General features: G+C 39.9%; 5 protein-coding genes and 2 long non-coding RNA genes across 14 annotated transcripts; 3 read left to right on the forward strand and 4 right to left on the reverse strand.

Moving 5' to 3' along the window:
* Positions 1–13,653: 13,653 nt before the first annotated feature.
* On the forward strand, positions 13,654–43,430 carry LOC110204977 (F-box/WD repeat-containing protein 12-like). 5 transcript variants are annotated; one of them, XM_020981262.2, is made up of 10 exons: positions 13,660–14,134; positions 15,650–15,687; positions 24,049–24,212; positions 24,773–24,891; positions 28,928–29,137; positions 34,428–34,586; positions 38,258–38,465; positions 41,684–41,862; positions 41,948–42,075; positions 43,106–43,430. In XM_020981262.2, the coding sequence occupies exons 1-10, from the start codon at positions 14,039–14,041 to the stop codon at positions 43,203–43,205; spliced, it is 1,401 nt and encodes a 466-aa protein (XP_020836921.1). In that variant the 5' UTR covers positions 13,660–14,038; the 3' UTR covers positions 43,206–43,430. The 5 variants fall into 5 exon arrangements, with proteins under 5 accessions (XP_020836923.1, XP_020836922.1, XP_020836921.1 ...); XM_020981261.2 differs by having other exon boundaries at positions 13,662–14,134; positions 34,428–34,592; XM_078152248.1 differs by lacking the exon at positions 13,660–14,134 and adding an exon at positions 22,430–22,462 and having other exon boundaries at positions 15,667–15,687; positions 34,428–34,592.
* Positions 14,773–27,419, reverse strand: LOC110204979 (uncharacterized). Its single transcript, XR_002323481.2, has 4 exons — positions 27,187–27,419; positions 24,796–25,040; positions 23,454–23,649; positions 14,773–15,679 (listed from the first exon to the last, which is right to left on the reverse strand). It is a non-coding gene; the product is annotated as an uncharacterized LOC110204979 (long non-coding RNA).
* A 17,475-nt stretch (positions 43,431–60,905) lies between the features above and the next one.
* On the reverse strand, positions 60,906–71,124 carry LOC144456762 (uncharacterized). The gene is made up of 3 exons (XM_078152251.1): positions 70,108–71,124; positions 63,069–63,126; positions 60,906–61,735 (listed from the first exon to the last, which is right to left on the reverse strand). Exon 1 carries the CDS (start codon positions 71,088–71,090, stop codon positions 70,662–70,664), a length of 429 nt encoding a protein of 142 aa, XP_078008377.1. The 5' UTR covers positions 71,091–71,124; the 3' UTR covers positions 60,906–61,735; positions 63,069–63,126; positions 70,108–70,661.
* A 4,356-nt stretch (positions 71,125–75,480) lies between these two features.
* On the reverse strand, positions 75,481–89,001 carry LOC144456761 (E3 ubiquitin-protein ligase TRIM63-like). The gene is made up of 4 exons (XM_078152250.1): positions 88,788–89,001; positions 86,710–86,868; positions 81,629–81,799; positions 75,481–76,221 (listed from the first exon to the last, which is right to left on the reverse strand). Exons 1-4 carry the CDS (start codon positions 88,959–88,961, stop codon positions 75,553–75,555), a joined length of 1,173 nt encoding a protein of 390 aa, XP_078008376.1. The 5' UTR covers positions 88,962–89,001; the 3' UTR covers positions 75,481–75,552.
* Positions 81,767–123,860, forward strand: LOC110204978 (uncharacterized). Of its 4 annotated transcripts, XR_013485839.1 has the most exons (5): positions 81,767–84,543; positions 91,049–91,135; positions 110,915–111,011; positions 112,978–113,690; positions 119,458–123,860. It is a non-coding gene; the product is annotated as an uncharacterized LOC110204978 (long non-coding RNA). The 4 variants fall into 4 exon arrangements; XR_002323479.2 differs by lacking the exon at positions 112,978–113,690; XR_013485838.1 differs by lacking the exon at positions 119,458–123,860 and having other exon boundaries at positions 112,978–114,710.
* On the reverse strand, positions 104,336–177,581 carry PTPDC1 (protein tyrosine phosphatase domain containing 1). The gene is given in 11 exon segments (XM_078152249.1): positions 104,336–106,700; positions 108,766–108,876; positions 109,945–110,130; positions 112,811–113,088; positions 113,091–114,038; positions 115,541–115,678; positions 117,110–117,228; positions 117,447–117,527; positions 118,790–118,961; positions 128,157–128,246; positions 177,372–177,581. Coding segments are annotated over 10 exon segments (2,232 nt in total). The 5' UTR covers positions 128,239–128,246; positions 177,372–177,581; the 3' UTR covers positions 104,336–106,583.
* Positions 177,582–243,504: 65,923 nt separating this feature from the next.
* On the forward strand, positions 243,505–249,165 carry BARX1 (BARX homeobox 1). The gene is made up of 4 exons (XM_020980965.2): positions 243,505–244,116; positions 247,179–247,467; positions 247,667–247,751; positions 248,237–249,165. Exons 1-4 carry the CDS (start codon positions 243,906–243,908, stop codon positions 248,399–248,401), a joined length of 750 nt encoding a protein of 249 aa, XP_020836624.1. The 5' UTR covers positions 243,505–243,905; the 3' UTR covers positions 248,402–249,165.
* Positions 249,166–288,358: the final 39,193 nt, after the last annotated feature.

Below are 288,358 nucleotides of genomic sequence, written 5' to 3' on the forward strand. Positions count from 1 at the left end.
CTCTGCCCTATGACCTCCAAAGAATTAAATTTGTATAAAAGAAATCAGATTCATGTATATTATTAGAAGGATAATTTGTGAGTACTTAGAAAAGAATGAGGTGATCACTAGGAGGGAGCATGGATTCACTAAGAACAAATCATTTCAAATGAGTCTCATTTCTTTTTGTGATAAAGTCACTAGAATGGCAGTCAAGGTAATAATGAAGACCATGCATATCTGGACTTCTGGAATGCTTTCATACATTAATGTGCTTTGGAAACCACAAAGTATGACATCAGATTATGCGATTGTTATTCTGGTTAATATAAGAGGAAAGAGGTACCCTGAAGTAAATGACTGAGTCACTGAGGTGAGAAAACAGAAAACCACAATTAGAATTTAGAATAAATATTGAGAAATGATTCCTAAATGACTTTCTAAACAGACCTTTCTAGAGCAGGTGCCTTTGGCAGTAATAATGATCTCTTCTATATACATGGTGCCTCATGGTTTCAAAGAGCAACAAATGTATTGTAGCAAAACCTCAAAACTAGCCTTTGAGGCTGATTGGGCAGTTATGTTATCATCATTTTATATATGAAAAGACTAAAGTAATAGGATCATAGATTTAAAGATGGAGGGACCTTTGAGGTCACCTATTGCAATTCCCTCAATTTCAAAAACCCAAATATTTATTGATAAAATTTGTTTTTCTATCACCTAGATTTTTTCCTTGCCCTCTCTTTCCCAGAGAACTATCCCTTACAACAACAACAAAAAAAATTTAAAGAAAAGAGAAAAAAGGGAGGGTGGAATTCAGCAAAACCAATCAATACAATGAACAAATCTTACATGATATGCAATGGCAGCTAGGCAGTGCAGTGGTTAGAGTGATGGGCCCAGAATCAGGGAGATTCATCTTCCTGAGTTCAAATCTGGCCTCAGACATTCAGATCTTGGGCAAGTCACTTAACCCTGTTTGCCTCAGTTTCCCCATCTGTAAAATAAGCTGGAGAAGGAAATGGCTAACCACTCCAGTATCTTTATCAAGAAAACCCCAAATGGGGTGACAGAGAATCAGACACTACCAAACAATGACCCACCCATGAACCCTGCACCATTGCAAAGGAGCCAGGGAAAAGGGAAGGGATAAGCAGGGAAGAGGAGAGTGAAGGGAGGGCGAGAGAGGAGAGGAAGGGAGAAAAGGAGAGAGGCTTTCTTCTCAAGGGCCAAGCTTGTTCTTTGTAATTTCACAATTTTTATTTTTGATTGTTTTGTAACAACCTCCTTGTTTTAAAAATAAGGAATCTGAGACCCAGAGATATTAGGTTCCTTGCCTGTGATCACTCTGACAAGTAGTGGAACTGAGATTTGAATATAGGTCCCCTAACTCCAAAGAGTTCTTTCCAAAACATCCACCTGAATAGTCCAAAGTCCTGTGGCCACAGAAATGTGGATATAGTTCAGTCTCTGCTCCCCACAGAATTCTCCAGCAACATTAGAGGACTTACCCAAGGTCACTCAGCTAGTAATTGACAAAAGTAAGAACTCAAACACAGGTCTTCAGACCTCATATCCAGAGCTATTTCTTGCTTCAGTAACAACACTGTATCCATGTTATGGTACTCTGGGACCACAGAACATTATGCCAATGGAATTAGCCGTATGGTACTGTGTGATAACACTTCACTATAATCAAATGAACTCTGTCATTTCTCCTGGAAAGGGGGTGTGGATCAATTTCCCTGTGGCTTCACTCAATCATCCCAGTAATTTTCCATACCAAAATATTCTTCCCTGGCCACCACTTTCCTCTATGTGTTATCTTCCCCTTTTGAAGTAAGCTCTCAAAACCTGCTGTCTCCAGTTTTGTATTTATAGCCCCAGTGAATAGCACAGTGCTAGGCACATAGGAAACAATGAATGTTTTTTCATTCATTCATTCAGTTCTTAACCCTTTCCTATTCAGAATTTGTAGTTTAGGTGTAAGCAGGAATTGCAAATCCATTCAAGGATGAGATTGTAAAGCATGAACCAATGTTTGGAGACAGCGGAGAGGCATCTCTTCATGAAATATGAGTATGCCCATTGGAGACATAACAATTAGATTTCAGAGACTAAGGCTACCTTCTGATGATTGTCAGAATCAGCTAGCCCTCCACATGCCTGAACAAATAGAACTAGTGAGTCTCTCTGGGATTTCCACTTTGCCCTTTCCTGTTGTGCTTTCTTTCAAGTGTTGAGTGGTTCAGAGGGGATTTCTCCCTCCTCTACCCTGCCCCAAAACAGTTAATGGTGATTTGTAGGAGAACCACAATGTGGTCTGAGAAAGAAGTTCAAGGACATAGTACATGAACCCCTGTGCAAGGAAGCAGAGATTTTTAATTCCTTCAAGATCATAAATTTGGAGCTGAAAGAGTCCTTAGAGTCTAAATAAAGCCTGTCCCCCTTCATTTTACAGGTGAAGGAACTGAGGCACAGAGATGTTAAATGACTTGGGATCACGAACCTAATAAGAGTCTAAAGCAGTATTTGATCCTGACTTGGCAGGTTGATCTTAAAATCTAATCTAGTTAGAAAAGGGAGATTTCCTAGGAAACAATAGCTTTGGGAATTGCATCATGGGTAATCCCAAATTCAAGAGTTCCCAAATATGAGCATCTGGTGTTGGTCCTTCCAGAAATGGAGAAGAGAATTCTCTGATGTACCTTATTCCTGGGAGAAACTTCTGCCCAACATCCTATTTGGAGAGTAAGGTCAGATAGTTAATAGGACATCACAGGTCTGATGGGAAGGGAATTATTTGTTTAGCAATCCGCAAAGCAAAATTCACCTTTTTGAGGGAGTCTAAAACACAGGGGTGCCATTATGAGCCTAGAAGGGACTCTGTGTATGACCAGGGGAGAGATATTACACCAAAATGTCAGAATGCTACTCTAATATCCTAACTAGGTGGGCACAGTAGATAAAGTGCTAGCAGGAAGGCCTGCTTTCAAATCCTGCCTCTGACAGTTAGCAGCTGTGTGATCCTGGGCCAGTCACTTAACCTCTCTGTGTGTCCAAGTTTCATCATCTGGAAAACAGGTATAATAATAGCAACTACCTCACAAGGATGTTATAAGAAGCAAATGGTATGTAACACACTTTGCAAACTTTAAAGCACTATATAAATGTTAGCTATTATCATTTTAATCTTTATTATTATATTAATCTTTCATACTATTGTTATTTAATCTTTTTTATTATTATACATAATCTTTATTGTATAAGTAGTGCCAAACCAGTTCCCTTCTGGGGGGACTGTTTAAGCCCTCCATGTGTTTCTGTATCTGTTCATGGGATCCTCTGGGTCTTTTTGTGTCTTTTGCATTTCTGTGGGGGTGAAGAAAAGTCTGTCTTATATCTAATACCCATGTTGTACCTTTAGTGCATATGCTGTGGTGGTCCATTTATGTACATTTGAGGAGACTTGGATGTGAACTCTACCAAGAGAGTATAAGATTTTCCTGGAATGACTCCACATGAGGACATTGAGTCAAGGAGAGAAATGGACCCTCTTGAGATCAGCCCCCTGATTGAGTCCAATCCACGAGAGCCCTCAAGAGGGCCGTGGTCCTTGGGTTATTGTTTGTCCTTTCATTCTTGAAGAGGACCATGACATCTGGAAGATGATGCCATGACTTGTAAGTGAATTTGGATATAAGTGAGGAAGGGCTGTGCAAGGTCACCAGCCTCACTTTCTGCTCCGGAGCCATCTGGGTCCTGTGGCAAGATATAGATCAGGACATCTAGAGATGGCCCTGTGGTCCATGGGTTACAAAGAAGGAAGATACATGATTCTCATGGATATGAGTAGGTCATGACTTGTGAGCAAGAAGGAGCAGAAAAGATACAACCTCAGAGTGGTAGGACTGGAAAAAGAAGAGGGAGAGAATTACTGATAGCAGCACGACAGATAGTAGGCCATGCACTTTACCGGTCCCTACCTCATTGGAATAGACTTAGAGGAAGGTCCCAAGCACATTGAACAGAACTAATCTGAAGGACTTTTTTTAAAATAATGATGAGAATAATAATAAATATAACAATGACTGACACTCGTATACCTTTTATATACTTTGCAAATGTTATCTCATTTGAGTTTCATAAACCTGAGAGAGAAACACTACAGGTCTTATTATCTTCGTTTTTACCAATGAGGAAACTGAGGCCCAGAGTGTGTGAGCATCTTGCCTCTGATGATGGCATAGTTGGCTAGGGTCAGAAGCAGGATTTGAACCCACACCTTCCTGACTCCACATCCAGCCCTCTGTCCTCTGAGTCCAACAGGACCAAAAAGACATGAATGGATTATGATTGGGAACTTGAAAGAATTCTCATACAGATAAGATAAAAGATCCACTGAAGTATGAAAACATGCATGATTCTGACTTTAAAAGCACACTCAAATATTGAAAGGATTTGTGTTTATTATCTGTTGTTACCAATCAGCATTCAGTCGGGACATCTTTGTCGCTCAGCCACTGAATTTGGGGCCCTATGGGAACATGGCATTGAGACTGCAACGACTTGTGGATTGTGTCTTACTGTGCCTTCTCATTTGAAAGGTAATGTGAGGTAGAAAAGAGGGCTGGTCTGGCTTCCAGGGAAAAAGCCTAAGCATAGATTCCAATTTAATCACTCATTATCTTTGTGACCAGGGACAAGTCCTTCAACCTCTCTTGGTCTCAATTTCTTGACTTGTAAATTAAAGAGAGCTGAACTGGACTCAATTCAACTCATTTGAACACATATTTATAAGACACCTACTGTATGCAAGGAGATACTCAGACAAAAACAAAAAGAGGCCCTACCCTCAAAGAGCTTACACTCTACTGGGTGATACAACTGCATATTAGACAGTTAAAAAAAAAAGAGAAATAATATGAGAAGGGAGAGGGCATCAATGACTGTAAGGATTGGGAAAGGCTTAACGCAGGAGTTGACACCAGAGCTAAGTTGGGAGATAAAGTGGACACATTCGAAGAGGTAGAGGTGAATTGGGAGTGCATTCCAGGCTTGGGGGATAGTGGGAACAAAGGCAAGAGGTAGGACATGGAACTTTGACGGACCCAGTTGTAGTCCAATTTCAAATGAAGAGCGAGTGAAGCAATGTGGTATCAAATAAAGCTGAGAGGCAGGGGATAATGATTACAGCATGATGTGGAGGAAACGGACCAGATTTAAATCATTGTTCAGAGGGTGACTTTTAGATAAGGTGACTCTCTGGGCTTCAGGTTCCTCATCTCTGCACTCAGTCAACAAGCATATGCCAGGCACTGTGCTAAGCACTCGGGATACAAAGAAAGGCAAAAGACAACTCTGCTCTCAAGAAGCTCACAATCTAAGGGGAGAGACAACACGCAAATGTTAACAGAAAATCTTTGGATCTTGCCCTCAATAATGATGCAAACCCAGGAAGAAAAAATTAAAAGTTTATTGTAGCACTCAAGGCAAAAGAACGTTGTGTCTAGCCAAGAGATGATTTCAAACTATCGGCTGCTTTTTATGGACAACTTTACTAATAAGCACATGACAATCCTCATGGGTACACTTTTTTTTAATATTTATTTTATTTCATTTTGTTACATTTGAGTTCCAATCCATTTCCCTTCCTTCCTCTGACTTTGCACTGGAGAAAACCAACACTTAACATAGAAACATATGGGAAACAATACATAGTTCCGTATTTCAGCTTTGTCTCTGGAGGTGGATAGCATCTTCCTTCACATGTCCTTTGCAAATGATTTGAATATTCATAATTCAGAACGTCTGTCAGTCACATTTACTCTGAACAATCTTGCTGTTACTATATACAATGTTCTCTTGATTCTGCTCCTTTCACTCTGCATTATTTGATGCAAATCTTTCCATATTTTCCTAAAATCAACCTGCTTAACCTTTCTTACAGCACAGTAGTATTCCATCACAATTATATAGCACAATTTATTTAGCCATTCCCCAACTGATGGGCATCCCTTCAATTTTAAGTTCTTTGCTACCACAAAGATTGCTTCTATAAATATTTTAGAACATATAGGTTCTTTTCCTTTTTCCCTAATCACCTTGGGAAACAGAACTAATAGTGGTATTGATGGGTCAAAGAGTATGCAGAATTTTATAAATCTTTGGGCATAATTCTAGATTGCTCTCCAAAATGGCTGGATCAGTTCACAGTTCCACCAACAGTGTATTAGTGTCCCAATTTTCCCACATCTGCTCCAACATTTGTCATTTTCCTTTTCTGTCATATTAGCCAATCTGATTGGTATGATATGGTATCTCAAAGTTGTTTTAATTTGTATTTCTTTAATCAATAATAGCAGCTAGGTGGTGGTAGAGCACAGGGCCTGGAGTCAAGAAAACCTGAGTTCAAATCTTGCCTCGGACACCCACCAGTTGTGTGACCGTGGGCACTCAACCTCTGTTTGCCTTAACCCACGGAGAAAGAAATGGCAAACCACTCCAGCATCCTTGCTAAGAAAACCTCAAATGGGGTCACAAAGAGTCAGATATGACTGAAATGCTTGAACAACAAATCAATAATAATTAAAGCATTTTTCATATGACTATATATAGCTTTGATTTCTTCTTCCAAAAACTGCCTCTTCCACATCCTTCGACCATTTATCAATTGGGCAATGACTTATAGTCTTATAAACTGCACAAAGTTCTCCATATATTTGAGATATGAAACCTTTATCCAAGAAAGTATCTATAAAAATTTCCCCTCAGTTTTCTGCTTTCCTTCTAATCTTGGCTCTTCTTTTTCAATATAATGTTAATTTGTGGTTTTCTAAGTCTACATGTAGCCAACGGGGATCTGTTTCTATTTGAATTTGATACCACTGGCATATAGGACACTATGCTACCTTCCAGGATACAAACAGATAAAAGCATGACAATTATACAACCTGGGTTTACTTCCAATTAAAAAAACAAAGCAAACATTTTCTGCTGATTATTTGGGGTTTCAGGGCAAGAACCTATGCTTAATTTTTATTTTTATACTACTCTGATTTTCTAATTTGTCCCTAACTTTATTCTCCCTTGTAAAAAAGAAAAACAGTTAAATGAATCGAACAAAAGGATTGTGTCTGTTTTTCCAGGTATGTTGCATATCTATTCTTGTAGTCCAACAAGAAAGTGAAATTTTAAAAATTTGACATCTTTATTATCTTTTGTTTTACCTTACCTCCTTTCCAGTGTATCTCTCTCCTTCCCCTTACACAGCAAGCCATTTCTAGTAACAAAGAATTTTTTAAAAATTAAAAAAAAACCAGTTCAACAAAACTAATCAACACATTAGCCAAGTTGTATAGTTTAAGCAATGTCCCACACCCATAGTCTCCCACCTCCACAAATAAAGGAGGAAGACACATCTTCTTATTTCTTCCTCAAGGCCAACCTTGGTCGTAATAATCATACTGTGTTTGGTGTTGGGCTTTTTATTGTTTTTATTTGTTTTCTGATGTTTTTCAAGAAAGCATACGGTTTTTTTTCATTTACAAAGAGGATAGCTGGGCCATATGCAATTTTAGAGCTAGAATTTTTATAGATGAGGAAACTGATGCCCACAAAGAGGAATGACTTTCCAGGAGTCACCAGCAGAGGATTCCAGAGCTGGATCCTGGTCTTTGACTCAAGTCTACAAAAGACTGGGAGCTTATGGAGAGAGATCCACATGGGCATTCATGGAAGGGTCCTACAGCACATGCAGCATCATTCAGGTGTCCAAACTGGCTAATCAGTGCAACATGGCTCTGTCTAGAGTCCACAACTGGAAACTGGGCATGGCAGCCTCAGAGAACATGGCCCCTGGCATGGCTTCATGCTGTCCTGTTGGCTTGGAACTCTTGGTTCCATCTGCAGGCCTTTTTTTCCCTATTAAACATATTTTCACATTATTCATGTTGTAAGGGAAAATTAGAACCAATAGAAGGAACCACAAGAAAGAGGAAACAAAACAAAACAGAAAAAAAAGAGCAAACAGTATGCTTCGATCTGCATTCAAACTCTATAGTTCTTTCTTTGGATGTGGACAGCATTTTCCATCATGAGACCTTTGGAGATGTCTTAGATCCTTGCATTGCTGAGAAGGGCTAGGTCTATCAAAGTTAGTTGTTGCACAATGTGGCTATTACCGTGTACAACATTCTCCTGGTTCTGCTCACTTCACTCAGCATCAGTCCACACAAGTCTAAGAAAGCATACTTATGACAAAGTTTTGCGAAAGGAGAATCTTTTAAAAGACTGAATACCTTGACTGGGATCACCATTGGTTTGAAACACATCTTTTGCCCTTGGCTTGTCATAGAGTCGAGGTATGTACTTAAAAAGATATGATACAAGGAAGCATATGCTAGATGCCAAATGAATGTTACTGTAATTAAACAAATACTATGCAAATTCATAGAAGGAGACTTATTAAAGGCTGTAGTAGGTGAGGAAGTGTCACTGAAACTGAAGGAAGGGGAGGACTGGAAGGAAAAGGGGACGACATTTCAGGGAAGGGAAATGATGTGAACAAAGGCAGAAGCCAAAGTGATGTAGAGATTTCAGAAAAGAGTGAGCAGAGACCAGTTTGGCTTGAGTACAGGCCTCCTAGCATGCACACACCACACTGTTCTTGGCATTCATCATCTCAGCCAGAAGCACATTAGCCTAGCCCAAAGGGCAATCAATAGCAATCCTGTTGGAGTTTGACATTCTGGAAATTTGTCTAGGTTGCTTTGTGGAGTTGTCTTCAGTCCTCATAGTCATCTTTATCTCTAAACCAGCTCAGTCTCTGATGTGGTATAACTTCCAAAGATGTCTGCCAAGTGAACCTAGGTACACATTTCTAAAAAGGGATAATGGGCTAGTGCTGAATCTCAGCTCCTCCCTTACCTAGGTGGTGAAGTGGAGAAAGTTCCAGGCCTGGAGTCAGGAAGACTCATTCAGTATCTTTGCCAAGAGAATCTCAAATGGGGTCTCAAATAGTTAGACACGAGAAAACAACAACAAACCTCCCCCCTGCACCTCCAATACCCTCCCCCTCTTTCCTCCCTGCTTGCATCCTACCTATCATCAAGGTTCACTTCTTCCATGAATACTTACTGAAATTCTGTTGATTCAGGAAAGGGAAACAGATTTCTATTCTAAGGAGTTGTCAGTGAAAGTAACATCTTTAAGAAAGTTCGTGACTTCTGAAATCACCAAAGAGTCATGAGAAATGGACATTCTTTGTTCAGGAAACAGTCAGCTCCCTTCCCCATCTCTCCCCCCTCTAATTCCTTGTATCTTGTCTCCTGTCCAGCACTGACCTCCCAGCCTGAATTGCTGCACTTACAAATGATTTCCTGCTTCTGGTTCAAACCCTTGGCTTTTAGGAGCCTTTTGAAGAAACCTAAATACCAACTTGGCCTGGTCTTTTAAACTAATGCTTAGATTCTCATAAAGACCAATCCTTCCCCCACCCAGCCGGTGGTCTTCCACACTAGAGTCCCTCCCTGGTGGGAGGCCCAGGAGCCTTTTACAAGGTAGGTGGGTAAATACTTATTGGATGGCATGGCTGGCTACACAAGTGTGACATGAAAAGTTCAAGAGACATAGTTTCTGGGTAATTAATCATTTTATTAATTATGCTAACAGGTAATTAATACAAGAGGTAAGTGGCACTCTCAAATGCCAAGGACCCTGAATGGATCCCACTCAACACTTATGTGCCCTTGGAAGAGTGGATGTTTCTGAGGGTGAAAATCAACTCATATTGGTTAACAAGTAATGAGAGAATGAATATTTTAATGAGAGGTAGACCTATTCTAGTGAGGGGCTGGAGGATATGACTTTGATCACTCTTGGACTCAGGCCACCCCAGCCACGGGCAATCTAGATAAAGGATCTATCCCCTACCCAAACCTGAGTAGAATGACTTGGATGGGATATGAACAAGATTGAGGAGAAAGTTAATCCAATCTCATCAGCAAAGTCCTTCAGATGCTGTCTTGATTTAGTAGAGAATGAGGAAGTAGAAAGGGAAAAAATCCTGGATCTCCCCAATAACTAGTTATTTAATAAGCATTTTCCTCACAAGGTGGGTATTTTGTAAACTCTTTCTCTCTCTCTCTCTCTCTCTCTCTCTCTCTCTCTCTCTCTCCTGTCTCTGTCTCTCTGTCTCTCTCTCTCTCTTTCTCTCCTCCTCTTCCTTTTCCTCCTCCTCCTTCTCTTCCCCCCCCAGTTGTCCCTATTTCTCTTAGCATAATGCACACTGTTCAATTCTTGAAAGTAATAAAGTTGTGATTCTCTTAAAACGGCCTGCAATCTGGACTTATTAATTTGACCAGGCCGCCTATACTCAAACTGGAAAGTTTGGCTCTCTTCCTTCGACCTTTACTAATGTGGTAGGTGCTCTGCATTAGCTCATGACTCAGGTCCTGCTCCAGATGGGGATGCAAAGGTTATCATTAAATGCTCAAGCTGGAAGGGATATTGGGCAGTGGGGTGTAGAGGAAAGATCTTGATTTGTCATCAAGAGACCTTGGGATCCCATCCTGTCCCTGACATCTAACACTTGTATGCCATGTGACTAAGAATAAGTCACCTCAATTCAATTCAATTCTAGGCCCTAGAGTTAGAAACACAAATGAAACAATACCTCCCCTCAAGGAGACTATATTCTACTGTGGGGAAACAACAGGTAGACAGATAAGTAAATACAAAGACTATAGGAGGTAAATAAAAAGTAACTTGGGATGATGAGACAATACTAACAACTCTGGAAAAATAGGAAAGAGGAGGGACCTAAGACTGAAAAGCAGATAGAAATTCCAAGAAGCAGAGGTGAGGAGAGAAAGCATTCCAGGAAGAGGGATAGTCTGTACAAAGGTGGGGAGGTGGGAAATTAAATATCCTATAAGGGATACAACAAGTAGGACAGAATGCACAAGAGGAAACAATAATATACTTTGGAGTTGTCAAAAACCACCATCACACTCTTAGTACAATGCATCTCCTTTTGATTGTTTCCATAGATGCTATTGCCCCCACCAATCAGCTATTAACCCGTAGTTCCAGTCCCCATCTCAACAAAGTACCAGTTTGAAAGTACAAGGTTGACAGCATAGTGGAAGGACCAGTAAAGGAATAAAACTTATCTCTTCATTTCTATAACCCAGAAGTCATTATTACCAACTTCAGCCATTTCTACCACATTAAAATAAACTTAGTTCCCTCATTTGGGAAAACCTAGACTTTCAGTTTGGGTACAGGAAATCTGACTGGTTGTATGTCTCTCTGTTCTGGGATTGATCCATTTCAGTTTCTGATATGATTAGATTCTAGGATGCCCTCCCCCCACCCCACCCAAGGCTGTTGTTAAGGGAATTATTACATCAGGTTAGAGGTTTTATTGGGTGAACTGCTAAGACTCTTTCTAATTCTGAGATTTATCCTCTATGCTTAAACTCAAAGCAACACATTCTTCCTTTATGTATTATCTCTTCCCTGTTCTTTCTCCATCATTTATCATAGTAAATAAATGGTCACGAAGCTTTTATGACTTTAAGCAAAACTTTGGTTTTGGCACCTGGAACATGGCATGCAATATTCAAATGCCACCTCCACCAGGGAATCTCTCATGATCCTTGGTAAGAAACCTTCCCCACTACTGTAGACTTTCCAGTTTTCAGGGCCTAGACTTCATTGTAACAGGCTTAAACATGCCCCATTTCCTTAGCCTGCCCCCCCCTCTTTTTTCTGGAATTTCTAACCAATGGGGCCCTTTCTTACAAAATCCTTACCCCTCTTCTGAATCATGGAGTTGGTCTGATTCATGAACCTGGGGGGGCCCACCTATCAAATCTAGGAGAAGGGATGAGAGCTTGGTATATTGATATACTCAATCTGGGGGATAGGCACTACCCTGGTGATTGTCCTACCCTTCCCCCCCCCCGCTTCCTCCTTCATATTCCCATCATTGGGTGCCTCAATAGTCTTTCCTTCTATAAGTTAAAACTCAACCAAAAAAGATCTCTTACTTTACCTTGGTAGTCAATCTTTTTTTTTTCATGAAGTCCTCTTTAAATCTCAGAATTGTTGCAGTGGAATAGAATACCCACAGACCTCACCCAGCATTTTTATTTCCGCCACTCTTATGAATGTGTTCCATAATATTTTATGTTTTTCTTTTACTGTATGTAGTGTCTTGTTCCCCTACCTGACAGAAAGCTAAGGCATCAAACTGATGACATATTAGCATCCATGGAAAGAAGGCTGAACTTGGGGCAGCTAGGTGGCACAGTGGATAGAGCACTGGCCCTGGATTCAGGAGGATCTGAATTCAAATCCAGGCCTCAGACACATGTATTAGCTTTGTGACCTTGGGCAAGTCACTTAACCCCATTGCCTAGCAAACAAAAAAGGCTGAACTTGCTGTCAGGAGATAGAGGTTCAAATTAAGGCTTTGACATTTAGTAGTTTAACCATGAACAACTTACAGCCTCTCCAAGTGTCCATCCCCATCTATAAAATGGGGATAATAATGGATCACCTGCCCATAGAGCTACAAAATCACAAAATTTCAGAGCCTAATCTAGTCCAATCCATACCTGAACAAGAAACTCTTCTAAAACATCCTTACAAATGGCACTTTGGCTTTTAAAGACCTCCAGGGATGGGGAACTCATCACTTCTGAAGACAGCACATTTCACTTTTGGATATCTCCTATTATTAGAAAGTTTTCCCTTATAAGCAAGCCTACATCTGCGTCCCAGACAAGCCAAATCCCTCTTCAATAGTGAAAGCCTTTTTTAACTTTTGCAGAGTTATCAGATTCTCCCCTCCATGGCCTAAGAGCCATTCCATTTGCCCTTTCACACACTATAGCACAATACTGAAGCTCTTCCCCACTGTGGCTGCTCTTCTTTGGATTATCTCAAGCTTGTAAAACACTTTCCTAAAATGTGGCATTCAGAGCTGAACACAAAGCCATAGATGTGGTCTAACTTAGACCAATGCAGTTTTCATTGTGACAAGTCAGGAACATATTTAAGACACTGAATATGTAAAATTGAAGAAAATTCTGGTGTGTTATTGAAAAACCAGCTGGATTAAGAAGCTAAATGCTTCCAGTCTTTAAAATCAATTATAAGCCCTGACAAAGAACCGTAGAATACAGGATAAGATCACTACCCTAAAAACTAGACATGAGGGACAATCTGTGCCTGGGGATGGTGATCAAAAATCTTTCAGAAAGAGTAACTTAAAAGCGAATAAGGGAGGATTGTTATGAGCAAAGTTCCCATAAAAAAATGTAAACCCCTTGATTTTAGTATGAGGTAAAATTAGAGATGTTTGACTAATGGACCTCACTTTGGCTAGTTACTGACATCTCCAGCCACCTCCTTTTACTTGCCGGGATAACTATAACAAGCGTGCGTAGTCACATTGGAAAGGTTTGTGTATTTTTCTAGATCACTAGAAACAACGGATTCGAAGAGGCCTGTGTGGTCACACACACACACACACACACACACACACACACACACACACACGATAAAATGAATAATTTAATGTGGAAAAAACCAGATGCCGAAGGCGGAGTTCGTTCTGCCCCGGCGGCCCCAGGGGTCACTGCCCAGGCCGCCCAGTCGCCCAGTTGTGAGCCTTATCTGCCCCGGTGCCTGGAGAGCTGCGGGGCCTGGGGGGAGTACAGGGGAAGGCTGTGTGATGGGAAGGGAGGAGGCCTGGGGGCCGGCCCAGAAGCACGGGATTTCCGCCCAGGGCAAGGCCGCGAGGCTGAGTTCTGCGGGAGAAGGCCAGTGGAGACTCCCCGGGGCCAGGGCGACCGGAGCGGGGTCCCGAAGAGGGCCAGGCTGGGGAAGGCGGAGCGAAGCGGAGCCTCGGAGCTTGCCTGGGACTGGGGGCGGGGACAGGGCCTGGGCCGCCGGGGCGGAAGCGAAGGGAGGGCGGAGCTGGGCGTAGGCAGGGGCCGAGCCTCGGAGAAGTCGGCGGGGCTGGCCGAAGAGGGCTGAAGGGATGGGGACCCCGGCCGTGCTGCCGCTGGACGGGCTTCTGCACGTCTTCTCCTTCCTGGAGGCGCCGGACCTGCTCCGCGCGGCCCAGGTGGACAAGGTACGGGCCGGCGTCTCCTGTTCATTCGCCCGCCCGCGACCCCGACGGGCGCCCCACACCCTCTGGGCTGCTCCGGGCATCCCCGAGGCCCCGTGCCGATGGGCCTGCAGTCCCCTCCCACCGCCCCGAAGTGCTGGGGTCGAGGAGGGCGGCGCTGTCCGTGGGCTTCTGTGGGACCAGCAGGGTTTGGGCGGAGGCTCAGGACCTGAATCCCCTGGGCACCCCAGCGCCAGAGGAGGGCCCGGGCCGAGCCCATCCATCCCTTGTGGGCTTCGGGCCCGTGGCAGAGCTGTGGGTGACGTGACCTCTCGAGGTTCCTCTGGGGTTCCCCAATTACTCAGCCCCTGCCAACTCTGTCCTTTGCAAGACAAAACCTAAAAGGCTACTAGTACTTCCTGCAGTTTGGAGAGGCATTATGTGAAAGACCCAGGGACCACGACCCTGCCCCTCTCCTGCTCCCTTCCTCCCCCCCCCCTTTTCCAACACCGTCATGCTTCCTGAGCGTAAACTAAGTGAAATAACCTTAGACATGGCATCACGAGGTGGATTTGAGGGAAGATTGCCTGACAAGTTAGTAGCAGAGGTGGGGCAGGTCTGCAGATTACCAGTCCACAGTTTTTTCCCCTGTCCTAGCCTCATTTTTTGTTTTTTGGGGGGATAGAATTTGAGGTCAGAGATAACTCAACGTTAGCTGCACTTAGTCTCTAAGTAAATAGATTTTTACTCATACTCACCACCTAAGGGGAAAGGTTAGGGGAAGCTCTCTTGGCTAGTTCTCTGGTTTGCTTTTTATTGTGATTGACATTTGTTGTGAGTAGACCAGGGGTGGGATCTAGGAGTTCAAATGATGTGATTTTCTTTCCAGTGTTCCACACGCTGAATCTCCTTATCTCCACTCTCTTTAAAGACCAGAGGCTTATTGGCTGGTAGCCTGGGCTAAGGCATTGGTTGGTTAGAAGCTCTTCTGTGGCATGAGATCTGGGGGTTTTGGGGGAGGGCGGAGTCAGTGGTCTGGATTTTTTTTTAATAAAATAAAAGTAACCTCAGTGGAGCCTCATAACAACTTTGTAAATTAAGGAAGGACAGCTATTCATTGTCCTCATTTCAGAGTTGAGAAAACTGGAGTTAAGAGAAGTTCAATGATTTGGCCAAGGTAACAGCTTCTAGAGAAAAGAGTTGAGCCAACATCCCCAATCCAAATTCTTTCCATAAAAAGCTACTTTCCATATTCTTTAGTGTTAGAGTAACATTGTGGCAACATGGCCCTAGGATTGTTACTCAGTATCAGAATAGACCAACCTGAGATCTTTCAAGACAATATTAGAAAGGCAAAAGGATACTGAGCCCAGATGTTGAGTAGCGGAGTTCCAGCTGTCTTCCCTTCTCCTTTCCTTGAGGATTACTCCTGGAAAGGATGCTTCCAAACAACCAGAGAGCAAGACAGGAGACCAACATAACAGATTTTCCCCAGAATGTTTCTCTCTTTCCATCTCCCTTCTTCCTTTCCCTCTCCAGGTCTGGAATGAAGCTGCCGAGTGTGCCTTCCTGTGGAGGTGAGTGAGTGAAGGAAGAATGAGGTTTGGAGGAAAGTGACCCTGTTTCAGGGAAGAAAACAATCTCCTGGCCTTTTGCCAAGTGCCTGCTCTCTGCTCAGCCCTGTTTCTTTATGGGGAAACAAGAAGAACAGAAGAGAATGGTTGGGGGAGATAGGACAGGTTAAATTTTTTCTCATTCATCAGGAATGGTTTATCCAGGATAATAACACTCACCCACTGTTCCTTCAATTTCCCTGCCTTTCCAGTCATTTTACATTCCTTCTCCTGCTGCATTCCACCTTTCAGGCAAACTAGCTTACTGGCCATACTTTGGCTAACAGGAGGCCGGCCAATGAGAGCTCAGGCCTTATCTTCATAGCAGGTATTCTGTGTCTGTGTCTAGTCTCTCCAGGCCCCTGATACATTTGAACTCAATCTCTTATTTCTATGCCTCTGTTCAGGCTGGCCCCAAATATCTGGAATGTATTCCTTTATCACTGTTTCAGAAAGATAATGCTATACAGTGGCTTTAGATACAATGGACCTGAGATCAAATCCCACCTCTGATGATTACTATCAGCATGGTAGGACTTGGACAAGTCACTCAACCTTCCTGGTCCCACTTTCCTTATCTGAGGTTCCATCCATCTCTATACCTATGATCCTCTGATCTTAGAATCCTTAGCTTCCTTTAAGGCTCAGGTGTTAGTACTTATGTGAAAACTTTCTGGATTTCCTCTAGTTTTTAATGAGTTTTTTCCTCTCCATATTACCTTTATACAAATCCCTCCACACATGTGTATTTGCTTTATGATTTATTTGAGTGATTTTTGCTTTAATGTACAACAGTAATAACACATCTATTAATTACTATATAGACTATTATACATAAATTCCTTTGAATAGCAGACCCATTTCTTGAAGGGAGAGGTACTTCCTGGAGAAGAGCTGTATTTCCTGCCCACTTTCACATTACACCACCCTTGGAGTTATATTACTTGGCACCCTTCTCCCAGGATGCTCCTTCTGACGGCTCCCACGATGCTCCCTGGGATAGATAGATTCAGATAGTCCAGACTATCTGAATAATAATGATGGCTAGCATTTATATACACTTTGAGCTTTGCAAAATGCTTTGCAACACCTCATTTTATCCTCAACAATCCTGGAAAGTAGGTACTATAATGATCCTCATTTTACAGATGAAACTGAGGCAGGCTGGCTAAGTGACTTGCATAGGATCATACAACTATAAGTGTCTGAGGTCAGATCTCAACTTAGGTCTTCCTGACTCCAGATCTAGAACTCTATCCACTTCTACCCTTAGCTTCCTTCAAAGATCTTACAATTTAGGTTGGAGGAAAGACAACATGTACATATATAGATACATACAATATAGACAGAAGGTCATTTGGGAGGAAAAGCTCTAGGAGTTGGGGGTGCTAAACCTGGATGGAAACTAGGGTAGAGCAGAGAAAGGAATGCATTCCAGTGCAAATATAACATGATGAAGTATCACATATAAGGAAAAGTAAGAGGCCAGTTTGGCTAGACCACAGTATTCATAAAGGGGAGAAATAAAATGTAAAAATGTAATAAGGCTGAAAAGATAGGTTAAGGCCAGGTCACAAAGAGATTTTAAATTCCAGGAGAGTTTTTATTTGATCCTAAAAGCAAAAAGGGAACCACCAGGGTTTTTTGAGTAAGAGAACGATGTTTTCAGAACTGTGCTTTTAGGAAAGTCACTTTGATACTTCTGTAGAAGCTGAATTGAAGTGGGGACAGGCTGGATGCAGGGACATTGGGAGGCTGTTGTGATGGTCCAGGGGAGAGGTAATATATGCCTGAACTAGGATGGTGGCTATAAGTGGAGAGAAGGGGTTAGATGCAAGTCATATTGCAGAAGTAGAAACAATGAGAACTGGCTACTGACTGGATATGTGAGGTATATTAAAAGGAGAAATCAAGAATTACACTAAGGTTGTGTACCTGACTGACTGGGAAGATGGTGGTTCACTCAACAGAAATAGGAAGGTTTGGAAAAGAAGCAGATTTTTTTTGGAGGGGGGAGAGAATGGATTCTGCTTTGAACAAGTTGAGTTTAAAATGTATAGTAATTATTTGGTGATGTTGGACTGGAGCTCGAGAGAGAGAAGAGTTGGATTTATAAATCTAAAAGTCATCAGCATAAAGATGATAATTAAGCTTATGTGAGCTGGTGAGGTCACCAAGTGAGAAAGTGTAGAGAAGAGAAGGGAGCCCAGGACAGGGCTAAATCCATAGTTAGGGAGTACTATATAGCTGATGAGCCAGCAAAGGAGACTCGGAAAGAAGGGCCAGACAATTAGGCAGAAAACCAAGACAGTAGTTTCAGGAAGAAGAATAAATTCAAGAGGGAAGGGTACTCACTAGTGATGACATCCTTCAGAGGGGTCAATATGGAAGAGGAAGGAGAAAAAGGCATTCTTTGAATTTGGTAAGTAAGAGACAGATCACTGGTAACTTTGGAGAGAGAAGGTTCAGGTGAGTGATCAGGTTGGGAGCCAGAATACTGAGTGAAGAGGTGAGTGAGAACAGATGAAGTAGATGGAGATTGTAATGAGCATAGGCAGCTGTTTCAGGGAGTTTGGTTGAAAAAGGGATAAGAAAGATAGGAAGATAGTTTAAGGATGTTGTAGGGTCTAGAGAGGACTTTTTAAGGAGGGAGGATACTTGAATGTGTTTGTAGGCAGCTAAGAAAGAACCAGTAGACAGGGAGAGATAGAAGGTGGCAAAGAAGATAGAATGCTGGGCCTGGAGTCAGGAAGACTCATCTTCCTGAGTTCAAATCTGGCCTCAGACACACTTATTAGCTGTGTGACCCTGGTCAAGTCACTTCACCCTGTTTGCCTCAGTTTCCTCATCTGTAAAATGAGCTGGAGAAGGAAATGGCAAACTGCTCCAGTATCTTTGCCAAGAAAACCTCAAATGGGGTAACAAAGAGTCCAACATAACTGAAATGACCAAACGACAAAAACAGAAAATTAGAAAGCGAAGGAGCTGTGTGTATAGTAGAAGAAAAACTCTCTCTGCTGTCAGAAGATTTGGCTTTAAATGCCATCTCTGACACTTGCTCCTTGTGTGACCGAGGACGAGTCATTTAATCTCACTGTGCCTCAGTTTTCTCATCCTCAAGGAAGGGTTGGACCAGATGGCCCCCCACGGTCCTTCCAACTCCAGATCTATAATTCTCTGACCTTGTGATTTCGGGGGCAATCTGCTAGAGAATGTTGGACAGAGTAGGTGCTTAAAAATGTTTGTGAAATTGAATTTTAGGAAACAAATGGGGGCATACAAGATCAAATGCAAGATTGTTTGATACAGCAAGTATTTGTGGGCTTTTCTGCAAATGGTGTGAAAGGTTGTACCTTAATTCTGCTCTCCCTTACCACCTCAAGAAGGTAAGAAGCATGAACAATGAAAAGAATAGAAAGAAAAGGAATTCCTTCAAGGAGATTCATGTAGAAAACTTAAAAATAGCAAGACCATATCATCACCTCCCCACTATCTGTTTCGCATGGCCACTTAGCCCCTGCCTCCACCACAACATGTGAACTCGATAGGTGGGGGAAGTGAGCCATCAAACACTAGGAGTGTTTGTCACTGCCCTCAGACTCCCCATGATTTTGCACTGTTCTTTCCACTCCCACCCACCCCTCTCTGGGCCTGACATTAAGGTTCCATGTAGAGAGAGCGCAAGGCGCTAAAGAGCAGGAGAACGTTGGGACCATTGGCAGCTGGAGCACAGATCCAAAAAGGGCCTTTGCCAGTCCCTCCCCCTCAAAAATAAAAATCCATTGTAATCTAGCGGAATCCCCAAATTCTACTCCCGAACAGGTTTGGGAGGAAAAGAAAACACACACACACACAATTACTCACTCAAACACACTCACACACATTCACACACACACACACACACACACACACACACACACACTCTCACACTCTCTCTGTCTCTCTCTTTGTCTCTGTCTCTCTGTCTCTCTCTCTGTCTCTCTCTGTCTCTCTCTCTGTCTCTCTGTCTCTCTCTCTCTCTCTCTCTCTCTCTCTCTCTCTCTCTCTCTCTCTCTCTCTCTCTCTCTCTCTCCCCCTCTCCCCCCTCTGGAGTTAAATCCTGGGGGGAGAGGGAGAAGGGGAGGAGGAGGGGGAGAGAGAGAGATGGATAAGTAGATAGATGGAGAGATAGTATCAATATAGATAGCAATAGCTATCTATCTTTATTGATATAGTTGTATATCAGAGAGACTGAGGAAAAGATCAAAAAGAAAATGTTCTAAAATAGTGACGATTGAGATCAGAGATTCCTAGGATTCAATCCTAGAGAAGAAAGTAATTAAGCAATAGTTAGAACTAGAACCCCAGAAAAGAGAATGGAATGCCCACAAGAACCCCAAGAATGGTTGGAAGTCCTAATAGACTAACAGATAAAAAGGTTAGAACAGAATTCGGGAAATAGCAGTGGATACTTTTAAAAATCAAAGAAAGAATTTTAGAATTAAGTAATTCAGCAAAAAATATCAGAGCCAAGTAAAAATACAGCAAAATTAAAAGAAGCTGAGAGATATCTACTATTGAAAACCACTGACCTGGAAAACAGGGCAAGGAAACCAAAACACTGGTCCTGATCCCCAACTTAAGGACATTAGAGAGAGAAAAAAGGAAAACTCTAGCCCAGTGTCACTAAAGGATATGAAAATGTTGGTGTACATATATTAAATAATATTATAGTTAAGTGGCTTCAGTGATATATTTAAAGGATTAGCCAATGCAGCCAGATTCATTCAAGGGATTCGAGAACTGTTTTACATTAGGAAAAAATTAAGTATAATCATATTACTAACAAAGCAATAAAAACACATGATTATAACAAATCCTTTGCAAAATATAGCAGACATTAACATTCATTTGTTTTACTTCTTTTACTGTAGTTCTTGGAGAACTTCATTTTCTGTTTACTTTGTTTCTCAAAAATGCAATATATTTACTACTCTATATATAATACAACTCTCAGAGAATTTCACTTTATCTCAATCATTTTTGATAACACTATAAAAAAGCATAGGCATAAGAAGGCCTTTCCTTTCTATGATCAAAAATATCTAAAATCAAGAGCAAACATTACTTGTAACAGAGAAACATTAAAATCTCTTCCAGCTGTTAGCACTAGTATGTAATTATAATGCTAATTATAGCATTAAAGTAAGAAAAAAATGAAGGGAATAAGCATAGGCAAAGGAGAATTAACATCTGTCTTTGCGCATGATTATAGGACCAGAGACCTAGAACTGGAAGGGACCCCCAGAGGCCACCAGACCACTTTAAAAGCACATACTTTACATCTCTTGCATTCATCTTCTCTCTCCACTGGAATATCCCCCACCTTGGTTCACACCCTTATCCCCTCTTGCCTGGACAATTACAGTAGCCTCCTAATTGAGCTCCTTGCATTCCAGTCCCCCCACTTCAATCCATTCTCCACCCAACAGCCAAAGTGATTTCCTTATAGCAGTGTTCTGACTGTGTTACTCTCCTGCTTAGTAAACTTCCTTGGCTCCCCATTGCCTCCAGAATCAAATACAATAAAGCCTTTCACCATATGGTTCCAGCTTCCTTTTCCAGAATTACTACACATTTCCACCTTCACCTACCCTGTAGTGAAGACAAACTGCCCTTCTTACTGTTCTGTGTGTATGACATTCCAACCACCATCTTTGTGCTGACTGTCTACCATTCCTGGAATGGACTTCTTCCTCATTTCTCCTCCCAATTTAGGCATTACAAAGCCTTCCCTGTACCACTTAGCTGTTAGTACATACCCTCCCCTCTTCCGATTATCTTCTATAAATTTAGATATGTTACATGTTTTCTCTCTCCCAACCAGACTATATAGAAGGACATGGCCTATTTCCTTTTTGTTTTTGTATCCTCAGCACCTAGCACAAGGTCTGGCAAATGGTAGGCACTGAATAAATGCTTGTTTGCTATTCCATAATAAGCTCCAAATGGAAGCACCTATCCTAAATATGAAAAGAGCATGTCATGAAAAAAAAATGAAGAATGGAATGAGTTGCCTGTCAGATCTGTGGTTAAGGGGAAAATTAATAACTAGAGACAGAGAAGATTCCACAAAGAAACAATTCTGATCAGTTGAAAAGGAAGGTCCAAAGGTGCTTTGAGGTGTGGTATTGTGGTAGGCCCATGTGTAGGCTTGCTTAGGTTTGTAAACAAGTTCTGGCATGTGTGTTAAAATCAGCTGTATTATTTTGTAGTCACACCTGGCAGATTTTAATTAACCTTGGCATTGACTCCCAGGTGCCTTTGGATGAATTACTCATCTTTAGAAAATGGCTCTCACTAACCATTTAGTGAGAATTTGAGTTTACTTCTTGTGGCCATGGACCAAGACTGAAATGGTCACAAATACCTATTTATTATCATGTTTTGGCCATAAATTTTGCTATCCTTCAGTGTTAAAATATGAAGATAATGGCTCAAAATTATGTAAGTAAATATAGTAGACAGTAAAGCATCATTTAAAAAGAAAATGCAAATTTGAAAAATACATTTGTAATAAGACAATTGAAGAAATCTTGAGTTTAATACTTAATATAATTGGTGCCATTCCCTAGTGAATGAATGTTCTTTTGACCTTAATTATGCATTTTCCTGGAAACAAGCCTATGAGATAAGTAGTAAAAATATTATAATCCATATTTTCCAGGTGAAGAAACTGCAGCTCAAGGAAGTCACTCTAGTAAGTCCTATTTGGACTTTTTTTTTTTCTAGCATTGGACATAATGACCTGAAAGCTACCTGTGATTGCTGGGACTCACATCATTTCATGATCCCTCACAAAAACCACAATTGCTTGGCTTCTCCTATCCCCTCTTCCCCAAATTACTTCATATTTGTTTTGTGTATAGATTTCCATGGCTTTTCTCTTGTTTCCCTGCTCTGGAATGGAAGATCCTTTAAAGGCACACACCATTTAGGGTTTTTTCCCCCTTTTCTTCTCATTTGTATCCCCAGCACTTTGCACACAGTGGGTGCTTAATAAGTAATTTTTCAATTTAACAATGAATGGATTTCATCTTTTCCCCTCCAGTGGAGTTCACCTAACTAAGCCCAAAGTTTTGCACTTGAATGTTATTTTTGTGGTAGTTTTCCTGATAATGAAAACATGTTTTAGATGTTTTAATAGAACCTCTAAGTCACAGAGTTTCTCCTGCTTTATGGTTAAGAATAGCATCACTGTAGGATCACTCTTCCCACTCTGGCCCAGCTGTCAAATTAAACTTCCTCAAGAGCATATCTGACCAGACCACTCTCCCTACTCTATAAATATCCGTGGTTCCCTAGCCCTTCCAGGATCAGATATAAAATCATCTGTTTGGCATTCAAATCCCTTCACAAATTGTCCCCCTCCTAACTTTTTCTCCTTTTTCTTTTTTTAATAGTATTTTATTTTGTCCCCAATCATATGTCAAGACAATTTTTAGCATTCATTTTTACAAGATTTTAAGTTCCAAATCTTTCTCCCTCCCTCTCTTCCTCCCCTCCCCTCTTCCTAAAATGGTAGGTAATTTGATATAGGTTATGTATGTGCAATTATGTAAAGCATATTTCCATATTAGTCACATTTGTGAAAGAAGAAACAGATTAAGAGGGGAAAAAACCAGGAAAAAAATAAAGTAAGAGAAAAAAAGTATGCTTCATTCTGCATTCAGAGTCCATCAGTTCTTTACCTGGACACGGATGGCGTTTTCCATTTCGAGTCCTTTGTTCTTGTCTTGGGTCACTGTGTTGCTGAGAAGAGCTGATTCTCCCTCCAATCTTCTTACACCATCCTCACCACCGTGAACTCCAGGATCTGGGGCCACTGGCCTCCTGGCTGCTGCTCACATATTCCATCCTTAGACACGAGCTGTGTTCGTTGGGTCCCTGGGGAATAATGTTCTCACTCTTCATCTCTGCCTCCTGACCTCCCTAGCTTCCTTCAAGTCCCCCTAAAATCTCACCTTCCACAAGAAGCTTTTCCTGGTACCTTTTGAAGATAGTTCCTTCTCTCTGTTGATTACCTCCCATTTATCCTGTTGATAGCTTGTATTTACATAATTGTTTGCATGCCTCCCTTAGACTGTGAGTTCCTAGAGGGCAGGAACTGTCTTTTGCCTCTCTTTGTATCCCCAGTAATTAACATGGAACCTGGTACATAATAGGCACTTAATAAATGCTTATTGACTGGCTGCCCTGGCCACCCCTTGCCTCTGCCCCAACTCACTTGTAAGAGGCATGAGAAATCATTTGGGACCCAAATGAAACCTTGTCACTCCCTTTCAGGAGGCTAAGCCTGAGCCGATGGACTTTCTGCAACATTTCTCAAGCGAGTAAAGGAGCGCAGACATGGAAGCAGTACTACCTCCATCGTTCTCAGCTAGAACACCAGATGGCTCTTGGGAGGCCCTCACAAGATTTCACTTGCAAAGCCATTTCAGGGCATGAGGGTAATAAATACTAAGAGGAACCACACCAACACACACACCTTGAAAGTTTATAGAGTGGCTGACATACATTATTCTATGTAAGGTTCACAGAAACCCTGTGAGGTAAGGAGTATATTATTTCTAGTTTTGCAGAAGAGAACACTGAGTCTCAGCAAGCTGATGTGACTCACCCAAGGTCATGCATCAAAGATGTGGGATTTGAACCCCCTTCTTCTTGACTCACTAGCCCAAGCCCCAAAGAACTATTCTGGCCCCTACCTCTCCTTCCCATTCCTTTTACTATGGTGACTATAGTACTGTGGATTAGAAGAAAGCCATGATAGTGATGGCTACAAACAGATTCACAGGAAAATGCTAGGATTCATTGCATCTACCCTAAGCAAGTCATGCTTGCTGAGGGACCTCAAGCCCACCTTCCCAATCATTATGCAACCTAGTTAATTTTTTGAAGAGAGTGGGGCAGGCAAAGGGTTTCTTAGGTGCCTTTTACCATTATTAGGAGAGAAACCCAATTATTTGCATCCTGGGGTCAAAAGAGGTCCATTTGCTTTTCATTTCAGGAAAAATAGATGGAATGGCTTACCTCTCAGCCATCGAACAGAGATTTGATGGGCAGGAGAAGTCAGTGGTGTGTACCGTGTCAGCAGACTGTACTGTCCGTGCCTGGAATGTGCAAGAGGTGAGTCCAGCAAGAGGCTGGAGGTGCGATGTTCACAGCTACAAACCTAAATGATGCAAAGGCTGTGTTGACAGATTCCTGGAGTTGCAGTAGATTCTGCTCAGTATCTTAAATATCACTGTGATCGTGCTGCATTTTTAGAAACAGTCCTGCAAAGAAACAGATCAGTGGTGATTCTCAGTAGGAGGATAATGCTTCCTCAGCAGTGGTCATGGTACAGCTCATTTTCAGATCACTTCTTATATGAATGAAAAATATACAAAGAATCTGTGAGTTTGTCACTGAAGAAACTCCTGGTATGGGAACTACTCCCATTAATATGAATCAGAACCTCTGTGTGACTTGCTAAATAAGTTCTGTGGAGTTGCCTGAAACACAGATGTTGTGACTTTCTCAGGGTCCCAGAGTTAGAGATTCTCAATGCCAAGATCAGTGCTCTTGGTCCTAACATTAATTAACAAAAATTACTTTTAAGTGTCTAGTAAAGTGGCATCTTGATATGCCGTCTAGGTTTCAGTTTCCTAATTTGTAAAATGAGATTGGACAAATGACCTGGGTTCCTCCCAGTTCTAATTTTATCATCCTATGATCCCTTCATAGGGGCACCTAGGTGGCACCATAGTGCGCAGAGTGCTGGGCCTGAAGTTAGGAAAACTCATCTTCTTGAGTCCAAATCCAGCCTCAGACACTTACTAGTTGTGTGACTTTGGGCAAGTCACTGAACCCTGTTTGCCTCAGTTTCCTCATCTGTAAAATGAGCTGGAAAAGGAAATGGTAAACCACTCCAGTATCTTTGCCAAGATAATCTCAAATAGGGTCGCGAAGAGTCTGTCACAACTGAAATGACTGAACAACGACATGATCCCTTCATAAAGACTTTGCCCGCTAATGCAAGGGCACCTCACTAGTGTAAAATTATTACCAAGTTGGTATATTCCTGATATATCCTTGAGATATGTGTAGAATTGTTGTTAATTTAATATGAAGTTAAATGCACAACTTTTAATGGAATGTTGTGGTGACATGCTTTGTAAACCAGATAATCCCTTTGTAATGCAAATAATTGCCCTTGGCATAGCTCATAGATCTTTACTCAAACAAGTAGTCTTTCAGGGCTGACTTTGTGCCAGATGCCAGGCTAGGTTCAGGGGATACATAGATAAAAACCAAATAGTTCCTGCCTTCAGGATGCTGGTAGTCTATTGTGGAGAGGAGGCACAGAAACAATTAAATACATAAAAAATGTGTAAAGTAATTTGGGGGAGGGGCAAAAAGGGCACTGGTTTGGGGGATCAGGGGAGGCCTTGGCACTTGGACTGAGCCTTGAAGTGAACTAGGGATTGTGAGATGTAGAGGTAAGGAGAGAGCATTCCAGGCAGGGGGACAGCCTAGATGCAAAGGGGCATGATGCAGTGTTGTGTGGAGGTAACTAAGTGGTGAAGTGGATAGGGGACTGGGCACCCCACCTCCTACCTGCTATCAAGGGGTGGGGTTGGAAAATGGGGGAGGGGTCAGGAGGGGAGAGGAAGGAGAAGGACCAGGGGTACCACCCAGGTTTTGCCACATCATACCAAAACCCCCTTTCAGCACTTTGAGGCATGTGTAGAATTGTTGTTAATTTTTGTTAATTGTTGTTGATTGACTGTTAATCAGTCATTTCAGCCCTGGCTCCCACCACACATCTGGAAGCTGCTGGAGAGTATGTCATCTCTGATGCACCGAAATGCTTGAGTCAAACATGTATGCAGCCAGAGTCAGGCAGAGAATATCTGTGCATTCTCTGGATAACCCACATTACATATAGAATTTGGAGATTAGCTTAGTGGCTTCTAAGATCTCTTCCAACTCTAAACCTCTGGGCCCACGAAGTCTAGGAAGGACCAAGCAAATGTTCTACATCATCTGATACTTCTGATCCTTCTAGCATTAAATGTACTTGGCAAGCTCATATTTTTAATGCAACACTGTGGTAACTCTGGTGATAAAGCAAAGACCTTTTGTATCATGAATAATCAATCACCTTCCCCTCTCTACCCGCCTTCTAGTTGTTTTGTAAGTCTGCCTGCTCTTTCAGTGACTCCAAGATCTCTTTGATGGGTTGCCTCCTTAGCTAGGGTAGATGAGGACCCATCTCACTGAATTCAGGAAATAGACAAGTCAGCTTGACATGAGAGGTAAAAACAGAAGGCTGAAGGGACCCCAAGATGGCTCCAGATCAAGGGATGATATCCATTAAGAGCTAAAGAAAGCCGTGTTAATTCCCATACTGTCCAAGCCACAGACCCATTTCCTTACCTTAAAATCACAGAATCATAGAGCGTCAGGTCCAGAAAGGACCTCAGAGATCATCTGGTCTGACACTCATTTTACTGAAGCTAAGGCCCAGGAAGGGAAAGGACTTGGCATGGTTACTGCTGGTCAATGTCAGAGCCAGGCCTCCCGACCAAAGTCTCAGGACCAGGGTCTTTCCTGCTGTCTCTTAGTCCTCAAGGTCAGTAAGTGTGGAAGAAAGTGAAGGGCACAGAAGTTACATGGCCCTGAGAATACTTCTGTTGGTTTCATTCCGTGATGTAATCTCTGGAAAGGTTCATTTGGCTCCCAGTCAAGATTTCTAGCACACTATGAGGTTGGCTGAGTCATCATGGTGACACAAATAAGAAAAAATTCAGGGAATAGTACCAGCTTTTACATTAATTTTCTAGGTGACCTTGGGTAATTCACTCCCCTACTTTTGGTTGGGTCTTCAGGGCCTCTTTAGGGCCTTAGGTTTTATTTTGTTGTTGTTTTTTTTTCTCACTGTAAAGCAGTGAAGTTAAACTAGATAGCTTTTAAGTTTCTTTGAAGTGGTTCCAGAATTTGAAAACAAGAACAGAAAAGATGTTTGAATGAAAGAGAATTTGTATTAAGCCAGAAACCCCAGAAGGCATTCTGCTAGATTTTTTCAATTCAGTGAGCACTTACTAAGTAAGCACCTACTATGGGCAAGGCACTGTCACATACAAGGGTTATGAAATTAAATCTAACATGGACTCTACTTTTAAGGAATATACAAACTAATAGGGGAGGAAAAGTACACAGATAAGTGACTGTCCTTCACCCCTGGACTGCTGACCTCCTTGGCTTCCTTTAAGTCCCAACTAAAATCCCACCCGCTCCAGGAAGCCTTCCCCAAACCCTCTTAATTCTAGTGCCTTCCCTCTATTGTTTCCTAATTATCCTGTGTATAGCTTGCTTTATGTGGTCCCCCCCCCCCTTTAGATTGTGAGATGCTTGAGGGACTGTTTTTTGCCTCTTTTTGTATGCCCAGCACTTAGCACAATGCCTGGCATTTAATATATGTTGATTGATTGATTGATTAATTGATTGATTGATTGATATGAGGGCAAATGAGTTAAGTGTAAAGGAGAGGTCTAAGCAAAGGGCTGTGACAGATTTGAGGAGGAAATCACTTATCATTTTCAAGAGGGGGTAAACATGGGAGGAACAGATTTTGAGGGAAGGTTCCATGGAAGAGGCAGACTCTGCATTGGGTTTTTAATTCGACGGTCAGATATGAGAAGGGAGTCTATTTCAGGAGTGGAGGACTGCATAAGTTAGGCACAGAAAGAAGATGTGGAAAGAGTACTTGGTTCTGGAGTCAGAGGACCTGGATTCAAAATTGACGTCTTACATTTACTACCCATGTGCCTTTGGGTAAGTAATTTTTCCTTCTTGGGCTTCAGTTTCCTTCTCTTTAAGATGATTCATTGGACTAGATGGCTGTGTAAGATGCCTTCCAACTGTAAATCTGATTCTACGATGGAGTAGGTGGGAGTGGCAATAGAATTTGTGTGGAACATGAGGCACAGAATGGTGTAGGCAAAGCTGGAGAGGTAGGTCGGGACCTTGAATGCCAGAATAAGTTTATACTTTATTTAGCAGGCAATTGGAAATCCTGGAGGTTGTTAAGCAGAAGAGCCACATCAGTGTAACACGTTCCTAGATATTGCTGTAGCAATTCTCACAAATGGTAAATGATGAGCATTTGTTTTCCCAGGGCACTCAGATCTGGTCCAGCTCTGTTCAGCCAGCTCCGCTGAGGAGACTCCTGACTGTCCCTGAGCATCGGCTGGTCATCACCATGGATGGGCGAGGGACCATCAAGGTGTGGGATGGACAAACTGGGAAGGAGCAGGCCACCTTCATCACACCCTCTACCTGGTGTAATCTGGTGCTCTGTGGGGTGCCAGAGAACCCTTTCTTGACAGTAAGTAGGCTTGGCAGATGTTTGACCTTAAGCAAGTTATTTTCACTGTATGTGCCTGTTTCCTTATCTGTAAAAAGATTGAGTTGAACCAGAGCAGGGATTCTTGACCTTTTTTTGTGCCATGGATCCCCGTCGGTCTGGTGAGTCCTATGGACCCCTTCTCAGAATAATATTCTTAAATACATAAAATAAAATCCACAGGATTATAAAAAAATCAAAATCTATGGAAATAAAGATGTATTTTTTTCCCATTTAAGTTCACAGTACACCCCGCTTCATAGATCTATCCGAAACCTAACTACTCTATTGCTCTAACACACCATAGTTTATTAAGCCGTTTTCTAATCTTGAACATATAGGTTATTTTCAGGTTCGTTTGTTTGTACTACAACTAAAAGAAGGGAATAAGCACTTCTATAGCGCCTACCATGTACTAGGCACTGTGCTAAGCACTTTACAAACAGGTGCACCCTACAAATATTATCTCATTTAATCCCCACAATAGCCCTGCAACGTAGGTACTTTTATTATCTCCATTTTACAGTTGAGAAAATGGAAGCAAACAGAAATTAAGTGACTTGCCTAGGACCACACAGCCAGTGTCTATGGCCAGATTTAAATTCCTGAGTCCTGGCCCAGCCCTCCATCCACTGTGCCACCTAACTGCCTCTGAATAAAGCAACTATATATAGTTGTATGATTATAGGTCTTTCAGTCCTTTTAAAATTATTTTTTAAATGACCAAAAGATCCATAAGCACAAAATAATTATTCTGTTACTGTTCGTTTAGTTAAATCTTTCTCCTACAAGAGTCTTACTTCACTGCCTCATTGTAGCATGGAGGTGACCCTGCTTTCTCAAAGGATGTACCTGGAGAGCCCAAGCTCTGGCAAATTCTACCAGGCTTCCAAGGCTTTGATGTGATCCTAGCAACAAAATGTGCCTACTGTTCAAGGATCAGCCTAGCGAAGCAAAGTTGGACTCATCACGGGCACATTATCTACTCTTTAAATGATTATTTGGCTCTGATAACTCATTAAACAGAGAAACATAAAAACTGATCTTCAGTCCCAGAGAACCCCTTTCCATCTTTGCAGGGAGGGTGGTAGCCTGACAGAAAAGGAAGCCAAGGATGTTAAGAACCACCCCTTAACAAATATACCCTGATACACAAAAGCTTCAAAGCAAACACAGGCACAGGGAAGGACAATGAAAAAAATACTGGAAAGTACAGGTCATCGTTAAGAAATGAAAGAGACCAAAGGTCTATCAATGACTCAGAAGCCTCATAAATACATATGTATGTACATAAATGAATGTATGTATAATATTCTATTATTCATATATCCTATAGTTTGTTTAGCCATTGCCCATCTGATAGCTACTCACATTCCCCCCACCCACCCCACTTTTTTGCTACCACAAAAAAAGTGTCAATAGGAATTTTTTTGGCATAGATGGCACCTTTCTGCCTTTGAACTACTTGGGGACGATGCTCAACGAGATGATATCTGAGTGAAAGAGTGACTACTTTGGTCACCAGAATGATTATTTCAGCTCCTAGTTCTACCACAGTATATAGGCATGCCCACAGTCTGTCTTCCAATAGCCCTTCCAATCCCGAGTTTGTGATCTTTTGTCATTTTTGTCCATTTTGTGGGTGTGAAGGGAAACCACAGAGTTATTTTAGTTTGTATTTCTGTTACTATTTCTGATTTGCAGTAGTCTTTTATATGGTTATTAATAGTTTGTCATTCTTTGTATAACTTTTTTCTATTTTTCAATATAAATTTTCAGACACAAATGTCCCTCTGAGAATGACTTTAACTGTATAATGTGTGTTTTCAATTCATGGCTTTAACAGCTATAATGTGTGTTTTCTCATTGTTATTAACATAATTATTGTTTCTCTAACTTATAGGGACCTATTCATTACTCAGAATGTCATTACCAAATCTCCACTTAAATCTGTCTTTTCCTCATATTTCCTCTGTTCATTATTATTGTTCTAGTCTGTATTTATTCATAATTCCTTAATACCCCTGTACATGACCATTTTTTAATAAAATGCCAAGATAGATGCATTTTCTTTAATATTCCTATTCAGAAGTTGCCACAAGTCAGTCAAATCTTATTTTTCCAATAATCTGTCCAGCTTTAGATTTTCCTGCTTGTTTTTCTTTCTTTTGGATTTATCTGTTTCTGAAAGAAGAATATGAATTTCCTGTTGTATTTTTGTACCTCATCTAACTTTTCTTTTAAACACTTAGATACTATGGCATTTGGTTTTGAATATGGTGTTTTTCACTGTCCATGTTACCTTTAAGCATAACATTATTTCTGCATTTCTCTTGATAATACTAATTTTTATTGCTGCTTTATCTGAAACCATGATTTCAACTTCTTTCCCGCTAGAGTTGCCTGAGTAATAAATTTTGTTCCATCCTCTCATTTTCATCCTATATGTGTGTGTATATTTAAATACTTCCACTTAAGCAAAGTTCTTCTGTATTATCCTATGGTACTACAATATACTACAATATTGAATTGCTAATAGGGGAATAATGTTTTCTGTGAAATATTGATTTATTTCTTCCTTTTTTCTTTTCCTTGTTTTTCCTGGTATCTTTTGTGCTTTGGATGCTTTGTTCTATTGATGCTTTCTTTACCTTCTCCGTGTCCCTCAAACAATGTACAAGGTTTAAATTTTTTTGTAGTCACTGTATTCTTTTTCCTACTTTTTATTTTTTAAATATTTTTATTGATATGTTTCATTTTTACGTCATCTCTGTTTTCCCTGTTTTATGGTTCTGCTTATTTCATCTTGCATCAGTTCATTGGAAGCCTTTTCTTGTTTCTCTGTATCCAAAATATTCATCATTTCTAACATCACATTAATATTCCATTATGATTAAATACTATAATTTGTTCTGTCATTATCAAGTCAATGGGAATTTGTTTTCAGTTCTTTACTACTACAAAATATACTGTTATAAATGCTTTGTTGTATATGGGGTTTTTCTTTTTGTCAGTACCCCGCCCCCCAAAGTACATACTTAACAGTGGATGCTTTGAGTCAGAGGCTATGAACACTTTCATCACTTTCTTCACATGGTCCCAAGTTGCTTTCCAGGATAGTTGGACCAATTCAGAGTTCCACTAACAATGTATTAGTGTGGCAGTCTCTTTATGATCCCTCTAAGATTTTACTATTCTTATCTTTTGTCATCTTTGCCTGTTTTGGTATGAGGTTAAACCTCAGAGGTGGCTCAGTGAGTATAGAGTGCTGAGCCTGGAGTCGGGAAGAGCCGAGGTCATATTTGGTCTCAGACACTTACTAGGTATGTGACTATGGGCAAGTGACTTAACCCTCTGTTTGCCTCAGTTTATTCATCTGTGTAATGGGGATAATGATAGCACCTACCTCCCAGTGTTGTTAGGAGCAAATGAGGTAATAATTACAAAGGACTTAGCATGGTGCCTGTCACGTAAAAAGTGCTATATAAATGTTAGCTACTAATATTATTTCTCTTATTTTCTTATTATATAATGTCCTTTCATATGGTTGTTAATAGTTCACAATTCTTCTTTTAAGAACTATTTTTTTAATCCCCTTTGACCATTTATCTATTGGAAAATGACTTTTTGCTTTATATAGTTGTGTTAGTTATCTATATATCTTGGTTATCAAACTTGTATCAGAAATATTTGAAGGCAAGATTCCCCCCCTCCAGTTGACTACTTGCCTTCTTATTCTGTTTGCATTAATTTTATCAATCAAAAGGTTTTCAATTTCCATGTAATCAAAATAATGGCTTTATCCTTTGTAGTTGCCTGTATCCTTTAGTTAAGAATTAGCACCCTAGGGGGCAGCTAGGTGGCGCAGTGGATAAGGCACCAGCCCCGAAGTCAGGAGGACCTGAGTTCAAATCCGGCCTCAGACCAAACACTTGACACTTACTAGCTGTGTGACCCTGGGCAAGTCACTTAATCCCAATTGCCTAAAAAAAAAAAAAAGATGTGATCTAGTTCTCTTCTAATTTTTTAATGATGTGGTCTTTAATATTTAGGTTGCACATCCATTTTGTTTATTGTGGTAGATGGCAGAAGATGTTGGTCTAACCCTAATTTTTAAAGTTTATTTTCCACTAGTTTCCCTAGCAATTCTTGTCAAATATGGAGTTCTTTCCTAGTTAATATATATTTTAGGTTTATAACTCTGGATCATTGAATTCAATTAATATCTAATTCATTTCATTGATCTACTTTTCTATTTTTAACCAATGCTGAGTATTTTTGATGATTATAATATGATTTGGCATCTGAAAGTGTTCTTATCTCTTCATTTCTACTTTTTTTCATTATTTCCCTTGATATTCCATGTCTTTTATTCCTCCGAATGAGTTTTATTGTTACGTTGTCTAGCCCTGCGAAGTACCCCTTTGGTAGCTTGCTAGGCATAGCATTAAAATCTGTAAATTACTATTGGTAGTATTGTCATTCTTTTATACTGGCATAGCCTTGACAAGAACACTGACTATCCCTTCAGTTATGTGAATTGTTCTTTCTTTCTTTAAGGAGCATTTGGCCATTATTACACAGGAACTGAATGGATTTTGATGGTTTCATTTCCAGATTTTTATGCATTTTGTAATTATTTTAAATCAGTCTTACTTTCTAGTCTTTGTGCTTGGCACTTCTTGTTGTTGTGTAGAAATACTGTTAGTTTTTTATGAGTTTATTTTGTAACCTGCTACTTTGTTGATTCTATTAAATTATATAACTTCCATTACTGATCCCTTAAGATTTTCTAAGTAAACCATCATGTCATCAGCAAATAGTTTTTTTTTCTGTGCCTATTTTTATGCCTTTAATTTCTTTCACTTGACTTATTGCTATTGCTAGCCTTTCCAGACTATGTTAAATTAGTGGGGAAAGGGGGCCCCCTTGCTTTCCTCTATATTAATTGGCAAAGCTTCTAGTGTTTTCCTATTATGAATGGTTATTTGATCTACATCCTTCTCTGGTAGCCTGTCATTCCTATATTTTAAGCTGTGGTCCACAAATCCAAATCCCATCCTTAGGAACCATTTTCTTAACCAGCTATTCATTATTTTTTAGGACAAAGCTGGCAAAACAGACATAAACCGACAGCTTATGGTGTATGAGCTCAGATACTATAAACATATTTTGAGCGCCAAATTATTCTCCTACTTATCTGCCTTGTGAGTTCTGTTTATTCCTATTTTCTGTAGGAAATATCTCTAATTTTTCTTTTCTTTTTTTTTAGGTGGCCATTACAGAAGGTGTGCTTTATACCTTAACAGTTCCCTGCTTGAAGGAGGTCTCCCAAGTTACTGCGTTTCAAAACTGTCATATAGATTTGCTACTCTGCTCACCTGACAAGAACTGGATATTAGTTGGCTCTACAGAGACTCCAGATGTTTTGGTAAAGGTACAGCCTTCTCTGAGAAACATCTTGCCTAGGTGGTATGCTTTGAAATATTGATGACATGCTGAAGGAATAGGTTCCAGCATCTGGTTCAGTTCAGTGCAGCACACTGTTATTAGTGCCTACTCTGTACAAGGTCCTGTGTTCTGTTACAGGAGCTAAGACCTTCCACTCTAAGAGGAGAAAGAAAACAAAAGCACAAAATAACTCAATACTCATTAGAATGTAAGTGCAACAGAGAAGTCTGATGGAAGGACAGATCAATTCTAACCTAGAAATTGTTACTCAGGAACTGCTGGCCTCCGAGCTCTCTTTTCCCAAGGGCACAGGGGTTCTTTATGGTGAGTTACTAGAGAGTTACTAAGAGGAAGGTCAGGAAGCCAGGAATACCTGTTTCAAGTTCTGTCTCTGACAAGTACTGGACAGTATAAATTAAGGCAAGATCCTTTACCTGTCAGTTTTCTCTATAAGTCTCTAGGTTTCAGCAAAATTGCCAGCATGCATTGATAGACGGAGTTTCCACATCTGGGAGTTCCTTATTTCAATGAAATCACTGGTCCAGTCCCTATTCCTGTAGTGAGTTAAGATGGGAACATTTGCCTTAGTGAGAGGGCAGTTTCTGGGGTAGGAGCAGAACCCAGGGTTTGGGGAGTTAGGCAAGAAGGCACAAGGGAGGGAGGAAGTGGTGGAGAAATAGAAGCTTTCCTTCAAAACCTCACTCTAATCCACTCCATCATTTTTTCCTTTCTCCAAACATCACCCAAGCTAAGACTGTGATCACTTAATGCCTCAGTTGTGGCCTTCCTGTTGTCTATCTTTCTCTATTCTTCCTTCTTCTCCTGGTAATTCTGCCTAAGCTGCCAGATTTGTCTTCCCAAAGCAATATGATCACATCACTTGTTCAGTGCTCAAAAGCCTTCAGAGCCTTCTCACTGCCTACAGGATAAAATAAAAAATCTTAACCCATCATTCAATGCTACTCATATTCTGACCCCATTGTAACCGCCAGCTTCATCACTCCCACATAAACCATGCCTTCCACCAAGTTAGGGGATAGAATAGCAAGTAGATAATAGCCGACTTGGCTGGAGTGTAGAAGATGTGATGGGGAGTAGTATTTAATGGGCAAGGGAAGGTAGGTCGGAGCCACACTGGTTTTCTAAACAGAAGTACGTATTTGTCCCAGAGGCAAGCGGGAGCCACTGCAGCTTTTTGAGCAGAAGAGTGATCCAGGAAGACTTATGTTTGAGGAGTATTAGTTAGTCAGCAGTGTGGAGGATGGGCTGTAGAAGGGCAAGATTGGATAAAGTAAGACCAATTATGAGGTCATCTCAGTAGTTAAGAGTGATCAAGGCCTGGATGAGGATGGCTGTATTGTGAATAGAGAAGAGGAGGGTCTGAGAGACATGGAAAAGGTTAAACCTACAAGACTAGGAGATTGCTTGGATATGGGTAAAAGATGAGAAAAGATCATTGGATGTGGCAATGAAGAGACCACTGGTGACCTTAGGGTGGGGGGAGGGGGAAAGCAGTTTCAGTAAAATGATGGAGTTCAGAAGGGAGTGAGATGCAGGAAAGCAGACACAACTTGTCTATATACCATTTTCTAGGAATTTGGTTATGAAAGGAAAACAAGGCATACAAGATAACCTAAGGAGATGATAAGGCCAAGTGAATTGTTATTTTTTTTTCTAGAGAAGAAGGAACTTGAGTATATTTGTAGGCAGCAGAGAAGGAATGAGTGGTTGAAAATGAGGAAGAGAGGAAATGATCAAAAGGACAAGCTTTTGGAGGAGACAGACAGAAATGGGATCAAGGGCACATGCAGAAGATCTGGGATTAGCAAGAAGAAAGGCAACATTATTACCCTGACAGTGGAGTAAAGGAGGAAAGAATTGAGTGCTGGGAGTGCTGGTGGGGTGGGGGGAAGCCTGTGATGCTGACTTGAAGTATTGAATTGGACAGGAGGGAGAACTTATCTCAGGTGGCCTCAATTTTTTCAGTTAAGTATGAGGCAGGGTCCTTTGCTGAAAGATAGGTGGGAGGGATGGTTTCAGCGGCTTGAAATTAATGAATGAATGAAAAAGCATTTATTAAGCACTTACTAAGTGCCAAGGTCTGCTTTGCTGGGGATTCAAATATCAAGCATGTCATAGTTTTTGCACTCAGAGAGCTTACAGTCTAGTAGGGGAATTATGAATGGTCACTGTGAATGATCCCAGTTCTTACAGCTTTCAAAGTTGCTTTTGCATAAATTGTTTTCTTGATTCTGCTTATTTCATTCATCACTAGTTTATAAAAGTCCTCAAAATTGTTCGTTTTTATAATATTAATGCATAGTATGAATTGATCTGCTTCTTCTCACTTCACTCTGTGTAGATTCATATTAGTCTCTCCATGTCCTTTTGAAAGCATCTATTTCCTCATTTCTTACAGCACAGTAATATTTCATCTGATTTATATGCCACAGTTTATTTAGCCATTCCTCAATTGATGGCCGTTCTCTTAGTTTCCAGTGTTTTACTGCCATCAAAAGAGCCGCTATAAGTATTTTTGTGAGTGTAAGACCTTTTCTTCTTTCTTTGATCTCTTTTGGGTATAGACCTGGCAGTGGTGTAGCTGGGTCAAAGGGAACACACTGGCTGGACTTAGAAAGGGTGAGGTACAGGGTGAACTGGACGAAAGATAGGAGTTGATGGTCAGGTACAGGAGTTCTGGATTATGAAAGTGGAACATTTGTGGGTGAAGATGGGAATCAAGGGTCTGATCATATCTGTGTGTTGCTAAGTTGGTGTGAAGATGCAGATCATAGGAGCTGTTAAGGAAATGGATAGTCTGGGAAGCAAGGGTATTTGAGGGGCCATCAAGTGTAAGGGCAGGATTTGAGGTAGAGAAGAAGATTGTGAGATAGGTAAACCTAAGAAAGGAGGAAGAATGACTGGGTAGATACCAGTCACTGGAATCTGCTGTACTTGTGTAGTGTGAACCTTAAAGGAGGAGAGGTTCCTGAGTGAAGGTGGTAGGGGAAAGACCTGGAAGTGAGGAAGAAGAAGCTTGCCTACTCCTCCTGTCTTAGTTCTATCCTCCATAAAAGGAATTGGCTGGGCTGGATAACCTCTGAGGTCCCTGACAGCTCTGAAGGTCTGTGATTGTAGCTTGGCTGTTTCATTGGATTACTAACTTAATCATTGCCATCAGAGTAAACTCCCTCAGTGTGACTATTACTGTTGACCAGAATCTGAAATCAGGTGGTAGCATTGGTACATGATGATGTCTTATAGCCAGCAGAACAAGGATAGAACTAACTTTGGAAAAGCTACTGATTCCTAAACAGTAAACCCATTTAATCCCATGTACTGCTCACCAAATATGTCTAGTTGGACCCAGAGCTCTAACTAGCATGGAATCTATGAGACTTTGCCCTAGGCTGCTGACATCTAAGGTGGTACGGGTTTCTTTGTAAGGCAAACATTGTCTCCTGGGCCTGCTTCCTGCTTGCCCTCTCACCAACCTGGAGCACCGAACTGCACACCAGGCCCACTGCCACCACTAAGGTCCCAAGGTCCTTCTAGGCCAGCTCTCTACCTTCAACTGAATTTGCCCTAAGCACAGATATTCCTGGAATGGTTCAGGTTATACCTACAATGGTGTTTGTGATGTCTCTGCAGGTATTTCATACAGATTCCTTGACCAGACGATCTGAAGATAAGCCTCTTTCTAATTCCCTGCCTGTTGGGGAATGTCGGAATGCCAGCTGGGCACCCAGAGAGGCAGCCAGGTTAATAGTGCTGCATGAAGATAGAACAACCAGAAACTTGTCTGTTACCACTTTCGATATAGCATCAAAACAATCCAAGAATAAAGTGGAAATACTGGGTAGGCTCCATTCTTTCCCCAAACTGTGTGTTTTGCCCCTTATAACAAGTCAAAATTTGTACTTTTCTTTCACTAACAAAAAACACATGGCATATGTGGTATAGAGGATATATAGATAGTTATGTGTGTATGTGTGTGTGTGTATATACATATATGTATATACATATATGTACATATAGACATTTACATACACACATAGTATAGAGAAAAGAGCCCTGTCCTAGGAAGCAGGAACTTGGATTCTAGAATAGAATGCTCTAGTAACTAGCCGTCTGACCCCCTTGACATATCACTTCATCTCTGAACCTCAATTTCCCCTTGCGTAAAATTGAAAGTTTGAATTAAATGATCTCCCAAGTCCCTCCTAGCAATCGGTAAAAGTTATACAGAGAAGCTCTTAGTCTTGATGTCAGGGAAATTTCTGAACAATGAGAGCTATCCAAAAGTGGGTGGGCTACCTTGAGAGTTAATGAGGCTCCCCCCTTCACTGGAGTTCTTCAAGCAAAGACTGGATGACCATTTGTTGAGTATGATGTAGTGGGGGCCATTTTTTCACATATGGGTTCAGGTAGATAGATGCTGGGGTATCTTCCATTTCTGAGATCCTGTGATTCTTGGAGATATAAATATGTAGGCTAGGGAAATGATTATTAAGGTGATTAGGCCCTTTATGATTAGGACATAAAACATCTTGAAGACTGTGGATGTGGTGGGGGACAGGATTTAAAAATCAAAGGTCCAGATCTATATTGTAGGTAATCACAGAATTTCCAAAATTTGGAAGGGACTTCAGCAGCCCTGTAGTCCAACCCACAACAACAACAGCAACAACAAAAATCCCCACAAGACAATGAGTAGTCACACAGATTCTTCTTCTTCTTTTTTTTAGGCAATTGGGGTTGTGACTTGCCCAGGGTCACACAGCTATTAAGTGTCAAGTGTTTAGTCTGAGGCTGGATTTGAACTCAGGTCCTCCTGACTTCAGGGCCAGTGCTCTCTCCACTGTGCCACCTAGCTGCCTCCTCAGATTCTTCTTGAAGTGTGTGTGTATGTATATATGTGTATCTATCTAGAGAGAGAGATTATCTTGTGATATATGGAATATCTTGTGTATTTATATAGAATATCTTATTTCAAGAGTAAGTAAATGCTAACACTGTACTCAAGAAGGTTTTGATAAATTCATGGGTAACTCACCCATAGTGAGTTATTAATGGGAACTAAGATGTTTTGAACCTCCATTAAAGACTCTTCTGATGTTTCATCATGGCATAGAAATGATAACACATTCTCAAAGGCTATACGAATAGAGCATGAATCTCTGTCAGGTTCTACCACACTGGAAGAGCTTTACATATGGGCATCAGAACTGACTCTGCATCTGTGGTCCAAGAATCAATCTAGGGAAACTTGGAGATGCATGACCTGTTGATCCTTTTTTTTTTCTTTTGGCCATAGCAACTCATGACATTTTTTTTAAAGAGCTTTCTTTCTTTCTTTCTTTCTTCTTTCTTTCTTTCTTTCTTTCTTCTTTCTTTCTTTCTTTCTTTCTTTCTTTCTTTCTTTCTTTCTTTCTTTCTTTCTTTCTTTCTTTCTTTCTTTCTTTCTTTCTTTCTTTCTTTCTTTCTTTCTTTCTTTCTTTCTTTCTTTCTTTCTTTCTTTCTTTCTTTCTTTCGTGATTTGGTGAGGTTAAGTGACTTGCCCAGAGCCACACAGCTAGTAAGTGTCAAATGTCTGAGGCCGCATTTGAAAGCGGGTCCTCTTGACTCCAAGGCTGGAGCTTTATCCACTGCGCCACCTACCTTCCCCATACTCACAACAATTTCTAAGGCAAAATATTATACAATTGGGACCTGATTCTGTCAAGGGAGTATTTGCCTCAAACCACAGAACTTGTGAAGTTTTTACAATGATGGTCCTTGGAGTATTCCCCCAACTTTTGTGGTTGATATCATTAAAAGCCATTAGTCTTTCTTACCACATGTCCTCAGATGCCCCTTTTAGAGAGCTAATCTGGGACTGGATGGGCCATTGACTGGGGGAGATACTATTATATAAGGTGATACTTTTATATAAAATGATCTTTCCTGATCCCTAGTTCAGTGGATCACAGTACTTCTTACACTGGGCAGTGTACCCTTCCACAGTTTTGACAGGCCAGTGTAAATATCTCACACAATGACTTAAATATCTCAGACCAGCCTTTAAGATAGGCAGATGCTCTCATGTCTTGGACCTTTCTGACACTGGTATAAAGAATTATTTGTTTTCCCTGACACTTTTATACTTATTATATTCACTGTCTTTTCCTCAGAATGCTTCAGTCATGGTAGAAGTAGCACGATTCTTTGACTTGGTTTTAAAGGAATCCTTTTTTCATAAAATGTAATTAGTATTTGATTTCTAGATTAGGGGATAAAGTCAGTACTCAGCACAACCTTTACCTTGATAAAACTTGAATTTACTACCATCCTCATTCCAGATACCTCATAGGAATTGAAGTATAAAGGCCCAGGCATCCACATACTGTATAATTGTGGAGCTATAAACACCTCACATAGGAACTAGAGCTAACCAGAGGGCATTAGGTCCAATATTACACATGAGGAAACAGAAGGTAAGACATGAAAGGGTCTTTCCTAAGGTCCCACAGGTAGTAAGCATCAAGGTGGATTTAGACTTAGAACCCAGGTCCTCTGATTTCTGAACCAGCCTTCTTTCTGTACTATGATGCCTCTCAGAGCTTATCATTGAAGCTTGCTTTATCAAATTATTAAGCACATACTGTCTGTAGTGCCCTGTGCTGGGCACTAGGTGAAAACTGAGGACAAGTAAAATAGTCTTCTTTCCCACTTAGCTTAGTCCTACCACCTTTCCCACCAATGAAATGAAATGTGGGCTTCCAAGTTTAGAACCCACAAAGTTTCTCAGATTTTTAAAATAGCTGGTTCATTTTCAGAAAAAAAATAGATGGCAACTACTGATATTAATGAAAATGAGTCAAGTTTTAGAATTTTTAAATACCTCATCCTAATTTGATCCTTTCTTCCACAAAATGTAGCTATCTTTTGGTATTTAATAAATGCGATAAATGTGTTTGTGACTGGGTCACTGTATATTTATTAGTTGTTCTAGGACTGGTAATTTCTAGATGCTAAAAGCTTTAAGCTACCATGTGAGCTATTTACTGGTTTTGTGTTTTATTTTAATGATAAAAGCACAACAGGTTGCAAGTTTCATATTACCGGAATCCAGCAGAACACCTCATATACTGGAAAGCCATGGTAGTGATGTCATTCTTCTAGGATGTGGATCAGGGCTGACAATCTTTTCAATCACTGGCAACTTGTTAGCATCCTTTCAAGACCATCACCAGATGATCACATCCATATGGGTGGTATGATGATTCAGGTACTCAGCCATCATTCTTCCTTTCTTTTTTAAATTGTGGGTAAACTCATGTCTTATCTTCTTATTTTAAGGACAATTTTCGTGTTGTCACCTCCTCCCAGGACACCTCTCTACGAGTGTACACATGGAAAAGGGAAAAGAACACTGTTGTTCTGAAGAGCTGCTATCACTTACTAGGGGGATCTCACAGGTGGTCCAGGTAATGTTTCTTCATCTGAAAAATGGGTGTTTAGTACTAAACTACCTACCAAGATTGATATGAAGATAAAATGATAGGAAAGAGCTTTGAAAAACTTTAAATGTCCTAGAGATGTCGATTTATTACTAATAGCCATGTCCTAAGCAGAGTCTGTGGTTTTGTAAGTGTCTATTCTTGTGGGTTCAGCTTGGGTAGCAAGGTTAGCATTTGTAAAAACAAGGGGTTCAGTTATACAAGGTGATTAAGGCCATGCAGACCTCAGGGCAGGCACACTTGGAATATCGGTGGTCTGAGACCTAATGGCTGTGAGAATGAATAAATCTGTTTAAAGTGGTGATTCCTGTGGGAGAATTAAAATTCATGTGGCACTTACTATTTCCTGCCTTTATTCCCACATTTATTGAGACGTAACCTGGGGCCGTTTTGTGTATGGTCCAGGTGCCCTTTAAAGCAATTTCAAGGAACTGCCTTCAGTTATTTGGAGGCTTTGGAATTTTGTTGTATTGAATTTTGCTTAAAGTGGGCCATCACCTAGGGATGGGAATAGGATCTTCTAAGAGGACTTAGAATCACTTCATGAGTTTTCGTATAAATCTTGAAATTTCAGCTCTTTAGAACACTTCATTTTGATACTCTGAAGCATTGTGGAATGCTGCTTTTCATTTGAATGAATACTACCTTAGTTACTGAACCAGTGAACCTTACGAATTCAATAGAAAGCAGTCCTTTGTTTGGCAAAGATCCAGTGAGTGAGTGCTCCTTGGGATTTTAGTGCCCAAGATTAGATGTCTAAGTATAAAAGGTTGTGATTGTCACTCAGACTGAAACATCCCAACAATGCTTTCTTGCTCCACAGCATCCACTTGGGTTCTCAAAAATCTCACATCTAGTGTCCCAGGTAGCCCTCAAGGGCCAAGAACCTGTTAGAAATTATCTTTACAGAGGTGACTCATTCTAGAGGGTAATTGTTAACATTAAACTCTTGCTACATGTTTTTCATTTACAAGCGTTTTCTCTTTTCTCCCTGTAGTGGATTCACAGATGTGGCATGTGACAATATGAGCATCGTGGCTGTGGAGACCAGAAAATGTGGCAAGAGCATTTTAAAGGCATATTTCTTTAATCTATAACATATTTAAGATGATAGTAGTTATAATTCTGTCTCTCCATTCTGCCTTTAGTAAAGAACATTAAAAATGATAAAAATTTTGACCAATAAATTGGAAGGCAAATTGTGATGACATTTAACAAATATTTGCTTCCCTACTGTATCTAAAGCTCTATGAAGGATACAAATATGCATGATTTTAAAAAAAAATTTGCTCCAATAAAGAACATAAAGAATTTTTATAGTAGCTTGTATAAACAAGTATTACTTAAGCATTTGAATGTGAAACAAGGAATTGAAATATGTGGTTGAATCCTTGGGAATTTTTTTTTTCATTTCAATCTGAATCTGTACAAGTTAGACAACTTAAAAGTATGTAATGTGATAAATGCATGTTTTAAGGGCTAGATCTAGTATTCATTGAGATCCATATGCAAACTCAGTACTCCCTTCTTCAACTAGGCAACGGACATTTCAATTACTGAAGGTTCTTTTTGTTAAGGGAAAGTACAACTCGTCATTACCCACTTCAAAAGAGTTTACTATGCATGCTAATGTGACCATTCCAACTGCCTCACTCCAGTACATTTACCAAACAGCTTGACCCACAAAGTTGCCTAGGTATTGTAAATGATGCATTTCTGCTGCCAAGTTCTCTTTAAAGTGCCTGGGAAAGAAGCCTCTCTTCTGATTTCTCCTTGCAAGTGTTCTCCTAATCCCATTTATTATGAAAGTGGCTCAGAAATGGAAGACTTTGAATGTTACTGATATTTATGTAAGGCAGGCTTCCTCTTTTGGCTTTTTTCCTTCTTTAGGTGGAATACAGCTCCTGAAGCTGTATGTCACTATTTGTTTTTTCCTAGATATTTCTTTTGCATCTCGCATAAAAATGACATTATTCCACTTGATGGTAAAATTTCATGAGTAGCTTTTCTAGTAAGAGGAGCTGGTTTACATGGATATTTTTACATAATTTTACATGGTTCTTTTTTAATTCAGCCTTTTAAAAAATATATTTTTCCCCAACTGCATGTAGAAACTATTTTTAACATTTAAAAAAAAATTGAGTTCCAAATTCTCTCCCTCCCTCTTTACCCTCCCTGAGAGGGTAAGCAATTTGATATAGGTTATACATGTGCAATCATGCAAAACACACATCTGTATTAGTCATGTTGTGAAAGAAAACAGACCAAAAAAAACCCCACTAAAAAAAAAGTGAAAAATAGTATGCTTTGATCTGCATTCAGACTCAGTTCTTTGGATGTGGATAGCACATTTTTCATCATAAGTCCTTTGGAAACTGTCTTGGAACATTGTATTGCTGAGAATAGTTTATTCACTCACAGTTGATCACTGTTCAATATTGCTGTTAATGTGTATGATGTTCTCCTGGTTCTGCTCACTTCACTTTGCATCAGTTCATGTAAGTCTTTCCAGATTTTTCTGAAAGCATTTCTTATAGCATAATATTCCACTACAATAATATATGACAACTTATTCAGCTATTCCCCAGTTGATGGAAATCCCCTCAATTTCTAATTATCTGCCACTGTAAAAAGCTGCTATAACTTTTTTTGTACAATAGGTCCTCTTCCCCCCCACCGTCTCCTTTTTAAAAAAATTCTCTTTGGGATACAGACCTAGTACAGCAGAGGTTCCCAAACTTATTTGGCATACTGTCCCCTTTAAAAAAAAAATTACCCAGCACCGCCCCCCGACCCCCCCCCCCCGTTTGGAAATCTACTTTCTTTAATGCTGTAATGGTTTTTTAATTTGCATAATTTCAAAAAATATATTTTTAAAATGGTGCATCTTAAATTTATTGTAAATTTCTGAGTTTTTTTACATTGAAATTTTGTTGATGTAATATTGTGTCATGTAACCATATAGTATTATATTGTAAACAAGTCATTACACACACATATTCCTGCTGATGCATGTTGGATTTCCCAACAATGCGAGACAAGCTTACCTGCCAACACTTACTTGTTAAGACTTGTTGGTGGACTTGACCACTGATCAGTTATAACTTGCATTTTGTGTGTTTGGAAAATAATATAATCACTATGATTTTAACACTGATACACAATAGGTGAAACATGTACAAATGGTTTTTCAAATTTTTATCTTCTTTTCTTTTGCTTCCACCACCCTGTTATTTTTATTCAATTGCACTCTAGGCGACTACAACCCCCCCATTGTTCCAGTGCCCCCCAAGGAGTGGTATCACTCACTTTGGGAAGCTCTAAGTAGAGGTATTACTGGGTCAAAGGGTATGCCATTTCATAGCCCTTTGGACATAGTTCCAAAGTGCTCTCCAGAATGGTTGGATCAGTTCACAATTCCAGCAACAGTGCATTAGTGTCCCAATTTTCCCCACATCATCTCCAACACTTGTCATTTTCCTTTTCTCACATAAGTATGTGTGAGGTAGTACTTCAGAATTATTTCAATTTGATTTCTCTAAATGTAATGATTGAGCATTTCCCCCCATGATTATAAATAGCTTTGGTTTTTTCATCTGAAAACTGCCTGTTCATATCCTTTGACCATTTAACAATTGGGGAATGACTTGAATTCTTATAAATTTGACTCAGTTCTCTAAATATTTGAGAAATAAGGCTTTTATCAGACACATTTGCTGTAGAATATTTTCCCCCACCTTTTTGCTTTCCTTCTAATCTTGGCTGCATTGGTTTTGTTTGTGCAAAACCTTTTAAAATTTAATATAATCAAAATTATGCATTTTACATCTTGTAATGCTGTCTTGGTCATCAATCCTTCCCTTATCCATCCATAGATCTGACAGGTAAACTATTCCATGCTCCCTGAATTTGCCCATGGTATCACCCTTTGCCTAAATCACCTATCCATTTTGACCTTATCTTGGTACATGGTGTGAGACGTTAATCTATACCTAATTTCTGCCAAACTGTTTTCCAGTTTTCTCAGTTTTTGTCAGATAGTGAGTTCTTGTCCCAAGGGCTTGGATCTTTGGGTTTATCAAACAGTAGATTACTAATGGTCAATTACTATTGTGTATTGTGCACATGGTTCCTCTTGTAAAGACAAAAAGCTAAACTGTAAAAATGTTTACTACTGCCATTTTTTTCTCAACAATGGAGTTACGATATTCATTTTTGTTGGCATATAGGTCTCCTTCAGCAGTCTTTTGGTGTGAAATAATACTTAATTTTTCTCATCTACTATCTGTGGGTCTGTCCTGGTCCCTCTTCTTTTCCCTATCTTGCTTGGTGAGTTTACCAGTTCACATGGGTCCAATTGTCTCTTGTATAGATTACATACCCAGATCTATATATATCTAGTCCTAATCTCCCACTTGAGCTACAGTCTTAAATCACCAACTGCCTCTTAGATATGTCATGGTGAATTCCCCAAAGCAGCTCAAGTACCTGTAAAGATTTTCTTTCCTTTCCAAACCTTCCCATTTCCTCAACTTTCTAGTTACCTTTTAAAGCACCATCATCGAAAGAATTAGAAATTGAGGGGATGCCCATCAATTGGAGAATGGCTGAACAAATTGTGGCATATGAATGTAATGGAATACTATTGTGCTATAAGAAATGATGAGCAAGCAGATTTCAGAAAAACCTGGACTTACAGGAACTGATGCTGAATGAAGTGAGCACAACAAAGAGAACACTGCACACAGTTAACAGCAACACTATGCAACTGTCAACTCTGATAGACTTAGCTCTTCTCAGCTATACAATGATCTCAGGCAATTCCAAAAGACGGAAGATGCTATCCATATCCAGAGAAAGCACTGAGTCTGAATGCAGATCAAAGCATACTAATTTTTTTTCTTTCTTAAGGTTCTTCCCTTTTGTTCTGATTCTTCCTTCACAACATGACTAACATGGAAATATGTCTAATAGGATTGTACGTGTATAGCCTGTGTCAGATGATATGCTGTCTTGCAGAGGGAGGAAGGAGAAAAAAAATTGGAACTAAAAAACCTTATAAAAGTGAATGTTGAAATGGGGGAAGGCAAGAGGGAAGGAGTGACTCTTATTCTCATAGGATTTGGCTTAAGGAGGGAATAACATACACATTCAATTGGGTATGGAAATCTGTCTTACCCTACAGTAATATAAAGGGAGAAGGGGACAAGAGAGCAGGGGGGATGATAGGGCACACTGGGAAAGGGGGTAATTAGAAGCAAATACTTCTGAGGAGGGACAGGGTCAAAAGAAAGAATAAACGGGGGGCAGGATAGGATTAAGGGAAATAGTTTTTCACAGCTTGTCTACTATGGAAGGTTTTTGCATAACTGCACATGTATAACCTATACTGAGTTGCTTGCCTTTTCAATGAGGATGGGTGGGGAGGGAGGGGAGAAAATTTGGAACCTAAAGTTTTAAAAACACATTTTAAAAAAATGTTTTCACATGCAACTGGGAAATAAGAAATACAGGAAATGGGGTACAGAAGTCTATTCTGCCCTACAGGAAAATAGAAGGGGAAGGGGATAAGAGAAGAGGGGCAGAGATAGAAGAGAGGGCAGACTAGGGGAAGGGGTATTCAGAATGCATGCCATCTTGGGGTGGGGGAAGGGGCAAGATGGGGTGAAAATTTGGAACTCAAAATCTTGTGGAAGTACAAAATAAATTAATATTTAAAAATAAAAATTTTTTAAAAAGTGAATTTGGGGGCAGCTAAGTAGCACAGTGGATAAAGCAACAGCCCTGGAGTCAGGAGGACCCAAGTTCAAATCCGACCTCAGACACATAACACTTACTAGCTATGTGACCCTCGGCAAGTCACTTAACCCCATTGCCTAGCCAAAAAAAAAAAAGTGACTGTTGGAAACTATCTTTACATGTAATTGAAAAAAAGAAATACTATTGTTTCAGGAGCACCATCTTCCCATTCACCCAGGTCCATAACCTGTCATCCTTGACTCATTTGCACTCACCCCATATAACAAATCTGTCCAATTGTTTTTAACTTTCACATCGCTAATCTCTTTTCCACTCATACGACTACCACCCCTTGTATGGACTTCTCACTTCTACTATTAGAATAACCCTACTTAGCCTTCTACCTGTTTTCATAAGGCCTATGAAAGGTAAGAAATTTTAACATTTTCAAATAATTTTCCTGTATTTAAGAACGTAAAAACCCAATTCTTAGCTCGCAGGCTGTACAAAAATGGACCAGTGGGGCTGGAGGAATTTGCTCCCATTCCAATCTGTCTTCCACACAGGTCATTGCCTCATTTAGTAAACTCCGGTGGCTCCCTATTGCCTTCCTGGATTGAATAACATAACTACCCCATTCGGCATTTAAAGAGCTTAACAATCCTTTTGTATATACATAGGCTACCCCCCCCCCCCCAAACTTTAGACTCCTAGCTTCAAGGCTCAGCCCAAATCCCACATACTACAAGTTTACCTAGTTCTAGGCCGCAAGTCACTTTTGTCTAATTTTATCTTTCAGGTATATAAGTACTTGCATATTGTCTCCATTAGAATGAACTGCTTGAGTAGACTGTTTTTGCCTCACTTTGTATCCCCAGTGCTTAGTACAGTGCCTAACACCCAATAAGCACTTAATGACTGACATCTTGAGAACACTGGAGAGGCCATAACATTTTTTAAAAATCATCACTATACTTTAGTTCTTACAAGCTGATGGGACCATTTAACATTAAAAACCATACACTAATGATAATGGATTTATGCATTGCTAGGATTGAGGGGAGCCTACAAAATGTTGGGCATCATTAGGAAATGCAGCAAAACCCAAAGATCGTCCTATTGTATGAAATAACCATGTGCTTGAGCCTGGAAAACTAGGAAGATACAGTAAGGCTGGAAAAGGGCAACCAAGTATCAGAGGAAGGAACACTCCTTGGAAGGCCTGAAATTTTAATTCTAGGTCTACATGCACAGGGGGAGACTCCTCTACTTAAAGCAAGGATGGGGAGCCTGCAGCCTTGAGGACACATGTGGCCTTCTAGGTCCTTGGGCACAACATTTTGACTGATTCCAAGTTTTATGGAACAAATCCTTTTAAGGGGATTCAGTTAACAGGCCACACTTCAGGACCTAGAGAGCCACATGTGGCCTTAAAGCCAAGATGTGTTTTGGGCAAACCCTTTCACCTCACAGGTGAAGTACCCATTCATATGGCACTTCTTACACAGACAAATGCCAGTTATGGAAACATTTGGCTGACTGCAGGAACGTAGGCCTTGGCAGCCAGATGGAACACTGGGCTGGTTTAGCGCATTTTTTTTTCCACTTTAAAGAAAGCTATATTGGTTATGTGTGGTTATATGGTAGTGTGACATAGTGGATGGAATGTTATACTTGGGAGTCAGAAAACATGCGTTTGAAACAGCTGATGGTAGCCGTAGCCATAACCATGGCAAGTCACAACCTAACCAAACCTCACTTTCCTAAATTTTAAGTTAATTAATCATGATCCTAATCAGGGTTATTAAAGGGCTTAAAAGAAAAAGTGCCTTGCAACTTTTAATAATTATCCAAACTTTTCCAGGGTAGAAATAAATTTTAATCATTGACACAATATTTCAGTTCTACTTAAAAGAAAACCATTGATATTTAATATTGGGACAAACTGAAGAGGAAACAGGCATTCTCAGCAATCCTTCTGAATCTTACCTGACACATTAACGACTAACCTTTATCATCTTGTGACCAATCTCCCATTATTTGCTAGGTAAATTTTAAAGGGGAACACAGCCCTGGGATTTTCCAATTTAACCTTATTAGCGTAAGTTATGCAACTTATCAGGAATATCATTAGTGACTATAATCACTGCTGGAAACGAGTTTTCTTAGGTCCTTAAATAGTACTTTCCACCTATAATAGTTTCAATATTATTAATCACCATCTTTGTTCTTCCACAAACTCTTAGAGCTCCCAAGGTACAAAGCTTTATCCCAGCACCCAGCAAGTACTCTCTACAGAGATGCTTAATGAATGTTTACTAAATTTAATCTCAGGAAAATGTCTCTAAGGCTAGAAATTACAAAACCAAGATCAGTGTAAGTAGGGCAGCATTGGGGGGAAGGGGGATGGACGGATATACTCTTAGAACAACAAATTATCATAAAAGATTTAGGCCAGCCCTAAAGTTAGGTATGTTTTTTTCCCTAGCTTATCAAAATGTACTAACATTCTAAAAATTGCAAACTTTTACATAAGTAGGTGTGATATTCTCAGGAGTGGACAAAAAGGCAAACAAAAGGCTATCACTGGATAGTATGGGTCATTTCATTCTTTACTTTTATCAGTGGCTAACAGTGCCTGGTATGTAGTAAGCACTCAATAAAATATAGGGTGCATGCCTAAAATGGTGTTCCCAAGAAATCAGTGTGGGAGACCTAACCTATATTCAAGCCAACAAACAGCTACTCCACACCTGTGTTTAAATCTGAAGATCAAAGAGGCAACATAGCACATAGAGGAGGGAAGACAGCTGGCCTCAATCCACAGCACCAGGTTCAAGTTTTACCTAAAACATTACTACGATGCTGGGTAAGTCACTTTAATGTCTAGAAATGCTTTTAAGAAAGTGTGTATAGAGCACAGGACTGAGTCAGTAAGACCTGTGTTCAAATCCCACCTCAAGACATTAGTTGTGTGATGCAGAGGAAATCATACTACCTCTTCATTCCCGTTTTCCCATCTGTGAATTCTGGGGCTGGACCTAATGATTTCTAAGTTCCTTATCCATATTGAGAGATTCCTTACACTGAGCTCTGTACAGAAACTCAGCCCCCCCAAACTCAGTCCACTCAGCCCCTCAAAAAATCACCAATCATGAGACACTTGAATTAACGTATGCATTTCTGTAAATCTTGAAACTGGAGCTCTTGTGAAGCACAAAAAAAGCAGATTTGGAACAGATTTTATTTGCTGATAGCTCACTCTCCCCTGCACATAAGCAAGAGTTCACAATACGTAAAGTAACAGTTAACACAAAATCTTGGAGAGGGGGGAAATTAAATCGAACACCCAACATTTTTTATTATACAGCTTTAACTCAAATAACAGATATTTTTAAAGCCCAACAAATTGGAAGATGCTATCTATTCTTTAGGGAAGTAAGAATAGGTAAAGTTTACATTTACATGCACCCGTTTTTTCAGAGAATCTATTGCAAAACTCCAAGGCCATCTATTCCAAACTACTACTGAAAAAGTTTCTAAGCATGTCCTAAAAACATAATTGTTGGTATTCTCTCTACACTATTAAAATAATCATTTATAGAATAGCATGACTACTCACATTTGGCGTCTGATATTCTAAGGAAATCCACAATATTTTAAAGAGGCAATTTATAGGCACCCACACACACACAAATTAAACAATATCATGTGACACATCTAGGCTTAATATTAAAGACCTAGGTACATGAACATATACCTCATCAATAATAAACACACTAATCTCTCTGGATTAAATAGTAGAGAAGTTTTAAATACAACTAAATAGATTTTTTGTACAAGTTCATCTTGTGAACCCAAATGCTATTTTCAGATTGTTAGGCTAATATTTTTGATACCTAAATAAATTCAGTAGCTATGATTTTTATTGAGGAATCCTAATAATTGCAGGCTGTGACCAAACCTGTTGTTACTTCAATATACATCACTAATTATACTTGTGCTTTTTGTATAGCTCAATTTTTCTCCCACCCTCACCCCCATTTAACAAGGAGACATTTACTTAAACTGAGCCAAGAACAGGTTCCGTTGTAATAATAGAGCCCTAAGAAAGGCAGCAGGTTGTATAGTTAACTCCTTGTGGGCAAAATCCCTGCCCTAAAACTATGCAACCTACTACCTCTTCCTAGGAGCCCATTCATTCTTCTGCAGTTCTTCTATCTGGCAGCTGCACTGTGAACCAACCTGTTAGCTTAGGCCACATTCATAATATTTAGTTCTTGAAATTTAGACCAATTATTCCTTCCATTCATACTGTTCTTAAGACTAAATACTTATACTTGTTAAATTTATAATTTTTCAAAAATGTTATAAAGGAAACGATTCAATCAAGCACAGTAGGCAATATTATAAACATTATCTGACAGCACCTAATTAATAAATCTATTACAGAGAATATCCTCCATGAAAAGTTAATACTGGAGCAATGAAGAAAAAATTGCCTTACCTTAACACCAATTTTTCTTGTGTATTTATTGAGTTTGTTGCTCCACATTCTCCAGAAAATTCTAACACTAAAACTGCATTGCATTCTTGATTTTACTGACCCATGAATAAATTTTGAGTAGTCAGTTATACTAATGGTATGTAGATTACCAGTTTGAAAACCTAACTCATCCCTTGTTAATTAATCATTTGTAGGGCAAAAAGTATCTGTGCAAAATCACAGAAATTTAATCAAATAGTACTAAGATTTTTCCAAGTTTTCTTTGGAAAATAAGACACCAAAGAGGGTTCTGTGTTTTCTTCTCTTTGGCCTTTATAAAACTGGACTAGAAAACAGAACAAATGCTCCTTTTAAATTTGTACCAACGTGCTTGAAATTCTGGGCTTTTGTCCTACAGCAAGGAATAGCAAATGTTCTTGGTCATTCTGGGCATGTGAAGATTTGGGGAAGATTGGAGAACAGGGCGATCTTTATAATTTCTGTGAACTGACAAATCTCACAGTACCGTCAAATGAAAGAGCAAGACGTATTCTACCTGGAGGGCCCACAGACATTTTCAGAAGATTCAGTACCTCCTCTCTGATTAAAAGCTGAGTTAGTTCTCAAACAAACGGAAATAAGAGTCAGAACAGTACTAGAGTTCATTTATTCTTCAAGAGATTAGAAACAAGAAGCTTATGTTGGGCTTGGTCATACGACACAGGTCAAAGGAATGGCAGCAAGTATCTATACTTTGGAGTTGGAAGACAGTTGCAACTGGGCTCCTCTTGGCCTTCAGTTCTTGAGATTTATAAAGTTTGCAAAAACAAATATCCAACAAACATCCAATAATCAAGTAATGTAAGTCTTGTTTAGATCAAAGCTCTTCAAGTTAGATGGGTAGAGAAAATGATAACTTGTCTACAAGTCAATAAGTATAAAACACAAGTGTAAAGTAAATATAAATAACATACACATGTGAAAAATTAACCAAGGCCCTTAACAATGCAACATTCTTCTGGAACACTACTTTCAATACAAGAAAATGCAGTGGCAATAAGTTTTTACATTACCAAGACCTCCAAAGCATTATATTTTCTGAGAATCCAAATATGAACTGGTAATGGAATCTGCGAACAATCAAGTATTCACAGATAAATGGATAAACTTGCCTGTAAAAGGAATCAAACTTTGTGGTTATACCTCAGTTTTTAAAAAACAGAAATGGAACAAGAAAGAAGCCCAAGTGAAATATACTAGGCTCAAAACACTTAGTTCTATATAAATAAGGAATAATTTAATATTTGTTTTGCTAGTAATACAAATAACATGATAGTAGCATGGGAGAGCAATCATAATGAACAAATATCTATGCAACCATTCAGTACTGTAATAGCTTGTCCACTCCATGACCTAAAGTCAATCTTGAAAAAGATTTATAAAAATTTATAAAATTTATAAAACACGTAAAAGAGACTAATACAGTACTTGCTGTATAAAAATCAATTTTCAGAGCTAGAAACTATCTCAGAGATAGCCTAAATGTAATCCATTTTCCCAATGAAAATGAAATGTGCCTATGTCAGGAGAACTGGGTTGAAAAACCCAGGTCTCCCTCACAACCTTGCTAGTTGACGTTTCCATTATATCAAACAACAAACTATGAATTTAAGAGTTTAAGAAACGAATACAAAGGATATCAAGTTTCAAAATAAGAATTGTAAGCTATAAATGACCACATGAAAATATGTTCTAAGTCACTAACAATAAGAGAAATGCAAGGTAAAATAGGTTTCAAACAACTCACACCCAGCAAACTGGCAAAAATGGGAGACAAGCATATTTATACTCTTGGAAACAAAGTATATTTCAATCTGGAATTAGGCAATAAAAGTGACTACAATATCCTCATCCTTTAAATCAGTGATGTCAGAATTTACTGGGACATTCCCCATAGAAATCAGAGAAAAATAAAGTCCATATATTTCAGAATATTCGTAGCGGCACTGTTAGTAAAAACTGCAAACTAGAAGAGTTTGGGTTGAGGAATGTTCAGGAAAACTATGGCATATATATGGCATGTAACAGATTATCACTTAAATATTTTATGTAATATTTTGGTATGTTATGAAACTACGCATATGAGGAATTCAAAGGAACACAGGAAGGTCTCTACAATTGGACACAGGCAGAAATAACCAAAACAGAAAGACAATTTAAATGAAGTTCACTAAAACAATAGCTAATGTTACACATAGAATTTTAGTTTTTCACAAAACACTTTAAATACAGGCAGTTGACTCTTCATTAATGAAAAAACTAATGAATATCCAGAGAACAAATACTGAAACATCTTTCCTCATGGGAGAGGAGTGGGGGATTATTAGGGCAGGGGGTTGTACACACCATTAGATGTTTCAATGGGGGGGAGGTTGGAAATGACTGAATGTAAAAATAAGGCATCAATAAAATATATTAAAAGAGCAAAATTACCATTTAAATGTTCAATGGGGAAAAATAGCTCTGTCCTTTGCAAGTGCTATGAAAACAAAGATCTCAACAAATGACGAAAGAAACAACTTTCTAGAAGCATAAAGAACGCTACTTGTGAATTATTGTTTCAACTGCAGTTTTCACTGCAGTTTATTATTTTCTTTAGAAATTACTGAATCTGAATCACACATTTTACTTATTAGACGTTCTGTACCAGAGGTTTTTTTTTTTAAATTCATTAAGAATCCAAGTGCAGTTTCACTTAGGAAAACAAATAATGTGAAAAATCTTCAAGAAGCCGGGAAAATTTTATCAGTTTATTCTGCTGAAAAGCTCAAATTCAGGATTCAAATAAGGGAAAGTAATGCTATCACTGCTACTGCATTTGGTGGAATTACAAACCAAACAGCACGTAGGATGTGCAGTGGAGCAAGTACTTTCAAATGGTGCTGACATTTCAACATCTTCAGGTGAGTTTCCTGGTTGCAGACAGCCTGTAGCACAAATATCCCTCCTTGCAACTCTGATGGCCTATGGTTTTATACCTTTAATTCTTTCTGTCTGCTTCAAGCTTTTTTCGTTGTCTGAAATATACCCAGTTGGTATTTTTAGAAATGCACCACACATGAAGAAAAACTGAACAGGTTGCAAGTTTGTTTAAATCCTGGCAAACCTTTAAGTTTGAAAATATTATGACAAAAATGAAGCACACACTCCTGATAATCAGAAAGGATACTGATTAGTTATATGTAGCAAGTCTTTCAGATGAGTCAATTTTACGTAGTCTATATTCTTGACACTTAGAACACCAAGTTCAAAACCACAAAACTTTGCTACAGTATGAATTTGTCTATTTTTATCTGTTTAACCTTTTGTTGCTTCTCAAATTAAAAAAAAAAGATGGTAGATTCCTTAAGTTTTAGCAGCATACATAATTTTAACAAAGCTTAAAATTTAACAGTAAATTCAAGAACACACAATTTTGGAAATTTACAGTAAAATTTAAAATACTACCCACACAATTTTAAAAGCAAATCAAGTTACACATGATGTCCTTTTAATGCTCACTGAATTGCTTCTGTGAATAGAAAAGCATCATGTATTTTTGATCTCTTTGGCTTTTTGGGGGAGGAGTAAGGAAAAGGTGAGGAAGAAAAAGCACAGAAATATTTATCTTTGCTGGTAACAGAATGTGAATACTTTACATCTTTAGGTAATCCCTTGCTTGTATGTGGAACTCTTTCAAATAAAACTGTGCCAATTCTCCTTTAAGTAGGATATTCTCCCAACTCCAAAAAAAATTTTGGTTTCAAAAATATTACTACTCCAATATGTCGATATGTGTTACCACCTTCACAGAATCAGCCTCAGAGCTGGGACCTCAGAAGCCACTTAGCAGAAACAAACCATACTTAGACATGGATACCCTCTATTGTAGACATGGAAAGAGGTCACTTAGTCTTACTCTGAAGAACTACCTCTGAATCACTGTTAGAATTTTTTTTAAGTCTTAAGTCTAAATTTGCTTATTTAGAATTTCTACCTACTGTTCGTAATTGTGCTCACTGAGACTAAAGAGAACAAGTCTAGTTCCCCTTCCAAGCAACAGCTTCTCAAATACTTAGAAGACAACTATCATTTTCCTTTAGTCTTTTTGGTAAGCTAAACTGATTCCAATGATATGATTCTAACTCACCATTCTGTTTGCCCTCTTCCGGAGGCTTTCCAGTTTATCAATGTCCTTTCTAAAATATGGTATTTGTGACTGAACCCAATATGCCAGATCAGGTGAATATAGCCTTCTATGTAGTTAGTGTAGTGTATACTCTTAATAGTGACTGTACCTGTAAAATCAGCATTTTAAGAAACTTCTCTGTAAATTTGAAAATACAATAGGATTATGAATTGAAATATTCCCAACTTTGAAAAATTGAGCAGATTCAAACCACAGCAAAGAACAGCAGAACGTCTACTCCTCAGGGAAGGCAATAGATTGTATAGTTATCTCCTGAACAGGGTAAAATCACTACCCCACAACTATACAATCTACTACCTCACTCTGATAGAGCAATCTTAAGCAATGGTGATCAAAATCTTTCAGAAAGTATAAAACCATTTATTTTAACATAGCTATGATAGATACTTATAATTTTACACATTAAAAATGGTGTTTTTTTTGACATAACACAATATAAAAACTTTTTTGCTTAATCTAAAGGTCCAGATGTATACAGGATTACAAAAAGTAAGAAGAAAAAGAAGTACAAAACAAAAACGTCATATTCACTGTTCGCAAACTGCTTCATATGGTTGTAACCTGGACACCTGAACTTTATCTAAATTTTAGTTAATCATTACAGTGGAAATAATACTGTTCTCAAGTCAACAGACATAAGGAACTGTGTGAGATAGTTTTTTTTACCCAAGCAGGTAAAACATAATTAACGTCTAGTAATTGCTTTCTTTCTCTGTAACTCATCCAAATATGTTTATGCCATTAGAGGCAAAATAACATGAGATATGCTTAAGAAAAAACACAAGTCTATGAATTTTTAAGACATAAATGTGGGAAAATAGATTTTTCCCTTAACCCAGATGCCGACAAAACTATTTTTTTTTAAAAATGTGATAACGAATGCTGCACATTCAAATATAATTTATATGATTCACATTATAATGAGTTATGACCAAACTATTCTACCTCATTTAATTATTAATTTCAAATAAAAACAATATTCCTGAAGATTTCCTCCCACTTTAAGAAAGACAGTAGATTGTATAGTTATCTCCCAGTGGTGGGTGTGACCCTAAAACTATACAACCTACTACCTCATCCCACAGTGGAGACTGTTTTAGTCGTAGATGTTGAGAAAGGAATCTCAGTTCAGACCAGTCAAGAGATCAAGAAAAAACCCCCAAAACTTGGTGTTCTCTTCTGCTGATGTGATCTTGTTGTTTTCCTGTATGTGATTTTAAACCGTGTTAATCAACAAATAAGCTTAAGAAATTAACTTGAAATGTAAAATTGCAGAGTATTGTTGAATAAAGAAACTATCAAACTTACATATACCAAAACAAGAATTCTAAATTTTTTGCATGCTTTAAACCTTTTATATCTTAATACCAAATTAAATTTTAACAAATCATTCTTAACACTGTTAGAACTTGGCATGAGGGCAGACTCAAGATGGCAGAGCAGAGGCACTTGAACTCTCCCAAATTCCCCTCCAAATAACTTTACAATAACGTTTCAAATCAAATTCTGGAGCAGCAGAACTAAACAAAAAGTTGGGGTGAAACAATTCTACAGAACAAGACAACTTAGAAAGTCCACAGGAAAAGTCTATCTTACTGGCCTAGAGCACAGCTGTGGACCAGGTGGCTGTCAGCTGCAGGAGCAGCTTCAGGAGCTCTCGACCCACAAATAGGGTCTGATACCTGATCAGAGAGAGATTATAGGGAACCCTTTGCTGGTGCTAGGTTCAGGACCCTCTTTCACTGGCCATTTGCAGTTGCAGGGCAAAGAGGAACACTACCATTTGTGGGGGCGGAGAAGCAAGGACCCTGGTCCCAGTTCTAAGGTAGAGAAGAGTGCAGTGGTTGCTCACCAGGGAGTAGGGGTCCTGGTCTCAGTTCCAAGGCAGAAAGGAGCACTAGTACTTGAGGCTGTAGGAGAGCAGAGGAGTCAGTCAATTTTAGGGCCAAGAGGACAGCTAATACCTGCAACTACAGGGGAACAAAGTAAAGATCAGAGCACAGGTCAGGACAGCAGTGACCATACCTCCCCTTAGGTAATAACCACCTTGGAAGCACTGAAAACTTACAGACCCCCCAGATCTAGCTCTGCAATAGAAGTATGAAAAACCTAAAGATTGGGACAGTCAGGGAGCAGACCGCAACTTGAACATAAAAGTAAAAGAAATAAGCTGAAAAAATTGAGCAAACAACAAAAATGAACTTGGCCATAAAAAAATTACTATGGTGACACAGAAGATCAGGCTACTAACTCAGAAGATAACAATGGATAAGCAAAGTTGCAAAGAAAAATAGTGAATTGACACAAGCCCAACAAGAATTCCTGGAAGAGTTCAAAAAGGATTTTAAAAATCAAAATAGAAAGGTAGAGGAAAAATTGGGGAAAGAAATGAGAATGCTCAAGAAAATTATTGAAAGAAAATCAACAGTTTGGTAAAAGAGGCACCAAAAAAAACCCAAACCCACAACCACTGAAGCAAATAACATCTTAAAAAACAGAAAAAGGCACAAAAAAATCCACTTAAGAGAAGAACATCTTAAAAAGCAGAATTGGCCACATGGAAAAAAGAGGTACAAAAATTCACTGAAGAAAAGAACTCCTTAAAAAGTAGAACTGGATAAAAGGAAAAAGAGATATAAAAACTCACTGAAGAAAAGAATTCCTTAAAAATTAGAAATGGGCAACTGGAAGCTAATGAATCCATGAGACATCAAGAAACAAAATCAAAAGGATGAAAAAAATAGAAGTAAATGTGAAATATCTCATTGGAAAAACAACTACCTGGACTACCTGAAAGCCATAATTTAAAAAAAAGCCTAAACATATTTCAAGAAATTACCGTCAAGGAAACTGCCGCAATATCCTAGAACCAGAGGGTGAAATAGAAATGGAAAGAACTCACCCATTACCTCCTGAAAGAGATACCAAATTAAAAACTCCCAGGAATATTACAGTCAAATTCTAGGCCTCCTGGGTCAAGGAGAAAACACACAAGCAGCCAGAAAGAAACAATTTAAATATTTAAGGGCCACAGTAAAGATAAACACAAGATTTAGCAGCTTCCACTTTAAAGAATCTAATGGCTTGGAGTGATATTCCTGAAGGCAAAGGAGTTAGGATTACAACCAAGAATAACCTATCCAGGAAAACAGAGTATAATCCTTCAAGGGAAAAAAATTGATATTTAATGAAATAGAGGACTTTCAAGCATTCCTAATGAAAAGACAAGAGCTGAATAGAAAATCTGATTTTCAAATACAAGACTCAAGAGAAGCATAAAAAGATAAACGAGAGAGAAACCGTAAGAGATTCAATAAAGTTAAACTGTTTATATTCCCACATGGGCAGATAATACTAGCAACTACTAAGAACTTTATCATTAATAGGGTCGTTAGAAGAAGTGTACAGAGGGCAAAGGTATGAGTTGAGTATGATGGATGATTTAAAAAAAAAGATGTAAAGAATAAAAAAGAGATGCTGGGAGAAGAAAGGGGAATATTATCTAACATAAAAGAGGCAAGAAAGGAAAAGCTTTTACAATGGAGGGGAAAATGGGAAGGTGACAGGCAATGCTAGAAACTGGCGTAATCCTCAAATTTGTATCTGGACTGACCCCTCAAAATTACCTTGAAAAAAAAAATGCATTTTAAAAAATCCTATTCATTTATCCATTCCAAGGAATATATAATGAAAAGCCAAAGATCATTTACCTAGCTTGGTCAGCTGAATCAGTGTCATATTAAAACTTTACTGCAGCAAGAAACTTGTCATGGAGACTGACAATTAGGGACAAGTGCCTGATCCTAGAAACTTTCTTCCTTTTTAAATAATAAAGATGCCTGTATCCCATATACAGCAAATGCTAAGTATACAATAACAGAATTCAGTACTATAATCTAATAAATGTTGCTCTGATACAGATTTCATAATATGTATTATTACCACAGGCAGTTACTAAATCATATACACATAAACTGGTTACGAAAGAGCCTGCTGCTAAGAATAATTTATTAGTTAAAGGGAAATCCTTCAACCTTAATTAGGAATATTAGGGAAAGTTTAAATAAACTTTGCTCCCTAGCACGGGAAATACAATTGAATATGTGATTATTTACAAGTGGCCTAAATCAAGGCAAGACATCATTAGCTTAAACAAAATGATTAGCCTTGATAAATGATGTATAAATACTAAAACCCTAATTTGCTAATTTACAATTTATCCCTAGTGATAAGACTAGACTCTGCACTTGAGCAAATAAGCCAGAAACTTGTGAGTAATTTGGCATGATACAAAAAATAACATTCATATGCAGATATCTTGAGTTTGTCTGCTAATAAAGATTTAGCAATATTTTATTTTTCATAATATAATTTGGAGAGAGCATGGAAATCCAAGGTATGGTTACCTTCAATTCTAAACCAATTTTTCAGGGTAACCAGAAATTCAAATGACCTTTAAAGAAAAACTAATTGATAAATTAATAATAATAACCTTAAGTTAATCAGGAAATACTTTATTTTACAAGAGCTTTCCTAAAAGCATCAAAGCAACAACTCTAGAATCAGAAAGTACTAGTTTTATCAACAATTTTATCTCTCCTAAGATATTCAAGTGCTTGCTGACTTTCAAAACAAATTACTAATTAAATCAGTTAGTTATTTCCCACTATTAACTTAAAGTTCTTTAAAGAATTATACAAATATAGTGAAGCTGAGTAAACAATTTTAATTTCAACATATCCTATCCCAATTTTGCAACTGTCCTAGGCACATAGTGCATTTTAACTGCTTATTGTGAACTGGATTCAATATTTAAATGATAGGAGTATTCCTTCCTGTGCTGAACATGACCCTTTCAAACCTTGCAATGAAGAAAAATTATACAGCAGAATATAGGTACCTTAAATTAAGACATCATTTCTTCTGTATTTCCCCCTTGTGCTTATAAATTAAATTTTCAGAGATGTCATTTAACAAATAATTATAAAGTGCAGTTTACACACTCACATTATACTGAACCATCTATGCAATATCACTGTGTAACGAGAGGCAGTGACTTCTGGAAAGTCAAAGGACCTGGTTGAATTCAGTTCTAGCTGTCACCAGCTATGTGACCTTGGATAAGTAATAATCTTGGCAAGCCTCAGCATCATCTGAAAAATAAGTACATTAACATTATGTGTTCTATAGTTTTGTGTAAGTACTAAGCAAAGTATAAAAGGGTTTTGTGCATATATTTCCCATCATGGTTTCAAAACACACACACACACACACACACACACACACACACACTCTCTCTCTCTCTCTCTCGTACGATTCCCAAAAAGCATGCCAGAAGTTATATAATGTGTAGGGGACTGCGCATATCTGATGCTTTTGTCACATAAGCACTGCTACCAAAAAGTAACACAAATCCCATAACTCTCACTCTTCTTTCCTATATCACTATAAATCTCAAGGATGTGAAAGAGAAGACTATGGGAAAAGGGCCATGAAGAATTGGACCCAAAATTATCTCACAGAAAACAGACAAGAAAAAGCTTTTACAGTGAAGGGGAAGTGGGGGAAGGTGAAAGGGAATGAGTGAATCTTATTCTCATTGGATTTGGCTTAAGGAGGGAATAACATACACACTCAATTGGGTATGGAAATCTATCTTACCCTACAGGAAAATTAGGGGTAAGGGGATAAGAGAGCAGGAGACGATAGAAGGGAGGGCAGATTGGGGGAGGGGGCAATCAGAAGCAAACACTTCGGAGGAGGGACAGGGTCAAAAGAGAGAACAGAATAAACGGGGGGGTGGGGGGTAGATAGGATGAAGGGAAATATAGTTAGTTTTCCACAGCATGACTACTATGGAAGTGTTTTGCATGACTACACATGTAGTATAACCTGTATCAAGTTGCCTGCCTTTTCAATGAGGGTGGGTGGGGAGGGAGGAAGGGAGAGAATTTGGAACTCAACCTAAAGTTTTAAAAACAAAAGTTAAAAATTGCTTTTACGTGCAACTGGGAAATAAGCTATAAGGCAAAGGGGTATAGAAATCTATCCTGCCCTACAGTAAAATAGAAGAGGAAGGGGATAAGAGAAGGGTGGGGGGGAGTGATGGAAGGGAGGGCAGATTAGGGGAAGGGGTATTCAGAATGCACATCATCTTGGGGTGGGAGGAGGGGTAAGATGGGGAGAAAATTTGGGACTCAAAATCTTGTGGAAATGAATATTAAAAACTAAAAATAAATATTTAAATTTAAAAAAGGGGGGGACCCATCCCATTCATATAGCCAGTATACAGCATATGTTACCGCAGGATTTTCACAGCTACAATTCTTATGACACTCTCCCTTACTTTAATCTTCTCAACCTTTACTGTCTTGATCCATTTTTAGGGGTTCTGCATTTACTCTCAATTTTAAAGATGCTTAACATATTATTAAAATATACTTTTCTGCGAAAAGCTATATTTTAAAAAAGATATAACGATCTTACTTGCTTCTGCTGATGACTTAATAATTGGGAATCCGGTTTTCAACATCATACTAGGCTGCTGTGGAAATAACAGAGGATTAAGTTTTGAGGCAAGGAAAGAAAGCTGTGTTAAGAATTTAAGGAATAAAAGACTTAACCATGGAACTTTAGGAAGTGCCTTATTTTTAAAATATTTATTAGCCCATAATTTAAAACAGTTAACACTCTACACTGTAAGTTAAATTAATCAGAAAACTGCACAATAAAGGAGAATCTCATGCTATCTCAATCATTTTTAATTCTTTAGGAAGCTAAGAAACAACAAAGAAACTCATCTTTTTAAATGACCATGGACAACATTCTCTGGAAAAGTTCTATTATAAATTAAATTACTGGTGGAGCACAGAATTTAGTTATTCAACTTCTTCCAAATCTAATTTAACATCAGGATACAGAACCAAAAAGGTCTTATACAAGCTAGAAAACCACAAATTTTTATACTGGCAAAAAACATAACAAAGTCATTTCTTTCTCAACTTTTGTAAAACATGGTACTTTGGTGGTTGTGTATAAAAGATTTTCTGCTTTGAAGAGTGATCATCCTTTGTATTCCAATTACGAAATTCTAATCAGCATTCTGTCAACTCTGATCCTTAGAAGAGAAACGGAAATTTTATTATATTATTTTCTAATATGAAACCAGATGCAAACTTGATGAATCAAGGATTCAGGAAGCACAGAGTGGCAGGAAGAGTGATGAATTTAAGAGTAAAAAGAATGTGATTCAAATCCTGGCTCAACCATTAGGTGACCTGGGGCACCTTAACTGACTTCTTTGGGCCTCAGATTTCTTATCTCTAAGATGTAAGGGCTGGTCTCAAAGTTCCTTTCAGCTCAAAGTCCATGAACCAAGGATTTAAAACATAATGAATGAATATTGATACACATAGCATAGCATAACAGAAAGATCATCAGAGAGATATCTAAGTTATTCCTGATTCTATAAACTAGCTACGTTATCTTTTAAATAATATTTTTGATCTGATTCTTCCTAAGGAAATAGATTGGACTACATACATAGTCTTTATAAGTTGTCTAGAGGTATCACACTTGAGCCAGTCTATGTTTGGGGTGGAGAACAAAATAAAGGACTTAAGTAAACAAAATTAACCAGAATTCTACCTTTCTACTCCCATTCAAAACACTCCATTCTTTAGACAAAGATAATGTACATTTAGATTTATTTTAAAGAATACACTTTCAAGACACGTCCTGGATCCCACAGATATTCAAACTGCCTGCATGCAAAGCAGGATAAAAGGAGAACATTTAGAGTGATGACCCTCAATAACGAAGCACTCTTGAATAATCAAAAGAATGATGCTCAGAACAGGCTTAAGACCAAAGATTAGTATATCAGTAATATTTCCAACACTGCTAAAATTAAAGGGGTTAACCAGGAAACACCACTCCCTAAGCATTCAAGGTCTTATTGTACTATTTAAAAATTCTTAATGGAAGGGAAAGAGGTCAGAGAAGGTCTGCCAACTAACTTCATTTGGATTTAATGACATTGTTTACAAAGGTATGTCAAAATTATGCTGAAGATATAAAATTAAAGTTATATTGCTCCCTTTTATTTATCACTCTTCATAAAATTATGAATATATCACCTTGGAAGAGTTTCTCAATTATAGGTAATGTATAACTTGCTCTAAATAGGCAATCTGGTCAGTTATAGAAACTATGTGTATTTCTGCACCTGTACGTGTAATATTAAAAGTACATCTGGGGGCAGCTAGGTGGCGCAGTGGATAGAGCACTGGCCCTGAAGCCAGGAGGGCCTGAGTTCAAATCCAAACTCAGACACATAACACTTACTCGCTGCGTGACCCTGGGCAAGTCACTTAACCCCACTGCCTAACTTAAAAAAAAAAAGTACATCTAATGTATACTAACAGGTCCGTAAACATTTACAAATATCTTCATGAGCATTCAAAAATGTGTGTGGAAGGCAGAAGTTTTTGTGAATAACTCATCAAAGTATGGGGTTAAATGACCTTAGAGCCTGAAAACTTTTAAAGATACCTGATGAAGACACTAAGTCTCACACAGATAACTAAAACAAAAGTACCAATAGTTCCATCTCTACACGGATTCATTTGTTAATTTCCCTGAGGTACAAGGGTGTATTCAAGTGGTTAAACCACAGAATTATTGATTTAGGGCTTAGATACCTTGTACTCTAGTTTTACAGGTATGATATAATCCTACCTCCCATGGAGTCAAGTCTTAGAAAAAAGTTAAACAGCAATGCAAAGTACAATTTCTGATCTTTCACATAAATTTTATTTCTATCAGAAAACAGTTCATCATGTTTTAATTTCAAAATATTATACTTTGATCATCTGATTTCTAGTTATGGTCAAAAAGAATGAAATTTTTTAAATGGAGCTTTCTTAAAAGTAAACAGAAATCTGCTCAGCTTCACCTGAATTACTCATAAATCAGAAACACTACTAAAGAAAATAAATTTACTTAAATTTACGGACTGGGTATGCAAGATTTCTATGACACTGTTCAACACCAATTAGATGATTAGTCTGATTATAATACCCTATAAATATTCAAGTCCTGTTATGCAAACTTTTCCACATGTAGTCAGTATATTTTGTTTCTTTGAAATTCAATAATTTCTTTGAAATTCACTAATACCTACAATGTTCTTTCAAGCAACAGATTACAGACATTAACTAACCTGCCTATAATTTCCAAACTAAAACCAAAATAGTTTTTAACTTTCTCAATAAACTTTACACAAACAGAAGTGAGATAAGTTGTAGGCTGATCTTCAACTCCTAATGTGCAAGCATCTTGTCCAATATTACAAGCATTAAACTATACTTTCTAAGTCCTCAAAGCCAATTATATCCTTGGTCACTACACAGATCACACCAGAATTGACCTAAATTGATTATATCCCAATTTCAAATAGTTTAACAATGACACATTTCATAACTCTTTATAAGGATTAACATGTCTGAAAGAACTAGGATAGTACATATTTAAACTCTTCTGAACTAAATCAATTTAATATGATTCAAAAAGATCATCATTACAACTGTCAATTATCACTGGAAGCAGGACTTAGACCCAGAAAAGAATACAGATAATTAACTCCAATCACTCTTCCCTCCTCCAATTTTATAGATGAAGAAGCTACAGCTTTAAAAGGCTCTAAACTTGTTCAGGTCATAGGGCCATATAGAACAGTCAGGATCTGAAACCAAAACACTTGACTATATCAAGTACCTTTTCAATTTTCCCCCCCAGTACAATAGAAAAATTTTGGTTATCTAACTTTTTCCAGTTTAGATTCCAGAAAGACAATTTACTGCAACTAGCTTCATTTCTGGTAATCATGATTAATTTTCTAGATGTTGCTCGGCTCTTGGGAAGCTACTTACTCAGAATGGCCTCACAAGTAATACACCATTAACAATTTATTAACTTAGAAAATGAGGCAGTATTTTATAAGTGAATCCTTACTAGCTAATATAGTTAATGTAAACCTACAAGAAAATGAAATCCAAGATTAAGAGTTAACTGTATTAACATAAAAGCAGTAAAATTCCTTTAATGAGTTAAAAATACATACACTAAAATATTAATTAAAAATAAATTTTAAAATTAAAGTTAAGATACGAAAATAGCTATCAACAGGATTCTTCAATACCATTAATCATTTTAACACCATTTGAAATTCTTAAAATATTCTCTAAAAATAAAAGTCTGTTAAAGGTATTGTTATCATCTTGATACGGTATTTTTTCAGAATTACACCCTACATCCCAGAATTTTAAATAGCCTTTTTTTTGGAAAGAAAGAAATCTTTAATCCATAAAATATGGGGAAAGAATGAAAATGTTTTACAAAGACTAACTTCACAAAAGCTGCTAATTATAGCTTATAATCATATAATTTGAGAGTTTGGAGAGACTTTGGGAGATCACTCATTCAACCTCTTAATTTTACAGATGAGCCAAGAGTGAAATCAGTACACAATTTTGGCCCACCATTTAAATTTGCAAATGTATATAGCAACTTTATTTTTTGAAAAACAATTAGTTAACCAATTAGAATTTTCTGTTGTGGCCAAATAATTCCGCAGTATGTAGAATATGTTTCTGAAGTAAAGTACATTATAGTCTACTTTATTAGTCATTTTAATAACCTTGGGAAGGAACGGAAGTTACTTACAAGATTAAGAATTCCAAGCAAGGAGAATATAAAGTTACTTATTAAAGTTCACTCTTAGAATGTCAGAGCAATGTAAAAAGACCAACTAGTATATTAATGACCAAGATTTCTGCATACCCTAATTCTAAAGTCATGTAAAGTAATTTTGATGGCTCATTCAAGAAGAATACTGTATATTCTTTTACAAACCCATTATACTAGAATAAAATGGCTAATTCCAGGGTGGAAAATTAAAAAAAAAACTTTTAGCATCTAAATAAAAACAAATCACCCTTAAATGTTAAATGTTTAAAGCACAGTCAACAGAACAACCTAAGGAAGTTTTGAGTGTTTATATGCTCCTCCCTCAGGTCAAATGAGTAGCCCAGGATAATCAGTGGAAGCCAGGACTAGAACCTAGGTCTTCCAAAACAAGATTACAGTTCTTTCCATTATAGACATATGCTGGTCATTAATAAAAAGTTAACTCCTCCAAACACCAAAGTATGTTTCACAGACTGAAACACACAATGTTTTTAATACTGGAAAAGACCACAGCTATAAACTGAAAATAGGAAGAAAATAATTTTCAGTACTCTCCTGAACCCACAAAATGGAAACATCAAGAGAGTATTGAATAAACATGATAAGATATTAAATATTTGAATATATGGCAGACATCCCACTAAACAGAATCATGGCCAAGAAATCCCACTGATGCTAACAGCAATATATAAATACCATTAAAAAAAAAGACTTTGGGGTGTGTAAGTGAGCACTGGTTTAGGAGTTAGGCGACTGGTTCTACTTTCAGTACTGCACTTGCTAGTTCTTTCTATGTGTTGTGGTTGTTCAATCATTTTAGTCGTGTCCAATTCTTCATGACCCTATTTGGGGTTTTCTTGGTAGAGATACTGGAGTGGTTTGCCATTTCCTTCTCCAGCTCATTTTACAGATGAGGAAACAGGCAAATAACAAGGTTAAGTGACTTGTCCAGGGTCACACAATTAGTAAGTGTGTGAGGCCAGATTTGAACTCAGGAAGATGAGTCTTCCTGACTTCAGGTCAGTCACTCAATCCAATGTGCCACCTAACGCCCATGGGTAAAATCACTTCCTCTTTCTAGGCCTCAATTTCCTCTTCAGTAAACTGAACTGGACCAGGTTAATTCCCTAGATATCCATTCTTCATACTCTAAAATTTCACAATAAATTTAGCATATCTGAAAGAGTTTCATTAATTTTCCCTCAATTCTGTGGGCAATAAATACTAAGCTTTCTAATTTTCAGGCAAGTTGTTTTAAAACAAAGAAAAGCATTTCCCTAAATTGGTTCAATGGAATGTAAGACCCTAAGAAAAAAAATCCAAGTTAAAAAAATTGTAAATTTCCTTAAACTTTTCTTGCACCAATTTCTGTCGAGCACTGTTACATGTTCCTAAACAATCGTTACCTTATGAAGCAGAACAACTTATTTCTTGTAATATTTGGCCATTATCAGTCATAACTGACTGCCGATGATGCCAAAACATTTTTAGAAAATAAAAATTCACATCAATGCAAATGGTGACAGTACTGGGCAATTTCAATTTTATATGTAAATATCAGCATAAATCTAAAGGAATTTCAAAGAAGGATTTTTTCCAACTTCAACTTTTAATGACTTAAACTGCCACAAAATTAATCTTGAAACTCCCTTTAAAAATAATTCTTAAGCAAAATCTTTTCATCTATACCAATCCCTTTCTCACAGAATATAAATACTAAAAGCCAGACCAACCTGTGGCATGTGAATTAAAGTATAAACACAATGAGGGATCAATCAATTTTTAAGATTCCAAAAACAAATTTGGAAAAATGCTTGTTAAATGCTTAAGATGAAAATGTCTTTCAAACCTGTTTCAGAACTGCAAGGACATTTTGCCAACTTAGTACATGTATCTATGCGTAATGAATTCTCACACCACAATTCCTCAATATTTGTGGAGTTAAGGAAGAGCATTAAACAGAAGTAATAAAAGTTTTAAGAAAAAAAATCTTGTATCTCTAAATATTCCACCAACAATTAAGCACTTAGGTACAAGTGGAACTCACAGTTCTGTACCTGCTCCATTTTAACTCATCCATGTTTTTCTTAAAAATCAGTTCACAAACTTAAGATTCTGCTTAAAAAATTACTCAACCCCCCCTCCAAAATAAATACATGTCTGCCACCTTTAAAGCAGTAGGCAGGTGCCAGAGGGGGAAGATGTTAGGCAAAAAAGAAATCTCTGGCCAAGGACACAGAGGTTAACATTGTTCATACTGGAGCATCCCAAAGTATATTAGCTAACTATCAGGAAGGGCCTCCATTTCAAGAGCTCACAGAAATGACCTAAAATGACCCCAAAACAAACATTAATTTATCTAGCTTTAAAAAAATCAAACCTCGAGGGCTGGTACTTAAATCTGTTTCCGGTGACTCAACGAAGCAAACCTGCTGCTCAAACCAGTACGCCCCATCCCACGAACATAATTTCCTTCTTCCTTTCCGACAGAATATCCTCCCCCCCCCCCCCCGCCCCCAGCAAGGGCGGCTGCTGCTGCAGACCTTCAGCTTCAGCAGCAGCAGCTGCTCCAGGGATTGGAGGATGCAAATAGCCCGACAGAAAAAAGGGAGGTCAAAAGGAATCCAGCAGCCCCCTCGGAACCCTCCCCCACCCTATCCACCTCCGGCCCACCCCTTCCCTTCAAGTTTTCCCTCCTCTCCTTCCCTCCCTCGTACTCCCTACCTTCCCTCCTTCATCCCAACCCCTAAGGCCAAGGTCTCCCCGGCCCACAAACCTGATAGCGGAAGTGACGGAGGCCCGAGCGGCCACCGCGGCCTCTCACGCTGGGGCACTGGGCGCCGTCAACCAATGAGCGCCGGCCGGGGAGGAGGGATTTTCAGGCGCCTCAAGTTTGATTGAAGTGCGAGGAGGGGGAGGGGAAAAGGTGTCTCTCCCTCTCTCTTTCTCCACGTTCCCCTCCCCCTCCCCGCCGCCAGCTTCCTCGACTGGAGTAACCTCTCAGGGCCTACCTCAGGTTAGGTGCGGGAGGCCGCGTCGGAGAGGGCCGAGTCCCCGCTTCCCCCACGCCCAGCGTGGCGGGCACCTGTCACCGCGGGCACCGCCACCGGCCCGGGCCCAGCCCGCTCCCGCTCCTCCCTAGGCAGCCCGGTCGTCCCGGGCCTGCTGGGGAAGAAGCGGCCGTGCCGCGGCTCCTCACCCAGCCGGGCCTCAGCCCTCCACGCCTGGCGCGACCGCCCCTCCTTCACCTCCCCCCACAGCCCGCCGCCGCCGCCTCTTCCTCCGCCTCAGAGGGCGAAGAAAATGGCGGCCGCTCCTGCCTCACCCACCTCAGGGCTGAGGGGAGGACCGAGGCCCGGGCCCGCCGCCTGCAGTCGCCGGCCTTGGGCCCCCAGCGCCGGCCGCTTCCCCGGAGCGCCGTACGGGGTAACCCGCGGTGGCGAGGACCCGGATGGAGTCGCGGGGGCGAGCGCCGCCGCGGCAGCCCGAGGTAAAGGCATCGCGGGAAGGAAGGAAGGGAAGGAGGGAAGGAAGGTAAGGCCCCTTGGCGGAGCTGGCAGCTCCCTGGCCGCTTATTGGAAGAAAATAAAGGAATGACAGCCTCTCCGATCCATTCCTTCCCGCCGCGCCTACTTTCTCCCGCTCCCACTGGACTAAAGCAAAAGGAGCCCGCCCACCTCGAGGCTGAGATTCCCGACTCCCTTTGGTGAAGGGAGAACATTGGGCCCGCCTTCTCCGGATCCGATCCTCTTTTCCCATTTGTGGAAACCGAGGAGTGACAGGCCTTGTGGCCACCCTCTCCGCCTGGCCCCCAGTTCGGCTCCCGCCTGCCGCAGATTGACAGGCCTGCCGTCACGTGGCCGCAGGGAAGCCGTTAGGCCCGCAGTGATGGAGGGGCTGAGGCTTGGGAAGAGGCCCATGCTGAGGGGCTCTCCTTGGCCGACTCCCCTCCCCTTCCAAGTCTTAGAACCTTAGTTTGCCCAGAATTTGCGTTTGGCGATACTTTCCCCCTCACAATCGCCCTGTAAAGGGAGCGGCAGGGCCATAGCTGGCATCCATTCTCATTTTGTCAGCCAACTGAGGCCCAGAGAAGTTCAGTGATTTCCCCAAGGTCACACAGCAATGCCAGGATTCGAGCACAGGTCTCCTGACTCCCAGGGCCTTCGGGCTTGTGCTCACCGACCTCCTGTGAAGGCCTGTGGGCAACAGGGACAAGGCCTGGCCGGGATGGGAGGTTAAAAATGAAAGACCAGACTTTCTGTCCTGGCTCTGCCACTGACCAGCTTTGCGGTGACTTTGGGCAGAGGATCTAGAGCAGGAAGAAAGCTTAGAGATGACCCGGGAGAGCCCCCACTTTAAAAACAAAACCCCCAACTCCCTGCCCGCCCCCTCCTCCACCTCCTTTGTCAGTCTTCCTCCCTTCCCCCTGCCGTCAGAGCCCTGCTCGGCCCCGGGACCCCTCTCTTCCCCCTCCTCTTGGTGATCCCAGTTATGGTCCATTTGTCCGGCCCCCGACCTGTCCCACCACCTCCAGGCTCACGTTTCCAACGAGCTCGTTGTCTTTCTCCTCCCCTCCCCCTCCCCACCTTCCCCCCCTCCACCCCACGAGGGCACTACTCTCCTCCCAGCCATCCCGACTCAGAACCTGGGGGTCCTCCCCCACTCCCCCTCTCCTCCCTCCAGCTCTGGGCCTGTGCCCAGACTGTCCCCTTCTTAGAATCAATGCCTCATTTCCTCCAGAACTCAGCTCAGCCCTGATTCCCATCCTCCCAGTGGCTATTTTGTACAGACTTAATTTAACTATGTACATAGTCTCTCCCCCTGATACAGTATAAGCTCCAGGAGAAAAGGGAGTTTCATTTTTGTCTTTGTTTCACCAGAGGCTAGCAGTCTGTTACGTAATAGGTGCTTAATAAATGCTTGATTGCTCTCAGATTCTCTTTTTATATTCTGTATCACCAGGTATGAGAATTTCTATACAATGAGTTGTCAGCTTTTAGTTACAGAGGTTTGGGATTTGATTGCTATAAATGATCAATATCAATCAGTCAGTAAATTTGACTGTGAGCCAGGACATATATAAATTTTCTGTCCTCAGCAAAGTGCTCTATGTATAGCAGATAACTGAACTATATTAAATTGGAACACTATCATGCTTCTCACAATAATAGAAGCCACTAGTGAAGACAGTTTCGGTTTTATTTCTGACATGTCACTGCTTATGCCTTCAAAAGTTTGTTGAAATAGCACTTGGCAAGACATGGAATTTGAGGGACAAAGTAGAAACATTTGACTTCTAACGCTGCCTTGTATACCACGTGCATAGCAAAGCAACTTCTTCAAAAAAAAATTATTACAGCCATGGTTTGTACAATTCTGGTTGAAAAATAGCTGATAGAAATTGATCTCTTAGAATCCTGTTATCTTTCAAGGGAATTGATGCCTTAAACTGTTGCAAGCTTATAACAGCTCAGAATGGAAGACTGTAAAGCCGGAAGGAACCATGGATATCATCTAATCCAGGCCCTTCTCATTATAAATTAGGAAACAAAGGCCCAGAGAGAAATGATTTGACCCTAGTCTCCTAACTCCCAATTTAGTAATTTGTCCAGGAGTGTCATGTTTGAAGACCTTTAGGAGATAAAGATACAATCTTGCCTTCTAGCAGTCTACAATGTGTACTGTGCAAAAAACCTGATAGAAAGAGACTCTGTGCAATGATGAAGACCAATCAAACCGAAGAAATGGGGCTGTGTGGAGGTCCTCTCTGGGGGAATGCCCCCAGTGACAGCCCCAAACACATTTCTCACTGATGAACCAGAATGCCCATGGTATACAAGATTTTGCCGTAAGTTGGCCAGAGCCAAAAGCCAGACACAGCCTAGGATCTCTCACAGCCTAAGATTGCTTTTAAATAGTATGCTTAACTGTTCATCTCTACCTAGTCCCTTCTTGATAGGATTGTGGGGTGGCCAGAAGCAGCTGGCCCAAAAGATCAGCAGGGTCTCGGTTGTGTAAGGATGGGTAAAGGAAGGCAATCTGGATGGAAGTTTACTCAATTATAGTTTAGGGGAGGATGGGGTAGGAGCCCATTGAACCCACTCCTCTATCCTTCACTGTGCTTTTTTGTTCTGTTACATTTCTCCTCTCGTTAGCCAAGAGCTCAGCCCCCAAATCCTTTCAGATTGAAAGTACTTACATGCTGACCTGGGGCATAATCAGTCCAAGAGTAATTGCTTTTGGTTTTCTTTTTCTCCCTCCCTATACCCCATCTCCTCTCCCCTTTCCACCCCCCCATCCCCCCAGTGTGTGTTGCCCTCCTGGAATCCTTAAGATGCATGTGACCACTCACTGTGGTATCCCACTGAGCATTCAGACCTGTCTTGCCTGGCTTAGTCATGTTCCAGATTTTTCTTCCCTCCTTATTCATCAAGGCTTACCTTTCCTGAAATCTCTTCCTTTTGGACCTTACACTCAGTTAGCTAATCTGATAAGTTTCTTTAATTTGTGCATACCCCTCTATGTCACAGTACACAGTTTCATGAATTGTAATCAAAAAAGTTGTCAGCCCTTTTGATGATCAATAGGCTGGTCCACAGATGACAAATACACTCCATCCCTGGGCCCATAGTCAAAGCCTTTTCAATTTGGCTGGACATGTCAGAGCTTATACTCCATTTGTCTGTACCAGGAGAAGATAATAGTGAATTATTTTAGTGGAGGTGCTGTTACAGGGGTGGGGAACCTGTGGCCTCGAGACCACATGAGGCCTTCTAGGTCCTTGGGTATCAACTTTTGACTGAGTCCAAGTTTTACAGAACAAATCCTTTTATTAAAGGGATTTGTTCTGTAAAGTTTGGATTCAGTCAAAAGGCCACACTTGAGGTCCTAGAAGGCTACCTGTGGCCTCAGAGGCTTCAGGTTCCTCACCCCTGTACTAATACTTCTGTAGATATTAATGGGTTACTCTTTCCCTTCCTGGGTAACATATTTGCACTTTCACTCTGGGGACTCTTGGACTCCTGAAGTACACAGCCTACTTCTCATGGATAATTACGAGTTTTTAAAAATCCTTGAAAAATGCAGTTAACTAAAATTTCTTTAAAACCTCTTGGATGGCAGGGATTACATTTTATATTTCTTTTATAGACCCTTATAGAACCCCCAGCCGAATGCTGAAAACATTAGTAAGAGGCTCCAGTGAAAAGGGTACTAGATGAGTCAGAAGGCCCCAGTTCCAGCCTTGGCTCTGCTTCTTACTATCTTAACTCTTAACTATGTGTGTGAGGGGAGGCAAGTGCCTTAACCTCTTCTAAATTTCTATATCCTCCTCTATAAGATAGCTGCCTACCTCTCGAGGCTATTTGGAGGAAAGTGCTTTGGAAACTTGAAACCGCTATAAAAATGTGAACCCTCTTTTTTTCCCTTATACACTGACGGTCTTATAGGTGCTTTTTTTTTTAAGTGGACTAGAATTTAGAACTAGAAGGAGCTTGGAATTCTTCTAGTGTTTTTGTAGATAAAGAAGATGAGCCCCAGAGAAAAGAATTGACTTCTCCCAAGGTCAGAAAAGTTCATAGATAGTAAAGCCAGCAGTGGAATGGAGAAGTAGTGCTCTTTGGACTCTATGATGCTGTCTATTAATTAAGACTTATTCTCTTGACAAGAGTTATGGAAGGAGGAGAACTTCCCATTCTACAGAACTGCAGCAAGATTCCTAAAGGAGCCCTTCCCCAGCAGTTACTTCATTCAGTGGAAAGGGGGAAACAAAAGGGGAGAAAGCATGAGCAGGGGTCCCTCCAAAGCTTTCATTACTGTGGATTGAAATGTGTTCATAGAATTTCTAACCAATGAAAACTGTTCTTAGGTCTAACCCAAGAACTGACATTCCACGGTAAGTGATCAGAGATAATCACTCCTCTACCCTTAACTGTGCTTTTTTGTTCTGTTACATTTCTCCTCTCATTAGCCAAGAGCTCAGCCCCCAAATCCTTTCAGATTGAAAGTACTCACATGCTGACCTGGGGCATAATCAGTCCAAGAGTAAAGCATGAAGAGATATCTATGTGAAGTTTCCATTAAAAAAAAATTCTCGGAAGTTATATTCCCAGTGGAGCCCCTTGGTTGAAAGAGAAGAAAAAACCACAACTTGAATAGTTTTTTTTTTAATGTAGTTGTGTCTTTCTGACTGCATCTGCAGTGATAGAAGCAGCATTCATCTTCATGCTCTAAATATTGCCTTATACTGTTGATTCTTTTGACCCAGTATCACTTCCTGTGTGGGGCTAATTGCAGTGGATGGACTACAGGCTGAACAAGATGGATTTCGAGGAAGGCTGGGCTCCTTTTCGTTTGGTTTCTGAAACAAACCCAATACAGTCTTGCAGAGAATCTCATCTGGAATATCTCCTGACAAAGTGCTCTGTGTTGAACACCCTGACCTCCAGGCCTCACACAGTTCAGCAGCATTCACCAATACCTGGTCTGTTTTAGAGAGGACAAAATCAGTAATGTTCATGCCTTTGAGGAGTTCTTGAAAATAGTGCCTGATGGAAATGTTATCTTTTCCTGGCACCTTTGGGAGAGAGTTGCCTTCCATAAGTCTCTCCATTTCTGTCCTGAGCTTTTTGTCTTCGTGAAGGAATTGTACTGCGTTCAAATGTTGTTCTAGGAGAGTTCTCATTTGCTGGTAGAGCTGTCTGGGGGCTTGAAGTTCCCTGGCAACAAGCTGCAATTTCTCTAACTTGGTAGAATGTTCATTATCTAATTTCTTTTTCAGGGTGGCAATCCTAAATTTGATACCATTTAATAGGCTGCTTCCAATAGTGTCGATCATAGCTCGAGTATCTGCTGTGCTGGTGATGAGCTCATTGATCAGTTTTTCTGTTTCCTGTTAAAATGGCATACACACTTTTTTAGTGAGTTGCTCCCATGTGTATCTGCCCTGGTCAGCAAACATTTGAGGAATAAAATGTGCAGGTACTGAGTTATGGGCATGTAGAATTTTAGTGTTGTAAGGGACCCTTGAAATCTGTTGTCCAACCCTGGGGAGGTGGAGGATCTGAGTTCTAATCTTGAGGCTCTGTTCTTGTGTATTCTTGGTAAAGTCACTTCACTTTTCTGTGTCTTTAGTTTATTCATTTGTAAAATGAAAGGAGACCTTAACTTTCTTTGTGTCATGGACCCCTTTGAAAGTCTGATGAAGCCTATGGACCCCTTCTCAGAATGTTTTTAAAATACATGGAAATAAATTACATAGGAATACAAAGGAAACCAAATATATCGAAAGTTATCTGTTTTTTTAAAAACAAGTTCGCAGGGGGCAGCTAGGTGGCGCAGTGGATAGAGCTCCAGCCTTGGAGTCAGGAGGACCTGAGTTCGAATGTGACCTCAGATACATGATACTCACTGGTTGTGTGACCCTGGGCAAGTCATTTAACCCCTATTGCCTCGCAAAGCAAAAACAAACAAGTTCACAGACTCTAGGTTAAGAACCTTTGAATCAGATTTTGGGAGAAAGAATCTCATGTTAGATAAAATGCTATCTGAACACAGGAAGAAGCCCTTGCTTTGAATCCCATTTCAGACTTGGTGACCCAGGGCAAATCACCTCTCTCAGCCAGTTTCCTCATTTGTAAAATGTGGCTAAGTGTAGCACTAAACTTACAAGGTTCTTGTAAAGACTAAGCCAAATGTATGGAAACTTTTCCAAACATTAAAGCTCTATATAAATATGAGCTATGATTTCTAAGTTCTGTTCTAGCTTTAAATCCTAAAGTGGGGAGTTGGGGAGAATGGGGACAAAAATATTGTTCCTATTCATTTTGGGGCAATTCAGAATGGATTTTGGTTTGGCTTGATCCTGAACACAACCTACACTTTGCCATTTTCATCCCTTTGCTGACACGATTCCCTGAGAAATGGAATCTTCCTCCTCATCGATCCTCACCTGGCTATAAATCCTCATTATCCTTTAAGGCCAAGCTCAAATGGTGTCTGTTCATAAAGAAGGCTTCATTCCCACCCTCCTTCAGCTGGAACCCTTTCTCCCTGTACTCCCACAGCACTTAGTTTCTCCTTTATTGTACTTTCACATTTTTTTCTCTTAAGATGGTTATTTGTCTTCTCCCTATCTGTCTCCTCTACTAGATTGTCAATTCCATAATAACCGGGTCCATGTTTTCTTCCACGTTGGATCCCTCACAAAATGACAATTTCCTATTTCCAGGCTTGTCAGCCTGGTTTTTAAACCCCTCAACAACCTGGTTTTCACTTACATTTCCAAACTTATTTCATATTACTCCTTTTCACTCGTTCTTTCTTGTAGCCAAACTTGACTTTCTGTCTCTGTCTTTGCACAGACTGTCTATCCCTGGTGTCCAGAATGCTCTCCCTCTCCACCTCTGTCTTTTTGAATCCCTGGCAACCTTCAAGGCTCAGCTCAGGCGCTCCCTCCTACCCAAAGCCTCTCCTTGTCCACTTTACATGCTGGTACTCTTTTCTTCCTGAAATTATTATTTTTCAAAAATTTATCTATGTGCATGTTATATTCCTCTAGTAGAATATAAACTCTTTGAGGCCAGGCAGGGACTTCTTCATCTTGTCTTTGTATCCTATCTCCAATACCTAGCATATTGCTTTATTTAGCACAGACATTTAAAAATGTTCATTTAATTGAATAGTAGCTGCTCAATAAACATTCTGAATGAGTAACAGCTAAGAATTATTTCCTCTTTGTTTTCAGAGTACTAACAAGGGTTTCCCTTAACTTAGCATTCTTTTTTTTTTTAAACATCACACTCATATTCTGAACTGAACCATGGACCTGGGTCTGGAATTTATGCAGCTGTTCATAGGAAGCACCTTTGTAATTATAGAACCCAGTGCGGAAAGGAAATAGATAGGAAAAATAAGACCTAGAAAAATAAAATGACCACACATGTAGCAAGTATCAGAGACAGCATAGTATGGAAAGCTGGATTTAAAATCTAAAGACCTGAGTTGAGCATCAGCCCTGACACTTAGATCTAGCTGTCTGATCAGTCAATAGTAAGCATTTATCAAGCCCTTCTATATGTTGTTTACTGTGTTAGGTGCTACAGGATATGAAAACAAAAATGGCAGTCTCTACTTTTCAAGAAACTTATATTCTCTTGGGGGAAATCCATGCACACATATAAGTACCTGCAAAATGACTACCAGGTCATGGGAGGAGGGGGGAACTTTAGCAGCTGGAGAGATCAGGAAAGGTCTCATAAGGGTTGTCACTTAAGTTGAACTTTGAAGAAAACAGGTATTCTAAACCGGAAGCGAGGAGGGCGTACACTTCAGGCATGGAGAATGGCCAGTGGAAAGACGTGGGCGGAGATGGCGATGGAAAGCCAAATGGGAGGAACAGGGAGGCTAGTTTGGCTGGAGCTTAGAGTGCAGGAAGGGAAGTCATGTATAATGAAACTAGAAAGATTGGGTCTAAGCTGTGAAAGGCATTAAAAGACAAATAGAAGGTTTTATTAATTTATATTTAGTCCTAGAGGCAATAGGGAGCACTGGAGTTTATTAAGTAGGAGAGTGGCATGATTAAGGAATATTTCTTGAGTGGAAAGACAGTAAGGGAGGGCAATTAAGAGGCCAACCTGAATGAAGACAAAGGGTTAAAGACATGTCCTGGAAATAGAAAGGACAAGATTTGGCCATGATTGGTTATATAGGTTGAAGAAGAAGGAGGAATCAAGGGTAGTTCCCATGGAACCTAAGAGCCAGACTCTCCCTTGTCTCCAGTGCACCCCCACCTCGTCTCTGCCTCTTACAGTTTTTATCTTGATTCAAGGCTCAGCCCAGATGCCACCCCCAAGTTAAAGGTGTTAGTACTCTTTCACAGGAATTACCTCACATTACCTTTACTTATCTATGTAAGTGCTGTCTCCCTGCAGTAGAAAAGAGGTTCCTTGAGGTCAGGGCCTCTTTTGTTTTTGTCTTTCTCTTCTGTCAGCCTAGAGTAGGCCTTTAATAAATGTTGGTTCAATTAAGGTTATTTCCTCTCTGTGTCTTGTATCCTTTTTTATAAAATGGAAAAAAACTGGGGGAATGGGGCCAGGATAGCACAGTGTGATGGCTGGATCACTGGATTTAAAGTCAAAGGACCTAGGTATGAATCATAGGTCTGATATTGATGACCTTAGAAAAGACACCTCTTCTCTGTCTTGATTTCTTTTTCTGTAAAATGAGGGGTTGGACTATATCTCTGAGATCCCTGCCAGCTCTAAGTCCTGCAATCCTGTTGTGGGGTGTGGGAAGACTTCTCTGGTGATTGTGTAAAACAACATCTGAAAACTCTCTGATCAGAGAAATTGTTAAAACTACAGTCTGCCTCTCCAGCTGGAGATGAAATTCCAGAATGCAGCAGGCTCAACAGGTATATATGGGAATGAGAGCCCCAGGAATCAGTGCAGGAATATAGTATGTGGTTTGTTCATTTATTTGAAATGATCATTCTTCCCTAACAGCTCTGGAGCATGTGACTATGCAACAATGTTTGGGTTGGCTCAGCGTTGGAAGTTTATGATGAGTGTTTGATGAACATTCAGGTGAGTGGTGAAGTCTATACATAGAGCTTTTCAGCTGCTGAGACAGAGGGACACATACACACACACAGACACACACACACACCATTTAGCGGCCCACTAGCTTTCAGGGGTTTTCCCTTCCCTGTTCTCTTCCATCTCCAGTTTATTCTTCACACTATTATTTCCAGAATAATAGAATGGGTTATGTCATTCCTCTAAACAAAACCCTTCACTGTCTCTCCAGTGCTTATTGTATTGAGTTCAGAGCCCCCTGTTTAGAATTTAAGGCCTTCTAGCTCTGACATTCTGTGTTCTGGGTCCTTTCCAATGATGACATTCTATGTCCTAAGGTCCCTTCCAATTGATACTCTATAATGTTGCAATTCTAAAATGTGTATAGAGTAACATTACCATGCACATTAACTTAAGTGAATCATTGTGTTCATGTAATAAACCTCAATACAGGTTACACAGTCAAAAACTTTCAGAATTAGGACAGCCTTCACTGGACAGTCAGACATGAAGAATACCTAGCTTTCCTTGTTCCCAAGTTTCAAAATATCTTTTTATTTTCTTGTAGAATATAAGCAAATATACCTACTAACTGAATCACTCATTTTGTCATTTAGGAGAGGGCACTAGTGTGTTAGGTAGTCAGTGGATAGAGTGCTGGGCCTAGAGTCAGGAAGACTTGAGTTCAAATTGACCTCATATACTTACTAGCTGTGTGACCCTGGACAAGTCATTTAACCTTTATTTGCCTTAATCCACTGGAGAAGGAAATGGCAAACCCCTCCAGTATCTTTGCCAAGAAAACCCCATGGACAGAGTGTGCTATGGTCCACAGGGTCATGAAGAGTCAGATACTACTGAATAACTGAACTAGGGTAGTACAACTAGGGTAGAGTAGAAAGAAACCTAGATTTTTAGTCAGGAGTCCCAAATTCAAATCCTGACTGCCACAGAGCTATAACTAGGAATTCTTGTCCTTGAAGCAAATTCATTTGGTGGGGCAGAGATAGACAATTGGCTTTGGAGTCCAAAGACTTGGGTTAAGAGCCCAGTCCTGCCATATTCTATCTAACTGTGTCATACTGGACAAATTGATTTAATTCCCTATGTCTCAGTTTCTTCATCTGTTAAATGGGAGTGCTTGCCTTTCCTACTTCACAGGGTTATGGGGATAAAATTAGATATACTGGGCACAAATTGCTATCTAAATAAGACCTAGTTTGATGCATAAAGGATGAAAGCTTAGACCCACGGTGTCTGTTACCAAATGACAACTTAATTTTCTCTAGTGATTTATAACTTTGATTATTTTCTATTGTTGTCAATATATTCCCTCCAGATTTACATTTAAAATGTTTTATAAGGGAAAAATAAATGAATGCAAGAAAAACAATATTGCCATATATAGAAGCTGAGATATGGCTGATAATTTGGATTTGAAATAGCATAACTCAGTGGACAGTTAACCAATAATTTTCTGTAGCTCTTTCTACAATCTGTGGTCTTCTGTACATAAATGTGCAGAATCTAAAAGTTAACACATTTCAGAGCAAACTGATGAAGAACATTTTGTGTAGCATGTGCTATGTTATTCTTTCCTTGGGTTTAACCCTCCCTCTCTCCTCACCTTGGTGCCCCAAGTAGAATACTTGTCTGAACTTGAACAAAATGTGATCAGGCTGTGCCTGTGAGCTCAGAGAAATGAGTCACATGGTCCCCTACCTCTGTTGCTTGAGTTGTGCTTTCAGATTTCTGAAGTACCAGCTGTATATCCTCAGCAAAGCTAATTTTCCTCGCTGAATATGCTTCTGAAATTTTTGCAATCCTGTGAGGCTTATGGTCACCAAAGAGTTTACAGATTGCACATATTGGTTCATCATCATTCAGGCACATCTGAGATTGAGAAAAGAAACCACCATCAAATCCTTGATTCAGCTCTGAATCAGAGCCCATTTCCCCTTAAAAGATTCCATCAGTGACTGGAAGACTGTGGCCCTGAGATGAGGTTTTCCTTTGTACCATGTGCTATGATAGTTACTGAACAGGAAGGATGGAGGGCTGCCCAGACTTGTGAGGTGGCAGAAGAATCACTGGTTTGGGAATTAGAAGATCAAAGCTGAAGTGGCAGCTTCGCCACATACCAGCGAGGGGGCTGTGGGCAGGCCATCAGCCTCTATGGGCCTCAGATTCTTCATATCCATTTGTGAAGCGGGGATAGTCATCTGTTGCTGACTACTTGCCTAGGATGTTGTCATGAAAGCCTCTTTTAAGCTGGAAAAACTTGACGGAAATGTCTTGGTTCATAGTACAACAAATGTAAGATGGCTAGCGCTGCCATTCTATAGGACGCCTATCAGAATGTGAGTTTAAGCCATATACCTTCTCCCACCCCTGTATGTCAGTCTTTGGTAATGAGTGTCTAGGGCTCTGTCCATGAATAAATTTCAGTTAGTCCGTGAATTTGGACTGGGGGTGGTGTGTGGAGATTTACATTTTTATTTTCACTAACCTTTGGTTTCCAAGTTTATTACCAGCTTTACAAAGTAATATTAGTTACATCACTAATGTTTGTCTATAGCTCTGTGGCAAGTTAAAATAACCTGGAGTAGTCTTCCAGGACAGTTCTTTACATCTATTTATTCTGTGATCAAAAACCCAAACTGCCCAAGCCAAATCAGAATATCTTGCCACCTTACCCCAGAAGCAATTACACAGACCCCTGCAGATGTGCTTGTCAATGGCCACTACCTTTTAGTCTCAGTCTTTTAACATTTTCTACCTTCACTTTGACTCACTCTTCTATTCCCCTTGTTCTTATTGACTAGGAACTGTTTCTGGTTAAAGTCTTAGACCAAGAGGCAGATTTACAGGGCTTTTTCCAATGTATAGGGCATGGCCAGCATGAAGTATGGTTTTGGGCTGTGGGGGTGCTAACTTTGGAAATAACCTTTTTCTTGATGGAACTTAATCAAGGTAAACTGAGGTGCAGAATTCTGAGCTTTATCAGTTTTTTAGCAGAACATGAGTCTGTTAACACAGTGGGTCAAATGGCTACCTCAGTTACAGCAATGACCCAGAGGAGGCACAGCTCCTTTTTATAAGCATAGAACAAAGAACAGAACTGGGTAGGTGAGGAAAGTAATGTAATTGGTTACATGGCTGGTATCATCATGGAAGTAAGGACAACATGACTGGCTGAAAATTGAGAATGAGGGGCTAGCAACAACTCCCTCCTTCCCTCCTGTGACTAACAAATGTTCATTGTTTGAATGCACCTGTAAGGTTAGGGATCGTGGACCAGACTTCTTTTGATAAGGAACCAGACATCCTTGAAGGATAGCTTGGTGGTGTAAAGATGCTAGATCAGACTCCCTGTGGAGTCCACCAGCATCCCTTAAGGATAACACATTTCCCTGAAGCAAGAATAGAACAGTGGTTAGCAGGAGAACTGAACTTCTAAACTGAGTTCATAGGCAAAGAGATAAAGAAATGTGGCTTGAGCAATCATACAAAATGGGGCAGTAATACAGAATAGGATCAATTACAGTAGAGAACCAATTATAAAATGATACATAATCAATTTAATTTCTTCACCTTAAAGACTAATACCCTAAAATGTGTACAAGGATTTCTGAGCCCCCAGCCACTCAAATGAAAGCATTTAAAATTCAGCATCCTCCTTTTCTGCCTGGGGGTTGCAGCTGTTTGGGCACTGTAGAGCTCAGTTCTAAGATAAGGATTTAAGTAATTGGGGGAGCCTGAAGATGGGGAATCACTCCAGAGCAAATAGGTTCCTGGCCTCTTCTTCATCCCTTTATCTGCCTACAAGATGTTCCACAAATTTGCTTATCGATGGACACTCTCTGCCCTTGTCTTAGGAAATCATTACATAACATTTAGTGTTATTAAATTTTTGAAGCTAGGATTTAAGTTTACCCTGAAACATTAGGCTAACCACAACTATTTTCCCTAAGAATGGGGAGATTGTATTACTAGGTATATACCCCCAAGGAGGACATTGATAAGAAGACATTTCCCTGAAACCTTTCTTCCCTGAAACCAAAATATTTATAGCAGCACTTTTTGTGGTAGCAAAGAACTGGAAACTAAGTAGATGCCCCTTGCTCAGGGAATGGATAAACAATTGTGGTACATATGTTACAGGCCTGCACAACATACGGCCGACAGGCGGCTTGCTGCCTGCCAAGGGATTTCAGGGCCCACAAAAAAATGTAGGGTTGCCACTACGCACTCTTTCCTGTTTGTCATGTGACCTGCAGCAACCAACCATCTTCAGTCTGTCTCTAGTCTAACCCAGCTGTGACCGAAGGAGTTTAGCCTATTTTAATTTTGGCTCCTGCCTACTGCCAAGTCGTGTAGGTCTAATATGTTACAATGCTTCAAGAGCCAGTGAATATGACAAATCCAGAGCAGCATGGATAGACTTAAATGAACCGATGCAGATAAAGTAAGTAAAATCAAGAAAACAATATAGTACAGCAACGTAGATGGAAAGAATAGGAACAAATTAACTCAAAGTGAATATTTCAGAATTAGAGGGAAAAAAACTGAGCATGGCCCCAAAGAACTATGAGAAGATAACTCCCCACTCATTTGCAGAGACTAGAGGTCCACAGGTATGTAACACTGCATGTACTTTCAAACTTTTTTGATGTTTTGATTGGTTTTGCTGATTGTTTTTATTTTCTTCTTTTTCTTTTATTTAAAAAGATATTCTTTGTTTTAAATGTGATGGTTCTCTGGGAAGGAAGAGGGGGGGAGATAACTAGGAGAAATTTAGGTGGTGGAAAAACAAATGATAATAAACTTTTATTTTTGAAAAAAGAACAGTGGGGAGATGCAGTGTTTGCTAGCTTGACTTGAGACAGACCGTCTTGGAGGTTTCAAGTGAGAATCCTACAGTGATCTTTATCACCATGGGCTAAGGCCAGTATTTTTTTTTCTTTTCTTTTTTAGGTTGATTGTTTATTGTACTAAATCATTTAACTAACTTTGTATGCACCCTTGACAATAACTCTACTTTCCTCCAAGAGCCATGGCTAATGGGTTGAGAAATACTATTTTAAGACATTTCTTTGAGAAAATACATTCTAAATTCTAAGCAACCAATTTGCACTTTTTTTAAAAAACAGAACTGACTATAGAACCAAGATTGGAAAAATCTTACAATTGTCTTCAGGATGGGTGAGAAGCAGTACACAACTGTATATGTTGAAATATGTTATATTAATAATAAGAAATAAAATATGTTCTTCTAAAATACACTTTAATAGAAAATCGTGATTGTAAGGTCAATTACTTTCCTGCCTTAACCCCAAACCTCACATCTCCTAACTGGCCTGCTTCCTGCCCCATCGGCCACTGGACAAATTAATTTCTACCATGTTGCTGTGGACCATTTGGGTCTGTCATATCAATAAAGCATAATGGACCTAGAGTAAGGAAACTCCAAATTGGAGTCGTTGGTCTCCCACTGGCCAAGTGACCTTAGGTGGGTTACCCTTTCAGAACCTCACTTTTTGCATGTGTAAAATAGGGATATTCATCCCCATGCTGCCTACCTCAAAGTATTCCTATAAACACTGAAGTTCTCTGTAAACATAAGTTTTTATTTTTCTATGTGTGATAAAGCAGGGCACAGACAAATGACCAGAAACTAGCTGTGTAAAGACTAACTGACAAAGAATTTCTGGCTTAAAGAACAGCTTGATTTGCTCAGACTTCTTTCCTTGCCAAGGGCCTCGTACTTACTATGTGTAATGGGAGTCAATCAATCAATCAACAAGATTAATTAAAGCTTGGCATGTTCCAGACACTATGCTAAGTGTTCGGAACAGAGAGAAAAGGCAGAGGATTTTGTGATTTCCCAATTATTGCAATAGAACCGTCTTGGCTTCTGCTTTCAGGGAAAAGGCTGCAGACAAACTTAGGTGGCCCACTTGGGTGGTGGTTTTTTAGTCAGAAACATGAATGTTTAGTTACTCAATACAAAAATGGCAAATGTGACATTTAGAAGACCAATATTTCGCTCAGTACTTCCCTTTGGCACTTCTGATAATGTTCTTATTATTGCTTCAGCCCCATTGCCCCCACACATTTTCATTCTGCCTCTACTCTGCTGAAGATATTAATAGTCTACAGGGAAGGGGAACCTGCGGCCTTCTAGGTCCTTGGGTGCAAACTTTTCACTGAGTCCAAGTTTTACAGAACAAATTCTTTTATTAAGGATTTGTTCTGTGAAGTTTGGAGTCACCAAAGAGCCAAAGTTGAGGACCTAGAGGGCCATATGTGGACTCAAAGCTGCAGGGAACTGTTCCCCACCCCTGGTTTATACAGTCCCTGGTCACAGAGATTGTACCTTTTTCATCTTTCTATCCCTATCTCCTAGAACCACAGTGCTTTGTACCGAGTTAAAAATATGTGTGTTGAATTGAATAGAATGGGAGTGAATAGAATTGGAGTTCTGAAATTCTAAGAGCCATATTGGTAGTTCAGACAGTAAACATTACGGGACTTCCAAGGAAGGATAGGTCACCTCCAGCTATCGTGATTAAGGAAAGGATTCAAGGAGGAGGTGATATTCGAACTGGACATTGATGGATGGGTAAGATGTACTGGTATATCTTATAAATTTTTAAGAAGAAATGGAGAATTGGTTTATTTGGGAAAGTACAGTCTTCCTATATTTCCTGGCAAATATCAGACCACTTTGAATGAGTACAATTACCGGTTAAAGATTGATTAGTTGGGCAGCTGTGTAAAAGGAAAACGTAAGATGATACCAGATTCATAATTTCTCCATGTTTTTCACACATTTGAGCCAGCTGGTTTTGCTCCTTGGCATGGATAGTCTCCAGTTCATCTTTAAATTTTTCCAGTATGTTTTCTGCCAGAATGTTCCTCTGCAGTCCATTTGTCCCCCTTCCTCTCAAATATATGACCTAAAACGCAAAAGACATCATGAGTTTGCTCTGCCACATCTCTTCCTGAAAAAGTCAAAATACAGTATACCTTAAGTAGAAGGAATATACCAGCATTCTACATCCTGTAGAATGCCTCAAGACTTCAGAAAATAAATGCAGTTGAAAATCTCTCTTCTTCCAAAATTACACATCACAACACTGGAGCATACTTTCCACAAAAGACTATTTATCAGCTACTGGGGAGGTAATATGGTATAGAGATGGATCACTAGCCTAAGGGTCAAAATGCCTGCGGACTTTGATTCCCAGTCCTACTATTTAACTGTGTGACCTTGCTTTGGTCAAGTTGCCTCCGCTGTCTGGGCCTCCACTTTTTCTGGGCCTCCACTTTCTCCTTTAAAATGAGAGGGTGGGACAAAATGATTTCTAAGGTCCTTTCCAGCTCTATCATTCTAAGACTGTGAACACTTTTGGTGTCATAAGCTATGTGGTGTTTGCTACCTATATGTTAAGTAATGCCTCTTTTTATTTGTCTTAAAAATAAAATCAACATACATTTTTAAGGTCATTTGAGGACCCTCAGCTGTACTATCTAAGATTGAGTGAATACAGCAGTATTCATCCTGCCCACATACTTTATGATTTGTAAATATAAAAAAAAAATGGTCCTTCTCAACTCCTGTCTCTCCAATCTACTGAAAAGAGTTTTCTTCCCATTCCATTTCTACTGTATCTTCCTTTCCTGAGCTCCTGTATTGACATCTGGGTATTTCTGCAAGATGGTCAAAAAGAATGCAAAGAAATTTAACCAGAGTAGAAAGATGGAAGAGTTTGGTGAGGAGGTTGGGGCCAGCATTTGAAATCTAAATGATGAAGTAGTTTTATGACCGTGCCAACAGATGAATGGAGGTGCCTAAAGTTCAATCAATAGTGCCTACTATGTGGCAGGCACTATGCAAGATAATTTGAGAACTATGAGGCCAGAGTGTCATATAGGATAACAAGAGAATTGTTTTTCATTTGGTAGAGAGAAGAAAAATTAAGTATTTATTGAATGAGTGAAGTATTTATTAAGTACAAGGGCCCAGGAGATGGAGACTACTAGTCCTAAAAAGATAAGGAGGAGGCCTATGAATAAGCAATACAGCTGTCTCCCACAACTCTGCCTTGAAGATTTTCATGGTTGAATATTAATAGCATAGAACTGCAGATTCCCTGTATTGGGTCATTGTAGGAGATAGGTGTGACAATGTAAATATTTTGGAAATTTCCATCAGGATTTAGGGAAATAGAGATTCCACTGAAAACATATGAGTTAGAATCTTCTAATATAGGGCATGGGCAGGAAATCCATTTTATGTTTAGTAAACCCATTTTATGTTATATGTTGTTTCATCTGGAAAACCAAATTGCTCACCTTCATTGCCATATGCAATTTAATTTCCAAACCCCATCCCCAACCTCTGCAGCCCTAACTCCTTATCTTTAACATTCCAGTGTGAAACTATTTTCCAAATCCTTATAAAGTAGGGAAGGAAAAAGTAGTTAGTAGGCACAGAGGCCCATGACTGCACTCATCTTTCTACAAAGGTGTGGCTGATGGAAATTATTGGTCTCAGCGTGACTCAGTCTGCTCAGTCTTTTACACCCACTTTCTGTTTAGGTTAGAGGAGAACATTGTACTCAGAGGCCTGTTAACTACACATCTGGGTACTTGACAAACATCACTACTACTCACAGAGCTACTTCCTCCAAGTACCACACCTCCACTTTAGTGGGAATGTTTAAATCCAAACAATTTGGTGACATTTTTTGGTTTCTACTAACTTTATGAAAAGACCAATAATAATTTACACTCTTAGGCTTCCCATTGTATTAAATATGAGTGAGAAGATTATCTTGAAGTTAAAAGTAGTTAAAGGAAAGTTTAATCTTACTTTCCTGCAGACTGGACAGCAAAACTGCCCATTCACGTGGGTACAATTCTGGCAGAGAAGGATCTGCTCCAGGCACTGTTTGCAGAAGTTGTGGGAACAGGAAAGGACAAGAACAGGTGGGGTGAACAAATCCAAACACACTGGACAGGAGAGGACCTTCCCCAAAGCCTCCATGACATACCTAGAAGTCAATTGTCTCCACCAAGCAGCCTTGTCATGATCTAGGGTTCTAGAATAGTGTTGGAATACATTTCCATGGAGACTGGCTGCAATAGCATTAACAGCAGGAATATATACCAAAGCTTGAAGTCTAGAAGAGCCCTGATGGGCTTCTCAGACTTACCTGGGGAGTCAGAACTTTCCTTTTCCTTCCTGAAATTCAGTATAAATGGAAATACAACCCAACTCCCCATTTCTTAGGTATATACACTTTTGGTGTATATACTTTTTTAAAAAATTCAGTTTTACTTTATTTTCAGGCCTGCATTTTCTCTCTCCTCACTCAGAAAGCAAGAGAAAGAAAACTAGCTCTAAACATACACGGTCAAGCTGGACAAATTCTTCTGTTGGCCATGTCCACCTACTCCAAAACCTTCATCATTCTTTACAGCACAGTAGTATTTCATTATATTCAAATACCAAAATTTGTTCAGTTATTTGACATATTTGGGGTATAGACATACTAATAGTATCACTAGGTCAAAGGCTATGTATAGTTTAATAGTTTTTTGGGAATAGTTCCAACTTACTTTTCAGAGTGACTGGACCAAGTCATAGTTTCAGGAACAGTGCATTAAAGAACCTGTTTTCCCACAGCCCCTCTAGTATTTGTCATGTTCCATTTTTGTCAATTTTGATGAATATGAGGTGGTACCTCAGAGTTTTCTAAATGTCCATTTCTTGAATTATTAGTGATTTAAAGCATTTTTATATGGTTATTGATAGCTTGGATTTCTTCCTCTGAAAATTACCTATTCATATTCTTTGACCATTTGTCAATTTGGAAATGGCTTTTATTCTTATAAATTTGAATTAGTTCCCTAAATAGCTTCAAAATGAGACTTTTATCAGAGAAATTTGCTGGAAAGATTTTTTTTTCAGTATTGCTTTTTAAATAGTATTACTTCTCTTTCTGTGTTCATGGGTGGAAGGACAAAAGGAGCAGAATTTCACTATCTATCCACCAAATGATTTTTGAAAAGTTTGTTAGATGATTATTTGACTCTAACCCTCTTTATTAAAGTGATAGATGTAAATTAAGATACCAGCTAGGGAAGTAGAAACCATGTGGTAGGAGAATCAGTTGAGGAAGCTGAGGATGTGTAGCTGAAAAAGTGAACACTTGGGAGTAGTGGGGCAAAACATGTTCATGGTCACTACCTTCAAATCACTAAATCAGGGTTTCTTCACAGTTTCATTGTCATGGATCCCTTTGGCAATATGGTGAAACCCCTTCCCAGAATAAGATTTCTAAATGCATAAAATTAAATATGTGAGGTTACAAAGGAAATAATTACCAAAATGTCTGAATCCACATTAAGAATCCCTTAGTTAAAGAGTCATCATATGGAAAAGGATGAAACTTATTCGGCTGTGTTCTAGACATCAGAACTAGAACCAATAGAAATCAAAGGGAGGCAGATTTTTTTTTAATAAAGTGAACATTTCTTGAATACTTACTATGTTACAACTTTCTGAGTTGTTGAAAAAATATTCTGTATAATTTTGAAAGATGGCAAGTTTCCTGTCACTGGAGAACTTCAAGTGGAAAGCTTGATGACTGTCAGGAACTTTGTAGATGGTGTTCATGATTTGTCTATGAGTGAGACCAGATAACCTTGGAAGTTCCTGCTTTAAAATTTTATGATTCTATGAAACATAAATGGGACTTTTTCTTTGTCTCCTAACCCAAACCTTCTCTTTTAAGGTAATAGCTTTTGATTTTGAATTATATATGATTTACCCCCCTTTTCCTTACTTTTCACCCTACTCCTTTCCTCACCTGTCCTATTTCTGACATATTTCTCTAACTCTATTGTAATATCTACCTAACATTTTGTCTTCTTGTAAGCCACTTAGATATCCATAAGAAACTTCCATGATCACATTCCCTGTCCTTGCTAATTTGCACATTTAAACTATATTTTCACCACCACTTTTCTCTCGAGCTCCAAGAACTTTTTAAATTGCATGTCATTAGTCTTCTCGGATTCCAGTGACTAACAACTCTCTCTGGTCTCTTTCTTATTACCTATGTACAGGAAGCTAAGGGCTTTTCAGGTGGATGTTTGCAACCTGAAGAAGTGATGGGGTCTCACAGATATGGCTTATTCATGATTAAGGAGATGGTGAGTTTGCCCCCTTTCTCCCCTCTCTCCCACATGGAAGGCCTTCAGACAAAGTCTGGATTGACCACTTGTTAGGCATGTTGACAAAGGAACTTTTTTTCAGGCAAGGATTGGACTAGATAATCACTGAGATAGCTTACAGCACTGAAATTCCATGATTCTGTGAAGATAGGAGCAAAGGATGATGCATTTCAAGAGGTTCTGACAGTTTGCTTCCTCTCCCTCAATCTCTTGAAGACAAAAGTTTCTGCTTAACCAATTAAAAATATGAAAATAATATCCATCTTTCTCATGCTATCTGGTTTCATTAACCCTGACTTATGTGGCTCCACAGTGAAAGGATTTGGCTTATTTGTGTGGATTAAAGGAAGTTTATGATCTCTTACTTAATATTTCACCAAAGTACCATTTCACATTTCCTTATTAGAGGGTTCATTTGACCCAAAGGAATTTCTCATGAGCCATAACTGCTCAGTATAATTTTTCCCCGCTTTGGTCAGGAACTGTAATTTTTATTGGGGGAACTCTTTGTGGACATTGATTCAGATAGGCAGCTTCCCCATAATTTATAGTCTTAGAGAGCTGCTTGGAACACCAAGACATTAAGTGACTTGTTCACAATTACACACCAATATATCTCAGAGGCAGGACCGAACTCATGTGTTCTAGATCCAAGGATTATACCACACTGTTAGGTATTGTATCATACCTTACCTTTTTTATGTCTAAGAATTTGTGGGACCTCCAATAAGAGTAAATCTTTTTAAAAATGTAAGTCAAAGGAGCTGAAAGCCTTTTAATAAAGTTATAGACTAAAATCTAAATTTTTGTGCCTTATAATTAGTGGTTACTAAAAGCCACTTGCCAAATAAAGAAATCCCTGAATAAAAATAAGCATGTGGCTTATTATGTGGCTGTGATCAACAAATTTCTTTTTAACCTTTAAATATAGCAAACAAACATCTGGTGAATTATTTTGTATTTTGAATGGGTGGAGGCCAAAAAAAAAATACAAGCATTAGTCAGAAACTAGGGGAAAATGTTTTACTTCTAACAAATAATATTTAGAGACAGAATTGAGGAGGATATTTGGTGGCATCTACAAAAGAACAGATTTTTTTTTCTCCTGTACACAGCATCTTAAATTCTCAGCAGCAAATAAGAAAATCTTGATATTTAATACCTAGTCCAAGACTACTTAAAGACACTTTGGTTCATAATGTAACATGCATAGTTAATTAGTGTTTAGAAAAGAAAAACTGTTGTGAAAATTTTTGTATCTAGAATTCCTTAGACTAAATCTAAATTACCCAATGAGGAAAGATCGTAAAACCCTCAACAGATATCCCAACTCATTTCTCCACTGAAAGCAACATGTGAGAAATGCATTGAGAACATTAGTGAGATTTCTCAGGGTACCCTTTCATGGTGTTTACATTCTTTTCATGTTATTTGTACCAGTTCATGGTTAATCACAACAATTCATGTTAATGTACCAGTGAACAAATCTTTGAAACAATCTGCCTTTCTTCCATTGACAACACTTTCACCATAACTGTAACTGGGATTCAGAGTTGAGAAGAGTTTGGACTGTCTAGCCTAGGTCAATCTAACACTACTAATTTCAGCATTTGGACTATTTTTGCACTGCAAAAAATCAGAGAAAGTACAGTATGCCTCAGTCATCTGGAGACTGTTTACTGAAGAGCTTCACTTATATGAAACATTGTAAATAACCACATGGCTCGTACAGAGGCTCTACTGGGGCATGGAGATCCATGTATTACCTACACTTTGGTGAGTCCGCTTTTGTCTAGTACAGTGCTTTATGCCTAGTAGGCACTTCAATGTTTGCTGAATTGTTGAAGCAAAAAGGTCCTGATCAGCCATTTGATTTATTTTTTCAAGGCCAAGACCCTCTGGTTCTCACTAAGAGTCTACTGACTCTGTTTTGGACAAAATCCCAATCAGTTTGGTAATCTGGTTGCTAAATTTGGAGATTAGAAGTATTGAATTAGAATTGGGCTAGGAGCAAGAAAGGAGGAAAGGGAAAATCTTGAGACATCTAAACTGTTAGAAACAAGAAATGATACTGGTCATGAAAAAAAAAAATAGAAGACCCAACAAAAAGCAGACAACTTAAAAAAAATATATACATATATATATATATATATACATATATATATACATATATATACATATATATATATACATATATATATATGTACATATATATATGTAGCAGCCTGGGGCTATTTAGTATGGGGGGAAAACAGCCCCACAATTACAATTAAAAACTAATGTCCATAATGGTGATCCCGAGGTCACCAAGACAAGGTCAAAAATAGATTTATTCTCATGTTAGGAAAGGAAGAAAAGTAAGTATGTTGTCTTGATAACGGGCCCAGAATATTCCCATCATCTGAATATACTCACTGTTGTTTTGCTGGTATATGTTTTCTTGAAGCGCACATAAAGATAGAGAAGTTAACAGTTTGTAGGTAGCTCTAAGTAGTCACAGCTTCTTGGCATTATCTCCCCTTTGTGGCCACTCCCAGATCCTGTGGATGCAATGGTCATTGTTGGAAGTCTGTTCTGTACAGATTGAGACTTGTGTTTGAGCCTAGGGCCCCAGTCTGGGGGAATGGGGGGTTGGGATGGGTAGGGGAAGCACTTGAGACTTAGAGTCAGAGGCAAAGAGGATCCAGGTAGTGTTTTCAGGGACTAAGTGATACCTGGAGGCCTAGGGAAGCTAATGGGTTCTGATGTGGGCCTAATATGATAGATTTTGTAATAGGTTTTAGAAAGAATGTGACAGATTTTTTATAAAGAATGTGATAGATTTTAGAAAGATTTCTAATGGTTAAAATATTATCACTTGAAGAAATATGCTCCAGTTATCTGTAAAAATCTCTTTATGCAGAACTCTTCATTTCAATCAACCAGCATTTATTAAGCACCTACTATATAGGTGGTAGAGATAAATGAAACCAAAATAGTCCAGCCTACCCTCAAGGATCTTACATTTTACTGGGTGGGGAGTAGGAAGAGGGGAAGAAATTCAACAAGTACACAGGTAAATAAATACAAAGTAATTTAGAAGGTTGTGCCATTAACAATTAGAGGGATAAGTAAAGGCTTTGTGTAAAGTGGCTGTTCAGGACCTTTTTGTTTTAAGACTTGAACTGAGCATTGAAGGAAATGGGATTTTAAGAGGTGAGGAGGAAGGGAGTACATTTGAGGTATAGAAATGGGAGACAGTATGTTGTTGAACTCAAGAAACAGCTAACGGGCCAGGATGGCTGGAACTTAGAATGTGATCAAGGAAATCATATGAAATAAGTCTTCAAAGATGCAGAGTTTTAATGACAATTTGTGCACTTTTTTTTAACCTTAGAGGTAATAAGGAGCCACTAAAAACTTTTTTTAAAAAAAACATTACAAGCACAGCAGTGGGAGAATATCTGTGATAATGAATTGTGTGACAGAAAACCAGTTTATTTACCCAATACAAAGACGCACAGGAGACATATGTTCCGGTCTGTGTCTTAAAAATATTAATTTGGCAGCTTTTGTGGAGGATGATTTGGATGGAGAAAGAAGAGGAAGTTAGGGAGCCTAATTAGGTGGCTATTGCCTTATTCCAGGCAAGGAGTGATGAATGAGGGTAGTAGTTGTAGAAGAGAATTTACAAAATTTAGCAACTGACTAGATTGAGGGAGGGGCTGATGGAGAAGTTAAAATCCAGGATGAATAGAATGATGGACATGATTAGGGAAATTTGAAAGAGGTTGGGTTTTGAGGGAAAACAGTTAAGTTCCAGTATATACATGTTGAGTTTGAAACGGCTGGTGGGACATCCAGATAGTGATGTCCTTCAGGCAGCTGGCAAATGGGGACTAGAGTTCAAGAAAGAGATTAGGGCTGAATATGTTGATTTGGGAGTCAGTGAGGTAGCAGTGATAATTGAATCCATGAACGTAATGAGACCACTAAGAGATTGTGAAGAGAGAAGGATCCTTCTAAGAGAGAGCCCTAAGTAACATCCATTCTTGATGAATAGGAGATGGGATGATGATCCAGCAAAAGAGACAAGAGGGCAGTCAGGTAGGAAGATCATAGTCTCCTAAATTTAGAGCTAGAAGGACCTACTTCAACCCCCTTATTTTACAGATGAGGAAACTGAAGTCCAGAGAGATGTGACTGACTCACGGTCACACGGGTAGTAAGCAGCAGCTCAAAACTAGGTCCTCTGACTCCAAACCCGTGGTCTTTCTACTGCAAGACAACCAAGAGAAAGTACAGTGTGCCACAGAAGCTAAGGGGGAGAGTATCTGGCAGGATCCTGACAGTGCTGGTACATGAAATGCTAGTACAAAATCAACTCGACCAACAGTATATCAGTGATTAGGTGAGGGCTTGCCTGTTTAGTTTTTCCTTGGTATCTTGCTTTAATTCATAGAATTATAGATCCTAAGAAGCCATTTAGTCCAAACCTTACCTTACCCTGGATATGAGGTTCTCCCTGATTCCTGCCCTCCCCCCAATAAATATTTGGTATATGCTTATTTGTGTACATGCCCCGCCAAGTAGAATATAAACTCTTTGCAGGTAAAGACTGCTTCATTTTTGTCATCTCTAGGACCTAGCACAATGTCTTACATAGAGTGTGTGCTCAATAAATGTTGAATTGAATTTGTTCACCAATAAGTGGTCATCCAGACCCTGCTTAAAGTCCCTTGGTGAGGGGGAAGGTATGACCTCATGAGGCAGCCTGGTCTACTTTTGTTAAGAATGAAATCTCCCCCTCTGCAACTTCTACTCATTATTCCTTTCTGACCTCTGGAGTAAGCAGAACAAGTTTAATCCCTACTCTATATGCCAACCTCTTAAACACTTGAAAACAGTCTTTATGTATGGTCTGAGTCTCACCCCACCCCAGATAAATATCCCTGGGTCATTTAACCTCATGGACCCCTTTGACAGTTACTGAAACCTATGGACCCCTTCTCAGAATGATGGTTTAAATGCATGAAATAAAATACATAGCATCACAAAGGAAATCAATTATTGGGAAATAAAATTACCAGGATTTTTTTTTGAAAGTTCATGGGTCCCAGGTTTAACTTGATTTGTCCAATCTTCATATGGCCTAGGGTCCAGTCCTCTCCTCCTCTCCTCCTCTGAAAACACTGCAACTTGTCAAATGCAAAATTAATTGACTACTCCAGTGTACTGGAAAATAAACTGATTATCACATACATTCTCCCACTGCTGTCCTTCTAATGTTTAAAGAGTCAATTTGGTCAAATATGAAATTCTACCCAGAAATTTCTCTCCTGCTTGGCCAGGGCCTACCTAGCATTGGGAATTCACTAAGCCAACTAGTCATAATCTTCCACAAACATGGCATGGACTAGGTAAAACACAATATGCGAAAGGGTCGATTGGTCTTTTCAATGGTCACCAGGAAGATAGCACTATGTCCTGGTGAAGCCACTCCAGTACAGGTCCCTGAGCTGTGCTTTGCAGCTTTAAATCTGACCACTCTGAAACTGACTCCATCTCCAGATCCAGGCACCCTGGTCTGGAGACCAACATAAAGGCACAAAAAAGGACTACCTGAGAGTTTACTGGCTTGGAAACAACAGTACCCACCTTACAATGCCAAATAAGTGGTGCCTTTTCAATATCATAGGAACTTTTCAACTTAGTATGAGAGGGTTTTTTTTTTTGGCTTTTTAGTGAGGCAGTTGGGGTTAAGTGACTTACCCAGGGTCACACAGCTAGTAAGTGTCAAGTGTCTGAGGCCAGATTTGAACTCAGGTCCTCCTGACTTCAAGACCAGAGCTCTATCCACTGGGTCACTTAGCTGCCCTGAGAGTATTTTTTAAAAATTATTTTCCCTACTAGATACTTTAGGAATTTTTAGGCTAGTTTACTAATTTTTCACAGCTAGTCTGCTCATTACTTTTGTTATCAGAAGTCTAACAAATTAATAAACTGACCCAAAAGGGTAGAATGTGGTGCATTATCACTTCTCTGGTGTCAACGATCATTCCTCTATGAATCTGAACCTGATAGCATTACGTTTTTTGGCTGCCACATCACACTGTTGTTTCAAATTAGCCAATACCCTCCCTATTCTATACTAATACAGACAATTTGTTTTTAAAAAATTCCACCGTAGGACTTATTCTTATCAAATGCCATCTTATTTGTCCTGACACATTGTCCTAGTTTGCTGAGATTTTGTGGGATCTGGACTACCTTCCAAACCGTTAGCTCTCCTGCTTCCCAGCTTTGTCATTTAAGAACCTGATGATCGGGCCCTTTGTACCTTCATCTAGATCACTGATAACATTTTCACAAAGAAGAATTTCATGTGCCATATAACCAAGAAACTACCCTCAAATGTTTAGTATAACCTCAAGACTACAAGAAAAAGACTATAAGACTTAGAAATTTAAATTGATACAGGAGTATGTTTCCTATCGAGATTAACTACTTCCTATCATATGAAATCTGAACTTCTTAGGTTAGTATTCAAAGACCTCCAGTTCCCCTTTGATCTAACCCAACTTTTACCACTTCAACTTCTTTATCTTTATCATTTTGAAAAGGCACCTGTACCTCTGCTAAACTAATGTCTTTACTATCCTCCAAATGACATTTTCACTTCCACACCTGTGTTCATGAACCTCTCCCCCGCCATCAATTATATTAATCCAGCACTTTTTCCTGGACCTAGTACCACACTCACTTCTTCCAAAGCCTTCCTTATCCCCACCCTACAGAGATGATTTATGCCTTGTGTCCTCAACACTTGGGTATGGAGCTTACACATTTGTTCATATACTGCTTTGCAATTTTCAAATGCTTCTTTTCTGTACTTATAGTTTTCTAATTTGCTTTCTTTTCATCTTCCTTTGTTCTTATCTCACTTATTAGATTATAAGCTCCCTGAGGGCAGGAACAACTTCATCCTTATCTTTGTATCTATCACAGTGTATTGCACAAAGTAGGTATCAAATGAATTACTGGGTTACTCTTTTTTTTTTTAGGCAATTGGGGTTAAGTGACTTGCCCAGGGTCACACAGCTAGTAAGTGTTAAGTGTTTGGTCTGAGGCCAGATTTGAACTCAGATCCTCCTGACTTCAGGGCTAGTGCTCTATCCAGTGCTCCACCTAGCTGCCCCTATGGGTTACTCTTTCTCAAGAGTACAGACCTTATCAAGATTTGTTTTACATCCTTTTATTATGTGAATACATATAGTATGTATTCAATAAATGCTTTTTGAATATACCTAGCCCTAACAAAAATACTTATTGATTTCTATTAGCAAAATGAAATGCCAAATGATTGGCTTACCCACTGCGGTTTTGCTGCATTTTTTTTAAAAGAGAATGACAAAGCAGTACAATTAACATTCAACCCAATTTAAGCCCTCAATGGAAAAACACTAACCTATGCTACCCAAGCCATATCAAAAATAAATAAACCAGAGCAGAACCCACAATTATATATACTTTCAAGAGAGCAGCAGTCACAGTCAGCAAAGCTTCATCAAGAACTGGTCATGCTGGACTATATCAATCAATCAATATACATCTATTAAGTGCCTATTATGCATTAATCACTGTGTTAAGCACTGGGGATACAAAAAGAGGCAAATGACCACCCTTATCCTAAAGGTGCTTACAATCCAATGGGGGAGTCAAATATATACAAATAAATATATTCAAAGCAAACTATATACAGGATACATAGGAATTAATAGAAGCAAGGCGCTGGCTTTAAGAGGAGTTGGAAAAGGGTTCTTGTAAGAGGAAGGATTTTAGTTGGTTTACAGGAAGCCAGAGGAGGAGGGAGAACATTCTAGGCATGGACAAAAGCCAGAGAAAATGCCTAGAGTGGAGAAACGGAGTGTCTTCTTCAGGAAACAGCCAGGAGGCCAGTGTCACTGGATGGAAGAGTTTGTGTCAGAGAATACAGTGTAAGACTGGAAAGGTAGGAGGGGGGCTAGCTTATGAAGAGCTGTGAATGTCAAACAGAGCATTTTGCATTTGATCCTGGAAGTGACAAGAAGCCACTGGAGTTTATTGAGAAGGGGAATGACATGGTTGTACCTGTGCTTTAGGAAACTCACTTTAGTGGCTGAATAGAGGCTGGATTGGAGTGGGAGAGTTAGAGAGTTATTATTAGTCTCATATAAGTCTTGTGGAAAAGATAGATATGGATTGGATAATCATATAATTATGTGGATTCAGTCCTGGTTGTCTGAGTAAACTCAGAGTAGTCCACTAACATTTTCATGTCAAATTGGCTTGGCCTTGTGCCATTTAAGTGTTTAAAAAATCAATGTCATGGATAAATGTACACTTGGTATGCTTATCAAATGTGCAAATGACACAAAAGTAGGAATGATAGCTGATACTCTGTACGAGTTAGAGAGACCCACCAGTAGGCTATTCAGTCCTCCAGGTATGAGACAATTATAGGCCTGTACCAGGATGGTGGCAGTATCAGAGGAGAGAAGGGGGCGTATTTGAGAGATGTTACAAAGGTAATATTGAGAGACCCTGGCAACAGCTTGGATGTGGGGGGGGGCAGGGTATGAGAAGATAGTGAAGAATCCAGGATGAATGTTAGGTTGTAAACCTGAGGATGATGTTGTCCTCTATAGTAACAAAGAAGGTAGGTGGGGGGAAATGTTTAGGGAGAAATAAAATGAGTTCCACTTTGGACATATTGAATTTAAGATGCCTACTGGATATCTAGTTTGAGATGTCTGAAAGACAGTTGGAGATGCAGGACTGGAGGTCAGCAGAGTTTGGGGCAGGATAGGTAAATTTAAGAGTCATCAGCATAAAGATGGTAATTCTATCCATGGGAACTGATGAGATCACCAAGTAGAGTAGCATAGAAGACAGCAGAGAAGCAGGCCCAGGACAGAATCTTGAGGGACACAAGTGATCTAGAAAAGGATCCAGCAAAGGTGAATTAGGAGCAGTCAGCTAGGTAGGAGAGTGGTGTTTTGAAAATCTAGAGAGAAGAAAGTATCAAGAAAGAGAGAGTGATCAATAGTGTCAAAAGTTGCAGAATGAGAATTGAGAAAGAGTCATTGGATTTGGCAACTAAGAGATCATTAGGTAACTTTGGAAAGAATGGTTTTGGTGGAATGATAAGGTTGGAAGCTGGATTGTAATGGGTTAAGAGAGAAGTTGAGGTTACCTGTTGTAAATAGCCTTTTTGGGGAGTTTGGCTACAAAGGGCAAAAGAGATATAGGAGGATAGTTAATGGGGATGGAAGGACCAAATGAGGGTTTTTTTAGGATGGAGGAGCCCATCCTGGACATGTTTGTAGGCAGTAGGAAATGAGACTGCAGAGAGGGAGATTGAAAATAAGTGAAAGAGGAGCAGCTAGGTGACACAGTGGATAGAGCACTGGCCCTGGATTCAGAAGGACCTGAGTTCAAATCTGGCCGCAGACACATAACACTTACTAGCTGTGTGACCTGGGCAAGTCACTTAACCCCATTGCCTAGCAAAAACAAAAACAAAAAAACAAAAAACAAAATAAGTGAAAGAGTGGGGATGACTGAGGGGGCAGTCTGTTGGAGGAGACAGTAAGGAATGGGATAGTTTGGTCAAACAAAGGAAGAGGGGAGAAGGGGGAACTCTCAATGAGTGGCCTCAATTTTTTTCTGTAAAATATGAGTCAAGGTCTCGGGGAAAGTGAGGGTAGGGGAGTCATGGGAGGCTTGAGAAGAAATGAAAAGGTTTGAAAGAAGTGGTATGGAGAAGGGAATAGTGAGTTGATAAGGGAGGTATAGTAGGATTGCCCAACAGCAGTGAAGGCCCAGTTGACATTGTATAACACAAATTTGTAGTGGATCTTCTCAGAACAGTTGCATGATTTTCTGCACCTTTTTAAAGAAGCACAGGGTAGCTAGACTGGCAGACTGGAGGAATGCCAAATTGGCAAAGCATTTGACAGAATGCTTCATACTAGTCTTGTGGAAAAGCTAGACATGGACTGGATAATAATACAATTATGTGGATTCAGTCCTGGTTGAATGAGTACACTCAGAGTAGTCCACTAACATTTTCATGTCAAATTGGAAGGAAGACTAGTGGAGTGCCACAATTACCTGTGCTTGGCCCTGTGCCATTTAAATTTTTAAAAAATCAATGTCATGGATAAATGTATATTTGGTATGTTTATCAAACGTGCAAATGACACAAAACTAGGAATGATAGCTGATACTCTGTATGACGGAGTTAAGTTCCAAAGAGATCTTGAAAGGCCAGAACGCTGGGCTGAATCTAGTTCGATAAAATTTAAGAGGGCTGAGTTTTATATTTAGGTTCAAAAACTCGACTTTACAAATAAAAAATGAGGGAAGTGTGTTGAAGTAGCAGTTCATCTGAAGAGCATCTAGGGGCTTTAGTGAACTGGAAGCTCAATGGTGTGAAGCTGCTGCCAAAAAAGAAAATGCAATCTTGGGCTACACTGAGAGGCCTATACCCAAGGAAGAAGGTGCTCCAGTGCATTCTGTCATAGTCAGACCACATGTGGAATCCTGTTTTCAGTTCTAGGTGCCAAAGTTTAAGAAGACAAGGATCAACTTGAGAGAGTCTAGAAGAGAGCAAGCAGGATTGTGAAGGGCCCTGGGTCCAAGTCATAGGAATTTGGGTTAAATTAACTAGAGCTATTTAGCCTAAAAGACAGAGGAGGACTAGATAGCTATGTTTAAGTACCTGAAGAAGTGTCTCATTAAAGGGGAATTATTTTCTGTTTAGCTCCAGAGAACAGGGAGCAACAGGGTAGAAGTAGCAAAAAGGAAAATTTAGGCTAGAAATAAGGAAAAACTTCCTACCAATTGTGAGTTACTAGTTATTGCAGATCCTTGGATAGCCACTTGTGGGGTGTGTTAAAGTGGGAGCTCTGGGTAGTGTTTAGCCTAGATGGCTGCTGAGACCTCTTCCAACTTTCAGACTCAGTGATTCTGTAATTAGGGCTATCCAAAAATAGACTGAACCACCTTAGTGGGGAGTGGGTTTCCTCTCACTGGAGAATTTCTGGCAAAAGCTTGGATGATCAATTGTCGGGTATCTTGTAGAGAAAGGATTCTCTTTCAGGTTTGGACTAAATGACCACTTAAGAATTCTTTCAACTCTGAAATGCTATGATTCTGTGACCCCCCCAATAAGAACTATCAGTTACAATACCTTGTGCTGGCATGTTCTTTGTAAAGAAATTGTTGTGGAGTTTGTATAAAATAATTCTTCCCTCCTTGGATTCCCTGAGTAAATCATCTTTCCTAAAAGAAAGCATTTAATTAAGAGAGAATGCCAGTAGAATGGAGTGCAAGATAATGGTTTTCTATTGCTATGTAAATTCCAAAGGACATATGAAACTTTCATTTTCAATGAAAGGTATCATATGACACTATTCTCTTGGGACTCTTTTTCTACCTCTAAAATGGCTGAAACAGATTCAATCATGTTGTTTTAATGGATGTTAGCATAGTAGAAAGAAGGTTGACCACAGGACCATTATGAATAATCGCTCCATTGTGATTGCTTATAAATCGGTCTTATTGTGTGTATTTCAGCTAATCAGAGATCAGCTCATCCACAAAAGCACAATTAAAATATAATGCAGCACTGTGAATAAGAAAGCTTATGATTGGCTGAATTCTTCTCCTGCCATTTTTATCAGTAAATAATGGTCAGCCATTTAGCACTGTGAGTGGCTACTTAACTTCCTTCTACTACAGAGCTAATCTGCCAATTTCCCGATAATGCATTAAGGACATTTAAACTACATTCTTGAGCTTATCTGCATTCAAAAGTTATTATTGCTAGCTAATTTGGAACAGACACAAAAAAAGTCCTGGGTGTACACTCTCATTTTGAATGAACTCCTTACCTACCCTTTTTGCTTAGAGCTGTTTAGGTATGATGGCACACAGAGAGATTGTGAGGGAGCTGAAGGTACAGAGGGCAGGCTGTTTGAAAATGTATTCACAAAGCTCAGTGAGTTTAAAAGAAGACGGCAGTGTGCAACTCAAGAGAAAAATATCTTAAAACAACCTAGGACTAGTTTGAAATAGAATAAGACTACAGCTTATCTCCAAGCATTCTCCACTTAAAAGAAAATGGAGAAATTGTGGCTAAATTGGCTTGTGGTATTTGTCTAAAAGAGCAAATGGTGGTTCATGCTTTATAGTGAATCTAATCCAAAACATACAGACTATTTTTCAAGGCCAATCTAGTAAATGGGCTTAAGATAGAACTAAAAATATCAGCAGAGCTGTTCGTGCTTTCCAGCTAAATTAACAGGCAGAGATAAGCAGTCACTGAATGGATTCTTGATTGCCATGTTTAAAATACTGGTGGTTTGTCACAGAGGGCAACAGCAAATTCTGGAACTACAGCTCAATAATCAGCACAGCAAAGGGAGGGGCAGAAAGTTCTATCAGTTACAGCAAAAGTGATATGCTGAAGGACTTTGCAAACAAAATACAAGCAAAGTTTCCCCCTCTGGTCAGAAAACAGGACATTTCCAGATGCAGTGTAATATAGTGGGGTGATTCAACATGAGGAAAGAACCCTGGTTCTACAATCTCTTTGCTGCTTCTTACCAATATGACCCTGAGCAAATCACTTAACCTATCTGGCCTCAGTTTCCTCATTTGTGAAGTAAGATGTTTGTACTAGATAATCCTTAACATCCTTTCCAGCTGGAAACCGTAGGGTCTGATGACTCCTAGAACATTGTAGTTACTACCCCTCCTTCCCATCCCTCACTCCCACTTTACAGATGAGGACATTGAGGCCCATGAGGGAAAGTGACTTTTGGCAAAGATACACAACACAGCAAGCTGGTGCAAGGGCTGAGAGGAGAGTTCAGTCCTAGTCTTGGATCCAAGAAGAAAGCTTATTTAGATGGTGGGTAAACAACATTGTCTCTATGTTGATAATTAAGATAATCAGTCTTTAACAAGGTACAGTTAAGACCGTGGATGTTTACATCATCTTGGCTAATTTTCTTTAACCCCAAATCATTATTTGTTCCCTTCAAGAACATTTTACCATCAACTTCCTCATCCCTTACCCTGGGCTTACCAGTGTCATCATGGTGCTCATTGTGATAGGAAACAGTAGACTAAAAAAGTACACTGCTACTATTTGGGGTTCTATTTTCCATTTTTATTAAAATTAATACAATACTCAACTACAGCTGATTTCTTTTAGCTAGTCATTTCTTTCAGGTCCTTGGCATATACTAATTTTCATGACTGGCTTACATCTACTTTTTAACTATAGAATACTATAATAGCATCAGGAATATACCATATTTGCTCTTCAAATTGAAATTAATATTGTGTTTGTAAATTATCAATTTGTCAAATGAATCATGGTTGTCATTTGCCCATATATAGAGAGTACAGAGCTTACAATATTTTGGTTAAAAATTTTATTTTTCTATAATTTTGTTATTACTTTTGACTAAAACAGAGGTTATTTTTGGTTGTTTTCCCCACCCCACCCCCAACTCAGGCACTTGAAAATGAGGAATTTCAGGAATGACTTGGTCAATTGGAATGGTAGGGAATCCAGTTTATTACAAATTAATGGAATGTCCCCTCAAGAAATTTATTGACCATCCAACAACTGAGTTAGTAATGTGGAAAATGATCATTATTTCTGATAAACAGGTTGCTTAATTTGCAACATAAAAGTTGGGAGGCATTTTAACTACTGTAATTCAATCAAGCTTTCTCTGAAATTGTCTTTATTTTAAGATAGGTGGTACCTCCCTCCACCTTTCCTTGGAGTTGTTTCAGTAAATATCAACAAAATAAGGGGTAAAGCTAGTTTCTCCTGGATGCAACTTCAACTCTTGTCTTCATTACTATGACTACTATTAAAAATGCCATTTCTATAACTCTGACAGTTTGCTTTGCTAGGAACTAGGGCAAGAAGTCAACTTATCCTACATAACATCTCTTTGCTGGTAACTGAAAAACATAGTCTCTTTGGACCAAATTTAATCTATTGTAATCCCGAGAAGACAGAATCTTATCTTATAGGGCAAACCTCTGGAACTAAATGGTCCTGATGAGACAGGGTCCACAGAGCCCCAGAACTAGAAATGGGATAGAAGACAGATAAGATAAGACAAGAGAGCTTTGCTGCTAAATCCCCTTGAATATTTTTTCCACTGTGCCTAATGTTCTCAGTCCCATCATCATCTCAGCCTGTCAACCTCCTGTCGGAAGATATGGAAGTTTCCATAGTGGCACCAGGGGTTTGTAGATGGAGCTCTAGATGAGGCTGAGTAACCATACTTGTTACCAACTCCTAGAACAAAAAAGTCTTTAACGTCTTCTGACCATGCCTCTATTCCACAGGACAGAATATACCGGGGCACTAAAAGACTCCTCCAGGATTCCAATGGTCATGGGCCCACACATTTGATGAAAGCTTAGTCTGTCTCTTACTCAAATCAGTCAGTCCTTCATCCTGTTTTCTTATTAAAGATAATTTGAAGATAAGCTTGTAGCTATTTGGCTAAGCAGTTACCCAGTACAGAGGAAATAAGGCTTTAGGTCCTGAGAATGGATACTGCCTTCCTGGGACAGCAAAGGCTGGTGTGCTGCAAAGTTCACCCATGGCCCTGACAAATAAAGCAGATCTACTTTTCCCAAATACAAAATTACCAAACCAGATTACATTCAATCTTTTAACATCATATTACTTATCTTGGAAAAATATACCTTGAAATATTTTGCCATATGAAAAACAAAAGAAAGAAATTCAAACAAATGGAAAAAATCCTTTAAAAGTCTTGCAACAGAAACATCTGTAGTCACAAATATAAAACAGCATTTCAAGACACTTGGTGACTTATTTAAGTTATATGTCAGGAAGGAATGGCTATATAGTGTTTACTATCAAAGTATCTATTTTTTAAACTCCAAAGATGGTTCAGTCATCCAGACAATTGTTCTGGAAAGTAGAGTCAGTCATCTACCACAATGTAAAACAGAAAAACATTAATGTAAACATCACGTACTTCAAATGTTAATACAACAACATTAGCTCAATTCACTAAATAAAAGGAAATGGCACTGACTTCATGTCAATTGTTCAAACACAAAAATAAAGCTTGTGGATGTATTTTTTCAGAATCAATAAATAGCCTCAAAATAATATCATACACAATATAAAATGATATCACTTTAAATGAAATGCCACAATAAAACCACAAAAAAAGCAGCTTGTAAGAACTTCAACATATTCACATATGAACATAAATGTTATCAGGGTCTTCAGGTTAGGTTAAAATAAACATCGAAGGAAGAAAAAGTAGCGGATTAAACAGATCCTTCTTGGGATCCACAGAAGACCCCCAACATAGAACTGTAAACATTAAGAAGTGTGTTCTGATCCTTCTTTTGTAATCTTTCTTTTTTCTTCTATTGCGTGCTTAAATATTTTTTTCAGGGTGTGGTAAACCACTGGTCCATTTTCAGAATCAAAATTAATCTGGTAACAAAGAAAAACCATATTAATAGAGCTCATTTATAAAATGTTTTCTTAGTAAGGCCCAACGAAGGGGGGGAAAGTATGTTTTGCCTTTAAATTATCTGAAGAGATGAAGAAAATGCTTTCGTGACCTATGTCTAGATATCACACAAAATTATATACAATTCTCATAAAATATAAACAGAAAGAATGTCATGGATTCAGGTTTTTGTTGTTGTTGTTTTTTATTGTACCTGTGATCTTCATTGGAGGAGGGAGCTTTGGGGGAAGGAACTCCCTGCAACAATGCAGATCAGTTATCCTAGGCTCCATAACAGTTACTCAGGCCTCTTCAAGAATGGCTTGAGGCACCCGGAAGTGAAATGACTTGGTCAGTGTCCCACAACTAGTCTGTGACAATTTAGAGGGGAATCTTCACACACTCATTTTTTAATCAAGAACTATACCAGACTAGGTGTCTTGAAACAGCAAACATTTAGGTGAAAATTTGAAAATTCCATGTAATATATTTAGCACAATACAGAAAAGAAAGAAAGAAATAACAACTGAATGTATAGGTGATTGTTTATAGATTATGAATCAAGTATTATGTACTTTTCCTTCAGCTTAGATACTCCAAATGAAATAAAAGTTGGATCTTAACAATAAGAACTTGTTTCTGCCTCTCCTCTCCTGGCTGCCCCCATGCCTGTGTCCTCTCCTTCCTCCTCTTAGCTCATCTCCACCTCCAGGCTTCCCTAAAGTCTCCTTTCTAATCCCTCTTACTTCTAGTGCCTTTTCTCTGTGGATTCTTTCCAATTCACTCGGTATATAGTTTATTCATGTAGAATGACTTGCATGTTGTCTCCCCTCTTAGATTGGAAGCCTCTCAGACTGTCTTTATATTTCTTTGTATACCCAGAACTTAGCACAGTGCCTAGGACACAGCCAGCACTTAATCTTTCTTGACTACTATTCCTCATGTTGGCAAAGTCCATCTTCTTCCTCTCTACTTTCCCTTGTATTATCACTTAGTTTTGATTCAATCTGGTTCTGTTTGCCATTATGATAGAAAACATAGCTGTCCATGTATAATAGGTAGTCTGAAAGTCTTCTAAGGTTTAAATGTGAACAGAAATAGATAATGTTATAGCTGGAAGGAATTTTGGAGATGAGCTAAACTGATACAACTTGCTAAGTTTACAGATAAGGAAGCTCAGATCCAGAAAAGTTTAGTGATTTTCCCAGAGTTACTCAGTTAGGTAGTGACCTTGGAGAAGTTACTTATAAGAACTGAGGGACACAGATGTTTTTGGTAAAATTTTCAATTTTTAACACAAGTGACTTTTAAGAATAAAGATATACATAGTTCTTGAAAGAATGCCTTGTATTTTTCCAGATTCATGCGTGTATTAATTTAATACATATCTCCTTAAATATATTATGTTTAGAATCCATCTACCATAGAAACACCCACCATGGGTTTCCTTTCTTTAAAATATTATTTTCAATATCAACCACTGGGGGGCACCAGATAATTTAATTGAGTTTTTTTCCCCATTAATTCTGAGACTTTCCCCTCAGAGTAGTTGAAGCAGCCTCTCCTTTAAGCACAAAAAGGATCTGTATGAAAAGGAAATAGTCTTAATTTTTTTATTAAGATTTTCCAAGCCAAAACACAGTACTGTAAATCGATGCTAAATATGAAATACTCAAAAAACAGCTCTTGTTTCAATCCAAGGCAGAACAGGCTCAACAAGATTCTCTGACTTGTGTTGAGCACATTACTGTTGACATATTTTCAAAACTCTAAACATCCAATTGCTTCTCCCTTAAATGAAAAAATAAACTCTTCTAAAGTTCTCTTGTAAAAAACTCTATACCCCAAGGTTTTCCTAATGTTAGTTACCCATTCTTTGGCCACAAATATGTTAATTTTGACTACAAATTTGAAATACATTTCCTTTAAAGGGAATACAACTAAATGAAAAACTCCTGAAGTTCAGTTCAAAGACCTTGTTACCCATGTGATATGAGTTGAACCAAACTGAATTACTTGGCAGGGAGTAAAGGGAGTGTTATTTACCTTGGTGAAAGATTTAATGGCGTGGGCAAGGAAAGCTTCCTCTACATCAGCTGGAATGGTTTGCAAATTCACTATACAGTGTAAGATACAGAGAATAGTTTGGTGTTGTCCCTGTTTAGCAAAAACAGAAACAAACCATTTAAAAGCCTTCCACAGGAAACAAATCATTAGTTGCAGAGATATGAGTAAGACTGAAATCAAATCTTATCTTCCAAAAAAGTTAAATAAGTCATGAGTGCTATCTAGCTAGCATTATATAGGTCTTTAAGATTTGCAATGTACTTTACATATTAACCTTTTATCTTTACAAGAACTCTGTGAGGTAGATGGGTTATTATCCTCATGATACATATGATGAAACTGAGGCTGAAAGATGTTAAGTGACTTGCTCAAGGTCACATAGATAGTAAGTGTCTGAAGACAGATTTGAGGTAAGGTCTTCCTGACGTCAGGTCTAGTTCTCTATCTGTTCTTCCACCTGACTCTCTATATTAAATACATATTAGTCTTTTCCAATGTAATTTGAAGAGTATATACTAGTTTGATCAATAATGAATCTGCATATTATGTAAAAATTCCAAAAGAATATGAAGATAAAAAATTATCCAGTAGAATATACCTGAAGCAGTCCTTGAGGGTGGAGATGTTTTCTTTTTTGCCTTTCTATACTCAGTGCCTAGCATATATTGCCTTACACATAGTAAACATTAATATGTTTACTGAATTGCATTAAATTTTAAGTGTTTTTCCCTATTCTTTTTTTTTTTCATTCTTACTTTTCCTGGGCATAATTGTTTCGATTAAGCTATTATTAGGGGACGGCAGACCATACTAAAACTTGATATAGCCCTCATGATTAACCGGTTAATCAACAGATATGTCTGAAGTACCTGTGTGATGAATCAGGTGCTATGATTACAAAAGAAAGGAATTAGGAGAAGGCAGGAGAAATGGGTCAAGAAGGAAAGAAATCGTCCTTGCCTCTCATGGAAATTATAATGTACTTGAGGAAACAGTATGCCCAGCCAAAGGGCTGGCATCAACAAACCGTTTGTGGGAGACGCTATCCAAGGGATGCTTGTTCAGGTACTGGTGCTATCTGAGGGCCTCTGAGGTCCGTTCCTAGCTCTGGGATTCTGTGATAAACAGTCAGAGAAATGAATACAAGGGCCACATTACCTTTTCTAGTAAGGAAAGTGCTTCTGAGGCATCAGCACAGTTGTTGACTAATAGGTTGACATCCTCTTGGGTTATAACAGGTTCCTTTAGTTGCTCTACCCAGGACCACATCAAGCCACACAGTATGAAGGGATCTCTTTCTCCACATATTTTTTCCCAAGCCCCATCTCTAGAATTCAATTCTCTCTAAAAAAGAAGGGAGAAGGGAGGGGAAAGGTAAAAAAAAAATGGCACTATTTGACTGAAGTTTAATAATCTGTGTATTTGGATCTATTATGAGGAATTCTGGACCCTGGAGCAAAGTCAAATCAACTTTTTAAGACAAATTCAAATAAATGAGTGGGCAGGAGGGACCTCAGACCTTGAGACATAAAGTTCTGTAGTGGAATACAAATTAGGACACCCTAACAGTGGGCCCCATGGATTGGAACTGTGGGGTACCTCTACCATCCACAGAGAGAGGTAGGATAATGAGAAGCAAGCAGGGAAGGAGCTTAGCTGAGAGGCAGCCATTGGGAGGGGAAGAAGGGTACCATGTGGTTCCTTTCTTATTTTAACTAATTCTTCTTGCTAGGGAGGTGATAAACTCAACTGTTTCCACCTAAGTGCTTTTAGTACCCTCTAAATTTCATGCTGTAGGGTTAAGCCCAAAGGTCTAGGACCCCAAATCATAGTTCTGTCTGTATCCTTTGTTATTCTGATACTTGCTAATTAGAGGCTTTCAAGAAGAGAAACTGTGCCTTCTGTATTTAGAACCCAGGAGAGTTTCAAATTTCTGTAATGGAATTCATACTGAAAGAGTATTAAAAATTCAGAAAGTTTGTGTAAATTACAGTGGAATTTACAGAATAGCTTTTGAGTCTGAATAAAAATAACAACACCTTACATTTATGAAGTGTTTCAATGTGTCAACTAACAATGCTTTGGAAGTGAGTATAGCAGATTTTTGTCAAAATTTTTCTTTTTTTAGAATCATAATGGTAGAACATGAAGAAAACCCACACTGTGTTCTCATAGGATGAAAACAACTTGAAGACCTTGACAAAAACTACATAAATTGGAATAAGGTATAAAGCCTCACATTTTGGTTATTTTCAATTTGGGAGCTATGAGTGGGGGTAGGGAATGGAATGGATCACATAAGAAATAAGTGATATACAAATTGCAGTATATTTTTGACAGCATCCAAGTATATGTTTTAGTAAATAAAATGAAGTCTTACAGTACTGGGTTCTTTAATTACTCTCAAACTTTCCAATTATTTTTACTCATTTGCAATTATTAGTCTAATCTATTAATTCCTTCATTCAGAACTATATAGGTAGTGAGAAATCTAGCCTAATTAGTAAACCAGAGATAAAATATCAGTTTCCAAAGAATCAAATCAACTGAAAGAACCCAATCGCTATTTCTACCCAATGGTTATTTCTATTCTTGGCAAATTGAGTACAGTACGGATATATTCTGAAATCTTTTGAAATGGAACTGCATTTGTGTTAGCTAAACGTATATTATTAAATCCATAAAAAAAAATTTCTCAAACACCTTGACCTTTGTTTAAAAACAAAACAAAAAACATTGTTGTTCTTTGGAAATGCTTTTTAAAAATCACAATAAATTAAATTACATTAAGTTATCCTTTGAACAGGAGAGACTTCTCTGCCTTCTCTTCGGTTCAAGAAAAGACTAATTAAATAGATTCTGAAGCAAAGGAAACAGAAATACCTCAAACAGGTCTTTAGGGGGGTCTCAATGCCAGGTAGCCTTGTTTCGGGAAAGTCTTTCCATAATTGTTCCCATTCCCTAAAACTCTCTGGTTTCATGGTGTCACCTAACAAAATAATGAGCAATGGGCCTAAGGAAAAAAATATGGGGGTTCTAGGCAACACCACAGTTTAACAAAGAGGTAAGAACAGGAAATAAAGACAACTCTATACCTAACACTTAAATGATTAATCTGTTAAGATGGTTATTCATATAACCAAAGAAATTGTCCTTCTAATGAATGAAGAAAGCTTCACTTCACCAGCTGCTTTCTCCTCCATCAGTTTTACGAGTTCTAATTTAATTATTAATTTGTCTTGATGAGGCCACATACTGAGATCATGCCTATTTATTTCTGAAATCTAGGTATATAAAATGATACTGACACTTTCAAGCAAAATGACGGATATGTACTTAGTACAGTGCCTTGCACATAGTAAGCACTTAATAAACACTCTACCTACTTATTATCTATCTACTTAGCAATCAGGTAGTTTTTTATATTAACATATAGCCCTACTTACGGAAAGGTGGCTGTATTAAAGAATAATTTATATCACACTGACCATAAGCTAATAAATCAAGCTGATGTGATGAACATCAGCTGTTGTTTGTTACCGAATTTTTGTAGTTACATTTTAGAAATTTTAAATTTGCATTATAAAAGTTTACAGAAAAGTACAGTAAACCAAGCCCAAAGTGAAAATCCCAGATAAATATTAAAAAGGAAGGGTCCTTCTGAGCATTGAGGGTGATCCAGAGCCTTGTTTCTTGCTATAGCAGGTTTTGAGTACACTGAAGGCCTGGAGTAGGAATTTGCCCTGTGATCTAGTATATCTTTCTTAACTTACTCAAGACAGAAAAGAATGTTTATGTAATTTTTTTGCAAGGCAGTATATAATGAGCACAATGTATCAAATAAACTAAATCTTGACATCTTCTATAGCCAACCTCAAATATAGCCATGTCTCTTAGGATTAAGCATGTTTAATCTGTCTCCTGAACTCAACAGAGGATTTGGAGGGGCTACGTAGGAATCAAAAAGGAATTTTGCTCTGATGCTAAATTTATAGCATGTAGGTAAGAAATAAGATAAAAATACCTGCCACATTTCCACCTTTTGTTTTATTTCCGCCTCTTCTATAAATTCATTCAAATTTGCCAGGGCTTTTGCCACCAACACTCTTCGTGCTTCAATACTCAGTGGCATTGCTTGTAGTGGGGCATTATTTTCTTGGCTTTCAGATCTGACAAAGCATTCTGCCCTAGGAGCAGCATCACAATTCTGAGGGACACAGTAATTCCCACCACAAGCCATGGGATCTTGTCCCCAGTTACTGCCAGGGTCATACCTACAGTGGTCAGCTTTCTGGGGCAGGCTGGTGTCCTGGGTGTATTTGCAACCTTGGCTGTGACTGACTCCCCAGTGTTGTGCACACCTGACAAGCCTGAAGAAAAAGTTCTACTCCGCTGGATTTCCTTTGGAATCTTTCTCCTATGGAAAAGTGGTGACCCCTCATCTCTGGAGGCTTCTAGACCACTACATTTAGGCTGATTCCAGAAGGAAAATGTATTGCGGACTAAAGCTTCTTTACTGATGTCCAGCGGAGGCGATGGCTGAGCACAAGTGTGGCTCACGTGCTGCTGCTTGAGGTTACAGCACAGGAGGACTTGGGTAGGCACTGTCCACGGAGTCTCTCCCTGCTCCAAAAGAAATTCAGCTCGTTTTAAGTCTGAGTCACTATAGCTGAGCCTTCTTTTCAGATGAGTCAGAGGCTGAAGGCATTCAACATTCCGCCTCTTCCAAAGAGGATCAAATTCATGTTCACTGGAGAAAACAGCATCCTGGTTCTCAAAATCTACTGTCACTGCTGAGGGGGTGAATGGAAGGGATGCGTCATTCACATGTCTCATTAACTCTTTATCCAGCTGCATTGTGACCATCTCCGAAACTGTCTTTTCAATTTCAGCGGAGAGATCAGGTACCTTTAAAATGTCCTCCTTTATTACTTGTCTATTTTCAGCTAAGTCCAACAGCAGTTTGCAAACCAGATGAATAATTTTTGGCACGTGCTTTAGAAGTCGAGCTTCATAACCATGAAGTAAATGACGCTGGCGAATTAAGTACTGTGATAAAGTAACAGCATGTGCTTTGGGCTCACAGCAAGAAAACACATTGCGGAGAGGAATCAAAAACTGAGTGAATTCCCTTACACATAATAACTGGCCTCTTGTTTGTATCGAATTTGGCCTTTTTGCCCGAACGAAAATTATCGCTTGATCTGCAGTCATTCTTGTTGCAAAAACTAAAAAACAAGCTATTAAAACACCTAAAAGAATGAAGGAAGAGAATTATTAACATGTGAAAACTTAACTATTCATTTACCACATATTGTTGATTTAAAATTTAAATACTATATTCAAAGAGATCTATTATGTGGACATTTCAAGGATAATTTAGAGTTATAACTATATATGTAATATTTAATGATAACTATATAATATAAAGTCATAAATTTGGACCTTTTACTACCAACATCAAATAATTATGGTTGGTATGACTGGCAGCTAACAAAACCACTGGACAATAATGTTTAAATTCTTCCTTATCTTCTCATTTCTTCCCCAAGATGGAGAGATTTCTCTCTTTCCCATCTGATTTAGACTTCTGCTCTTGCTGCTTGGGATCTTCAGCTCCAGTGTCTTCATGGTTCCCTGATCCTGTCTGCCTCTCATTTCCTGCCCTTTCCACTTCGCCCGGGTGTTCAGACATTCCACTTTCTAACCCTTCCCACGCTTATTATTAATCACATTCCCAACCCACTTTCTTGGCTGACCATTAGGCAATCTCATGCTTGTCCCCATTTTTCTTTCTTGTCGGATCAGCACATTGCTGTACTTTTCTGAAGGCATTTCTCTCAAAAACATACATGTTTCTTGACCCCATATAATTCTAACACTATACTATAAGGGAAGCAACAAATTACTGTGGTTTCTAATGTTCTATGAACCTATTTTAACTCTGTGAGAACTTTTACAATAGGAAAGGTCTGTGAATCTTCATACATAAACCTTTTATATCCTATGCCAAAATATGCCCTTAAAGCTATTTGCCATGGATCTGATCAATTCAGGCTGTAAGACTAGTTTCTTCTCCAGTGGGCATAGTTATGAGTGGTACCTATTTCACACCCTAATAAGGTCAGACTATAATGCAGATGTTCTCTTTTCCCTCTGCTACCATGTGGTTCTAAAGTATTTTTCAGTAAAATTATTGGTTCTTGCAGTAATAGCATCTCATAAACAAAATCCTCATTCTCAGAAAAGACCATAAGACCATGAAGAGAGCACCTACAAGGGAAGTCATCTTTTAAAAGAGGACCGTTATGACGAGACATAAACTATTCATGTACCAGAGAAGGTGAAGACACTCTTCTTTATAGGAGGAAATAAATAGTTAATGGTTTAGCTTACTCCAGACCTATAGTCTATTGCAAAAGCAAGCTCTTAGCCAAGTCACTTAAAGATATCATCAGACTCATTCTTATGAAAGTATTTACTCTAGTCATTTGCAGAGTGAGAATGTTAGGCAGTTTGCTTTTTGGAGCAAAGATAGCCTGTCATGAGGGGGTTTTATGAGTCTTCAAAGAGGTCCTAAAGTTCCATAATTTTTGGAGAGTAAAATTATATTGGGTGTATCAAATATTATCAATTCACTAGTAAAAATTTGGAAGCATTCTTAAAGAATATTTATTTTCTATACTTAGAAGATGTCACAGTAAAATCTATATGGATATATGTAAAACCGTAACACTCACTGACATAAATTTACCTGTTCGACCAAGCCCAGCATGACAATGAATAGCTACTTTTCCTTCCTGTAAGGCAAATGTCATCACCTTCACCATATCTAAGATGGTAGTAAGAGATGCTACACCGTAGTCCTTCCATCCAAAATTGTAGAAGTAAACTAAAAACATGAAAGAAGGGAAAAAATCAACTTGTAAGAAAGAATACTTATGAAGATTTCTGATGAAAATAAGTTAAACTAGGAAAAGTATGATCCTGAGGTTCAGTCTGATTAGATTTGTATTTAAAATATATATTGTCCTTCTGTAGTAAAAATCAAGGAATCTTAGAGGTGGAATAGACTTTAGAGGGCATCTTGGCCAATTCCCTTAGTAAATAAGCTGCTAAAAATGTTGATAGTTTTTTGTCCTGCTTAAGACATGTCCTATTGCAGTTCCAAAGAACTCATGATATAAAATGCTATCTACATCAAGAGAAAGAACTGATGGAGTCTGAATTTTCACAGATTGAAACATACTGTCTTTTTTACTTTATTTGTCTGTGTGTGTGTGTTTTCCTTTTGGTCTGTTTCTTCTTTTACAACATGACTAATATGGAAATGTTTTACATGATTGCACATATATAACCTATATCAAATTGCTTACCATTTTAGGGAGGTGGGAGGTAAGGGAGGTAGAAAAATTTGGAACTCAAAAATTTTTAAAAATGAATGTTAAAAATCGACTTTATGTGTATTTGGAAAAATAAAATACTATTAAAAAAAGACATGTCCTATTGAAACTCATTGGAATAACTTAAGGAAAGGTAGAACCCATGAATTTAACAAGTAAAATGATTCATACAAAAATTACTAAGCTGTAGGTAGAAAATGTTCTATGCTGTCTCTGCATGAAAACACAAGAGGCTAATAAAAGACCACCTAGTATAAATCTGGTGCAGTGGATAGAGTGCTGAGACTCATCTTCCTGAGTTCAAATCTAGCCTCAGACACTTAACTAACTGTGCGACCCTGGGCAAGTCATTTAACTCTGTTTGCCTTAGTCCCCTCATCTGTAAAATGAGCTGGAGAAGGAAATGGCAAACCACTCCAGTATCTCTACCAAGAAAATCCCAAATGGGGTCATGAAGTGTTGGACACAACTGAACAACAATTGAAATGAACTGAACAACAAAGTATAAATCTAGATTTTATTTCTACTTGGAGCAAATCTTTTTTTAAAAAAATGAAGTAGTTTTTACATGCAAACCTTCAAGAACATGCAATTTTGAGCCTATATTTCTGCCACTTTTAGGCAGTACACTTTCTAGTTCTCTGAGTAAAACATAATAAATATGACTTTATGATAATTATAGTTGTTGACTTTAATGGGTTTAGCCTAAAGAAATCTCTCTCTCACACATAAAAATGAGCTTGGGCTCCCAACAGCAGCACCCCAAAAGACAGAAGCATTTACTTTCATTTTTGCATGAGATCTTGTGTACAAGCAGCATTTCCCAAGCTTCTCTTAACTGAGGAACAAACATAACAGCAAAGATTGTGTCCCCATTATATTTGCTAATTAATGAAAAAAATCAGCAGGAATGAACTTACTGCCAGCTTCCATGAAAGCTTCAGGGAGGTAAGTGAAGCCACTTTCTGGTTCTAGCGTGTTCCCACAGCTTGCATGCTCTCCAGGTCGCTGAAGGTTAATTATTGTTTTTATGCCGTAGCTTAAGGAGAAGAGAAATTCATTATATTGAGAGCTGATATTTTTTTCAGCCCTCATTTCTACATTGACATTAGTAAACACTTGCAGCTTTAATTTCTTGTTTGTTTGAAATGAAGCTCCTAACTGCCAACTGTAGAAATGAGAACACCTTTTTTTGCCCAATATCAAAAGTGATGTTGGTGTTAGAGACCTGAATTTATGAGCATGGAGGTCATGTACCTTTGAAACTGTTCAATGATGTTGTACTTTTCAATTAGCTCAGTTGATGGTCGAGCCATTGCAAGAATGTTATCTGTGACCCTGGAGAGGCAGAAGGAAGATATTTATTAAATGCAGGGAACCCACAAATTTTAGAGCTGGAAGCAACCCCAGAGATAAAGCACAACCCCCTCACTTTTCAAGCTTCTCCCTCTCTCTCCCCTTTAATACCAGGCAAGAATCTACCTACACAAATCCGGTTTCAGTTTTGTGTAATGATTAGAAAAGGACAAAATGTATCTTAAGTTTTAGCTTCATAATATCCTGGGGAAAAGGGGAAAGAATAATTTCAGAAATCTTTCCTACAATCAAAGCTTTAAAGGTAGAAGTAATCTTGGAGATCGTCAGTGCTTCTTAGACAGGTTTGGGGAGAGGTTTCCTGACTCCAGCTCCTGAGCTCTAGCCACTCCACCAAACTGCCTCTCATGTTTCACCATGTTATTCATGATTAAATACCACCAACAGGAGTTGAATACAATTCAATATATAAAAATACAAATTTACAAGACAGTTAAGATAGAGCACAAACACATAGTTTGCAAAAGATTCTTTGCCTTATAAAATAATTCACCATAAGAATCTGAAGGAGAATGCTCTTGTAGTTTATTTATAACTCTTCAGTAATGTAGCTAATGCATAGAGCAAGGTGTGATTATCCAGCTTACTATCTGCATACATATCTGTTACCTAACAAGATCAGTAAGTATCAGTAATTAATGTCACTTACAGAGAGTGAAAAACACCACCAACTATGTCAACATGTTTAGACATCTATTCAGGTATAACAAGAGCTGACATTTCAGTAGCACTTTACAATGATGATTTCATTTGATCCTAACAACACCTCTCTAAGGTAGGCAATGAAATTATCTCCAGTTTATAAACGAGGAAGCTGCAGCTCAGAGAAATTAAGTGGCAAAGCTAGAACCTAACTCCAAGACCTCTGATTTTAATCAAATTCTCTCTCCATTAGATCAAGCCATCTTCAATGCAGAGGAGTAGGACAATTCCTTGAACTTGGCAATTATAGTTATGTCAAATAAAAATCATTATTTCAAAGGTTAAAATATGACCTTAGAACAGATACCTAAAGACTTTATCGGATTCTTGTCTAGACATTAGTACTATTACTAATAATTTCAGAAACAAAATGAAATGATCTCCTAACTACTGGCTGTTAACGTCTCTAAGGACTTAATTTAAAGACTTTATGCTTTAAAAATGCAGTTGCTGTTATGGTTATATTAATGCAGTAATGCTGCTTCTTCAACGACAGCTTTGGAAGCACTAGCCCACCACATTACCAGGAGGAATAAATCCCTTTGATGGCTTGTTCCTCATCACTCCAGCGTGCTGGATTCTCATACTTGCAGGCTCGACCACCACATGCCATTGAACAGGCCACATGTCCAGGAATAACGTGTCGTAGACGTTCCCCAACTTTAGTATATTTTGGTGTTGGACGTCGTGAACTTCCTACAGAACCAGCAAGAGAAAATATCACATTGTGATAATATCTAAAAGATTCATATGTTATCCCCAAATGATATAGCAATAATGGAAAAAAAGACTTTGATTTTATTTCAACATTTAAGATAGCCAGCTGTGTCTGAATTATGTTCCCTTCAACTTGAATGTATGGCAATCTTTTTATTAAAGGGCTTTCACCTATAACAGTAATTACCATAACCTCATTTAGACTGCCATTTAAAGAAAATTTTTTTAAAACTACATGCTTCATAAGAGATTGAGCTCAGTTCAGGAAAAATAATTAGTAATAAAGTCTATAAAAATGCCACAAACTATTCCATCACTTTCTCATAAATCCTTTAAAAATACTGACATAAAAGACAACAAGAATTACTCAAAGCTAAATTTTTACATACATAATACAGTACCTAAGCATTGCATGCAAACTGAAATACAAGGGTGTTGATAATCTAAAAGAAAAAAGCTTTACTTTTTCTTTCAGGAAAAGTTGGATTTATTTCTGCACTGCTGACAGAGGATATAGCCACCATAACCCGATGAGAAGATGAAGAAAGCACTTCTATAACTGAATTCCGCCGTCTCTGGTGCAAACGAAGCAAAAGATCAGAAGCAGAGTGCCTTCGACCTTGGAAAAAAGTGCTCAGAAAATTCACAGCCGAGAGCCTCCTAGGAGAACCCTGCATTGTCCCCTTTGCTATGGTCAGATCACACTGTGGAGCAAGTGTACATGAAACCAACTTGCTGAATGATGAAGTTACACAGAGATATGTGCATCATTCCGTATGATCTAATAGTGATTCAGGATAGGCTGACTGGTTTCCATAGTGACAAACAATGAAACCACTGATTCCCATTAGCTCTGTGGAAGCAAAATCCTATATGAATGGATTTAGTTTTGGACAAATTGTTCGAATGCTAATAAGAATAATTTGTATTTCAAACTGAATATGTGCAAGTTAGGATTACTTTGTTTTGCTTCTTGCACACATTGAAAAGATCTGATAATAAGAAAAATATAGATGACAGCTAGTGGGCCACACATAAATCAATAAAGGTGGAAGGAATATTCACAATTATTGAATCCATGCTACCATTTTACAGATGAAGAAACTGAGGCTCTGAAAGGCATGAGAATTTGCCCAGGATCACCTAAGTCAGGTGTTAGGGCTGGATTTTGAGCCCCCTACGATAAAGAATTTAGAAATCATTCAACATGTTCCCTTTTTTTAATTTTACATTTAGCATATTTATGTAAATACACATGTATTTTTCCCTTTTCTTCAAACCATCTGTTTTTCTCTCCCTTATTTTAAGACATGCTAGAGAACCACTTTTCTGCTGACCCTTCAAAAAGAATAAAGAAGAATCTACTAGAATACAATACAGTCTCCTAAAAGACCTGGACCATTAGCTCATGGAGCATTTGTTGGGATGACAGGATTATAGATTTAGAGCTATAGGGAACCTTAGAAATCATATAATCCAGCCTCCTAATTTTATAGATGAGAACAGTGAAGCCCAGACACTTATCTCTGGTTAAGTGACTTATCTAAGGTCACAAAAGGAAGTGGTATCATCAAGATCTGAACCTAGTTTCTCTAACTCCAAATCCAGTGCTCTTTCTGCTGTGCCACACAATAATCCATAATGGTATTTCCTTGACAGAGCTCTCAACTAAGCATTCTGATTCAGGTATAAACATATATTATGGCTGAAATCTCAAAGGTTGTAAATATGGGCAGTATAGACTCAGTTATTACTATTTTTTTTTCCTTTTCAGAAAACAAAAAAGATAATTTTCGTTTTTGTGATGATAGTAATAGTATGGTCAAATATACAAAATAATTTTTTGCCTTTTGCCACTGAACTGAGAAAGATATTTAAATAATAACTTCTTAATATAGACAGGCACATTTCAAAAATCCACTAAGTATTACATTTTTAGGAACTAGGTGAGGGGGAAGCTAAAAACTTGAGAACTTTAAGATGACAAAGATGTAATGAAAGAAAAAAAATACAATTACCACTGAATGAACAGTCCTTGGCTTTTCCTTCATGGAATCCCAGAGCTAGATGGGACTTCAGAAGTCACCTACAGTCAAGCCATATATGACTAGGGCTCCCTACAACACCTCTAATTCAACCAGCATCTAGTTAAGACCTTCAGTGCTAGGAAACCTATTACTTCCTGTAGTAGAACATGAGATCGTAGATTTAGAGGTAGAAAGGACCTTCAATTGTCATTCTAGTGAAACTCCTCATTTTACAGATGAGGGGGCTCAGAGAGGTTTTGATATAACCTCAAGGTGACACAAATACAGGTAGTAAGTAGCAAAACTGTGATTTAAACTAAGGTCCTCCAACTCCATTCTTTCTACTGTACCACAATAAGGCTGTATTTTATTTTCCATCATAAAAGTGTTGGGATATATTATCCATTTTCTGCTTCTAGACACATTGAAGAACTCCCCACCTCCCCTTCCTAGAAAAAAGTGGAGAAAAAGAATCCATTTGAATACAAAAGGATATGTAGGATAGTTTAGACTGTGCAGTTATGGATTATTCACTTTTATTAACCAAGAAACATAGTTCTTTGACAGAGCCCTTAAGGAAGTCAACTGAAAGCACATGGATCAGGGAGGGTGCTTTTCCCCTAAACTAAATACCTTTCACTTATAATGTGTAAGTTAACACATTATACTCGATGGTAACAGAATATGGCCTGAAAGAAGCACTATCCCTTCCCCTCAACATTTTCTTAGCACCGTTCAGGACATAAGATGAATAAGATGTGATCTCTCCACTTTCAAAGAGCTTACAGTCTTGGAGTGGAGATAAGTCGTATACTACTAGTTACTATACATGGAAAATTCAGAGAGAGTATAAAAAGGAGTTCAAGAGAGGTAGCTACTATTTCTGATAAGCTGGCTGAGTCAAATTCCTCTGTGTCAAAAATATTTTTTACTAACTATCCTCCACTATTAACTATGCCTTCCCTCTGACACTACCCCCAATTTATCTTGTCTATATCTTGTTTGTACAGAGCTGGATGCATGTTGTTTTCCCCATTAGACTGTGAGCTCCTTGAGAGCAGGGACTGTCTTTTGTCTTTCTTTGTATCCTAACAACTCAGCCCAGTGTTTGGCAGATGGTAGGAACTTAATAATGTTTGTTGTTTGACTCCACAAGCACTCTAGAATGTCACTGTAGCAAAGAAGATGGGTTTTTGAAGGCTATGGCAGCGGACCATAAGCTCTAGTAGATTCTACCAAGCTAGAAAGGCTTCAAGTACTGTTCCAGTGAATGACTGTCCAAGACTAGGTAGCTTAGTTTGGAAAAAGTCATTGCCATAAAGTTGAACACTAGGTGATAAATCATTTTAACCAAAATGACTCATGAAACGAGACTGATTAAAAATGTCCCCATGCAACATTCTTCTGCTTCCATTGTGATGGTGGCAGAGTATCAGAAAAGTGGGTAGACAGTGCTAAGAATCAGTTTTTAGACTATCTAAAAACATTCACCTAAATTCTGGCACTCTAATTTGTCCAACAGCCAACAAATGGGTAAATTATCTAAGGAACTGGATCTTTTTCATATTGAAAATATTGCTTTAAGTGAAGCCAGAAGACGTAAAGAAGTTGCAACTATATGGAAAAATAGCTCACAGGCTCTTCTATTATAGATAAATAAAGGAACTGGTTTAATCATATGCCCAAATGAAAAACAAGTGTTTCACGGGACCTTGGCTCATCTTTCCTTGCAGTATTCAAAATGAGTACTAGCAAACAGATCACTATGGAGAACAGTGTAGAAGATGAGGAATTTTATGAATAACTTGACAAGACCCTCTAAACTAAGTCAACATTTACCTTGATATTCAGGGATTTCAATGTGAAGGTTGACGCAGTAAATCAACAATCACTAAGTGGTTACTATGTGCCAGATGTTGTGATAAATGCTGAGGACACAAAGAATGACAAAAACACTGTTCTTGCCCTTAAGGAGCTCACGTTCTAATGAGGGAAGACAGCATGAAAATAACTATGCAATAAGATATATACAGAGGAGAAGAGAGAGAAAATATGTTAAAATATGGTTCATATGGGTTCTTTCCCTCTGTTCAGGAACTCCTTGAGGTTATAGGCTTTAAGCACCACAGGGTCAAATCTCCACTGCTAGACATATACCCCAAAGGAGTCATGACAAAAAAAGAATGATTCCATAGATACAACAATGCTTGTAGCAGGCACTAAAAAAAAATTTTTTTTTAGGCAACAGGGATTAAGTGATATGTCCAGGGTCACACACCTAGTAAATGTCTAAGCTAGATTTGAACTCAGGTTCTCCTGACTCCAGGGTCAAAGCAATTTTGATAGCAGCAAAGAACTGGAAACACAGAAGATGCCCATTAATTGAGGAATGGCTAAACAAGTAGGAGTACATGAATGTAAAAGAATATTACTGTGCTATGAGAAAGGATAAATATGATGAATACAGAGAAGCCAGGGGAAGACATACCCAATGAGGTAAGCAAAACAAGGAAGTCAATTTTGCAGTGTCTATGACAATGTAAACAGAAAACACAATGGGAAGAAAATAATAAAAAATGAATGCCACGACCAAGCTTGGCTGAAAAGAAGAGATATGAGAAGGTACCACCTCTCTCTTTGTAGAGGTAGGGAACTATGGATGTGGACTGTTGCGCATACTGTCAGACTTTCAGATATGTGAATTAGTTTTGTTGGAACAGGATTTTGTTTTGTTTTTCCTCTTTTATGCTTTGTTACAGAGAATTGCTCTGGAAGGAGGGAGAGTTACACTGAGAAATGTAGGTGATATAAAAATAAAAGATATCAATAAAATTTTTTTAAAAATATAAAACCTGGTGTCCAGAATGTAATACAACATTCTAGATGTGGTCTGGGCAGGGAAGAGTTCAGAAGGACTATCTTATTTGGTGTGCAAGTCCTCACAACACAGCCTAAGACCTTCAGCATTGTGAGTGCTTTCTCTATTCATGGCCAAGAATTACATATGACAAAAGTATGTGAATGGCTACCAATCTGTGGGAGGATCTGCACAAGTGGTGGGCGTGCTCACACAAATAAGATCATGGATGCACTAAAGTATCAGCTACCATCTGCCCACCTATGAACTACAAGTTTCTAAAGCATAATATCCTGTAAAAATCACTCAAATTATTTCCAAGGGATTATTTCCTATTTCTAAGAATACACAAATATTACTCTTGTGCTTTCCTGATCGTCTTCCGTCTTCTTTCAGAAGTTTTAAGGTTAATTTTGTGAAGTTACATGCCCATGCTCTTTGATGAGAAATTTGACAGGAGATTATTCTGAGTGGATGCTAATGGTGAATACATTAGGGTTTTGCACATACTAATTTCAATTTAAATTAGAATCTTAAAAAATAGCATACTCACAGTCTGCTTAGAAAAAATATCAGTAGATAAAATTATTTAATTGCTATTTAACTATTTGTGTATTATAGTGAGAGTTTTTGGATCAAGAAGTAATTTTGACTTTTTCTTTTCTTTTTTTTTAAATTAGAGGAAGTTATACAGCAATCCTATTTCTAGGGTAATACCTTAACAAGATTAATAATACAAAATAACTAGTTGTACAAAAATATTCATGGAGGCATTATTTGTAATAGTAAAAAAACAAACAAACTAGAAACAAACCATGTGCCCAACGAATGGGGAATAGGGTAGTATTGTGGATAGGATGCAGAACTGAGAGTCAGGAAGACCTGGAGCTGAATTCTACCACAAATAATAATAATGATGTCTAACATTATCTCATTTGATCCTCACAACAACCTGGGAAACAGGTGCTATTATTTTATAGCATTTTATAACCCCCATTTTATAGGGAGTTAAGTGACTTACCCAGGGCCACACAGCTAGTAAATGTCTGAGGCTGGATTTGAACTCAGGGCCTCTGTACTCTTGGCCCAGTTCTCTATCTTCTGTACCACCTGGACACATAATAGCTGTGTGACCCTGGGCAAATTTCTTAACCTATTTAGGGTTCTGCTCCTCATCTATAAAATGAGGTTGGCCTCACTTACTTCGAAGGTCCTTGGACTATTATATATGAATTTATTTCATTGTGAGGAGCCTCCCCCCCTTTTTTTTTTGGTGAGGCAATCAGGGTTAAGTGACTTGCTCAGGGTCACACAGCTAGTAAGTGCCAAGTGTCCAAGGCCAGATTTATGAGGAGCCCTTCTTAACCTGTCCCCTCCTCCTTTTCCAGTCTTACACCTTATAGTCTACCACGTACTCTACTGTGTCTCAAGGCCACTGACCTAGCCTCTTGGATGTTCCAAGAACAAGACACTCCATCTCTCAGCTCTGGGCATTCTCTCTGGCTCTCCCCCAAACCTGGATCACTCTCCCCACTCCACTCCGACTACTGACCTCCCTGGCTTCCTTTAAGTTCTACCTTCTACAGGAAGCTTTCCCTAGCCTCCCTTAATTCCAGGGCCTTCCCTCTATTAGGTATCTATTTATCCTCTACATAGCTTGTTCGTACATATTTTTTTGCATATTGTGCAATAACACAAAAATGGGATGGAGACTGAATTCCAATCTAGCTCCCTAGAAGCATTCTTTTTATGAGGGACACAGAATAAAGAAGGAACACATAAGGGTATAGTCCATGAATTGGAGAAAAGAACGCTGAATAGACTAAAAGGAAAGAAAAATAAGGAGGGGAATAAAGCAAAGGAACATTTCTTGGAAAAGTACACTGTAAAAGAAGGTTATTTAAGAAGCTGGAGACACAGAGTGGGAAGGGAAATGTTGGACCTTATACTTATGTGGATAGGGAAAGAGAATGGCCAAAGAGGGAAAGGAAGAAATAAATAGAAAAGGAAATGAACAATTTACGTACCTTCAAGGAACTTAAAGTAGAGCAGTTAAATTGAGAGGCAGGGAATCTTTGGAAATAGATTAGCATAAGTAATATAAGCAAAACTAATTTAAGTGACAAAGTCCTGACTTAAAAGAGAAAGGGGATAAAAGTCAATACAAAAGAAATAAGGGAGGGAAAACATAAACTTAACAATCATAACCTTAAATGTGAATATGTTAAACGTTCTAACAAAATACAAGAGAGTAGCACAATGCATAAACACATCCCAGAAATTTGTTTTTTTACAGGAAACAAGAGTCAGGGCTCCCACAAGAAATAGGCACAGGTCAAAGGACCGTAGTCCAGCAGCAGAAGGAGCCTTTGACCATCTAATCTGACCTTCTCTTCTGAGAGATGAGGAGAGTGAGGCCCAGAGAAGGGAAATGAACTGCCCAAGTTCACACAAGTAACATGGTTAGGATCTAAAACCAGGTCTGCAGCCTCCAAATTCATCATTTTCTTTTCTACTTCAGTCTCATGAGTCTTCACCCAGCTTTCATTGCAGCTTGGATACCTGCAAAGAAACCCTGAACATCTGCACCACTGAGGATACTCAAAAGTGCCATTTGTTGTGTGAGACACTCACTGTAGGTGCCTGAGATTTAACCATCTTTGTATCCTGGCAGAGAAAATAATCCAGGGTCAGCTCCAGGGAAGAAAGAGGGCAGGACCCATGAGAGCCCACAAGTGTGGAAGCAGGAAAAAGTCATCCTTTTCGTAGGTGACAAAAGCCAAGTCAATGTGGAAAAGCTGAAGAGGAGCAGCAGACTATGTGGCAAGGGAACAACAAAACTGCTATTACTAACTACCTTAACATTCAAAAGATTAGACCAAAATGTTAACAGGAGGTAAGTGAACTTGACCTTACTTAAGGAGTAAAACCAATGAGTAAGAACCGACAGTAAGCATAATTAAGACATCCTGATTATAATGCATGGCATGCATTATAAACAATGTTTGAACTAAAAAACATACGGTAAAGAACAATAGGGAATGTTAGTAAAAGGGTGAGATAAGCATCTATGAGGCTGATGTAGGGATGAGGTACAGTGGATAAGAGTGTTGGCCCTACAGTCAGGAAGATGCATTCAAATCTAGCCTTGTATATATACTAGCAGTGTAACCCTGGGCAAGTTGTTTAACCCCAGTCTGCCTCATTTTCCTCACCTGTAAAATGGGAATAATAATAGGTTGTTTTGAGAATAAGATGAGATGATATTTGTAAAGTGTTTTGCAAACCTTAAAATATATGGGCATGCTAGCTATTATTGTACAGGGCAGCCCGAAGCCAGGAGGATAACGTCAGACTCAATCAATGTACAGTATAAAGACTCTTGGATTTGAAGTTAGAGGACCTGGTTCAAATCCTGGCTCTTCCATTTACTACTTGTGTGACTTTGGGAAGTCTATTACTCTCTCGAGGTTCAGGGTCCTCATATGTAAAACGAAAGGGTTGGACTAGATGATCTCTAAGGTGACTTCTAGGACTAAATCAAAATCTCTTTCTTCTTAGTATTAAATACTGAGAAAACCCTAACATTCTAGGAATGATAGGCCAGAACAGAGAAGCTGGAAAATTTCTGGACTTCAGTTTCCCAATTAGATGATTTCTAAGGTCCCTTCCAATTCTAAGGCTTGTGGCTTGCTGAGAATAGTAGTTCACATTCTCTGCGATCCAATTTAGAGAAGTAGTGGGCAAAGCAGAGACCTAGGGGCCAAGTGCAAGTGGGAAGCTCGACAGATTCTGGGAACCTGGAGAGAGTGAACCTAGGGTGGCAGACTTCAAGAGCCTTCTTCCTGAGAAAGAATCCCAGTAGTGTGGGAAGGTGACAAAACCATGAATAAGAAATTTGCCAAGAGTGGGGTTAGACAGCTGTTAAATGTGGGGGATGCTTGAAAAGAGACACTTACAAGTGAATAATCAGGAAATTGGGGGTTGAGTCATGTACAGGCATTTGATTAGAGGGGCAAATACATAATTTTACTCTGAGAGGAAGATATAGGAAGCAGATATTGTTACTAAATTTCTTCCTCAAAGGCCATCTTTTCTATTTAGTATTTCAAGACAGGAGTTTTAAAGGAAGTAAGAGGTAGATTAAAGAAAAAATATTAACCTACAACTTAAGATATGGCTGAATGGGTCTTCTCTTTTATTTTTATTTCATTCAGGCTGATTTCATTCTTTGAAACTCCTATAACATATACACCAAAAATAACAAAGAATGAATGAAAGAAACGTTACCTTTCATGGTTGTTGTATATACACTACTGTTCACTGAGGAGTAGGAAAGTTGTTCATTTTGCGACAAGACTCCTGTAGCCATTGCAGTTCCTGTTGAAATAATAGTAATTTGTATGTTGATCTCTTTTGTTTACTGAAGACTACTGTTTACTTATTGTATAGAAAATACCTAAGGAAAATTGTAGCTTCATGCTGACATGCAAGAATTACTACTGTTGTCTCTGTTTGCCCAACAGCCTTATATGTAGGGCAGGACAAACGGGCCTTTAGCCCAAATTCCAAAATTCAGGACCCTTTTGTAGGTAGAAATAATTGAATTTTCTTAACACCTAGTCCGAGAATAACTTCTTAAAATAATATACTATGTGGTACTTGTTCCCCCACCAAGCACACCCCAAATGAGCTCCTTCCTATTCCTTCCTTTGGCAGTAGACTCCTGTTCTCCTGAGGTTTCCTTTCTCTACCAGTTAGTGCCCCAAGGTCTCTGTCTGCTCTGAAAGGATGATGTCCCAGGGTCTCTTCCCATGGAATTTTGTGTCTTGAGCTCCCTATCCCAACAGAACAATTAAATTAGTTTTTTTAAATTAGTTTTTTAAAAACGTAAATTAAGGGCATATTTAGTGCTACTTGCCCCAGCTACATTTTTGTAGCTACTTGCTGTGGGAGCAAAAATTGCTAGTTAAAGTCATTCTCCAGGGTAGGCAGAGTCAAGATGTAAGAGATGCAGAAAAAAGGTACAGCCCAGCTTCTCCATTCTCACCATTTTTTTTTTCTACAAAGAGCTAGAAGATACACCACATTGAATCCTGGTTTGGAAATTTAAGGGAAAAAAATCAATGAGTCATTGTTCCAGTGCAGTTCCATAAGAAGATAAACAAATAGGTCTGTGGTCATGGGAGCCAGAGTCTGACCAGGAGTATGCTGTGCCCAGAGACTGAAAAGAAGACCAGAATGTGTCCTGGGGCAGGAAGAAGTCTCAGGGGACCCTGAACTAGTGCAAGATGTGAGAAAGGGTGTACCTGGCAGCTCTCTTGGCTCACTACCCAGTTCTGGACCACAGTTCCAGGGCAGATCAAGGAGGGGGCCAGAGTCTAAGGCTAGCAGAGAGGAACAGTTGTGCTCTGTGGCCATAGCTGTGGACTAGGTGAGGAACGAGGTCAAAAGCAAAAAGTAGCTATATGGCTCTGAGCCCAGGTGTTTGTTATGTTATGTTTGTGTTTGGTATGATCCCAGAACTCAGTTCTGGTGTCTGAAGTCTGCAGTAGAATAATCAAGGCAAGAATCCCAAACTAAAGGGGATCCTGTGGTTCTGTGGCTCTGAGCCTGCACAGCCTCTCAGCAGGCTAATCGTGGCTGAGTCCAGCAGCAGTCTATTGAAACTTCTGACCAGGGGCAAATAAAGGTCTTGCAAAGACCCAAACCTGGGTCAGGGACCTGTAGACCTCAGACCAGGAGGGCAATGAGCAGATTTCATCACAGATCACATCACTTTGGGAGCACTGAAAGCTTGCAGAGTCCCCAGCCTGAGCTATCCCTGAGATAATGGTATAATACAACATTCGACAGACCCAAGTAAGCAGCAGAAGGACCCAAGAGGAAAGAAGCTCAACTCAGACATTCCCCCTGGAAGTATACAGAGCCCAGTTCTAATATAAAGTCCAAAGTCAAGAAACAGGATAGAAGAATAAACAAATAAAAAGAATCCCACCACAAAGAGTTATTATGATGAAATAGAAGCTTAAGACACAAATCCAGAAGAAAATTACTCCAAAATATTTAACAGTAAAGCCTCAAAGAAAAATACAGCTTGTGTACAAGTCCAAACAGAATTCCTAGAAGTGACAAAGCAAAGTTAAAAAAAAAAGACCCAAAAACTATTTTTAAAACCAAGTGAAAGTAGATGAGGAAAAACTGGGAAAATAAGTCAAAGATAGGGAAAAAAGATGGAAAGAAAATTAACAGCTTGGAACAAGAGGTTCAAAACTTACCAAAGAAAATAATTCCCTGAAAACTAGAATTGACCAAATGAAAGTTAATGACTTCATGAGACATCAAGAAATGTCAAATCAAAGTCAAAAGACTAAAAAAAGAAAAGAAAAAATATAAGATATCTCTGGGAAAACAGATAAAGGAGAAACAGTTTAAGAATCACTGGGTTACATGAAAGCCATTATCAAAAAGAGAATACTAGAAATATTTCAAGAAATTACAAGATTGTCCATATCTCTTACAACTAGAAGACCAAGGAGATACAGAAAGAAACCTCAAAATGAAAACTTCCAGGAATGTTTTAGACAAAATTCAGAACTCCGAAGTCAATGAAAAAATAATGAAAACAGTTAGTGAGGAGAATTTAAGTACTGAGGATCCACACAAGTAGAATCATACAAGATTTAGCAGCTACCATTATAAAGGAGTATAAAGCTCAGAATTTGATATTCCAGAAGGCAGAAGAGCTTATTTACAATCAAGAATATCTTACTCAGCAAAACTGGGATAATTATATGGGGAAAAATGTAAAAGTATACAAAGGGAAAATTAAATAGACTTTTAATGAAATAGAGTACTTCCAAGTATTCCTGACGAAAAGCCCAAAGCAAAGAATTTGACACAACAAACACAGGAATCAAGACGAGTGTAAAAAGATTAATCTGAACTAAAGACTAAACAAGGATTATGTGTTTACATGGGGAGTCGATATATGTTTCCCTCCAGACTCTATCATAATCTGGTGTCATAAAGGAAGCCTAATTCGAGGGCTTGAAGTGATTCTCTTATGTTTTGATGATCTTAAAAGAACAATGGAAAGACTAGAGAAGAGGAATATACTGGGATTGGGGAAAAGGGGAGAGAAAGAATGGGCACATTATGTGATAAAAACAATATTGTAAGGACAAAAGATCTTTGAAAGACTTAGGAGTTTTGGGGGTTTTTTTTTTGGCTAAGCAATGAGGTTAAGTGACTTGCCCAGGGTCACACAGCTAGTAAGCGTTATCCTGAATCTAGGGATGGTGGCTATCCACTGTGCCACCTAGCTGCCCCAAGACTTAGGAGTTCTGACTGACACAATGACCAAATACAATTCCAGAGGATTAATGATGAAACAAGCTACCCACTTCCAAATAAAGAAGTGATGGATTCAAAGTGCAAATGGATATGTATCTCTCTCTCTCTCTTTCTCTATCTATCTATCTATCTATCTATCTATCTATCTATATCTATCTATCTATCTATCTATCTATATGTTTTATCCCCCCTTTGGATATGGACTGTGGGAATTTGTTTTCCTTGACTATACATGTTTGCAACAGGTTTTGTTGGTCTCGCTTTCTCAATGGAAAGGAGAGAGGAAGGTGGGAGGGAGAGAATTTGAACCTAAAAATAAAATTGAATTTAAAAAATCTCCCAACTCTTGAGTATTTTCACTCGCTGTTGCCCATTCCTAGAATCTCTCTCTCCTCATTTCCACCTCCTAGCCTCCCTGGCTTCCTCAAGGCTCAGCTGAAGTCCAACCTTCTGCAAGAAGCTTCTTCCCAGACCTCTTTGATCTTACTGCCACTTCTCTCTGACATTACCTCCAAATTATCCTGTATATAGCTTATTTGATGTTGTCTCCCCCATTAGACTATGAGCTTCTTGAAAGCAGAGTTTGTCTTGTTTTTCCCCTTTGTATCCCCAGCACTAAGAACAATGCTTGACACTATGAAGTGCTTAATAAATGCTAATTGATCAATCAGTAAACATTCAAGTACCTACTATATGTCAGGCACTGTGCTAAGCACTGGGGATATAAAAAGAGGCAAAAGACAGCTCCTGTCCTTAAGGAACTCACAGTCTAATGGGGGAGATAACACGCAAGCAAATATAAACAGAACCAGTTACATACAAGATAAACAGGAAATAATTAACCCAGGGAAGGTTTTAGAATTTAAGAGAGGTTGGGGGAGGCTTCCAGTAAAAGAAGAGATTTTAGTTGGAGTAGTAGGTGGAGTGTAGGAGGGACAGCACTGCAGGCTTGGGGAATAGCCAGAGAAAATGACAGGATTTGAGAGATGGAATGTTTTCACCATGCAACAGCCAGGAGGCCAGCGTCACTGGATCAAAGAGTACATATTGGGGAGTGAGGTATAAGAATCCTGGAAAGGCAGGAGGGGGCTAGATTATAAAGGGCTTTGAATACCAAAAAGAGCATATTTGATCCTAGAAGTAATAAGGAGCCACTGAGTAGGGGAGCGACATGGCTGAATCTGAGTTTTAGGAAAATCACTTTAGTGGCTGAATGGGTAATAGACTGGAGAGGAAAGAGACCTGAGGCAGGCTTAATGACTTCTAATGATATAATGTTAAATTGTATAGGATACTACAGAGAATAAGACAGAATAACAAAAAGTCCATGGAACTTCCATTTCCAATAGCTTTCTATAACTGTGGTCAAGGTAAGGTCTTATTGCCTTCTGCCTGGACTGCTGAAACAGTTCTCTAGCCAGTTTTCTCAGCTTGCATTTCTACCCATTCCAATCTAGTCTATACAAATTCAGAATTTTCTACTTCAGGCACTATTTTCATTATATGATATTTATTTATAGTGACTTCTTGTTGTCTACTGAATAATTCACTCATTCATGCATAGAGCCACCAGATACCTCTTGTGCATTTAATATGGTTAAGTTACTATACTAGGAAACTGTCTTAAATCTGAACGTATGAAACTAGCTTTAAAAGGTTTTCCCCTTTACAAACCTAACTTCTCTTTCTTTTAAGGCAAATCCTACCTTTTGCCCTTCTCTACATCAACGTCAACTCTTCGATACTTCAATGAATCCATTATTTCTTATAGGTCCAACCTCTCCAGGCTTTCTTATTATGCAAAATGTAGTCCATCTTTTTGTAAATCCACCATAAATGACTTATATGTTAGAAACCTTCCTTTGTCACTTTAGTATTAAAAACAAAGTTCAAAATTTATCTCTTCTAGTAGAACTTTTACAAGTCACAATAATTATTTATTTCTCTGTTGGCATGCATGTTAACTAGAATAGTGGGAAAAGCACTGGATTGGGAGTCAGAAGATTGGAGTTCTAGCTATAGATCTACTATCAACTAGCTCTTGGTTAACTCGCTTGCTTCTCTGGGGGTCAGTTCTCTCATCTATGAAATGAAGTTGAACTAGCTGTTTAAGATACTTTCCAACTCTTAACACTTTAAAATACTCAAATATATTTTCAACAAGAATTGAAATAAAATAGACTTCAAAGTTAAATTTCAATTAAACAAAAAATTAAATCCTGGCCAATTAAGCAGAAGGAAAACAATTGTGAATGTGATTTGGAAGGCTTTGGAATTGTGAAGGCCAGAGACTGAATTTGGGGAGGAAAAAATTGGAGGGACTCGAGGAGAAACACTAAAGGAAGAGAGAAAGGAGAAAGGATTAAACTGGAGAAAACCTGAGTGAAATGACTTGAGGAGGATTAACAAAGGTAAAAGATTCAAGGAGAATTTAAGATAAAGAAGAGAAAGTAAGGAAAGTTTCAAAGAGGAGTAAAAGGAAGAGAAATAGGAGGTGGTAAGATTAGATAACTAAGGGATGATAAGACAAGTTTAAAAGCCAAGGTAAAATAAAAGGTTAGTAAGAGAAGAGAAAGGAAGTTGAGTGTAAATTTCAAGATACTAAGGGAGAAGTAGAGTGACAGTCACTTCAGAGTTCATGCTCCCACATGCAGTGTGCCATAGCAGTGGTCCAGGGAAGCTATTAGAAAAAAACAAAACAAAACAAAAAAACCCCCCAAAAACCCAAAGACAAGGATGGAGGATTTGAACACAAGTCCTTCCGAATCCAGGGCCAGTGCTCTATCCACTGCACCACCTAGCTGCCCCCAAATTACTTCAATTTTTAAAAAAAGAATGCCTTTTAAATTTATAGCTCAAATAAAGCTGGCAGTGATAGCTAACACACTGGACAAATTAGGCTCCAAAAAAGATAGTGACAGGCTAGAACACTGGCTTGGATCTAATAAGATGCGATGTAATAGAGATAAATATAAGATCATATATTAAGGTTAAAAAAGTTAGCTTCACAAATACAGAATGAGGAAGTTATAGATAGATAGCAGTTCACTTGAAAAGGATCTAATGATTTTAGGGGGCTGAAAACTCAGTGTGAGTCAACTATGATATAGCTGTCAAGAAAGTTAATTTAATCTTAGGCTATATTAAAAGAGGCATAGTGTCCAAGACTAAGAAGGAAATAATTAGACCACATCGAAGCATTATGATCAGTTTTAGGTGCCACATTTTAGAAAGGACATAGATAAACTGGAAAGCATCAAAGGAGGAAAACTAAGAAGGCAAAGGCCTCAATTTCATGCCCCTAGAGGAAAAGTAGAGTGTTGAGGGAGTAGGGGCAGGATTGCTGTTTTCAAATATTTGAAGGGTTATTATGTGGACTAGGGGATGGGCTTGTGTGACTTGTCCCTGGAGGGAAGAACCAGGAATAATGCCTGGAAATTGCAAAGAAGCAAATTTAGGCTTGAAGTAAGGAAAAAGTTCCTAAGGTTTTGTTGTTGATCAGTCATTTTAGTCATGTCTGACTCTTTGTGACCCCATTTGGGGTTTTCTTGGTAAAGACATGGAGTGGCTTGCCATTTCCTTCTCCGGATAATTTTAGTTATGGAAACTGAGGCAAATGGGATTAAGTGACTTGCTCAGGGTCACACAGCTAGTAAATGTCTGAGGCCAAATTTGAACTCAGGTCTTCCTGACCCTAGGCCTGGTGCTATATCCATTGTGCCACCTAGCTGCCCCTCCTAAAGTTTAGAGCTACCCAAAGCGGAATGTGCTACCCTGGGAAGTAGCAGAATTCCCCTTACTGAAGCTCTTCAGACAAAGCAAAAATTTGGTGGGGATGCTGTAGGGAGTTAGGTGCAATTCTGGTGGCGTAGTAAATAGAGCTCCAGGCCTGGAATCAGGAATACCTGAGTTTAAATCTGGCCTCAGACACTTACTAGCTGTGTGACCCTGAGCAAGTCATTTAACCCCATTTGCCTCAGTTTCCTCATCTATAAAATGAGCTGGAGAAGGAAATGGTAAACCACCTCAGCATCTTGGCTAAGAAAATCTTAAATGGGGTCACAAAGAGTTAAACATGACTGAAACATCTGAACAAGAACAACAAAGTATTAAATGGCTTTTGAGGTCCTTTATGATTCTGTGATCAAGTCAGAAATAAGACAAGGAGCATCATATTACTTTTTCTAGTAAAGAAAACAATTCTAGGGAAATCAGCACTTTTGTGGTCTAATATGTCAATAACCTCTTTGGCTAAAACATGTTCTTTGAGTTGTTCTAAAATAAGGTAGTGGTTCTCCTTCCACCTTCAAGAAAGAATTGGCTGACCATTTGTTGAATATGTGGTAGTGGTGATTTTAGTTAAGGTATGTGTGTATGAGATGGCCTCTGAGGTGTCTCCCGACTCTTAGATTCTGTGGTTCTATGACAAACTCAGTATGAGTCAGCAGCAGGATATGGCAATCAAAGCGAATGTGAATTTGGGGTGCACTAAAAGGGGCCTGACCTCCTGAGAAGTAGTTAAGAGTCCCATTGTACTCTCTTTTGGTCAGACCACATCTGCAGTATTGCGTTTAGTTCTGAATGTCAGAGTTCAACACAGATTTTGATAAACTGGAGGATATTCAGAAGACAGCAACAAAAATAATGAAGGGTCTGGAGCACAAGTCATATAAGGACCAGCTGAAGGAATTGGGTACATTTAACTAGGAAAAGACAAGTCTCAGGCAGGGCACAATAAGTGATTTCTAGTATCTGAAATCAGTCATCAGGTGGGAGAAGAATTGGACATTCTGTTTGGTCCCACAGGGTAAAACCAGGAATGATTTTTAAGTTTCAAAGGGGCAAATTAAGGCTTGATATCAGGAAAAACTTGTTAACAAACCTTCTGATGGTGAAATGGGCTGGTTCTAGAGGCTGTGGATAGCCTTCATCAGAGGCTTTCAAGCAGAAGCTGGATGACCAATTGTTGGGTATGGGGGAGTAGGGATTCCTTTTGGGCATGGGTTGAACTGGATAGTTGCTGAGTTCCCTCCCAGCTAATTCTGAAATTCTGAGACTTTGGCAAGGAACATCTTGACACTTTGGATACTCTTAAGAAAACAAATATAACTCCCTTCAAAAAGTTGAGATCTAACGTTCTACAATTTGTTGTGGTAAAAATATATCAGGGAAATAAGTAATCCTAGAATTTTACATACTGAGGTATTTTTACTAAGATGAGAACACAGAAACCAAAGATCCTTGAGTTCAGAAACATGAAAATGAGACATCATAAAAGCTAGACATCACTGTACACTATTATTCAGAACTAAAAATTCCTTCTTTTGCAAAATTACAATTGATGGTTTTACAGTTTGTCATGGTTTGTTCCAGATGTTCTGATACTTAAGAGACTTTTTTCAAGTCATATCAGCCAGTAATATAAAAGCCATATCCCTTTGTTATAGAGTGGGACTAACTCACAATCAGGATGCCATAAGGTCTAGCTGAAGACACCCAGTAGTTGGGACATGAAGAGAACAGGGAAAAAGGGAGAAATGGTTAGGATAGATGACATATCAGGCTTAATCTATGGTTTTGGTGAAATGCATAAAGTAACCATACTTTCACTGAATGTAAAACTGCTTATTTCTACGTTGTCAAGATTTCAAAAGGAAAGGATCCTATTTTGAACTCTATACAATCTTTTTTGGCTATTGGCAAAATGCTAAGACATCAAGCTGTACCTTCCTGGGAAGGCTTTTCTAATTCAATCTAAAGAAAGAAAGAAGAGAAAGAAGATCCTGCCACTAACATAAGAGGGTAAATGTGTTTGGCGAAAGACTTTAAACACCAACCTCAACAAAGTGCAGTTAAGAAGCATGCCTAATGATGAAAAACTTGCATATGACCTCCCCAAGATTAATACAAACAAAGTGCCAAGGAGATTAACCTCAAAATTGAGGGTGATCTCTCCATCTTTGTGGTAAATAAAATCGACTCAGAAGTGTAACATCATGCTCTGTCTGAACTCATTTGTGTCTTCCTTTGTATATGACTCCTACTAATATCAGTATACTTCAGAACAGAAGGCAAAACTCTGTGGATAAAGGAATTTGTATTAATGATCAGAAAAGATGTTCCTACTACCATTTGTGAAATACACACACCATTCAACGATCTCTCTAGTCGTTTAAGGGGATTCCCATCACCAACAATGCCAAATTATTAGCAAAGCTAAAGGATCAACCCCCAGGATACCTTTTTATTTATTTATTTTTTGGGGTTAACTTTTAATAAATTTTATTTTTACATATACATGGAAGGCTCTGTAAGTTGGAAGACTTTTTTCTATCAAATCAAATGCATTTTTAAATCACCAAACAATAAGCACAATGACGTCTTGTATTCTTTTCAATTTCTGTCAATTATATAACTATAAAGATGTGCCCTTCTGTAGAAAATACTTTGCAAAAATTTACTTGCTCCCTTTTCATTCCTTCAAGAAGAATGTCGGGGCAGCTAGATGGTGCGGTGGATAAGTCAGGAGAACCTGAGTTGAAATTTGGCCTCAGACACATAACACTCCCTAGCTGTGTGACTCTGGGCAAGCTACTCACAGGATACTTTTTATTTTCCCACCAAAAGTCTGACGCTTACCACAATATGCCCATGTTCCTCTCTACCATAAGTGAGGGATATTTCATTCAATTAGCAAAGAGGCATTCACTAAACATCTACCAAGATTAGGTGCTAGGGATACAAGTAAAAAAGGTAGGAAGTCTTGCCCTCAAAGAGCTTACATTCTACTAGAGAGATACAACATGTTCACAGAGATGTAAATAAAAGATATATTCAAAATAATATACAGAGTTTGGGAGAGCCAGGTACTAACCCCGAGGGAATTAAGAAAGGCTTCTTGAAGGAGGTAAGTGCTTGACTTGAGACTTGATAGAGGCCACGGATCCTAAAGGCAGAGGTGAGGAAGAAGAGCATTCCAGGCAAAGGGGACCCTGTGTGAAGATACAGAGATGGGAGATGGAATCTATCATATGGGCTTGCACAAAGCACAGGGTACGTGAGGGGGTAATATGTAGTCAGTCTGAAAAGCGGGGGGGGCAGATTGTGAAGGCCTTTTAGGTGTTAAACGGGGAAGTTTATAGTCTGTTCTAGATGCAATCGAGCACCAATGCAGCTTCTGGAGCAGGGGCACTTCATGGGCAGACCTTCAGGAATATCAATTTAAAGGTGTGTGGAGGATGGAGTGGTGAGGGCAGAGGCAGGATGTGGGAAGTCCAAGTAAAAGACTGAGAGGCGAGGAGGGCCCTGGCTAGATCAGTCACGTTCCTGGTCTCTTTGCTTCTGCAGAGAGATATGGATATAGAACACCGCCGTTCTCTTTTGTTGTGACCCCTGAGCCCCCTCGTAGTTGCCTGTCTACATTCATCCTTCCCTGAAAGCCTAACCAATATCCTACTTTCTTTATAAAGCCTCCCCTCACTAGTCCAATTTCTTCTCCCCAACTCCTACAACATTTGCTGGCTGTACTAATGATTTGGGGGGGAAGCGCCCGGAGTCAGGAAGACTCATCTTCCTGAGCTCAAATCCAACCTCAGACACTTACTGGCTGTGTGACCCTGCACAAGTCACTTAACCCTGTTTACCTCAGTTTTCTCACCTGTAAAACGAGATGGAGAAAGAAATGGTAAATCACTTCCAGTATCTATGCCAACAAAACCCCAAATAGAGTCATGAAGAGTCAGATATGACTGAGAAGAATGAATAACAACACTGATTTGGATTCCTTGCTTTTCTTGGGGGGAAAATCTAACTCTGGGCATTTTCACTGGATGTTTCCACCTCTGTATCTGCCTCAGGGATTCCCTGACTTCCTCAAAGTGCTAGCTAAAATCCCACCAATCACAAGAAGTCTTTTCTAAAAGCCATTAATCCCAATGCCTTCCTTTAATTGATTATCTTCAACTAATCATCTTCGTTTGTACATGATTGTTGGCATGTTGCATACCCCCTTGGACTGTGAGCTCCTATTTTATCCCCATTGCTTACCCGGTGCCTGGAAGAATAATAGACACTTACTATATGTTTGCTGACTTGATTTAAAGATGACTTGATGTAAGGAAAACTACTCATCAAAGTACTGAGGTTGTCTATCTAGTAAATATTTGTGATGTTCAGAAATCCAGTATATTGTTCACATATATTTTATCTGCTACCTCATCAAGTATTATACCCAATTTACCTCCTCTGGTGTCATAAAACTGTCTGTATTACTACACCAGTCACTTTAGTCGGCCATTTTATTTTTTTATGTACTATATGATTCTTTTACTGAAATCCTACTCTAGTAAGTCTTACTCTAAAACCTACATTATGGTGTAGATGAGATCCTGATTTCTCAAAGATTACGCCAGAAAAGTAGAAGCTCTGAAAGGTCACGACCCAGCTAGGAAGGCTTTGCCCACAGTACTGATTGTGTCATTTGAAAACCAATCTCATTTCAGAGAGTATCATTACCAGAAGGCTGCCTTGGGAGGTGATTTATATCTATATATCTATCTATACCTATACACACATACATCTATATGTATATGTATTATGTCTACAAATTGTCTATTGAGATGTAGAGCTAGGTGGCGCAATGGATAGAGCACTGGCCCTGGATTCAGGAGGACCTGAGTTCAAATACGGCCTCAAACACATAATACTTACTAGCTGTGTGACCCTGGGCAAGTCACTTAACCCCACTGCCCAATCAAAAACAAACAAGCAAACAAACAAACAAGAATGGCAAGAGATGTACAGTGAGCTGTAAAATACTGTAGAGTGTAAAATACTGATCTCATTTGAATCAGGAATGCCCATGGAAGTAGTAACATTTTTTAAAATATAGGCCACACTTTTTCTTTTATTATGTTTTCCCTCAAAAACTTTCCATTGTTCATTCAGCCTGTATGTCAAGTAGGCATTAACCATTAATTCATAGAATTTCTTCCCTGCTGCTTGTAAGGAATGATGTAAGGGGGGTTCCTGAATTATCCAAGAGTCTAGCCTGGATGACCTCTACAGCTGCCTCCAGCTCTACATTACCTTGCCTTTAACACATTCTTCAAAGAGGGCCCACTATAACCTGATTAATGGAAGAATTAATACCGATTCAGTTGGATACAATCATCCTTGAAGTTACTATATTTTTGGTTCCAGTTTACCAAATTTCCATTATTTTCAAGAAAGAAATATCCTTAAAAGTTCTCCAAAACTAATCTTTTCTACTCAGCTTAATAGGAAACATTAATTCAATTAGCATTTATTTAGGTGTCTACTCTGTATGGCATACTGTGCTAGCGACGCTGGGGATGCAGACAAACACAAAACAGTACCTTTCCTCAAGAAGTCTATATTCCTGTGAGAGAAACATGTAAATAAGTATAGTACATTAAGAATAAGTAAGCCGATAAGTATGGAAAATATGGAAAATTAAAGAGGTAATGTCTTGGGAGGGGGTAGTTAGAAACAGCTTACTGGAGAAGGCAGCACCTGATCTGAGCCATGAAGGAAGACAAGGATCATGAGAGATGGACAGAAGTATGGAATATCCCAGGCACAGGAGACAATATCTATGAATGCATGGGAGAAAGAAGATGAAGTCAAAGACAACTGTCAGAGCAATTTGACAGGAACATAAAGTTTGTGATGTGAGTAGTATGAAATAAAGCTGGAAAGGTAGTTGGGAGCTGTGCTGTGGATGGCCTCAAATGCCAAGGCAAGTTTGTGTTTTGTCCTAGAGGAAGATTATTTTGGCAACCATGTGAAGTATTAATTGGAGAAGGGAAAGAATGGGAGGAGGATACTAGAGCAGACCATGAGAGGTGATAAGGGTCTGAATGAGAATGGTTATGTGTACAGAGAGAAGGGGTCTGTTGGGAAAGATGCTATGGAGACAGAATCAACAAGACTTGGCAATGATGGGCTCTAGTGCTTTATAATTTACAAAGCTCTTTACACATATTACATTATTCAAACCTCACAACAACTCTCAGGGTTAGGTACTATTGGTTTTATTCCCATTTTAAAGATAAGATTGAGATTCAGAGGTTCATCAATGATTATACAGTGAGTAAAATTTTGAAGACAGGGTTTGAACTCAGGTCTCTATTGATTTCAAGTCCAGCACTTTTCACAACATTTCACAACATAGGCTGACAGTGAACACAGATGTTATGCTTATTAGAAATTGCATTTTCCCATGTTAAAAATATTTGAGTTCAGAGATAGACTTTCATGCATTTTATATAAAAATAGACAATCAAGTATAAGCATCCTTCGTATTTCTGTTACCTGTTCCTCTTCATTTTCATCTTAAAAGGCATCTCCTGAGATTGACTGAATGTTTAACAGGATGGCAGGAAAATCTTGCTGGCAATTAGCTATTTCACTTGGGGCTCCTCAAGAAGATTTACTGAAAATAGATTGTCTTCATTTATACACCAAATTAACTTTAAAGCTGCCAGACTGCTAAGTAAAAAGGAGATCACTGCCATAAAGCCAGTCATTCCTAGCATATACAAATCACGTTATTTAATATAACTTCCTGTCTCAAATTATAAAAATTCTTTTTTACTGTAAACTACATTTCCATTTTGTTTTTTTTAAAGCCCATTATTTTAAGCCATTTAAGCCCATTTAAGATTAGTCATAAGCTCATTAATTGGGATCTAATATTCCCAAGTAATTGTACTTTGAACGTTACTAATACTGTGAAGTTCAAAATAATAGGGAGGAAGTAAAAGATAAGATACATTCATTGTTAAAATTATAAATGATATAATGCTCTGTAAGAAGACAGAAGCCCCACTAGCCTAGAGGTTTACTTCAAAGAAGAAATCAGGCTGTGGGGTAGATTGAGGAATTACATAAGCCTTAAGCTATACAAACAAAAACACCTGCGGTTAATGGAGGATACAGATGATGTTAAAAAATTATCATTCTGAAAGTATTGGCATAGTATTTTTAGAATTGACAAAATATTTTCTCATCCATTATCCCACTTGATCATGAAGCTTTCTTCTATGGATAGAGAATTACATTTCAGTGGATTTATTAATGATCTTGTGCAACCCAATGATTTCACATTCTAAACTTGGGGAAATGTCAAGTCTTAGACTGTATAATTTTCTAAGCTCAGGGTTGCTTAAGAACTTCTTATTAGGGTGAACACATTAAAAATGGAGAGTGCAAAGAGGCAGAGCTAAGAAGCATTCAGCCAAGCTCTCTCAAATTTCCCTCCAAATAACTCTAACATCTCAAATAAAATTCTAAAGTGGCAGAACCAACAAAAAGCTGCGTGAAACAACTTCAGAGGTCAACAGGAAAGATCTGTCTCACCAAGGTGGTGGTGGGGCCCTGGAAGTGCAGGCCGTGCCTTGGGGGCAGCTGCACTGGCATCACCAGCAGCTTTGGGAGCTCTCAGCCCCACAGACTGTGAGGAGATTGGACCTACTGATCTGAAGGAGACTGTAGGGGACCCTTTGGTGGAGCTTGGTTCAGGACCCTGTTGCATTGCCCATACACATCTTTGCCAATCTTCTGCATCTGGGGTAAGACTTTATATGTGTGCTGACTTGCATTTCCTGTATTATTAATGATATGGATTGAAATTTCTTGTAGCTGCTAATAGTTTGTACTTCTCCTTTGGAGAACTGCAACTTATTATTTACAACCAACTGATTACAATTAATTAAATTTGTAGCACACATTATTTTTCATTTCTACTCTGAGAAAGTCACTTAAAATATTCTGAAATTTGAGCTCATTATATGAGTCTATTAAAAGGCAACAACAGAAAGTCTTATTTAAAGAAAACAACAACAAAATGGAAATATCAAAAGGGCTATAAAAGACCAGAAAGAACAGTCAATTCCACTGTCTCATCAATTTCTGAACAAAAATCTTCAAACTTTTCTTACTAAAACCATTTCCTTAAAAAAATATTACTTATTATTTTCTGTTGTCAGGCCTCCACTAGACACTACCTAAAAATTCAGGGGTGGGGAACCTGTGGCCTCAAGGCCACATGTGGCCCTCTAGGGCCTCAAGCGCAGCCCTTTGACTGAATCCAAACTACACAGAACAAATCCCCTTCATAAAAGTTTTCGTGCTGTAAAACTTAGACTCAGTCAAAAGGCTGCCCCCAAAGACGTAGAAGGCCTCAAAGCGGCAGGTTCCGCACCCCTGAAAATTAAAGACAAAACAGATATCAAGGCCATGCCTACTGGGAGCTAAATCACTCCAGCCATTTTTCATGGCAGCTGTTGCTGCTCCATTCTCCAAATCACACTACCAGATGTCATGCACAGGAGAGGCTAAGCCCCTCACTTCTGTCCTCCCTGGGACCAAACATCTTCCTGGACATTTTTTTCCCTTCTAGGTATCCCCCTACCTCCTCCCTAGCTTCCACCTTCTTCTCTGAGAATTATAATTAAATCATCGCCATGATTGCTTCTGGAAAGGATATGCTAGCAGACTGTTTTGTTGTTCCATTCACCATCTTTGTAACTTCTCTGACCAAAATTTCCTTTCATGGCCACCATACATGTTGTCTCCCACATTAAGGTACTTGGGGGTAGTAGCTATCTCACTTTTGTATTTGTGTCTCTGGCACTTAGCATAGTGCTAATCACATAGTAAACACTTGGTAATTGCTTTTTGTTCAATCATTCATTAAAGGCAGTATGAGAATAATAATTGTTATTGTTGTTATTACCAAAGTTTGACCCAGTCATTGTCCTCAAGTGAGTAAAAGAGACAAGACAAACATATGGCATTAAACACAATCATTAAATAACAATGTAAGACAATAGCAAAAAAAAAATATATATATACACACACACACATATACGTATGTATACATATGTAAAGCAGTATAACATTAATACAACCAAAGTTAACCTGTTTTTAATTGAACAAGAAAGGTAGTGTTATTAGAACCTCACTTTGCTCCTCCCGAAAAGACTTTGGAGGATGAAAATAATTGAGATACATGATCAATTTTAGAGCTAGAAGCAACCTTACAGATAATCTATCAAATCCCTGTATTTTACAGATGAGAAAACTGACATCAAAGGTTAAATAACCTGCCCAACGTTAACATAGTGAATAAACAGCCACACCAAGAATTGAAGCTGGCCGAGCTTCCTCATGTGAATCCGGTCTTTTTTTCTGAAATGCTGCCACCATCAAAGCCTTACACCTTTAGTTGGACTCATCATTCATTTGCATTTCAAACCCAAAGCATCCTAGAATTTGAGAAGTGGAAGGGACCTCAGTAGCCATCCAGTCCAATCCATACGCGAATGAATCCCCACTAGAGCATATTGGATAAGTGGTCAGGCTCTGCTTAAAGACCTGCAAGGAGGAGAAAACCTACTGCCTCTCGAGGCAGCCATTCCACTTCTGTGCAGATCTAATTACGGGAAGTCTCTCCTGACCTGGGTTTTTCTAATCTCTTCAGTATTTTATTCAATAGGACCACGAGAGAACATAGCACACCACTAAAACAATCAAGGACGACAGTACGTGATCCCCAGAAATGAACTCTCGCCCTTGAAATATGTAGTGCTATAAATGGTAGGGCTAAGCGGGGGTGGGGGGGCGGTGTTCCCCTGACACCGAATGTGAAAAGCATTAAAACTAGAGAACTCGTAGTCCTTCAGCAGTATAGAAACAAGAGAGCTTAGTAACACATAGTTATCAAGAATAAACAGTTAAAATAGGAAACCAGATGGCAAGCAGGCTGATGTGAGATAATTGCCATACCCTACTCTGACCTTCTACCCGCCCCCTTACCCCAGCAGCCTCTGACACAATGGAGGGCTCACTTCATGCTATTCACTGCAGATGCAAAAATTCCTAGGTTTTTGTTTTTTTTTAACTGTTCTGCCAGGGACTAGACAAATATTTTCCTTAGTATATAGCCAGAGTTAACAGTAAGCAAATGAGCTTCTCTTAGAGAAGATTTTACCACAGTCCTCAGCCCAGAAAAAGATCACCTCACTAGTTCCTTCATATTAGGCAATGTAAGAGATTAGTACTAGATTTAGTTGTTTTTTTTTAAAGTTCCTGAAAACAACTTCCTTTTTTTGTGTTACATTTCCACTCTAAGAAGTTATGACAATTAAATATACCCAAAAGGGTATGCTGCTAAGGTTAGAGAAGTACAGCACACAGCTACCCAAGCCTGAGCCTTGGGCTCTAGGGATAGGAAATAGTTTAAGGAGGGTTATAAGTAAGAGGATGCTGAAGGCAAGAAGGAAGGAATCAGGGAATCTCAATAATGAGAAAGGACCTTGGAAATTCTCTATTTGGACTGACAAAGACACATGTTAATTGTTTAAGGACCCAGCGTTTGGTAAGTGTTGGAGTTTGCTAATCTCCTCTCCCTTAGCAGTGTCTTTTACAGGTTCTCAGTCGGTAAAAATAGCATTACTTGGTGGCCAAACTTTCTGTCAATTGACTTCTTAGAACTAAATCAGGATTCTATAAGGAAGGAGGATAAAACAGACATCTTCCCAGCTTGGTTGAACATACTGGGGTTTTCACAGAGATTGTATCGGGTCATGATGAAGCATCTGAGTTGGCTTTAAAAAAGAATAGCTCAAGGGGCAGGTAGGTGGCACAATGGTTAGAGCACTGGCCCTGAAGTCAGAAAGACCTGACTTCATATCCGGCCTCAGACCAAACACTTGACACTTACTAACTGTGTGACCCTGGACAAGTCACTTAACTCTGCCTAAGTAAGAGAGAGAGAGAGAGAGAGAGAGAGAGAGAGAATGAATAGCTCCGGGGCAGTTATGTGGTACTGTGGACAGAACACCAGCCCTGGATTCAGGAGGACCTGAGTTCAAATCTCGCCTCAAACACTTGACACTTACTAGCTGTGTGACCCCGGAAAAGTCACTTAACCCCATTGCCTAGCCCCCCCTCAAAAAAAAAAAGAAAAGGAAAAAAATAGAGAATAGCTCTTCAACTGCTTCAACTGCTGAAGTCTAAGCCATCCTTAGTAAATCCATCAAAGGTGGATTGTAGGTCTCAAACAACTCCATTTATTTCTATAATAATAATCTAACATATAGAGTATAAATTCCTTGAAACCACTAACAGTTTGTATGTTTGCACATACACTGCTTAATAAATATTTGTTAAATTTAATTATTTTATGGTTTACAAAGATTTTTTAGTATCTCATCTGATTCTTACGATGACCCTGTTAAATCGATAACTAAAAGGCATTATTTATATTTGACAGGGAAAAACAAATTCATATGACTTGCCCATGGTCACATGTCAAAGACAGAATTAGAACTCAGGTTCCTCTTGACATTGTCTTTCCAGTATACCATGCAGCTGCTTCAACTTGTAACAGATGAATATTTACAAAGCTTTTAACCAACTATCTCCTCCTAAAGGAGGTCCAGAAAATATTAGCCCTAACTTCTAAGTAAAGCAACTGGGAAGTGTGAGAATAATGTGTCTCTAGAGATGCAGGTGAATGAAGGAGATCACTTTTCTCTAGTAGAATAGTTATACCACTGCTCACAAATAGAGAGTTCTTTATTGTAACCACAAGGAACATTCTTCTTAAAATATTCTAATATCAAGTCTTTGGGAAAACTTGTAAATTTTGCTTCAGTGAAAGAACATATAAGACATTAGAAAGCATCCAATTGTCTAAAAGAAAATTTAAAAGAATATCTTAAGAATTATTACTTTTGTATATTATTTCCATAATATAAGCTGATATACTACATTTTGTAAGGCAATCTCCAGTCCACAATAAAAATATATAACAATGCTATTTTAAATCTTAACCAGAGATCCAAAATATCACCATCCCAAAGAGTTATATTATTTTAAAAAAGAGATTTAGAAAAAGAATATACATTTATAATGAGTGTATTTTCCAACAACTGCCTTTCTGGCTTAGTACACCAAACTTACTGACCTTTATCTTTAGTCTTTTCTAGTTTCTTCTCCAGTAGTTCACAGCAAAAGGAAAAATAAAAAGCAATATTCCTCTACATCACAGTAATGCCAGTGAGGAAGTGAAATTATAAAAGAGGGACACATAATAGCTAGGACTGATAGACATTTGTGCCTTCTTTCATGCTAGAATAGTAACCATTTCACTGGAGGGAGGACAATACAACAGAATCAAACAATACACGGGAGTGAGGTACTCAAGTGGAACAAAAGAATATGGAACTCAACAGAAAAGGTGTGGTTTAAGGTGGTAAACAGGTGTGGTTTAAGGTGGCTCAGCATTAAATTGTACTCTAAGGCAGGCATAAGCTCAGCATTAAATTTCTCACTATTTTCACCACTGACTATTATTTCAAATATGGATTCCAACTGATATTACGGCACAGTATTTAGATCACTGCCCATATGATATTGCAAAAAAACATGAAAAACTAATTTCAACTGGTGAGTTGCTCAAGTAAAAGCACTGATGTTCCCATCAGTCTAACACTGAATGATGCATGCAGAGTTCAATTTTTCTCATCATAAATTATATTTAAAAAGCTTGAATTTGCTATTTTGTTCTATATTTGGCACAACTTAAATCCAATAAACACTCTCAGATGAAGAGTGTTAATTGGCCTCTGAGGTCCCTTCCAACTGTAAACCTATGTTCTGCACTATTGTAATACACATAATAATTAGAATAAAATTATATCATCCATTTGCTATAGTTTAATTTTGATAAGTAATCTACTTCTATTTCCTGTACCTTACCTATTTACCCAGGAAAAATAAAAAAGGACAGGTTATAGCCATTGGCTTTATATTAAAATACAGTTTTACAGCAATGAATTGAGAACTAATTCCTTTCATTTTTAACCCAGTAATTATAATGAGCTCCTCCAGATTACTGATGCAAGTCCAATCCATTTTTTACCACACCCATACCCATTTCCCATAAGACTAGATGGATTATTACCACATAAACAGCTTATTTAAAAAATCTGGTCCAAATTAAGGAGATTCTGAGAAACACACCCAAGAGTTTGCAAAAGAATACCCATTCCTTTCTAATTTTCACCTCATTTCCTCGTTACTTTAGCTAGCTTTTGTTTTAAATACATTGAAAAAGGAACATATCTAGCCAAAAACTAAATTAAAGATTTCTTGCTAAACTGGAACTTTAAAAAATGTTTTCTATAGTAAGGTACCAAAAAAAATTTCTTTAGGACTTCTCAAACCTCTCCAAAATAGGAATTCTGTCTAAGAGATGAAACATTCAGTTCTTGTCTCCATTGTTTAAGAAACCAAGAACCCTAATAAGGTAAAAACCAAGTGAACCAACAGTAGAAAATACTAATCCCTAACCCAGGAGTGGGGCCTAGAGGCCAGATGTGGACCTCTAGGTCCTCAAGTATGGCCCTTTGACTGAATCCAGACTTCAAGGCCACAGGTTCCCCACCCTTGCCCTGACTTCTAATATTCTCAGCATGTGACCACATTGCCTACTATGCTCTCGAATAACCTGTAATATTCTTAGCATGCTACCACATTGGCTACTATGCTCTGGAAGGGCTGCACAAGCCAACTCAGTCGGCTTATAACAGAACTCAACTCTGTCCCCACCTCCTCTCTTTACTGGGGAAAACCAAAAGGCAGAAGCTTGCTTTGGTTGGAACTGCAGCTGAGCTATGTTGCAGAAGAGATCAACTAGAGAACTGAGGCACAGAGGTAACTGTGGCAGGGCACCAATGTCTGAGACCCTCAACTAAGTTCAAGGGAAAAGGCCCAGCTTGAAGCCAATTCTATCCCCCTAGAAATAACTTGAGGCAGAGACTGAGGTCAGTGTAAAGTGAATTCTCCAGGATGGGAGGAAGCTAAGAAAGCTCTGAGGTCCCACCCCTCAAGGTAACCACCATCAAAGAGAAAGGAGTCAGAAAATGAGCAATAGGGAGAAATAATGAAAAAAGATTAAATTATCAAAGATCTCAGGAGGAAGAAAACTTTTAAAGACATTGAGCATAAGCAAATAAGCCAAAAATAAATAAATTCAAAAACAATTCTGAGCTTTTAACTCACACCAAATAAATTGGCAAAGATGACAAAAGATGTGAATAGTCAATGTTTCAGGGCTGTAGAAAGATAAGCACACTAATCTGCTGCTGGTGAAGCTGGGAATTGATGGAAAGCAACTTGAAATTATATCAAGGAAGTGACTAAAATGTCTATATCTCTTAAGAACTCATTGCTGGACATATACTCCCAAGAAGTTCAAAGATAGAAAGCAAGGACCCATAGAAATTTTAAAAAAAATTACAGCTATAGTCTTTGTAGAGGCCAAGAACTAGGAACAGAGATGTCCATTGCTTGGAAAATAGATAAACAAATTTGTTGCAAATTAATTGCTGCTATTACAACAGCATAATAAACAATGAATACAAGAATACAAAGAAATATGGGAAAAAAATATATGAACTGATGCAAAATGAAGTAAGCAGAATCAGAAAAATATATACATATATACATATATATAATGACATCAATGGAAAGAAAAAAAGGGAAACAAAACATTGCATGATTATGACCGAATCTGGTCCTAAAAATGAATCAACAATGCACCTCCTACCCTTTTTTTTGTACAAGTGAAGGATTATGGGCGTGAAACCCCTATACACTGTAACACTTATTTAATGTGTTGGTTAGTGTTGCTGAGTTCCTTTCTACCCTCCTCATATTTTTATTCTTGGTTATAAGGGATGGTTTGATGAGTATGGGTGGGAGAAGATTATATTCAGAAATGAAAACAATGTAAAAACAAAAGATAACAATAAAAATTTTAAGTCTAAAAAATATAGGAAAAGCCCATTCCTACCATTCTCTATCATAATGTATTGTATTAGCATGTACGATCATTAATAATATCTGGAACAAATTAGGAAGTGCTAATATTTATAGAACTAAAGATAATAAAATTAGATTACTATTCTTCAGAACAAGTAAGTAAACAAGTCAGTAAAGACATATGCTGTTCTTGTCATTACTATTTATGGGTACTCCATTTCTTTTTTTTCTTTTCTTTTCTTTTCAAGGCAATTGGGGTTAAGTGACTTGCCCAGGGTCACACAGCTATTAAGTGTTAAGTGTTTGGTCTGAGACCGGATTTGAAGTCAGGTCCTCCTGACTTCAGGGCCAGTGCTCTATCCACTGTGCCACCTAGCTGCCCCTGGGTACTCCATTCCTAAGGAAGTTATGTCTCCATCCAACTTCCTATTCCTTAGTAACCCCAGGACTTCCCAACCTGGCTTCCCTACAGTGAATGTCTTATTATTTACTTTGCACATATATACATACATATGTATGTATTTATTCCATACTAAGGGCAGGAACTATTTCATTTTTTTGTCTTTGTATTCCCAGGGCCCTAGCATAATACCTGGTACATAGGACTGGATCTTTGGTTTCTTTGGTATAAGAAATTCTGAGGTGAGGAAAGTCCCTATACTAATGTAGCTTGTATTGTGACTTAGTCTCTTTATTTCTTTCAGGCTAGGAATGCATTGGCCACTCCTGATCCTCAACCCAATGCTGTTCTGCATGGGTGCTTTAACCTGCTTCATTCCTGAACAGGGCCAATCCACCCAAGTTTAGGTGGCTGGGGGGGGGTGCCTGCTCTTGGGGGCTTACCACACTGGTGACAGACTTCACATGAACATATGACTGACTTAGTCCACTGCAGCTCAGCCAAGGCTACACCTTCTACACAGTTAAGTGTCTTAGAGAATGCCTCCAGAAGTCACACAAAAAGTCTATAGCAGAGGCAAAGCCTGAAATCATGTCTTTCTGGCTCTGAGGCTAGCTGTTTTTATCCACTGTACCAGAAATTCTTAACTTGGTTTCCATGAACTTGCTTTTACATACTTTGATAACTGTATTTCAATATAATTGGTTTCCTTTGTAATCCTCTGTATTTTATTTTATGCATGTAAAAGCATGATTCAGGGAAGAAGTCCACAAGGTTCACCAAACTGACTGCTTGCTCAAGGAGGCCAGGATACAAAGCCCCTGCACTATGCCATGCTACCCACAAAGGAGATAATGGATGCTCGATGAATGGGGAAAAATAGTAAATGATTTCCAATATGGCAATAAATTATGATAATCTAGAGGATTGTTTTTAATCATACCATTGGTAAATCATTTGACATTATTTTCTCATCTTTATCCTTTCTTGAAATTTGTTATTTATTTTTTACTTTTATTCTACCAGTTAATGGTCTGACAAGAATCAAACAAAAGATTCTGAAATAATGAATGTCACTAAACAGTCACTTTTTACATTAACATATTGTCATATGCCAATTTCATTTTTCAACAATGTTATTTGGGGCTTACCACATTAAGCACCTTTTAATTTTGTTCTTAATAAAGATATTTATGACATACAGTGATGCAGCTTCTGGAAACAAATTTTGGGTCTCTTATATTTCTTGATCACAAACTGTGTTTTCTACATCGCGTTGTTTTCCCTTCCTTCCCTAGGCCCACTTTCAAAGTGAAGTCACTAAGCATTAAGACCTGACAATCTGGAAGATCTTTTTGAATTTTTCATAGAATTTCCTCTACTTCTTCATCCTCTGCAAGTAGCAGTTACCTTCAAAGTGGTCTGTTTGCTTCACAAGCACTGAAAGGCAAGACAATCAAATACCTATATAATGATGAAACTGAAGCCACTGCTTCAGAGCCTAGTCTTGAAATAAACCAGGGAAGCTAGAAGGCAGAAGCAATGAGAGAGAGTATTACAGGCACGGACTGCTAATGAAAAGGCACCAAGTCAGATCAGTGTCTTATGCCAAGAACAGCAAGGAGGCTAGTGTTGCTTGGGAGTAAAGTATAAAAAGGCTGGAAAGGTAAGAAGGGGCCAGGTTGGTAAGGCCTTTAAATCCCAAACAGATGAATTAATATTTGATTCTGGAGATAATGGGGAGCCAGTCCGACTCACTGAACTAGGGGAATGACATGGTCAGGCCTGAGCTTTAAGAAAAATCACTTGGGCAACTTGGTGGGTAATGGATAGACCCCCTACTACACCATAATTCCCCTGAAGCCTGGGCAGTCTTAAATTTTATTTTATCTTCCTATATTGGCTAGGACTGAGTACACATGTAATTGAAACTATATAACGTTAATTAAACAAAAAGGCCACAGAACTTTATAAGTTACAGACACATAGTCCATCCTCTTCATTTTGCAACAAGCAAACACTAGTGGTACCATAGGTCTAGATTTCACATTTTCTGGCTCCCAATGCTGGGTTCTTTCCTCTATATTACGGCATCAAAGAATGAACCAAAGACTTAAAAAAAAAAAGTAAAACCACACAATCACGTCAGTCTGTGTTCAAAATAAGAGAGCAATTGTTTTTAAGCACATTTTTCATACTTGTCCACCCTTCTCCAGCCTCAGACATACTTTCTCTTCCCTGGCACTATGAAAGATATCCCTAAAAGATCAGTTTGGAAGTATTACTAGAACATATTAATAAAATAAATGAATTTACAATAAACACAATAAATTTACAGATCAAAAAACAGAAATCTGAAGACTTGGATAAAGTGAAAAAAGTTTATAATTAAATAGATTGCATTGAACTTTGTATGCATTTATAAAGAGTGGTTCTACTATTCTATGAATGGTGAGACCACCCCCATGTCTTAAAGGTCAAGTCTGATAATCAGTCCAAAACAATGCAGTGGCTTTACAGAGAAAACAATTCAATGGCAGGCACATTCCTACTTCTATTTATTCAAAAAGAACAAATGGAAATTAAATGAACCCTTTAAGGAATACCCTAAAACACAAACTGACTTAAGGTTAATTTTGACATTTCAAGCAAAAACTGTTAGGGAAAAGGCAATATGATTTTTATGAAGGGGAATAAATTCTTGACAATTTTTTAGGTTCTTTGAAGGTGATAGATAATCTTGTGAACTAAGAAGAAACAGTGAACATTATTTGGGCCTTCAAAATTCCCTCCACACCGTTCTATGTAAAAAATTGGTTTTTTAAAAAAGTGTTACCAAGCAATGTAATTATGGAAAATGTTTTATAATAGACAGAATTGTATTATGGAAAAGAAACCTTTTTTTAAGATGCGAAATAAAACATTTATGAGTAAAGAAAAGACTATGCTCAAGTTCCATAGGAATTGGTATTGGGAATGGTTTCCTAACAGTCTTGGAAACTGTCTAAAATTTGATACTTCAACAAATGTTTATTAAGAACCTGCTATATAAAAACCACCATGCTAGTTCCTGGTGGGGAAAACACTCAAAAAGTCCTGTCCTCAAAGAGATTATAGTTTAATATGATATATGCACAAATAACTATAATGCAAAGAATAAAATAAGAACACAGGAGAGATTAAAGTGCATGACAGATTTTAACACTGCTCAGTTGCTGTCATAACTTCTTGCTAGCTGTATTAAGAAAGACTTCTTGAAGGAGTTGGCATCTGAGTTAGGTTTTAAAATGAGGAGGATTTTTGCAAGATAGAAATGTAGGTCTTAGTTTCAAGCTAGTGATAAAGAGGCAATAGATATCACTCTTTCTCAAGGTCTAAATCCAAGCTTTAATTAATGGTAACAATAATAATTATAAGAAATACATGTTGGAATAGGATGAGGTAGATATAATCCCTATTCCTGTCTGCTACTGGCATTGCATCAAGGATACTTTTGGTCAGCATCGAGGATGAACTTCTATCCTAACACTTTCATTCAACTACAAAAAGCAGTTATTTTATCCACCCATGCCCTAGCCAACCAACAGAAGAGTAAATATAAAAGAATAATAGTAGGACAACAACTTGTCCAATGCCCATTCCTATCCGAATCCCATTCAAAAATATAAGAATGAAATAACGAAACTAATAAATTCAGTTTTATATAAGTGGTACACATTTTTTATTCTTATTTTGCAGATGAGGACAATGAAGCTCAGAGAGGGTAAATGACTTGCCAGTAGCTGCACAATTAATAAATGTGGAAGCAGATGCTCCTAGGTCCTCCACCTTTTCTGGTATGCTGTGCTGTTCCACAATACACTAACATATTTGAGTGGGTAGAAAACAGCAATAAATTTATGAACTGAATAGAAACTTAAGAGTTGGAAGGAAGATCTAAGACAAGTTCACACTGCATTCCTGAAAGATGGTCAGCTAGTCTCTGCTACTGAACATTCCCTGGGACAGCTCCCTGTTTTGTGAAATAGCCTGACCCACTGATCAAAGGCCTTACTTGCCATAATGTGCTTCTTTAGATATAGTCATTCTTTCTTCTTTTTGATTCCAGCGATGGTCACTGCTCCGATTACATCACTCTTCCACTCAAAAACCCTCAGTTTTGCCCATTACCTACCAAATAAAATATGAACTCTTGATCCTGGCATTCAAAGCTCTCAATAATATGACTTCAAACTACTGTCCTAACCTTGTCTCCTATCATTCCCTTTCTTATAGTCTTGAGTTCTTGACAAACTGGACTACTCTCAGGCTCCCTTTCTCAACTTGCCTTCTCCTGTCCATCTGCTCTCACAGTCACTCATGCCTCCCAGAGAAGGTGCAACCAGAGTTGATCCTAACAGGAAGATAAATTTGGGGCAGAAGAGTTAAAGACAGAATTCAGTATCTTCTTTGACTCTTCCTCACACTTCTACCCTCTGGAACTATATGAATAAGGCTCATCCTTCAGATGTAAAGAAGACAGGGGCATATACAGGGGTATAAGACAGAGAAGCCCAAAGGTACCCAGACGCATGATGGAAGTTGAAAATAATTCACTCACTCCAGGTTATCAGGGAAATCTAGGGGACTTCCTATTGACAGAGGTGTTAGTCTTGATTAAGGGGCCCTTTCGTTGTAGTTAGGTATAGCTGTTTACATATTTTAAAAGCTGTAAATGTGTTGATTAATCTCTGGGCAAGTTGTCCAGAACAGTCTGTCTTTGTCTGTCTCTCTGTCTCTGTCTCTTTCTCTCTCCTGAGTCTCCCTATCTCGCTCAGGCTGGAAGTACATGGATCACTCATCAAAGCCTAACCCCATTATTGACTGGCACAAGAACTTTGACCTATTCATGAGAGATCACCATACTGGTGCTGGACTTATGGTAGATGTCTGATTGGCTTTGGGCACTGCAGCTCAAAGCTCCAGAACTTGGGCAATCTATCAGCCTTGGCATGACCAGTACCAAGTATCACAGGCAAGTGACCGCCACATTTGGCTGTAAGGTAGTCACACAGGCACTGACACACACACACACACACACACACAACACACACACACCACACACAATGCTGCCATTCTCTTTGAGGGAGAAGCCACAATAAAAACCAACATCCTTAGATGGGCACAGAAGTGTAGCAGAGACATAACAGCTTCAGAGGAGAGAGGAATGACCTCTCGGGATGCAGGGATGCACTGCCAGATTATTCAGAACAATTATAAGCAGTGTTCTAACCAAGATACAAGTTGTCAGGGAGTATTTCCTTTCCCACTGCCCTAGCAATCTGTGAGAGGGAAATCATTCCTGTTTGCACATAGAAAGGAGATAATGATTTTACTACTTGATTGTCCCATGTCATTTTTAGCAATATATTCTGGTCTAATAAAAAGCTTTGCTATTATATTTGTATTTGTTGCCTGATCTGTTTGGTAGAGGGGGCAGCCAGGTGGTACAGTGGATGGAACTCGGGCCTGGAGTTAGGGAGACTCACTCTGGAGTGCAGTATCTACATAACAATTATCGCTCCAGATCCCTGACCAGAGATGGGGCAGTGAAGGTTTCCAGTGCTCTCACATACACACACACACACATATATGTATGTGTGTGTGTGTGTGTTATATATAATATATATATATATATATATATATACACACACACACATAATATATATATATATATATTATATACATATATATATACACACATATATATATGTGTGTGTGTGTGTATATATAATAAATTCAAAATGGATTCAAGGTAGATTAGGGAGGGACCAGAAAAGATCAGTTAGTACTTGAGTTTTAAAAGAAGGGATTTAACAAGGCAGAGTAAAGGAGGAAATGTATTCCAGGCATGAGGGACAGATAGCTAATGAGAAGGTAAGGAGAGAGGAGATAGAGTGTTGCCAAATGAAAGTCACCCTTTCTGGCATGGTCCACTACAAATTTCTGTTACACAATCTCAACTGGGCTTTCATTGATGCTAGGCAATGCTATTATACTTCCCTTATCAACTCACTATACTCTTCTCCACAGTGGTTCTTCCAAACCTTTTCATTTCTCTTCAAGCCTTCCATGGTTCCCTCTACCCTGATTCTCTCTGAGACCTTGCCTCATATTTTAGAGAAACAATTGAGGCCATCCACTGACAGTTCCCTCTTCTCTCCTCTTCCTCACCTCCTATCACTCAGATGCCTTCTGTCACTTTCTCCTCCTTCACCCTGGTCTTCTATGATAAAGTGGCTTTTCTCCTTACCAAGACTAACTCCTCTACTTGTTCAAGTCATCTTAGTTCTTAGTCATCCTCACTCTTTTGACTTATTTTCAATCTTTCCCTCCCCACTGGCTCATTTTCTACTGCCTACAAACATTTCCATGGCTTCCCTATCCTGAAAAAACCCTCATTTGATCCTTCTGTCCCTGCTATCATTCTATATTTCTCTTGCTCTTTGTAGCTAAACTCCTTAAAAAGGCCATCTACAATAGCCACCTTCACTTTGTCTCTTGTTACTTTCTTCATAACTCCCTTACAATCTGGCTGCCAATCCTATCATTCCACTGAAAATGCTCTCTCCAGATTTACCAGTGACTTCTTAGTTGCCCAGTCCAATGGCCTTTTCTCACTCCTCATTCTCCTTGATCTCTCTGCAGCCTTTGACACTGTTGGTCATTCCCTCCTCTTTGATATGGTTTTTCTCTCTAGTTTTTGGGATACCACTTTTCTTCTGGTTCTCCTCCTACCTATCTGACCAATCTTCTGTCTCCTTCGTTGGATCCTCTTCCAGATCACCCCCTTTAACCACAGGTGTCCCTCTGGGTTCTGTCCTGGGCCTTCTCTTCTCCTATACTGCTTCATTTGGTGATCTCATCAGCTTGCATGGATTTAATGACTATCTCTATGATAAGAATTCTCAAATTTATGGATCATGCCCCAGTCTGTTGATATCCGGTCCTTAATCTCCAACTGCCTTTCAGACAGCTCAGAATAAATTTCTAGTAGACATCTTAAACTCAGTATATCCAAAATGGAACTGGTCATCTTTCCTCTAAACCCTCCCATCGTTTAACCTTCCCTATTAATGCCATCCTCCCAGTCCCTCAGGTTTGCAACCTAGGAGTCATACTAGACTCCTCACCACCTCTCAGGGTTCCCCCCTCCTCCCTATACCTGCCATACCCGAGATGTTGCTAAGGCCTGTTGATTTTCTGTTTGCATCATCTCTTGACTATTTCCCTTTCTCTCCTCTGGCACTGCCCCACTCTACCTAGCCTATGCCAATAGCGCTGGTGGGTCTGCCTGCCTCAAGTCTCTCCTCACTCTGATCCATCCTCCATTCAGTCAATGAAGCGATTTTCTCAAAGAATAGGTCGAATCATATCAACCTCCCCACCCTCCACCCCTGCCACTGCCCCTTACACCTTACTCTCCACCACATACTCTTCGAATCAGTGACACTGGTCTGCATTGGTCTGTTCAACATGAACAAAACATTCCATCTTTCAGCTCCAAGCATTTTCTCTGGTTGTCATCCACTTCTGGAATGCTCTTTCTCCTCCTCTCTGACTACTGTTCCAATTAAACTCCTACTTCCTACAGGAAGCCTTCTCCAACCTCTCTTAATTTGAGTGCCTTCCTTCTGTTCATTATTTCCTATTTATCTTGTATATAGCTTGTCTTGTATATATTTCTTTGTGTGTTGTCTCACCCATTAGGTTGTAAGTTCCTTGAGGGCAGTGATGGTCTTTTGCCCCTTTCTGTATCCCCAGCATTTTGCACAGTGCCTAGTACATAGTAGGCACTTAATAAATGTTTATTGATTGATTAAATAATAGCAATAAGGTCAATATGACTAGACTGGAGAATTCAGAAAGTAATATACATATATACATATACATGTATATATGTATGAAGGATGGCTTGGAAGACTGATTAAGGAGGCCATTGCAATAGTCTAAACTAGAGATATGGGACTGAATGAAGAGGGTGGCTGTGTGAGTTGAGGGAAGGAGATGGATATGAGAGATACTACTGAGGCAGAAACAGCAAGATCTGAGAATTGGATATGTGGGGGTGAGGGATAATGAGGAGTCAAGGATGATACCAAGGTTATGAACCTAGTGCACCAGAAGAATGGTAGTACCTTCAATAGGATAGGAGGCCTGGAAGAGGGTTGGGTTTCAGAGAAAATATAATAAATTCAACTTTGGACTTGCTGAGTCTGAGATGTCTATGAGACATCTAGTTTGAAATGGCCCACAGGAAACTGGTGATATAGACCTGGAGCTCAGCAGAGAGACTGAGGTGAAATATAAAGTTGTAGGAATCAGACACATATACAGATTAATCCTATGGGGGCTGTTTGGAGACCACCAAATGAAAGAATGTACAGTAAGAGAAATGAGAAGGCCCAGAAGAGAATCTGAGGGTGTACTCACCATTAGGGGGCACAATATGGATAAGGAGCTAGCAAAGTAGCCAAAGAAGGAATGGTCAAACAGGTAGGAAGAATCAGGAGAGAATGAAGTCAAGAAAACCTAGAAAAGGGACAGTATTTAGGAAGATGGTGGTCAACAAGTGTTAATTGCTGTAGAGAAGTCAAGGATGAGGAATAAGAAAAGACTATCAGAGCTGACAATTTAAAAGATCTCTGGTAACTTTGGAGAGAGCAATTTAAGTTGAGTGATGAGGTTGGAAGCCAAATTGCAAAGGAGTTCAGAAATGAAAAAAGGGGAAGTAGAGACAATGTTAAGCAACTTTTTTTCCTTAGGACTTTGGTTGAAAAAGAGACTAGAGGTATAGAATAAACGCTTTATTTTATTTTCATTTATTTTTTTTTAGGTAATTGGGGTTAAGTGACTTGCCTAGGGTCACACAGCTAGTAAGTGTCAAGTGTTTGGTCTGAGGCCAGATTTGAACTCAGGTCCTCCTGACTCCAAGGCTGGTGCTCTATCTGTTATGCCACCTAGCTGCCCAGAATAAATGCTTTAAACACACTGGAACAAAAAGAAATAATTCTTTTGTGAGGTATGTAGCATTTGTTCCCCACCCCTCTCCACAAAATATTCCCTGATGCCATTTTCTGAAACAGAACAATGAGTTGGGTAGAATGAATTTATATGATTCAGGTATAAATCAATCACTGTTTTTATGGATATCATGAATAAAATTAGGGATGTTAATACTTCAAGTATAATTGAAATTAACTTTTTTCCAAACTGCAAGTTTAATTATTATTTTTAAAACACATTAATAATAATAACATTACATTACAACATTACAACAGGATCAGTACAAATTAAAGTCTAAAAATGCGATAAAAACATGTCTACTATATGAAAAATCTACTATATTTGTCCTCATATTTTCACTAATAAAATCCCCATTTGTATTAAGACCATCAGAACACAATAGGAAACATGAGTTCCATTCATAGTGATTCACTGCCTCGTACAAAGGAACACAGACCTCAGTTATATAGCAGGTCAGTCTGTTCTGGAGAACCAATAATCGTCACACAAATTTTCTTTTTCTCCCCAGCCAGAAGGGACAATGAAATACTAAGGTAAATGAGATTTTAAATGGGCCACTAGAGACCTACTTCAAAATCCTGACAGGAAATAAAAAAGCACTAAGAAAAAAATCCCTTTCCCACCTGAAAGACTTCTCTCTGGCCATACTCTTTGCCTGATATGACTTCATAAACTCCAGTTTCTGAAACTCTAGTTCCCCAACAAAACCTTTTCCACTTAGTTAGAAGATGGTATATCCCCCCAAAGCTCATGTTCTGATCATATAATCCCTTTTAGGTGCTTAATAAATGCTTATTTCCTCCTTTCCTATCTCCTAGATACCACAAATATGTGATGGAAACTAACTACAGATGATAAAAATGTTAGATATTTGATTTTGTGACAGGCCCACAGTGTTATGTTAGTCAACTTCAATAATGTCCTTCAAGCTATAAGCTTACAAGGCAGAATGTCTGTTTAATATTTAGTTTTAGCACCCAAAACATGACAATGTATAGGCTGGTACTTTAAAATAATGATGAGCTAGGTTCGTTTTCATTTTGCTTTTCGACACAAATATATAGCTGAAATTGTAGTCAAGGACCCTGGATACTATTTCTGATTCCACTCTAATAGAATAGATAGAGCTCTGGAACACGGCGTCAGAAAGAGCTGAGTTTTAATCCTGCCTGAGAAACTTGTTCTGTGACCCTGGGAAAGTAATATAGCCTCTCTGTGCTTCAGTTTCCTCATCTATAAAAATGGAGATAATAATAGCAACTGTCTCACAAGGTTTTTGTGAGAAGCAAATGAATTAACATATGTGAAGTGCATTGCAAAACTTTAAAGTATCAGATTATTATTAACCCTGGGGGCATGATTTGCTGCACTGGAATAGTTACTTGATAAAAAAGACCTCTACTAAGAATGCCAAACTTTTTTATGTCTAGACCTATGATTTTATTGGCATAAAGAATTCTTTGTAAAAACAATAACAACTGTCATCAATGCAGATCAGCAACTGCCCAACAATTTGTAATCTTTAAGAGTTGTCGCCTTTATCTACAGGCTAAACACAATTTATAATCCACTTAGTTTCGTCTCTTATAAAATAAGGATGCTATTATTTCTCATTAGATATTGTTAATAAAAACATTCCTGGAGGCTAAGATAAAATGTAACCACTCAAAAGAGTTTGTCCCAACAACTTACAAACAAAACACCAAGGGGATGAAGAATTATCTATTGCCCAGATTTTGCATTTGCATCTGCATTGCATTTGGATGGACAAGGTATGTCTCTTTTCCATCAGTATCTATATCAGTATGTACAACCAGTACAGCTGGAAAATAAGTCAGGGCCAGAGCTGAATAGGAGGAGGAGAACAGGGTAGATTGCCTTTGGGAGATGCAAAGGGCCCATTTTTTTAATACCACCATTCTAATTGTGTTGCTATATGGCAGTGAGATGTAATGTCCTGTTCCTTTAAGGCATTTTTCATATGGAGAAGTTTAGTGCTAAAAGGAGGGGGGCATGAAAAATTAGTTTTATGTAAAGGAAAAGATTTAAGCCAATTCTTAAAGGATGTGAGATATTGAAGCTGCATAGATTAACATTTTGATGTCTAAAATGAGTATGAAATGAATCTTAGTTTAATAAAAACTATTTTTAGAAAGTATATGTACATATATTTTATATTAGAAACAGATTTCAAATGGGTTTTGAGTAGCTTGTTTAGAAAATGAACTGTGGCATAAATATAAGAACTAAAATTATCTTCATATAACATAGGATAATGCCTTGTTTGGGGAAGCTAGGTGGCACAGTGGATAGAGCACTGGGCTTGGAATCAGGAAGATTCAACTTCACAGGTTTGAATCCAACCTCAGACCTGACTAGCTGTGTGACCTTGGCCAAATCACAATCCTGTCTGCCTCAGTTCCTCATCTGTAAAATGAGCTAGAGGAGGAAATGGCAAACCACTCTGCCAAGAAAACTCCAACATAGGGTCACAAAGAATCAGACACAACTTACCACCAAGAGCCATGCCTTATTTATATGTGAACAGTTGAATGGTTAAAAGGGGCTGAAAAACAACAACTTTTATTTATTAAAAACTGAAAAAATACAAGAAAAAAAATAGTTCAATGACACAAAATGAGATGGAGGACCACATTTAGAACTTTAGAGCTTTGAGGCCTCATTGGTCTTAGTTCATTTATATATAACTGTTTTATAATTAAAGAGGGTAAAACTAATAAAGAAAAATTTAAATATTTGGAGACTGAGGTATGATTTTTAAAAGACTATCATTTTGTAGAGGAAACTGGGGAAGTTATCACCTTGTAAGTAAAAGATGAGTCACTGCAAGCAAGGAGGTTCTGATTTGGGCCATGGAAAGGTAAAGGAAATATGAGACAGGTGACTGAGGCAAGCAAAGACTGAAGAAACATAAACTTTGTCAGAGCTGTTTAAAAGAACCAGGGAAAGTTCAGTCAGTTGACAAAAAGCTTCAGCTATGTGATTCCTGATTGGTTGGAGAGAAGTTTGCCTTCACTGGACAAGAAAGTGCTCTTTAGCATCCTAGAATTTATGAGAGATGATGTCATGCTTCTCTTTGCTGCCCCACTCTAATTTGAGAGGGAAAAGTAGAAAGGGAGAGGTACTACTCTAGCTCTGGGTGGATGAAAAGCTGGGTAGACTGATCTGCTTTGCCCCACAGTCAATTCTGGTGTGGACTGTGTTCTGACTGGACAATGTAGCACCACTATCCGTGAATAATAGCTGGATAGCCAGACTGTTGCAAAAGAATTGCTATTCCAGTTGAGAGACAAACTTTCTAAATGCCAAGGGTGACTGTAAATGGAAGGAATCTGTAAATGCCACAGTCTAGTGTGGAAAGGAGAATTTGCTCAGCAGGAAAGCAATATGGTGCCAAACACATGCAGTTAGCAGAGATGCAGTTTTATGTAGCGTAGATATTTCTTGACCCTAACTTCTGTCAAGGCATTAGAGTTGTCAGTTATCCAGAGAACATGGATTGTCTCTCAAGTGCTTTCCTGCCAAATTCCTTTAAGTGGTACCCACTCTCCCACACAGTTACTGAGTGCATTGGTGGGAGAGTGCAATTTATGTGGATTGTGATGTATTTATTATTTATGCACTGGTTTTAATATGAGTGAAGCTGAATGGTGGTGATATATCTCTGTAAGCCTACACCTGTGAGAGCAGACTGCACTGGGTAAGACAACCCAGAGAGTGTCTATATACCCCATTCAAGGGTTCCACATTAAGGTAAACCTTAGGCCACCAAGCCTGCAATTACAGACACACGGAATATGACCATCTCTAAAGAACAAAGGAGAAGTACGTAATGGGTATGAGTAGGCTACAATACATAGCCAAAAAGGAACTTCAAAGAAGAACAGAAATAAAAGATACCATCAAGCAAACATATAGAAAGAGAAGATGGTTGGTCACATGGCAAAGGTGAAGTATGGATGATAGATGGATAGCCAGACTTGATGTTATGAGAATGCAAAGCAAAGACCTCCAGCATGTTAGGTTGATCCTTTCTGTTGAATTTATGGGAAGATATGAACAAAAGTTTCACAGAATGGGCAGGCATGGATGGGTTGTCATGTGCAGGTTACAGATCCATTTGGGTAAGATAAAATGTGCTAAGTTTTAGGTGACCCAAATATGAATCCAAAGACAAGCGCTTCTGCAAAGGAAGCCTTATCTTATCTGCCTTTTATCAACACAGTCTTTCCTCATGAGCAATTTCAAAGACTCTGTCTGCCAAGAAAGCCTCCCCCTGACTTAAGGAAGAAAAGCACCTTAGAAAACACAAGTAGTAGAATAAAAATCCTTAGAAGATACTAGATGAAAACAAAACTTCAGTAATTCTATAATAATTTAAAAGGTTATGATCATTTATACTTTTAAAATCCAAATAGAGTCATGACTCAAATGTCGCCATTGCTATTTTTGCAAGTCTGAATTTGTTAATCATCTAAAGCATTAGCCAGATGATTTGTTATTCAGCACTAGAACACCATTCTCTATGTTTTGATAAATCTAATCATTTGTGTCACATAAAGAAGAGGTTCTCTAAATGACCTCATTGTACACCAGGGAGTATACATTCCCCAATCATGGAGTAAAGAAAATTTTCCCAATGGTCCTTCTCTCATACTTTCTATTCCCACTGGGCACATGCCCAAAGGAAAGAAATTGCTCAACATTTCTACGCACAACTCTAAAAAATGCACATGGAGCACAGTTAACACTTATTCCTGCAAAATGACTTTGGGGGAGATGAGGGAGAAGGAACACACATTTATTAAGTGCTTACTACATGCCAGGAACTGCACTAAGCATTTTCTAAATCTCATTTGATCCTCACAACAACCCTGTGAGGTGCTATTATTATCCTCATTTGTAAAATGAGGAAACTGAAACAGACAGGTAAGTGACTTGCCCAGGGTCATGCTGCTAGTAGGCCTTAGGCTGTATTTGAACTCAGGTCTTTTTGACTCTAGGTTTCTGCCTCTCTATTTAAGGCATTGTTAAAAATGTTAAACAATTCAGAACCAAGCCCAAATCTCTGCAATAATTCACGAAAGATTCACTTCTAGGGCAAGGACCTCGCTTTTTGATCTGATTATTGTATTTCTATCAGATGCTTCAAAATGCTTTTTTCTGATAGCCATATAATAGACGTTCAATAAACATGTGTGGAATTGAATTGAGAAGGAAAAGATCATAAGATTAAGTTATGACTCATATAGTTTAAAGGGCTGATAATCCTAATTTGATTTTTAAAGGTAAAATATTCTGAAACAAGTTAGCCATTTAATAATCACAAGTTCCAGATGTTATTATGTTTGCATATTACAGAGCATAAGTTCCACGGAGGCAAAGACTGTTTAGCTTTTGTCTCTGTAACCCCAGCACCCAGCACAGTGCCTTGCACAAAACAAGGGCTTTTTAGTATTTTTTTTAAACAATCCAATCTTTTTTTTTTTAATATCTGAAACAAAAATGGAACCTGTAGCCTAAATTACTTTTGCACATGTCCTTACAGACTTCAGTGACACCTATGGTGACAATGAAACTGTCAGGAAAACTTTAAAAATAAAACAGTGATCTAATAGTCAAACTTCTTAGTAAAACAGTAAAGAAATTAGAGAGTAGTGGGGGATCACGGACAAAAGGCAAGATAACATTTCACCATTGTAGCAGTTTTCTTTTGACTAATAAAAGTTTTTAGGGTCAATCCTTTAATTTTAAATCAATTCATTCATTCATTCATTCATTTACAGAATGAACACTTATGAAGCAACTCCTCTGTGAAGAGAACCATGTTAAACACTGGAGAAGATATAAGTTCATATAAGACACTAAGTCCCCCGGGTAATATGGAATAAGACAAAAACATAGAAAATAAGAATGCACTATATTAAGTGATAAGGACATTAAATTATTGTATAACAAAGTAGTGTGCGAGGTTAGACTGTCAGTCAACAAGCATTAATTGTTGTTCAGTCATTTCAGCTGCGTCCTACTATTTCTGATGCCATTTGAGGTTTTCTTGGCAAAGATACTGGAGTGGTTTGCCATTTTCTTTTCCAATTCATTTTACATATGATGAAACAGGCAAAGAGAGTTTAAGTGACTTGCCCAACGTTACACAGCTGGTGAGTAAACTCAGGAAGATGTCTTCCTGACAATGGGCCTGGTGCTCTATTATCTAGCTGCTACATTTATTAATCACTACATTCCAGGCACTGTTGTAAGCACTGTTGATACAAGGAAAGGCAGAAACACATTTTTTGCCCTCGGGGAGTTCATATTCTAACAGGGGAGACAACATGCAAATAACTATGTACAAACAGACCTATACAGTGTATGTAGAAGGTAATCTGAAAAGGGAGAGGGAGGCCAGAGCACAGAAGCTGGGAAAGGCTTCCTGATTTAAACCAGGAATGCAGGGTTAGTTCAATATTAGGAAAACTCTAAACATAATAGATCATGATAACAAAAATAAAAATCACTAGATTATGTCAATAAATGAAGGAAAAGATTTTCGCAAAACACAATATCATTTCTGTTTTAAAAACAATGGCAACAAGCATAGGAACAAATGGAGCTTTCTTTAATATAGTAAATAGAATCTATCTGAAACACAGAGCCAGCACAATATACAAGAAGAAATGCTACAGGCCCTCCCATTAAGATTAAGGGTAAACGAAAGAATACCTATTATCATCTCCATTATCTGATATAGTACTAGAAATGCTAGCTATAGTAATAATACAAGAAAAAGGAATTTAGGGAATCAGCACAGGAAAAGAAGAGACAAAGTTTTCCCTTTTTTCAGATGCTACAATGATCTAAGGCAGAGGTGTCAAACACATGGACACAGACTGTGATACTCCTGAGCACATCCTGAACCAGTAACTAGGAAATATTTAACAACAATACATAGGTAAAACACATAGATGTTGCCTTCTAAATCAATATCCAGATCACATGCATATTTTGACCATATATTTGTATGAACATGTGTGTATGTATATATCATTTAATTTTCAACATACAAATTGTTTCCCTCCCAGTGTAATGTAAATTACTTGAAGAGAATCGTTTATTTTCATCTAGTAGGAATAACATATTTTTTTGTTGAACAACAAAAATTAACATTTATATAGCACTTACTATGTGTCAGACATGGTGCTATGCACTTTACAAATATTATCTCATTTGACCTTCACAACAACCCTTGGAGGTAGGTACTATAATTTCCCCCATTTTACAGCTGAGGAAACTGAGGCAAAAAGAGGTCAAGTGACTTACCCAGGGTCATATAGCTAGTAAATTTCTGGATTTGAACTCAGGTATTCCAAGCCTGGTACCACCTAATACAACGTCATCTAGCACATAGTATGGGCTTAATCAGTATTTATTGAATTGAATAGTTCTTCTGTGTTATAAAAGAGGCTTTCTCCCCCAGATATGATTGTATGTAATAACAGAAAGCATTAAGAAAATTTTAAAAGAAAAGATGGAAGAAAATGAAATTATCAAAAATGAAAACAAAGAACTGACAACAAATGAAGAAATAAAGAAACTTGTCAAAATCCATTATACCCTATTATATACCAACAAAACCAAAAACTTAAATGAAATAGATATTTAAAAATATAATAATTTTTAAAAAGTCTCAGAATCATAAATTGAACAAATGAATGTTGAATTTAAAAAGTGAACTCACAAAGAGGAAAAATCAGTCCAGATGGATTTCACAGCAAATATATTAAATACTGAAGTAATGATTACTGGCCCTCTTATCTTAAACAAATTATTTGCAAAGACAGAAACAGAAGGCACTTTAGCAAACTGCTTCTATGAGACAAATAAGGTCCTGATACTCAAACCAGGGAGATAAAAAGCTAATATATATATAGATAGATAGATAGATATAGATATAGATAGATATAGATATAGATATAGATATAGATATATAAGAAAACTATAGACCAATATCACTAAGAAATATTTGTGTAAAAATATCTACTGAAATGTTAACAAAGATGCTCCAACAGCATATTATAAGACAATTGCTATGAAAAAGTTGGTTTTATACTGGGGACACAGAAGAATTAAAAGAGCTGCTTGAGTTCATTTGCTAAAAGTAAAGAAAGAATGCTTAAAGGGTTGGTTAACCAAGGTTAATTGCTCTCACTGAGCCTTCAGAAATTTCACAAGGGAGAATGGAATGATGTGGAGTAATGCCATATGGCTATAAAAGCTGGGTTTTTATCCTGTAAATATCAAGGCCATTCACCATGCTCATATCAGAGATGGGTGGAGAATTTTGGGAGAGGTGTCAAGGAATGATAGAATTTGTTATGGAGCCTAAATCTGGATCCTTTGCCAGAATTTGGGCCATAGATAAGGAAGTAGAATCTGGATGCCATGTGCTAAGAGGAGAAGACCAGAAACATCAGTTTGTTTGCCATTCTAGGGTAGAAGATATAAACTTGGAAGGAAGTTTGGAAAGTAACAGCAGCAATGATGCTTACTTGCCTAAGGCTTGCCAGAAGTCTACTTTGTAAGATAGTTTTGCCCAGGTAGAATTAACAGAACTTAACTAATATGGACATCCTGATATTTTGACAGAAAACTATATGCTTAAAAAGGGTAGAACTAAGTGAACAAATAGAGTAAATCTGCCATTTTTTCTGAGCCAACAGAGAACTTTTATGGCAGAGAATCCATATAAGGGTAATAAATATGGGAATGCCTTAAGCAACAGCTCATCCTTTAAGAGCTATAAGAAGATTCGAACTCACTGAATCACAAAGGTTTAAGAGGTCACACAGTTCATTCAATATCAGTACACTGCAAGGTTCTTGTATTCCCAACATCTGCTCAGTAAATGCTTGTGGAATTTAATTGACCCTACATACCATATAAAAATGAATTCCAGTGTGAGAAATTAAAACACACACATACATGCAATGAACTTTAACTTTTATTTCTTTGAATAGAAAGTAATAGAAAATTAGAAAATCTCTGCTCTCTGGAATATAGGGAAAATTCAGATATTCAAAATTATTATTTTATTATCAAGCTGGTTATCAAGTTAATTATCAAGAAGGTTATTGTGTAAAGGTTTGTTTTTGTTTTAGTAAGAAAAAGGTTATACGTGATCTGTAAAAATTCCTAGGTACCTCAGAAGCACAAGGATTTGCTTTAGGATACTGTGGCAAGTTTCTTGAATATTGCTATTCCTGGTCCAAATGTAAAACTAAACACCTTTCTCAAATTGCCAGAGAAATTGATATCGGGCAGAACAAGCAATACTGCTCTGGCTATACCATCTTGAAACGATCCACTGGGGAATGTAAAAGTATAGCTTTGTTTGCCTGAAATAATCATTTGTGCCTCTTCCAGAGCTGTTTTCAGTCTATTTCTCTACTTCCATGAATCATACAGAGAAGATTTAGAAGAGAAAGATCTGTCCTAGAGGCTGCTCTTTGGTCATTCCCAATACAAAACAAAGAGATTATGTGTCTTTCTGTTGAAGGCTAGTGTTATCCTTGTGATTTCAGTTGTTACCCAAGAAGGTATGAGTTAAAATCATGAACTTTACTTCCCATGTAGGAGAAAATTATATTAGGTTTTAAAGTCCATAGAAAACTAGAGCATCTGTGGGTTCAATCACTGAAGCAAATAGATACCAAGATAAACATCAGAGGTTTATGAAATTGTACAGCCATACTAATATTTTAAAATTGCTTCCATGACTTCAAGATGTAGATGTTTTTAGCAGTTAGTATGGTTTTTTTTTTTTTGGCTAGGCAATGTGGTTAAGTGACTTGCCCAGAGTCACACAGCTACTAAGTGTTATGTGTCTGAGGCCACATTTGAATTCAGGTCCTCCTGAATCCAGGGCCGGTACTTCATCCACTGCGCCACCTAGCTGCCCCTTGTTTTTAGCATTTAGAAAAAAAAACCCACCTACTTTCAAATTCTTAAGTTGCCTTATGAAATCTGAAGTTCCTATCATTTATGCAACATCGTAGGCTGGGAGCTGATTGCTCTGTAAACTAATAAAGTTAAAATGACCAAGATCACTGCGCTCTAGCACTAGGTCTCCATGCCTGATCATGCAGCAAACAGTGATTAATCACTTGTAATTTAGAACTTAGAGCATCTTATATAAATAGCAAGCATTTCTCCTAAACTTTAACAGTTATTTAAAAAACCAAAGGTGGAATTAAATTGCCAAAATAATAAATTGAAAAATATTTATTGAATGACTATTAGCAGTCAGCGTTGTACTAGATACTACAGGGGATATAAAACTTTATTTTCCATGTAAGAGTAAATTATATTAAGTTTTCAAATTCCATGGAAAACTATAGCATCTGTGGGACAAATCAGATAACCAAGATAAATATCTGAGGTTGAAGTCTCTGACTTCAAGGAGTTTAAGTTGGGGGAAATAAAACTAACACACATGGAACAATTATCAAACAATATATCACATGATTTGAGCACTAAATTGTGTAATACAGAAGTTCAGGAAAGGTATGACTAAGAAAAAAGAACTTGAATGGGAGCTCTGTAAAATGGAAGGGATTTAGATAGACAGGAGAAAAGGCATTTTAGGGAAAAGGTACAAAATATATAGGGGCATAGTCGCAGGAAAGTGATCAGGCAAGGGCCATAGGCTTGCAAGTAGGAAATAAGAATGGAAAATCAATAAAAAATATTTATCAAGTGCCTACTATGTGCCAGACACTGTAGTAAGCACTGGAAAAGGTGGGCCTGATCATGGAGCGACTTAAAAGAAGGTAATGAGTTTACAAGATACAGAAGTAAGCTACCTTCCCAGACTTTTGTGTGACTTTCAGGTATAAGAATATAAAAGGACCTTCCTAAACAAAAAACATTTGTTCTTAACCTATGAGACTAAGCCAACTGTATGACCTTAAACAAACTGTTGAACCTTTTTGATTCTCAGTTTCCTTAGCTATAAAAAAAATTGGACTAGATCATCTCTAAAGATCTAGCTCCAAAATTCTGACTCTAAATATCATCCAACTGATTGATTTAAAAATTGCTATTATCTAATTTTACTTTGGGGTTCTCAGCATTCCAAGAATTCTGAGGCATTTCTACAGTATTTATCTAGACTCTCACATTCAGTTCTATTCCTAAGAAGTGACTGGGTGATACAGTGGAGAGCACGCTGGAGTTGGAATCAGGCAGACCGGAGTATAAATCCTCCCTAAGACTCCCTTAAACTTTTTTTGTGAGTCAGAGCTAATTTAATTTTAGTTTAATTTTAGTAAGAGCTTTTGTCTTTTAAAGCAGAGAGAGGGAACTGGAACTTAGTGGTGATATTTTTAGGTAGAAACTTTAGTTTGCTAAGATAATATCAGAACTTTTCTAACAAGTACAATAAGAAATGGTAGATCACCCCACTTTTGCTGCTACAGTTTAATGGAACACATTCTTTATGTGGAGTGCTGCTAGAAAGATCAGGTTTCCTTGTGATTAATTTTTTAAAAAATTAACAGCTATAGACTGGCCAAGCAGATCCTAGAACATTTCCCAAGGTTTTCCTTCCTCTCAATGGAGACATATATATGTATGCGTGTGTATGTATATACATATATGCATTCTATATACAGAATGCATACATCATGCATACAAACACACACATTTAAAATAACATAGCTTCCATTTGCCCCAAGTACTTATACATCTGATCCCCAAAGAACACAGTGAAGCAGGTGGAAGGGGCTCTTCTTAATCCCATTTCATGTGTGAGAAAATGAAAAAAAGAATCTTCTACATCATCTCTGATAGATGTAACAATCCACCCTTAGCTTGAACTCTTCCAATAACAAAGGCAATGAGTTATAGTTGAAAACATGCTGGATCGGGAGTCAGAATGACCAACCTGGTCAAGTCTTGCCTCTGATACTTTGCTATCTGGAGACCCTGTGAAAATCACTTAAGCTCTGTCAGCCTGGGTTCCCAGCATCTGTAAAATAGTAATAATAGCACCTAATGAAGCACCAAATGATATGATGTATGTAAAGCACTTTGTAAAACTTAAAGCTACATAAATACATTTAACCTCCATGAGGGCAGGAACCATCTCACTTTTGTACTTGTATCCCCATTGTTAAGCACAGTAAAGTCAAACCCATTTTATTAGGTGCCTAATATGTGCCAAGTGCTAAGTGCTGAGGATACAAACAAAAGCAAAAACACTTCCTGTCCTCAAGGAAGCTCACAAACTATGTACAAACACTACAGATACAATGCCTGGTACTGTATGATAAATTGTACTGTACTGGTACTGTATAATAAATGCTTATTAGTTGATAAGCAAATATTAGTTATTGTTAATCAGTAACATGTTCAACTTTCTAATTTATTTTCTTCAGTATTTTTTTGGGTCTCCTTTAGCAAGCTGTTGACTTGCTTTTCATGATTTTCTTGCATGACTCTCAGTTTTTCCTCTACTTCTCTTACTTGGTTCTCAAAATCCTTTTTGAGCTTTTCCATGGCCTGGGACCAATTCATATTTTTCTTAGAAGATTTGGATGTAGGAGCTTTGACTGTATTGTCTTCTTCTGGTTGTATGTTTTGATCTTCTTTGTTACCAAAAAAAGATTCTATGATCTCACTCTTTTTGCACTGCTTGCTCATGATCCCAGCCAATTACTTGAGTTATAAACTCTTTGTTAAGGTAGAGGTCTGCTTCCAGTGAGGAGAATGTACTGTCCCAAGCTTTGGGGTTTTGGGTAGCTGTTTTCAGAGATACTTCTAGGGACTTCAGTTCTTCCAAGGTGTTATGATCAAGGGTGAGGTGTTTCCTCCTTTCCTGGCCTGTGCTCTGGTCTATGAGTGACCACAAGCACTCTTTTCTGTCTTGGAACTGTGAGGAGGATTTTCTCTGCACAGCCACTACAAGTTCCACCACGCCAGTCTTCCTGCTCACCCCGGGACCACTACCCAGAACTGTGACCCAGATCCAAGAAAAGCAAGAGAATCCTGCACCAGCAAAGAGATCCCTGCAAAATCCCTCTGATCAGCTACTCGATTCCCACTCAGTCTGTGTGTCAAAAGCTCAGGAGGCTGCAGCCGCCCCGGAACCATGCTCAGGGCCTAGGGCTGGGACCCTGTTCTTCTCTCTCACTGCAGACACAGACTCTTCTAAATTACTGACCTTCTTATTGTCTTTGGTGTTCAAATCTGGAACCACTTCAGCTGCCCACAATTCAGTCCTCTTAGGCCTGCTCCAGGTTTGCTGCAGCCTGTGTACCCATGCCAAACTGGTTCCTCTCCCAGCCCGGGGCAATATACCTTTGTGATCAACAATCCAGGTTGTTTTGGGCTGGAACTTTGTTTCACTCTGTCTTTTTGTGGGTTCTGCTGCTTTAGAATTTGTTTAGAGCCATCTTTTACAGGTATTTAGAGGGGTTTGGGGGAGAGCTCAACCAAGTCACTGCTTTTACTCCACCATCTTGGCTCCACCCAACTTTCCTAATTTAATAGAATCAAATCTAAAAATTTGTAGTGACTGTTCCCTAAGTTTTCTTTCACTTCTTTTCAATGCCATTCTGATCAATATAAAATAGATCAGGTTCACAGAATTCAGATTTTTTTTTCTGTCGAATACTACTGAATTTTAAAAAAAGTTCAAATAGAAATCTTAAGCATGGACATTTTTACTCTCAAAAGACAACCCTTTAAAAGAAAGTGTCACTCAGATACAACTAATCCTTTTAGATTTTCTTTCCTGAGCCTAGCTCAAGGGACACCCCCTTCAGGAATCCTTTTCTGACCTATTCAGCAGTTAGTGCTCTTTGCTCCTGAAATAATTTTCTATTATTTTGTATTTCCCTACCAATCTCTATGTCATGTCCCATTAGAGTATAAGCTCCTTCAGAGCAGGGGTTTTTGCTTTTATGTTCCTAAGACCTTGCATGCAGCCTTAATTAAAATAAACAACAAACGATCCGTTGACTTGTCAGTGAAAATGAAGAAAAATCATTTGAACTTTCCTGTTCTGTCTCATATCAGCTAAAGCTTTTCACATGTGAAATTCTCTTATCTAGAAGTAATTATGTCATTACATTATGAGGAAGATGATTATAAAAATCACAGCATTTTAAGGACCCACACATGCAAAAATATTTATAGCAGTCTTTTTGTGGTGGCAAAGTATTGGAAACTGAGGGGATGCCTATCAACTGGGGAATGGCAGAACAAGTTGTGACATATGATTTTAATGGAATACTACTGCGCTATAAGAAATGATAAGCAGGAGGATTTCAGAAAAACTGGACTTACATGATGCTGAGTGAAGTGAGCAGAACCAGGAGAACATCATACACAATAACAGCAACATTGTTTGATGATTAACTATGACAGACTTAGCTCTTCTTGGCAATACAATGATCCAAGACAATTCCAAAAGATTCATGTTGGAAAATGCTAACCACATCTAGAGAAAGAACTATGGAGTCTTGACGCAGATGGAAGCATACTATTTTCACTTTTTTTTGTTTTTTCTTTCTCGTGGTGTTCCCCTTTTGTTCTGATTCTTCTTTTACAACATGACTAATGTGGAAATATGATTAATATATTGTACATGTATAACCTATATCAGACTGCTTATTGTCTTGGAGAAGGAGGAAAGGAGAGAGAGATGAAAATTTGCAACTCAAAGTCTTATAAAAGTGAGTGTTGAAAACTATCTTTACATGTAATTAAAAAAAATACAATACCATTAAGTGGAAAAGGGAAAAAAAAATCACAGTGTTTTTCTGGTATTGCCACTTTCAGAATAGGATTCTGTGTCAAACTTACTGAAGGGTTAGAGGTAATCTGATCTCCCAAAGAAGGTCAAATATTTATTGAGCACCTACTATGTGTATAATATCTAAAACTAACTTCCTGTGTATTTTGCCTTCCATATAAACTAATCAACAACACCTTTCCTACTTTTCTGGGAAATCAATGTACATAATTTATTTTTTCCACCACATCACCTGTTAATGTCCCATTTCAACTCTGGGTTCTTGAAAGTGATACCTTGATGGGGAGCAAGCGCCAGAAGATTGGGGCCAAGCTGGAAGCAGTTGCCTTGATGGGCTGTATATAGTTAGAGAGCTAGCTTAGGCAACTTTCAAAAAGCAAAACTGGGATGATTTTGGGGGGGGTTAGGTGGGAGAGACTACATCAACTCACAAAAATCTTTTCCTTCTGGGCTATTTAGACAAGGTCACATTAGTAGTGAGACAGGGTTAGAAAGTCTTTCCCCAAGGAACAAAAATGAATTCCATGTTTTCTATGTACAAAACACAGTAATAAAATTTTAGAAGAACAAGTTCTCAGGAGTCTAAGCAGACCTTCTAATCAATGCAGGAATTCTCTCTTCAACATTCTTTGACAAATGAAGGCCAGCTACAACTTGGATACTTCAGAGGTGGAGCGCTCTCTACCACACTGCTTTTGTCCTGCTCTGATTGCAGATTTTTGAAATGAGCTGAAATCTGCCACTTTGTAGCTTTTGGCCATTGCTCTACTTTTGCCCTATAGAATTTACATAGAACATTCTCCTCCCTCTTCTATATAACAACCCTTCAAATAACTGAAGATTGTTATTAGGATACAGATGAACAACCTCATTAGTTCTCTATATGACATGGTTCCTAGACCTTTTCCCATCCTGTTGGAAAAAAAAAAAGGACACTTGTCCAAGGATGGCAAAGTCCCTCTTGATGAAGGCTAGTAACAGTAATATTTATATAGTTGTTTAAGGTTTGCAAAGCACTTATCAGATGTTATCTCATGTGATCCTGGACAGAGGTTAAGTGGCTTCCCCAGGATAACCCAGCTTGTAAGTATCAGAGGCAGTGATTACAACACATGCCTTTGTTATTGGAAGAATTGAGTGTAAGGCTGGATGACCATCTGTCAAGGATGTGGTAGAAGATTCTTTACTTTACTTTCTCCATGTGCAATGGGAATAATAAGATCCATCTCCACCTACTTCACTGGGCTATTTTGAGACTAGATGTATAAATACTAGAAGCACTTAGGAAAAAAGGACAGGATGTAAATTTTTAAAAAATGTATTAGACTACTAGAGAGAAAAGAAAATCTTGTTTGTTATGAGGGTTTTGTTTTCAGTTCTTTTTATTATTCACTGGGGGGTTTGCAACTGGAGAGATAAAGTTTATAAAAAAAACATATGGGGCAGCTAGGTGGCAGGACCTGGAGTCAGAGAGACCTAAATTCAAACCCAGCCTTAGACACCTACTAGCTGGGTAACCCTGAGCAAGTCACTTGACCTTGTTTGCCTCAGTTTCCTCATTTGTAAAATGAGCTGGAGAAGGAAATGGCAAACCACTCCAGTATCTTTGCCAAGAAAACACTAAATGTTGTCACAAAGAGTCAGACATGACTCAACAACAAGAAGTGAATAAATTAAATGTTAAAAATGTGTAACATAAATAGAGAAGAAAGAGAATCTTGGTAAAAGATTTTGGAATCTGTAATTGCTTAGCAGATCTACCAGTTAGTATTTTTGAAAAATTCTTAACTGTCAGAGGATGGTTTCACTACAAACAACGAATATTGCCTCCTATTAAACAGTTTCAGTAAAAAGAGGGCAAACTCACATGGCAATTGCTCAATAAACATTTATTAAGGGCTTACTTTGCGCCAGGCATTGTGCTAAGCTCTTCGGATATAAAGATAAAAGACAGCCCCTACCTTTAAGGATTTCACAATCTACTGGGGGAGACAACATGCAAACAACTACGTACAAACAAGCTGTATACAGGATAAATAGGAAACAACCAACTGAGGAAACCACCCGAATCTTTAAGAGGATCTAGAATTAAGAGGGTCTTTCTGCAGAAAGTTGGGTTTTTTAAAAAATATCTTTTTCACCGTGCAAAAAAGTTGTGATACCATAGTAAAACAAGATGACTACCTAAAAGCATCCCCACTCAGTCATGGTGTGGACCTCCAGGATGGGGTCAATCCAGACATGGACGCGTGTCTAATTGGGCTAGACCCCTGGAAGCTGGCTTTTTTGTATTTCTGCACCACGATTCGGTCAATCAATAAACATGGGGATCACAATGCAAACGAAATATCCCCACCAACTTCTAGCTCCCTCATTCCACCTTTGAAGATAAATCAAAGCTCTTACTAAAATTACGTCCAAAATTAGCCCAGATTCACTGGTTTGCAGTCGGGTGAGCATCGCTTCAACGATTAGACTATTTATTAATCGCTATGTTTTTACAACAGCAGTGAGTGTTTTTCCTGCCCCGGCTCGGGCCCTCGAGGAGTCTGGGGTCTCCCCTGCTCCGAGGAAGCTGCAGGCTGCTAGGCTGGAGTTCTGGGAGCGACCTGACCCTCTGGGGAAAGGAGGACTGGAGGAGCTGTCCCTGCTGATCTCGGCCTGCGCGGGGCATGCGGGGCACTCTGCAGCCGGCCCCGCCCCCTCCCTTCCTCCCTCCTTCGCTCCCCGAGCTCGCTCAGTCGCGCAGGCGGACTAACTTACGCACAGCACCGCCCCCTCCCCCTCCCTCCTCCAAGTTCCCTCACCCCTCCCCCTCCTTTTCCCTCCTCTCCCGGCCCGGCCCTCCCGCCCCTCCCTCCTGGGCTTCACGGGCTGGGTCGGCAGACAGACAGTATGCACCGTCCCCGCCCCGGGCCTCGCTCTCGCTTCCCTCCCCTCCCCCCGAGGGGCGCGGCCGAACTAACTGATGGGGTGACTGACTCACCCGCCCGGCCTCAATTGGGCTACATAGGGCAGGGCCGCCACCGGCGAGGCGCCGCAGCCGCAGCCGCCTCCTCCTCCCCTTCCTCCTCCTCTTCCTCTGTCTCCGCCGTCACCGCCGCCGCCCGCAGGCTCAGCCACCCGCGCCCGCATTTGAAGCTAGGTCCCCGCCGGCCCAGGGCCCGCCTCCCCCCCCGCTCCTCTTCTCCCTGCCTCCTCCCCTCGAGGCCCGAGGCGGGGAGCAAAGCCGCCTGGACTTTGTTGACGTAATTCGTAGCCAATCAGGGGTCCGACGCGCGTCCCGTGATGCCATCTGGCCAATGGTTAGCCGCAACCGAGCGCGTGACGGGTAGCTCTTGATTCTTCACAGTGTTTTTAAATTGGGGTCGAAATTGGAGGGTCTTCCATTTCGAACTTTACATGTGGAGGAACTGAGGCCTAGAGAAGTTCAGAGATTTGCCCGAGTTGACACACCTAATAAGTAGCAGAGTCAGAATTCGAACCCAGATACCGCTCCAAATCCAGCACTCCTTTCCTTGGCGCTGGTTGGTCAGGGTCCCTAGGCTGTACTTGGCTCGTCCGCGGTGGTGTCCGAAGCCTGAATGTACAGAGTGCTGGGTCAGTAAGGGTTTTTGCCTTTCCTTGTATCCCCAGCTCTTTGCGCTCCGTCGGGCACTAAGTAGGCGCATAATCAAAGCTCGTTGACTGATTGACTGGGTCTGTTGGGTGAATTCGAGTGTAAATGCACGCCGGGGTGTGTGCCTGGGAACGTGCCTAGGAAGACTCGGGCTCTGCTCTGTATAAGACCGTGCTGGGCTTCAAAGGTTTGCACGTGGCAGCCAAACAGAACCCATCCCCTTGATCTCCCCCCCACCCCCGCCTTTCCCACCTTCGGGGCTTTTCTTTCGGACATTAAAGCATCCAGATCTACTGAGTACAGCCCCTTGGTAAGACGGTTCCACAGGACCTCGCCTCTTACTAATTGGTTCTGGGCGAAAATTATGTTTGTGTAGATAACGTTAGGGGTTGGGGGTGCGGTGGGTGCAATAGGAACAATGTTATAAATGGACACCGAACCGGACAGCATTAGAGTGGAGCTCTTATGGTATTAGTGTAGTACTTGTGGGCACCCTGTTTCTACCACTTTTCCCAGATGTATCCACCTTAGGTTCAGGCTACTCTGGGGTCTGCAGCCACTCAAAACCATAGCTTGTGAGACTCAGAGGATGCGTTTATTTATTTGTTATTTATTTTTAAAAGAAAAAGTCAATCAATAAGCACTTACAAGGTGTGTAGTCAGGGCTAGGTGCTGGGGATACAAAGAATAAAGTGAAAACTCCCTGTCCTCAGGAACTTGCTCTGTTTCAGGGGGTAGTACACGCAAGGGCAGCTAGGTGGTGCCGTGGATAGAACACAGGGCTTGGAATCAGGAAGACTCATCTCCCTAAGTTCAAATTTAGCTTTAGACGCCTACTAGCTCGTGACCCTGGGCAAGTCACCTAACCCTGGTTGCCTCAGTTCCTCATTTGTAAAGTGTGCTGGAGAAGGAAATGGGTTTGTTAATCCAAATAATTCTCTACGTGAGCAAGATCTTTTTAAGTACTGGTGATTTCTTGTGCTCTTTGCCTATATCAGACAGCAACACTCTCCCCGCCTCCCTCCCCAGTACATTACTATTAGGAATAAAATACAATACAATTATTTAGATGTATTCAGTCATACAGCATTCATCATCAGGTCTCCCTTACATATACAAGTAGCTCCCCACCATGAACTTACCATACTAACACCAAGCCTGGAGCTTTTTATTTTTGTAAACCTTGTGTTAGAGACTCTCTCTAGACACAGAGGTCACTGGTGTTCTCTGGGGACCTCTCCTTTCTTTGAATCATTGCTCCTACCCAGAGGAATCTTGGGAACTTTAGCATTTGGCACTCTCTCAGAAAGCCACTAGCTGCCATTACAAGCACTCAGATTCATAGGCTCCAGACATAAAATACTTTTATTTACAAATTGAGTTATCCATCTCAGTGTCCCAAGATTCAAAAGGCTATGCTCTCTCTCCTCTGCAGATCTATATAGATCTGTATATGACTGGGTCAAGGGGAAGGTCAGGGGTTTCTCAAGCACTTTCCAGATGCCCTGGATGCTGTGTCTTGTCTTACGTTGCCATCTTGCCTACAGTCGAGGCTCTATCATCTGGTGCTTCATCACTCTGTGGCAATGCTCCAGCCTAAAAGCTACCATGTTGCCCCTTCCAGTGGGCAAAGTTCTCTCCCTGGTGCTTTTGTTTAGCTGTTTCACTGCTCCCCATAGTTCAATTCTCCTCCAGCATATTGTGTTTGTTACCTTTTCCTCAGGGGACCAGCCTTGTAGATAGCATAACGCATGCCTTGGAGCTAGAGTACCTCAGCCTTTGGAAACCTATTTTTTATATTCAGGACTGACACACCTCGCCCTTCTCTTCCAAGGGCTTCATTCAGGACACCATGGGAACATTCTCTATGTGCTCTGTTCCGCTAAGTCTCTATGATTTACTCTCAGGCTCCTCCCTCTGTACCCAGGTGAAGTGGCTTCTGCTATGTCGGCACCTTGGGTGGTCAGCCCCATTGAGGCCCTGGCTTCAGAGAAGCTTTCCCCCGACTTACCTTACCTTCACCTGTCTTCTCTTGGGTAGCTGGGTTGAGTTCTGCCAATTACCTCAGAGCTGCATGGAAAAAAGTCCAAAAGGGAATGAGGAGGGGGCAGAACTGGCTGCTTCCATTAGCAATTCATAGCTCAAGCACCAGGGACTCAGAGGAAGGCTTGCAAACCTGCCCTAAGATAAAAGTATTTTCACTATATTTCATAACCTTATAACATCATAACTAATATTTGCCTTGTCCTTGGTCAAATGAAATAACATGTAAAGCAGTCTGCAAACTTTAAAGTGTTATGTAAATGCTAGTTATTATTATTGTCCCCAAATACTAAATTATAAAACATTGTAAAGCAGTTATGCCTAGTCTTGTATATAAAACATTGCGTTTTAGAGCTGGAAGGCACCTTAAGGATATGTTCAGATTCGTTTTATAGATGGGGAAAATGAAGCTGAGGTAAATGAAGTGATTTCTTCAAGGTCACAAAGCAAGTTAGTGACAAAGTAGAGAACTAAACTCTGTGGTGGTGTGGTATGGTAGAAAGAGCCCTGATTCAGAAGCCAGAGGACCCAGGTTCAAATTCCGGCTCTGATGCTTCCTAACTGTATGACTTTGGATACATCATTTAAACTCTTTGAGCCTCAGTTTCCTCAGTTGTAAAATGGGGGCAGGGGAATTGGACTAGATGGCATCTGAGGTCTCTTCTAGTTCCAGATCTATGATCCTATGAACCTGGGTCTTCTTACTCTCAGTTTAATGTTCAGTGGCACCTTAGATAGAGTAGTGTCAAACTAATCTGGATGGTAAAATTAACTTTGGTAGTCAGGAAGCAGTTTGAATTTATTGACCACTCTGGCTTGGGTTTTGTTTCCAAAATTTTCAGGGTCTTAGAGCTGTTGTGTAATAATGTTGTGAGACATGATCCATTGAAAAAAGTCAGTTATAAATACTGTTAAAAAGGATTTTACTGAGCTGGTCTTTAACCTGAAAATGACCAAACAGCAGGCCAGAGACAAAGTGCAAGTTATCAGGTAGCCATTTAATTAATTAGTTTCATTATGAGGAACAGATTTGCAAATCGAAAATTCTGATGAGAATTCCGCCTTGCTTAAGTGAAGACAGAGATTATATACATAAATCACAAGTGGGAAGGGAGGGGGAAGGTGGATTATAAACAATCATTTACCAGGGCCAGAGCAGTTTCCCACAACAAATCACAAATGGAAGACGATATAACATTGTGAAGTCCTGGGGCAGCAATCTTTTTCGAGTCCTAGGGTGTCATTACTTGATGGGTCACAGGACTAGAGTTTTGTGAAGGGAACAAGTTCTATAGTCTTTGATTTGCTTCACTTCAGGTACGAAGGCAGAAGGATGCCAGGGATTGTGAGCCTTGTCAAAGTTTGATTGATCAGTTCAAGTTTCACTGTGAGTCTGACTCACAAGCTGAACAAGGCAATTCTCAAAAATCTGATCTATTAGTATATTCATTACACATACATTGATTATTATAAAAATCATAATTCCACAATACTTTTCTGTATTTATAACTGACTCCTTTTAATGAAATCGTGTGACAGTTCTTTGGTGATCATGAATGCTAAATGTTTCTTAGTTTGGTTTTTATTCTGTAAGTGACCTTCTTAAACTAAAGGAAGGCCAAAACAAAATCTTTTCTTTCTCTCTGACAAACAAGTACTTCAGTCCTAGCGAAGCTGGGATGAACAGATTACTAACTTCAAAGTATCTTCTTTTTTATTCATTCTCCAGAGTGCTTTATTTTTCTGTAATATCTTTTTTTTCTTAAAATTTCATCAGAATTCATCATTTCCACTATAATCACATAGTAAGATTCTATAAGAGGACTTTTGGGTGATATAATTTATGGGGTGGAGGCGGCAGTGGGGGAGGATTAAATTTGTATGATTGGCTGGGAAACTAGCGCAGAGGACTCTAAAAACACTAGGGCTCTTACCCTCAATCTCTTCACACAAAGCAGTTACTTTTTGTAGAGATACTGTTGAGAACCAAGGCCCCTAAGGCAGGAGGAGCCTCTTCTTAAGGATGTACGTTAGGGATTCCAGGAATGAAGCTGAGTTCTCTTTTGACTGATGTGTGTCAGTGCTTGACTGAGCTATTCTGTCCAGCCCTAGGGCAGACAAATTCAGAGAGAAACCAGCTAAAATCCTGGCAGAGGAAAGCCACGATGGCTCACTGGCTCCTTCATTTCCCCCCCTTCTGTGATCCGGATAGGCAGCATTTGGTAAATTGCAGAAGATCCTTTGCTCTATCAGTGTCTTATCCTTTGGCCAGACAGAAGAAATAGCCCATCTCTGTTAAAGTTAGTACAGGTTTAAATCGCAGCTCACTCTTAGGGATTCACAAGTACTGTGAAGTACTAGATGTGGAAAAGGAGGAAAGACAAGTTTGGACATTACTTTCTCCTACAAGATCCATTTTGTGTGTGTGTGTGTTCAGTTGTTTCAGTCACATCTTAACTCTTTGTGACCCCATTTAGGGTTTTCTTGGCAGAGAAAATGGAGTGGTTTTCCACTCACTTTACATATGAGGAAAGTGAGACAAAAAGGGTTAAGTGACTTGCCCAGGGTCACATAGCTAGTAAGTGTCTGAGGCCAGATTTGAACATAGGAAGATGAGTCTTCCTGCTTCAGGCCTGGTGCTCTCTCCACTGGGCCATCTAGCTGCCCCTCACATAGATACATTCCAAGATTTTTGTCAGCTCAGATCCTTTGACCTTGGCAATAGGTCATTTTGGCAAATTGTCCCTAATGTCTCTATCTCTGTGTGTGTGCTTCTCCCAAACACACACACACACACACACACACACACACACACACACACACACACACAGAGGTTTCTTATAAACAGGGATATCCTGTGTTGGTACAAATATAGGCCATACTTTACTTTTCTTCCCAATCTGACTTGTCTAAAATCTGACTGTTGCCCTTACGGTAATTATTGTCATTTTTCACTGTTCAACAATGTGATTCTGTTTAACAGACATTTATGAAGTGCCTGTCAGAACTGTAACTGGGAATATTTTCACCTTGAGCAAAAATAGTTGAGTGTGTTGTGTGGTGGGGAATGTGAAGAGAACAATTTGTCCAAGATTACACTAATGGTAATGGCAGAGGTGGTTCTGAATCCAAAACTTTCGACTCCAAATCCATTGCTCTTTCTGTTATGCCACATTGCCTTATTTCATATACATGGACATGTGCCTCACCAAGTAGTAGATGGGGGAGCCAAAATGCAAGTGTCTGATGGATTGTCCTGTAGAAGAGAGATCAACCTTGTTCTGCCTGTCCCTGGAGGGCAGAGCATGAAGCAATGGTAAAAGCAGAAGAGAGGCAGATTCAGAGTTGAGGTGAGGAAAAACTTTCTCGAAGTTGGGGCTACCCAGAGGTGGCATGGGCTGTCTGGGCACATAGTGGGTGTCCCCTCACTGAAGGTCTTCAAGCAGAGGGAGATGATCACTTAGCTAGATCAATGTACAAACTGGACTAAATGCCTTCTGAGGTCACTTCCAATTCAAGTTCTGTGGTCTTCATACCATGATGAAGCATCAAGGAAAGGCTGTAATGAAGAAACAAGAGGGATAAGAGAAATGATCCTAGAAGCAAGAAGTCTGGCAGTGATTGGAAATAGGGGTGGGTAATAGAGACAGGCAGCATTGATAGAATAGTTGAAGTCATTGTGTGGAAGAAGAGGCAAGCTGAGGCTTGGCTTCATGGTGATTAGGACAGAGAGGGACACCATGGCACCTGTAGTCTGGTTTGTGAGGATGGGAACTTAATTCTAATCTCAAGAACCCCCAATCACATAAAGGAAGCATACTTACAGAAAGAAAATGGTTGAGGTTATATCTTTGCAAGGCTCACTGGACTGTTGCTGGATTTGAAAGCATTTTGAAATTCTTGTTATCTTAAAGTACAAATAAAAAAGAAGGAAGGTGACAGAGACCCAGAAGGTATTCCTGAAGTCCCCCACACTCAAATACCACAGAAGGAAAAAGTAAGAGAGAAGATCAGTAAGAAACAGGAGATGTGAATGATGTTTTCTCTCAGCGTGTGCTGTTCTCCAGTTTCATAATCCCTTAGCTCTTTCCACAAATTCAACCAAGTCTTGAGTAGAGTGGGGAGAGCATTTTAGCCTAAGCTTATTCACAGAGACAGACTCATTGGTATCCTCTAGGCTTGTAATGTTAATTGTAGGAAGAAAGGAAAGAAGAAAAAAGAATCTTTATAGCATTTCACATATGGGGGTGGCAGGCAGGATGGATGGGATGAAGATGCTTCATTCTCTTTAATTAAATCTCATGTTTTTTCCTTTGTTTTTTTGTGTTCTTTAATGGTTTCCCTCCCTAACTTTGGGGGGTACAGTGAGGCCTAAAATTACACCATTTTCCACTTTGGCCCTAGTAGGTTTAAGAGCTAGGCCTGTGGTTAACCTAGTGGAGTTACTGTCCCCTTGAGGAAAGAGATAGGTGTCTAAGAGAAATCCTACCCAACTTGTTGAGTTGACTTCTCATTCTCTGATGATAAAAACCTAACCCTACCTGCTGCTTACTTTGGTTCCAATTTGCCCCTCTGCTTGAGCAAGCAGATGAAATTCGTTAGCTGTTTCACTTCCTGACCACATTATAAATTAACAAGCAGTCTGTCAACATTCATTCATCCATTAAACATATATTTAGTACCTACTTTACATAGAATTTAGTATCCAATTCTAATTGCTGGAAGAGATTCAAAGATATATTGAGATAAGCTTTTTAAAAAGCATTATACAAATGTGAGCAAATAATATTGACAGTTCTTACCCTCACAGCTTATAATCTAGTAGGCAAGATAAGATATGTAACATGATAGTAATAGTTGGCATTTATGTAACACTGTAATGTTTAAGGCCTTCCACAATCTGACTGCAATTTACCATTCCAACCTTGGCTCACTGGTCATTTTTACATGCTCTGCATTACAACCAGGCTGGACTAATAAACTCTTCCTCTAACTGAACAGTGCATCTTCCACCTCAGCATTTGTTCCTTCCGCCCAACGTGCATTTCTTCTTCCTCTCTGCCTCTTAAAATCTTTATCTTCTTTTTGTGGCTTAGCTCAGGTTCCAATTCCTGGCAGCCTTCATGGAGCCTCCCGAACTCCCTCAGGTTGTTAGAACTTTCTCAAATTACCTTGTATTTCCCTCCAAGAAAATGTATACTCCTTGAGCACCTAGAACAGTGCCTGACACATGTTGTTGAATTTATCTATAGATTTACAAAATTATGTATGTGTGCATGTATATACACATATTACTTCATTGGACTCTGATGAGACCATGTAGGGTGTTGCACATATTATTATGCCCATTTTACAGATGGTGAAATTTAGGCTCAGGGAGGTAACATGACTACATAGTACCAGCAAGTAGGATTTAAACTAAAAGTCTGGTGCTGACTTAACGGTCAGCATTGTTTCTACTCTTTGCACACTGCTTTCTAATAGACAAGTAAATATAATACAAATTCAAATATAACTTTGGGCAATTTGCTTCAGCTTTCTGGGCTATGTTTGTACTAGAGTGATCAGAATGTACTAGATGATCCGAGGGGTCATAGGATTTAGAGTTGGGAGAGGCCTTAGAAATCATCTAGTCTAACTCTCTCCTTTTTCAGATGAGGAAACTGAGCAGAGCCAGAATTATAACCTAGGTCCTCTGATTTCAAATCCATTGCTTTTTCTACTCCTTCACCCTACCTCTCATATCTAAGATTTTTCCAGATCTGAAATTCTATTATTCTATGTTACTTTGAATGGGTATTTATCACAGAACAACACCCCAGCTGTAAAATAGCAAGACCATCTGAATGGTCTCTGACCTGCTTGAATCTTCTGAAATCTAGCTTCCTAAAGAAGAGACAGAAGAGTGATCTGTTGCTCACTTCCTGTGCTGCACTATTTCTAGAGACGTTTTCAGCAACATTACAAGCCAGCTTGGAATTTCCAGAGGCTGTTGGAGTTGGCACACTTAGCTCTCCCCAGAGCCAAGACATATGCTTTTGAGTTCTCAGAAAACCTAAAATGCAGGCAAAAGTAGCTTTCTCCTATGTGGAGCCAAATTTAATAAAAGCCTGATCTGGCTCTCTGGCTGTCTGTGCCGATGTGATCCCAACATGTATGTCAGTCAGACTCTTGGTAGGGCAGGCTCACCTCCCGAATCATCTATGTACAACACTTGGTCCAATGGCAGGAATTGTTAGGACCTTAGAGACCTTAGAAGGAAGGTTAGAAAGAATACAACTTTCTGAACAAGCAGTCGCCCAAGCCTCTCTAGTACTCTGTGACAGAAGTATTCGGTGCCTCACAAAGCAGTCATTTCCATTTCTAGACAGGTCTAATTAAGAGGAAATTCTTCCTTAGACTGACCTAGTCCACCTCACAACCTAATTCTGCCCTCTCATAGATTCCATCTCCACTGAATCTCACACATCTCTCCCCTTTTCTCATAGCAACCACCCTGTGTCCAGTTCTAATTACCTCTAGCCTGACCTATTATAATAGCTTCCCACCTCCTCTAGCCTTGATCCTGTCCAATTCATCTCACACAGCTACCACATTTCATATTCCTAATGCACAGGCCTGACCAAGTCAGTTTTCCTGCTCATAAAGCTCCAGTAACTGATTTCCTGTTGCTCTGGAATAAAATACAAGCTCCTCTGTTTGACTTTTAAAACCCTTCCCAGCCTGAGACTAGCTTGAATTGTCAGACTTAGGACATATATTCCCCTTCATGCACTCTGGGGCACAACATCCCATCTGCCTGCCATCTCTGTGCCTTTGCATGGACTAGCCACACCCCAACTTGACCTGGAATACCCTCCCTCTTCTCTGTTCTTAGAATCCCTACACTCTACTTCAGCAGAAGCACCACCTCCTGCATGTGGACTTTCTTGATTCATGCCCCTCCCATCTGTTACTGACTTCCTCATCAAAATTATATCCCATTTAGAAGATTGGCATGGTGATGATAGCGAATTGTTCTTGAAGTCAAGAAGGCCTAGGTTCAAGACCTGCCTCTGACATGTCAGCTGTATGGCCTTGGGCAAATCACTTAAACTTGATTTCCCTAGGCAGCTTTCTAAGACTGTACCTTGCCCAAAAGGTGTTAACTTGTATTGGTAAAGGGAGTTTCTTCATTTGAAGTTTCTTATATCAGTGACATCACAGGTTTAGTCCCTAAACTTTGTATTTCTTATGTGTAGATGCATTTGATGCTCTTTGGAGCCAGGAACTGTTTGATTTTTTTTTTCCTTTATACACGTGGTGCCTACTACATGTTGTTGTTGAATTGTTTTAGTTGTGTCTGACTGTTCCTGACCTCATCTGGGGATTTTCTTGGCAAAGATACAGGAGTAGTTTGCCATTTCCTTCTCCAGATCACTTAAAGATGAGGAAACTGAGGCAAATAGGGTTAAGTGACTTCCCCACGGTCACACATCTAGTCAGTATCTGAGGCCAGATGAGGCTTCCTGATTTCAGGCCCTGCGCTCTATCCATGAGCCACCTAGCTGCCCTACTGCATAGTAGGTAATTAATATGGGCTTGCTACTTCATTGATAGAGATTTAGTTTAGCTTCCACATGACATCCCTTCAAACTTTTGGGTATAGTTCTGATGTTTTGCTGAGTTTTCTCTTATCCAGGCTAATATCCCCAGTTCCTTAAAACATTTCTTGTATTACATGGTTTTGAATCTTATCATCATCATAATTCTCCTTAGTACACACTCCTATTTTTTAATGTCTTTCTTAAAATGTACTCCAAAGAGACAAGTAAAGTCTAGATTATACCAGTTACAGAATACAGTGAACACTATTAATGAAACCAAAGGTCAGATCAACTTAGGAGGCCGAGTTGATAAGGTACTGGACTAGAAGTAAGATCTGGGTTCAAATACCACTTCTGATACAGGCAATAGCCTGTGTGACCTGAAGCAAATCATTCTCTGGACCTTAGTTTCCTCATTTATAAATTAGGGGATCGGAGCTGAAAGCCTGTAAGGTCCAGTTCTAAATCTGTGATCCTATGCACCTTGTTGGCAACCAGAACACAGTGTTGAAACAATCAAATAAAGCTCTAACAGCTTTCAAAAGATGCTGGAGATACTCCCTCTGAATAGTAAGAGGACTCAGTGAAAGGCATCAGAGGAAATGCTCTCTATGTTGGGTCATAGAGAAGAGAGAGGGGAGTAAGCATTTCTGTAGTGCCTACTATGTGCCACGCACTATGCTGAGTGCTTTACAATTGTCGTCTTGTTTGATCCTCAGAACAGCCCTGCAAGGTGGGTGCTGTTATCATCCCCGTTTACAGCTGAGGCAAACAGAGGTTAAATGATTTACCTAGGGTCACACAGCTAGTGAGTGTCTGAGGCCAGATTTGAACTCAGGTAGTACAGGAAGGTAACTTTTACTTAGACAGCTTTCAACTCTGAATCTAGAAAGGAAGAGAGTTTGTGAGCCATGAGAAAGTAGACGTTTTACCTTATCCAGTAGCAAGGGAGGCTGTGCCTCAGATGCCAGATACATTGTTGGTTGAATTTTCACATTAGGAAGAGGAGGTGGGTTAAGGGGCCAGGTGGCAAGATGCTGGGCCTACTTTGCTTATGGAGGTGGTTGATTTACTTACCCTGCCTAGGCAGCAGAACAGTTCTCTGCCAGGACACAGCTCTTATGTTAATCTGATTATCCCTCTCTGGTTCCATGGAGGAGGGTACAGATTTTTTCAGTCTGTCTTGGGCTAGTCTGTGGACCAGCATCATTTTACAGATAGAAAAACTGAAGGGCTTAGAGAGAGGAAGTGACTTGTCCAAGTTCATGCAGGTAGCAGTACTTGGACCACAGTCTAGGCCAGGTTTCCACTCTCCTCTTTACTGTTATCAATGTCACTAAAAGTCCAGTTTTCCCATATTTGACTGATCATTTATAAAGATTACTGGCAAATAGAGGATAACATGCACACATATATTTTCGGAAGAATTTTTCTTAGAATCATCACATTTTAGAGCTAAAAGAGACTTTAGAGATGGTCAAGTCTTGATATCCCATTGGATTTGGAGTCACAGCACTTGGGTCTAAATTCCAGTCCTTCTGCTTATGACCTGTGCAACCTGCGGCATGTCACTTCACTTTTGAGGGAGTTGAAGTAGATAACATCTAAGGTCCTTCTAACTTGAAATTTTATCATCATATGATTATATGTAACATCAACAAGTTAAATGACATTTGTAAAATGTTTTTTAAATGCTGTGTCTTAATTAGAAGACTGTAGAAAGATTGAAGAAAAATCAGACAAATGAATTACTTGGAATGTCACATTTTGGTATAGTTGGGAATTTGGGAATAGAAATATGTGCCACCTTGTGGCAGCTAAGTTATGTACAGATTCTGTCATTATTCCTTTTAGAAGCTGAGACAGAGAGATTCTAGTACAATGCATACAGGAGGTATATTTTTAGTTGTTGTTGAATGAATTAATCATTTAATGATATTTGCAAATTGTGGGCATGTACCATGCTTAAGGCTTTCATTGTGCTTCCTTTAAAGACATTATGTATCTAAATAGTATTTTCACAGATGTTCCTTCTTTAAAAAATAATTTTTTTTTCTTTTACTGAAAGAATAACAGAGAGTAGGGGTAAGGGACAAGAAGAACGTTGCTCTTACTTTTCCTGATTTCAGTAGGAATGAGTGAAGGTAGAATACTAAATAGTTATATCTACATAAACATGCACTTGGAAAAATACACAGACTCATCCAGTGATGTGAGTGTTTTGTCTACAGTTCCAAATGTCCAGAAATTTAAAAACACAACCGGGTTTTTACATCATTCTTTATCCCCATGTTTCATTTCATTTAGACAGCCAAATATGAGTTTTTGAATTTTGTAAAGAAATACTATACAGCCCCTTCTGTATGATGAGGGACTTTTCTCATTAGTAATTGGTACTCCATCCCCTTGGATCTCTACTTCAGCACAGACAGAATGCTTTAAGGTACATTAATAGGAATTTAGGTTAAAGTTGTACAATATTAGAATATATTATCAAGGAGTTTCCTTTTCAGGAGAATTTTTAAAGAATTAAAAATTTTTGAAAGGATATGGACTTGGTAAGCCTTGTATCCCTGTGACACTGTGATTTCATAACTCTGTAAGGAAAGGGTTATCTATCACATGAGGGCTTTGGGAAGTGATCTGTATAGCAGATTGAATTATTTTTATTTTTGAGGTATTCGAAACAACATGTGATCTTGAGGCATTTTCTTGTTTTCTTGTCATTCAGGAAAGGTAGACACCTAATTAGCTCAATAACGAGGTAACAATATGACTGGAGTCCACATCACCATAAAGTCACTTTAGTCTTCTTCCAGTGCCTTATTGTGGCATGAAGATGTGATTCTTGCTTCTTTTAAGACCACATATGCAAAGTAGTAGCTCTAAAAAGTTGTACCGCACTAGAAAGGTTTCAAATATGGAGCTCAGTGACAGACTGAACGTCTCGTATCTGAAAACTACCCTAGTCAGATTTTGGGGAACCTTGCCACCAAGTTAACTGTAGGGTTAATTTTTTTGTTCACCCCAATTCTTAAAGGCCATCTGCTAAAGTCTCTTTGGCCCACCCCTCTCTCTGTCTCTCTCAGTTTGACTCCATCACTGACATCATCTAGTGAGATACAGTGTTGTATAGGGAGAAGTATTGGGTCTTCTCCCTCTGAGGCTGACATGTGGCCCCATGAAGATGGGCCTTGGTATTTTTGCTTTGCAATTTGTTCTTTTCAATTTTATGTGAAGGTGATTAATTAGGTTTAAGTAACTAATTAGTTGCCTAATTAGTTAATAAGGGTTCAATCTTGTGAGTTTCAAAAGGTTAGAGAACAAGGCTCTAAGTTCCTGAGTGATAGGTTTTGAAGCCAGCCCAGCATCAACTTCCTAAGGAGCAAGAGACTTTTGGGACCCAGCCCAGTAGTAGATGGGACAAGGACTCATCCAGCAGTCATGCTGGATTTGGGTATGAACTTGGTAGGATGAAGACCAGACTATGTGGAAACTGTTAAATCTGAGTCCACTCTACTGAAAGTCTGAGGCAGGTTACGGGAAAGTATGTTCCATAGATATATGTGTGTACTGTTGTTATTGCTAGATCTTCTAAACATCCCTTTGTAAAACCTTAAGAAATTGCCATCTGCTAAGTTATAGGAGATTTGCAATCTAAGTTGTTGGAGGAAACAGCTACACTGATGAAAGTATAGTTACTTGAAGTTTTGAGATGGAGTATCAATGTTAGCACCTGCCAATCTAGAGGCACTCTGAGATGGATCCTGAGAGTAGGGTAGGGCAATTTGTTGAAACTGTAGAATGGAGTTATATACTCCATTAATGGCCTGGATGAATACCCAGATTGGCTTGGAGCTATTCTAGAGGAGCTATTCTAGATATCATTTTTTTCTGGAAGCTATGAGGGAGCTAGACTGCCTGGGTTTAGAGAAGCTCACAGGCCATGCATAACTGGGGACACTTACTTATGATTAGCCTTAAAAAACCTAGGTGCCATCTAATCCTCCTCCTCCTCTTTCTTTTTTCCTATAGAAGTTTATTAGATTTGTGTGTGTTTGAGAGAGAGAGAGAGAGCGAGCATGAGAGAATGCATATGTATGTGTTTGTAGACACACTCATTATTTCTGCATTATTTCTGAATTTGTGTGTCTGGAGACATCCCTATTTAAATGTGGTACTAAAGGATGTGTCTTTTGCCATAGACTGTCAGCACTTTGACTTTTCAATAAAACTTCATTTGCCCTTTCTTCCTAAGATGCTTAGTGCCAGAGGTACTAAAAATAACGTATTGATATCTTTTTTTTTTTACATCATCTTCATTTCTGAATGTATTCCTCTCCCTTCTACCAGGAGGGCCATCCCTAAAAAAAAAAGAAGAGAAAAAAAACATTTCAGCAACATCTACTACTACGACTGTCAGTTTCATACCCATATTCTCCCACTTCTGCAAAGAAGAACGGGAACTACATTCTCATATCTCTTCTTTGGGGACAACCTTGTTTATTATAATTACATGGCATTCAATGTTTTCAATGTTTTTCCATTTACATTGTAGTCATTTTGTATGTTGGTTTTCCGGTTCTGCTTGCTTCACTTTACAGCAGTGTGTAAGAGTCTTTCCACATTTGTCAGTATTCTTTATATTCATCATTTCAAGCACTAACCTGCTTTAAAGCTGTTTAAACCTAAACTGTGGCTTCATAGCAGCCATTCCTTGACCCATAGGACTTCATATGGTAATAATGTACCACAATTTGTTTAGCCATTTTCCAATCAATAGACATATGCTTTTTTCCAGTTATTTGCTACTACAAAAAGTGCTGCTATAAATGTGGTTTATATGAGATCATTTTTTAAAAATCATTGATTTTTAGTCATTATGCCTGGCTATGGGATCTCTGGATCAAAGATTATGGACAGGTTAGTTATTTTTTTTAAATGCATAATTTCATATTACTTCCTAATGGACTAATTTGCAGCTTCACCAACAGTGTTAATGTTCTTGTGATTTTATGACCCCTGTAACTTTGACTATTCCCATCTTTGGTCATTTTTGCCAGTTTGTGGAGTGTGAGGTAAAACTGAAGAGTTGTTTTATATTTCTCTTGTTATTAGTGATTTTGGAACAACCTACCTTATGGTTGTTAATAATTTACAATTCTAAAAAAAAAAGTTTGCAATTCTTTTGAGATCTGTTTGTTCGTATCATTTGACCATTCCTTCACTGGGGAATGCTCCTGTTCTGTATATTATACACACACACACACACACACACACACACACACACACACACACACACGTGATATCAGATGCTTATCTGAAATAGTTTGATGTAAATATTTTCCCCCAATCATTGGTTTCCCTTCTTATCCTGGTTGCAAAGGTTTTGTTAGTACAAAAGCTTTTCAATTTTATGTAATTAAAATAATCTGTTTTATCTTTTGTGATAGCTTCTAGTCCTAATTACTCTCTGTCTTACTTGTGGATGGATCCTTCTTTTTAGAACTTGGATTAATTTTCATTACTTTTTTCCTTCTACTCATTAGGGAATCCAGTCAGCTCCCCAGTGGCTGCAATGTGTTGTTTTTGCAGGGCTCTAACTATTCTCTAGAGCAATTTTGTAAACTGGCAAAATGGTCCATTATTTCAACCGCTTTGTACAGGATGGTTTTTCCATTGATCCCTACTCTGTGTGTTCTTTATATCATGAGATATCTTAGTAGAATTCTATCACTTTTCTGGAGTTCTTGAGAGTAAACACAACCATCATTTGTTCTTATCATTGTTGTTAAGAATTGAGGGAATAGCTAGGCAGTAATCATCCTTTAGCTGATGGATCAGCCAAGAGACAAACTGGTTGTGACTCATTGTCATCTTCTAAGATGCCCAAGCAGAAGGCAGCAGGCAAAAGTGGCTCTTGATCAAACTTCAGCAAGTATCAGGTAAGACATAGCCTCGTTCCTTTTTTTTAAACATCCAGACAACAATTTATTAAGCAGTGTTTGCAGGTGCAGAAACAAATTGGGTCCAAGGCTCTCGGTCTGCATGAGAACCCAGAACCTTGGTTTCTACTCAGTTAATATACATTTAAAGGAGTATTTTACAGGATGTAGGGATTGAGCCAACTTGTTCCTTATTAGTGGAGAGGCTCTGGAGATCCTGAGGTGAAAGGTGAGGTAGTCTTGTGACTTTCTCATGATCAGGTGACTTATAAGAAGTTGGAATATAACTTTACAAAATGGCGGATAAAGGCAAAATGTATTTTTTTGCCTTTCTCATGCTGTTTTTAATATAATAATATAATATAATAATATAAAAATAATTTCCCCCTTTGATCCTGAGGTTTTTAGCCTTCAGGATCACTTATCTAGACACTTTATCTTTCAGAGATTTCTGGACAGAATGATACCTTAAGTGGGGTGAGAGGCACAAAGAGTGCAAACATATATCCCCTACAGAGTCAAACCTTGATAAATAGATGATAGATAAAGTAAGTCAGGCTCCAAATCATACTACTTAGAAGGCTCACCATGGACTAATTTGAGAGGGGAAATTTACATGTCGTCAAGGTAACCATGAAAACTCAGCAAACATAAACACCATGAAACAAAAAGTTGAAGCAACACAATAACGATCATCAGTATTAAATAACATCAAGTTCTTTTTTTTCTTTTTCTTTTTCTTAAAACCAAGTTCTTGTGTGCATTATAGGCATGCACTAGGAATGCCACATGTTGATTTTATTGAGAAGCATCTATGTGGTGCAGTGAATGTCAAGAAGACCTGAATTCAAATCCTACCTCAGACATTTACCTGCTCTATCACTCTGGGTTAAGTCACTGAATATCTCTCATCTTCAGTGTCCTCATGTTTAAATGGGATAATACCACCTACCTCACAGTATTGTTGTGAGAGTCAGATGCGATGATATGTGTGGTACTTTGCAGATATTGAAGTACTATAAAAATGCCAATTTTTATCATCATCATCATCAGACTTCAAGGTCCATAGCATGTTTCATAATGTACGTGAAAATGCTTAGGCTATAGGTATCCTGGAGGATGGAAAGGTATGGTGCTGGATTTCTTGGCTGTTGCAAAAAATAACACCTTTTTAAGTAGCTTGCTCTTAAATTTTCTGTCTTAGTCAAGATTAATCCTGGCAGGGAAGGATTCTCTTCTGCATAGAGAAACACTTCTCCCACAACACTTTGACAACTATAGAAGCTTTCTGGTTCCTGTTTGGGTATGCTCGTATCTACCATATGAAATGGTCTGTCATCACTAGGATGTTGCTCATATTTTTTCCAATCTCCTTTATGGAATCCAAAAGCTCTACAGACAAGCTCCAACTGTTATTCTCCAAGTATGCAATATGAGTTGGCAGCACTTTCCTTTGAGCACATTTAGTACAAGTCTCACACTTCTTCTGGGAGACCAAGAATCCTTAAGCTATTATGCTGTCTTTGAGATCAGTGTATTTTGCTTGTATGGAGATTGGGTTTTCTTTTAATATTATCAATTTTCACTTCTCTCCTTACAGATTGTCCTTCATTCCCATGTATTTGTATTTATAATCAGTTATTCTCTCTTTTATTTCTTTGGTGAGACTTGTACCTTCGATTCATTTTTCTATTCTCCCAATTATTTCTACTGTAGCCCACAAATTGTGTGTTTTATGCTTCTTGTTTCTCGTTTAAACTATTCAGGAATATCCTGCTCTGGTTCCATGTTCTCTTGGGAGTCCACAGGTTCCTCTGCCTCGTCAGGTATTGATTCATTTTCCTTTGTCATGCAGTCACATTTCTAGTGGACCTCTGCTGCCATGTTGTGACAGGAAAATCTGTCTCTGACCAGCTCTAGAAGTCTCTCTTGACTCATGTATCCCAAATCATCATGTAATGATGTCATGGTCATTGAGTAAAATGACTTTGGTGGTACCAAAAACTCATTGTTATCACCTGTGTGATCAGTTATAGTCTGGTATAATATCCCTTTGTATAATTCACATTTCTGCCATTCTTCCAATGACAAGGTGACCTCTGGAGAATGAAATTTGAGTTTCAAAGGATTACACCTCGCTTCTTAAGTTGTATCACTCCTTACAGTTCTTCATCATGCAGTTACACATAACTGCTACATCATCCAAGGACGACCAAGATAAGGAGGATCAGTTCAACACAACAAAATTCACATCCACTGATGACATTTCTCTGACACTTCTCCCAGTCTCTTAACTCTAATCACCTGTGGTACTGGCCTACCTCCCTATATACCACAAATTGCCCTTCTGTGGGTATCAAGTAGATTAGAACATTCTGGTAGATTGTTATCAGTCCATATTTTTTATTGGGGTCCATCTGTATAGGCTGAGAGCCTAACAATGACAGATCCCTTCAAAGTGCAGAATTTTAATTTGTGTGTGGGACAGGTCATCATCAGTAAGTCTCTACAGGCAAATAAGATAGATTTCTTATGGCCAGCTGATATGACTGTTCCCAAGTATTCCAAGTAAGCATCAGTGTGTAAGACAATAAGTTTTTTTGGATTGTAATAAGCCAACATGATCTTTAAAATCTAATGTATACATACTTCTTGTTTCAAGGATCTCTAAATAGTGCCAAAAGTGTAAGGTCAGATTGCCTGTTCTTGCCCTTCTGCTTTCATTTCTTCTAATATGTATCCATGAGTAAGGTCATTGAAAAGTTTATTAATCCTGGCATAATTCTTCACAATTTTTTGATAATAACTCTCAAAAGTTCTCTCAACATAGAGAACGAGCGTTTCTGTCTTAGGGTTCTCACTCCCAATTAAGATACTGTGATTTGAGAGAGGGTCTGAAAAATTGACCTGTCAATTGACTGCTTCAGACTAAGATTTTACATCAGCTCTAATACTTTTATTAGCAATTTCTCGTACCCTCCCAAGGGCAATGAGATTATCCAGGTATATCAGTACCTTCAGTTAGTTCATATCTCTAGCCTTCTTCCTCATAAGATGTTGAAATATGCCATGGCCCTCTAAATTCCTTAGATTATATGCTTAAAATGGTTACATCCTGATGGGCAGATGAAAACTATCTTTTCGTCTTCTTCTGCCATGGGAATTTAATAGTATGCAGTTCTACTATTTAAAATTATTGACTGCTTAGCAAACAGTCCGAGGCATCTTGAACTCATAGCACAAAATCCTGTTTCATTTTCGTTCCCTTGTTGAATGTCCAATAGTCTACACATTCCTGTGTACATTCTTCATCCTCCTATGGGCAAGGAAGATAGACTATTGGACTCTGTGATAAAATTGTTGATTAGCAGATACTTCAGGTGATTTCTGAGATTTTTCATCTTAGAAAATGTGACCTTCTGAGAATGCTCCTAAAAAGGTCAGGAGATTTAAAAAAAATTTTTTTGGGGGGTGAGGCAGTTGGGGTTAAGTGACTTGCCCAGGTTCACATAGCTAGTAAATGTCTGAGGTCAGATTTGAACTCAGTCCTCCTGACCCCAAGGCTGGAGCTCTATCCACTGCACCACCTAGCTGCCCAAAGGTCAGAAGAGTTTTCAGAGGAAGAAATATAAGCCATCATTACCATATTTTAAAATGTTCTAAATTGCTAATAATTACAGGCATTCAAATGAAAAAACTAATACAAAAAACTCTTTGACAAAAAAAAGGAAAATGGCAACTGCTGGAAAGATTGTGGAGGGGAAAACCAGGTACATTAAAGGGCTATTGGTAAAGCTGTAGACTAGTCTAGACATTCTGGAAAGCAGGTTGGAACTATGCCCTCCCCCGCACAAAGTTATTAAATTGTACATAGCCTTTGACCTAGAGTTGCCACTACTAGGTCTACCCGCCAAAGAGATCAAATAAATAGGAAAGGGATTCATATATAAAAAAATTTATAGTAGCTTTTCTTGCAGTAGCAAAGAGTGGTACTGAACAAATTATGGTATATGATATTGTGCTGTGAGAAATACTGAAGGGGATAGTTTCAAAGAAACCTAGGAAGAGTTATATGAACTGATGCAGAATGAAGTGAACAAAACCAAAAGAACAACTTATGCAGTAACAATAACATTGTAAAGACAAGTAACTTGGAAAGGCTTAGAAATTCTGGTGAATGCAATGACCAACCAGTTTCAGAAGATTCACGAAGAAGTATGCTACACAACACTGTTGTTGTTGTCCTTCATTCTCGAAGAGGACCAAAGTGACATCATTATGTTGGATCAAGGTATAGTGTGTCTGACTGAGGCTGATCAGACCAGTGCCAACTTAGAAGGCTCTACCACTGGTTGAGCACAAATAGTCCACATGAGCATTTGGAGTGGAGATGTCTCTTAAGTTTGCACTTCTATCGAGCTACTGCAATTCTCCTTCACTCAGAGAGCACAGCAACTTCTGTGATGTGGGCACACCATGTAGGACAGTCCTTTGCCAGGGTCTCCCATATCTCACAATCAACTTCAAAGTTCTTTAGAGAGACCTTGAGAGTATCTTTGTATCATTTCTTCTGACCTCCATGTGAGCACTTGCCTTTTGTGAATTCTTCGTAAAATAGTCTTTTAAGCTACCATACATTTGGTATTCGAACAATGTGGCCAGCCCATTGGAGTTGCATTCTCTGCAGTAGAGTTTGAATGCTTAGCAGTTCAGCTCAAGGAAGGACCTCAGTCTCTGGAGCCTTATCTTGACAGTTGATCTTCAGAATCTTTCTAAGACAATTTAAAATGGAAGCAATTTAGTTTCCTGGCATGGTGCTGGTAGATTGTCCAGATTCATAGGCATATAACAATGAGGTCAGCACAGCATCCCTATAGACCTTCAGTTTGGTAGGCAGTCTAATACCTCTTCTCTCCCACATTTTCCTTCAGAGCCTCCCAAACACTGAGCTAGTTCTGGCAATGTGTGCATCAACCTCATTATGTATGTGTACATGCCCGGGAAGTATACCGCCAAGGTAAGTGAACTTATCCACAGCATTCAAAATTTCTCCATTTGCTGTGATCAGTGGTTCCACATATGGATGGTGTGGTGCTGACGGGTGGAGAACCTCTGTTTTCTTGGTGTTAATTGTTAGGCTGAAATTAGCACAAGCAGCAGAGAATCACTTGTATTTTCATGCACCTCAGCCTCACAAGCTGCATTCAGTGCACAGTCATCTGCAAACGAAAGAGTCATATGCCAGCTCTCCCTCCACTTTAGTGTAGGTTTGTAGCCTTTTCAAGTTAAATAATTTACCTTCAGTGCAGTAGCTGACCTTGATGTCATTTTTGTTCTTGTTCAAGGCATCTGACAACACTGAAAACATCATGCTAGAAAGCATGGGAGCAAGCACACAGTCTTGTTCACTGCACTGGTGACTGGGAAAGTGTGAGAGCATCATCTGTTATCCAGAAACTGTGCAAGCATGCCGTCATGAAATTGACTTCTCCAGGAAGCCACATTTTGGCAAAATTTTCCACAAGCCCCTATGACTGACAGTATCAAAGGCCTTGGTCAGGTCAATGAACGTTGTGTACAGACCTCTGTCCTGTTCTCATAAAGTTGATTCAGTTCTCTATTTATTTAAGAGATGAAACCCTTATCAGAGAAACTTTCTGTAAAAATTTCCCCCCTGGTTTTCTGCCTTTTTTCTAATCTGGGCTGCATTAGTTTTGTTTGTGCAAAACCTTTTTAATTTAATGCACTTGAAGTTATTCATTTTACATCCTGTCCTACTCTCTATCTCTTATTTGATAATAAATTCTTCCCTTATCCATAAATCTGATGGGCAAACTATTCCATGCTTCCCTAATTTTCTTATAGTATCACTCTTTAGGTCTAAATTAGGTACCCATTTTGACCTTTTCTTGGTGTATGGTGTGAGGGTTAGTCTATACCTAGTTTCTGCCAAACTGCTTTCCAGTTTTCCCAGAAGATTTTGTCAAGTAGTTCTTGTCCCCAAAGTTTGGATTAACTGTTGTTAATGATTATTTGTGACCAGGTTATATTGTGATAGTCAAGATGTAATTGACAAGGCAGGTGTTTATATGATGACTATTGTTGAAGTGCATACAGTATGTGTTTTATGTGGAACCAGAACAAATGGTGCCATATGTTGTGTTTTGTGTGTACATGTACATCATATGACCTTTATCTTTGGCTATAGAATATAAACCTATTATGTAATGCAATGATGAATGTATCGAATGAGACATATGATCTTTCGTGTGAAATTTTGTTATATATAAATTGATTAATTTTGTGTTTGTTTGTTTGTTTTAGGCAATTGGGGTTAAGTGACATGCCCAGGGTCACACAGCTAGTAAGTGTCAAGTGTTTGGTCGAAGGCCGGATTTGAATTCAGGTCTTTCTGACTTCAGGGCCGGTGTTCTATCCACTGCGCCACCTAGCTGCCCCTTGATTTTGTGGTATATGAAATGTGAGATGTATTCTGTTTCTGCATATGTTGCTGCACGCTACACGTATCTCATGTGAATGGGCTATGTATATTTATACATATATAGCTGTGTGTATGTATTCACCCATGCATCTATATTATAGTATGTAGTTCAGTCAGTGAATAAACATGTATTTTTTAAATGTTTATTATGTGCCAGGCCCTGTGCCAAGCATTGGGGATAGAAAGAAAGTGAAAAAAAAAAAAGCCCAGCCAGTCTCTGATGGTAGAGACAACATGCAAATAACTAGGTACATACAAATTAGATGGAAGGGAATCTTAGAGGGGAGAGCACTAACATCTGGATGTATCAGGCAAGACTTCTTACAGAGGATGAGATTAGATCTCAATCTTAAAGGAATCTACGTTGTGGAGGTGAGAAGGCAGAACATGCCAGGCATGTGGGCCAAGAAGTGCAAAGGAACAGAGACGGTTGAGTTGTCAGGTGTGAGCCACATCAAGAGGGAGATTGTAGCTATAAAGGCAGGAAGGGGAAAGATCATTAAAGAGCTTTAAAACCCAAGTGGAGGAGTTTACATTTGATCGTAGGGGTCACAGAGGAGCCGCTGGAGCTCATTGAGTATTGGGATGACACAGATCAAAGCTTGAGGAAAATCTCCTTGGCAGCTGAGTGGAGGATTGATTGGAGTTGAGAGAGATTTGAGACAGGGAGACCAGTCAGAAGCTCTTGCAATATTGTTTAGGAAAGAAATGATGAGATCCTCCCAAGGGGGAGAGTGGAGAGCAGGGGATGTATATGAGAGATCTAGGTTATATTCTAATTTACATGTGCTATTTATGTATATATTGCGTGTATATTTTAGTGTAGCCAGGGTAATTTGCAGAGATGGCAAATATTTGTAAATGTGTGGCACTGAAATTTCTGGAATGTGTTTCTCTAATAGCTTCTTTAGTAGAATAGTATCAGCACTTTGATATTTCCATACGGCTTTACTTCCCCTTCCCTCCTAAGATTCTTAGCACCCGGGGCCATGAACTTTTACTAGATAAACATGTAATGGTGGGGCTTTGGAAAAGCAACAATTAGAAGATAAATAAAAAGGGATTAGAATTGACATGGCAGTAGCTATGTGTACTTCATTCTGTTCTGGGTTTTAGAGATGGTTATTTCTTTTTTTTTCTTTTTCTTTTTTAAAAAATTTTATTAATTTATTTTGATTTATCAATAATCACTTCCATATGCTTTTGAGTTTAAAAATTTTTCTCCCTCTTCCTCCCCACCACCCTTCCCAAGACAGCACACAATCTGGTATAGGCTATATATTTACATTCCTATTACACATATTTTCACATTAGTGGTATTCTAAGTAAAAATTAAAACCAATAGGAGGAACCATCAGAAAGAGGGAACAAAATTCAAGAGAAGAGAAAAAAAAATAACAATTCAACTTTCATAGTTCTCTCTTTGGATGTGGATAGCATTTTCCATCACGAGGCCTCTGGAGATGTCTTATATCCTTGTGTTGCTAGGAAGGGTTTATCAATATTAGTCATTGCACAACATGGCTGTTATTGTGTACAACATTCTCTTGGTTCTGCTCATTTCACTCAGCATCAGACCATACAAGTCTTTCCAGGTTTTTCTGAAGTCAGACTGCTTATCATTTCTTATAGCACATTACATTCATATTCCACAACTTGCTCAGACATTCCCCAATTGATGGGCATCATCTCAATTTCCAATTCTTTGCCACCACAAAAAGAGCTGTTATGAATATTTTTGTACATGTGAATCCTTTTCCCATTTGTATGATCTCTTTGGGATATAGCCCTAGAAGTGCTATTGCTGGATCAAAAGGTATGCACGTTTTTATAGCCCTTTGTTCTCCAAAATGGTTGAATCATTTCACAACTCCACCAACAATGCATTAGTGTTCCAATTTTCCCACATCTTCTCCACATTTATCATTTTCTTGTTTTGGAGATGGTTATTTCTCTTCCCTTCTTGCCCAGGTCATCCATTGGATGGATGCATCTCTGTTGTTGCACCAGGAAGTCTCATGACTACTGCTGATGCTTGTCCTACAGAGCCCATGCTCCTCCATACTCTGGGAAAATGACACCATTGTGCAATTGCAAAGATACTGAGTCCACTGAGTTCTTGGTTAAGTGGCCATGGCTTATTGACACTGAGGACTTGATCCTCCCATGGTGATAGCCAGTTTGGTATTCCCGTGCTTCTAGTTTCTCTGGATTAACTTTGGGGGTAGGACCAGGTCATAGGGCCCAAAGAATATTTGACTCCCAACCCTCCAGTTCTGGGTTGGTAAAGACAAAGTGGCTTCCTTGAGCCATAGGTACGAGGAGAATTTATGGTGCTTTCTATGTTAAAGAGTTGGATTGGGTAATCCCTGAGGTGTGTTCTAGCTCTAGATCTATGCTCCTATGACCTTTGATCCTATGGAATTTTAGTAATTTGTTAGTTACAGTTGATCTCAGAAAAGGATAAGGAGTTGCCTATGGGTAAAAATGAAAAGAGCCAAAGAGCCTGGGAGTTAAAGGGGTATACCCACCCCCTGTTGCATTTGAGGAGCAACCTGTAATACCGGCTTTCTATTTTTCCTTTTAAATGTACTGTTGGGAATCTAGAGTTTATAGAGTATCTCATGCTATTGTAGAAAATAGGGAGAGATGTATAACTGGATTTGAAACTGGTTGAATGGCCATCCTCAAAGAGTAGCCATTGATGGTTCTATATCAACTTGGGAAGAGATTTCCAATGGCTTGTCACAAGGATTGTTTGGCTTTATGTTGTTTAACATTTTTATCAATAATGTGGATAAAAGGATGATTGGCATCATTTTCAAATTTCATCTAGCACAAAGCTGGCTGTGGGGAAGAAAGATAACTAACACACAAGATGATGACAGAATCAGGATCCAAAAAGATCTTGACAAGCCAGAACAGTGGACTAAATCTAATAAGGTGACTTTCAATAGGGATAAATGTAAAGCTTTAACCATGGGTTCAGGAAGTCAGCTGCATGAATACAAAATGAGAGGTACATGACTATACAGCAGTTCATCTGAAAAATGATCTGGGGGTTTTGTGGATTGCTTGCTCAACAGTGAGTCAACAGCAAGATATGGCATCTAAAAAATGGTCTAATTTAAGAAAGGCATAGTGTTCAGATACAGAGATGGTGGTCTCACTATACTCTGCCCTGGTCGGAGTACAACTGGAATATTATGTTTAGTTCTAGGCACCACATTTTAAGAAGGATGTTAATAAGCTGGAGAGCATTCAGACAGATGTGGGTAACCAAGATAGTGATGGGCCTTGGGACAGATTGAAGGAACTAGGAATTTTTAGCCTGGAGAAGAGCAGGCTCAGGGGGATGTTAGCAACCACCTTAAATATGTGAAAGCTTGTCACATAAAAGAGGCATGAAACTTGTTCTGTTTGGTCCTAGAGGGAAGAACTGGGAGCAATGGGGAGAAGTTGCAAAGAGGTAAATTTAGACCTTCTGTAAGGAAAAATTTCTTAATAATTAGAACTGGTCAATAATGAAATGGGTTGCCTCAAGAGCTGGATTGCTCCTGCCTGGAGAAATTCAAGTGAAGGCTGGATGACCACTTGTTAGATGCAGACTAGGCTTGATGGCCTTGGAAGTCCCTTCCAACTCTGAAATTCTGTAATTTCTCAGTCAGGCAGATGGTTAAGAAGGGAAAGGACATTGTAAAGAGCACCAAGATATAGTAGCAGTGGCAGGAGAGGGGAAACAGATAATTAGAGTTCAGCTGGAGTAAATATCCCAATAAACCAAACCATCTCAGAGATCCAAAAGGTCCAGAAAATAATACCTTCATAATAGAAAGGTTTTCACATTTTTAAGGGGAAGGAAGTTATTCCTTGGAAAAGGAATGTTTATGTTCCCTGATCCCTGAAATTTTCTATTTGCAATAGAGTTTTTTGGGATTTCTGGCTTTAATCAAACACTACACCTTGATCCTTTTTCAAAAGGGCATCCATGATACATTAGGATATATTCATTTTTATAGGGTTTCATTGTTTAGGAAAGTTTCAAAAGCAGTGTAAGGCAAAAGCCAAGCAGAGGAGCTGATTCTTGGGAAAGGTGATTGAAGCTAGGTCCACCAGCCAGGTCTGGATCCTTCATTACCCCATCTCATAAGAAATCCCCGATGGAAGGTAAAATCAGATGGGATCCTAGAGATCACGTCATCCTATCTCAAACAACATGGCAACCCCTGGAAAGTAAGGAAGCTTATAATCTCTGATTTTGGGTAATCATGTCTTTCCACATGGGTCACTGGAGCAGAAAGGATAGTCTCTTTTCCACAAAAGATGAGGCCCAGAGAAAAACAGGAACCAATGCCCATATTCTCTCTGATCTTAGACAAGCAAAGGTGCCTACAAATGGAGCTTGCCAAGTAAAGCCACGGGCATGCATTTTTTAAAACTCAGAAAATGTCGTTTCCTCTTTAGAGGAATGTTCTCAGACAAAAGCAAAACAAGACCCAATTAACAAGTAGCTTTGTTGTTTAATTCATAACTTAACTAATTAATGTTGATTGGCGCTTTGAAATAGCCAGATGAAAGGACCCAGAAGGGCAATGAGAATCCATTCATTCCTTCTTCCTGAAGTTTCAGGTCCTGTGATCCTGCTTCTGCCTGGGCATTTGGGTAAAAATGTACATACCCAAATCTCCTTTGGAAAAAGAATCTGGGTGTTGTATTTGAGTTAGAGATGGGAAAACCCATTAAGCATGAATACCAACATGACATTGGATGATTGATTGAGACAAAAAAGTTTTTGTCCAAGGCTTACATTTTTCCTTGATTTTGAAAAAAAAAAGTTTCCATTGTCAAAATTTTTTTTGATAATAAGATTTCCAAGATTAGCCCTTCGTGTATTTCTACTCATGTTTCCCTATCCAAAATTGATTTACAAAATTATGCTATAGGAACATAATTATCAATAGTATTAGCCTCTGATTCTACCTCTTGTAAAATAGGGAGGGAGGGTCTACTTAAATGTTCTCTAAAGTCCCTTCCACTGCTAATGTTCTATGGCTATACTAAAATATGATGATTGCAATTCCTGTAGACTAAGGATGTGTAGTTAAATACAGTTTCCACATGTTAGGAACAAGATGCATTTCTGCTTTCCAGAGCTTTTTTTTCATGAGAAAAATTTTGATTGGGTGCTTCTCATTAACTTTTGATCTAGATGTTAATAGGCATGTGCCCATTTTCTAGGCTAAATCTCAAAGCAGTACGAGTAGAATGGATGCTGGGAGGTATCTATTCCTGCAGAAATTAGAAATAAGGAAATAGTAATAATATCTTAGTTAGTATTTATGTAGCATTTTAAGGTTTGCAGAATGCCTGGAAATATATTCTCTTCTTTGAACCTCATGATAACCTTGTGAGATAGGGGTTATTATTATCCCCACTTTACAGTTGAGGAAACTGAAGCAGAAACTGAAGTAATTTGCCCAGGGTCATACAGCTAGTAAGAGTCTGCAGGATTTAAATTTAGATCATCTTGACTCCAAGACCAACATTCTACCTACTGTGCCACCAAACTACTTCTTATTTCTAGCTTTCTCAAAAGGTTTGGGATAGAAAGAAGGAAGAATGACTAAAGATGGTGAAGTTGGAAGGAAAAGTTGGAAACTGTTAGTGTCTGTCCTCCCTCTTACACATACACACACATTCTCCAAGGACTCAGAGATGTTTATTTAGCCTGTTTGCTCTGGCAGACCTTCCATACCAACCCTGAGGGCATGTGTCTTCTCCCATCTCACATTCAAAGGATTTCTGGGCACCAAAGAATATGAAGTTACTGCTTCAGGAGAGCCAGAGCTTCTTCCTGGCTGTTCCTAGAGAGGGACTGCCAGGAAAGCTTTGAGCCACCTCTTAAAAAGCACCAGGTGGCAGAAAACCTAAGCCTTTGGGAGGCAATCTTGACAGTAGTTTCATCCTGGCCACTGTCCTGTCATACTCTTAGCTTCTCCAGTCCTGTCAAAAACAAATCTGTCTGTTCCATTGCTGCCCAGCTGGAGTCCTTGATGGTGACTTCCTCTATTCCATCTGGCTTTCCAGCAAGGGGTCTGATTCATTCCCACTGGTGTTTCCATTTAGCCACCTGAGCCACCTTTGCCTTGTCCCAGGTTCTGAATTCTCAGTAGCAACCTCCAACTCACCTGACCAAGTGCTTGCCCAATCCCCAACTCTGAACCTCCAGCCTCAACACCTGCCCACTTGGCCAAACTTCCTTTTGCTTATTCATGCATAGCACCTACCAGCTAGACCTTGTCCATCCTGAACTTGGCAAGCAAAGCCACGGGACATACCCCATTTAATCTAAGTCAAGCTGTAGCCTGATCAGGCAACACTTATCTTGTCCTCTTTTGGCCTGTGACTGAAATCCATAAAGCTGTGAAAGTCAGCATGTGTCTTAACTGGATGACAAGAGGCATCTTAGGAGTCAGAAGAACTAGGTTCATATTCTGCTGCTGAGACTTACTACCAGTTGTAACCAATTGCTTAACCTCCCTGGGCCTTGGTTTCATCTATAAAATAAAGGGATCAGATCAGATGACTTCAGAGTTCCCTTCCAGCTCTGAAGATCCTAATTTATCTTAAATCTTAACGATAAACTACCTTTTGACTCCAAAACTTTAAGTGAGCCTGACACACCAAAGTTAACAGTCTCTATCAGCTGCTGGGCAAAAAATCTTTAGTTGCCCTATAGCTGACCTGTGGGTGAGCTTCTCTTAACCTATCCTTGGGAGCCTCTAGGCAATAAATGCGGTCTGTCTCCAGGCCTGTCATCAGAGCTTATCCAGGAACTGTCAGAGCTCATGTGCCATTGACATACCCTTTATCCTCCTTGGCAATGCTGGACTTGGAGCCAGGAAGACAGGTCTTTGAAGCCTGCCTCAGACACTTCATTAACTAGCTCTGTTATCCTGGGCAAGTCATTTAACCTTTCTCAGCCTCAGGCTTCTCCTCTATAAAATGGGGATAGTAACAGCATCTACCCTCACAGGGTTGTTGTAAAGGTCAAATGAGATAACAAAGGTAAAGTACTTTGTAAACCTTAATAATGATGTGAATGCCGCTGCTGCTGCTGCAACCACTCCTCTGCTGCTACTATTGGCTGTTACGTTATTTCAGTCAGGTCCAACTTTTCATGACCCTATTTTGGGGTTTTCTTAGCAGAGATACTGGAGTGGTTTGCCATTTCCTTCTGTGGCTCATTTTACAAATGAGGAAACAGAGGTAAACGGTTAAGTGACTTGCCCAGGGTCACAAAGCTAGGAAGTGTCTGAGGCCAGATTGGAACTCAGGAAGATGAGTCTTCCTGATTCTAGGCCCAGTGCTCTATCCACTGTGCCACCTAGCTGCCCAGTCCTCCTCCTCCTATCATTATTATTGTTATTGCCCACAATCACTTCCATACCATAATGAGGCATTGGAATAGGACTTTAATGTTTATGTAGCACTTTAAGGTTTGCAAAATACTTTACTAATATGATTTCATTTGATCCCTACAGCAACCTTGTGAGGTAGGTGCTTCAGCTAGTGCTTCTTGAAGAGTAGGTCATACCAGAGGAACCTAGTCTTCTTTTCTTGATAGGATAAGTACGCCATTCGGGGCAATGCTGTAGCTGTGGATACTTAGATTTCAATGGGACGATGGACAACACCTCTCATCATATCTTTGTGGACAGATGGAGAGAAATAAGGGCTAGCTGTGATATAGTTAGGTATATTTGGACCTAGATGAATGACTAGGCCCAAAGAAATGATTAATAACGTCAACTGGCCCCTGGTGGAGAGCCCTAGGAGTCTTTGCTTGGTGCTGTGCCATGCAATTTTTTTTTTTTACCGGTAGCCAGGATTGAGGCATAGATTGCATGTTGGTCAAATTTCAAATGACATAAAACTTGGAGGCATAGCTAGCACACTGGGTGACAGAGTTTGGATCCAATTGCCTTGCTAGAAAAGTAGGCCAAATGAAGAAAGATGAAATTTAATGAGTATGTATGTAAAGTTCCATACTTGGTTTCTAAAAAAAAAAATCAACCTCACAAGTATAGAATTGGGGAGGAATTGTTAGACAACAGTTTCTGTGAAAAAGATCTGAGGGTTTTAGTGGACTTTAGATTCATTATGAGTCAAGAGTGTGATAGGACATTAAAAAGTCAGAGGGAGGGTAATGCTGTCCTGAGCAGCATTAAAGAACTGTGATGTCCAGAATGAAGGAAATAATCCTTCTGTTCTACTCTGCCCTGTTCAGGCCAAATTTGGAGTATTGTGTTCAGTTCTGAGTACATGTATTTGTTTTTAGTAAAGACCTAGACACAGTGGAATACAGAAGAGGGTGAGCAAGATGGTGAGAGAAGTGGAGAATATACCATATGAAATAAAGTTGAAGGAAATGGGGAAGAGATTACTTAGGAGTCACATGATAGTCATCATCAAACATTTGAAGGACTGACATATGGAAGAAGGATTAGACTTGTCTCTCTTTTTAAAAAAAATTATGAATTGATGCAAAGTGAAGTAAATAGAGCTGGAAAACAATATACACAATGACTATAGCAACGTAAATTAAAAACCCACACTAAAACAAAACCTAATGCTTTGTAATTATAATGACCATTCTTGGCCCTGGAGAAATAATGAAAAAATGTACCTCCCTCCTTTCTTTAGAGAGGTGGGGAAGTACGGTTGTGAAATGTTACATATGCTATCAGATGCTGTCAATATGTTGGATGATTTTACTTAACATTTTTTCTCTTTGTCCCAAGAGAAGATTCAATGGGGCATGATTAGAGGGAAACTGTATTCAAAAATGAGGACCATGATGGAAAAAGAAAAGAAGGTAGCTTGGTACAGTAGAAGAAGCACAAACATTTTAAAAGTAAAGTGAGGGGGAAAAGATATGTGTTCCATGGCCTTGAGTAGTTTTATGAGGTCTTCATTGATTTGCTAATCACCATATCTAATGGGTATTTTTCAGCTCTTATTTTCCTTGACCTCTCTGCAGTCTTTGACACTGTTAAGCTCCTTTCCCCCTAGAATACTTCCTTTCTTTGGTTTCAGTAAATGCCAGGCTATCCTGGTTTTCCTTCTAATTTATCAATTAGGGATATTTTTATAGCTAGACTAGACCTTAGAGATGACCTAGTCCAACTTCCTTATCTTATTAGATGAGCAAATTGACAAAACTGGTGTTAGCACTCAATATCTTCTGACTCCAATGGAAAGAATGCAGGATTTTTAAGCCAGAGAACCTGGATTCAAATCTTGATTCTGCTCCCTTTAATACATATATGACCATATCCCCTAATACCTCTGGGCCTCAGTTTCCTCAACTGTAAAATGAGGGGGTTGAATTAGATAATCTCCAAGGTCCCTTCTAGCTTAAATCTATAATCCTAATTTAATGTTATTTTCACAATAATCATTCTCTAATCATTCCTCTAATACTTTCACTAAGTTCTTGTCCTCCTCCTGCCTCCTACACATGTACATTTTCCCAAAGTACAGTCCTTGGACTTCTCTCAAATTTCTATACTTTCCTTTGAAGATCTCAACCATTCCTATGACCTTTTTTGCTGGTTACTTAGAAATCTATATCTCTAGACCTAACCTTACCACCCCTTATCTGCTGTTCAGAGTTCTTTTTGCTAGACCTCTTACTTGGGTATCCCACCACATTCCAAGCTCGTCATTACTTTCCCTCCTAATTCTGGCTTTCCTATTTCTGTTAATGAGACCACAATTTTTCTAGTAACACAGGCTCAAAATCTTGAAGTCATCTTTGACTTCATCTTTATCTCTTTTATCCCCTCTATCCAAATGCTCTCTCTGAGCCGTATCAATTCTGCCTCTCCAATAGCTCTCTCATCTGCCTGTTTTCCCTCCCTTCTGCCCCTCTGTCCCCAGTTCAGAGCTTTAGCCACTCACCTCCAAACTACTTCAATAGTATCCTTAACTGGTCTCCTTGTTCCTCTCCAATTCATCCTTCTCACTATCATATTAGTCTTTCTCAAATATTATTTCCAGATCATTCTGATTTAAAAAAAAAACTTTCAGCGTCTTCGCTGCTCACATGATAAAGCCCATTTTCCTCACTCTATTATTCAAGAACCTTCACAATTAGCCTTGAAGCTGCTCTTACAGCTTTCCCTCATATTTTCATCCACTCCCTTCTAGCCTGCCTCAATCATGTGCTGCCCTAGAACAGCTCTTCTATCATTTCAAACAGTTTAAAAAATTTTTTTGGGTTATTTTTAAGTTGACAGAGGGGCAGCTAGGTGGCATAGTGGATAGAACACCAGCCTTGAAGTCAGGAGGACCAGAGTTCAAATCCAGTCTCAGACCAAACACTTGACACGTACTACTTGTGTGACCCTGGGCAAGTCACTTAACCCCAATTGCCTAAAAAAAATTTTTTAAATGAAAGTAAACCTCCACTTAACTTGACAGACACCAACAAACCCAAACATTTCTATCTACAAAAAAGAACAGAAAAAGTACTATACATGAAACCACAAATCTCATTACATACAACTTGTTTGTTTTGGAGTTTAAAAAAAACAACATATACTAAATTCAGGACATTAGTTCCAAAAACCATCTTACTTGTTTACATTTCTCTCTGAACTGCCATCTTTTCTGTGAATTTTTTTTAAAAGTTTCGACTCTCTCTTCTTTCCTTCCTTTCTCTTCTTTCTTCCTTTCTTTTTGCCTTACTATAACTACCTCCCCCAAAATAGACTCCTCCCTTGTAATTAGTTAACATAATTACACAAAACAGATCTACACATTGCTTGTGTATGAAAATCTATGTCTCCTTCAGTACCTCTAGTTTATCTCTTTATCACCAGGTGGAAAGCTTCTTTGTACTCTGGAGTTGTGGTTGCTTCATTTATCAGAGTTATTAAATCTTTTGAAATTGTTCTTCCTTACAATGTTGAAGTCTCATACAGATTGTTTTGGGTCTGCTCCCTTCACTCCGAATCAGTTCATAAAAGTCTTCCCGGATTGGAAAACAAACAGACAAACATTTCTTTCCTGATTCCAGGTACTTTTGTAGGCTTTGTGACCAGTCATTCCCCTCCCACTTCTCAGCTACCCTTCACCCCACCCCGAGGCTCTGCTTATACATGACATTATGCACTCTTCTTGTGGATTTGGAGTTGGTGCATAGTATCTCTTTATAGTGCTCGGTGTCTTCTGCTTCCTCATGTCTCCCACTTCAGTTACCTAGTTTGGAATTTTATGCTGGGATCAGGCTCTGTTCCCTCCCATGGTCTTGAGTTGAGGAATCAGTACCTGTTTAGTCTTGACATTGATTTCCTGGGCTCGTACTGAAGGCTTTCACCTCCCATGGTGTGTCTGCCTCTCAATGCTGGAAGGGGCTTCAGTGTCCTCAGTCAGATCTGAGGTTGGTGTCAGAGTGCTATCATTGTCTTCCCCAAAATGAGGCCCCCCTGTGATCTTTGTCCCCCCTAGGCATTCCCTGCTTGGGGCAGGGAACAGGGTACTTCCCTTCCCAGGGTCTTTTGTCCAGGGACCAAATCTTAACTCTCTCTATTATCCCCATAACACTAAGCTCAGTGCTGGACACATTAGAGGTACTTAATTAGTATATTGAATAAAGAGTAATATTTAACATCTGATAGATGCAGTTGAATGAATAATGTGTATTGCTTATCTGGCAGTACATATATTTTGAACAGATACTCCAAATGGTCCCAGAGCTAAGGACACTTCAAAATCAAACACGAGTACCAGTCCACAGAAACTGATGTAGAAAAGCATTGATTGTATGTGTGTGGAGGGGTGATTATATGGAGAGTGTATGGATCATTTACCTTTTCACTTTCCTTAGTGTCCAAGATAAATGCTATGGCACATTAAGCACCCTAAGGAAGTAAGTGGTGGACTCAAATAATCTTGATAGTTTGTTTGCCTCATTACTTCCAGCAGCTCTGAGTCTGGAAGTTAGTGGGAAGAGCCAATAGTTGCTAGAGACTTCACAGGAAAAATGTACAATCATGCAGTGACTAAGTCAGTGGGTGGACATACGTACACTGAGGGTGCTCTAGTGGTGGATTGACCTAGCAAGAGGAACAGATGTTATTAATGTAGGAGGAGGATCTAGGACACTATGTGTTGGCCTCTAAGGTCAACTCTAAAGGGAAGAAAGATTCTAGCTTTCATAACCAAAAGATTTGACAATTCTCTCTGTAAGTCTGGATTCCTATTATCTTTGTCTTAATTGTTAATAAAGGCCCTCTGAAAATTCACATCTGTCTTTAGATGAGCTAAGGGGGAGCAGTAGGGGTGAATACATATACCAAGTATATTCTAGTGATAGTATATAAAGATACAGAACAGGAACTGCATCCAAAAGCTGACACTACCAACCAGCCGTGTCCAGGCAATGGAGTAAAGAGAAAGGATAGAAAGTTCGAGGATTTTATTGTGTCCACTTTCCTGTAGTTGATACTAACAACATTGAAGAAGTTCAGCACCACAGATCAGTTTCTATGCACCTCTATCTGTACTATCTCCCAATTAGCATGACTTCCCCCACTCCCCTACACTGTAACCCTGATTTTGCAAACATGCAATGTCCCACATACTCTCCCACCAGTGCCCAGAGTTCCACCGGACAAAGTACCTTATTTAGACCTGCCTTCCATAGCACTACTCTATGCACAAAAACTTTTTATACTGTGCCCATGGCTCATTCCAGTCTTCTCAGAAGACTAGCAGAAGCCTCCTACACACGTACTAGAGCAGCCCAGTCCAGTAGCCCTGTTCAATCCTTCTTCCCTTAATTTCTTCTCCTTCTGCCTCACTAAGGAACTACCTTGCCCCCACAGACCACCTCCTGACCAGACACTTATCATAGAGGGAAGGCCCATATGCTGGCGAGCTGAAGAATGGTTTTCCAAAGAGTGGGTACAGTAAAAAGAATTTGAGTTAGAAAACCTAGATTCAAATTCAGCTTTTCTACTAACTGGGTGATCTTGGGGACATTTTGTCTTCACCTTTCTGTGACTCAGTTTTTCATCTGTACAATGAAGTGATTAGATCAGATGGTCTGTCTGTAGGCTTCCTTCTAGCTCTAAATCTCGTGGTGCTGTCTCATGTAAAGTGCCAAAATTCAAGTAAGAGAAGAAGGCAGCTAAGTGGTGTGATTGGAACATTGGCAAGTGGGTTTATTGTTTCTCAAATATCACCTTTGTTAGCTTGCCTGAAATTCCCACTATTAAGGATAGGCAGACATAGCAGGGCTAAATTTTATGGCAGAAGAGGAAGTGAAAGGAATGGGGTGTGGACTTTGTGGAGGAGGACAGTCAAATGCTATTCAGATCAAGTTTTGGTGGTTGGGAGTAGCCTGGAGGCACAAGGGATCTATGAATGTCAGAGGATAGTGAGAGGAAGGAGGAAGAAGCAATATAAAGTAATGGAAAGGCATTGAAGAGTTCCAGCAAAGCATCTGAATGCTTAGTTGTATTTAGATTTCCACTCTTACCCCCTCAAAACAGTGTGATGAGATGAAATAGATGATTTGTGGACCCTGGACCAGGTCATTGTCTACCCCTACTAATCTATAGCTGTATATATAGATCTAGGAGTCAACATCATAGATTTAGAGCTGGAAAGGACCTTAGAAGTCGCCTAATTTCCCCATTTTACAGATAAAGAAATTAAGGGTCCAAGTAGTTAATCAGTCTGCTCATGGTCAGAGGCTGACTGACCCTGTGTTTTCCTGACTATAACCTTAGCTTTTTCTTGCTACACCATGTTGTCTTTCATCTGCAAAGAGATGATCAATAAATCTATGGAGACTGATGAGAGAAAGAAGGAGGATGAGGACAGAACTTAGGGGCATGGGACATGGATGATGATACAGCAAAAGACACTGAGTACCCAGAGGAGTAGGGGGGAAAGCCAAGACAGTGTTTTAAAAACTAGGGGACTTTTTAGGTTGAGATAATGGCCATGCCAGTATCAAATGTTGCAAAGATGAAGGATGAGACCTGAGGAAACACCATTGCATCAGGCAGTTAAGAGATCGCTAGTCACCTTGGATGGAGTAGTTTTAGATTCTGCCCTGATCAAACTGGGCTCTGCATTTAAAGAATGTTCACTAACTGGAGCATGTTCATAGAACAGTGACCTAGATGATGAAGGGACTGCAAACAGAATCATAAGGTTTGGTTGAAGGAACTGGGGATGTTCACCCTGGTGAGGACTCAGGGAGGATGTGGCCACTGTCTCCAAATATTTGAAGAACAGACATGTGAAAGAAGGAGTGAGTAGGCTTGTTCTGTGTGCTTCAGAAAGTAAGAAATCCACGTGATGTAGAACCATGTTCTTTGAAGAATGGGTGAAAGAATCAGAGATGTTTAGCCTGGAGAAGAGAAGCAGGGCATAAGTCACAGAATTACCACTCTAGAGCCAGAGGGGTTCTTAAAGGTCATGTAGTCCAAGTCTATCACTTTACATACGAGGAAACTTGTGTTACCCAAAGTAATACAAGTAGCCAGTAGCAGAGCCAAGATTAAAACCCGAGTCTTTCCACTGAACCACATGAATTCCCTGTGGTTGCTGTTTTTAAATATCAGGACTACAATGTGGAAGAAGGAGTACATTTTATTCCCTGGATCTACAGAGAATAAAACTTCGATGGCTATTAAAAGGATATTTTAGTTCAAGACATGACAGAACTTTTTAATAACTAGAGCTTTCCGATAATAGAAAGGACTGCTACATGAGGCAACAAGTTACCTGTCACTGGAAATAGACTAGATGGCCACTTGTTGAAGCTGCTTTTGAGGGGCTTTCTGCGTTGGGGAAGAGCTTGGGCCTCTGAATTTTCTCCTAACACTAAGATTCTATTTAGAGAGCGCAGCACCCCAGAATATCTAATGACAGAGGACTTCTCTGGAAGGAAATTCCAGTGAAGTTTTTATAGTAGGGATTTATTTATTTTGTACAAAGCCCCTTTCCAGCCTGAAGTCTTTATTCATGTTGTGCTTGTTCTCACAGAGCTCCACAGACAACGATCAAAAACACTTGGCAGAAATGAGCCTGGGTTGGGAAAGAGATTAAGCTGTCATCTCCAAAGAACATTGTATACTTGCAAAAATAACAAACAGACCCTCCCTCCAAAGCTGAGTCTCTCTTCTTGACAAATACTGCCTGGCAGGAGGCTTCTGCCCTGAAGAGGCAGCCTCCTCACACTTCACGAAGCCCTAGTCAGAGTAGACGGTAAAAAATAAATACCAACCTAAGAATGTGCCAGTCAGGCTGCGGAAGGTTTCACTTCTGAGCTTACCAGCCTGGCTTCTCAGTACTACCTCCCTTCATATGGAAGGCAGGGGGAGGGGGCTCTTGCAGCCCTTGGTCATGTGCACTGGGGCCATCTGGATTCCAAAGCAGGCTCTGGCAGCATAGTGAACTTCTCCTTGCTGTGATTAACTTTTGTTTCATGTGTGGAGGAGGGGGGCACTGTAAACATTCAAATTGTGTTTTTGTTCCTTGATGTGTTTTCTTGGCACGTGGGCCTAAGAAACCCTTGTCTCCACTTTATTGGTATCATTTGGCTGATAGATTATTTTTCATTAAGATGGATTTGGATAAACCTTGCACTGAAATTTACATGAGCCTTCCTGTTCCCCAAATCTTGTGTGTTCCTTCTGAAGCTCAAGGATATTACCAACACACGGTGGGATAGTTGCCATGCCACAAAGCAAGGTCATAGATAAAAAGTCACCTTTGAATCAGGGGATAGGGATGTTTTTAAGGGGATAAAGCCCTCACCCTACATAATTAGATATTAAAGTCACTGTATGCAAGAAATATGTCATGTTCACTCTACATTTTCCAGGCTCCCCAGTTTTATTACTATAGTAGGGGTTATTCAGGGAAACTTGATTGATTTAGTGTATCCTCTGATCTAGGTGATGAGATTATAGGATGTGGATTTTTCTCAGGCTAGAGGAACTTTGGAACTGAACATGAAGACTTGGCCCCATGTGGAGGGACATTTACTCTGTTGGGAAGACACAGTGAGCTTTTCTGATTGGTCCCTAGAGGCTGAAGTTGTTTTTTGGTGCCTGGATCAAAGATACACATCAAGAAGAAACTTTAGAGGTCATCTAGTCCAATGCTGTTATTTTACAGATGAGGAAACTAAAACTAAAGGAGGTTAAGTGACTTGTCTAGGATCATACAGTAAACATCAGAGGCTGAATTTGAATCCAGGTCCTCTGACTCCAAAAGCAATGATTTTCTCATTGTGCAACTGTGCTTTTCTAGAAGGACAGATTCTTGTTAGAGGAACCTCCCCTTCTGTGGCCTTATAATAATGCTTCCCCTACCATGCACACACCCCATTTACACTGATAAGTAGAGTTTTAAGAAGAGTGGGTGCTGCTATTTTCAGGATGCTAGGGGTAACACTGTGAATGGTTATTCTCCAAACACAAGCTCACAAGCCCCCACTAGTATATTCCCCATTAATAATCAGCCATTAGACTCAGTTGTGAAGGCAAAGACCATCGAAAGAGTAGTTGCTACAAAATATTTCACCCAAAATCTAGAGCACACTCTCCTACAAATATAGAATCAGTAGAGAAAAGATAAGACATGGATTTAAAGTGCATTGGTAATGAGGCACACATGGTGGGAACACATGTGACCAAGGCAACTCACAACTTCAGAACTGCTAGACTTCAATATCCTTTCTTTCTCTGGAGAATCCTCATGAAATTCACTGTGAGGCATGGCTTGGTAATGTATGCATCACTACATTGCTCAACTGGACTTAGTCACTGGAGGTCACTTTGTCTTGGTTGCATGGACCAATTCACTGCTGTACTGAGTCAAAGAGGTTACTCAACAACCACACGAACCCCTCACTGGGCTCAGCTGATGCAGTGCTGGTCCCATCAATCCAGTCTTTCACTGGGCAGTGGTCATCAGACAGTGCCAAGCAACCACTCTACTGCTAGTTAGTATTGCCAGGCTAAGCTGAGCAGGTGCTTGGCTACTGGGCTCTTCTCGGGGCACAAGCCTCTCTGTTGGATGGGTTGATTGACTGGAAACCCAATGCTCACTCTTCATTGAACAGTTATCTTCTTTTCTACATTCAACCACTGGCTTAGCTGTGTGGTAATGCTTTCTCATTAGCTACCCTACAGTGCTCTTAGGATTGCAGAAGCCTTTACCCTTTAAGTCCTTCAGAGCCATAGCTCTGAGGTTACTTGCCTCCTCCAAGAAGGAGATAGTAAAAGGGTCTTGCTTCTCTTGAAAAACAATCTTCAGTGGCTCAAAAGCCTCTTCTTTTCTAATTTTTTTTTTGGTTAGGCAATGGGTTTAAGTGACTTGCCCAGGGTCACACAGCTAGTAAGTGTTATTATGTGTCTAAGGCCGAATTTGAACTCAGGTCCTCCTGAATCCAGGGCCGGTGCTCTATCCACTGCACCACCTAGCTGCCCCAAAAGCCTCTTCTTTTAGTAAGCCACTCCACTAGTAGGGTGATTAATTCCAATTTATTCACTTCTACCCTTCATATTCCTTTTAGGTGCTTATTCAGATGAGAAGGTAGGGAAAAAGAGGAATCTAATTTGTGCTCTGGAAGCAAATAGATTATCCTGCTAGTTTTTTCATAGGCAACTGAGCTATTCAGGACTCAGACCCTTTCTGTGGTGAGGAATATCTATTTTTCATCTGAAAGTCCTTCCCTTTTATACTTCGACTGTCTCTTTTTAAGCCCCTCCTTTCAGGTTTTACTGAAGTCTCCCTGGGCTACCCCCTCTTCCATCTGTGACATCCAAGGAAAAATGGCATGATCCATCTCTTCGGGGCATTTTCCAAGTGCTTTCTCTCCTTTGTACTTCTAAACAGAGTATAGTAATGAGGACTGGGGAATACCCTCTCTTGTCTCCCCAGGGGAAGAAAACACAGCAGAAACAAATGGCTATGGTAGAAATGTGCTGGCATCAAGTCGGAGACTGGAAATTCCTAAACATAACTATTGCTGATGCCTTATTATAATGAAATTTGCTCTTGTCTCTTAAAAGTTTGCTTAATAAAGGCCTCATTTCTCAAATATATAGAGAACAGAGCCAAATTTATAAGAATACAAATCATTCTCCAATTGATAAAAGGTGAAAAGAATATGAACAGGTAGTTTTCAGATGAAGTAATCAAAGCTATCTCTAAAAAATTCTCTAAATCACTATTGATTAGAAAAATTCAAATTAAAACAACTTTGAAGCACCATCCCACATTCCTGAAACGTGTCTTTTTTTTTTTTTTGGTGAGGCAGTAAGGGTTAAGTGACTTGCCCAGGGTCACACAGCTAAGAAGTGTCAAATGTCTGAGGTCACATTTGAACTCAGGTCCTCCTGAATCCAGGGCCGGTGCCCTATGCACTGCACCACCTAGCTGCCCCATCTGAAACATGTCTAAATGGTACACAAAGTACTGTCCACAATTTAACCCAAACAAATTATCTAGCATATCAGTCAATTCCCCCCAAGGCAACCATCTATCCATAAGTCTGTGCATTAACTATAGGTTGATGTTACTATTTTCAGGATTCTAGGGGTAATGTGAAAGGTTATTCTCCAAACGCAAGCTCACAAGTCCTCACTAGTATATTCCTCTTTAATGATCAGCCAGTAGACTCAGTTGTGAAGGCAAGGATGTAGAAAAAATAGTTGTTACAAAAAAGAGTTAAAACAAAAAGGAAAGGGACCTATATGTACAAAAATGTTTTTAGCAGCTCTTTTTGTGGTGGCGAAGAATTGGCAATTGAAGGGATACCCATCAATTGGGGAATGGCTGAACAAATTATAGTATATGATTATGATGGAATACTATTATGCTGTAAGAAATTACAAGCAGGATGCTCTCAGAAAAATGTGGAAAGACTTACATGAATTGATGTAAAATGAAGTGAGCAGAATCAGGAGAACATTTTACACAGTAACAGCAATATGGTACAAAGATCAACCATGAATGACTTAGCTATTTTCAACAATACACTGATCCAAGACAATTCCGAAGGACTTGTGATTAAAAAAAAGTGCTATTCACCTCAGAGAAAGAACTGATGGATTCTGAATGCAGATGGAAGCATGTTTTTAAAAACTTTATTTTTCTTGTTTGATGTGTATATGTGTTCACAACATGACTAATATAGAAATATATTTTGCATGACCACGCATGTATAACCTGTATTGAATTGCTTCTCGTCTCAGGGAAGAAGGAAGGGAAAGAGAGAGGGAAAGAATTTAGAACTCAACATTTTAAAAAATGAATGTTTAAAATTGTCCTAACACATAATTGGGAAAAGTAAAATATTAAATTAATAAGGAAGTGTCTGAGACTTGACTAGCTCAATTGCAAATGAAGAGGGCAGCAAAGAAAAATTTCTATACATTTGTCCATAGCCACTCATTAGCATAAGACCCCCAAAAGAGAGTGGGAAGTCTAACAGACTAATTGGGACTGATCACCATAAACTTAAGTGGAGTGTGCCTTACTGAGGAAATTAGATTGGAGCAAGGAAGAATGGGCAAATAGGAGACGTAATACTTCTCTCACCCCTTACGTGGAGGTAGCAGACCAGAGAGCCAGACTTTTGAGGGAATCAAAGAGGAGAGGCTCCTGTAAATTCTGCATTAAGGGTCATCACCCTGCCTGGAAAGGTATGGTAGTATTCCCACTAAAAAGGATGCAGTATCACCAATCCCAGAGAGTGGCTAGAGGTGGTGGAAGACTATGGCTGCCCACTAAATGATGAGCCCAGAGAATCCCCATGGATCAACATGCTCAACAAAGATGCCTCACACTGAGAAGAACCCTCAGCCACTCAGCAGCTCAGCAACCTGCTCAGCCCAGACTGGTAGCATCAACCCAGCAGCAGAGCAACCTGCCCAGGTACAGGGCAGCGGTAACTTCCCAGCAGCTGAGTGGCCTTCCAGGTCCAGTGTAGCAGCTGAGCCTGCTGAAACTTCTTGAGCCAACCCAAAAGTAGATAGAGCCATTCAGCAGAGGTGCCATGCCCTTTAAGAAGCCAACCAGTTGAGCATTAGAGAGACTTGTCTGTCATTGACCCCACATCCTACAGAGAATTTCATGAGGACCCACTGAAGAAAGAAAAGATATTGAAGCCCTGCAGTTCCACGGTTGGGATTTGCCTTGGTCATGTGTATTCCTTATATGTATATCCTTCTAAAATACCACTGTACTTTAAATTCATGCCCACTCTTCCCCCTCCACCAACTCTATGTGTGTTTGTAAGATGGTATCCCTCACCTTTGTGTTTGTAAGATGGTATTCCTCAGGTTTGGAGGAAATTTTTCTACGCCATTTGAGTAAATGCCTTTGCTTAGAAAAACCAATAACCAACTAAGTCTATTGGCGAATTGTTAATGGGAAACACCCTAGTGGGAGTTAGCTACCACAGGGCTACCCTATAATCATGGGAATAGTGGTGTCCTCCCCTTTGGGAATCAAACCTAGCAGAGTCAGTGAAGGCGAGAGGGGAGGAAAGGGAAGAAGCATTTATGAAGTGCCTACTTCATTTAGCACTGTGCTAAATGCTTCATAAATAATATTCCATTTGTAAAGGGTGGATATACACACACACACATATATAAAGTAATTTAGGGGCATGATAGCAAGCACACCAATACTAGTGGGAATCATGAAGTATGTCATATAGGAAACACCACTTGGGCAGAGCCAAGAGGAAAGGTAGAGATGCTAGGAGGCAGTGGTAATAAAGGAGATCCTTCCAAACATGGAGAAACCACCTGTGTGAAGAAGGCAAGGAAACCAGAAATTGAGTGTTGTGCGTGTGGCACAGCAAGTAGACCCATGTGGTTGGAATCTAGAGTGCATGAAAGGAATTCATGTGTAATAAGCCTGAAAATGGAAGCTCTAACCAAACTTTGAATGGTTTTAGATGCTAAATAGAGGAATTTGTATTCTGTCCTAGAGGCAGTAGGAGTCCCTAGAAATTCTTAATGAAGAGAATCTGCTTTGGAAGTATCCATTTTTTTAAAGCGTCAATTTGTGTGGCAAAAATGACGCATAAATATATCATTGATCAAACTGTGAATTTGTCTGAATGTTCAGGAAAACACTTTGAAATAACTTTAAAAATGACCCAAAAAGGTCTTTTGAGGAGAAAAGAGGTGGTGGGATCAAGGGCACAGGTAGAGGAAGATGTAAAGATTCTTTGAACAGGGAAGTGACAGGATCAGAAGCGTGCTCATCGGAGCCATAAACAGGAATGCAGGAACCTAGCAGTGCCCTAACATCCTTACAAAGCCCCAGCTGCCCAGTGCTAGTTCTGGCTCTGTACCCGTGTCCTAGGATGAAGGGAGGAGGTAACATTTATTCTGTGCTATGAGCAGTTCACAGGTTGCCAATTGCCAGAAGTGTTGAGGTGGGGGTTGAAGGGATGACATTCCAGGTTTAAGTCACATCTTGAACAAAGATATAGAGATGGGGGATGTAAAAGGTAAAAACACAAGGGACAGTGAATAGTCCAGTTTGGCCACTACAACATGGCTGAGGAGGGGAGTAGTGTGACTAGGTAGGGAGGCATAGGGTTACGAAAGCCTCTGAAGGACAGGTTAAGCAGTTTGGAGTCAGACTGTCTTGCAAAGCTTTAACACATAGTTAAACCACAAATTGGAAGGGGTCTCTGGAAGAGACCATGAGAGCACCAAGGCTGTGAAAGGGAAAAACATGCCACATGTGACCCACGCAGATGGTGCAAATCACTTAACCAATCAGAGCCTAAGTTTCCTTAGGATGGTTGGATTAGATGGTCGCTGAGGTCTTTTCTAGTGCTATATTACCATGATTTGGAGGAAAACCAGGTCTGCTCCAGGGCCCTGGTCAATTCTAGGTCTTAACCTGTCAGAAAGGGAAGAGCTTGAAGGTAGAAGGAAGGTAAGGGAGTTATAGCTGGTTTTTACTTTGACCGAGCTCTGAAACCTGACATGTCAGAACCAGTCTCTTCCATTGACAGTTGGGAGAACCAGATGATGGGTCCCTTTCCTTGGGCCAGAAATCTAAAATCCTAAGTTAGTGATTCTACCAAAATCCCTCTGGGCTTCAGAATTAAACCCAGGGGAAAAAAAGGAAACTGGTGTTACAGTGGATAGAGCACTGGGCCTACAGTCACCAAGACCTGAGTTCAGATTTGACCTCAGACACTTATTAGTTGTATGACCCTGGGCAGTTCACTTAACCTCTGTTTGCTTCAGTTTCCTCAGCTGTAAAATGGTGGTAATAATGACACCTACATCTTGGAGTTGTTGGGAAGAGCAAAAGAGACAATATTTTTAAAGTACTTAGCACAGTGTCTGTCACACAGTAGGAGCTGTATAAATATTTATTTCCTCCTGCCCTCCTTTCCAGGAGAACAAAATCACTGGAGAATTTTTAAAGTCTCAGCAAGTGGAGCTGGCAGACAGGCATTCTCTACCAAGCGCTCTGGCTCTGAGAGAGAAGCTTGTTTCCTGTCATTTAAAGCTCAATTGACTTATATACAAATAGTCTCTCTCACTACTGTACTTGTGTGTACTTTTCTTTTTCTTTTCTTTTTTTTATGTATAAAAACTACATAAGCTTAAGTATGATCTAGAAGGGGAAACAACACGCCCACTGTGTACACAGAGAGGCTTGCATTTCCACAAACTCCATCAGATATAACCTCATGGTGAGATTACTTAGCTGGGTGGGCCAGCTTTCTGGATTGCAAATTGGGGGCAGGCAGTCATGTCACACCAGAAATGGCTCTAGGATTGAGGGCGATCTTTCATTTGGCCCTTGTCTTGGGTAGGATCTTTTCAGTACCAATTTCTGATATGGCTACGTATAGATAGGGGAAGGAAGTGAACAGTGTCCAGGCTTAGAGTGAAAAAGTTATAACCCTCAGTAAAGTGAAGTAAATAATGAAGAAAGGCTCTTGGAAGGTTGGGGAGATAGTTCTCTTACAATTTAACCCTGAAGCCCCTTTCCCAGAGGGTTTCTTTTTCTTATCATAGCCATATACAGAGAGTTGAAAGAGACTGTAGGGATGATAGGACCAATCTAGACCAATCTCTTCATTTTCTGTGACTCAAAATCTCTCACACCATTGGATGACTAACTGATGCTAGAGGTCATGGCCAATGTAGGGGAAGAGAAGAACCAGGTTCCCTAGCCGTGTGGCATAGGCACAGAGATCACATGCCACAAATCTCTTTTGAGCCTGGAGTTTCTCAGAGCTGGTCAGCTTCAACTATCAGCCTATCAGAGTCATGGTCAGTTATTTCCCCAGACAATAGGCTTGTCATTTCAGTAAATGGCAAAATTGTTCACACTTCATGAAAGAGTTGCCAAATATGGTCATATCCTCACAGTTAATTTAAAAACCATTACCAAGCCCATTCTTTATGTGACTATAACTGGGGTCTAATCAGTTGGTCAGAGACCAACTAATTCCCCCTTCCTCCCCAGCACACACATAAAGATGAGGAAAATTGCAGGTTAAATGACATGTCTTAGATGATTCAGATAGGTAAGAGTACTTATTGGAACCCAGATTTTCCAACTCCCTCCCCAGATGCTACCAATCTTCATGAGATCCTTTAGAGAATTTAAATATTTTTGCCTCCCATTATCCCTTTCAGTAGTCAGCAAAGTCTCCTTTCATTTGTCATACCTTAGGCAAGTTATTTCCTTTTCTGGATCTCAGTTTCCTCATCAGTACAATGAATTCTATGGTTCCTCTCTTCTCAAAATGCTATGAACCTGTGAACTGAGGTTAGCATTTTTGCTAGGGAATTAGGAGTAAAAATAAAATAAAATAGGGAAATGCTGGTTGTGAAGTTTACAAAAATTAATGATCTTTTCTGGTGAGCTCTGTTTGCAAAGCTCTAACCTTAGGAATACTGTTTGAGTATAGATGGAGGTTCCCCTCTCACCCCCTACCTTAGGTTGTACTCAACTGTATCACCTTTAACTAGTGTCTCAGACTACCTTAGTCCTCAAAGCCAGGAAAAGTTTTGAAAGCATATATTTTATGCCAGTGGACCTCCTCCTTCCTTCACCAGTCCTACTCTCCCCTAAACTTGACAGCTTTTTTTTTTTAATTTAGAAAGCTGATGCCTCCTCTGGGACCTGGCTTTAGGGTTTAATTAACTCCCAGCCTAAGAAAAAAACAAACTAGAAAGCCTGGTGTCTATTAGGTCCAATAAACATTTCATTTCTAAACTAGCCCAGCTGTTGGCGTCACCTATTTGCCTAAGCCCTCAGGTTAATGTCACATTCTTAGTGGGTTCTTCCACTACAAGGTCCTTTCCTAAAATCCCATATTACAATTTTACAATATGGTATAAATACTAATAGCACACGTTTATAGAGATAATTAAGGTTTACAAAGTCCTTATCCTTACAATAATCTTGGAAAGTAGCTGATTTAATGTTATCTATTTTATGGGAGAAACTAAGTCGCAAAGTAGTAAAGTGACTCGTCCATGGAACATGCAGTTAATAACTGTGACCAAGATGTGAACTGTGTCTGTTGATGGGTGTCCAAGGCTGTGCCTTTTCAGTAGCAGCCCATATCAGGTTTCCCCCCCCCCTCAATTTTCTGCAGCCCACAGAAAAGCAGGTTGTCATTTTATTAATAATCCAGTAGGGGTATGTAATATACAATTTGCCCACCAGGTGGTGATACACTCAAACCATCAGTTATTTGCTTTCCTCACAGAGCATCCTTTGAAGATACATGGGCTTTCCCAACTGCTGCTATATACTCACTGCTCACTAGAGGGTGTTTTGCTGCAAACTCAATGCTAAACTCCCCTCCCACCACAGTCTGGACCGGACAGGTTCAGTCACGCTCACTTGCCAGATTTAAAACTTAGCCTAGAGGAAAAGAAATGAAATATCATTCTGAAATATAAGTATTGTGAAAATATCAGCATGGCTCTTTCAGGGGCTCTGACATTGGAAAATATCCTACTGTCAGTAAACCGGCTTCATTTGTAAGAGTCAAATGACTGCTTTTTCAGTGACCACATGGTTTATTGAACTACAGTAAAGGAGTTGATGCATAGCATATTTTGCATAGCAAAACTGTAAAGAAATTGTTTTGATCGATCTTCTCCATCCCATTCTTCTTGCTTTTTCCAAGTGGTTAAAGGTTTGAAGCTGGGGAAGGAGTTTCAAGTTTGGGATCAGCCAAGACCCGCTCCATTAAGAGAGACAAGACGAAGAGGCGACTGGGGGGAGGGGAGGAGAGGAGGAAGGGAAGGACAAAGATGAGAGAGGAGTTAAGAAAGAAAGAAAGAGAGGAAGGTAGGGAGGTGTGGAGAGAGGAAGGGAGGGAGGGAAAGAGAGAAAGAAAGAGAAAGAGAGAGAGAGAGAGGTTAGGCAAAGTTAGGATTGCTCTCCCTGCCTGATGTCACTAGTGGATCTTTTTTTTTAAATAGCGGTTTCCAGACTAGTTTCTTTTGCAACACTGGGCCTATAGGGAATTGCATGATCTGTTTTATGATCACAAAATCTGGTCTCATATTTTAATCTTTCCAGGATCTGTCCCACCTACCCTTCCCTGTGCCCAGCTTGAGCTGAAGCAGCAGAATCAGGCACAGTTAAGTAAAAATCTGAGCAACCAGCAGCCAGTAAGCGGCTGTCCAACCACCAGCAGGCTTGGAAGAACGGAATGGAATCTTTTCCAGGTAAAGAGGAGGAGAAGGAACTTGGAGATGTTGGGAAAACGTACGCCTTCCCTATTGTCCCAATGGCCTATTTGCCCCAGTCAGCAATGTGGAGGCATGAAGAATATCTCTTCCCTAAGTAAGTGTCAGGGCCAGGACTCAAACCCAAATCTACCAACTCCGGGACCTCGGAATTTTCCGCTTTTGCCCGCTGTCTTCCCAGGAGCCAGTGGACCAATGGCCTGTGCTTTGTCTGTGTTGAAAGTCCCTCCAGCGAGGTGCAAAGCCATCTGTGACTTTACGGTCTTGCGGAGCTGCTTGAGGCCCAGGGGTGTCGCGACCTGCCTATGGCTGTCCTGCAGTAGTGTAGAAACGTTTCAGCTCTAACTAGTTAAATGGCAGAGGCAGTATTTGTCCCTGGCTTTCAGTCAGGGACTCTATTAATATGCTCATGGGTATGTTATGCCACCCTTCTCTTTCTTCCTGTTAGGAGTGCATACAATTTCTACCTATAAAAGAATCATTTCATTACCTAGGCAAAGTTTCTTTTAAGCACCTGTCCACAGCCATGTTTGTCCATCCCAGGCAGCTAGCACCCCCTCCCTGAGGCCCATGAAATCCCTTTGTATCCCACAGTATCCCATTCTGAACCCTTCCCATCTCTCTCCTTTCTCCTCGTCTCCCTGTCACCTCCCTATTATCCTTTAGGTGTCTCATCCATTCAAGGTTCTATTAGGACAGTAGCTGATTAATCTCCAGCAAGTTGTTGATGTCCAAACCTTGTGCCAGCCACATAGAAGCACTTAATGAATGACTAATAAAATTAATTGAGTCTTTTTCCCATCTGTGGAGAACATGTGCATTTTAACAGGGAGCAATAAATACCTTGCATTAAGAAAAGAAGAATAGTGATAATTTCAGGCCCATTCAGGTATTTGGGGAACTATTTCAGGCAAAAGTCAAGTATTTTTTAAGTACTTACTGTGTGCCAGGCCGTGTTCTGAGTGCTAGAGATATAGATACAAACAGAAAAAAGATAATCTCTGCCCTAAAGGAGCCTATATTCTAATTGGAGAAGACAACAGGTAAGAGGAAGCTGAAAAGCTAGAGAGGACATGGTAGAGAAAGCTGGGAGGAAAGTCAAGAGTTTAGCCTTGAGAGGAATGAAGGCCGGGCAGCCTTCCCAATATGTGGATTCTGGGAAGAACTAGCCAATCAGAGAGAAAGGCCGGAGGTGCTCCTTAGGACCCACACATTATATCATGAGGATCGTCTCTTACTTTGCCTATGCCTAGGTTGCGTCTTGGATGTTATGAGGACTTGACCTCAGCTGCCTAGCCTCAGCAAGGTGAGTAGTGATGACATTAAAGCCAAGTCTGGGGCCCAAATCTCTCTGAGGTTGGGGATGAAGGGAGGAAGCCCTGGCTACTCTCACAGAGGCAACCTTTCCTACTGTCTGAGTTGAGGCCGCCTATATTTTTCAAATGTAATCTATTGTTTTTTGAATGATACAGTCGCTCCCCCATCTTGACAGACTTTCAAGCTGTCTTGGAAAGAGGCATCTACCTACTAGCTTTGGAGAGTAAAATGTTACGTGTCTGGTGTTTGACAACATTTTAATCACTTAATCCTCTTTCTACACTTCATCATACTTCCTGACATAGTTAGCAGTTTCAGGGGGACCTTAGAGGTTTCAGAAGAGAGGGGTCCAACAGTCCCCACCATTAAAAAGAACCCTAGAAGCATTTCGTACAGTGTAGTGACTTGCTCAATAGAATGGAAGATTCTTGAAGGTCAGGGACTATTTTCCTTTTTGTTTTTGCATCCCTAAGCCTAGCATGGAACCTTGAACATAGTAGGTGCTTAATAAATGTTGCTGAATTAAATTGAATAATAAACAGAAATTCCCTGAAGAGGACAGGAAATTATTGCAAGGTATTCAAGAATCCACATGCACCCTGAACATTTTCATTTTGATCTTTATTTAGAGCCAAAAATATGCATAATGATTTGGTATAGTAACTAAATAAACACCTCAAGTAGGGGAGGAGAGAATAAGCATTTATATAGTGCCTGCTATGTGCTAAGCACTGAGTGCCAAGCACTTTTTACAAATCTCATTTGATCTTCACAACAACTTTTCAAGGCAGATACTCTTATTAGCCTCATTTTACAGTGGGGGAAACTGAAGCAAACAGGTTAAATGACTTGCCAGGGTCACACAACTAGTAAGTGTCTGAGACCTGATTTGTACTCAGGACTCCAGACCCAGTGCTCTACATACTGTGCTACCAGCTTCAGAATGGATAGACATTTTGCATGTAATAGTTTTTCAAACATATGAAGATGCTGTAGTGATTAATAAGATCCAAACTCATTTAAAAGCATTCACAAATACATTGTAATGTTTTATCTACATATTTTCTTTATGTTTTATTTTCATGGGTGGCGTTTTTATATCATACTAATGTCTAAATATATCCCTTCCCCTCCTCCCATCCAACAAGTCATTTTTTTAAAAGCAAAGCTTAATAAAGAAAGATGGGTAGCTGTTCAGCAAAAGCAACGACATATCTACCTTGCCCAACAGAATATACAATGTTCTCTGCTGCTTAACAATGTTCCTTCCTGCCATCCTTGCCATGAAAAGAGGGAAGTACATTGTTAAAACTCTTTTCCAGGGTCAAACTTCTTGGACATTATAATACAGCATTCTGTTTCATTGCGTTCTTCTTTCCATTACATTGTGATAGTCATTGTATAGATCATTTTCCTGGTTCTTCATACATGACTTCAAGCCAGTTCATGTAAATCCTCTTATCCTTCTCTGAATTCTTCCTGTTCAGTGTTTGATAAGAGTGCATAGATCACCATTTGTTAAGCCATTCCTTGTTTAAGGGTTTGTTTCCACTTCTTCGCTACCACAAAAATGCTGCTATGAATGCTGTATTTGGAACCTTTCTTTACCCTCTTTGGGATATATGCCTTGTTGTGCATGTGTGTCAAAGGCCAATTCATAGTTGCATCAACAGTATATGATGGTATACCTATCGTTAACAGCTCCTCCAACATTGATTAGTTCCATCTTTTGTCATCCTTGTCAATTCTGCATGTATTTTCTCAATCAATTTCAATTTAATTTGACAAAAATGCACAATGCTTTTAATATCATGATTAATTCCAGCCAGGCATGCACATTTTTGTAAAAAAATATGAAAAGAAAGATGTAATATAACTGAAAAATATAACAATTCAGTATCTGCTTACAACCAAACACAAAGCTATAAAAATAATATCTACAATATCCTTATAAAAAGGCAAACAGGAAATTTCTTCTTGGTTAAAAGAAGAAATAAAAACAGTTTTAACAGTTAAAGCAGTTAAAAGTTTTATATTTATCCATATGTATTCATTCCCTTTTAGCCAAAGTAGGCTGAAAATTAATGCTGCAGGTGTCCTTGAAATTTACTGATGTTGAAAAGGAGTTGTCCTGCTTGGCCAGATGGGAAACTCTGAATATTGTAGAAAGAGCATAGGACTTGGAAGCTGAGAACCTTGGTTTAAGTAGAAGTGGAAAAGTGTACCTTCCCTAGGCAAGATTTGAAAATTGGATTCTCTTTATCTTTATTATCCACCAGAGGCTATGAGCCTTCATTGAATCATCACAAAATAAATATTGGTGAGATATTCCATGGAAAACTTCTGATTTAAATTCTAACATTAAATACACTCTCCCTTACCCACGCCCCCACCTCCACATACTCTGCAACTCAGAGATGCTGACCTTGCTGAGACACTCCATTTCCCAACTTAGGGTATTTTTACTGGCTGTCCCCCATGCCTAGTTTGTATGTTTTTGCCCCCAGTAGACTATGAATTTTTTTGTGAGCAGGGGTTATCTTTTGCCTGATCTTAGCACAGTGGTTGGCATGTTATTGTTGTTCAGTTGTGTCTAACTCTTTGTGACCCTGAGGACCATATTGTCCATGGGCTTTTCTTGGCAAAGATACTGGAATGGTTAGCCATTTCCTTCTCCAGTGGATTAAGTCAAACAGAGATTAAGTGACTTGCTCGGGATCACACAGCTAGTAAGTGTCTGAGGCTGGATTTGAACTGAGGTCTGTCCACTGAGTCATCTAGCTATCCCAGTTGGCATATATTTGCTTAGTAAATGTTTATTGAGAGAAGGAAAATGAATTAACCCATTAGCTATATGTGCAAAATATATGTTTGATTCTGTACCTCTAGTTGGTCTAATGTCTAATTTAATCTAATGTTGAAAGTCCTTCTGCAAGTGCTAAACTTCCAAGAAAAAAAGTTTTCAGCAACATTGCTTTGAAAAGTATGATATAGGGCTAATTTTTATAGGCACAGACACATAGCTTTAGTTGTATCCCTATGGATATGCCAGTAAGTTAGAGGGGAATCTCTCTTTAATCTCTCTCTCTCTCTCTCTCTCTCTCTCTCTCTCTCTCTCTCTCTCTCTCTCTCTCTCTCTCTCTCTTCTTCCCTCCCTCTCCTCTTTCCTCTCCTCTCCCTTTCTCTCTCTGTATCTCTGTCTTTCTCTGCCTCTGTCTCTCTCTCTGTTTTTGTCTCTGTCTCCTTCCTTCTCTCTGTCTCTGTTTGTCTTTCTCTCCCTCTGTCTCTCTCTGTCTGTCTCTTTCTCCTCTTCTGTCTGTTTCCTCTCTCTGTCTCTGTGTGTGTCTGTCTTCTGACTGTCTCTGTCTGTCTATCTGTCTCTCTCTGTCTCTCTCTCTCACACACACACACACACCCACACACACACCCACACACCTTGGAGTGAGGAGGGTTACTACTTCAAGCTGCCACGATAGGAAGGGACAACTGGTCAAATTTCCCCACCCAGCAGCGTGTGTCCAAGACTATGTGATGCCTCTATTTCTTTTGTGTTAATCCTTTGCTGATCTTAGTTGAATAATTATGTTAAGGAAGATGTACCTAAATCTTGTGAGTTTAGGATATCCAAGGTTCTTATCAGAATCAGGAGGTGATTAAGCAGGCCCCTTAAAAGGGATGTTCCTAGGCAGAGACTTTGTGAGCATTGAAAGATTATAGGATAGCAGTTAAGAAGCCTAGATTAGCAGCAGCTGAGCCAGTAAGAAGCCAGTCTCCCTGTTACATCCTGCTAAGGGGCTGATTCTGCAAACCTAATCACCCAGAGAGAGTTGGTGATTGATTATTCAGACAGGTGTGGGGATCTGAGACATAAATACCCACAGCTACAGATGGTCGTTGGTTCATGGGCGTAGAGCTGGAAGGGATTTCACTAGTGATTGAGTCTAACCCTCTCATTTTACAGATATAAAAACTGAGACCCAGGGACAGGAAATGACTTGCTCAAGGGTCAATCAACTATTAAGTGGAAGAGTTAGAATTTGAACACAGAGAACTCCATTCTGGTGGTCATTCCACAACACTGCTCTGAGGCCAAAGATAAACTAATAATGCAGCTTGTGGGCTTCTGGCCAATGAATTCTGTTATAAAATCTTGTTTAAATAATTAGTTCGTCTCAAGCCCAGGTAGTTACTTTTAAGTCATGGGATAATCAATGGAGCCCTACACTTATACCATCTTTATTCCTTCCTTCCTTGGGAAACTTAGTGACTTCTGGGTAGGGAATGGATAGAAAGAAAAATGTGGAAATGGGGTTGTCAAAGAACAGTGTATTGGAAAGAGTAAGGAGACCTGTGTGAAACCTTGGCTCTGATACTTTTGTGTGAACCTAGGCAAGTTAACAACCTCTCTGAGTCCTATTTCTTCATTTGTAAAATGAGCATGGTAATGTTCACACTGGTTTACCCAACAAAGGTACTTTACGTAAAACATTGTGTAAATAATAAAGCCCTAGGTTGCTCAATGGTTAGAGTGCTAGGCCTGGAGTCAGGAAGATCTGAGTTCAGATGTGACCTCAGACACTTCCTAGCTATGTGACCACGGGCAAGTCACTTAACCCTGTTTGCCTCAGTTTCCTCATCTGTAAAATGAGCTGGAGAAGGAAATGGCAAACTACCTCAGTATCTTTGACAAGAAAACCCCAAATGGGGTCATGAAGAATCAGACATGACTGAACAACAACAAAATATAAATGTGAGTTATTATCCCTAGGCCTTATCTCCACTTAAAGGTCATCTCCTTCTTGTTTCTTGGCAACTTGTTCATATATGCCAAAACAGGGAATTGATTTTGTGCACTAAGGTTTACCTTCCCTCTCTACGTGAAATGGGCATTCTACTGACAGAACTGTGAGCCCCAAACATAAAGTGAATTCATAAGTTGCATAAGAAATATGGTCTTATTCTTTGGTCTTACTTTTTTTTCTTTAAGCAAAAAGTTGGTGCTCAGTAGTGTATCCACCAGACTTGATGTGAAATGACCTTCAGCCCCTCCCCAAAACCAAATCCACCACTGAGTATAAGATTTACCCAGAAGTCCCCAAACTTTAAAACACTATTAAAATGATGTAGCTGCCCATTCTCTCAAAATACATTGAAATACTGAAAGACCATGTCTACCCTTCATACCTGTAACCATATTTAGTTAAAAGAGTCCAGGCTTTAGAATCAAAAGACCAGGGTTCAAATACTGACTCTGTCACTGACTATCCCAACCAAACTGAACAAGTCACTTTTGAGTCTCAGTTTTCTCATTTCTATAAGCAATCAATGAATCAATAAACATTAAGTGCTTATTATGTGTTAAGTGTTGAGGATACTAAGAAAGACAAAAAAAAAAGCTCCTATGCCCAGGAAGCTTACATTCTAATGAAAGATTTAGACTACATGACTTCTAAAGTCCATTCTGGCTCTACATCTATGATACTGTGATCCTTCAGTATTAGGTAGATGATGGTATCCAGAATTTTTGATACATGGCTAAGACATGACACATCTCACCATCCCATAGCTCTGAGTTGCAAGGCTAACTGTTGCCAGCAGATGGCATAAGATGCATTGTATATAGAGAGGTGACTGGGAGGGCTGGGAGCCCAAAGGGACTGTGGGTGTTATGTTCAGCAATTTCCAGGAAATACATAAACAGAGATTTCTTCCAAGCACTTCTATCACAACTAACTCCTTTATAATAGCTGTTTTTCAAACATCTTCTCTTTTTCTTATTCCTTCACAGAGTTATCTGAGCCTTTGAAAGCTATTGTTGACATATCTGTAACTTCTTATGTAAAACCCCTATTCTGGGAAACTCCCAGAAAATTAGGATCTATACCATCATTTCTTCAACATTTCAATAGTTAGACTTTATAGATGAAAATAACAGGAAATTTAGAAGGAAACAGAAGCCAAGTAGCAACACACCTCTTAGAGGAGACTTTGGTGCTCTAAAGATTCCTGGGGGTTTTCCTCTTGGGAACAGGAACTGAGAAAGTCCAAATGTGAGGAATGTAGTGGGAGGCACCAATTAAAAACATTAAAATGAGGAAACTGCGAAGTCAGGAGGTCACCTGGATTCTCACTCCTGACTCTGGTTTTGAATCAACATATAACCTTGGGCAAGTCACTTCAGTCAGTCAGTCAATAAATATTTCTTAAGTGCTTACTTTGTGCCAGGTACTGTACAAAAAGAGGCAAAAGACAATTCTATCCCTCAAGAAGCTCATGATCTAATGGAGACAAAGCAAATAAACATATATAAACTATAACCAGGATAAACAGGAAATAATTAAGAGAGGCAGGGCACTAGAATTAAAAGGGGTTGGGAAAGGCTTCTTGTAAAAGATGGGGTTTTAGTTGGTACTTAAATAAAGCCAGGGAAGCCAGTATGTACAGATGATGAGGAGAAACATTTTAGGCATGGGGGATAGCCAGAGAAAATGCCTGGAGCTGAGAAATAGAGGGTCTTTTTCACTGAACAGCAACGAGGCCAGTGCCATTTATTGGAAGAGGGTATGTCAGGAAGTATGGTACAAGAAGACTGGAAAGGTGAAAGGGGGCTAGGCTATGAAGGACTTTACCAAACAAGGGATTTTATATTTGATACTAGAGTCAAGAGGGAACCTGAAGAATTTATTGAACAGGGAGTTGACTTGGTTAGACTTGTGCTCCAGGAAAATCACTTTGTGGCTAAGTGAAGGAGTGGGGAAAGACCCGAAGTAGGAAGACCCAGCAGTAGCTACAGCAGTAGTTTAGGAGTGAGATTATGAGGGTCTGCATCATATCAAAGGAGAGAGAAGAGCATATTGGAAAGATGTAGTAAAGATGAAATTGACAGGCAACAGACTGGATATTGGGGGGGGTGAAAGATAGTGAAGAATTGAGGATGAGACCTAGGTTGTGAGCCTGAGGGACTGAGGTGTGGTGTTGCTTTCTACAGTGGCAGAGATGGTAGGGGAACCCATTCTGGGCCTGTTTCCTCATCTCTTTAGAAATGGAAGTATGTGTTATAAGATGTGTATTATTAATATGATATATAAATGATATTAATATGATGTTAAGAGATTTATTAGGATATTTATTGTTAATACATTTTCTAGCATAAGGTTTTATACTTCATCTTATTCTTGGTGAATAGGGACAGGCAAATAATGTACTTGTTTCTCCTAGAAAATCCCTAAGAAAAGTAAGAAGATAGAAAAAAAATCCAAATTCAGTCAGTTACAAGCATTTGTTAACTACTTTCTATGTGCCAGGCACTGTGCTAAACACTGGAAATAGATATATAAAAAAGGAAAATATGCAACCCTTGTTTTCTAATGGATAGGAAGGAGGGAGCTAGTTTTTGGGAACCATAGGCTCAGATAATTCCCATACCCTAAGGAGTCTCATTCATGCAGGCAGTAGAGAACAGGGAAGAGAGCACCAGATGGAGTCTTGGGAAACCTGCTAGTGTCCTAGGGTAATTCCCTTCACCTCTCTTCATCACAATTCCCTTCAGTCTCTTCATCTTAAAAAAAAATGTCTCCCCAGCCCACCATAAGGTTGATGCCAATCATTCTTGCCCAGCACTTTTAAAATGCACATGTAAGGCTAATTTACTGTGCAATTATCAGGCATAATTGTTATAGGTAACAAACAATATAATTATTAATATCTATGGTGACTCTTGGCTGAAAGCTTTTAAAAAGCTGAAAGTTTAAAATATGAATGTGCTCATATCACTCACATGCCCCTTCTTTGGATGATAAATTTAGTTGACTACAGAGACATCTTTCCTAGCCTTTCTCCAAGTGAAGTGCTGTTTGGATATTTTAGTTGAACATTTCTTAAGCTGAACAAAGCAAACAAAATATCAGATCTTTCAGCTCTGATGACTGGTCATTTCCAGACTGTCCTGCATCTTCCTTGTTCTGATGAGTACAGAGAGTATGGCTCTTGTACGGATGAAGCTAGAGAATCCTATGGCTAAAGGGAATCCTGGCCTCAGAAGGAAATAGTGTGTCCCAAGAAAGAACACCCAGAAGCCTCCACCCAGCCAAGTGTTGAGTTGGGATGTCTATGGAATTTTGAATCCTACAGGCCTGGCCCAGTTTAATGATCAACTGGCCTTCTGAATGGGCCTCAATTACACCTGCTATCTTACCTCTGTCAAAAAGACTTAATTGAGAATAAACTTGCAAAAAAGTGAAGTGTTCTATAACTGAGCAGTACAGGTGTCCCTGGGCTGGACAACCTTACTGTAGCCTGGTAAATAAATCTTGGATCACAAACCTACTCCCCAAATTACCTTTCCATCTTTAGAAGGCCAGGCAGGATGCAAGCAAGCAGTCTCCCAAAGAGGACTGGAAATGTACATTACATAAGCTATTTATTTCAAGTGTTGTGGATTTCGCCCCCACTGTGTTATTCTAGACTGAGATCATAAATCACATTAACTTCACATCTGAACTTTCCATACACTCAGAGTGAGAAGGAGAAATCTTGATTTTGGAAAAGCTTTCCAGTCCCTCAAGAACATCCGCCTGTGCGTGGGTAGTGAGGTCCCTGTATGTGCATGTGTGTTGGGGTGGGGGGTAGGTGTGGGCTGGAATTGGGTGGGAGGGGGAACCTTCATTTCAAAGCTTCTTGAAACAGTCCATTGCAATCCGAATATTCAGATCTGTCAGCAACCCAAAGGGGAGCTTTTAAAAACAGGGGATATTTTAGAGGATTTCAAAGACGGCTCTCCCTTTCTAGAAATGCAAGCCATTTCTGTGGTGGACATATATTTGTTTATATTGTATACACTTACTTCCATTTGCTGATTTTTAGCTAGTTTGTGTATTGCTTCAAATATTTAAGCCAACCAACCTCCATTTTAGCTATTTAATTTTGTTAAACTTAGTGCTACATACCAGCTAACCAAATACCTTGCTTGAATTACACTGATGCAAAGGAGACGAATTTATCGTGGAAATCGGAATATTAGGTTTCTCTGTCATCTTGCTCATTGGGGGGGCAGCTGGCGGGAAAGAGACATAGATTGCTCTGCTGTTATGAACACATTTTCTCTATTTATTGGAAAGCAAATTAGTTTTAATATTCAAAGTCCCCAGTCATTCCCTCTTGTGTTCCCATCCAACTCTTTAGGGGAGAAAGATTTTCAACTTTGGGACTGTGTGAAGACTGTAAAACCGGGGCCTTTAGTTAGAGATTACAAATTCAGTTTTAAAAAACCTACTAAATTAAAAAAAAAAAGGAAAGGGTAGGCTTTGAAACCTTCTAAGCAAATACAAAAAGAGATATTTAAATTTTAGGAGGAAATGTTTGTTTTAAAAATACTCTTTTCTTTCAGTTATAAAATCTCAGAGGAGCTTTGTATCTCTAAACACAAATTGGTCATCAAGGATCTAGATTCGAAACAAAAAGCGTACCATTGCACAAATAAGGAAACTGCTTAAAATAAGTCTTTCTTGAGAGTTAACTAATAACGAAGGAAAGACTAAAAAAAATTTTTTTAAAGATGCAATACTAGTCTTACATTAGATCCCCATTCTATTTTTAAAAAAAGTTTTAAAAGTTATTATGATGAAAAACCTCTTCCAAAAATGATTTAATGATCAATTACTTTTTGAACAAGTAATTGATTTAATGATCAGTTACATTTAAAACAAGGGGATGACTTTCCTTCTCTCTCTAAAATGTATTTTGCCGCAATAAACTAAAAGGCTGATTCTCCATACATTTCAGATTTTGCCTTTTCAGTGTCGAAACGGTGGATTCCACCCCCGAATTTGGGAGGGGAGGGGTTCACGTATACCCCACGAACTCATCTTTCAGATTGAACTGAGGAGATGGACGAATTCTACTGTGGAAACCAGCTTTAGGTTCAGATCGATTTAATTACTGGTGTGTTTGCAATCTCGAAACCTCCAGCAGCAGCTCTTATTTTCCGCCGCTCCGGAGTGAAGCCGTGCAGCCTTCCCACTCCCACACCTCGTGTGCCCCAACGCCGGCGTCCGAAGAGAGTCAGTCTCCTTGATTGCACTTTTCCCTACCTGTTGTTTCCGCGCGTTACAAGCTCCGACAAATTGTACTGAGAGGGAACTAATGTAAAGAGGTCTTCTCCCTTACAAATCTAGTCCCAAACTAACCGGCAAAATGCGCGTCGCCCAGAGCGTTGTTTTCACTGTCTGCCAAGGTCTCCGCTGATTGTAAAAGTTCAACGCGAAGGCACCGTTTTTAGGGCTGCTAGACTGGAAGGCAATTTAGCAGGGAATTTGCGAGCCACGGGGCCTGAGAACCCGTGATGGGGCCCCAAATTCGGTAGGGTCCCTCCGAAAGGCTTGAGGAGGCTGGGATTGACCCGGGAGGGGAAAGGGGGTCCGAGGGCAGGTGGTTCGCTCTGGGAGAGCTTGGCGCCAGAGAAGCAGCCTCCCGGAGGCTGCCCGGGCACGATTCTCCAAGGTGTCAAAACACCCAGACTGTCTGAACTTCCAGGTGTCCGTCCCCAAATAGGCTGAATGAGTGTGTAAGTAAGAACTTAACTTCACTCAAGCATCGCTCACCGAGACGGAATTACTCAAACCTGGGCTAGTACTTTGACCTCGGGGGAAGGGGGGGGGGAGAGTTGTATGTGATGTCACGCTTTCCACAGGTCCTTACCACTTTGAGGGTTTCCTGAATATGAAGTGCCCATGGAAAGGAAGGTCGAGGAGTAGCGGTGGGGAGAAGTTGTGGGACCTATTTTTCCACTGGCCATGTGCCCTGCAGCCCTTGGAGAAATGGGGGTGGGGGTGGGGGAAAAGATCTTGCAGATCAAGGCCAATTGTAAACAGCTGCCGATTCCGTAGGACGTAGAATTGGGGTCGGGCCTCTGGAAGATTCCTCTCCTCCTTCACCTCCCAAAGATACCTGCTCTTTTTGTATCCCCTAGACGGGATCTAGGGGAAGATAAGCCCCGAGACCACCCTCATTGAGGGTAGAGAACACGGTAGTTTTTCGAGCCCCGGCGACAACAAGAATTAAGAGGAATTAAGGTCTCCACTGAAAATTATCTCAATGCTTCAGCTGAATTGAACGATTTAGAAGGTCACCTTCATCCATATTCCCGAACTATTTACCAAGAAAGGCGGAACTTGTGTCTTTTTGGATGTGGGGGTAGGATAGGGGAAGAAGACGCGCAGAGATTTCGAGGAACTAGTGTCTCTGAGCCTCAGAGAAAATTGAACTAAGGGATGGATGAGTCATTCCAGAGTTATTGATTCAAAGCCCAAGTCTAAGAGCACCCTTGTTAACTTTTGGACCCAGCCTAGGGGACTCAATGTTCTATCATAGCTGAGCGACTTGAGCAAAAATAAAGATATTTTCCAAATAGTTCTTGGTATTAACAGTCTCAAACTAACCGCCTGGTTCCCGACTGTCCCCTCCGGTTCCTTGATGGGCCTGGCACTGAATCTGAGGTCCGTGAGGTTGGTGGACAGGACTTGGCCCGAGATGAGAGGCACAACTGGGCCACGAAATCGCTCACTAGGGTCCTCTTACTTGCTATTCCTCACTCGCTTCGGACCCTGGACACTGGAGGGACCCCACCCTGCCAGTCGCAATGTTCCCGAGCAGCCTGGTTCTATCGCGCTGTCTCCTGGTTTGGGGGTTTGTTTGGTTTTTTTTTTTGGTATGGGGGCAAAGTGTTGTAGATTTAAGCCCCTTTTAACTCCCTGCATCTCATAAACTGTACAGTATTCCTCAAAGACCACGAGTGTTACTTTCTGTTCCTTGAGGTCGTTCCTGCTTGGGGGTCGGGACTGCAAGATTTCTCACAGATTTCTACGACCTGTGGCCACTGCGCTCTCCTGCTCCTCCCCAACTTGCGCGAACTAGCCTTCAGGCAAACCAGAAATTGCAGCCTTGGGTTTTCGAAGCACACACTTCTGTGCTCTGGGCACTGTGTCTACACAGGTAGAAAAGGTATAGGCGGTTTATTAAACGCTTGCAGGCTGCCAGGCAGAAAATCCTGTCACTGCCAGAGCTTTCTGGGACAGAGTGGCCAGGGGAGAGATTTGGGCTTCAATTATCGAAGCAGTCGTTTGCTCTCTGAATTTCTCTGAGCCAGTGGAGACGCCCCTATAAAGCGGCCCTAGCCTCTCGGAACTGCGAAGCCCGCTGAGGGGAAATGGAGAGGGTGGTGGGCGTGAGGGTGGTATTGTTGGTCCTAGCTCTGACCGACCTCAGAACGAAGGCAGCTAGTGTTGCTAGAGACTTAGAGAGAATTTTGGTGTGCATTTTTCTCCTGATCATGGTGCCGAGCTCGGAAGGGATTGGGACTGGGAGAGGGGAGCTCAAGGACTGAACTCGAAGGGAAGGGACTGTGAGGAACGCTCCAGGAAAGTCTCAGAAGGAAGTCCAAGAAGCAGAGGCTGCGCTGGACTTGAATGGGAAGCTAGGTTGCAGGCTAGCGTTTAGGGAGCCGCAGCAGGATCAGGCTGAAATGTAGTCGTTTGGGACTCCTGCAACAAAGCTGGTGATACCCCTGCCCTGAGCTCTCTGCCTAGTAAGGAAATTTGGCCAATGAGAGAGGGAAAGAAAAGGACGATTATTTGAGTCCCAGGGCTGTAAGTTTGAGGAAATCATCAATTAACAAGCATTTACTAAAGACCTACTGTGTGTTTGGCACTATATTAAGTAATGGTGTTATACGAAGGGAAAAAAAAAGCCCCTTCCCTCATTATGGGAGGAGGGGAGGAAAGCAGCATGTACGTGAAGAAGTTATCTATAAGATATGCGAAATAAATACTAGATCATTTTAGGAGGGTGGGATAGGAGAGCGCCAGCAGATGGGGCAGTTTCTCTGATCAGTCTTACCTCGGTCTGGGAGTGAAGAGAACCGGGATTTGGGAGCTAGGTTGGAAGCATCGAGAATCTACCTTAAGTATTCCCGAGAACCTCTCGATTTTCACCCATCCCTAAAAACCTGCGGTCCAGTTGGTGTTGGAAGGATATGGTCTTGTGAACATTCTTTGCCAGGAACTAAGTGGATTTCAACCAAAGTTGTCGAGGGGAAGCTCGGAGGGATCCAGATGCCGAGTTTCCTGGAAGTTTTATTCAAGGCGGGGAGTCCTGGAAAGCCTGGGAGTCCTAAGTTCATTCACTCTTTTTACAGACGAGGAAACTGAGACCCAAAGAGTGGAAGCATCTTGATCGACATTACACCTCCAAGTAGCAGTGCAGTATTTGAACCCAGGTCTCTTGACTTTAAATCCCGGGATCTTTCTCTAAATTTGTAAACGAAATAGCTGAACACTTTGGTGATGGAACAGGAGCTACCTATATTTTCTCAACTCTGTTATTTCAATCCACCGCCCCAATCCAAAGAATGAGCCGATGAGGATCACACACTACACTTGAAACACTGACCTGGTACTGCTTTCTGGGTGTAGTTAATTTCTTGTTTCTCGCCTCCTACTTCCTAACACTTACCCCCTCTTCTTCCCCCCCGCCCCCGCTCCCCCCCCATCTGACCCTGCAGACTGTAAACGCCAGGAAGAAAAGAGCCAGATCTAACGGTTGTTTCCCTACCGAGACTAGCCTACCTGTCTTGCAGGGCTGGCCATAGGTGCTACTTCATCTTCAAACGTTATATGAGCTGTGGTTTAAGCTGCTAGAATGCAAAACCTTGAATTCACTTCCTCCACCTTCTTGAACCTCACCAACTTGCTGCGGAATGGGCTCCTTGTGGGTCGGACAGATTCCCGCACCGCCCCCCCCAATTCCCCCGTCCAGTTTACAAGGCCTCAATCATGTGCTCTTCAGGAGAGAGAAAAGGGCTTTGGAAAGATCTCTGTAATTAGTGAAGTCAAGTGCTGGTACTCATCTAAATAATTTGAATATTTGCCTAACTGCTTGCTTTATGCTGGGCACGGAGGCTCTACCTGTAGGGTCACTGAACAACATATTAAGAACAAACAGAAAACTGTTGATTGAATGGGAGGATCTATTAACCAGGAGGATCTCTATTCGGGATTATTAGGTGACATTCTGGGGCAGGTAGAGTGCCAGGGGTCCATGAAGCAGATCCAAGAGAGATCATTACCTGAGACTGAATCAGTGATACTGTTAGGGTGTGTCAGTCCCTATTGCCCTCCCCATTCCTCCAGATAATTTTCATTCAATAATTGCTCCTCCTCATTTCCCAGCCACCTCTCCCCATCTCACTACTAATTTATCATACCAACAAAGATTTCTCCCATTTTCCAATCTGAGGGATAGAAGTTTTCTGGTTTCTTGGAATTCTGTTTCCTGGGAATGTCTCCCAGACATTGAAGGGAGCAGGAGCTAGTACCAGACCCCTCATTTTAGTGACCTGGCCTGGGACAGAGGATTCTGAACTCTTCTGCTCCAAGTCCCTTCTCTGGGACTTTGAGTTTGAACCATGCAAGAGAAAACAGTTCTGCCCCCCTCCTGGTTGGCCCACATCTATATAATCCCAGGAAAACTCTGCAATCCTTGGGTTATTGAGCCTCAAAGGACATTGCAGGAGTCCTAGCCTGCTCTGATTCTTCCCTGTGGAGGAGGAAGACATAAATATTAGGCTGACTGATCTTTCATTCATTGAATGAATGAAAGGCACCAAGTAGGCCTGACACCTGCAACCTTTTGTGAGAACTATGTTAGGATTTTGTTCTTTACTCTTAGGAGATAGCCTCCTTTCTCCCCAACAACCCAATATGAATGGCAGCTACCCCCTACTCCACCCCCATTTCAGGCACAAGTATGATTCTGACACACTTCAAGGTTCCTGCTCAGTTCAGGTGACTGTCGAGTCACTAAGGGTACCCCAGCTTAGCTCCTTTTTCCCACTTTCCTCAGGACTTGACTGGGAAAGGAAGAATGAAGCTAGGATGAGGGAGACAGAGACAGAGAAGAGGGCATGGCCCTGGCCTCCCCAGCTGATTGGAGGTACCCACCTTATTTCTCAAGGCCTTCTTTGGTGTCCCTCTCTCCCACATATCCTCCCTTTCTTTTCCTTTTCCCTGATTTTCTTTTTAGCAATCCCAGGGCTGAACCCATCCTAGATGAAGTCACCCATTGCCTCTGATCTGGGCTGCAGTAAGGATCTTGGATTGTTCCCTAGGTCTTTTTCTCTTACCACCCATTTTGCACCATTAGTCCCTAATAGGAAAACTCTGCCTCATTACCTGGCCCTCCAGAGTTCTAGGCTTTGAATTGGAGTTCAAGGTCTAGTGGTTACCACCTTGGACTTTGGTTTGTAATTAGGGGACAGAGAACTTCCATTGGGAACTGAAATAGGGCTTGCCCTGGTAGGTCAGACAAAACATTACCTCTCTCTGCTGTGCCCCAAAGTAGACCCCATCATGCGTGGTGGTAATTAACCAGCCTCTCTCCTTGGGGGCTGTAGTGCCCAGAGGTCGGGGCCAGTTATTTCATAGCCTTTGTAATCTCCTTCTTACCCATCGGGCCTGAACAGGGGCCTTAGGAAGTGCTGGAGAACCTCCTCTGGCTTGGAGGGCCTAGGATGGTGGTGATGGTAGCTCCCCCTTGGGGCAGGGTTACTGCGTACAATGCAAAGAGCAAGAACAAGGGCCAGAACCCGTTCCGGATAAACTTCCGAGTCATGCGAGGGTGACTCAGATCCCTGTGGCTCCTGCTCGCGGACGCTCAGAAACCGGTTCCCAAATGCCCTACAGAAGGGCTGGATCTCGCTTTAGAGCGCCAGAGTCAGAGCAGGGAACTGAATAACCGCTTTGCAGAAGGGGTTCAACAGCTAGAACTTGGGTTTTAAAGGGAAGAGGACGATGGCCAACGACAGGCCAATGTCTTCGTTAACCGTTCCCGCCCAGCACATCCAGGGAGGGAACACAGGAGGGTCCTAAGATTCAGAGAGATGAGTGAACTTTGGGATAAACTGGGCCTGTAAACTGACAATGTCCCCGTGCGTCTGCGATGGGTTCCCTGGCTTTGAGACCAGGCAGAAAGAGGACCTCTATTCTATCCCCGCTGCTCCTCCCAACGAGGCCTCTCCTTCCCTAGGACCGAGCGGTTAGTCTGGGCTGGGCAGCAGAGGAGGGGTGGGCGGAGGAGTAAGTACTGCCCTCTCTTTCTCCCGACCTCTTTTCCCTCCCCATTCCTTTCTTCCTCCTCCCCCTTCTACCACCCATCCCCTCCCCCTCCCTGCCCAGCCCCCTTTCCCAGTCTCGGCCCCTGTTCCCCAAGTCTCGGCCCGAGGTGAAGGATATAATAGGCTACGTTCTGTCCCCTCCCGGGAGGGGCGGAGAAAGCCCATCTCGGCGATGACGCGCGGGGGCGCGGGCCGCATGAGGCGCTGAGGCTTCAGGGCCCCGGCTCAGTCCTCCCCACCAGAGTTCCCCTGGTCGTGCGCCTTTCCCCAGGGGCAGGGTAGAAGGCCGGAGAACCCCAAGCTCAGGCGACTGCCGGTGGAGGGGCGGAGACAGCAGTCAGCAGAGCAGTAAGGGCGCAGTCAGGGAAGCGGGCCCAGGCAATCGGGAGAATGAGCGGGCGCCAGCCCTGGCCCCAGAGCAGCCCCCCAGGCACCTCCGCCATAGCTGCTATCTAGGGGCCGAAGGGGCCCCACCAGGCGGGAGAAGAAAGAGGAGAAGGCCGGTGGGCTGCCAGGAGACTGGCCGGAGAGCAGGATGCAGCGCCCCATGGAGCTGGGCGCCGCGCACTACTTCCCAGCCGAAGCCTTCCCAGACCACCGCTCCCACCGCTACCGGAGCTTCATGATCGAAGAGATCCTCACTGACCCCCCAGACGCCAAGAGTGCTGCGCCTGCTGCGGCTGGTGAGCTGCTCAAGTTCGGCGTGCAAGCATTGCTGTCTGCGCGGCCCTTCCACAGCCACCTGGGTACGTGCGGCCAAGCGGTGGGCGAGGCGGGAGGGGAAGGGTGGGGGCCAGCGGTTGGGAAGGGTCACAGTCCTGCTCGGCCCTGGGCAACGGCGCGGGAGAAGTGATAACCACCAAGCAGCTCTCCCTGCCGCAATCAACCAGCCTTCCAATCCATCCGTTAGCGAAGAAGTCATCCAGCCAGTCTGTCAACTTGATTGGGGTGCCGAAAGACCCATCTTAGGTACAAGGGGATATACAAAATAGACAGCCCTGTCCTTGGAGAGCTGACAATCCAAAAAGGTCCTCGTCCTGCTTGGCCGTCTTGCTAGTAAGAAGGGGGAGGTGCAAGCCCTTTCTGAACCCTTCTTTCAGTTTCTTTCACCCAGCTGCATTGGGCCCAGGATGTACAAATCGGGCGCTTTCTGCTTAGTATTCATGTTGTTGCATTATTAAGAATGCTTTGAGCTCTTCAGCAGAAGGGCTTTGTATAAACCAAGGGTGTGTGTGGGGGGGGCTAGAGCTAGAGAGAACACCCGTAATATCAGCTTAGAGACCCATGGCCCATCAAGAAATCCCTCTTCCAGGACCTCAAACCCCTGCTGGGTCCCACCTTTAGATAGGATCCTTTTTAGGGTGAGAAAACTTAATCACGTCCCTCCCGTGCATGATTTTAGGTAACATCGTTTCCTGGTTCTCCATGAGATCCCATCGATTACCCTGAGAGATGTATGAGAACCTGATGGGACTGAGGCCCCATGCTGCCTATCTTGTCCCATCTCAGCACCCCCAGAAGAACTGGAGGGTCGAAAGGGCAGTTTCTTGGAATCTCTCTCTTTGACATTAAAGACCTCAGGCCTTCAGATTCTGGGTGGCTTGAGGCTGGACTGAGTGCCGCCAATGTTTGCCACGTCAAAGCGAACAAGGAGAGGAACTATTGCTCCCTGGGTCGACCCTGAGCCCCAGTTAGGTCAGTGGAGACCCCTTGGATTTGGAAGGGTCTGGAAATGGGGAAATAAAATAGTTGCAATTGCAGTCCCTAACAAAAAGATGGTGAGAGTAAGATGGTAAGATTCTCTTATCATCGAGGCCCACCCGGCTAAATATGGGAACTCTTTTCGTGAAGATTTCCAGCCTGTGAGGAAGGGGTCAAGGATAATAGGGTCTGAACTGGACCTAGATAACTGCTCTGAGTTAGTAGCCACTGAATTCCCTATGGGCCTGGACGAAAAATCCCCGAGGCCTTTGGAGTGTCTCAAACCCTAAGAATTTCCCAAGCCCTTTACTTATATTTCCTGAAGGAGGCTAACAGGAATGGGTCTTGGAGGAGACTCAGTCCATTTAGAGAACCTTTTCCTCTTCCTCTCTCTACTCTGTCTCAAACAAATTTTCCAGGTCTAGTTCATCCAGATCCCTGGAGTGGAAGTCACCTTCCCCATCCCTGTGGGTTTAGATCGTCCTGGGGCAGTCGAGGGACTGGCAGTTCCTAAGAGGTTTTGTACCAACAGAATCATCTCTCCTGGGCCTTGGGATGCTTGCCTTATTTTCTAATGAGATAGTTATGATCAAATGTTATTTGAAACAAGATTAGGTTCAACTTTAATAGTCCACTGTTAATATTAAGTTCTTATATATTATTTGGAGAAAGTTGTGAAAATGACATTTTCTTTGTCTAAGGTCTTTGTATCTTTAATATTTTCCTTCCCTTTTTTCTTCATTCTTTCTTTTTCACTTTCTTTCCTGTTCCCTTCTGTCTTCATCCTGCTTCTTCCTCTCTTCTACCGATCCTATGGGAGCCATGTCAGGACATCTGTAGTATAGATTTAATTCCTTTTTGTAAAAAAAAAAAAGGGGGGGGAGTGTCATTTCGGGATTTTAGGGACAGAAAGCATATTTAAAGCTTTAAATATTAGGGGCAAGAAAAGGAACAGAGGAAACTGTGCGAGTACCCATTTAGAAAAGGTATACTGAACTAAAACCGAGTTTAAAGTGATTTTTTTTCAACGCCAAGAGCACAAGGAAACAGAGGTGAAAAATCCCTCTTTCAAGAGGAAGATTTTTGTTATTCAGCGATTCTCTACCCTGGCAAAACAGGAGCACTTCTCTCCACATCTCCTTTTCTGTGTAGGATTGGGCAGGCCGGAATCTCCTGAGGTTAACTTCAAGGTTAGCGCTGAGATACATGGAGAATAGTTACGAGGTGAATTCAACCTGCAGATTATTCGTTGCCAGTCATTTATTTTCTTGTAAAAAAAATCATTTCAAGTTTAGGAATTCTGAAGCATTTTCGTGTTGAAGGGGTCTGACCAGAGTAACAATTGTTTAACACACACACACACACACCACACACAACATAGCAACAGCCGCACAAAGCACCACATTTACACTCATTTATATATATTTAGTGTGCATAAGCACTTATATACATTTAATGTGTATAGACGTTAGTAATCCATGGGCATCTACACACTCCCGAACAGGTGTATATACATTTATTCGTACTTATGCTCATACCCGTGTTTTCATACAGATTTTAATTTTCTCTTTCCAAAGGTTGTTGTGAATATTCTAGCTATAAAGTGTGATCTTGGAAAAGAAGGCAAATTTTCCCTCTTCCTAACTCAGTCACCGACATTGTTTTCGCCCTGGCTTCTGGTTTTTTCTTGGTTTCCGTTTCCCACGAATCAGAGGCGTTCAGAATCCTGGACTTCGGGATTCTGCCATTTTATGGTCAGCGAAGAAAGAGAGCGGGGAGGGTCTGGAGAAATGTTATGGTGAGGGAGCCAGAGGAAGGAGCACTTAATTTTGGGGTTTCAGAGCCACTGGGGGAGAGGGATCAGAGAAGGTTAGGGAAACTGCCCCCAATATTCCAATTTCCAGGTCTCTCGGCGGGAGAGCCGATTAGTAACAGTAAGAAGCGGGCTTTGGTGAGTCACCCGCTCGGCTCGGATGAGCCAACCTGGCGGCGCCCTAGCTGCGGCCGGAGAATCCTGCGTGGGGGCCACGGGCTGGCACTGATTTGTCCTCTCTCTTCTCTCGTCTCTCCTCTCTGGGTTTCTGTCTCCGGATTCCCCTGGCACCAGCGGTGCTGAAGGCAGAGCAAGCAGCAGTCTTTAAGTTCCCCCTAGCGCCCCTGGGCTGCTCTGGCCTGGGCTCTGCTCTGCTAGCCGCAGGCTCCGGGCTCCAAGGGGGCTCCGCCTCACCTCACCTCCCTCTGGAGCTGCACCTCCGTGGAAAGCTGGAGTCTGGCCCGGCCGAGCCGGGCACTAAGGCCAAGAAGGGGCGGCGGAGCCGGACGGTTTTCACTGAACTGCAACTCATGGGCTTGGAGAAGCGCTTCGAAAAGCAGAAGTACCTCTCTACTCCGGACAGGTAGCGTCAAGGGCTTGTGGGGGATGGAGGAGTGGGGCGAAGGAGCGGTTAGGGGGCCTGGAACTGGGGGCGGGAACGCCCTCTTCTTTCCTGGGGCTAGCGGAGAGAGACTGCCTCCTCTTGAGGAACTTTTGGGAGTGCAAGAGAAGGAAGCGGGGAGCCCAGCTTGAAGGCATCCTCTGCTTTCGTGCTTCCATAGAATAGACCTCGCTGAATCGTTGGGCCTGAGCCAGCTGCAGGTGAAGACTTGGTACCAGAACAGGAGGATGAAGTGGAAGAAAATAGTAAGTGTGAGGCCCCGGAATCCCTCGCTACACCCCCAGCCCTCCCCATCTTTTCTGTGTCCCCAGCAACCTGGTATCCCGGAAACGTCCACAGCGCAAACCCTGGCCCTGTTATATCAAGAACAACCTTAGTTCTCAGGGAAAAAAATGCCCAGAGGCTTCAGTATTCTAGTTTAAAATAGTGTCGCAGAGTTTGAACATAGGGAGCTAGGAACACAGTCAAATAGGCACCTGGTATCGGGAGAAAAGGGGTTGAGGGAAAGCAGAGACCAGCCCGATCAGCGTTTAATCCAGCATGGAATTCCGGCAGCCAAAGAGAAGAAGGAAGGTTAGTTATACTGTAAGGTTCGATCCTTTCTCCAGGGTTCTGGGCGGGGAGAAGCTGTCAGAGCAGTGAGACAGCTGCTTGTCATCCCTCCTCTCCTGCGGCCTCCTGTAGCTTGGCCTGCAAGCGCTCACTCTTTTTCCTCTCTGTTGGTCTACAGGTGTTACAGGGCGGCGGGCTTGAGTCCCCGACTAAACCTAAGGGGCGCCCCAAGAAGAACTCCATTCCCACCAGCGAACAGCTGACCGAGCAGGAACGGGCCAAGGAGGCAGAGAAGCAGGCAGAGAATCTCAGCTCACCCTGCGAAGTCAATCAGGAGGAGTGAGCTTGGTCACCAGAATTCTTCAGCCCTGAGGCGCAACTGACGGGGTGGATGGTCAATGCTTGGACCCTGGGGCCTCTCTCCCTCAGACAAACCAAAGACTACCCTCGAGGCCTTTCCTCCCGAGGACGGAATTAGTCTAGAGGACAAACCAAAACGTTCCAGGCCTTATTCGGGCGGCACTCTCTTCCACCCTGGGAACAGACCAAGTCTCGGCCCGCCTGCTCATTTCTGCGGACTAGACTGATCTTATTTGGAGCAGCAATAAGGATGGAGAGGAGTGTCTGCTGCTGAAAAAATATTGTTTGTTACCTTTTGTTGTTTCTGCAAAACGGTCCTACTGGGAAATCCAAGGAAGCCAGAATTAAACAAACGAGGGGAAAAAATACACCACCCACCCAAGAAGCAAAAGATCCTTCAAACGAATTTATGATAGAGGAGAAACTTTTCCTGTCCCTGCTGATGGGGTATTTAAGGTTGCGAAACCGCCCTAGCGGGTGGGGGCGAGCGCGCACACTCACGAACACACAACGTTCACACTCACTTACACTCACGCCCTTCAGGGCTTGGGCACTTCCTGCAAGGACCTCTCCAAGGTATGGGTGTCCAAGTGGTCTCCGTTCGGTTCTGGAGTCCTAGGTTCGGAAGGGGAGCCAGTAGGAGCCCAGAGGTATCGGAGACCAAACCCAGCCTAGATGCCGTCTCCAATGCTCCGCCTTACCCTTCGAAGATAGTGACTTTATTCCAATAAAGTATTTTATGACACACGGGCTGAGGTCGGTGCTTGGGCAGCTCTTGCTGTCTAGTTTCGGCTGAGGTTGATTTCTCCTCGGCTGTTTTGGGCGCCCGAGGTTTTAGCGGGTAGCAAATTAAACATAGCGGCTGAAAGGGGTGGGAATGGGACGGTTTGGTTTTATTTTTAAAGTAACATCGAAAAAATTATTTTTGGAGGGTGGGGAATCTGGATCTTTTGCCCCAAAGCAGGTGTGTCTCCGTGGGGGTTTGTGGCTGGTATCCTGGGAGCGACTTTTTCTGTTGTTTATCTGGGTTATCTTCCCAGTTTTCTGTTTTGCTTTGACTCGGGGCTATGGGAAGTCTTTAAAAGGGAAAGTCTGAGATTCTCTCCTACTTTTCAATTTCGTATCCCACTACAGCTCGGTACCGAAAGATAAATCTTAGCGCAGTCTCCACCGAACACCACCTGCCTCGAATAGAGGCAGTTGTACAGAGCCAGAGGTTTCAGCCTTATACTAATCCTTGACAGGATGGGAAGTAGAACTGCCGAGCATGACATCCCTTAAGTCTCTGTATAAAAAGCATTTATTCGTCTGACTAGATTAAGGATTTGAGTATCACTTCTTGGTTTTGTTACCCAGGTTGTTTACACGGGTTTTACTTTTTTTATTTTGGGTACCAAAGCTGTGTTTGGACTTGCACTGATGCCCGCCAGCGCCCCAGAAGGGGAAGACCTCACTGAAAACAATCATATAATTGGGTATTGAGGCATCGCGAAGTGGACCGATTGGCTTATTGACTTTTCTCTGCTGACTCTAGACAGGTCAGCTGGGACGCAGGACCTGCCAGCGTCCATGGCATCCGAGGCTTCCAGCGCTAGGCTCCTCCTGTCTCACCGTCGGATTTCTCCGGTGGCAGCTTGCATCCCTTTCTGTTCGGTTTGATTATTGAGTGAAAGCCTGTCGCGTAATTATTCTCCAGACCTCCCTAGAACTTCAGCAGGAAACTCAGAGTAGCATCTTCCGTGCGTCTGGGAGCGCCATCCTGCGTTGTGTCTCTGCCCCTGACTCCTACCGGAGCTCCCTACCTTTTACTCTCACCCCCCCTACCCCGCTCTCTGTCCTTTCTGGTTTCTGTTTTCGTCTCTAGGCCCCTTACCCGAGTCTATATCCTCTACAACGCGACTGAACACCAAAGCCCCATACACTGATTAGAGTTTGCCGGGTTCCATTTATCCCTAGATGTTCTAGCTCCCCCTCCGCCCCTCACTCACTCCCAAGAATATAAGGCAAGAAGAGAGTGAAAGACCAACTGGTGGGGGTGGACTTATTGAGGAGTCTCCAGACCTGGGATTCCAAATGCTTAGGGAGCTCCCAGTGAGAAGACTCCTTCCATGGCTGCAAAACGCCAACTCTTTTGTAAATTAGAGTCGTAGAGAATGCCTAGTGAACATAGAAATTTAGGGATGTACCTAGTTTGGATAACGCCTAGTTTGTGGGTCGAAGGCAGGATTTGAATTCAGGTCTCCTTGACTCCAAGGCTGACCCTCTGGCTATCATTCCACCCAGCTCCTCAGACAACAGAAAACGAAACAGAAGGAATGAGACACGAAGGCACTCACAAATGCACTCTTTTTCGATGGAACATTTTAACGGGAGTTTGGGCGCAATTTCCATTTCATCCTTTGCAAAATTCAGGGATTGGACTAGACGATCTCAAAGGTTCCTCTCTAAATCAGTGATCCCATAGACTTAATTTCTCAGACTAGGGGCTTTCTAAAAAAGAGCCACCTGCGTTCTCTTCTCAGCAGGCTAATTCTGTCAGTCAAGTCCCTACGGACTAGGCTGACAGTTCAGAATCAGATGGTTGGACCTGGAAGAGACCTTGGAGGTCACTTAGTGGCATTCCCTGCCTTTATGGATGAAGAAACTGAGGCCCAGAAAGGCCGTGTGAACAGTTACACAGGCGTGGAATCAGCTGAGCTCTTCACTGTTTATCCCTTACCCAGGTCGCACCTTTTTTTTGGGGGGGGGGGGCTGGAAGGGAGAGAAAGAGGCAGAGAGTGAAATTCTAGAACCACTCACTTTTGGCCAAAGCCTCTGGGAGAAAAGCATCCCTCTTTCCGAGGCCCAGGTCCGGAACTCACCAAGATTTACCCGCCGCCCATGTCCTCCACAGAGTCCCTCGCAAAGCATTAGTGCTGCAGCCTAGGGCACAAACACAGCAGGGGGCAGCATCGCCAGGTCTCTGAATGAGGAAGATGGCCCTGGATTTTTTTTTTTTAATGTTTTCTCCTGTTCACCCATCCACTCCACCAAAAAAGTGTAGGGATTTTCCGACTTCTTTCCTGTCTGGTTCTTGGGCCTGTAAGTATCTACACCCTGACATTTACCTAGAGGGAGAGATGCGATGGTCACCCTGGGAAGGGCACTGGGGAAGGTAAAAGGAAAAATCAACTCCTCCAGTTCCTTTCACACTCTTCAGACTGACGCAACTCTGAAGTGAAAGGTGAAGAAAAGTCAAAAGGCATCCTGGGAGCCCCAGCTCTCGACCACAGTCAATATGCGTATGAAGTGGGGTGCGTGGGTGGGCAGGTACAGGGGAAGCAGGCCCAGTCTCCTGAGTTTCAGTTTCTGTAAATACCGGACTTTCCTAAAACAGGGGACTGTGGATGGACAGCACTTACTGAGTCGGATAGAAACTATTAAATGCATTCAGTGTATAAGCTCTCTTATTACGCGGACTACAAGAAAGCAGACATAGCGAGGCTTTAACTCTGCTGGTAGTCGGGTTAAGAAGAACCAAGAAGTTTAACTCTTCTTTTGCATTGCCCTACAACGCGGAGGCTTGGGCAGAGGGGGCCAGAATGCAGGGGAAAGTTCCCCATAGAAACATTTCCAGAAGGCTAGAACACAAGTAGCTGAAACAGCTTGGGAGCTCAGAGAAAGAGTTTAGCTGGTGGCTGGCCACGCACTGTGGCTTGCGGACCAGGGGGAAGGTGAGGGGACAAATTCCTGACCACTGAGCTGAGGCGGCTTACAGAGGAGTGAGGAAAGATGTCTCTTTCGCACCTCCACTCCCAACTGCTGTTTTCCCCAAGGCTGAATCCCCGTCTCTGTCTTCCCCCACCCCATATATCCCATCTTCTGGGACCACTCACTGCCTGTGCCTCTGTGGTCCGCCTTTCCCGGAGAAGGGGAAGACGAGTCCCGTAGGCGTTGGGGACCCCGTAGCTTCTAAGTGAGAAGAGTGCCTAGGATGCTAGTGTAGAAAAATGCATGTATATCAAAGCATTAGCGCCGAAAGGAACCTTAGAGATCGATTATATTCCCTCGTTTTTTTTCCCTCATGGGAAAACTGTGGCCCAGAGAAGTGACCCTCCTAGGGTTATGCAGTTCGTAGGCCCCAACCGGGCTGTCTCGGTTGCCCAGCTCGAGCTCTGTGTACCTTTCCTTCTCCTAAATCTGTTCCCAAAGCGTCTTCCGCTCTTTTCTTTCCGGCTTCTTAGCTGCGGCACCTTCTTTGGGGCGTGTTCAGCAGGAGATGGGGTGGGAGGAGTAGGAAGGATCACATGTAGGAACAAGTTCTGATGTGGCCTTTGCTTCTTTCCCTCCTCCAACCTCTGAAGCATCTTGGGAGAGTCACCTAGGACTTTTAAAAACAGTAGGAAGAGACCAACTCTCCTTCTCAAGCATCAAACTTCCCTGCTCTGTTCCACACACCCTCGGGCTCTGGCCGGTTTCCCAGTGGAGAGACAATATAATCCATCTTCTCAGAATCTTCTTTCCTCCTTCTAGAACATTTATTACCCTCCACTCTAAGACAAACATTTACGAAAGTTTCTTATGTTGTCCGGGCTTCTCTCCTTAAATGCCAGGGGTCAACGAAGATCTTGGTAGATCCTGTTGTGGAGGCAGCTTAGCACTGGAGGTGCACACTCTGTTTTTGAAGTCAGAGGACTCGGATTCACGTCTTGACTGTTATTAGTTGGTACCTTTGTGACCTTGGGCAGGTCACGTTCCCTTTCAGGGCCTCAGTTTCTTCATCGAGGGGCTCGGACTAGATGATCTCCAAGATCCTTTTCATAGACTCTAAGTCTATGATTTTATGATATCTTACTTACTTGATCCCCTTCCCCTTGCTGGGGGAGGGGAGGGGAGAACGTGTGCTTATGCCAGAGTGCTGTGGGAAAACACAGGGTCCAAGCCAGTGGGTTACAGTATCCAGCAATCTAAGGTGAGGGAATGGAAAGAAGCATTTGCCTATTGGCCTTTTGTCAACAGGAAGAGACCTTCGGTGTCCTAGACCATGTAGCTTGGTGGCTCAGGAGAGGAGCTTCTTAATTTGGGTTCAAGCCCCTGCCCAGTTTGAACTGCATTCCTGAAGCTCAATGGAGGCATCATGCCACCCATTCTTCCTCCGTTTTTGTTTTTTGTTTTTGTTGTTTTGTTTTTAAATACTGGTCAGGGCCAGATTGTGTCTAGACTTGGCAGGAAGTGATAGCAGCCCCAATAACACCTAGACCCTTAAGTTCAGGGTACAGATCTTACAATGTTTGAGTCTACCCGAAGAAAGTAAACTCTGCTGAACCTCTACAGACTCTCGGACTGTGGCTACAGACCACAATAAGGGACTTCAGAAACTAGTCTAATCCCCTCATCTCTGTAAAGTAAAAAACCGAGACCCAGAAAGGAGAAATAGCTGGAGGGAATTAGGGCAGAACAAGGTTTCAAATCCACTTATGCTGCCCACCCTCCAACCCCCCCGCTAGAGGAAGGCTTTCGATAGATTTTGGTACAGTGGGTAAGTTGCCGTATTTGCATTTCCAGTCAGAAGACCGTAGAATCATTGATTATGAAGTTGGAAATGTTCCTAGAGGACCACCTCTCTTATTTTACAGATGAGAAACTCAGAGAAATTAAGTGACTTGTCCATGGTCACGAAAAGGTCACCTTGCAGAGCCAGCCCAGGTCACCTAACTTTACAGGCTCTTTTCACTACACCATGCCGTCCCTAGTGGGGTTGACACCTTGGTTCTGTTATTACTACCTCTGTGACCTTTGGTAAATTATGTCACTTCTGTAGATTTACTTCTTCCTCTGCCAAATGAGAGGCGTGGATTAGATAGTCTCTAATGTACCTTCCGATGCCTAATCTATGACCACCACATACAATCTACGTCTTCCCAATTTACCAGCAGTTTTGGAGCTGAGTGACTTGAGATCAGGCCAACTAAGTCAGAGGGGGTGGTGTGGACCTCGTTGCACAGTTCACTGCACCAAGGCACCCCTCCAGTCCGATCCTTTAATCATCGAAGAGAAGATTTAAAAGCCCACTTGGCATTTTGCCCTGGCAGGTGGTCCAGGCAGCCTGGCCTGGGCCTCGCTCCCGTCAGACTGCTGGCCTGTCTGCCTCCCTCCCTCCTTGCTTCTACTCTGGGATGAAAGACACGCAGACACATAAGCTTGTTACAAATGTGGGGCTCCATCCAGAATCCCCAGGATGTCTTGACCTCTGGGCCTCTGTTTCTTGTGGGGTCTCGACTGGATTATACTGCCTAAATGGGGGAGACAGACAGAGAGCCTGGTCCGAGGAGGAGAGAGAAAAGACATCATTTGGGGTGCCGTGAACCTCAGCCTGTGCCTTTCCCCCCCGCTACCAGCCCTGACCTCCCCAGCAGCGGCCCAGGTCCCAGCGCAGAGACTCCGTCCAGGGCTCGAGTCTCGCTGTTCTGGTCACTCCCGTAATGCTCAGAGAATATCTTCCTAACGCGTCTCAGGGCCGAACCCCACTCAGCGGAGAGACAGATGCCTGAAACCCGACGGCGAGAGTTGGGAGCCGAAAGAAGGAGGTGGGAGGCGGGCCAGGGTCAGGACGGCCGGGGTCCAGGAGCCACGGCCGGGCCCCAGGGCTGTAGGCTTTGAAGTGGCCTCCTGGGCCCCTGACAGCCTCGGAAAACCTGTCAGCCCTTAGCTTAAATGTGTTTATTTTAACATGAACATCTATTTTGCGAGCGTCGCGGAGCACTAGACGAAGGCACGTGATCTGAGCCTCAGCGTATCGAGTGTTGCCGAGACTTTCTTGAAATGTAATGAATTGATAAAAACAATATTTCTTAAAGTAAGCAACATTTCCAACTAATGCGATCCGTTGCCACGGCGTGTTTAACGGCTACAAAAATCTGCAGCTTAGGTTTAATTCAGACCCAGTAATTTGCTTTCTTTCTCTTCTTTTTTTTTCATAAGGATGCAATTTTCTGCATGCTTTAAAACATTATATGGGCATTTGACTGACACAACATATGAAATACATTATAGGTACTTAGACAGCCAACAAATCTCAGACTCAGGGACGTCGTGCGGGGTAACGAGGGAGGGTGTGTTTTCTTGGGCCCTTTTGATAACAGGAATACGGCACCTGGCCCCGTTTCTGGGAAATAGGCCGGGGCTCCGGGATCAGGACTAAATCCGCCTTCTTTGCCTTGCCAGGGCCCTTGGTCCACAGGAAGCACCCGCAGCATGACCGGCCCTCTAGTTAGCTCAGCGCGATTGTGTTTGGGGGCAATAAGCCGGCTGATGGCAAACGCGGAGTGCGCCAATTTGTAGCCAGCGACGGCATCCTGGCCAATGAGCTTAATACGGGGGAAACATAACTATATGCACAGCAGCTCAGTTCATTGTGCAGAGCTGGGGTGTGGATTCCCAAGGGACTCAGAACAAGCTTAGTGGGAAGAGGACAGGGGCGGGACAGCTGTGGGGTAACAGACAAAGCACTGATTTTGGAGTCAGAAAATGTGGGCTCAAATCCTAGCTTTTCCACTTTAACCCCCTATGTGACCTTGGGCAACCAGCATTTACTATTAAGCAACTACTATGTGTTGGATACTGTGCTAGTCTCTGAGACACACATGCATATGTGTATGTACGTGTGTATATAGCACACATACACACACACACACACACACACACACACACACACACACGAGAGCCTCTGTCCTAAGGACACTTACATTTTTTTGGACAAATCTTCTCTCAGAACCTCAATTTCCTTTTAAGGAAAATGAAGGGATTAGAAGTCCTTATCATTTAGATATGACTAACAGAGCTTCTTTTGTCTGGGGCAAAACACTTTATTCATGCAATATCTTCTTTGGCTGCCATATTACATTGTTGACTGACTCATATTGAGCTTGTAGTCACTAAAAACCTTTTTATGTGAACTATGCTACATCTTCACCCTACCCCTTTATGCAGTAGATTTTTCAAACCCAAATGTAAGACTTCACATTTTTTAAAAATCAAATTTCATCATGTTATGTTAGACTTATCTTATTTTTGAATACCAACTCTGTCTTCCAATGTATTAGGTACTAACCTTTGTTCTATACCTCCTTCCATTTTTCTCTTGTTAGCACATCAGAGAGCTCCCTATGTAGTCACATTTCTCTTATGTATCTTTCCCTTTTATTCATCCTTAGGATAATTGTCAATTTTAGCATTAGAATTTAAATTTTGAGAATTTCCTAGCCTCTTGAATCATGTATACTTTTCAAGACTAAGATGATAGGATCCATAATGGAAAAGATTGTCTTTCATAAACTTTGCTGAACTGGAAGTTGTGTTGAATTATTCCATTTACTAAATGATAGAGGGTAAGATCTTTAGTTGGATGAGATAGTTTTTTTATTTCCTCCTTTCTTTGAGTTGAGGAAGAGGATGATATATAAATAGCTAAACGATTAGTGAAGTGAAACATTGCCAATCCATTGGCAATCTTGAGGCTTTATTGATTCAAATTGATTGAGAATGAGTTTATATTAACAGCCAGCATCCATTTGGTTCTAAGCATGCTCAGAGAGCTGTAATTAAGAGTCAGTAGATATATAGAAATCTAGAAGGTAAAGTGTGATGGTAGAGACACCCCACATGAACTCTGGTATGAGTCTTAAGGAAAGAAAGTTTGGCAGAATCTCACTGTGGAGTGGGTTAAAGAATCAATCAGGGAGGAGTAAATGAATTTTCTTGCTTTGTGAGGGTCCAGTTGAGACTGGGTGACATAAATTTATGGTGGACCCTGTTGGCTCATTTGGGTGATTTCTTCCAGCTGCAGCAGCATGTGAGTAGGAACAGAGGAGGAAAATGACAGGAATAGTACAATCTTGGGATCTGGCAAGGTGTGAGCAATGATGGAGGAGGAGGAAGGGATTTGAGACAATATAGAGTTGAACTGATTATTGGGTTGAGACTGGGCAGGAAGGAAAGTGAAGTCAGGATTCATAGCGTGGGAGAATGCTGTGAGATTGAGGGATTAAAGGTAACAGAGGTGATTAAGAATAGATTTAGGTAAGGCACAGGGAGAATTGAATTATAGGAAGTTATTATTTGATAAAATTATTTCAGACTTTTTGATTGTTGTGAAGTAGAACACTTGTGGGTGATAGATCAAAGGAAGGATTGAAGAGCAGGTTGAGGGAATTGAGAAGATTGTGGAATTGGGGGATTAGAGTGTTTGGGGGACCTCAAGTTCCCTAACATAGGGCAGGAGCTTGGGTAGAGATGAAGACTGCGGGCCAGATATTGAACAACTGGAGAAATGAAGAAGAATATCCCAGAAAGTGATAGATAACTGCTACCAAGTTCTTAATTGGATGATAAATTTTAGTGCAGTGAACCTCAAAGGAGGAGAAGTTGCTGAGTGATAATGGAAAATGGAGATTCTGGAAATGGTAGTGGGATACAAAGAGCATTATGACTTCTCTAGGACTAGTATGCTGAGAAAGTATAGTCAGTGTTGGAGAGAGTAACTAGAAATAATGTCTTTTGGTGGGAGTGAGATCGAGTGGGGAGAAATTAGGTGCCTGTGAGTTAGAGTAGATAGAAGAAACCTGAGAAGAGGAGGTTTAAAATGAAGGGAAGCTTATTAACTACAGAATGAGAATTCCAGAGGGCTCTGTGAACAGCAGTGGGACTTTTTGGGGCATAGGGTTGAAGTGAATGGGGATGAGAGTATGAGAAGTGGGACGTGAAGAGGCTTGCATTTAGGCAGTCTGGTGATTCATTATCACAGGGATTTTGAGAGAAAGAGATGAAGATGAATGGAGCATTAACTATCCATTAATAATGAAATAAAACTAACCCATTCCCAAGGGGAAAAGATGCTCTTTTGAAAAAAGAGTCCTTTACTGAGGGACCAAGCCCCAGTTATCCAGGGCCTCATAATTATTCCCCAATTTACTTCTATGAGTCACTGGGGGCACATTTTGCAGATGTTTCCCCAGATAAAATGTAAGTGCCTTAAGAATATGGAGTCTTTCTCTCTCCTGTATCTTCTGCCACTAACACAATGCCTGCCACATAGTAGACACTAGCTGCTACTTAACTGATTGGTATGAGAATTTCTTTCCTGTGATACAGTGCTTTGAAAGGAATTCCCTCACAGAAACTTTCTGCTTCTCTCGTTGATCATGGCTGAGCTGTCTGTAACATGCAGTTACTCTGGAAAACCTCTGAGAGTGCAGAAGATTCTTGGGTGGAATTTTTTTTTTCTTTCCTCTTACATCAAGATTTCTGGGGGCAGCTAGATGGCTTAATGGATAGAACACTGGCTCCGGAGTCTGGAGGACCTGAGTTCAAATCTGGCCTCAGACACATAACACTTAACAGCTGTGTGACCCTGGGCAAGTCACTTAACTCCATTGCCTAGCCAAAAAAAAAATCATTTCCCTATATTTCAGTGTTTTGTTGTGTTTTTAATTTGAAAAGTGAAAAGACATGAGTTGACCTTGAGAGGGAAAGGGGCCATGTCTGATGTGGTTGGGGACTTGGCCCTAAATTCCCAGCTTCTCAAACTCCTTAATCTCCAGAATGTCAATGGCTCTTAATTAATATAGGAGCCGAAAACATTGCACAAAAGGAAAGGATCCTGGAGACACCTGTCTCTTCCTTGCCCAGCTTTGTTGAGAGAAAACACTGGTGTTTCACCAGTCTGTGGCACCAGGAAGCCCAGAACAGCCAGTATTTCTCTAGTGCGCCCCAACCCCTTTTTATGCTCTTTCTGTCCTCCCTTCTTTGTTCTCCTTCAATCAGAGCATCTACATCATAAGGAAGGGCTAAGAAATTAGGAAGAGGCAGGAATTTTGTAACCTAAAAAGATGGTAGGGCACTGGATTGATTAAACAATGTCCTGAGCTCTCTTCTGATTCTGGTAATCTATGGTTTTATGAGAAGCCAATTGTATCATTGAAACACAAATTTAGAATTGGAATGGACTTTAGAGAACATTTAGTCCAATTAGTACCTCTTTTTACATGTGGAAACTGAAATCCAGAAAAGTAAAGTGATGAATCCAAGGTTGTACGGGTAGTAATAGAAGTATCTGAACCCATGCTCTCTCATTCTTTCTATGATGCATTTGACTGGGAGACCTCTTCTGCAAACAGACATGAGATTCAGAACTAAAAAGGACCTTAGGGATTATCTAGTTTGATCACTAATCTTATAGATAAGAAAACTGTGTCTCAGAGAATTGAAATGAATTGCCCGAGATTGCTTAGCTAGTAAATGACAGAGCTGAGATGAAAAGTAGGTTTTCTAACTCCAAACTCAGAATTCCATTCATTATACCATGCTGGAGTACTCAGTGCTAGAAAATACCCAATGAAAGTCTGAAGATGAAGACAGAAAATATTTCAGTCAAGAAGAAATAACGTAGTTGTCCTAGAGGATGAATGTGGCTGCACAGAAAAACTCACCAACCAACTTTGAGGAGAAAAAAAACATGAAAAAAAAAGGATGAATAAGAGCAGGTAGTAATACAAAACCGTGTTGTGATCTCGTCAGGCATGCTCAAAGTTCAGAATGGGCTGAGGCTGGCAAGGAAAACTAAGAGCAATGCAAAATATTTGTTTAAAAGCTTTTTAAGGAAAAGAGAATTAATGATCAAAGAAGCTCAGGGCGCATTGAGGATAATTGACGAGTGAAAAAATGAAGAGCTGCTCATTTTTTTGCACTTGAAAGGACAGATAAAAAATGGCTAATAGCTGTTACCCAAAATAAATAGATAGAGCACCCAGCTGACCTTGAGCTGTCACCCACCCAGATGAACTATATCCTTGGATGAGGGAATGGAACAAGTATTTATTAAACTCCTACTGTGAGCCATGCATTGTGCTAAGTGTTTTTACAAATATCTGATTTAAGCCTTACACTAATCCTGGGATGTCTGTACTATTATTATATTCATTTTACAGTTAAAGAAACTGAGGGTAAGTTACTTTCCTAGGGTCACACAGATACTAAGTGTCTGAGGCTGGGTTCAAACTATGTTCTTCCCAACTCCAGGCCCACCACTACATGCATTGTGCTACCTCTCTGCCTCAAAGGTTTGGCAGATGTAATAACTGAGTTACCCCATTATATTTGAAAGGTTTTAGAGAGTGGGAGAGATATTGAAGAAATGGAGGAGAGCAAATGTCACAATTTAAAAAAGGAAGAGAATGGAATTGGGAAACTATAGGCCTGTGAACTTGACTTGGATTCCTGACAAAATTCTAGGATGTGTTATTAAGGATGTGGTTAGTATGCATACAGAAAAGATCTGGTGATAACCAAAATCTGGGGTGACTTTATCAAGAGTGGTCCATGCCAGACTAAGCTTATTTCCTTTTTTAAATAGGATAGATCAATAGAAGGCTAAGAAGTTATGGTTTACTTTGGATTTTAGCTAAATTGTCCTAATTCTATTCTTGTAAGAAAGATAAAAGAAATGCGAATAAGACAATATTACCATTAGATGAATTCAGAAATGGTTGAACGGCCAGCTCCAAAGAGTAGTCATTGATGATTCAAAGTCAATTTGAAGAGTGACCTCCACTAGAATGCCCTAAGGATCTGTTTCACTCTGCGCTGTTTAACACTGTTATCGATGACTTAGATAAAGGCATAAATGGCAAGAAATATTACATTTTCAGATGACACACAGCTGGTAAGGATAGTGGACGACAGAGTCACTATCCAAAAACATATTGACTAACTAGAACATTAGGATCAATTTAATAAAATGAATTTTAGTAGAAATATAAAATCTTGCCCTTGGATTAAAAATTTGAGGGTGCAAGTATAAGATGAGGAAGACATGGTTAGGCAGCAGTTTGAAAAAGATCTAGGGATTTTGGTGGACTGCTTTCTAGATGCAAATCAACAGTGCTCTACTGAAGTCATACAAGCTAATGCTATCTTTGGCTGCATTAAGAGGGGCCTGCCTTCCAGGAACAAGGAGCTGCTTGTCCTGCTCTACTCTGTCCTCACCGGACCATAACTTTAGTGTTGCGCTTAGTTCTGGGTACCATATTTTAGGGGGCATTCTGATAGGCTTCAGAGCCTCTGGAGGAGGTCAACCAGGTTGTTGAAAGACCCTGAGTTTAAGCCATATGAGGATCTATTGAAGGAACTGGGAATGTTTAACATAGGGAAGAGATGTCTCAGGGAAATATGACAGTCGTTTTCAAGTACTTAAATAAACACTGTCACATGGAAGAGGGATTACACTTATTTTACTTCCTCCTAGAGGGTGGATCTGGGAGGAATGAGTAGAAGGTGCAGAGACAAATTTGGGCATGATGTCAGGAAAATTTCGTAACAAAGCTATTAAAAAATGTAATAAGCTCCCTCAGGTGTGAGAGCTGGTGATTAAGAGGGGGTGCAGTAGTAGGATCTTGCTCACCAGAAGTCTTCAGGCGAATTGGGGGAGGACCAAGTAATAAGTTGTATTGGGGATTCTTTATCAAGTTGTGTTGGACTAAATGGCTAAGGCTCCTTCTAATGGAAAGTCTGTGATTTTGCATCTTGGGCTCTTCAGTTTGATGGTGCTATCTCTCATGTGTAAGATGAAGGCAGTAGATCTTGAGTTTCCTTCCATCCCTGAATATCATTTTTCTTTCTTCTCTTCTGTTTGCTTTCTTTTTTTCTCCGGTCTGCACAAATTACAAGCTTTACCTCTTGCATGCACACCCTATAGGCACGCATACTTCATTTCTATTAGGAGGAGAAGGGTAAAATATTACATCAGTCTCCTTTGCTAGATCCCTATCCCCAGGCATGAATGTACCCCTAAGGATTTATTCTCGACCTTTTTTCCTTTTCTTTATACATTTTGTCTCAGTGATCTCATTACTTTCCATGGGTTTAATGATGATTTCTATGCAGATTACTCTTAGATATATCTTTTTAACCTTAGTTTCTCACCTGGACTCTAGTACCACAACACCAACTAGATGTCACTGATGTATCTTAAACTTAACATGTTTAAAACAGAATTCATTGTGTTTTCCTTCAAAACCTACCCCTCTCCTGAATGTTCCTATTTTTATTAGGGATCACCATCCTTCCAGTCACCTAGTTTTGCAGTCCTCCACTCTTTTCTCTCCCTCACTCCTTATGTACAAACAGTTGCTAAGTCTTGTCAAGTCTACCTTCAAAGATCTTGAATTTGTCCCTTCCTCTCCCCTCACATGGCCACCACCCTAGTTTAGATTCTTATTACCTGTTACCTGGACTATTCAAGAACTTCCTAATTATTTTCCTAGTCTTTCTCCTAACCAATTCATCATCCACAGAGCTGCCAAATTCATTTTCCTAAAGCACGGCCTTGACTATAACACTCCTTTGCTCAACAAGCCCCAGTGGCTTCCTACCACCTGGAAGATAAAATAAAACTTCTCTCTTTGTCATTTAAAGCCTTTCACAATCTGGCTTCAGTCTAACTTTCCATGCTTGGTAAATATTACTCATCCTCAAAAACTTTATGTTCTGGTCAAATGCTTACTTGCTTTTCCTTATATATGACATGCTACTTCCTACCTCTTTTGCATAAGCTGCCCCTCATGCCTGAAATGCCTTTCCTCCTCATCTCCACCTTGTAGATCTCCTAGCTTCCATCAAAGCTCAGTTTAAGTGTTAACTTTTATGGGAAGCCTGATTCTCCAGTTACTAGTCTCCTTCCCTACAAACTGCTTTGTTATCTATTTTGTATTTATTTTTATACGTACATGTTGTTTCTTCTCAATAAAATGTAAGCTCCTTGAAGGCTCGGACTATTTAATTTTTGTTTTTGTTTCCCTAGTGCCTAGGATAGTGTCTGACTCAGAGTGGCCACTTAAAAAATAAATAAAACTTAATGAAAAATGATTGAACAGCACCTTTTGTAATAATCTGGATCAGAAATCAACTAGGCTGCCATGTCTTCACATGGCTGCCTATCTAACTGAGAGTGAGAACAAAATTGAAAGAATGGACCAATGAGCTACATCAAAGAACTCAGGTGGATGCAGATGTTTCATATACAGAAGACATCAGCTTGGTCTGTATGACTTTAGATGGGGATTTGGTTATAAAGTTTAGGTGCCTTTTGATTAAAGATTTATTTCATAAGTACTTCCAATTATTTTAGCCTATTATATTATTTATGTACTTGTATAAGCTCTTTTCCTTATATAGCCTGAGCTCCCAGACTGTAGATACAAGATACAATTTGAGTTAACATCTACTAAAAAACTACAGCTCATGAGCCCATTTGATGTTTCTTTGAGTAGTCCAACCTGAAGACACATTAGTTAGAAGCAGCAAGGGCAAACAGAAAGAATTCTGGATTGAGAGTTAGAGGATTTAGACTTGAATCTCAGTTTTACTACTTGTTGCTTATGCAACCTTGGGCAAATCATTGAGCCTATCTGGGCCTCAGTTTCTCATCTAAAAGTTGGACTAGATGACTTCTAAGGTCTCTATGAGCCCTAAATTTATGATCATCTAAAAATACCGCCCCATCATTTTTATTAGTAGCATCTTTGTATCACCTTCATTTTAACATATATCCTCCTCCCCCTCTTACACAGAGAGCCATCCCTTACAACAAAGAATTAAAAATTAAGAAAGGAAAGAACAACAAAACCTACTGACATACCAACTAAGTCTGATGCTATATGCAATGTTGCGCACACATGGTTCCTCGCCTTTGCTAAGAATGGAGGAAAGAATATTTTTTTTCTCTTCTTGTTTTGGGGCAAGATTGATCATTATAATTACAGAATGTTTAGTTTCTTTCTTTTTTCCTGCATTTATATTTTTGTAGTTGATGTCAGTATATCTTCCCTAGTTTTGTTTATTTTCTTTTGCATCAGTTCATGGGAGTCTTCTCAGATTTCTCTGTAGACTTCATATGCAGCTTTAAAAAAATTTCAGTAATATTCACAAAAGACATTTATTTAATAAGTTCACCCCTTTATTCTCAGTCAGCCCCTCCTCCACTGGCCCCTGTCTCTATTAATCCTTCCTTCTTTCCTTCTTCCTTTCTTCCCTCCCTCCCTTTCTTCCTTTCTCCCTCCCTCCTTTCCTCCCTCCCTCCTTTCCTCCCTCTCTCCTTCCTTCCTTCCATTCTTCTTTTCTTCCTTCCTTCCTTCATACATCTCTTGGGCTGATAAAGTTTATTCTCAAGAACAAGTTTCTGACCTATGTTTAGAAAGCTATGGGTGAGCATTTCCAACTCCTGTGTGCTCTTGGACCAGTGTGCAATCGTTAGTGGTTCTTGGAGAAGAGACTATGTGGGTATAGGCCTCCTTCCCTCAGGACCAGATATGTACTGGTTTTTCTTTTAAACAGGGGAAAGGTGAAATATGCTCAGAGATCAGGTTGCTCTGGCAGCTCACAGATTGCAGAGAGGGCAGGCTCCTTATTAATCTCATTCAGCCAATTATCTTGGAGTCAGTCCTCATTGCCGAAAGCCAATTATGAGTCTCTTGTGTCCTCTAAACAAGAGACCAGTGGGAATATATGTACTGTCCATGGGGAGATATTTTCTGGAGTCTGGACAAAAGTTCCTATCCTATAAACTCATCAGACTAATCAGGGACTCCTCTCATCACCCTCCCTTCTATATTGGGGAGCAGAACTTATATAACTCAGGAAATCAGAGCAAAGGAAACAGTATAAGGGATTTTAAACCAAGGGTAGGCTGAACTCAGAGTGGGAAGTGATGAAATATCCTGTAGGGGGGCTCTATCTGGCTGGGTCCTGTGTAAAAATGGTACAGAAATTAAGCTCCTCCCTGATGAAAATGAAAAGTGGATCTCTGTGGTTATTTCAACTAGCCTGGTAGAAAGGAGTGAGGCTATATATCAGATTGGCTAATATGAAAGAATAGGAAAATGTTGGATGTTGGAAAACTGGAATGCTAATGCACTGTTGGTGGAATTGTGAACTGATCCAACCATTCTGAGAGCAATTTGGAACTATGTCCAAAAGGCTATAAAACTGTGCATAACCTTTGATCCAGAAATGCCATTGCTAGGTCTATATCCCAAAGACATCCAAAAAATGGAAAAGGACCTATTTGAACAGAAATATTTATAGCAGCTCTTTTTTGTGGTGGCTAAGAGATAGAAATCCAAAGGATGCCCATCAATTGTGGAATGGCTAAACAAGCTGGGGTATATGATTGCACAGAATGTTGTTGTGTAAGAAATGACAAGTAGGATGATTTCAGAAAAACCCGTAAAGACTTACATGAACTGATGCATAGTGACAGAACCAGAAGAATGTTGTATACAGTAACAGCAGTATTGTTCAATGAAGAATTGTGAATGACTTAGCTATTGTCAGCAATACAATGATCCAAGACAACCCCAAAGGACTAATGATGAAGCATACTATGTGCCTCCAGAGAAAGAACTGATATTGTTTGAATACAGACTAAAGCATACTGTTTTTCACTTTCTTTCTGTCATTTTTTCTTTTATTCAAGTCTTGTACAAAATAACTAATATGGAAATGTTTTACATAATTTCAAGAAAAATACAAAAAAATTCATATATCTAAAGGGAAAAAAAGAAAGAAGTGAGGCCACAGAATGATAGCTTAGGTTCAAAAAGGTTATATTCTTGGGCCCCCTGTGTTTTTTTCTGTCTCCCTATGTATCACATTGTTTCTTTCTGGTTATGTATCATTTTGTCTCTATTTTTCTTGTGTTCTTTATTTCCCATTCTGTTGTACCTCTATTTCTCATTCTATTTGTTAATTCTCTGCCTTCCTTGGTGTGGCAGGGGTGTTGAAACTGGGCAGGTCCACATCCCAGTGTAACTGAGATGATGGAGTTGGGCAGGTTCATTGGCTGCTTGTTGAGAGGTCCCACATGCCTTAGCTCTATCACCCCTGCTACATTTGTCTTCTTACCTCTGCTTTTACTCAGCCTAAGAGTAACAGAAATGTCTCTTTAGTGTTATTTCTCTGATAGCACTTTTCTGGCATTGTTTCTTTAAGACTATGTCTCTAACACCATGTCTCTCATAGTGTTTCTCCCAAAGTATTTCTAAGTATCCTCTAGGTGAGAGGGCTTCCACTCTAACCAAATTTGACTCCCTACTTCATTAGCTTAGTCATACACTAGCCATGTGACCTTGGATAAACAATTTAACTTCTCTGACACTCATTCACTTCCTATGTAAAAGTGGGAAGATGGCAGCAGAGGTGTCCAAAATCCTTTCCAGATCTAAGAATCCCTGGTCCTGAATCTAAACTTAATCCCAAGTGGGAAACTGAGTGTATCCAGATCGGAGCTTCGAAGAAGAGGTGGTAGGTTGTTAATGAAGTTATATACACTGGGTTCAACTCTTGCCTTTGATGCTTACCTGTATGATCTTGAGCAAGTCATGTATCCTCTCTAGGCCTCAGTTTCCCCATCTTTCAAATGAGTGGGTTGGACTAGATCTCTGATCCTAATATGGCTGTGATTCCACAATTCCCAGATTACCTCTCAGTATACTGTGTCTGATTGACTAAGAGCAGACCCCTAATCCAGACAGTGAGGATAGCCCCTGGCTCATCTGCAGACACAACTTAACATCAACATGCCCCAAACTCCAAGTAAAGCAGAAGGACTTAGGGCAATAATTCCAATCCTAGTTTCGTGATACTCAACAACCTATGATGACTTTCCATTAACTATGAGATCTATTATGGACTTCTTAGACAGGTATTTGAGGCTGAGCCCATCTGACCTGTTCAATTGTATTTATCACCACTTATCAACGTGCAACTTGCCCTTCAGTCATGGATTTGCTTCCTGCCCCACAGATGTACACTATGCTAATTCCTTTCCCACACCTTTGCTTATACAATTTGCCACACTGGAAATAACCTTCCTTCTTCCTCTCTCCTCCACCTTCCATCTTGGCCCTGAACGATGAGAGACAGGATGGCTTGGCAAAAAGAGCTGGATGATACGTACATACATACATACATACATACATACATACATACATACATACATATGTGTATATAAATACACACACATATATGTACATACAAGGGACAGCTTTTGTGGTGGGTGATAAGGAGAGGGTAGTTAGAGGATAATGATAAAGATGTAAAAAGAAAGACAGAAAAAAGAACCAAGTAGAGATTTAAAAATACACAGAAGAAAACCAAAAGAAGTCTAGAGAGGGGTAAAAATGAACGAGACAATTTTGTTACTGTGTTAAACTTAAATTTAATATGTACTGTTAAAAAAAACCCATAGAGGCACAGAGTTCAGTGTTAATAGAGGTTCATCTTTTTATACTCAATCCTTTTTTTTGTTCTTCTTTGTATACTGAAATGTTCATGTTTATTAAGTTTGTAATAAAATCGAATTTACAAAAAAAGAAAGAACACTGGGTTTGGAATCATGAAAGATCTAGTTATAAATCTAGCTTCTAATGTATACTAGCTATATGGTCTTAGGCAAATCTTTGAACTATGGTTTCTTCACCTACAAAAATAGGGATGGATGGTAATGGTTTTTGCATTGTCTGCATATTTAATAAGATTATTATAGCATATAGGATCATAGATTTAGAGGTGTAAAAAGGAGCTGAGAAAGGACAAGTGTTTTGTCTAAGGTTATTGTTCAGTCATGACTCCATTTGATGCTTTCTTGGCAAAGATACAGGAATGGTGAGTAAATTGAGGCAAACAGGGTTAAGTGACTTGCTAGGGTCACATAGCTAGTAAGTTTCTGAAGCTGGATTTGAATTCATGAAGATGAGTCTTCTTAATCCCAGGCCCAGCATTCTATCCATTGCACCACCTAACTTCCCCTTGTCTAAGGTGGTAAACCTTACTGGTTTAAACCATATTGGTAGTAAACAGAAGTGGTAGGATTTGAATGCAGGTTCTCTTTCCAGTGTACCAATCTTCTACTCAAGATATTACACTTTTCCCCCTACACAAATCTTGATCATCGTATAAGATCCAACTTAATTTCCATTTTTTCCAGGGAAATCTTCCTTAGCATGGAGGTGGGAGAATAGTAAACATTTAATAAATGTTTGTGGATTGAATGATTCATAGACTCCAGCTTTCACTCAATTCCTGTGGCACCTAATAATAATAATAGTAGTAAAACACATTTATGTAGCTCTTTAGTAAGAACAACAACAACAAACATTTCTATAGTGCCTACTATGTGTCAGGCACTGTGCTAAGTGCTTTATAAATATTATCTCATTTGATCTTCACCACAATCCTGGGAATCCTCACTCCACTTTGAATCTGCTGCTCTGCCTCTACTTTCATTACCAAGTAGCTTGCCTGTCACAACCTCCCTTAGTTTCCTCTCCCCTCTGATTCAAAGGCTGGAGGATGGAGTACCAAACTCCTCCCAATGCCTTCCTTTACAGAGAGCAGAAACTGGACTTTGGGACTCACTCTACTCTGCATCTGCTCCCCTGCCTGTTTTTTTCAACTCTATAGAATAAAATATTCCCATCAGGTATCCTCTGGTGTTCCTACCTGTCCCACTCCCCGCCTCTTTTTGTATGGTGTCTTCCCTCATTAGATTGTAACGAGGACAAGGGTAGTATTTCTTTCTATTAGTTGTATCTTCAGCACTTAGCACAGTGCCGGGTACTGTTTATTGGACTGGACTGGAAGTAGGTGCTATTATCCCTATTTTACAGATGAGGAAACTGAGGCAGAGGTTAAATGGTTTCCCCAGGTTCACACAGCTGGCAAGTGTCTGAGACTGGGTTTGAACTCAGATCTTCCTGATTCCATCCCTGGTGCTCTATCCATTGTACACTGCATGGCACAAGCTACATACAGCATCTACATGATTTTAAATTTGACAGCATGCTATCTTGTACTGTTCTCTAATGGTTTCATGTCATAACCAGGAACACTTTCTGGTCATAGTGAAAAGTCTATGGAGTATATAACCAGAGATTGTATTTAACATGGGAAAATAGAATCATAGAATGTTAGAATTCAAAGAAATGTTAAAGGTAAATCATTTCTGTCCTTTCATTTTTCAGATGAGGAAACTGAGATCTCAAAAGGTTAAGCCACTTATCCCAGGGCATAAAGTGAGTTTGACAATGCTAGAACCCTGGCATCCTGACTGCCAGACTGTATTCTTTGTTTTAGCTCTGTCTTATTGCCTTTCAAATCCTTTAGAGATCATGATCAAATATCCCCAGTTTAGTATGCAAGATCATATTTCTCCAGATTTTTAAAATTAGGAATGAGGTACTCGATATAAAATTGCTTCCTTCTATTACTCTCTGATCTCCCCCACTCTCTATTCCCCCTAACTCCCACCCAACCCCAAGGACTCCTGCCCTTCTTCATGTCTGGTTAGTACCTTGGTCTCTGCCATTCTTGACATGCCTTGTCCTGCCCTGTTTCCAACAGAAACAGTAGAAACAAAATATAAAAGTTCAGTTTCTGAAAACCGTACAAAGCAAGTGAGTCGTAGAGGGCGGGGATGGGAGTGGAGAAGGAAGCTGGAGGTGGGGGTGGGCAGTGAAATAAAATGAGAATATTTTTTCAAAGACTGAGAGGTTGTTGGTGTCATGGCCAAGCCAAAAGATCTCCAGGGACAGACCCTGTCAAGTTCAACTACCAATAGCCACAGGCCATATCTGAGTTTAACAGCCCATTGGGGTGAAGAGTAAAAAAAAATCAGCCAAACCCCTCCATGTTCAGCCTCAGTGATGCCAAACATCTGGTTATTTAGAAACATCTGGATGCCTGACTGAATTTTTCACTTTCCCCCTGACACTGGGCATCATGTAGAAATAGTCTTAAACAGAAATATTTGGAAACTTTTAAAAAAGTATGTTTCTTCTTAGGGGTGGCTACAGCAGCTGAAAACAAGACATCTGATCTTCCATGATAACATGCTCTTCTAATAAATACTAGCTATGAGGATTTGACCTAGTCTGACACAGGGCATTCATATGCACTCTTGCCAGTGGGGAGGGTTTATCAATACATGATTGCTTGTCACAGAAACAGCTCTGGGTCACTTTAGCAGGTGGAGAAATTGTTCCCTCTGGGAGAGGAAAATCATTTGCAGAATGTTTTCACTGCTAAATAAATATTTTACTGGCAACTACCAAAGCATCATAAAATTCAGTCAATATAAACAAAGACAGGAGTAAACCAGCTTCAATCACAGCACTGAGCCAAACCAAGCCCCCAGGGAGCAAACCCCTGATATCTTGGTGGGTTTTCCCCCTCTCCATTGGGGCCTGTGTGTCTCAGGCAGGGAAGCAAAATTGCTTAGAGGAATAAACCATGTAGCCAATGAGAAGGTCTTGGGACATGGAAGGGACTTCAGAAAACATTTTGTCCAGTCTTGTCATTTTACAGAGAGTGGATGTGACTTGCCTGAAGTCCCACAGCTAGCCGTAAAGTCACGGACAGAACTCAAGTCTCCAGACTCTTGGTTCAGACATCTCTTTTCCATTACCTCATGCTCCCTTTTCTGTAAAGTACTGTGCCTTTCTTCTAAGAGGTAGAGGACGGATGTTATAATGGTTAAGAGGCTGTTATAATGGTTTAGGAGGCTGAAAGACCAGGATTCAGACTTAACTGTCACTTACTGACTTTGTGACTTTGGGCAAGTCATGTAACCTTTCTTGGCCCTAATTTTCTCATCTATGATTGTTGTCCATTCTTGAAAAGGACCAAAATGACATCACTGTGCTGGGGACAAGGCTCTACCACAGTTTAGGCACAAATAGTCCATGTGAACGTTTGGAGTGGAGATGTCTCTAAATTTGTGCATCACATTTCTTTTGAGCTACTACAATTCTGCTTCACTCGTAGAGCCCAGCACCCTTTGTGATGTGGGCATGCCATGCTGAGTGGTCTTGTGCCAGTGCTTTTCATTTCTCACAATTGGTTCCATTTTCTCATCTATAAAATGGGAATAACATTACTTGGAGGGAGGCATACTTCATGGGGTTTTTGTGGGGTTCAGATGTGATAAGGTATGTAGACTGATCTGTAAAGGTGAAGAAGACAGAGGAGAGCAGTGTAGTAGAGTGGAGAGAATGGCATGGGAGTTGGACAATCTGGGCTTAAGTCTTGTCCCTGTTGCCTCTTGGCTGTGTGATGTTGGGTAAGCTACTGAATCTCTCAATGACACAGGCAACTTGGTAAGACTGTAAATTATAGCAGAGTATTATTGTTCAGTCATTTCAGTCATGTCTGACTCTTTGTGACTCCCTTTAGGGTTTTCTTGGCAAAGATACTGGCATGCTTTACCATTTCTTTCTCCAGAGCATTTTACAGATGAGGAAACTGAGGCAAACAGGGTGAAGTAGCTTACCCAGGGTCACACAACTAGGAGGTGTCTGAGTTCACATTGGAATTCAGGTCCTCTTGACTCCAGGGCTGGTGCTCTATCCAATGTGCCATCTATTGATAGAGAGTATCTTCATTAAGAGTTCCCTATACTTAAAAATAAGGACTTTTGGTTCTTTCTTCCCCCCCCCCCACAACTGTTAGTGCTTTTCATCTACTATGTGTGTATCTTCTATGTACCAATTTAAACACATTTTCCCCATCCTTGAGGGTAGGAACTATCTGCTTTTTTTTCCTCCCTCACCTCTCCTCTCCCCCTTTTATTCACAATGTCTAGCATATAGTAAGCATTTAATAAATACTTCTTGATTGATTGAAATCACAGGTCCACCTGCCCCCCCCAGATGAAACCAATAATACTTGTTCTACATACTTCCCAGAATTTTTGTGAGGTTTTAGTGATGTATGAAAAGTGGTCTGCAAATTTTATGCAAATATTTGGAGAGCATGTGACTTTGTCTTTACAGGGAACTTCCTTCATCAACGTTAACTGAAACCTGTTTATGGCCTAGTAAATAAGTCCTAAGGAATCCTAGAAACACCAAGAGGCCAAATTGGTGTCAGAGGTGGAATTGATACTCAGGTCTTCCCCTCTTTGTAAACCTTAGAGCATTGTAGAAACATCAGCTTGGATGACAAATGTGAGTTATTATTTTAAAGAGTGCACTTGGATTCTTTGAGGGGTTTACCCTCGTCTCGGGGAGTGAGGAGAGGCAGGGAAGCTATCAGGCTTTCTATCTCACAGATGAGGGAATCAAAGTCCAGAGAAGGTGAGGAGTTTGCTCAGGCTTACCCTGTGAGTGTTATCAGGACCCAGCCACAGCTGCCCATCTGATCAGCACTAAATTAGCCTGTCTTAAATGATTCCAGTCCAGTGCTTCCCACTCCGCCTCAACCCTCGGATCCAAAAACCAGCCTGGCTCCCATTCCGGGAAACCTCAGGAGGACAAGGCTGTACTATGAGGTGCTGGTTGTTCTCACCATTTTGGTGAGCATGTGCGCGTGCCTCCACCTGAGTGTTTGTGTTTTAAAGGCCCAGTTCATGGTAATAGCCTCTAAATCACCACAAAGCACTGCTTGTGATTTTTTGAAATGCTCTTTATATCTGGCTCATACATTTAAAATTATATTAATATATTCTGCACGTGTCGATTAAATGGGGCCGTGTGTTTTTACCTTTATTAAAGGCTTTTTATTTAGGCTGTTCCTAATATAATTAGAAGGGTTTTTAACCCAGGGATGAGTATAGTTAGAGGAATGTACTGTGGTAAACAGGTTTGAAGGACGCTCCCTTCAGTCTTCCAAGTCTCCAGTATACTTAACTTTCCCACTCTTTGCTACCTCAGGGATGTCTTCCTGATCATTCCAAAAGGGCTCTGTCTCTCTCCTTTTTGTACAGGGATGCTTGTAAATGGGAGCTGGAAGCCTAAAGAAGAAAGAGGTCGAGCTTTAATTTGCAAGGGGCAGATGGGGCTTTGTCCCAGACCGATGATGTCTAGAGGAGCACACCTTATCTCATGCTCTTCTGCTAACCTGTGTCGAATTCACTTCAGAGCTGTTACCCCAAGGGTACTATCATTATGGTGCTCCTTTCTTGGGGCTTGTCTTTCTCCCTGTGTACATTACTTCTTCTACTGGTGGGACTGAAACCGCAGTTGGTCTGTTCTCTGGACCATTGTCACAGACTCATCATTTGAAGATAACAGAAAGCTGGAAGGAATAGATAAGCTAGCCTTTCGGAGCAGAAGATGGAAGATGAATAGAATCTATACACAGAAAGGCCAATGAAGTCCTGATTCTCATGGAACTTACAGATAGCTCCACACATGTGTGATAGCAACACTTTAACCATTTTTTGGGCAAGAAATCCTGAAAAGAGAAGTTACAAATTATAAAGTAGACCAGCTGCTGAATATGGAGGTAGTATATTGTAGGGGAAAGACCACATTTCTTTGGCAAGATACTTCTAATGTCTGAAACTTCGGTTAATTTTTGTTCAGGTCTGTGATGGATGAAAAAACTTATTGAAGCAATTCTTTGGGTGTTTTGGTCAGTGTTTGATTTAGTAAACTTTTTAGATCATTGCTGTGTTAAAGTGGGTGAATTGGACTCCCCTTCACCTTTCCTGCAGCCATCTTTGCCAAAGTTTCCATCTTAAACCAAGAAGGTTAGAGTCAGAAACTCTAGGAAGAGTTAGAAAGAGAAATTCCATTCAAAATAACTATAGAAATTGTATAATATTTGGGAGTATGTCTACTTCACACAGAAACTTAATGTATCCAACTGTAAAAATATTCTTTGCAGGGGCAGCTAGGTGGCGCAGTGGATGGAGCACTGGTCCTGGAGTCAGGAGAACCTGAGTTCAAATCCGACCTCAGACACATAACACTTACTAGCTGTGTGAATCTGGGCGAGTCACTTAACCCCAGTTGCCTCATCAAAAAAAAAAACCACTCTTTGCAGAAAGATAGATCTAAATAATTCAAGAAGCATTAATTGCTTATGGGTAGGCTGAACCAATATAATAAAAAGCACAATACTACCCAAATTAATATACTTATTTGATATTGTATAAATCAAACTGCCGCAGGAGTATTTTATAGAAAAATGGTAACAAAATTCATGTGGAAGAACAAAAGGTCAAGAATCTTCTGGCTTCTTTTAAAAAAAATTCGAGAAGAAAGAGGATCTATCGGTATTATACCTTAAACTGTACTAAAAGCAGTAATCAATGAACAGATCTGGCATTGGTTTTAAAAAAAAGAAATTTATCAGTGGAACAGATTAGGTACATATTTTACAGAAACAAGCACAGTGGCATAGTGTTTGATAATTCCAAAGACCCAATTTACCAGGGGGCAGGGGAAGGGCAAACATTGCTGAGAAATCTAGATAGTAGCTTGGAAGAAAGTAGGTATAGAACCACATCTCACAAGTGACATAAATGTAAAAGCTCACACTATAAATAACTAGAAGTACAGGGAAGCAATTACATTTTGTACCTATGGGTAGGGAAAGACTTCACACAAATAAAATGGACAATTTTGATTATATACAATTGTATTTAAAAGTTTTTTACAAACAAATCTAATGTAGTTAAAATTACAAGGGAGACAGGTAACTGGGGGAAAACCTTTGTAGCAAGTTTTTCTGATAAAGGTTTCATATCCAAGATAAATAAGGAACTGATTCAAATTTATAAAGCTAAGAGATATTTCCCCCATTGATAAGTGGTTAAAGGACATGAATAGGCAGTTTTCAAAGGAAGAAATCTCAGCTAACAATAACCATATGAAAAGTTATTCTAAATTACTGATAATTAGAGAAAAGCAAATTAAACAATCTTTGAGGTTCTATATCATACCCACCCAAGTGATAAAGATGATAGAAGAAGAAAATGACAAATGTTAGAGGGACATTGGGAAAAGAGATACAGCAGTATATTGTTGGTACCGCTGTGAATTCGACCTACCAATCTGAAAAGCAATTTGGAACTATGTCCAAAAAATTATTAAACTGACCCAGCTATACCACTACAAGGCTTATACTCACAAAGAAAAGAAATAGGAAAAGTACTTATACATACAAAAATATTTGTAGTGGCTTTTTATGGTAGCCAAAACTAGAAACTAAGGAGCTGTCTTCCTAAAGCTAAATACATCATGGCTTATCAATGTAATAGAATATTATTGTGTCATACAAAATGATGACATGGACAGTTTCAGAGGAATCTGGGAAGATCTCTATGACCTGACATAGAGCAAAGTGAGAACTAGGAGAATTTGTATGATGATAAAATTATAGGGGAAAACAACTTTGAAAGACTTAGAACTCTCATTAATGCAACAATAAACTACAAGTCTAAAAGAATAAAGATGAAACAAGATGCTTACCTCTTGACAGAAAGGTGACAAAGTTGAAATGCAGGAAGAGATATTTTTGGACATGATCCACATGGGAATTTGCTTTGCTAGACTATATATGGATTGTTGAGGGATTTATTTTTTGATTTAAAAAAAATTCTCAATGGTAAAAAGAGGGAAAGATTTAGATAAGGGAAAAAAATAAGGAAAATAAAGTTGATAAAAATGATGGTCATTGAAGCATTCTAAAAATTCATGGGAGAGAACAAAAAATGCTCAGAAGGCTACACAAACATGCAGGTCAGATTTGGGGGTAACATTAAATTTATTATTAGTAGTCAGCTAGGTGGATCAGTGAAGAGTGCTGGACTTGGAGTCAGGAAGACCAGAGTTCAAATCTTGCCTCAGACACTTAGTATTTGTGTGACACTGGGCGAGTCACTTAATGTCTCTCAGCCTGTTTTTTCATCTGTAAAATGGAGATGATAATGACACCTACTGCACAGGGTTATTGTGAAAATCAAATGAAATAACATATCTACAATGCTTTGCAAACCTTAAACCTCTATGTACATTCTAGCTATTATTACATACCTGAAAAAAGGAAACTGTATGTACGAGGTTCTTTATTTCACATATAATATTTTTTGTTTTATTTTGTACACGGAAATATTCTCTCTTTCTTCTTTGATGTGTTCATTAAATGCAGAATAAAAAAGTGAAGAAATAAAAGTTTCTACTTTAGCCAGTTGATGGTCAAATCATACCATCTCCTTTCCTCATCTGTAAAATGAGGTTAATAATATTTGCAATATCTTCTGGCTGAGGTTGTTGTGATGGAAATGCTTTGTAAACTATAAAATGTAATGGAAATATGAGATCATGTGATCATGTGCAGTCTTGCAGAAGCCAGGGAATGGTAAAATTCTTATTTAGCAGCAGAACAAGTACCATGGGAGATGTTAATGAACAGATATCCACATAGGGCTGCAATGGGATCTATATCGCTTGCTTGTAAATGATGTTATGAGGTTGGACTCTGGAATTTTTTTAAATTGCAAAATCTAGAGTTGACAGATCTTAAGAGATTATCTATTACAAACTATTTTATAGAGCATGGAAATATATATACACATATACGTGTATATATACACATATACATACTATATATATGTGTATACACATGTACACATACTTAAATATATCTTTCTCTATAAATCTATTGATCTGTCTGCATAATCTATCCATTATCTCTATCGTTTATCTCTCTCTTTTCTCTCTCTACACACATATCTATTATGTATCTATCTATCCATCTGTCTATATAATCTATCCATCATTTCTACCATCTTTATCTCTCTATCATCTATCATTCTATCTCTCACTAAAAGCCCCCACTACATTGAGTGGACTCCCTTGTGGTGAATTTACAATTGGTCATGGAACAAAATTGCATAGGGTGGGCAGGCATGGATGGAATATGATCTGTATTGCTGGAGGGAAAACTCATCTTTGAGTCCATAGATTCATTGGACAATATCTATCCATCTATCTATCTATCTATCTATCTATCTATCTATCTATCTATCTATCCATCCATCTACCTAGGATAGCTAGATGGTATAGTACATAAAGTGTGGGTCCTGAAGTCAGGAAGATCTGAGCTCTAATCTGCACTCAGACACTCACTAGTTATGTAACTCTAGGTAAATCAACTAACCTCTGTTTGCTTCAGTTTTCTCATCTGTAAAATGGGGATAATAATAGTACCTACCGTAGGCAACTTAAGAGTTTAAGTTACAGGTAGGTTGTTGATATGTGTTCATAAGGAGGAGTTTCTATGCTGGAAATTCCCTGTGCTGATGATATCACAAGTATGGCTCTCCACACGTAATCTATACACATAAATATACATGTTTTTGTGGGGGGATTTGAACTTCTGTCTTCCTGATTCTGAGAATAGTTCTTCCTTCCTTCCTTTTCCCCTTCCTCCTCCTCTTCTTCTTCCTTCCTCCTCCTTTTTTCTCTTCCTCCACTTCTTCCTCCTCCTCTTTTTCTTCCTCCTCTTCCTTTCCCTCCTTCTTCTTCTTCATCTTCTTATCATCATCATTTTTTCATAATCATCATCGTCTCCTCCTCTTTCTTCTTCTATTCTTCTTCTTCTTCTGCTGCTGCTGCTGCTTCTCCTCCTCCTCCTTTCATATGTCTGTCTATATCATCCCTATCTTTAACTATGCCTATGACTATGTGGACACATATACATCTATGTATATTCAAATATATTTAAATTCAATAAAGATTTGTGGAGGTGGGGAGGAGAAAAAGAGGACAGAGGGAATGAGGGGAGAGAGAGCTGTGTGATTCTGGGCAAGTCATTTGACTTCTCAGTGCCACAGACAACTCTAAATTGAAGAGAAGGTGCCAATATGCATCAGTAGGGAGTAGTCCTTCTCAATGTGAGTTTCCTACATAGATGAAATCACAGATTTGGTTAAAAATTATTTATCTTTATCTCATTTCTATTTTTATCTATCTGCACCTCTATCGTATCTTACCATCGTATCTATCTATCTGTCTTTTTCTAAAAAGAAGCCTCTTTCAGTTTGGAGGGAATCATTTTGTACTTAGTAAAAAAACCAAAAATTTGAGTAGATTCAGTCACACCTTATAAACATGTGGAGCTTGGAATAGCTAATATGTATATAAAAAGGTCAGGAAAGTAGTTGGGTACCTTGTATAGACATTGAATTTGTCTTCAGGGCATAGATTTCCTCTGTACATTTCCCCCATCGATCATTAAATGGACTGAGAAGAGACTTAGAGTTAAAACAAATAAGCAAACAAAAAACTGGGGAGCCCAAACCTCAGAGCTGTTTGCTGACTACTGGGCAGAAGGTCATTGTCTAGTTATGGCCTACTTTGTAGAGAAGAAAATTTGGGTAACTGGAGAGTCATCGTAAGTGAATGTGAGATTTCCCACCAAAAGGATGCAGTGCTATACCAGAGAGAGCAGCTGTAAGGAAAGACTAAAGCATTAATGAAAAACCACAAAGGGTATTAGCACCTGAGGATCTAGTTCACCTGGTGATTTGCATTCATTAAGGACAACTAGGTTCCCTCTTACTATTTCCTTAATTATCTTGAATCTCAACCTCCTGTTTGTCATTTTTTTCCCCTCCTTACCTTCTCTCTGTTGTCAATCGTCATCATCCCATCCACTCCAAGCAAGCGTCTTTTCCCTTCTTTGATGACCTTTTTCTAGGTAAAAGAAATCATTTTGTTGTTCTTAGCTTCTCTCTCCAGCCTTGTTCATTCTGAGCTTTAGTACCTAAGACACTATTTTTTGCCAGACGGTGCCACACTCATAGTCATCCTTTATCATTTGGACTTCCTTCCTTCTTCACTACATTTCTTTAAGCAAAATCTAAGGGCTGGTGGGTTCCCTGTGTATTCACATTGCTCTTATCAGACAAATCTCACTTTTCCTCCTCATTTGACTCAAGCTACCATCCCTTGGCTGGGAACTTCTAAGATTACTCAAATTCAGTTCTTACCCAGCTCAACTTAATTAGTGATTGAAACAATAATGAAATAGGAAAAACACACTTCTCACACACTTTCTAGGGCTTAGGGACCTTACCCCTAAGCAAACAGTGGGGAAAACACACTTCTCTAGTACTAGGTGAAGGGCCTTGTGTTTTTCGGAAAGATGAAATCCTATTGCCCTCTAAATCAACAAAACTTTCTATTTGGATATTGCCAGGGGGACAAAAGTGGAGACATTAAAGAGCAGTATTCTGCTGAATCAATGCTCTGTCCTTACTTAATCTCCTTTTAATTAATTACTAAGGAAATGTCTTTTTGCTATCTATTATATAGTGCATGACTGTTTCAGTGAGGTCTAACCATGACTCTGAATTCTTGCAATTATTTGAATTAGGCTTGGCCTAGAACAATGAATTTAAAAACATCAATCCTGCTCACTTTCAGCTAAAAAGGGCCTGTCTTTTTAGTTTGTCCTCATACTTTACTGAGACCTCAATCATCTTATTCCCTTAATTAATTTAAATTTCTTTTTCTAGGCTGTGAGGCAGGTGTGCAGCAGAGTGGACAGAGAACTGATCTACCCTCAAATATTCAATAATTGTGTGACTTCTAGCAAACGGTCTAATGTTTGTTTGCCTCAGTCTCCTCAACTGTAAAATAGGGATAATAATATTACCTACCTCACAGGATTGTTATGAGAATCAAATGAAATATTTGTAATGTGCTTTGCACAGTGCCTGACATGTCATAGGTGCTTAATAAATATTTGTTCCCTTTTCTTCATCCCTAAACAATCTTTCACATTTGTAAGGCAATTGTATGTATGTGTGTGTGTGTGTGTGTGTGTGTGTGTGTGTGTGTGTGTGTGTTAGAGAGCTTTCCCATCAATTACTTTATTTCATCTTTCCACCAATCCTGTGATGGAGGTAGGGTGCAAGGATGAACTCGTGTCTATCCTGAACTCTCTAATAAAATGAAAGAGGATGGCATAATGTATAAGAAGGCAAAATCCAACAATTTGCTGCATACAAGAAACCTATTAAAATGTAAATACAGAATGAAAATGAAAAGTTGGAACAAAATTTGCTATGCATCATGCATGGAAGTCTCCATGGAAACAGGAGTTGTAATCATGATTTCAGATGAAACAACAACAAAAAATCACAATTATAGGAGAAACAAAGAGGGAAACAGTTATGCTTACATGTTTCATAGATAATAAAATAATATAATTACTAAATATTATGTATGTATACATATATACAGAGTTTAACATCTAGGTTGTTAAAGGAAAAGTGAATTAATCTGCAAATAGATGAAGATAGTAAGATAATAATTGTAGGAAACATGTTTTTCTTTTACAGCTAAATATAAAAATAAATAAAAAGGAAATTATAGAGGAGCAGACTGTGGGAAGAATTGGATTTGAAAATTTATGACATCTTCTGAATGAGAATATTAATGAATATACATATTTCTCAATATTTTATAACTTTATGAATATTTATCATGTCCTAATGAAAGGCAGAAATATTAAATACAACTTTTACAGACCATTTGTTGACTAAAAGAGAAAGTAATAAAGGAAACAAATGCAGATTACGTAATAGCATCTTGAATAATGAGCAGATTAAAGTACAAATAATAGAAATAATAAATAATTATGTTAAAGAGAATGATAATAATGAAAAACATGGTGATCCATGTGACAAAGGTCTTTGGGTTTTGGTGACTGACTTCAGTATAATCCAATAGCATAATGTGACTGTAAAAAGAGTTAAGTGTAACATTATTGAGTAGTAGTAGTAATAATGATAACAATGATGAAGATAATAACACTGATACAGTGCTTTGATTGTATGATGCCTGGAATGAGGGAGGGGAATTCTACTGTACTCTCTGTTGGTCAGGCTGTATTTGGAGTATTATATCTAGTTTTCAAGGCCATATTTAAGAGAGACCTTTATCAACTGGAATGCAGCAAAAGGAGGGTGGTCATGATAGTGAGGAGACCAGAAGCCATGTGAAGAGAGAGAACATAGCTTAGCATGAAGAACACTAGTATTAATGTTAGGCTGGGGCTGGACTCTATCATTAACTAGCTACGTAATCAGTGGAAAGTTATTTTCAGTCTCTGGACATTCTTTGTTATTTGTAAAACACAATGGTTACCCTAAATGGTTTTTAAGGTACCTTTTAAGGTCCCTGAAAGCAGAGTCAAAAGTAGGAATTTTCCTTCATGGGGCAAATTCAATTGGATATATGTGTGGGGAGGGGAATAGGGAGAGATGGTGGTGGTGAGGTCCCCTCTGGTTAAGTGTAGCCACATAAGAGAATGGGTAGCTGGCTTCTCAGAAAAAAATTTATCCAAGCCCTGGGAGAAGGGTGCCATAGCAACAGGACCCTTGGGGCTAGTGACCCTGCACTAGGTGAAGGAATGGGGGTGATTGTGTCTGAGATCCAGAGCTAACAGAAGACCATTAGGTGAAGGAGGGTGGATGGGAGTACCATTGTAAGACAGTTACCCTTGGCACCCTGGACAAAGCTTTGGTCTGCTCACCGCAATTACAGCTATGCTTTCCAGCTATGACATTCTATGAATCTATTATCATCATCTAATAGACCTGTTTTGTAAATATTCTTGTTCCTGCATTGGATTAATTTTTGTTGTTGTTGTTGAGGCAATTGGGGTTAAGTGACCTGCCCAGAGTCACACAACTCAGGTCCTCCTGACCCCAAGGCCAGTTCTCTTTCCACTGTACCACCTAGCTGCCCCCTACATTGGATTAATTTAAAGCAGGGGATACTTTCTCCAGACCTGAAGATATTGTGAAAATGAGTGAGTTTTAAACTGGGAATGCATGAAAGATTAATAATTCCATGTGAATTATTATTGTTAAAATATTTATAACTAGGGAAACATTATGCTTGCTCTTCCATTGCCTTGGGAAATCTCTTCCCTTTCTGGGCTTTAAATGAAAGGACTAGATAACTTAGTCTTAAAGGTTTCTCCCAGCTATGACATTCTTTAGTTTTATGAATGAAAAAAGGAATCAGAACAAAAAAAATCAAATTTCACTTTTGCATCATGTACCACTTATAATAAAATAACAACTGTGTTAGGATTTAGCTTTGAAAAAGTATAGTAGAAAGAGCAATGCATTTAGTCATAGAACCTTGTTTCACAGCAACACATCTAGAGTTGAAGTAGACCTAGTCCCAAACTCTCATTCTATGGATGAAGAAATTGAGATCCAGAGAAGTGAATTAATGTGGACAAAATCATAGAGCTTACAGTAAATGGCCAAGTGGGAATTTGTGAGCTATAGGCCATCTAGTTGAAATCATTTGTTTTAGAGATAATGCAACAGGTCCAGGAATGGAGTTATAGAGGGAGTAAATGGAAGAGCTGGGATTTGGACCCAGTTCCTCTTATGGGAGATCTGAGCAGTCTTTCCACTCTACTATTCTGCCTCTCTTGTTTTTGAAGGTGTTCTGGCTCATGTATGAACTGAAATTAGAGTGACCCTTGAAGTTTCTTCCAATTTTGATAATCTTTGGAAATTTTACATTTTATTAGGGGTATCTGAAATCATGATGCTTTAATCCCAAGGAATGGATCACTGATGGTGGGAAATTTAGACCCTGAATATAAGTGTTTAAATACTTTGGTAGGTGGCCACTGTTGATGCCACCAGACCTGGTGTGGTCTAAGGACCTGATGCATTCATAGAAGGGTTGTTTTCAGGGACAAGAGTGCTGAGCAATGATGAATGAACTAGAGTACCATGTTTCTTTCCTGGTCAGCATACCTTTCTAGACTTATGGCTCATTACTTCCGTGCCTTTAGACAGCCTGTTCCTCATGCCTGTAAGGTGTTCCTTGCTCATTTCTTCCCCTCAGACTCTCTAGCTTGCTTCAGCTCAATCTCCACTCTTACCTGAAGCCATTCTTGCTGTCCTCAGCTGAATAACTTCTTCCACCACTGAAATCACTGTGCACTTGTCTAACTTATATGGCATTGTAGAAAGAGTGCTGATTCTAAATTCAGAAGAGCTGAGTTCAAATCCTGCATATGACACTAACTGTATGGCCTTGGTGAAATGCAATAACTTCCTTGGGTCTCAGTTTTCTTATTTGTAAGATGAAAGGGTTGGATTAGATGGCCTTGGAAGTCTCTTCCAGCTCTAGATTTGTGGTATTGCATATTATGTGTATATATGTATGCACACACACACATATATATAAAATATTCTTTCTTTCTTTCAGTTCAGTCATTTTCAGTCATGTCCAACTCTTTGTGACCCCATTTGGGGTTTTCTTGGCCGAGGTACTAGTGTGACATTTTTGCCATTTCCTTTTCCAGCTCATTTTACAGATGAGGAAACTGAGGCAAACAAGGTTAAGTGTCTATATACACACACACATATGTATCTATGTACGTATATATGTATGTGCGTGTGCACGCACGCATGTGTGTGTGTGTGTGTGTGTGTGTGTGTGTGTGTGTGTGTGTGTGGTTTCAATAGAATGTAAACTCCTTGAGGGCAGAGATTCCTGTTTCCCTTTTGTCTCTGTATCCTTAGTACCAATCCAATTGCCCTGTACACAGTAGATGCTTAATAAATGTTTGTTGATTAATGGAGATAAACTGAGCAATTGTAATCTTCCTCACCTTCTCTTCACATCAGCAGCCCCAGTCTCTTGGCAGCTAACCAGCCCAATTCATTAGTTAATAAGCCCCTGCTCTACTCCCTTGCTCCACCCCACCCTCCCAGGACTGTAATGGACAAGCCCCTACCCTCTAGTGAACTGTGAAGTTAGTCCCAGAATCACTTTGGACACCTTGGCTCCAGAGACAGGGAGAGAGTGAATAGATTGCTGAGCTCACCAAGTACTATGAAAGCATAAACATTAGGGCTAAGCTGTTTTTCTTCCTTTGACATATGTGCCACTATTTCAACTTTGCATGAGTAAAACTGGTGTTTGCCTTGGCATCTCCTGGGCAAGCTTGGAGGAGTTGGCAGAGGAGACAGACAGTTCCTTGTGTGCAGAGTAATGATTAGTTCTGGTGAAGACCAGGGGAGGTTCATGGCGACCACACTGAAATCCTGCAGCATTTGGAAAGTAGGATGAGGCAAGAGGAGTTTCCTATACTCAGGGCCATTAACCAGCCCAGAAGGAAACCTGCTCCTTCTTCCTCTCTGGCCATGGAAAACAGGATCCTGAAATTTGTCTTCAGAATTGGGCTGCCAGAAGGAGGTTCTTTAGGGTTTAGGAAGAGCAGTTGTCTAGCAGATCCTTGAGATCAAGAATATTTAAACAACCAATACGCCTTAGGGGAAATAAAATAATGGTCGTGGTTCACTTTTCTACAATGCTGTACAGTTCACTTTCCTCGCAACATATTGAGGTATGCAGTGAAAGTATTATTACCCCCTTTTACAAATGGGGAAACTGAGGTTCAGTGGAATGAATTGGTCAAAGGCTATATACAGCTTTTAAGTTTGGAACTAGAATTTGAACCCAAGACTCTTAACTATGAATCTAAGGTAGTTTCTCCTTGACCACATCTGTTTGTGACCAGTGAAGGGAGGAAACATGAGAAATATTCCATATAATAAGACAGTTCCCCACACATGGTTATAGGTGTCTAATAAGTTAGGGTTGACGACCAGGTTCTGAGATTGATTGAAGGCCCATTCAGGCCTGAAGCTATACTCGTTGCCACCTGCAGACAACAATAGATGAGTTTTATTTGTGACTCCTTTTACTCAGAAACCTGCACTTGGCAACTGGTCTTTTTCTTTTTTTTTTTTTAAGTACTTTTGCTATTCCTTTTGGTTTTAACCAATGGATTCTTATGTAAGACAATTTTTCAATATTCCCCATCTGTGTTTGAAACTCAGGGGAGGTGGTAGAATTTATTAATGAAAGGACCAATAAAAGTGTTCTGATCAATCACTGGGTACTGGGAAAGCATGGAGACAACAGCTTAGGGATCTGCTCACTCAGCTAGAGAGAAGGGTGGAGAACTATGGGCAGAACAACACGATACTTCCAGAGGAGAGCATTCCCAGGGGCTTCAGTCCCAAAGCGCCGTTAATCAGATTTATCTGTTGTTATTCTTCTTTCATTCTAGAAGAGGACCAAAGATATCAGCAGGGTGATGTCTTGACTTGCAAGTGAATTGGATTTAAGTGAGGCAGGGCTGTGCACAGACATCAGCCTCACTTTGTCCTCCAGAGTCATTGGAGTCCAGTGGCAAGAAATATGTTAAGAAGACTGGCTATGGCTCCAGATGTAGTGCAAGACTTTGGTCTTTTAAAACTAAGGTCTTTCCCAGGTGTCAGTTTGCCCATTCAGTAGTTAAAGGTTAGGTAAGAATTGAGGCAAAAGATGGCGTAGTTTGCCTTCAAGAATCAAAGAATCGATGGAGAAGAGAAGACCCCACTGAATATACAAATAAGGAAACTGAGAGCCAGAGAGGTGAAGTGACTTCTTGCCCAAGGTCACACAGGTAGCAAGTAGCAGAGTTAGCATTCAAACCCAGCTCTTCTGACTCCAAAGCCAGTGCTCTTTTGACTGTTACACTGCCCTGATTTGTGGCATATGCTGACAATCCCATTACATTTTTGGGGGTAGTGAATTGTTGCTATAGAAGCAAGAGAGGTCTAAGAATTTCGATGAGTTTCTCATTTGCTCTGGCTATTGCAGATTTAAGGTGCTCTTTTAAGCAATGAGCTTTTAAGTAATGACTTTCCCCAAATAAGAAGGAATTTAAGAAAATTCACCACGCAATGCTCAAATCCAGGGCTGAGTCAACTGCTCCGTCACTTAAACCGCTCTGCCAATGACTTTAATTATATTTGTCACTCGTCCTAAAAACTGCTCTGCCAAACCGAACCCAGATGCCAAACTCACCCAACCCTGAGCCCAGCCCAAAACCTGGAACCCGGCTTGGACCAGAGCTCACATCAGCCCAGCCCACCCTGGAAGAATCTGCTGCTTACATTTTGTACTTTTAAAATGCTAGATTTAATCAACTATGACATAATTGTAAATTGTATAACAGTGATTCCTACCCTGCAGGTTGTAGACTCCTGGGAGTCACAGAGTTCTTGTAACAGGGTCCTTGCCTCCATATATGTGCCATCCACCTCACTAAATGATTCAGTATAACAAATAAGCAAACGTGCCTTCTGAGGACTGAATTCCTCTCGTCTTTTGTTGTTGTCTAGTCGATTAGTTGTATCTGACTCTTTGTTACCCCATTTGGGGTGTTTTTGGCAAAGATCCTAGAATGGTCTGCCATTTCCTTCTTTAGCTCATTTTACAGATGAGGAAATTGAGGCAAACAGGGTTAAGTGGCTAATAGGTGTCCGAAGCTGCATTTGAACTCAGATCCTCCTGACTTCAGACCCAGTTGTCTACCCACTGCACCAGTGTTATCATAGAATTAGAAGGATCCTTTGTGAATATCTAGTCCAACTTTCTCATTTAATAGGTGAAGAAACCAAGATCCAAGGAGGTTAAGTGATACTTAATAAATATTAAGTGTCAAAGGGAGGATTTGAATCCACATCCTGACTGTAAAGCTTGTGCTCTTCCCAAACACATGCACACTTCTTGTTGTTCGGTCATTTTTTTTCAGTTGTACCTCTCTTTTTGTGACCCCATTTAGGTTTTCTTGGCAAATATATTGGAGTGGTTTGCCATTTCCTTCTCCAGCTCATTTTACAGATGAGGAAACTGAAACAAACAGGGTTAAGTGACTTGCCCAGGGTCAAACAGCTAGTAAGTTAAGTCTGAGGTCAGCTTTGAACTCATGAAGATGAGTCTTCCTGATTACACACATGTTTATATGCATTATTATTTTTCAAATTATACAGATGCTATTGTGATTAACAAGCTATAAAATTATTTTAAAGTGTCACTCAATTCGTAGTAGCTTTTGTTATCACGTATTTTTTCAATCAAATGGATCCTAACAATATACGTACTATCAGGTGATGGTCCAATTTTTTTTTGAGAAGTTAAAATAAGATTCTTTTACTTGAAAAGCCTGGGAAACACTGGTGTCCAATACAAAGCTTCATGAAGTCTAGAGCCAATTATGTCCTGTTGCATTTAATATTGCACTCTGGTATAGAGGAAAGAACAGTATAGCAGGAATCAGGAGATCTAGGTTCCAGGTGTGACTCTTTTTATCTACACCATTGATCATGTCACACATCTCTAAGTTTCTGCATTTGTTAAGTGGGCATACAAATCCCTGCTCTTCCTCTCTTGATCCAACATTTTATAGGTGAAAGAATAACCTGGTCTATAGGCTGAATCAGAGAGATCACAGAATCATTCATTACCTGTTAGAGTTGATAGGGACCTTAGGCATTCTATTGCCAATTATCCCTTCATGCTTTTAATAGGCATTTTCTGAGCATCTGCTATGTGCCAGACTCTGTGCTAATTGTGGAGGATACGATAGCCCCAGTTTGACCAGGATTTCTTAAGGGACTGATCCACCCTCTCAGTCAGCAACATTAATGACTCAGACCAAGTTTCAATGACGGTAGAAATCCTTAAAAATAAAGTGATCTATGGTGCATAGGCTAGAGTAGAAATATTATTAAGCCATCATCTGTTAGAACTGGAATGAGCCTTAGGGAAGACTCTTCCCTCTCCATTACCCCGAAGTGAAATTGGGGCAATCCCCATAACCTGCTGACCAGGCACATTTCTATATGCAAATGTGCAAGGGGTCTTGCATCTGCCCAGACTACGTGCTTTCTTCTTATAGAGTATCCTTTCCATCCTGTGACCAAGTAAATCTCCTGCTCACTGCTGAATGATCTGCAAGTGTCTTATTTCATTCCAGTGTAGGACTTAAGCTACACTCTCTCCTTGGAACATAAGCTAAATTTGAAGGGCCCCGACTTCATGGGAGTGGACCTGTTTATTTCCTTCAGTGATTAGGAAGTTACATAAATATAGCCAGCGGTTACCAGGAAGCTGTGTCAATATAATCTTGGAGACAACCTTCTTGGATTTTAGGAAAAGAGCTAGCCTGATCTATATGGGGCAGGGAGGTGTGAAAAAGCCTGCATATCACAGAAATTATCTTTTTTAATATTTTA

This window comes from Phascolarctos cinereus, unplaced genomic scaffold, assembly GCF_003287225.1.
Source record: "Phascolarctos cinereus isolate Bilbo 61053 unplaced genomic scaffold, phaCin_HiC Scaffold_4;HRSCAF=312, whole genome shotgun sequence".
Classification (NCBI taxonomy): domain Eukaryota; kingdom Metazoa; phylum Chordata; class Mammalia; order Diprotodontia; family Phascolarctidae; genus Phascolarctos; species Phascolarctos cinereus.

Bases quoted from the DNA above. Each gene is read 5' to 3' on its own strand.
- LOC144456762 (XM_078152251.1), bottom strand. From the start codon at position 71,090: ATGGGAAAAGAGGATCGGATCCGGAGAAGGCGGGCCCAATGTTCTCCC.
- LOC144456761 (XM_078152250.1), bottom strand. From the start codon at position 88,961: ATGGAGGCTTTGGGGAAGGTCCTCTCCTGTCCAGTGTGTTTGGATTTG. The intron at 86,869-88,787 runs GTAAGATTAAAC...TTTGCGTTTTAG, and splicing joins GCTGTCCAGTCTGCAGGAAA to GTCATATATTTGAGAGGAAG. The intron at 81,800-86,709 runs GTATCATCTTAC...TCTCAATCTCAG, and splicing joins ATGGAGAAATTATGAATCTG to ATGTGCCTGAATGATGATGA.
- BARX1 (XM_020980965.2), top strand. From the start codon at position 243,906: ATGCAGCGCCCCATGGAGCTGGGCGCCGCGCACTACTTCCCAGCCGAA. The intron at 244,117-247,178 runs GTACGTGCGGCC...CCCTGGCACCAG, and splicing joins GCCCTTCCACAGCCACCTGG to CGGTGCTGAAGGCAGAGCAA. The intron at 247,752-248,236 runs GTAAGTGTGAGG...GTTGGTCTACAG, and splicing joins GGATGAAGTGGAAGAAAATA to GTGTTACAGGGCGGCGGGCT.
- LOC110204977 (XM_020981261.2), top strand. From the start codon at position 14,039: ATGGGGACCCCGGCCGTGCTGCCGCTGGACGGGCTTCTGCACGTCTTC. The intron at 24,213-24,772 runs GTAATAAATACT...TTTTCATTTCAG, and splicing joins AGCCATTTCAGGGCATGAGG to GAAAAATAGATGGAATGGCT. The intron at 41,863-41,947 runs GTATGATGATTC...TCTTATTTTAAG, and splicing joins TGATCACATCCATATGGGTG to GACAATTTTCGTGTTGTCAC.